Source organism: Canis aureus, chromosome 18 (assembly GCF_053574225.1).
Source record: "Canis aureus isolate CA01 chromosome 18, VMU_Caureus_v.1.0, whole genome shotgun sequence".
Lineage (NCBI taxonomy): Eukaryota > Metazoa > Chordata > Mammalia > Carnivora > Canidae > Canis > Canis aureus.
In genome coordinates, this window is record NC_135628.1 from 23,891,404 (window position 1) to 24,139,030 (window position 247,627).

Sequence of the window (247,627 nt, forward strand, 5' to 3'; positions counted from 1 at the left end):
ACTTTAAAAAAAAAAGGGGGGGATCCCTGGGTGGCTCAGCGGTTTTGCCTGCCTTGGTCGAGGGCGTGACCCTGGAGACCCAGGATCAAGTCCCACATCGGGGTCCCTGCATGGAGCCTGCTTCTCCCTCTGCCTGTCTCTCTCTCTCTCTATGTCTCTCATGAATAAATAAATAAAATCTTAAAAAAGAAAAGAAAAGAAAGTGTTTTGTGAAGGCACTTTTATTTTTAATGATATTTTCATATCATCTAGATATGTTCAAGAAGGGTTTATACAGGGGATCCCTGGGTGGCGCAGCGGTTTGGCGCCTGCCTTTGGCCCAGAGCGTGATCCTGGAGACCCGGGATCGAATCCCACGTGGGGCTCCCGGTGCATGGAGCCTGCTTCTCCCTCTGCCTGTGTCTCTGCCTCTCTCTCTCTCTCTCTCTCTGTGTGTGACTATCATTAATAAATAAAAATTAAAAAAAAAAAGAAGGGTTTATACAAATTCTTAAAAGCTTTAAAATGGATCAGTAAGGAAAATTAAGGACATTTTGGGTACATCACCGATATTTTTAAGGATTACATGAATGGTATTTATATGCTGCCTCTTACGGGGTGGTGGGCAAAAACCACGTGTATACATCAAGCTCTACCCTCCGCAGTGCCCTACACCTTTTGGGACCCAAATATTTGTTCAGAAAATAAGTAAACATTACTTCACCAAATGTTTTTTGATGACACTTATTAAACAGAGAATTGCAGGTGAACAAATCCAGTTCTAAGTATGCTCAGGACATAAAAGTCTTTACAGAAAATGTATCAGCTCTCTACATCATTTTCAGGATCTAGTGATTACATATGTACGTTATTTTTTAGCTAACCAAACCTTGAGACCTTCTGACATTATACTATTACATTTTGGATGATGGCCCATCATAAATAAGAAATAACATAGGGCAGCCCGGGTGGCTCAGCAGTTTAGCGCTGCCTTCAGCCTCAGGCGTGATCCTGGAGTCCCTGGATCGAGTCCCACATCAGGCTCCCTGCATGAAGCCTGCTTCTCCCTCTGCCTGTGTCTCTGCCTCTCTCTTTCTCTCTCTCTCTCTCTCTCTCTCTCATGAATAAATAAATAAAATCTTTTAAAAAAATAAAATATTGCCCATCATAAAATACGAAATGTAAAATTGGGGCTCCTGGCTCAGTCTGTAGAGCATGCAACTCTTGATCTTAGAGTCATGAATTCAAGCCACATATTCAGTGTAGAGATAACTTAAAAAAAAAAAAAAAAAAAGAGGGGCACCTGGGTGGCTCTGTCAGTTAAGCATCTGCCTTTGACTCAGGTCATGATCCCAGGGTCCTGGGATTGAGCCCCAGGTCGGGCTCCCTGCTTAGTGGGGAGCCTGCTTCTGTCCCTCCGCCTGCTCTTTCTCTCTTTCTCACTTTCTCTCTCCAACAAAAAAATAAAATCTTTAAAAAAATAAATGTAAAAATTAAGGATTCCATTAACTTCGGAGCATATATTTCACTGTTTGAAAATTACAGCTATTTAAAAGTGGAAGGTAAAATGAGTTTACTGTAACTTCTTAGAACCCCATTTGATAATTTATATGAAGTTCTCAGCCTTTACTTTTTTTTTTTTAAGATTTTATTTATTTGACAGAGCTCTAGAGAGAGAAAGCACAAGCAGGGGGAGTGGCAGGCAGAGGGAGAGGGAGAAGCAGGCTCACTGTTGAGCAAGGAGCCGGATGTGGGGCTCCATCCCAGGACCCTGAGACCACAACCTGAGCCCAAGGCAGATGCTTAACCAACTGAGTCACCCAGGCACCCCCAGCTTTACGTTTTTAACCCAAGAATGATTGTTTAAGGAGTTTACATCAGACTGGCTCTTTTTCTGGACATTTTGCCATTTTTTCTTTTCAAATACGACTATTTCATAGGACTATATCATAAAAATTTTGTTTACTCAATAAATTTTGCCAAATGTGACAAAAATTTCTTAGTAAGCCTATAAAAAGTTTCCTTTGAATTCATTTCTCTCCATTCTTATTTTTTAGAAGTTTATATATGAAAGAAGTTCATGATACCCTATCTGACATGACTATACTGATAATGAATTATGAGCAGAGATTTTTCATTACCCTTATAAAACTGAAAACTGGGACACCTCTTCCTTGGGATCCCGGTATGATCCTGGGGTCCTGGGATCAAGTGCTGCATCAGGCTCCCCGCAGGGAACCTGCTTCTCCCTCTGCCTATGTCTCTGCCTCTTTCTTTGTGTCTCTCATGAATAAATGAAATATTTAAAAGAAAATTTAAAAAACTGAAAACTATAGAGCTCCAATATATTTTGGTTCACATTTATAGTCTCAATCATAAGGTAGTTATTCTTTGAAACTAGGTCACTACTTATTTTATTATTTTAAAGATTTTTAATTAAAAATTTTTAAAAGATTTGTTTTATTTTATATAGAGAGAGTGCACACAAGAGAGGGGAGGGTTAGAAGGAGAGGGAAGACTCTCAGGTAGACTCCCCACTGAGCACGGAGCCGGACTCACAAGATATGATCCCACCACCCTGAGATTGTGACCTGAGCCAAAATTAAGTCAGACACATAATTGCACCACCCTGGTGCCCTTAAGATTTTTTTATTTTTAAGTAATCTGTACACCTAATGTGGGGCTCAAACTCAAAACCCTGAGATGAAGACTTGCATGTTCCACCAACTGGGTCAGCCAGGAGCTGAGGTGCCTTTAGAGAGTGAGGTGCCTTTTAGAGAGTGAGGTGCCTTTTAGAGAGTGAGGTGGAGCATGTATTTGTACAAACATCCTAGCATTTGTATGTCCAACAACTTTAACTGAGGACTTGCTTCATAGAAAACTAAATGTTAAATAGTATCATGCATTCATTCAACAAATATTTATTGAGTATATATTACATGCCAGACACAATTTTAAGTACTGGGAAATTAGCAGTAAGCAACCGAGACCTAAAAACAACAAAAACAAAAACCCCTGCCCTCATGGAATTTACTTACATACAAAGATAAATCAGACCTCATCAATCAGTTGACACTCTAATACAGAAGTGTAAATTTTTTTAAATTTTCACTTTTTTCGAAGATTTTTATTTCTTAATTTATTTTAAAGATTTATTTATTTATTTTAGAGAAACAGTGTGAGTAGGGGAAGGGCAGAGGAGAGGAAGAGGGAGAACCTTCAAGCAGATTCCTCACTGATGGCAGAGCCTGATGCAGGGCTCCAGCCCAGGACCCTGAGCTCATGACCTGAGCTGAAACTAAGAGTTGGCCACTCTACCAACTGAGTCACCTGGGTGCCTCCCTTCCCCTTTTAAAAAGTAATCTCAAAAATAAATAAATAAATAAATAAATAAATAAATAAATAATTAATTAATAAAAAGTAATCTCTTCATCCAACATGGGGCTCGAACTTCAACCCCAAGATCAAGAGTTTTATGTTCCACTGACCAGCCAGGCACCCCTAAAATTTTTGTTTAAATGATAAATGCCTTGCAATATATAAAAGTACTATGTCAAATTCACATTTCATTTTTATTTTTATTTTTGTTTATTCATTTTTACACTCAATGTGGGGCTCCATCTCATGACCCCAAAACCAAAGAGTTACCCACTCCACCAACTGAGCCAGCCATCTCCAAATTCATACTTTAAAATTCAGATACCAGAGGAGAGAGATTGTTTCTAGTTTCAAGGATCAGGGACTGTCTTCACGGAAAATAGTTTCAGTTGAGACCAACCTACAAGTGTCTAAACTATAAATAACTGAAACATAATTATTTTAAGTTCATTATATTACAAAATAAAAAGAACAAAGGAAAATGAGGTAAGTTTAAAATATAAAGTGTACAATGTGTCTACCTTTGAATGTGTCATGAACATGAAACATTTTCAAACTGAAAAAATAACAGTTTAGGAATTAAAGTAAAAATAAACCTAAATTTGATTGCCTTCCTTGTTTTCAAAGAATTATTAGTTCTGATTTTATACCATAATGATTTTTCTTTAAATATATTAAAAATATATTTAAAATATTTCTTTAAATATATTAAAAATATATTTAAACTTTTGCAGTGGAATAGCAGTTTTATCAAATAAAAATCTCTATCTCATATTGCATTATTAATAATTCCAAAGTAGCAGAACCAGATTAAAAGGCTTTTATTTATTTTTTTAAAGGCTTTTATTTTTATAAGCATTGGTGGTTATAAACTAAATAATCTTTTCTGCTAAGTTACCATTGAAAATCTTCATGTACTTTTGTATTATAAAATTTGTGTTAACGAAATATCCTTTCAATCTGCCTAAACTCTGAAAATTTTAGTCTCTGCAAAAATTTGAAATATCATAGGTGAAAGCACCACCCAAATCTCTTTCAATAAATTCCAGTGAACTGCCCTTTTTTTGGCATTAAATTTTATTATTTTAAGTAAGTGAGAAATAAGAAATGTCTTCTGAATCAGTTTGCTTCATCAAGCTTCTCTTTCCTTCATTTTACAAGAATGAATTAAGCAGATAAAATGCACAGGGATACTCATATCACAGAGTATTAAAGTCTGAGTCCTGTAACTGTGCTTATTTTAAATATTTAAAATAAAGTTTCGTTGGCAGGATTTTTTTTTTTTTTAGAGCCCTGCTATTCCCATTATTTTTGCTAGTTTTTCAAGTGTGCCACTGCTAAAGCTATTTTGCAAGGAGCAACTATGCTGAAGTTCTTTAATTCTATGGAAAAGTTCCTTTTGAATGTTGCTCAAATGAATGTTTCAACTCTAGATGGGAAAACCCCAAGCCAGAGATAGTCACTGTAGCACAAATGAGAATATTATGCCTGTCTTTTTCAAAGTAATTCTTATAGAATTTTTCAAAAAACCATCAAGAATAGAAGTTAACATAAATGAATTGAGCACTTTAAATTCTTTAAATTAGTATATATAATTTAAATCTAATGATATTTTGTTTCCTTATAGTTTGATCTAGAATATCTTCCAATTGGTCTCAAGAGGCTCCAGTTGTTTTTTTTAAGTTTTAATATTTAAAAAAATAATAATTTTTTAAAAAGTTTTAATTTTTTTAAGTAATCTCTATACATAGTGTGGAACTTAAACTCATAGCCCTGAGATCAAGAGTCACATGAAGAGGCTCCAGTTTTTGTTCTAATTATCTATAATTTACTTCTATAAAACTAAAATATCTAAATTGATATATTCTTCGGAAATCTAATGGAAGCCATTAGAAAACTAAAGACCAACTGTAATTATTAATAAACATTCACAGTGATTGATCATCTACTAATTTGACATTGACTTATCAGTTTCTAAATTCTTGACATTTTGTTTTCCTTTTTTATTTTCTTTGGTCCATAAATTCTGTATAATCATAATAATTTCTTATCCTAAGTTCATATGAAGCATGAGGATTTGATTCTAACAGAATTTTTTTTTTAAAAGACTTTATTTATTTTAAAGAGAGAGAGAGAGCACAAGCAGGAACAGTAGCAGCCAGAGGGAGAAGCAGACTCTGCTGAGCAGGGAGCCCAATGTAGGGTTCGATCCCAGGACCCCGAGATCATGACCTGAACCAAAGGCAGATGCTTAAGCAATTGAACCACCCAGGAGCTCCCAGAAGGAAATCTTTGATAAAAATAAATTGTGGGCACCTGGCTAGCTCAGTCATCCAACATAGGGCTTGAACTCACAACCCTGAGATCAAGAGTCACAGGCTCCACTGAGACAGCTGGGTACCCCAAAAATAAAATCTTAAAAAAATAATTTTACTTGGAAAGTAGAGAGAAATTTCTTACAAGTTTTTTATTTTTTTATTTTTTTTATTTTTTAAATTCTTATAACTCTTGGTCAGGGCATTGGCTTGTGTTAGTTGTTGGCATCAATAAGGGATTCCTTTACAGGGGAGATTTGTGTTTTTATTCTTTTCCCACCAACTGTTACTGATCTGTGGTATTTAAATAAGCTTTCTTGGGGCACCTGGGATATATGGACACAAAATATCTTTCCCTGCATTATTTTCTAGTTTCAAGCAGTAATCTCTTTCCCCTCTTGCATTTTATAGAACTTTCTGAAGTGATCCAATAATTTCATTGATATTCCTAGTCTTATTCCTTTTTCTGAAACTAAATTCCACAAATACTTGTAGAGTCTCCTCAGTGCTCTGCTGTTGTGAAAAAGGTAAAGGATGGTGTAAATAGTTTAAACTCTCTTTACAGCTGTGGAAACAAAGGCCGAGAAGGTTAAAACAAAACAAAACAAAACAAAACAAGACTGACCCAGGGTCACAGAAGGGTCAGCTACATGCAGAGAAAACAGGTGCCATTGTGGCATCCACAGTTTATGAAGACCAACAGATCTACAGGTAAACAAAGTGATGTAAGGGCAGCTTTTAATTTAAAGGCACAGCCAAGGACTTTGAGCTCTTAGGTTCATGTATCTAGTTAGGGGTGGGAAGCCAGAAGGATTTATGGTGGGTCAGTGACCACCACTCTGTACTGGTGTGAGCAAACAAGACCTGGTGGCAGGTGAGCGTTAGCCAACTGTTCTTCAACAATTCAATAGATAGAAGAGTTTGAATTACTCCAAGGGGAGATGTGTGTGTGTGTGTGTGTGTGTGTGTGTGTGAGTGTGTGTATGTAGTAATACACAGCTCTTCCCACCCCTGAAATGTCACTAAACTAAAAAGAAAAGAAAATCCAAGCCCACTGTTAAACTGTTGTTATACAGAGTAAATTTGAAATCCCATTTTTGAAGTTTGATATGAGGAAGAATTTCTTAGCTTACCGCTAAGAGTGTGTCCGGTGGTTATTAATGCAGCCTCCTTGGCCCCTAGGGGTTCTGATGTAGCTGGGCCCTGAATCAAGTGTTTGAGAGTACACAAGAAATCCCGGGTGAAAGAAATCATGGGATCTTGTTCCATACCAGCCTTTCACATTGAACTGATTTTATCAGTTTAGGATAGTTTGAGATTCTGAGCAGAGTTCCTGAAATGAACCATCACTTTGCCCAACAAAGTCTCTTCTCTCAAGGCTTTTGCCTTTAGCTTTCAATGATTTGCAGAACCATTCATGAGGATAATTATACGTGTTTTTTTTTTTTTTTTTTGTTAGTTTTGTTTTAAAGATTTTACCTATTCATTCCTGAGAGTCACACAAAGAGAGGCAGAGACATAGGCAGGGGAGAAGGGGAGAAGCAGGCTCCGGAGGGAGCCTGATGTAGGACTCGATCCCCGAACTCCGGGATCACGCCCGAGGCGGGGAGCAGATGCTCAACCACTGAGCCACCCAGGCGTCCCTGTAGGTGTTCTTTAAAACAAAAAAAAGTAATGGTATTGGGTCTGGGCAAACCTCACCTTGGGTCTGTTTTCTTATCACCAAAAATAAGGAAAAAAAAAGTATTTGCTCTATCTCCCCCTCAGGACTTGGTACATGGTTTCATTCAAAGATAGCCACACCACAGCCCTGCCTCTGAACCTGCATTGGACCTTCCCTGACCTCAATTTCCTCAACTATAAAATGGGAAACTAATAGATCCTAAATAGTTCTTCCAGCCTTAAAATTATAGAATTGTCTTATTATGAAACAGGTTCTACTGAAAGTCATATGAAAGAGAAGATACTCTGTACAATTCCCTAATTAAATATACAATAAAAATCCAAACTTATTTATACAAGGGATCCAAGAATTTGGAATATATATAAAAAGGGGGAGATATTTTCCACATTGAGTCTTCTAGTGCTAGACTCAGTATACTTTGCCTAAATCTCTTTGTCTTTCCATTTTATAAAGAGTGGTAACAGTATATGCCTCCAAAGACAAAATATTAACTACTGAAGTCATATTTTAGAGAAATGTTAACTATTTACTATAGTGAATCTAGATATCTTCTGGTACATACAGGCTTTTCCTGTTACAAGTGCTTTAAATACTTTGACTTCCCTTTACACCACAGACTCTGCTTTCTTAACTTTATATCCACCCTAGTTTGATTTTTGAAAACAGTAATTTATTTGCATATTTATATTTGTATATCCATGGCTCAATTCAAAATCCAAAGCTTGCAACTTCATATTACATTGCATAGTCACTCTGATAAGGCCACTCTGTGGCAAGTTACTTGAATTGTATTGTTTTCAAAATGAATTTGTTTGAATATTCCACCTCTAATCAGTTATATATACATAAAATCAAACTCTCTGATATCCTTAATTTATCTGTAAGATTATTTAAAAAAAATCAGCAAAACCTGTTTTACGTACTTGTAAATGCCATTAAGTCTGTTGGCTTTTAATAGGTTGTATTTCAAACTTTCATGGGAAAATTGGAAGGAAAAGAACAATATTTTAACCCATAGATATTAGATTTTAACAAGAAAATTAATAATCTGTGGCTTAACTTTTGTATATTGTAATTTTCTGCAAGAAAACATGAGAAAAACCTTTAAAAAATAAAGTAATTGTTTTTATATCACATATAAAGTTACATTATACATGAAACTACAAACTATTAAAGAGATTCCTCCCAAGTTACTTAGTAATATCTGCATACTAACCATACACCCAAGTTTTAACTATTAACAATAGAAATTAGAAACCTGATCATTAGATTTGGTTGTAGGAATATACTTTCATTTTTGGCTTAATCAAGTATTCCATAAAAAACAAAAACAAAACGAAAAAGTTCGGCAAACATGATTTTAATCTTTTCTCTTGCTCATACAACTCCTCTCCGGTTGGCTGTAATATATTTTTCCATTAGCTGCCACATCTGAGACTAATTCAGTTTATTACTATATTAGCAAAGCACTAGTATAGATAAGAAAATAAATCCAATGCTTATTGTAAAGTAAAAGATAACAAACTTTTATTTAAAAAGCAGTGGTCATTCTTCATCTGTTTAGAAGCTCAACATGTGGCTATCCTAACATAACATGACCCCACCCCACTTCCTTGGTAATGAAATAATTTAGAGATATTTAATAATCAAGGAAAGAGACTATTTTACACAAATAGTAATAGGAAAGGGCTATCATTGGTTGAAACAACATTCTTCATTTACAGCCACTAAAAACTTTATTGTTGGTCAGCCCTGAAGCAACATTACAGTTTAACCCATTTCCCTATCCCTCAATAAATATCAAAAAGGCAGTAAATAATGGGACCCAGCTTTCACTTAAAATCTGAGTTTCCTCTCCACGTTTCAAAATAGTAACACCATATCTTTGACTTTTTTTTTTTTTTTTTTTTGGTAGGCATTTTCTCAAACAATGCTACTTACTTGGATTAAAACAAATGAGCAACATATGGATCATTTACACAAACAGAAGTAGTAGAACAATCCAGCAGAAAGGATTTGTGATAATTTCATATTTTGTAAATAAATTCAACATCATTTTCAAAATAGGTGATCATGTTATTCTGTAACTTTAAAAATTGATCACATGTATGTTTTAATAATGTTTTGGATATTTTATGGGTATAATAAAATAGTCTTTTAAAAATCAAAAACAAAGCACAGAAAGAGAAAAATTAAGACATTTTGAATTAAATTCTACTGTTGATGTACTAATAGCATCCTAATTCCAATTCAATCTGTATTGTTACTCTTTTCTTCCCAGCTCTAAAAACATCGTATTGAAGAATTCTGATGAAGAAAAAAACTTAATTATGCTTACTTTGCCTGTTTTAACCTGCAACCTCAGAATTTGAACACAAGTTCTATCTTGCTTTATTTCTTTACAAATCTCCACAAAAGGCTTCCCTGCAGCAATATGTGTATATATTTTCATGTCCAATTGTACACACTGACTGCATTCCATACCCAACAAAACTGCCCTCAAACTGGATTTGTTGCTGTTGAGGCAAAAGAATAATGTTTCCTATAACTCTATTATTTCCTATAACTCTATTATCTATTTCACTAGATGAAAACATTTACTCAATTTCTTGTTCATTAATATTTACAACAAAATTCAATTTAATCTGTTTTAAGAAGTTCACTATATTGCTTCCAAATTAAAATAAAATTTGAATATAACTATTGTTGCCAGGGGGAAGTACGGATAATGCATTACACCAAAATTTTAGATTTTTTAGTTTTTCTATTTGGCTTTTTATAGGTGGCCATTCATTTAAATCAAAACCAAAAACGTTATTCTTGGTAGTAAAGAAATACAAGGGTAAAGAAATTACCGTAAGAGATATAGTAATTGAATTAAGGAGCAAAATCCCAAGCAATTTTCAACAAACGAAAACAAAACATGGCGACATCATTCTGTATTTAATTGTCCCAGAACAAAATGTTATCACCATAACAGAGACCATATGTATTTCTGAAGTAAGAGAATTGGTATTTTTTTCTTGGTTTTTATGACCTCTGTAGTGTCCTATTATGAATTAGATTTTTAATAGCTGGATTAGAATTAGGATGCATTAGAATTAGAAAGAAGGACCATATAGTTATGTTAGCTTAATGGAAAATACTCAACATGTTTCCTACTTGTTTGTATCAAATTGTACACATTTTTAAAAGTCTTTAATATTTTGGGGGGTAAGATTAGTTACTTTTAAATTCTTCTCTAAGTCTTAGAAAGTGCTAGGAAAAACACTTTTAGATTACAAATAAGATATGAATAGTTTACAAAGAAAAAATCACCTAAATATAGAAAAATTACTTCAATGACTGGCACAGGAACCCCCCCCAAAAAAAAGTTAAATAAGAGGAAACTATCAAACAGGTTTAATTATTGATATTAAACCTCAGTTCAAATACAATTTTGCCTTAGAGAAGGCACTGGCACTGTTATTTTAAACATAATCAATCAGTAAATTTGTCACTTGAGAAAAGCAACAAAAAATATCACCAACTCTTAGGTTTTTAAGCAATCTACCACAAAAAAAAAAAAAAAAAAAAAGAGGTAAATGTTTCAAAAGAAGTGTTAGGCACACATTTTAGGACAGATCATTAGAGTGTCAATTTTGATAAAGATTTCAGATTAGTTTTGCTTTTTTTTCTGCTATGTCTTATGTTCTCAGATTCTTATGAAGTTCAGCTGAGATGCTTTGAAATAATAAATCTTCACCTAGTCTGCTGCTTCCATCTTTAAAACTGGGATCATCATACTGAGAAGCTCAGGACCAAAATGTACACTGTACTCAAGAAGGAATGAATTTTAATAAGCCAAAGTGGAAACGGTAATGGTCTACCATTATTCCTACAAGTAAGGAATTTACAAATATACTCTGCCTTATTAAAATCTAAAAATTGACTTTCTATTTATAGACAGCATGTGGAATTCCTAAGTTTATCTCTAAAATCATCTAAGAGCTGATTTGTATATACATGTCACAAAATCTGCTGTTTCATGAAGGGAACTTTAGTTCCTGAGTTTTTTGGGAATGGGATTCTGGAAAAGAAATGGTCAGGAAAGCAAAGGTTCCTAAAAAGAAAATAGTAACTTAAGATGTGTCTTTTAAATGCACGTGTTAGAAAATGCTGAAAAACTGGCTATGACCTCAGCATGTGCTTTGCTTTCCGATTATTTGAGCGAGGAGAGTAGGTTCTTATTGCTCTTTCCAGTGGGATTTCATGCCTGTATTACTGTCCCATTTTATTCCATTAGTTAATACATTCTCTCTACCACCTTCCCTCCACCTTTAGCAAGGAAACCTGCAGGATAAATGAGTTACAACCAAGAAACAAGTTTAAATGCCCAACTCTTCTCAGCCTTTCCACACCCCTCCCCCCACAGACAAATGCCTATCTTCTTTGTTTTCTGTGGCCGGTCAGCAAATAGTTATGTACACACACCAATTACCAAAGACTCTTTCCACTAAATGTCTCATTTCTCCCTCTCCCCAGAATAGTAATAATAAATGAATATTTTAAGTTCCACTCAAGTGAAGCAGTGAAATAAAGGATATAACTGCAATACAAAGAATCATGTTTGTCTACTACTTTAACAATCATGTGTAAAGTTTACCAGATAGATTAAAATTCTTATTCCTGACTTAGTTGAAAATTTAATGAATCAGTTTCTCCCAATTTTTTTAAGGAAAAGTATTGGTTATATAAATCTTTGAGTTTGAGAAAACATTTGAAAATACTTCAGATTTTAGAGTTTTGCCTTGTCCAGATTAATTCTGGAACTTTTTTTTTCAATTGAAATTTACTCTAAAAATTCTTTATTTTTTCTACTATATCATTTTCAAAATGTGAAAATTACAGATCATGCAAGTCCCAACCTAGAATCACTTTACAAATAATCAACTTCACATTTAAAATTTTTTTTAGGTGTTTAGTTATCTAAATTATTAACTATATAATCTTCAGCATTACACTATACATTTAGTTTCTAAGGTGTAATTTGTTCTAACTCAAAACAAACCATTTGTAAGTTACTCTGATGTTTCTGAGAAATAATTTTACAGGAAAACTTAAAAAATAGTTATCTATTAACCACATTAGTAAAATGTAATTGAAATACACATACAAAATGTAAACAAAGTATGTCTGTATTTTAAAAGTCTTCCATACTAATTCAGTCAGTTTTTAAAATTTGTTTTAAAGAGCTGTTCAGATAGCTTTTAGTCTTATGGTAGGTGGCAATTTATGTTACTTCAATTAGTTGGCTTTCAGAGACTAAAACGAAAAAACTAAATAGTTTTTCCAAAAGAACTTAGGAGGATGATGTAACATCATTACTAGCTAAGAGTTAACAATACAGAAAAAATTTTGAACTCACAGATTTAAGCCGATTCTCTCAAGGTTTTCAATATTCACTAGGCAATTATTGCTTTACTGGTTTTTAAACAAATTAAGTATTTTGTCAAGACTTAAAAAATGAACAGTTAAACTATCTGTGAACAATTTAAGTTATACTTCTAACTGGTACATTTCATTTTCTTCAGATAATGAAAGAATTTGAGTCTGCTGTGAAGTTAGATATACCAAACACATTTACACTTCCCTCTTTTCTGTCACGGCCAGAGTTCTGACCTTTATTTTTGAGAAGAACAATAGCAATTTACGTATATAAATACAAACGCACCCAAAACACCACTACCTAGAAGACAGGACTACAGCTGTTAGCTTTTTCAGTTAACCAAGTTAGATATGATTATTCGTTTGTTTTGTCCTTTTCCAAGCCAAACTCTCATGTATTCTTTCTCACCGTCTCCACCAAACGTCAGTAAAATTAGAACATTTCAGTTACAGAAATCGCTAATCCTTCAAGGTCGGTCTCGGCTTCTTTGGTCTTAGGGCAGCTTCAACGAAAACGTGGTCTCGGCATAGTTGCTTTTACCCGGAATTTTTCGTTTGCATTTTTTTTTTTTTTTTTGGAGGGGTTGTTTGGTTTTGCTTAAAACAACCCTGTGGACCACAAAAGGGGGTTAGAAAGGGAGGGGGGGGAGCAGAATGAGTCGGTTCCTCTAGAAGCCCAGGGCGATCCAGGCATCTGAAAACCTATCTCGTTGTTTTAACTAAAAAAGAGGTGTAGATTCTGAGATGTTGGGCACCGGGAGGGCGGCGATGGGACCCGAGCGGCTGGGCGAGGCGCAGACCGAGGACCCGCGGGCGCGGGGCGTTGGGGGAAGGGAGGGCGCTGTGCGGGCCCCACGCGGTCAGCCCGAGGGGCGGGCTCCACGCGCACCCCCAGCTGCTTTCTGCTCTTCCTTAGGTCCCTCCCTCTTTCCTCCTTGGGGGCTGGGGCTGGGGGCTCGCAGTTAAAGGGCAGGAAAAGAAAAAAAAAAAACGAGCCCCGCAAGAGCAGAACTCCATCCCACCCCTCAACAACAAAACCAATGAGAGGGAGCAAAGGGTTATTTTCGCGCCACAAAAGATGGAAATCCAGGGGCGGCTCGGGGTCCAATGAATGGAAACCAGCAAACGGCTCCGGCGGCGGCGGCCGACGGTGATAGGCTCCCTCCGTCCGCCAATCGGGAGAGAGAGGGAGCCCCCCGCCCCCGCCCCCGCCCCCGCCCCCTCCCCAGCCAGGGGCGGCGTCTCCCTGCACGCCGGTTGCTCAACTGGGGCTCGGCGAGGCGGCCCCGCGGAGCGCGAAACCCCGCCCCGGGCCGCGTTTGCGCGCCGCGTGCGCCCGTCCCGCCGCCCCGCCCCGCCCCGGGCAGAGGCGCAGGCTGCAGCCCGGGCTCCTCGCCGTCTCCTTCCGTGGGTACCAGGCGGCCCCCGGCGCCGTGCAGCCCCCTCGCGCAGTCCGAATAGGCCTGGAGCGCGGGAGGCTCTGCAAACACACGCTGCCTGCTCGGTCCCCGCGGCTCGCGGGCCGGTGCGCGCCGGAGCAGGAGAACCTCAGGTGGTGCCGGGCGGCGAGGGGAACCGTGGAGGGCCCCCCGCTGCCCCCCGCGCCGTGCCTCGGCCGCAGCTCCGCGGGGAGGGACCAGCCCCCTGTCCCGCGCGGCAGGGCCGGGGGGTCCGGTAGCCGAGAGCCTTCGAGGCGAGCGCCGAGGGATCTTCCCCAGTGGGAGCTGCAAGGATCCCGCCCTCTTTTTCCGGGCTGAAGGAGAAAAAGGAAAACTCGGCCCCCCCCCCCCCAATCCTCTCATCTCCTGGGCACGATTTTTGATTTTAAACAAAAATTACTGAAGGCAGATTCCGGAGAGGGCAGAGCCAAGTTCCCACTTATCATGCATCTGGTTTAAACCCAGGAGCCCAGGAGAGCTGTTGGAAGGAGCGAGAGTATGTTAACAATCCCTCCTATGGGGCCCAACGACGCGGCAGGCATCGCGCGCCCACCCGCGGTAAGGACTTGGGCTGTCGGGTGCTCCGAGAAGTGGCCGCGCGGTAGGGGAGGTGGCGACAATGTCCTCTCCTTCGCCTCCCCCTGCTCAGCCTTCGCCCCTAACCTGTGGATACAGCAACGGCAACCGACCTTCTAAACATAGTTTTTCTTCTTTAATATTACACTGACCCATAAGAAACATTGTTAGTACCCCCAGGAGTTAAGGAGTAGGTGCAGCTGTCCAAAGAGTAAACAGGCTGCAGTTGGTGACACACAGCCGCATCCCAGAACACACAATGGGTGGGATTCTCTCGTGGGGTTAACATTAATGAGGCGCCCTAACTGCTTCGGGAAGAACTCGGAAGTAGCCCATAGGCACGGTTAATTTCCTGTGTGTGAGATTTATTGGAACACTGGAACTTAGATTGACCTTTTATTCATTTTTGAAAATCCACCAAAGATATTTTTTGCTCTTGAAATGCCAGTTAAAAGACAATTACCCGTGCTCTTTTCTTTTTACTCAGCTAGTGAGTATATACTTATTCCTCAAATGGCTGGAAGATTGGAAGTGGAGTGGACTGTATCTATCACTCTTTGATGTCTGGGCTTATGTAACTCCAGTATGTTTTGAAGGTCCTAGATGGAGTATCCAGTTTGTTAAAATAATACACAGATTAAGTTCACGAGTCCCAGGAACATATTTCATCAAAACAGCACATACTTGTCTTAAATTCCAGCTGTTATGTGTCTTTGATAGTGACAGACAAGCATGATCCAGTATTTATGGAAAATAAACTATCCCATGCTTTAGAAGTAGATACTTCTTTAGGTCTCAGTTTTAATAAGAGCAAATACAGCGAACAATCCAGAAGGCACGGTTCAAGTGACTTTGGAAGCAAGCTGAATATATAAAATTTGTCCTTAATCAAAAATTACTAAAAGTTAACTGGATCAAAAGGCTAGTTCATACAATTTAAAGACCTACTTAGAAAAGCAAATACTATTAAATGAATGAAAAACATTTCTCCAAGTAGCTTTTGATCACATGCAACAGGTACATGAAAAATAATTCATAATTTTTGTTATTTACATTTTGAATATCACAGAAGTTAAAGGAAGAATGCGTATTTTTCTTTTTTAGAACCAAGATTTTCTTTTTAAAAACATGAAAAGGAAAAATAAGTAAACTCTTAAAAAGTTCAACCTAACCATAAACTTCAAATCTCACCATCCAAATGTTCTTTGAAGATAGAGCTCATAATATAGTTCTGAACACAAGAGCACAGTTGTCTCCTCGATCTCATAAAGTAAAAACATTTCACTAAGTTAAATGTCAATGAAAATATTGTGAGAGTGAGTTTACATTTAAAAAGTTGGATTTGCTTGGCAGAAAAAGAAAAACCTATTAGAAAGAACAGTTGCATTTAAAATGGATGATCTGACACCTTCCGGTTCCTTAACACAAAATTATAAAATAAGTTCCCTTTTTTTTTTTTTTTTTTTTAAAGATTTATTCATTCATGAGACACACAGAGAGAGGGAGAGACATAGGCAAGAGAGAGAAGCAGGCTCCAAGCAGAGAGCCTGTTGTGGGACTCGATCCTGGGACTCCAGGATTCCTCCCGGGGCCAAAGGCAGGCGTTCAACCGAGGAGCCACCCAGGCGTCCCAAATAAGTTCCTTTTAAAGGAAAAAAATGTAAATACTCTATATCATGCAACAATTCCTAGATGTAGAAAAAAAATAACCTGTTATTCATTTCTTAATTGGAAAATATGCACTTTTAAGTGCCATAAACGGATTCGACAAAGAGAAACGAAGCCTATCAATTTTAATTACTGAAAATGTTTCAATGTTAAATCATAATATTTTGTCTATCATACAATACCTTTTCTACTACTACCAGTACCAGGTCACTAAACATTCCCGTTCCTATTTCCATGCTACACAGAATTTCATTCAGTTTAAAAATAAGCATCTATAAAATTTCATCTTTTCCATGGATTACTTGTTAAAAATCGGCCACAAGTAACCGGTGCAAATGAAGCTTTTGAGTGGAGCACACAATCATTAAGCGACACTTGCAGATTTGCACAAGAACCCCAGCACCACGTTCATTTCCGTATTCCTCTTCTCCAGTCTACATTCGCTTGGCCCAGTAAAGGCTTCACCGGGCCCAGACCCTCCCCCACACACCCACCATTGTACTCGTTCCCTACAGGGTAAATCCTGAAGGGCTCTCCTGGCCCTCCGCGGGCAGAACAGAGGCCGAAAGGGGCTCGAACAATGTTTCAAGTGCGAATATCACCTAGGGGTCGCGCAGAGCGGTCTTCCTGTTTTAAGAGCCCCAAGTTCTCCAACTAAAATTCTTTAAATAAAAGTACCAGCCTACCCCACTCCTCCTCCTCTGGAAACTACAGGAAGAAATGGTTTCCGTTTAGATACGGACTTTTCCCACTGACTTCTCGGCTCCGGCCTCCGAGGCCCGGGACGCCCCCATCCCCAAGCCGAACACCTCCGCCCCTGCGCTCCCCTCCCCCACCGGTGGCCGAGCCCGCCCCCGGCCTCATTTATCTCCGAGCCTTTTCCGAACCGCGCAACCAATCGCAGACGCGAAGCCGAGAGCCAACGCGAGCGCAGGCGGAGGAGGTGTCGCCCAGACACCCGCCCAGGACGCGGCGGGCGCCCATCCCCCACCGCCCTGGCTCGCGGCCGCCCCGCTCGCCCGGTGCCAGGGCCCGCGGAGGGTGCCTGGGGTGGGGCGCGTCTGCCCGCCTCTCCCGCCCCCTCCCGCCCCCCCTCGCCGCTTTCCGCCCCCGGCGGCCTGGAAACGTGCTTGCGGCTTCGCCGGGGTTACACTCCAAATGTCAGCAAAGCCACACGGCGAGTTCGCATTGGGGACTCCTCGCTGTTGCGGATTACCTATTCCAAAAAAAAAAAAAAAATCGAATGTTTAAAACTCCGGTAACTAGAGCGGAGGTATCGCCTAGTTAGCACCTCCACCCGTATCTCGTTTAAAAAAAAACCACACACAAAAACCCCCTCCCTGTCCCCCTCCCCTCCCCTCCCCCAGGATCCGCCCCGGCCAGATAACCCTTCCTAAACTCCGCTGTGACAATCAGCGCCGCCAGCCGCGCTCCCCTCCGCGCCCCGGCTGAGGCTCCTTTAGCCTTTCTCCCCTTCCTCCTCCTCCCCCTCTCAGGGTCCCTCGCTCGAGCTCGTTTCCCCTCCCCCTCTTCCTCCTCGCTCGCTCGCTCTTTTTTCTTTTCCCCCGAAACCCACTCTAATTGAGGCGCTGGGATTCCTCACGTGAGACGTTGATTTGTAGTTTGAACACGTGGCTCATTCAAAAAGCCGGACACTCGGAGCGGATTTTTTCCGCCTCCCGCGCCCTCCTCCCTCCACCCCTTCCCCCTTCCCCCCTCCCTCCTGCCAGTCACCCTTCTGGTTTTTTTTTTTTTTTTTTTTTTTTTACGGGGAGGCGGCGCCTGCCCTCACGTAGTGTGATATTTTCACAGTCCGCTGGCCGATGCCAAAGGGGTTGGGAAGGAAGAGACAAAAAGTAGTTCTCCCCCCCCCTCCTCTCCTTTTTCTCGCTAATCCCGCCTCCTCCTCGGAGTTAGGAAGACTCGTGGATACGTTTGGGTTGCAGCAAGGCTTTTTCCCTTTTTTTCTTTTTTAATACCCAGCCAGACAAGGCAAAACAAGAACCTTCGGATTTGATTTTTTTCCCTTCTTTTTTCCGCTCCTCGTTCTAGCCTCTGGTTCTTACTGTGTTTGTGTGGTGTTTTCACGGCGAGAAGACGAGGGGGAACAAAACCCGCCGGAGCCCTCCATCACTGTGGGTGGTTTTTAATTTTTCGTTTTTCCTCTGTGTTTTTTTTTTTTTTTAAATAAACAACCACTCTTGACAATGAACAAACTGTATCTCGGAAACCTCAGCGAGAATGCCGTCCCTTCGGACCTGGAAAGTATCTTCAAGGACGCCAAGATCCCGGTGTCGGGACCCTTCCTGGTGAAGACTGGCTACGCGTTCGTGGACTGTCCGGACGAGAGCTGGGCCCTCAAGGCCATCGAGGCGCTTTCAGGTGGGCCCGGCTCGGCCCCGCCGGCGCGCCCGCCCCGGCCCTGCGCCGCCCGCCCCGGCCCTGCGCCGCCCGCCCCGGCCCTGCGCCGCCCGCCCGGGGCCTGCCGGGGGCGGGGGCCCGGAGCCAGGCCTGCGGCCGCGGCCGGGGCGTCCAGCAGGGCCCCAGGCCCGGGCGGGGCGGTGGGGCGAGGTCCGGGGAGCCCTCCTCGGCTGGGGCTTGCACCCGGCGCCCCCCTCCCGCGGGGGCTCTGCGGGGGGACGCGGACGCGCTGTCCGAGCGCTGCGGCGCGGGCTCCGAGGGCTGCGGGGCTGCGGGGGGCGCGAGCGCGGGCGCCCGCCCGTCAGCGCCCGCCCCGCCCGGGCCCAGGCGCGGGCTCCAGTCCCCGGCACGCCGGGCCTTGGGGGCCGAGCGCGTTCGCCCGCTTCTCTTTTCCTCCGTCCGTGCCTCCCTCCTTGCTTGCTTCCTTCCTTCCTCTCTCTGCTCGGCATTTATGGTGTTGGCTTCGCCGCCCCCCCCCCCCCCGCTCGCCCCGGACCCCGGGCGTGGGAGAATGCAAAGTGGCCCCGACCCTGGTGCGGAGTGAGGCCGCGCGCTGGTGCCTCGCACGGGCGGCCCGGTGCTTTCTCTGCATCCTGCGGGGCGCAGCCCAGCGCGACCTGGGCTCCACGCTCCGCGGCCCCCGCGCCGGGCGAGCCCGAGGGGCAGGTGGGCGGGGGGGGGGGCGTCCCGGCCGCGGCCTCCCGGGGGCGGCGGGGGACCACGCGTGGTGCACGGGGCGAGCTCGAGTCCCCTCGGGAGCCCGCGCCGTCCTTCGCGCCTGGTTGGTTCCGTGCGGTGCGCTGCGTCCTCGAGCCTCTCCTGCCGCCCCCCGCTCCTGGAGGGCCTGGGCTTGAAGCCGGGAGAAGCGCGGGGGGCCCCTCCGTCCCCCGAAAAAAATGCAGCGTGGCCCCCTCCTCAGAGTGCGTCTTAGGGGAGGCCCCGGGGAGGTGGGCGGAGGGGCCGCGTGCGTCCTGCGGCTGCCGCGGAGCTGGGCGACCCCTGAGGTGGGCGGAGGAGGCCGGGGTGCGGCAGGTCGGCTGCTACCCCCGCGGTGCGCCCGCCGCTCGACCCCCGTCCCCACCCCGCGGTGAATCCCACAGCCCGGAGGGGTCGGCCTTCCGCCCGCGGGTGCCCCGGCTTCCCTCCCGGCCTTGACACGCAGCCGGGGGTGTGTGTGTGCGCGCGTGTGCGCGCGGGGGTGTCACGGGAGGTCGCCTGTGTCACCGCTTAGGCTGTGAGGGTCCTTCGTGCGGGAAGAGCCCCTAAACCTGGCCAACTGTCTTCCGCCTCTTGTGTGTCCGCAGGTAAAGTGGAACTGCACGGGAAATTTATGGAAGTTGAGCACTCTGTCCCAAAAAGACAAAGGTAGGTTTATTCCATTTTCATTAATTCTGTTCTCCCTTGGTGGTCGGAAAGACTCTCTACACAGCTGAAAACAACTTCTGGTCCTCCTCTTAACGCTTTTTGGATTACTGTGTGGCTTGGCTTTTCCGTCTTTTATTCCTAGCCTTAAAGTTTACGGCAGGTGTGTGTGCGCGGGCTGGTAAGGCATCAGGGTCTCCCCTGTGGCTCCTGCCACGGGATTAATGGCAGGGAAGTCTCACGGAAGCTCTCAGGTTCTCTGAGTTGCTACAGGAGGCGATCAAACTCTTGAAGGGCCGTTTTGGGAATCTGTGGGAATTAGGAAGCAGTGAGTGACCCTGCCGCACTCCCCACCTTATAAGATAGAGGAAAGCAGCTGCAGACACGCGTGGGTGTGGAGTGTCTTTCCTTTTCTGTCCCGAGTTGGCGGCAATGAGTCTGAGAGGCCTGGGAGGCTGGCTGTGTATCTGAGAAGGGAGGAATTCGCTCATTGGAACACGTGAGTGAACGCCTGGGCTTCTCCGGCCCAGAAGCCTTCAGACACCCTAGAGTTACACAGGTTGCTGCAAACCAGCCTTTGTCTTCCCTGTACCCTCGTCCTGTTCCCCCTCCCCCGGCCAACACTTTTGCGTTGAAAAGCTTTTTGAAATAACCACCAAGAGATTGCGAAGACTAAAGATTTGTACTACTTAAGCAAGGGAATTGCACTTTTTGGAGAGCATGTGTAGTGTGTCACTTTACGGAAGATTTGCAGACTGTTTTAACCTCTGTGGAGTAATTTGAAGAAATGGCTCCTTCCTCCAGAACAGGCCAGATCCCCGCTCTGTAACTAACTGGGAAGGCGCTACTCCCTTACTGTAGTGCTAGGTTTAGCTTGTGCTTTTCTGGGTTTTGCAAGGTGGGATTAGGGTTTCTGCCTTTCTCTCCTCCCTTCCCCCCCCCCCACTCCGAACCTGGGCTAAGCAATAAGCTGAAAGTTCATCTAAACTAGGGCTGGGTGTGTTTGGTTAAGTATTGGTCAGTGTGTGTGCATGCTAGAGGGCAGGAGGGCTTTGCTATGCACTTCTCTTGTGCTCTGCAGAGAGGGGTGGCTGCACAAAATGTCATCATGTGCCTATTTCTGTATTGAGCTCTCTTCCAGGTAAAGCGTTTTTCACAAACCTTGTTTTTGTTAGAGATCTGGATTTTTGTGGACTTCTCTTGTTCATGGACTTAATTTTTATTAGAATAATTGAAAAGGTATTTGTGTGATGAGATTTAGTTCTAGTTGGGAATTTTGGTGAGGTCAAGTTATTTCACGTAGTAGAAGGAAATTCTTTGTTAAAGGCTTCTAAAATAATAAAGCACGTACTGAAAAGTATCTAAACTGATCTCCGTTTAATAGGAATTGAAAAATTGAGGGAAAAGTCACATTTCTTTAAAAACTTAAAGGCATAGTCTGAACTGTATGGGGGGGGATGTAAGTACATTCTGCAAATTCTAATTGGTTTCATGTTTAGCCTGTGTGTCCTAATTTTCTTCAAATGTTGAATAAAAAGGAGGCAAATGGTTGTGTGGAAGGACTGGCATTTTAATATTTGAGAGTTTCTAAATTTAAACATTAAATGTCTGGCATTTTTCAGATACAATTTATGGACCTGCATGTAAATGTAGATTATTTTGCTTTGCTCTCCTGATTTTCTTTTCCAGCCTGGTGTGAATTTCTCCCCATGTGTAGGGAATTAGATTAAAAACATCTGGTAACAGCCTTTTTTATTCTTAAAGGCTTTTGCCCAACCGAAAAACATACTTGTTACTTTATATCGAACAGGAATTTTAGGAAGTATATAAGGTAAAATGCCACCAGTGGCAGCAAGTATTTATCAATGAAAGCTTTTTCATGTTAACAATGTGGATTAAAATTTCAGGCTGATTTCGCTTACATTAAAATGCTCAGGATTTTAAATAATATGTTACTAGCAAATAGGAATGAGGACATTGGAGACAACTTTTTACTGATAGGGAGAACAATCAAATAAGTCCTTTTCTAGTACCAAATGCCAGAAAAGAAAAGTAGAGGTGTCTTTCTCTACGCAGGAAAATTTGTTGGAAATCTATAGTTTGTTTTAATTGAACCTTGGAGGTACGATGATGAGGTTTCCCTTATCTGGACCGTTCCATTATCTGAATAGGCTTTGGGAGAGGGCTGAGAAGACACGTTGGTGATCCATACCTAGCTCCTATGGGAAGGTCAAGAAGTGGTACTGGTTGACAGTGAGTTGAATGCTGCAGACCAATCCTTGCCAAGTGAGCCTGCTGGACTTCTGGGTGGAGTTCTTTTGTGCTTAGCAGTCATTGCATTCCATCCCATCATCATGTGGGCATCTGAGGCAGGCACACCCACATGTGCAGCGGTGACCTTTATACCTGCTGTGCAAGGCATGTTGGGAGCCCAGTGCTGAAGAATGCTTATGGCAGCACTCTGAGATGGATGAATGGGCTTGTAGCAACTAAACAGGGGAGCAGGCCCAGGAGGCGATTTGACGCTTGGCATGCTGGCCCAACAGTGACTAGGAGCTGAGCTGGGCACAGAACCTTTCAGGAAGGGGTGTTGTTGAGTTTGGTTCTGACCATGCCTAGCTCCTGATTACTGAAGTCTCAAGGGAATGTGGAAGGAATGTTGCTTTTCTGCATTCAGATACCCCTCAGTTGGGGAAGATGATAGCACTATTTTACAGAGCTTGAGATCCCCTGTGTCTTGAATGAAGAGAAGATTGCCTTGAGTATCTATGTTGCACTTTTTATACTTATTGTAAAAGATAAAGTACATTGACTACCTGGCCTCAGTCTGAAGGATAAGCTTAAACACTCAACCCCACTTTCCACCCTGCCTAGGAGGTAAGGGTAGGTGTGAAAATTGTTGTGACTTTTGAAGACTGTGGCTTGGTTTGATTGGAAGAGCTCTTGATACCTTGTGGGACCGCATACGTGCCCCTGTGATTATGTAAATAGCACTGATTTCCTTTTTTGTTATGTTGGGAATGGGAGAGGGAATGGGAAAGTCTCTGACACTGGGGAACTCACAGGATGGTGGTTTTTGTTTGTTTTCCATGACCTTTTTTTTTTTTTTTTTTAAGATTTTATTTATTCATTCATGAGAGAGACAGAGAGGCAGAGACACAGGCAGAGGGAGAAAGCAGGCCTCATGCCAGGGAGCCCAACATGGGACTCCATCCCAGGTCTCCAGGATCATGCCCTAGGCCGAAGGCTGCACTAAACTGGTGAGCCTCTGGGGCTGCCCTGTTTTCCATGGCTTTTTTAAGTTATGAAAATTTTTCACATTTTTGGTTTTTTTATGGATTAAACTCATGATTTAGCTGTCAGCATTGATTAAAATTATATGAAGCCAAAATATATTTTGATAAGGGATAAACAAAATAGGATATTATAGTTAACATTTTCCGAGGAAGGATCCATTAAAACAGATTGATGTCTCAGTTCACATGCTTTTTTTGTTTCCTTAAAAAAAGAAAATTAAGTGAACAACTTATTTCTATATTAGAATCTTGTATTTAACGTGTGAATTGGAAAGACATAGCATATATAAAAGTTACTGGGGTTTTAAATGTATCTTACTTAAATGGCTATTTAAAAGTGCTATATTTTAACAGCTGTCATGTATAGAATAGGATGGTGCCACAACCAGCAATGTGTCCATTAGGGCATATGATCCTGTTGTCTCAGGCCAGTATAAAAGCTGTTTTTAATGCTGAACCTTTATTTATTTAGGATTTTATTTATTTATGAGAGACACATAGAAAGAGGCAGAGACATAGGCAGAGGGAGAAGCAGGCTCCCTTAGAGGGAGCCTGATATGGGACTCGATCCCTGGACCCCTGGATCACGCCCTGAGCCGAAGGCAGATGCTCAACTGCTGAGCCACCCAGGCATTCCCTATTTATTTATTTTTTTAAAAAAGATTTATTTATTTATGAGAGAGGGAAAAACAGGCTCCCCACATGGAGCCCGATGCGGGACTCGATCCTGAGACTCTAATATCATGCACTGAGCCGAAGGCAGATGTTCAACTGCTGAGCCACCCGGGCATCTCTAATGCTGAACCTTTATTTTATTTATTCATGAGAGACAGAGAGAGAGAGAGGGGCAGAGACATGAAGTAGGCTCCATGCAGGGAGCCTGATGTGGGACTCAATCCTGGGTCTCCAGGATCATGCCCTGGGCTGAAGGCGGCACTAAACCACTGAGCCACCTGGGTTGCCCTAATGCTGAGCCTTTAAACATAGGCATGAATAGCTATGCTGCTCCTTGCTTATCAGTTTGTACAGGTGAATCTTATTTTATTTTATTTTTTTTAAAGAATTTTATTTATTTATTTATGATAGTCACACAGAGAGAGAGAGAGGCAGAGGCACAGGCAGAAGGAGAAGCAGGCTCCATGCACCGGGAGCCCGACGTGGGATTCGATCCCAGGTCTCCAGGATCGCGCCCTGGGCCAAAGGCAGGCGCCAAACCGCTGCGCCACCCAGGGATCCCTGAATCTTATGAATTAGATTTCTCACACAGAGACTTGAGGTTCTGAATGTTAGGAAACTTTCATGGCTGGTAAAGAATCATAAGCAGTGTCTTTGGAGTGCTCAGTTTAAGGTCAGTAATGCATAACTGCTTAAGTGATTGTAGCCAAAAAGATTTTTCTTGATTTCATGTTGTTTTCTCAGTACAGCTTGAGAAAAAGTAAAAGATTTCTTACTTTGGCATTATTAGAATTAAAAACTATATGTATAAATGAATGTTGATACGTAGCTTCTGTGGGACTGTCCACAGTAACACGGAAGACATTATGGAAACATGACATGTGCCTGGAGCCAGTGGGAATTGAGAATCTTGGCTTCCGTTTCTGGCTTTCCTTTTGATTTGTGTGATCACTTACATTCTCTGTTCATGCCAAATGCCACTATAATAAACTAACAGGGGGCATATTTTGTTCTGAGTTTTGCCATTCTGCTCGAAATGAGTTACCAGCTGAGGCTTAAAAATACCTTTTGGGATTAGAGAAAGGTAGGGTTTTCCCTGTACACAATTTGTAATTTCTGTAGTATGATAGCTCAATTGCTTTTACACATGTACCTCTTTTGGGCAGTCAGTAAGAGGGAAGTGATCTTTGTTATACTTTGAAATCCTTTTATGAGCCATACCACTGCAGTTAATGTGTCGTTAAAGGTCTTGGATTTTCTGTTAAAGTGAAGCTGTTGAGCATAGAAACTATATATTTGAAGCAGCTCCATTGTAATTGTCTTTAGCAGTGTTCAGATAACTTTCCTAGCAGTAACTAATTTTTGAATTGTATGATTTACCCATTTTTTGTTAGCATTTATTTATTTATCCACCAACTTTGGTAGTTGGTTGGTTCTGAGAGGATGGAGAAAGAGAAAGGCTGTGCTATTTTTAGCCAAATTTCCTTTATTGACTGTTGCCTATGTCTGATTTAAGCTTCTAGAGTAATAAGACAGGAGGTGGCAGTGTGGTAGCAGTGACCAAGGGATGGGATTGGCATTTTTAGTTAGGAACTCTTTCCCCATAAATCTGATGTTTAAAAAACTGGCTTGGTCTTCCAGGGTTTTACTTGAAAGCTGGTGGCAGATACAGTTTTTGTGCTCTATTAAAACTGAGAGTGTAATTTATCATGGTCTGAAATTGCTGTTTGACAAGTATTGGTAAATAAACAGAATTATAAATATTAATATAGTATGTGAATTTTGTTGCCCTGAAGGGGAATACATAGTACATAAATTATGCATTTTAGACAATTATCCTGAGACCATTTAACTTGATTAGGAAGTAGTTTGAAATAATTATAGAGGTGTTCTTTGAGGAATCTAGTGGAACTATAAGGTGTGTGTCGGTGTTTTGTTTTAGATTTTATTTTTAATCCCACTGTGGGGCTCAAACTCAAAACCCTCAAATCAAGAGTTGTATGCTCTACTAGCTGAGCCAACCAGGTGCCCCAAGTGGAGCTATAACTTGAGAGAGGACTAAGTGTCTAGAATAGCTGCCCTTATCACTTAGTTGTTTAGAAGTTGATTCCATTGCTATCATGGTGTTTCAGTTATCTCTTGCTTCATAACAAACTACCCCAAAACTTAGTGGCTCAAAATAACTAATTTTCCCTCATGATTTTGTGGATCTGCTTGATGATTGATTCCGTTCCACATGGTGTCTGTCATTCTGGGTCATTTACTGAGCTGGTCTAAAAGGTCCAAGAAGGCTCTTGGTGTCTGGCCTCTTCATGCTGGTCCATGTGACTTTTCTCCACATGGTATCTCAGGGCTTGGTAGTAGCCCTTGGCTACTAAGTAAGAGTAAATCGAAGCTGCTTGACCTCTTAAAGGCTAGGCCCAGAATTGGCACATTATCCTATCACATACTGTCAATCGAGGCAAGTCACAAGGCCAGCACAGATTCAAGTAGGAAATGGAAAGAGTCTCCATCTCTTGAGGGTAGAGTGGCATGCATGTACAGAGAGGAAGAAATTAATGGTGACGATTTTTGTAGATTGTCTTATAAATGGAAGGAGGAGGGGAAGAGTTGTGGCTTCAAAGTGATTGGAACCTAAAATGTCTAAAAATTACATTAAGCACTAGAAATGGGGAGGTGAGAGATTATACTAGCTTTGGAAGTGATAAATAGTGGTCAGTGTCTGTATATTTCTAAGAAAGGACTAAGAGGATTTGTTGATGGATTAGAGTTATGAGAAGAGTAAAGCATGGCAAGATTATTTTTTTTTGTCAGAAAAACTAAATGGAATGGAGGGTGGTGCCATTTACCAAAAATGAAGAATATTGGGGAAGGAACAAATTCTTGGGTAGAAATCAAGAGCTTCGCTTTTGGCGTATTGTCTCTAATGCTTATTAGAAATTAAGTGAAGTCAAGTACATAGTTGGATATATCAACCTGGAGGGTAGGAATTGGTGAGGTGAGAATTGGAATGTCACTAGGTTGGGATATTTAAAATCATGGAATCAGATAAGGTTACCAAGAGACTGAGTAAAGGAGAGTAAGGGAGGCCAGTTACGTAGAGGAAAGCAAGCAGAGTGAAGTATTTCTGGGAGATGCATAAAAAAAGCCCGTGGGTGAGGAAGGTATTATCAACTGTATGGAATACCACTGACAGTTTGTGATTTAGATGGATGAATGTGAGTGGGGGTGGTGGTAAGTTATAGCCTCTGGTTTGGCAGTAGGTAGATGGAGAGTGATTTATGAATTTTAGAGCAACCTGCGATATAAGCCTTTCTTTCAGAATTCATTTATTAGTATCTTAATTTTTTTACTTTCCAGAAATATGTCTGAGCATGTTCTATTTATAACTTGCTAGAGATGGAAGAGTCCTAAGTTTAGTTGATTCTCTTGCCAGTGGACAAGATTTGTTTGTTTCAGTTGACCTACTCTCTGGCATTTGTTTCAACACTTCTGGTGACTGAGCTCACTTTTTAGATAACTTATTCTACTTTTTATTAATAAACATTTGGAAAATTCTTTGAAGCTGTCTTAGGTTCCAAGGCAGTGTAGACCAAGTCCAGTGCTTCTCTGTGGTTATCTCAAGACTTAATTTGGGTATATTAACTAACTGGAATTAAAAACTTAAAAAAGACAATTTGACGAGCAAGGTTGAAACTATTGGCCAAAACATTTATGGATCTCATAGGCTAAGTTTAAAATACTTTAATCACTTTGTTATTTTAGAATGTTGAAATAAGTAAAACATTCCTTCCTTTTTTTTTTTTTTCATAAAAATTTAGCTATAAGAAATACAAGAAACCTTTTGTGAGTACCCTAAATTCCCTCATTTTTGCATATTTAAAAATTTGGTCCTTGGTAAAGCAGCTTTCTCCTTATATTATGAATCTTGGTTTTGGCCTCAGTTGTCACCAAAACTAGGTGGTGTGTTAGATCAGTTGATTTGATACAGATGACTGAATCTGAGTAACTGTCTTTAAGACTTGGTTTATGCAAGTCCTTTGATTATTATTATTATTTTTAAAGATTTTATTTATTTATTAAAGACAGAGAGAGAGAGAGAGAGAGGGGAAGAGGGAGAAGCAGGCTCCATGCTGGGAGCCTGATGTGGGACTCGATCCCGGGTCTCCAGGATCATGCCCTGGGCCGAAGGAGCACTAAACCACTAAGCCACCAGGGCTGCCCTTTTTTTTTTTTTTTTTTTTAAAGATTTTATTTATTAAAGAGAGAGAGAGCAAGTCCTTTGATTAATCAAGTACTACTTTCATTTTTTTTTTTAAGATTTTATTTATTTATTAATGAGACAGAGAGAGAGAGAGAGGCAGAGACACAGGCAGAGACCTGTGAGCCGCTGAGCCAACTGGGCTGCCCCTCAAGTACTACTTTCAGAATGCATTAAATATCTGCTATTTTAAGAAAGGAAAACCAATAAAAATGAGATAAAGTCATATATATATGTATGAATCCATATATATATATGTATGAATCCATATATATATATATATGAATCCATATATATATATATGATTCATTTTTATTGGTTTTCTCATATGTGTGTATATACACACACACATATATATGTATATGTATTAGTGGTATTTTACCAAAAAATTCTCCATAAAGGCCTGAGAAAAGTAACTTGCTCAAGACACTGCAGGTAATTAGTGGAACCCATTTTTCCTGTCCTTTGACTCTGCCCTGCCTTCATTCCTCTCACTTAAGATGTCAAATCCTGAAAGTAGCTTACACAGCAGCCTGATCATGTTTGCAGCGGCAAGTTGGAGCAGAGATGTCCTGTTTCTTGCTTTCTCTGAAGAAAAAAGAAATCTGGTTTGGCTTCTTTGAAGGTTGATTTATTGTCTTCCTGTAGGAAAAAGATGAGCACAGGTAGTCTGGAATCTGGGGCTTACTATCAAATAAAAATATCTGGTCATCCTGTTTTAAGATGGAAAGTGGAACTGCTTCTTCCTTTAAGGTATTTTTTTTAGCAGCTTCATCTTAAATATAAATGAATTGCAGAGAAGTTGGAGGGAGGCCTAAGGAGGTATGAGAGTAGAACAGAGGGCACGAGGAAGTAGATGCCATGGCTTTATCTCAGGCATGTGATTGTGACTCATGGGCTATGTTTTAGATTGCAAAAGAGGTAGAAGTGTCCCAAGTGGAGTCCATGGTGCTTGGTTGTCCCAGCTCCTAACCAAGTTTAGTAGGGTCCTGGCTTGCAGAAGGAAATCTTTTAAACTTGAAATACTGTTAAGGATAGGGAGAGAATAAGTAGGAGAAATTGTGCTGCAACCTTTTGATTAGGAGCTCTGATGCTTATGCCAAGGGCCCTTGTTGAACTGAAGGGTATTGCCAGAAGAATGTAGGATATGAGGTCTGAGATCTGTGTTTAATCCCAACTTTATTTTCTAAATGCATGATGTTGATTAAGGACAAGGAAATTGAGATCTGGGCAGATTAGAATGGTAAATAATGCCTGATAGGATCCGGGGGACAACATATGTAAAGCATCAATACAGTATTATTTGGTAGTAACTTCAGTGGCAGCTATTGTATTTTTCCTCTCGAGATTTAAGTACAAAGGCTGGATGTAGGTTATATTTGGTGATAACAGAAATACAGAAAACTTTTTTTCTGGTTTTGGATGTGGACTCATGTAAGTAGAAATCTGTGGGTGGTGTGTTTTTTTATTTTAATTGAGCATATAATACCTTTTAAAAAAATACTGTATAACCTAGATATAGTAGAGTATATAAATCTTAAGTAAACTTGAATTTTTATCTGTGTGTGCATTCAAATTAATTCAAAACACATGATATACAATGTAAAAAGACTTGCTTTTCAGCCCAGGTCTTATAGCTGGTGATTTGGTATATTATTTTCCAGAAATCCTTCTATGAATGTATCAATAAACTTTTTTTTTAGTTTAATCAAATTGTTTATAATTTGTGCTTTTATTAAATGATGTATCCTGAAGAATCTTCAGTGTAGGTTCTTTTTAAACTCACCATATTGCTCAACATAGATGTGCAGCAGTTTTTTTCATAATAGTCTGTTGAGTGTATCCTTTATGTCATAAGACTCTTGGTTGGATATTTTTATAAGGTAATTCTTAGATTGGGAATTGCTATGTCAGAAGACATGCACATTTAAATTTGAAAGTGCTCTGCCAAAAGCACTTAACTTATATTGACATGGTTAGTCATAAGACAACCAAGAGAGCAGTTTTCTTCTTCGTCTTTTTTTTTTTTTTGGAACTCTTTTACAAATTCTCATATCTTTGTGCAGGGGCCATGCTGATTTTCTCTGTATTGTTCCAATTTTAGTGTGTGTGTTGCTAAAGTGAGCACAAGAGAGCAGTTTTCAATGAAGTATGCAGTGAGACAGTTTGGTTAAAAACTATTTTCAGGGGGCACCTGGGTGGCTCAGCCAGTTAAGCATCTGCCTTCTGCTCAGGTCATGATCCCGAGTTCATGGGATTGAGCTCTGTGTGGGGCTCGCTCCCTCAATGGGGAGCTTGCTTCTCCCTCTCCCTCTGCCTGCTGCTCCCCCTGTTTGTGCTCACTCTCATTCTGTCAAATGAATAAAATATTAAAAAAAAAAACAACAACCCCAAAAACTATTTTCAGGGCGCCTGGGTGGCTCATTTGGTTAAGTGACCTTTGGCTTAGATCATGATCCAGGGTCCTGGGATTGAGCACTGAGTGGGGCTCCTGCTCAGCGGGGAGTCTACTTCTCTCTCCCAGTACTCTTGTGCTCTTTCTCTCTCTCTTCCTCTCTCTCAAATAAATAAAAATTTAAAAACACCCTATATTTTCAAGCATGGAGGACTGTATGAATCCAGGAATAGCTTTATTCTTTATGCCATGGATGTTGTGCTAACTCTGACAAACCTAGGTCCTTATTCATTTCTGCCTCTTGTATGTAAAAAAAATTTTTTTTTGAAGATTTTATTTATTTATTCACGAGAGACACAGAGAGGCAGAGACATAGAAGAGGGAGGAGAAGCAGGCTCCATGCAGGGAGTCCGATGCGGGACTCGATCCCAGGACTCCAGGGATCACACCCTGAGCCAAAGGCAGATGTGCTCGACCGCTGAGCCACCCAGGCATCCCCTCTAGGTCAGCTTAATGCTAGGTTTCAGAGGCTACAAAGAAGAATAAGGTATTTGTCCCAAAGAAAAAGTACACGGAGTATACTGACTTTCACTTTGTTCTCTTTCAACGCCTGGGTGATATTTTTATCTTGAACACCAGCAGTGCCTCACTGGGCATTGATCCAGAGGGTGGATGAATATCTCTGCAGGTAAAGAGAAGGTGTAAATATGTCATGGGGTATGTATGGTATGCCCCAGAAACACAGGGTTGGTGGGGGGGGAGGGGCATTAGGCTTAGGTGGGTATTGGTACAGCCAGCCAGGCATAGGTTCAGAGAGGGATGTGACGGTAGATGGAGGCTTTGTGCAGTGGGGATGGAAAAGGCAGGAGGGACAGCAGGAGCCAAGGCATGTAAGTGTGAAATATCCCAGTGTGTGGGGGGGAACTACAAGCTGTTTGGGATTAGAGAGGCTCAAGTGTGAGGCTGGATGGTGGTTGAAGCTGAGCCTAGAGGGGGGTGGTGAGAGCAGCCTGTGTGCTTGAGGAGTGACTATTTGATTCTTGATGTGTTTAACTATCAGAGCTCAGTTAGTTAATACCATTCAGCAGATGGTTATTTGGGATCATCATGTAAGACTTAATGCCTACATTAATTTTAGATTCTGGGGATCCCTGGGTGGCACAGCGGTTTAGCGCCTGCCTTTGGCCCAGAGCGTGATCCTGGAGACCCGGGATCGAATCCCACGTGGGGCTCCCGGTGCATGGAGCCTGCTTCTCCCTCTGCCTGTGTCTCTGCCTCTCTCTCTCTCTCTGTGTGTGACTATCATAAATAAATAAAAATTAAAAAAAAAAACCTTTAACTTTAGATTCTGGTCACAAGTCGTCATCTTGAAATGCTTTTACCTTTGAAGTACTTTGTGAGAACGGCTGTGCCCCAGTAAACTCCATGGCATTTAGAGCTGTTCTTAGGATACCCTTTGACAGGCTACTTAGGGTAGATTGTGATATGATGAGGAATCCTGTGGTAAGACTGAACCTGTGTTGTTATACATGACCTAAAAAAGGTAACAGAATAAGACAGTCCTCAGTAGTGATGATTAAAACACTTGGTGCTATGTGATTTTTATTAAGGCATTTCAAATGATATAATGAACCATTGGAGAAAAATGGGACACTTTGGTGTGCACATAGGATTAGCTGAGCAAAATTAGGGGTGGCAGTAAAGCACAACAGTGGGGAGGGCCAGTGACCTCTTGCTTGAAATCACCTGGACCTCGGTTGTGATCCTCAGCACACTGATTAAACTCTCCGAGCCTCTTAATTTATCAATAAATAGAGGCAATAAAAGTTACTGCACTAGGCTGTTGGGAATTGAATGATGTTCCTAAGGGATTCTATATGACACCTAAATGGTATTGTCTTATACTAATAAGCTGGTATATTTACATGTGGTAATTGAAAATAAATTATTCCTGGATAATCCCATGGTTTGCATCTCGTGCACATAGTTTTCACCTTTCTTTGTAGAAGATGAGTGTGTTGTGAATAAGACTTTGTACTTTGTGTCTGGATGTGTAGGTTTTAGGATCTCTAAAATGTATCTAGTTGTGAAATTGTCTTGAGATACCATTAAAAAGATTAGGAGATAAATGCTATTAATTTCCAAGAGGAAGACAACATACTACAAAAATATACAAAAAATAAAAGTGGAATGCACAGAAGTGGGAGTTCAGAAGGAAATATCTGAAAAGCCAGTGTACTTAGGAAAAGATACTTAATCATAGTAGTAATGGGGGAAATGACAATTGTAACGGCAATTTTTGCCTATCAGGTTGGGAAAAATGAACAAGAGTGTTGTTCACTTTTGGTGTTGGCAGGAGCGTAGAGGAATGGGCGCTCATATAGCTAGAGAGTAAATTGGCAAAGACTTCTTGGTATGTCATTTGGTGATATCTGTTGGAACTTAAAATGTAGGGGTGCCTGGGAAGCTCAGGTTAAGCATCTGCCTTCAGCTCAGGTCATGATCTCAGGGTCCTGGGATCCAGCCCCACATGAGGCTCCGTGCTCAGCAGGGAGCCCATTTCTCCCACTCCTGCCATTCCCCCTGCTGTGCTCTCTGTCAAATAAAATCTTAAAAAAAAAAAAAAAAAAGAAAAGAAAGAAAGAAAAAGAGGGGCACTTAGGTGACTCAGTAGTTGAGTGTCTGCCTTTGGCTCAGGTGGTGATCCTGGGATCAAGTCCCACATTGGGGTCCTCACAGGGAGCCTGCTTCTCCCTCTGCCTGTGTCTCTGCTTCTCTCACTCTCCCTCTCTGTCTCTGTCTCTTATGAATAAATGAAATCTTAAAAAAAGAAAACTTAAAAAATGTAATGTAAATGTAAATACCCCTGAAACAAGTATCATGGAAAACAACCGGTTCTCATGGTTTTCTGCGATCCATAAGCATATTTTTCATCAACAATATAGTAAAAAATCTCCAAAACACCAGACAGGTCTTGATAAAAAGATGTTTTGAGAAGGAGTCCATACTATATGCAGATAAACATTTAGGTTTGATTATATCACCCATTACATTTTATCTTATTTATTAAAGATTTGTTTATTCATAAATAAATGAATAAATCTCTAGCCTTTAATTTGTCTGGAACATTTAATGGTTAAACATTTCTGGGCTTTAGAAGGTAGATTTCTCAAAAGGAGGAAGACACCCTAGAACCCCTTCTCTTCTGTCCTTTTTCTTTAAAAACATCACTTGGCGGGAGCGCCTGGGTGGCTCAGTCGGTTAAATGTCTGCTTTCAGCTCAGGTCTTGACCTCAGGAACCTGGGATGGAGCCCTACATCGGGCTCCCTGCTTAGTGGGGAGCATGCTTCTCCCCCTCTCTCTCTCTGCCCCTCCCCCTGCTCATGTGCTCTCCCTTGTGCTTGCTCTTTCTCTCAAAAAAGTAAATGAAATCTTTAAAAAAAAAAAAAAAAAATCAGGGATCCCTGGGTGGCGCAGCGGTTTAGCGCCTGCCTTTGGCCCAGGGCGCGATCCTGGAGACCCGGGATCGAATCCCACGTCGGGCTCCCGGTGCATGGAGCCTGCTTCTCCCTCTGCCTGTGTCTCTGCCTCTCTCTCTCTCTCTCTCTCTCTGTCTGTGTGACTATCATAAAAAAAAAAAAAAAATCATTTTTTGACAGAGTGTTAGAGAGCCCAAGCAGGGGGAATGGAGAGGGAGGAGCAGGTGTCTTGCTGGCGGGGAAGCCCATGTAGGACTCGATCCAGGATCCCAGGACCGTGCCCTGACCCAAAGGCAGACACTTAACCACTGACCCAAAGGCAGACCCAGGCATGTCCCCCCTAAAGTTTTTTTTTTTCTTCTCCTAAATCTTAAAAAAATCACTTGGGGTTAATGTTGAACAATTTTCCAAATTTTAGGCATATTTAATATCTTTTTTCAAGCTAGCTATTTTATTTGTAGTGTTTTATTAAAAAGAAAGAGCTGCCAAAAAGACACTTTAAAATTTTTTTCAGTATTTTCTTTTTTTAAAGATTTATTTATTTATTTATTCATGATAGACACAGAGCGAGAGAGAGGCAGAGACACAGGCAGAGGGAGAAGCAGGCTCCATGCCGGGAGCCTGACATGGGACTGGATCCCGGGACTCCAGGATCACACCCTGGGCCAAAGGCAGGCACTAAACCGCTGAGCCACCCAGGGACACCCCTCCCTCCTTTTTTTTTTTTTTTAAGTAAGCTTTACACCCAACATGAGGCTTGCACTTATGGTCCCGAGATCGAGTCACCTACTCCACCCACTAAGCTAGCCAGGTGCTCCAATTCTGTGGTATTGTTTAATGGGAAGTTCCAAAGAAAATGTACCATGTTCAAACAAACTATACTATAGTACATTTATTAGTAGTTAGAATGATAAAGGTTTATATGAGATGACATGAGAAGAACAAATTGAAAAGTCAGTAATGGGATAGCTTTTAAAATACAAGTATTTGGAAAAAGAAACCTTTCATATGTATATATTGGTGTATGGAAGGTTGCCCACCATGAAGAGTGGTCATCTCTGTAAAAGATTAGTTAATCAGGGAGAGGAGAGGTTCATGAATACCCTACTCAAATGGTTTTCATGTTTTTGGTTTTGACCCTTTGACACTTAAAAACTTAGGACCCCAAAGAGCTTTTGTCTGTTTTTTACTTTTTGATCTATACTGCATTAGCAGTTAATAATGTTTAAGATTATTTTATTTTAAAGATTTTATTTATTCATGAGAGGGGGAGAGAGAGAGAGAGAGAGAGAGAGAGAGAGAGAGAGGCAGAGACACAGGCCGAGGGAGAAACAGGCTCTGTGCAGCAAGCCTGATATGGGACTCGATCCCAGGACACCAGGATCAGGCCCTGGGCTGAAGGCAGCGCTAAACCGCTGAGCCACCCAGGTGTCCCAAGATTATTATTTTAAATGAAAAACTGTAATAAATGCCACTACGCATTAGTAAACATAAGGGTTTTATCTAAAAAAACAAAACACAAAAAACAAAAAACCCAAAAACTTGTAAAACCAAAATAAAAATTAGAAAAATGGAATTGTTTTACAATTTGTGCAAATTTCTTTTTTTTTTTTTGTGCAAATTTCTTTAGTGTTTGGCTTAATAGCTTGATACTCAGAACTACTTCATGCAACATGTTGTGATGTATTTTGATTGAAGTATATGAAGAAAATCCAGTCTCACACAGATGTATAGTTAGAAAAGGAAAGGGATGTTTTTTATTTTTTAAAAAAGATTTTATTTATTTATCCATGAGAAACACACAGAGAGAGAGGCAGAGACACAGGCAGAAGGAGAAGCAGGCTCCATGCAGGGAGCCAGACGTGGGACTCGATCCTAGGACTCCAGGATCACGTCCTGGGCCAATAAACTGCTGAGCTACCCAGGGATCTCCGAAAGGGATATTTTAATCATCTTTTTAGATGATTGTGGATATTCTTTGTTCCTACATCAAAACTCAACAAGTGGTAGTTTTTTAAAGGCTAGTTGAAACATGGGATATCGTATCAGTGTGAAATCATATCAGAGAATTTTATACTGTTAGGTTAAAATCCATTTGTCTCTCTTGCACTTTGAATGCCTCCTTTATCCTTAAGTATTGGGAAACTGTCAAAGCTCATGGTTTGCCAGAAGTTTGATTTTTTTTTTTTTTTATACTTTCAAGCTCAAATTTAGTCATTGGTAATGAATACCATTAGTTTTTTTTTCTTGAAGTGACTGGCTGACTTTATTCTCTTTTGAGAAAATGTCCGCCAGATACTCAAGCTTAAGTAAACATAGTTTGCCTATAGCTCTTTCAAGTAAAAATGGTGCTCTGTGAAAAAAGTGGCTGATTCAGTCTTGCAACTCAGACAACTGCACAGTGCTTTTTTCCAGGAAAAGCCATAATAGATAGCAGAAGTACTTTATGCATACTGGCTTTTTCTTTGCATAGTTATTGATCAGACATGTACCCAAGAGTTATTTAAGAAAATTAAGAGTTTTTACTGCTTCATCAAGAACATTTAAAAATGAAACTTGGATTGTATTTTACTGTGAGTGCCTGTGAAGAATGCAGTGACTGCTATAGTTTCATGCCACTGCTTTGAGTCGTGCTAAGGTGCCAGCAGTTTACCCACTGCTGTTTTTGCCCTGTTTGCTTCAGTGCAAATGTCAACACAATAAAAAAGGCAAATAACAACTTTGTATTATAAAAATAGTTTTGCCCTCTTGCCCTCTTGATAGTGCCTCAGAGACACCCCCCACCCCCAGGAGTCCACATACTTGTATGTTGAGAATTGCTGCTCTGCCCTACATGATATTTGAAATTATTTGGATTCAGTTCTCCTGTGAATGTGTATTTACATCATAACACAACAGATGGCAAGAACAAGGGAGGATTTTCTGCAACTTTGTGGCATGTTAGCCTCAATAGGGAGTTTTACAGAAGTCGGTTTGTGAAAAACAGGTGTGGGAAGCAGAAAAAAACAAAACAACAAAAGAAAGTAAGCACAAAGGAAAAATCTAGGTGTATGAAGGACAAAATAGAATAAATAGTTAGGGAGCACTTAAATGCACATTAGTGAAATGAAGTGAGTTTGGACATTTTAGGGACACAACAGTGGCTTTTTAAGTTCCTTAAACCAAAGCAAACCCCAAGTGTTGCTGGCTATAGGTCTTGCCTCAGGAAATGAAGTCTTCAGTACCTTTTGTTATTCCTAGGACATTGAAATCTAATCAAAGTATCTGGGCATGAACTTAGTTTGTTCTGACAGTTCAGGTGTTTTGAGGCTGGAAGCTTGTGGTGATTCATTGTATTTGTAATGACGACCAAGTGAAGAGTCCTGCCTCTGACCTATTTCAGCCTGCTTTCCTTGCCCTCAGTAAATTGGTTAAATTTAGAAAATAACTACTTTTGTTCCTATCACAGGAGAGGTACTTTTCTTGTCTTAGACAATTTTTTTTCCTTTAATAATTATAATATGAATGACCTTTCGTGTTATTTCACCAAGTCTTTACATTCTGTATATTTTCTCTGGTTTGAGAAAGCTTGGTAGCTTGCCATTATGTTATCTTTTTTGCAAATGGTTCTGTTTTGCTGATCTTGGATCTTAGCAGTTTTTATTTTATTTTTTTAATTTTTTTTTTTTGTTAAGATTTATTTTGAGAGGGAGAGAGCCTGTCTGTGTTTATGCATGCACGTGAGTTGGAGGAGGGGCAGAGGGAGAGAGAATCTCAGGCAGTCTCCTGCTGAGCTGGGGCAGTAGTGGTGCTCCACCCACAGCTCATGACATAGGTCATGACTTAAGCTGAAAATTAGGAGTCTGACACTTAACTGAATGAGCCACCCAAGCACCCCTGATCTTAGCAGTTTTTAAATGACTGATTTAACAAATTTTGGAATACTTAATAGTGGGGAGTGCTTTAGGTTCTTGGGAGAGAGATTTTTGTTTTTTTAAGATACTATTTGACAGGGCGAGCACAGTCGGGGAGTTGCAGAGGGAGAGGGAGAAGCAAACTCTTCACTAAGCAGGGAGCCCAACGTGAGGCTCAATCTCAGGACACTAAGATCATTACCTGAGCCAAAGGCAGTTGATTAACCAAATGAGCCAACCAGGTGCCCCAGGAGAAAGAATTGAAGATATGAACTTAGTCTTTTTTTTTTTTTTTTTTTTTAAGATTTTATCCACTTATTCATGAGAGGCACAGAGTGAAAGCGAGGCAGAGACACAGACAGAGGGAGAAGCGAGCTCCATGCAGGGAGCCTGACGTGGGACTCGATCCCGGATCTCCAGGATCATGCCTTGGGCTGAAAGCAGCGCTAAACCGCTGAGCCACCTGGGCTGCCCTGAACTTAATCTTGAAGCGTAGGGTGTATGGTGACACTTGTCACTTAGAACAGGCACTGGCTGCAGTGGCTCTCTAAGCAATTGAAACGTGGCTAGTCCAAATTCAGTTGTTGTGTACATGTTAAATACATACTAGATTTTGAAGACTTTGTTGAAAAATATAAAATATCTCATGGATATTTTTATGTTAATTTCACCTATTTCTTTTTAGTTGAATGTGGCTACAGGAAAATTTAGATGTGGCTTGCATTTGCAGCTTGTGTTATTTCTGTTGGACAGCACAGATTTAGAGAGGAGATACGGACAAAATATGTGATGTGAGGCATGTTAAAAGCTACAGAGAAAAATAGGGTAAGGAAGAATGAGACAACTGGCAAGGGTTGGTTTTGATTTTTTCATATCGAATGATAAAGGAAATCCTCACCAATATGTTCCTGCATGCTCAGAGGCTTGCAGGAGGTAAGGAAGTGAGATGAGCAGGTAGGTAGGTGCCAAGTGGGGAAGAGTGACCAAAGCAGAGGGGACAACCAAAGTCCATGCATGTTCACTGCTTTCTAGTCAATAAGCAGGCCATCATGACTGGATTAGAGCAGGAGGAAAGCCATAGGAGATGAGCATGCATGTTGGTAGATAGGAATGGAATGAGAGGAAGCTATGGATGGGTTATTATTTTTGTTTTAAAGATTTTATTTATTTGAGAGAGCATGCACATGCGTGAGTGTGTGCATGTGTGCGCATGAGCCAGGGGGGAATAGAGGGAGAGGGACAAGCTGACTCTGTTCTGAGCATGGAGCCCGATGGGAGACTTAACCCTGAGATCAACCTGAACTGAAATCAAGAGTCAGACACTCAAAAAAACAAAAACAAAAACAAAACAAACAAAAAAACCAGACACTCAACCGACTGAGCCACACAGGTGCCCCTGGAAGGATTTTTATTTATTATTTATTTTTTTTAAGATTTTATTTATTCATTCATGAGAGACACAGGTAGAGGGAGAAGCAGGCTCCATGCAGAAGCCCGACGTAGGACTCGATCCCGGGACTTCAGGATCATGCCCTGGGCCAAAGGCAGGTGCTAAACCACTGAGCCACCAAGGGATCCCCTGAAAGGATTTTTAGAAGGGACAGTTGTGATGAGATTTATCTTTGAAAAGGAACTCTCTCAGAATAGACCATGGTGGGTGGGATGGGATCAGAGAGACTAGTTAGGAGAATATAATTGTACAGGTCAGAGATGATGCTATTGGGACCAGAGCTATTGAGGTGTGGTAGTAGTGATGAATGGTTAGAATCTTCTATTTCAAGCAGAGGTAGAGGGACTAGGTGTAGGGAGTAATGAAGGAGTTGAAGATACCTTGACAGTTTATATAGCTGAAGCAACTGGGAAAATAAAGTTTGCACTAATTGTGATAAGCAAGATTGTGGGAGCAATGTGATGGGGGATAGGGGAGACAGTTCAACCTTTGGCCAAAGGTTGAGTTTGAGATACTTTAAATTAGACATGTGGAAATAGGAGTGAATGGATAGTAAGTGAAGGAGGGGGAACAAGTGATGGAACCCAAGGACATGAGGTATGAGGCCCATGAGGTATGAGGAGAATCTTGGAAAAGTATCTGGAGATCAGATACTTGATGACAATGTTTTTTTTTTTTTTTTTTGGATGACAATGTTTAAAGTAGGTGGGGTCATCAGCTACTGTGTAGAATAGGATGAGAATGGAGTTGGCAACATTATCATCATTGGTGTCTTGTTGGGTGGAGTTTTGATGGAGCCTTAGGACTGAAACAGGGAATGGTGTGGATTTGTGAATGAATAGATGGAGAAGAGGTAGAGATCAAGTTCATGGATAGGCTTTCAAGGAGATGGTCGTAAAGACATCAGAGAAGTGCGATGGTAGTTAGAGAGTTTGGGTACTTAAGGGGAGGGCTTTAAAAGCTTTGTACCTCACTTTACAGGAAAGTTGCAAAAACAACACGTATTATCCATACACCCTCTATCTAGTTGTCCAATGTTTCGACTACTTAAATTTTTTTTGGAAAATCTGAGAGCAAGTTGCAGAACTATTGCCATTCACCTCTAAATACTTTAGTATGTGTTTTCTAAAAACAAGAACATTCTATTGCATGGCCATTGTAAAATCACCAAAATAAAAAGGATAACATTGATACAGTACTATTTAATCTACAGATGTTTAGATTTGCCTATTGTTCCACTAACGTCTTTTTTTTTCCTGATCCTGGATTAAATCTAAGATTATATACTGCATTTAGTTGTGACCTTTCCTTTTAACTTTCCTTTCTTCTTTCCTTTTTCCTTTTCTTTCTTTTATTTATTTGACAGCACAAGCATGAGCAGGGGGAGTGGCAGAGGGAGAAGCAGGTTCCTTGCTGAGCAGAGAGCCTAATGTGGGGCTCCATCCCAGGACCCTGGGATCATGACCTAAGTCCCAGGCAGATGCTTAACAGACTAAGCCACCCAAGGGGCCTGCCTCTCTTTGGTTTTTTATTTTTTATTTATTTTTATTTTTTATTATTTTTAAGATTATTTATTTATTTTATTCATGAAAGACACAGGTAGAAAGAGAGGCAGAGGGAGGCAGAGGGAGAAGCAGGCTCCATGCAAGGAGCTGGATGTGGGACTCGATCCTGGGTCTCCAGGATCACACCCTAGGCTGAAGGCGGTGCTAAACCGCTGAGCCACCTGGCTGCCCTCTTTGGTTTGTTTTAGTCTGGAACAATTTCTTAGCCTTTTGTCTTTCCTGTCTTTTATGTTGTTTGTTTTTCCTTGGACTTTTATGTTTTTGAGGAGCATAAGCTAGTTATTTTGTAGAATGTCCCTCAGCATTGGTTGATCTGATGTCTCCCCATTGTTAGAATTGGGTTATGTGTTTTTGGTGAGTTATATAAAAGTGATGATGTACTTAGTGCACCACATCAGGAAGTAGGAGATATGGAGATACCTTAACGTAGACCGACTGGTTAAAGTTGTATCTGCCAGTATTCTCTAGTGTAAATGTAAATTTTTTTTTTGGGCTATACGGCATTTATTGCAAACAGAATGTCTGAGGTATGAGAAGCTGACCCAGAACCTACGCCTGCCCAGGCCACGATGGGGCAGTCTGGCCTCACCCCACACCAGGCCCCTGGCACTATGAACCCAAAGCCGCCTGCCCAGGGCAGGGCCCCACACACTGAGGTAGCTGCATCTTAAGCCCCCACGAGTACAACTCCCCAGGCTTGCCCAACTCCCACACACATCCAGGCCTGGAGGGGAGGAGGCGGCAGAAGGCAGGTCCCCAACACACACCGCAGCCTCTGAGGAAAGGCACCTTCCTGCCCGCCAATCCCAGGGGCAGCCCAGCCGGCGGCGTGGGTAGAGGGTGGCTGGCTGCCAGAGGCAGGCATGGTAGGGTGGGGAGGGGGCTGGCCAGGCTGGGGAGTCACGGCTGCTCCAGGCAGTCCTCAGTCACTCCCTGGGCAGCCAGCTCGGCCAGCATATTCTGCAGGTAGTTGGGGTCAGGGTAGCCGTGGCCTGTCACGTTGCGGTCTATCTCTGTCTTGTGGTGGATCTCATTCCACACCACAGTGTAAAATTGCTATTTTCCCCTTTGTATTAAGAATCTTGTTGGGGGATGTTTTAAGACCATATAAAGATCCTGTTTCTCCCGTACTATCACTAGTTTTAGTATTCATTGATGATTCTTACCTGAAATCATTATTATTATAGTGGCTGCCATAGAATAACACTCTTATTTTGTTATTTTTCCTGCATTTGTTAGTTGGAATTTTACTCTAAAGAAGAATTTTCATCAGGGTGCCTGGGTGGCTCATTCAGTCAAGTTTCCAACTCTTGATTTTGCCTCAGGTGATGATCTCATGGTCCTGAGATTGAGCCCCATTTCAGACTCTATGCTCAGAACAGTTTGCTTGTCCCTCTGTCTCTGCCCCCCACCTGCCATCTCTAAAATAAAGTATTAAAAACAGTTTTCACTTCTTCATTTCGTTTGTTTATAGTAATATGAACTCATTCTTATTTCACAGATTATAGCATGCTAACTATTAATTTGTTGCTCTGTTGAAGTGAAGGTTTTTAAGGTAAGAGGTATTAGCATGGTGGCGGTATGCTAAAGGCATGATTCAGCACAGATGGAAAAATGATTATGATAATCTGATGTCCGAAGTACTCGATGAAGTCTTGCAAGCTAGTGTTTCTTTTTTTTTAATATTTTTTTAAAGTTTTTTTTTTTTTTTTTTTTTTTTAAAGAGATCTTATTTATTTATGATAGAGAGGCAGAGACACAGGCAGAGGGAGAAGCAGGCTCCATACTGGGAGCCCGACGTGGGACTTGATCCCGGGACTCCAGGATCATGCCCTGGGCCGAAGGCAGGTGCCAAACCACTGAGCCACCCAGGGATCCCCTACATGCTAGTGTTTCATTTTAGATGAGCAGCTTTGTACTTAATTTGAAAACTGCTTAAATGCAATAAATCTAATGAATATCTTTGATTCTCTTCTGGGGATGTCTTATAACTAGTGAAAATCAGGTCATTCTTCATGTAGAGGACACATTAAGTCTAAGTTCAGATACTGTGTCCTGCACCTGAAAATGTGTATAATAGACAATAGTTAATATACACACTTATAAAAACTGTTATTCAAATGTAGGTTATTGGGGATCCCTGGGTTGCGCAGCGGTTTGGCGCCTGCCTTTGGCCCAGGGCGCGATCCTGGAGACCCGGGATCGAATCCCACGTCGGGCTCCCGGTGCATGGAGCCTGCTTCTCCCTCTGCCTATGTCTCTGCCTCTCTCTCTCTCTCTCTCTCTCTCTCTCTCTCTCTCTCTGTGACTGTCATAGATAAATAAAAATTAAAAAAAAAAAACAAAAACAAATGTAGGTTATTTTTTTACATACTGCCTTACTTAACTTTAGCTACTGATCTTGCATTTTTCCCAGGCTGTTGCATTTTGATGCACTAACTCAATAGTGTGAAATTGGTAGAGCATTGTCAATACATTTTTTTCAGGGTTTGTTTAATCCGATGTCTCTTGTGAGTAGTATACACACTGAACAAAGTCAAAGTAATTTTTTTTTTTAAAGATTTCATTTTTGAGTCGGATAAGCATCAAACTTTTGGTTTCATCTCAGATTGTGATCTCAGGGTCATGAGATCGAGCCCCACATCAGGCTCCATGCTGAGCACTGATATGCTTCAGATTCTCTCTTCCTCTTCCATTGCCCCTCCTGTTCATGTGCAAGTGCTCTCTCTCAAATAAATTTTTTAAAAAGATTTTATTTTTAAGTAATCTCTACACTCAGTGTGGGGCTTGAACTCATAACCCTGAAAACGAGTCACATGTTCCATCGACTGAGCCAGCCAGGTGCCCCTCAAATGTAATCTTTTTTTTTAAGATTTTTAATTTATTTATTCATGAGAGACATACAGAGAGAAACAGAGACACAGGCAGAGGGTGAAGCAGGCTCCATACAGGGAGCCCGATGCTGGACTCGATCACTCCCTGGGCCAAAGACAGGCACTAAACCTCTGAGTCACCCAGGGATCCCCATTCAAATGTAATCTTAAACTATTATTTTGAGATAATATACTATATACAGAACACCCACAAGAATTGGGCAAAACTCGTTTTTTCTATGGTAATTAAAAAGGTTGGAAGATTTAAGGGATGCTTGACTGGCTCAGTTGGTAGAACATGTAACTCTTGATCTCAGGGTTGTAAGTTTGAGCCTCTAGTTGGGCATAGAAATTAAAAGTTTTTAGGAGCATCTGAGTGTCTCGGTCAGTTAAGCATCTGCTTTCGCCTCGGGTCATGATTCCAGGGTCCTGGAATCAAGCCCTGCATCAGGCTTATTGCTCAATGCAGAGCCGCCTTCTCCCTCTCCCACTTGCTCTCCTTGTTTTTGCTCTCTTTCTGTCAAATAAATAAATAATACATATCTTTTAAAAAGAAATTTCAAAAACCATAAAAACACACACACACACACACACAATAAAACCTTGGGGCACCTGGGTGGCTCATTTGGTTAGGTGGCTACCTTTGACTTGGGTCATGGTCTTAGGGTCCAGGGATCAAGCCTGCATCAGGCTCCCTGCTCAGCAAGGAGTCTGCTTCTCCCTCTGCCTTCTGCTCGTGCGATCTCTCTCTTTCTCTCTCTCTCAAATAAAATCTTAAAAAAGGCGGGGGGGGGGCAGTTTTAAGAGTGCGTTGGGGGGGCATCTGAGTGGTTCAGTTGGTGGAACATCTGCCCTGGCTCAGGTCATGATCTCAGGCCTGGGGATTGAGGCCCCTCTCAGACTCCCTGCTCAGTGGGAGACTGCTTCTCTCCTGCCCCTCTCTCTGCTCATGTTATCCTTCTTGTGCTCTTTCAAATAAATAAAATCTTAAAAAAATGCCTTGGAAGTTGGGAGGGGGGAAAATTGGGGTAATAAAGTATGTTCAGTACTATTAAAAATAATGAAGTCTTTAAGTAAACTCTGTGTCCAATGTGGGGCTTGAACTCACAACCCTGAGATCCAAGAGTCACATGATTTATGGACTGAGCCAGCCAGGTGCCTCCGAAATAGTGGAGCCTTGATTGAGAAGTAAAGTATGTTTTCCTGTATTTGGGCTGATAATCATTAAAGTTTATGTCTTGTTATTAGTAGGATATTAACAATGTTACATTTCCTTATTAGTACTTGTTACAGATTATTCTAATTTTCTGAAAATTCCAGCAGGTGGTTTATTCCCATCATCAATTATGGAAAGAAGAAATGTGTTGTGCAATATTAACCCAAAATAAAAAAAAGAACAAAATCCCCAAACCTATGAAAATTTCAGAGCAGTTCTTTTAAAGGGCATGTATATAGCACATTACATTAACTGGAACTAGTTAAGTGCTCTAAATTTAATTTTTTTTTTTAAGATTTTATTTATTTATTTATTCATGAGAGAGAGAGAGAGAGCACGCTCATGCGCGTGAGAGAGAGGCAGAGACATTAGCCGAGGAAGAAGCAGGCTCTGTGCCAGGAGCGGGATGTGGGACTTGATCCCGGGATTCCAGGATTATACCCTGAGCCGAAGGCGGACACTCAACCACTGAGCCACCCAGGCATCCCTCTAAATTTAATTCTTACCTGTTATTTTTTTTTCCCAGCTTCTTGTTTTTAAGATTTTATTTTTTTATTTTATTTTTAAAGATTTTATTTATTTATTCATGAGACACAGAGAGAGAGGCAGAGATATAGGCAGAGGGAGAAGCAGACTCCTTGCAGGAAGCCCGATGTGGGACTCAATCCCAGACCCCGGGATCACACCCTGAGCCAAAGGTGGATGCCTAACCTCTGAGCCACCCAGGTGTCCCTAAGATTTTATTTTTAAGCAAATCTCTGTACCCAGTGTGGGGCTTAAACTCACAACCCTGAGATCAAGAGATGGATAGATGGATGCTCTACTGACAGAGCTAGCTAGATGCCTCTCAACTTCTTTAAAAAAATTAAAAAAAATTTTTTTTTAAATTAAGTGGCCTCCTCGCCCAGCATGGAGCCCAACACAGGGCTTGAACTCATGACCCCTGAGATCAAGACCTGAGCTCAAAAAAAAAAAAAAAAAAAAAGACCTGAGCTCAGATCATGAGTTGGGTCTCATCCCCAACTGACTGAGCCACCCAGAAGCCCCTGGTTTTAAAAAATTTCTTTTAAAAAATAATGTTGTGCCTGGGTGGCTCAGTTTGTGAAGTATTTACCTTGGACTCAGGTCATGATCCCAGGGTCCTGGGATCGAGCCCTGCATCATGCTCCTTCCTCAGCAGGGAGCCTGCTTCTCCCTCTCTCTGCCACTCCCCCTGCTTGTGCTCTCTCTTTGTCAAATAAATAAAATCTTAAAAAAATAGAGGGGGTAAGCAGAGGGAGAGGAAGAATCCCAGGTAGGCTCTGGGGCCAGCACTTGAGCTTGGTGCAGGGCTGGATCTCACCACCCTGAGATCATGACCTGAGCCAAAATCAAGAGTTGGAGGCTAACCAACTGACCCGCCCCAGCACCTCTGAAAGGATTTAAAATATTTTATTTTTAATTTTAATGTTTTTTATTTTTTCTAAACGGTGTTCTTATACTGCTTTTTTGGGTTTCCAACCTGCTGTTTTATTTTTAAAATTAGAATTTTTGCAGAAAAATCTTATTAAAACATTCTGGAAAAGACTGAAATTTGATTTGTAAACTTGAAAAAGTGTAAGATTTTTTTTTGTTTTTTTTGTTTTTTTGTTTTTTTTGTTTTTAAAAAGTGTAAGATTTTAAAGGAGATTAGTTCTTCTTATTTTTTATTATTTTTTAAGATTTTAAGTGATCTCTGTACCCAACATGGGGCTTGAACTCACAGCCCTGAGATAAGAGTCAACACTCCCCCGACTGAACCAGTTAAGTGCCCCTGTTTTTAGCTTTTAAGCTGTTAACAGTGATTTATTTTTTTATTTTTTATTTTTAAAGATTTTTAATTACTTTATTTATGAGACACACAGAAAGGCAGAGACATAGGCAGAGGGAGAAGCCGACTCCTTGCAGGAAGCCCGATGTGGGACTTGATCTCAGGACTCCAACCAAGATCATGCCCTGTGCTGTGAAGGCAGGTGCTAAACTGCTGAGCCACCCAGGGATCCCCTGTTAACACTGATTTTGAGTGAAATTTACATTAGTGAATTTTTTTAATAGGAGATACTTTTTTTTTCATTTAAATTTAAATAATTAACATGTAATGTATTCTTAGTTTCAGAGGTAGAGTTCAGTGATTTATATAGATTTCAGTTTTATATAACATCAGGTGCTCATTACATTACTACATTAATGAATTTTTAACAAATGAAATTGTTTTAGGTCTAGGTAGAAATTTAAAACATTTAGTTGTACATCAGTCTGGCTGATTCTAAATTTATAGACTTGTTTAAACTAATAGCTCCTATATAAACTACATAATTATTAAATATGAAATTATAGCTAGTAATTTGGTAGTATGTAATGTATCTGGTTAGTTATGTGTCTTCAATTTAAACAAGTTTATTTTAAAAATTATACTGTTTATACTGTCTAAATGTGTAGATCTGACATTTGAGTTTTGGTCATGTTAGATTTGTGTATCAGTGTGAAGGTTTAACTTTTTCAGAGGAAGTTCTAAATTTTATAATAGTGCAGGCACCTGGCTGGCTCAGTGAGTATTAGAGTGTGCAACTCTTGATCTGGGTATTGTGAGTTGGAGCCCCACACTGGGGGCAGAGATTCAATTTAAAAAATCGTCTTTAGAGGCTCAGTCAGGCATCTGGCTCTTGATTTCAGCTTATGATCTCAGGGTTGAGGGATTCACCCCTGTGTCATGCTCTGCACTCAGTGAGGAGTCTACTTGGGATTCTTTTTCTCCCTCTCTGTTCTGCTCCTCCCCCCTCTCTAAAAATAATAAATAAATCTTTAAAAAAATTAAAAAAAATTTTTTTCTAATGCAATTAATTTAAAAATGTTAAAAATTTCACTCAAATGCTTTCTAATGGCTTGGTCAATCATAAAATTCTGGTAACTAGTTTTATTGTAATTTTTAATTACATTTAAATACTGCTATCCTAAACTCTAACTTTGTCAGTGGGCTAACTGGATATTTTAATAACCTCAAAATACCTGAAACAAATGCTTAAATTTTTTTTTTTTTAAGATTTTATTCTTAAGTAATCTCTACACCCAAATGGAGTTCAAATTTGGAACCTCGAGACTGAGAGTTACATGCTCTTTTAACTAAGCCAGCCAGGCACTTCAATACTGAAACTTCTTGATTAAATTTGAAACATTATAACTTGAAATCTGGGGACTGGTCTCAGCACAGTTTTAGTTTGTGTTAATTTTTGTTATTTCAATAATGAAGCAAAGAAAAATGCTGAATTAAAATTTTTGAAAATACAGTTCTTCATTATTTAAAGAAAACTTTAAAATTCCCAAGATGATGTGAATCCATAGCCAAATGATAATAAGTCTGTTTCAAGAGATTGCTTTAAGGCTATTGGTATTTGCAGTTTGACCTCTTGGCTTATTTGCAGCTGGATTTTCTTTCAGTTTGCCTATTGAATCCTGCCAGTGATAACCCATGTGTCCAGGTGGTAGGGAAACAGAAAGGCATTATTTTCTCTTTTGAAGGAGAAAAATTAACATTTTATGATAATTTTATTCAGTTAAAACAAATTTCTATGAAATGTGAATTAAGGTGTTTTTAGCCATTGTCATAGTAGGCAGTAACTATAAATGCCATAGCCAGACTTAATCTTTCAGACTGGTAATTTGCAGTTTCTGGAGGAGGTGGGAGCTGTTAAGATTCTGGAAATCTCTTCTGTCTACAAATTTTTTTATTTTTATTTTTTTAGATTTTATTTATTTATTTGACAGAGCACAAACAGGGAGCTGGGATTGGGAGGCTCCCCGCTGAGCAGGACCCTGTGATCTGCCAACAGCAGACACTTAAACAACTGAGCCACCTACATGCCCCATGTTTACAGAATTTTAAGATGTGTGTGTTAAAAGTAAATCAGATTTAGTTATTTGGTTGTTTTGAGGCTGTTTGGTCTCCTAACTGTCATGACTGAATTTATAGGCTCTTAAAGAGATAAACCACATACAGCACATACAGCATTTTTCCTGTTTCTTTTTCTGTTTGTATCAGAGTGAAGAGAGAATTGTAATAGCTTTTTAGTAACCCACTTTTTATATTTAAAGCCTTTCCAGGGATCCCTGGGTGGTGCAGCGGTTTGGCGCCTGCCTTTGGCCCAGGGCGCGATCCTGGAGACCCGGGATCGAATCCCACATCAGGCTCCCGGTGCATGGAGCCTGCTTCTCCCTCTGCCTATGTCTCTGCCTCTCTCTCTCTCTCTCTGTGACTATCATAAATAAATAAAAATTAAAAAAAAAAAATAAAGCCTTTCCAGGTCCCTAATAATTAAAGTTGTTGTTCTTTTTTTTTTTTTTTTTTTACTATTTTATTTATTCATGAGGGACACACAGAGGCAGAGACATAGGCAGAGGGAGAAGCAGGCTCCCTGCGAGGAGCCTGATGTTGGACTTGATCCCAGGACCCAGGGATCACTAACTGAGCCAAAGGCAGGCGCTCAACCACAGAGCCACCAGGCGCCCCTAAAGTTCTAAACATAACGGTAAATGATTATTTAAAGACTGTCCCAACAGATAACTCTGTAGGGAAAGGAATTAGAATGCCAAATATTTGTAAATGACATTGTAGTCTTAAATTTAAAATGTGTTACGGTTTTAATCATCAGTATAGTATGTTAAATATAAGTGCATGTAGACCTCTTAGGAAAAAAAAGTTAAAACTTTGACCTAGGTCCTTTCCCAGCTCTTTTGAAGACGGTAAAAATTAAAATGACTTGCTAAGTAGACAAATGGGTGGTGGTTAGAGGTATGTTTGTGTGCTGCCCCCTGGTGGATGGTCTGTCCTGCGTTTGTTTCTACAAGTCAGTCTTCAGGTAATTAATTAAAGTGCTCCGCCACTTAACACGTTCTTAAGTGTTTTGAAAATGCATAAGCTTTTATTTCAACATTTTTACAAGGTGTTAAAGTCTAAAGCCCAGCCCACTAAAATTTTAATTCCCTGTACAGATTGTTAACGACAGATTTAGTTTGTGATAGTTTTTCTAATAGTAAAGCTTTCAAAAGGATTAGAGTGTTTAGGAAAGGGCTGGCCAGTTGAGATGGAAAGGGCCATTTTAAATTCTCGGTGTTTGTATTACAGAAAAAGCCTGAGGGCAGATAGATGTGCTATGGGTACACTTGCGGGTATGTACTGTGCAAAGGTGAGAGCCTTATGTACTTGTATGCCTTTGCTACTTGGTGCTCTGTTTTCCCTTTGGCTTATGCTAAACTTTTTGGCCAATTACAATAACATGGTAAAGAAGACCGAGAGTTTCTTCCTTTGAGAGACTGCCCTTCATGGGTTTGGAGATGTGAGTCTTAGGTAGTGTGGTTTTGGGTATAATCACACTGATTATTATTTTTAAAGTTGTTATTATTTTAAGTAATTTTTATGCCCAGCTTGAGGCTCGAACTCATGACCTTGGGATGAGAATTGCATGTTCTGCCCACTGAGCCAGCCAGGTGCCTCTAAATCATACTGGTGATAAGCGGGGTACTATATTTTAGTTTGTCTTGACTTGAGCCAATCACACATTCATGATAGGCAATTTTAACATGTCACTTTCTAAATATGGTAGAAAGTGGAGCTGCTGAATTTTCTATCATCAGGGTTTTTTTTTTTTTTTAAGTTTATTTAGATTTTACTACTGCTCCTGGAAATTTGTCATCTTTTTTTTCCCCCCAGAATATAATTGGAAGTAAGGCTATAATTTGGAAATGGCAATATAGTTACTAAACTTCAAAAGAAAAAATGCAACTAGATTATCATAAAGCTTTTTTATTTTTTTAAAGTTTTATTTGAGTAATCTCTACACCCAGTGTGGGGCTTGAACTCACAATCTGGAGATCAAGAGTCACATGGTCTGTCAACTGAGCCAGCCAGTGCCCCTATTATAAAGCTTTTTATTTTTATTTTTATTTATTTTTAATTTTTTAAATTTTTAAAAAGATTTTATTTATTTATTTATTCATGAGACACACACACACAAGAGAGAGGCAGAGACACAGGCAGAGGAAGAAGCAGGCTCCATGCAGGGAGTCCAACGTGGGGCTCCATCCCAGGCCTCCAGGATCACGCCCCAGGCCGAAGGCGGCGCTAAACTGCTGAGCCACTCGGGCTGCCCCCATAAAGCTTTTTAAATTAAAAGACTAATGCCTAATGCTTTTAAGTTTTTATCAAATAACAGTTACATCTAAGCATATCTGGCCCTTGAACGGACTTCCCAGTAAAAGGGAACTTGCTGAAATATCATATGCATTAGATATTTTATTGTCAGTAGAGTTACTTATCTAATTCATGTCTCATATTAGCTGCTGGGTGAAGCTGGATGTTTTGGTTACTTTGAAATGATCTGTTTTGATGTGATCTCCTTGGTCATTCTCTATGAAATGTGGATATGAACTAGATTATTTCTAGTATTTCTCCAGGAGATTGAGATTGATATGATTATATTGGACAGTTTTCTTGAAGATCTATGTAAATGATTTTATTCTTTAAAAAAGTCAAATAGTAGACACCTAAAATTAAGGTAGAAATGGTATGGAAATTGGAGTTAAAAGTTTGAATTTGGCTTTTCATTTACCTGTTTCTGACCTTGGTTAACAGAATCCCTTGAGACTGTTTCCTTAATCTATAAAGAGGAATATTAATGCCTAGTTAGCTTGGTTGTTGGTGTGAAAACACAATGAAAATGTATTTTAAGTGTGTGGCGTGATCTTTTACCCTTTAGAAGTCACTGAATAAATGGTACCTGTTATTTTCATTCTCAATATCCTTGAAATTTAAAACTGATTCTTAAATTGTAATTGTGGCAGAAATAATCTGGAAATGATTAATCTTTCTGGGTGTTGCTGACGTTAGTCTTGCTAGCAGTAGAAAATGCAACTTTTCATCTGCAGCATCTTCTGTTTGTATCAGAATTGCCATAAATACAGGTTGTGTAGAATTGTTGGATGGTGTAACAAAGAATTCTTCTTAAGTGAATGGTATAGATGATTTCATTAATATAGTTATAAGATTGGTTTTTGTGAATATCCTATATTTGAAGTTACATTGTAATTATTACAGCAAAAAGAATCTTGTACTATCCACCCTACACAAGAGAAGATTGTTTTTTGAAGCAGTCCTTGAATCTTTTAGTGTTTCGGCAGTTTGGAAAATGCTAATTGTGGTTGAAGGTTATGTGAATGAAAAGTCCGTATGCTTCTTCACTGTCAGATACTTATATAAACCCATTTTTTGTTCTAAAACTTCTTTTCTCATTTTACAAGTACTAAAAAAGCCCAGGGTTTGATTTTGTTGGAATTTATCATTTGTGAAGATGGTGACTTATAGATACCAGAAAGCAGAAAAAAATGTGGAAATTTCAAAAGTACTACAGTTGAGACAGTAATGTAATAAATCTTTCTTAGCCATCACCTAGCTTCAAGAATCACCAGCTGGTAACCAACCTGGTCAGGTATCTATGCCCCAATGCCATACCTCCCTGATTACTTCTGAAGCAAATTCAAGATAGCAGATATATTCCAGTTTCTTTAGATTGCTTCTCTAAAAGACAAGGACTTAAAAAAAGATTAGCTAGTTATAACTTTAAAAAATGTCACTAATTCATTGATAACAAATAGTCCAATTTTTCCTGTTTTTTTTTTTTTTTTTTTTTTTTTTTTACAGGTTATTCGAATTAGGATTTGTGCAAGTTCCAAACATTTATGATTGGTTGATATGCCTTAGTGCTTTATTATTTTTAAAAATATTTATTTAGGGATCCCTGGGTGGCGCAGCGGTTTGGTGCCTGCCTTTGGCCCAGGGCGCGATCCTGGAGACCCGGGATCGAATCCCACATCGGGCTCCCGGTGCATGGAGCCTGCTTCTCCCTCTGCCTGTGTCTCTGCCTCTCTCTCTCTCTCTCTCTCTCTGTGACTATCATAAAATATATATATATATAAAAAAATAAAAAAATAAAAATATTTATTTATTTGAGAGAGACAGAGAGCATGAGCCAAGAGAGGGAGAAGCAGACTCTGCTGACTAGGGAGCCTCATGTGGGGCTTGATCCCAGGATCCTGAGATGATGATCTGAGCTGAAGTCAGGTGCTTAACTGACTGTGCCACCCAGCACCCCTTTCTTTTTCTTTCTTTTTAATGTCTAGGTTCCTCATTTTTTTTTTTTTTTTTTAATGCTTGTTAGAAAACTTAGTATTTGTCCTGGAGAGTTTCCCAGGGTCTGGATTGTGCTGATGTGGTGTTCTTTTAACATGTACCTCTGTCCCCAGAGGACACTATAGGTCTAGAGAATGGATCATATTTAGGTATGCTTTATTATTATTTTTAATTGGCAAACATGTCATAAGCAAGATATGAGAATGTTTTAATGTGTGGCCAAATTGTATTTGTTTAAGGGAATAACAGATTCAAGTAGTTTTTTCATACGAGTTCAAGTATATGGTGAGGAGCATGTTGCATTGAAGTGAAACATAGATTCTTCAACCTCTTCTTCCTTAAGTAGTGTAAACATACCTGGTTTTGTTTTTTTACCTCACCAGAAAGTAAAGTAGCTTATTAAGCAGGAAAAAATGGGCTGCTTTCAGCATGGTAAGGTAGCATTTATATTAATTATTTATGCACCTTGCTGGAAGAAGGATTATCTGCAAAGTGGTATATGCTTATATTTTGGGAGAAAAGCAAGAGTTGGGTTACCTAACTACAAGGTATGTCAGACCAAGATGTTTGGATCAAGCTTATCTACCTTCTTTGTTTTCTTGCTACATAAGAATTCTTAAAGACTTATTTATTATTTTTAAAAATTTATTTGACAGTGAGAGCATGCAAGCAGGGGGGAGGGCAAAGGAAGAGAAGCAGACTCCTGGCTGAGTGTGGAACCTGACACAGGGTTCAATCACATGACCCATCATGACCTGAGCTGAAATTGAGAGTTAGACGCTTTATCAGCTGAGCCTTTCAGGCACCCAAGAGTTCTTGACTTACATGAAACTGAGAATTTTCATACTGATTGTCTTGTGAGCAATTAACAGTTGTTTGCTTATTTAACAGGCACCCAAGAGTTCTTGACTTACATGAAACTGAGAATTTTCATACTGATTGTCTTGTGAGCAATTAACAGTTGTTTGTTTATTTAACTTGCTTGATTATACAAAACATTGAAATTGGGAGTATAAACCATGTGGATTGGTTGTATAACTCCTTAGAAATAAGGCATCTATACTCTTTCTTCAGACTCTCAGTGTGATAATTGTAGTTTCTACAGTTCATGAGTAGGTCATAGAACTTAATAATGATAAACATCAACCTTTCCTCTTAAAAACAACAACAAAACCAAAATCCAAGGATTTAGGATTTGCTTTAGATAAGGAGCACATCCAGTTAGCAGTAACATAAAATAAAAAGCATTAATGTAGAAATACCCTTATATTAAAAATGTAGCAGTTTTCCCTCACCTAAAATACAGCACTTTGAAAAGTTGAGTCACCTTGGCTCAGTGGAGCATGTGACTGTTAATCTAAAGTCTTGAATTTGGGATCCCTGGGTGGCGCAGCGGTTTGGCGCCTGCCTTTGGCCCAGGGCGCGATCCTGGAGACCCGGGATCGAATCCCACGTCGGGCTCTCGGTGCATGGAGCCTGCTTCTCCCTCTGCCTGTGTCTCTGCGCCTCTCTCTCTCTCTCTCTCTCTGTGACTATCATAAATAAATAAAAATTAAAAAAAAAATAAAGTCTTGAATTTGAGCCTCACGTTGAGGGTAGAGTTTATTTAAAAAAAAAAAAAAAGTCATTTTAAAACACCTTTTTTTTTTTTTTTTTTTTTTTAAGATTTTATTTGACAGAGCACAAGCAGAGGGAACAGCAGAAGGAGAGGGTGAAGCAGGGAGCCTGTTTTGGGGCTTGATCCCAGGACGAAGATGCTTAACTGGCTTGAGCCACCTAGGCACCCCAAAACACCTCTTCTTGGAGATGCAATTACAGTTCACCTAGTGATGGTGAATTTTAAGTGAGAAATAAGTACTCCCTATGAAACTTGGTTTCTTGATCCTGAAATTCCATTGGCAAAATCTGATGAATTAGTTTTGCATTTGAGTGTCAAGTATACCAGATTTTAAAGAGCTCTGTCCAACTGGAAGATGTGAACTGTATATATATGCAATTTTAACATTTCTAGTAGCTACAATAAGAAGTAAAAATAGATAAAACTAATACTAGTATTTTATACAATTCAATATATCTAAAATGTTTTAACATGTGATTAATATTAAAAATTGTTGGGCAGCCCTGGTGGCGCAGCGGTTTAGCGCCGCCTGCAGCCTGGGGTGTGATCCTGGGGACCCTGGATCGAGTCCCACATTGGGCTTCCTGCATGGAGCCTGCTTCTCCCTCTGCCTGTTCCTCTGCCCCCCTCTCTTTCTGTAAATTAAAAAAAATAAAATTAAAAAAATATTAAAAATTGTTGGGAAATGTTTTTAAGATTTTATTTATTTATTTTAGAGAACGAGATCAAGCATGAGCAGGGGTAGGAGCAGAGGGAGAGCAACAAGCAGGCACCCCCACCCCCACCCCTGCTTGGAGCACAGTTGACACACGGCTTGATCCCACAACCCCAGAATCATGACCTGAGTCAAAATCGAGTTGGACACTTAAATAACAGAGCCACCTAGGTGCTCCCCTTTGAGAAATTTTATATATATTTTTTGTACTAAGCCTTCAAAATCTGTTAAACTTTATACTCACAGAAGAAATCAGTTGAGACAAGACTAGCCACATTTCAAGCCTCATGCGGATCGTGGCTATTCCATTGGACAGAGTTGTTTAAATACAGACAGCTTTTAAAATCACTTTTTAAAATGAGGCTTGCTGGAAAAAATGTATTGGTATTTATAAAATTAATTTAACTGGAAAAATATGGGAATGAGTAATTTTCTTTGCTTTCTTTGGGGGGGGGGCATGATTAATTTTCTGTGTGACTCAGAGGTTTTGTATCTGAGTATTCCCTGGTGATCACCCTAATTTTCAAGGAAGATAAGTGTAATTTGCTATATTGTATTAATGTACTTTTGAGATATTCAGGCAGCGAGCTTTTTATTTAAATAGTAACTACCTAATGTTCAACTGTGTGTGTTTCTGTGGTTGGCTGAAATATTGGTGGTGACTTTTTTGTTTAAAGGCTCACTTTCAGATCAGTATAAAGACTACAAAAATCTTATTCAGAAATCAAGGATCAGGGAATCCCTGGTGGCTCAGCGGTTTGATGCCTGCCTTCAGCCCAGGGCGTGATCCTGGAGTCCTGGGATTGAGTCCCGCGTTGGGCTCTCTGCATGGAGCCTGCGTCTCCCTCTGCCTGTGTCTCTGCCTCTCTCTTTGTGTCTTTTGTGAATAAATAAATAAAATCTTAAAAAAAAAATCAAGGATCAGTTTGTGCCCTTTATTTATTTATTTATGAGAGAGAGAGAGAGAGAGAGAGAGGCAGAAACACAGGCAGAGGGAGACGCAGGCTCCACGCAGGGAGCCCAGTGTGGGACTCGATCCCAATCCCGGAATCACGGCCTGAGCTGAAGGCAGAGGCTCAAGTGCTGAGCCACCCAAGCGTCCCTGAATTAGATCTGTGAGCATACTACAGCTTTATGAGGAAATAACATAGAGAAAATCCTTGAGTTTAGAGGCTTTGATGTGAGAGACTATCAAGTCAGTGATGAGGCAAGGTTATTCCAGTTGCTACTTTTCACCAGCAGTGTGTATTAAACTTTGTAAAAATTGAGGTGGACCTTTTAAGAGCTACTTCTTAGGCAGCCCCGAGTGGCTCTGCGGTTTAGCGCTGCCTTCAGCCCAGCGCATGATCCTGGAGACCCAGGATCGAGTCCCACATCAGGCTCCCTGCATGGAACCTGCTTCTCCTCTGCCTGTGTCTCTCTGCCTCTCTCTTTGTGTGTGTCTCTCATGTTAAATAAATAAAATCTTTAAAAAAAAAAAAAAAAGCTACTTCTTAAAAGAAAAACATAGTTCATAACTGTATAAAATCAGAAAGGCTATATATAAAATATTGAATACTATTATTAATACAGGTTAATTAATTAGCAATATTGAATTTAGTCATGTTGAACACATTCCTTTTTGGATATGGACTGAATTGGTTGGCGCAGCTGGAATGAAACTCTACAGCTGGTACAGAGTGCCTCCAAGTGGCGGATCAAAGAGGCCACACTATACTGCTGTAAGTCCACAGGCTTGGCTTTTTATTTGAAAATGACTGGTTCATAAGTGGACCATGTGTCCCACTTCTTTGCATAAGAAAATAAGGCAGAGAGAAACCTTGTTACAAGTTAGATTTGGTTTTCTTTTCCTGCCTTCTGCTGGTGTTAGCCTTGTTAGATTGTTAGAGCCTTAGTCTCTTTACCACGTGGGAAATCAGGGATTTCCTTGATTTGTGTAAGTGTTGGTAGAAAGAAGGGGGTCAAAGCCTTTTGGGAGAAATAAGATGAAGAAAATGTACAAATGTACATTCAGGACCTGTAGGTAGTTAGGACAGAAAGTTGCAAGTCTAATATATTTTTGTTTCTTGTATTAGGACTTGACTTTGAAATGTCTGGCTTCAGAAGTACCTGGGTGCCTGTGTATGCAGTTGTCCTGATCTTGAGGCAATTGAGTTAGCCAAGTTTTCAGCATCGTTGCCTTCCTTTATTGGTATTAATATGTAGCCGTGTCCATTTAATGTCAATATTGAGTCGTGACATGTAAATAATCATCGTATGGTTTATTTTTTTTATTTTTATTTTTTTAAATTTTTATTTATTTATGATAGTCACGGAGAGAGAGAGAGAGAGAGAGAGAGAGAGAGGCAGAGACACAGGCAGAGGGAGAAGCAGGCTCCATGCACCGGGAGCCCGACGTGGGATTCGATCCCGGGTCTCCAGGATCGCGCCCTGGGCCAAAGGCAGGCGCTAAACCGCTGCGCCACCCAGGGATCCCTCATCGTATGGTTTAAAGCTGTGGGGGTAAAGTGAAAATTTTTGCACAGGATTAACCTATACTTGACCTTTAGGGTGTAATAAAAATTGCAGCCTGTAATCTTTGTGAAGTCATTGGATGTGGTTACGTTGTTGGTTGTATTTTAAGTGAAATCAGAGATTGAATATAGTGTAGTTAAGAGGGTAGACTCTGGAGCCGGAATTCCCAGAGATAGATACTAATGCTGCTACACACGAGCAGTGTATATTTGGATGGGTCAAACTTACGTTTTTTTGTTTTTTTTTGAGAGTGAGAGAGCACATACACAGGGGGAGGGGCAGAGGAAGAAGGAGAAGCAGGCTCCCCACTGAGCAGGGAGCTGGATGCAGGGCTTGATTCCAGGACCCCCAGGATCATGACCCAAGCCAAAGGCACTGCTTAACCAACTGAGCTATCCAGGTGCCCGAGTTTTGTTTCCTAATTGATAAAATGCTGACTGTGAAGGATGAAGGAGGTAATAGACACGGTCCTAGGCAGTGTGGCTGCTATGGCAAAATACCACAGACAAGGGGGCTTAAACAATAGACATTTATTTATCATAGTTCTGAGGCTGGGAAGTCGAAGATAAAGGTGCAGTCAGTGCAGTCAGATTCTTTTGGTTCTTGGTAAGAGCCCTGTCTTCCTGACCTGTGGAAAGACACCATCTTGCTCTGGCTCACACGGCCTCTCATCAGCACTGGTCTCTCTCCTCACAAAGATAGTGATCCCGGGGCCCTCAGCTAGCTTAGAAGAAGAAGAGCATGCAACTCTTGATCTTCAGATTCTGAGTTTGAACCCTACGTTCAGTATAGAGATTACTTAAAAAAATTTTTTTTTATAAAAAAGCTAGTAATTTTATGGGGGCTCCATCCTCATGACCTCATCTAAGCCTGAGTGCTTTTTCCAAAGGCCCCACTTCCTAATGCCATCCATCACATTGGAGGTTAGGGCGGCAACATAGGAATTTTGGGAGGTGAGGGATGTAAGCATTCCATCGGTAACAGTGTTTTCTTGTTTATATTCTTATCTGCTTTCAAACTTTATAGTGAAGAAAAGAACCTAAGGTGAAAGACACTTGGTAACACCTAGTAATCTAAAGTTTGAATTGGAAGTAATCTGCATGAAGACACAGTTTATTTCTCTTTCAGATAAGGTGTCTATTTTCCAACTGTGGCTTAGGAGCAATGACCATCCTAATAATAGCACTCGAGTGTGACTAGAATGTGTCTTAATATATTATTTTGGACTAAAAGGGACTAGCACTTTATGTAGAAAAAGCTGATTGTAGAGGGGGTTAGGAAGTGTACCAGTTGAACCTGGATTATCATGTCAAAACAGAAAGCAAAGGAGCTCTCATAAATTATTGGGAGTCATGTTACAAGATGGAGAAGTCAGTATGAAGATGCTTGCACTGATTGGCCAAAGATGGGGCAATTTGAGCATCAAAAGGGATTAATGCAATGGATTGATACGCCCCAAATACCTATGACTCTGAATTTATGATGATACTGAAAAGAAATAATCATTTGGTTATCTTTGGATGGTGCCAGAGCACCAACTCATTATTTTGGGAAGTTTGAAATAACAATATCTTTGAACTCCTGAAAGAAGAGATGGAGATGAGGATTTGTATGAAGCTAATTTATTTTGGATATGATTTTAGGAAGCAAGAGTGGGGAATGGGGAATTAGGAAAAGACAATGTGAAAGGTACTTTACGGAGATTGATATAAGGAAAATGGACCTTAGAGAAAGGTACAGAATGCCTCCCAGCTGAACATGGGCATTTATCTCCTGGCTAGTTCTCTTCCCTTGTAAACTGTGGATTGTCTTGAGGGTTTCGTGTCTCCTTTGGTTGCAGGCTCCTCCTAATACTCTTCTGAGGATTTGGAGAAAGCCCTGAGGTAAAACAGATGCCTAAGGTGTGTGCTTAGTGATGGAAGGAGGCAGGGCCAACCTCACAGCTGTGGATGCCATCAGAGGTGAAAGAGGGGTTGTAATAAGGAGCACAAAACCATCTACAGAGGGAAAGAATCCTTTATTCTGTCTTCACTGTATTTACTGAGCTTCACACTTCACTGTATTTACTGAATCTATCCAGATATTTGGCAAGGGAAAGTTGTTCCTTTTTTTTTTTAAATAAAGATTTTAGGGATCCCTGGGTGGCGCAGCAGTTTAGTGCCTGCCTTTGGCCCAGGGCGCGATCCTGGAGACCCGGGATCGAATCCCATGTCGGGCTCCCGGTGCATGGAGCCTGCTTCTCCCTCTGCCTGTATCTCTGCCTCTCTCTCTCTCTCTCTCTCTCTGTGACTATCATAAATAAATAAAAATTAAAAAAATAAATAAAGATTTTATTTATTTATTTGACAGAACGGGGGAGCAGCAAGCAGAGGGAGAAGCAGGCCCCCTACAGAGCAGAGCTATATTCCAGGACCCTGGGATCATAGATGCTTAGCTGACTGAGCCACCCAAGTGCCCCGGGAAAGTTGTTCTTAATGAAAGAACTCAAGCTAAATTAAAAAGATACAGAAGCCATGTTAAAATGATAAAACTACTTTCAATCTTGAATAAAATAATGAATTTAGGCAGTGATCATCGGTGTTTGTGGCATCATGGGAAGATAGCTAGAGATACACATCTCCTTGTGGAAGTACAAGACACTTTCTTTTCTTTTATGTTTTTCTTTCTTTCTTTTTTTTTAAGTTTCATTTATTCATTATACCCAATGTAGGATTTGAACTCAGGACCCCGAGTTCAAGAGTTGAATGCTCCTCTGACTGAGCCAGCCAGGCACCCCAGTACAAGACACTTCTTGTAGTACATTATTGTCTCTCCCCAAACAAGTGGCAACAACAAAAAGCAAATTGAAACTTCAGATCTAATTACAGAGGGGACAGAGGAGAATATTAAGCACCATCATGGGGGCTGTAATTAGCAAAATCCAGCCAGTGAGAAATTATAGGACAAATGACAGGTTTGCAGTCCCTCTCCCCCCATAAGCTGCAAGGAAAGAAACAGTGGGAAACATTGTGGATTGTGGGACTCGAATCCTAATCAACCAAATGCAATATATGGCTCTTTTGAGATACTGATTGAACAAACGGAATTTTTTTTTTTTTTGATTGAAGAAGAACTGTGACTAGGTATTTAATATGAAGTTTTTCTTCATTTTTAAGGACTGATGATAGTATTTTGCCTACTTAAAATCCAGTTTTTAAAAAGATTTTATTCGGTCATGAAATACACGAAGAGAGGCAGAGATATAGGCAGAGGGAGAAGCAGGCTCCTTGCTGAGCAGAGAGCCTGATACAGGACTTGATCCCAAGACCCCAGGATCATGACCGGAGCCGAAGGCAGATGTTCAGCCACTGAGCCACCCAGGTGCCCCTAAAATCGATTTTAAAAGAGATATGAATATTCATAAATAAAAGGTATAAGTGACAAATTTGGAGTAATGAGTACATTCTAGGAGGCAGGCATTTGGAGTGGGAGAGAAGCATGGTTAGCTTCAGTTGTCTTGTTCTGATTATTTGGGCAGGTGGATTCATAGATGTGTAATATTTTTTATAAAGCATAAAAGACCTAGCATATCAAATTCAACATAGTAAACAATTTATTGAAAATGACACAAAAGGGATACAATGGAGAAAATCCAGAATGAGTTATCATGCAGGGCATGTGACCTATCCACAAATAAATGGCAAGAAGAATGTAGATCTAAGAGATAACTCCACACGTGTGCATCTTGAGATTTTTTCTTTCTTTCTTTCTTTTTTTTTTTAATTTAGGCTCTGTGCCCAGTGTAGGGCTTGAACTCACAGACTCAGGATCACAAGTAACATGCTCTAGGGACTGAGCCAGCTAGGTGCTCCTCCTCAGGATCTTGATAGGAATAAATAAACTGTATGAATATATTAAGTAATTGGAAATAGAGTGGATATCTGATATCAAGGAATTTCTGTAAATCACTTTGAGGAGCAGTGATGGTTTATTTTATTATTTTTTTAAGATTTTATTCATTTATTCATGCTACAGAGAAGGCAGAGTCATAGGTAGAGGGAGAAAGCAGGCTTCCCACAGGAAGCCCAATGCAGGACTCGATCCAGCACCCTAGGGATCATAGCATGAGCCAAAGGCAGACGTTCAACCACTGAGCCACCAAGGTGCCCACAATGATGTTTTTTTAGTTTCTGTTTCTGTTTTGAGAGAGAGCACTCAGGGTGGTGGTGGGGGGGGGGGTGGAGGAGGGGGAGAGGGAGGGAATCTTAAGCAGGCTCAATGGCAGGCTTGAGCCCAATATGAGGCTCCATCCCAGGACCATGAGATGATGTCCTGAGCTGAAATGAAAAGTTAGTTACCCAACTGACTGAGCCATCCAGGTGTCCCATAAGCAAAAGTCCTTTTTAAAGCTGTTTACTAATGTACTTGAGCATGACAAGCCATGTAAGTGGAACTTCTTGGTACTAGTGTGAGTATAGATAAACAAGGTAAGGTGATCATACTTAGTAATTGAACCTGGTATGGGCATATGGAAGTTGATTTTTTTAGTTTGGTGTCAATTTGAATAAAATTAGTTGAAATTTGGGACACCTGGGTAGCTCAGCAGTTGCGTGTCTGCCTTTGGCCCAGGGCGTGATCCTGGAATCCTGGGATCAAGTCCCACATCAGGCTCCCTGCATGGAGCCTGCTTCTCCCTCTGTCTATGTCTCTGCCTCTCTCTGTGTGTGTCTCTCATGAATAAATAAATAAAATCTTAAAAAAAAATTAGTTGAAATTCGTTCCAGGGATTACTAAAGATCTTAAAGATAACCTTTGGAGTCTACATGAGTTTTTTTTTTTTTTTTTTTTTTTTTAGATTTTATTTATTTATTCATAGAGACGCAGAGAGAGTGAGAGAGAGAGAGAGAGAGAGAGAGAGACAGGCAGAGGGAGAAGCAGGCACTATGCAGAGAGCCTGACGTGGGACTCTATCCAGGGTCTCCAGGATCATGCCCTGGGCTGCAGGCGGCGCTAAACCGCTCTGCCACCGGGGCTGCCCCCTACATGAGTTTCTATTACATCTTTATTCCATAATTAAACTTGCTTCCAGCAAATTGTATTGAAGTCTCATTATAACTAATATTTCAAGCACAATAAGCATTTTTGAAGATTTTTATCTATTATTACCCTAAATACTTAGTAAACTTTACCCCATTTTTCCTTGTGGAGGGAAACTTTTAAATTCTTTATGATTAAATAAACTATGTTGAAGTTTTTTTTTTTTAATGTAATGAATTAATAAAATCATCATTTTTCTGGTTTTTGTCATACTTAAATGTAGTGGTGGTGGTTCTCACTTTTCCTGTGAGCTGTAAGAGAATCTTTGGGATGGGCAGCCCTGGTGGCTTAGCAGTTTAGCGCCGCCTTCGGCTCAGGGCGTGATCCTGGAGACCCAGGATCGAGTCCCATGTCGGGCTCCCTGCATGGGAGCCTGCTTCTCCCTCTGCCTGTGTTTCTGCCTCTCTCTCTGTCTCTCTCATGAATGAATAAATAAAATCTTAAAAAAAAAAAAGAAAATATTTGGGAATATTTGTAGTTTCTGATAGTTTAGATCTTGTGTTTTTCTTCCCCAGGAATAGATGATAACAAATTTTATTTTTTTATTTTTTAGATGATAACAAATTTTAATTTAACTATCATTTGAATGCTTCTCAAGTGCTAAGCACTGTTCCACGTTCTGAACACAACAGAGAATGAGATGGCCCAATTAATTAGTTGCTATTCTAAGGCATGTATATCCTATGACTTAAGTGTGCTTCAGGAGGAGGTAGGACACCAACACACTTTGCAGCTGGTTAAACTGAACTTGAGTGATTAGGTAATCATATGGTAGAAACATATCCATATCTATTTTCTTGACTCTTAACAATTTAGAATTAAACATAAATAGAACCTGATTTTAAAAGCTGAGATTGAAGATCAGTAAAGCAGGTGATAATCCTTTTTTCTTTTTTTAAATAAAAATGAACTTGATTTACTTGTATTTTTTTTTAAATTTTTATTTATTTATGATAGTCACAGAGAGAGAGAGAGAGAGAGAGGGGGGGGCAGAGACACAGGCAGAGGGAGAAGCAGGCTCCATGTACCGGGAGCCTGATGTGGGATTCGATCCCGGGTCTCCAGGATCGCGCCCTGGGCCAAAGGCAGGCGCCAAACCGCTGCGCCACCCAGGGATCCCAACTTGTATTATTTTTTAAATAGAATTTAAACTTGTTTTATTTGTTTAAAATAATCTCTAGACACAATGTGCGGCTCAAACTCATGACCTTGAGATCAAGAGTCACTCGCTGCCACCTGAGCCAGCCAGGCACCCCTGGATTTACTTGTATTGTTAGGGAAAAATCTAAAAACATAATACTGAGCAAAAAAATAACTTGCAAAATTTGTATACAGTAAATTTTTCTATAAAATATATGGAATGCAGGGGCTCCTGGGTGGCTCAGCAGTTGAGCGCCTGCCTCCCTGGGGTCCTGGGATTGAGTCCCACATCAGGCTCCCTAGAGAGAGCCTGCTTTTCCCTCTGCCTGTGTCTCTGCCTCTCTGTGTTTCTCTCATGAATAAATAAAATCTTTAAAAATAAATATGGAATGTAGAGTGCCTCGGTGGTTCAGTTGATTGAGCATTTAACTCCTTTTTTTTTCTTTTTTAAAGATTTTATTTATTTATTTGACAGTATAAGCAGAGGGAGCAGCAGAGGGGGAAAGGAAGAGGGAGAAGAGGCTCCTGCTGAGCAGGGAGACTGATGTGGGCTGGATCCTGGGATCATGGGATCCTGGGATCATGACCTGAGCTGAAAGTAGACGCTTAACCAGCTAAGCCACCCAGGTGCTCCTGAGCATCCAACTCTTGATTTCAACTCAGGTCATGATCTCTGGGTGGTGGGGTTGAGCCCCACATTGGACTCTGCACTCAGCAGGGAGTCTTTTAGAGATTCTTTTTTTCTCCCCCTCTGCCCCTCCTTCCACTTGCATGAGCGTGCTTCTCTTTTTCAAATAAATACTTAAAAAAAAAAAAAAGGAACACTTCACAAATTTGTGTGTGTCATCCTTGCCCTGGAGCCATGCTAATCCCTGTATCACTTTAATTCTAGTATATGTGCTGCTGAAGGGAGCACACAGGTAATAGTGTTTTTTAATTGTGCATAGCCAACTCCATAAGTACAGCAGAATGGGATGAATTGTTCTCAAGTACTTCCCAGAAGTGAGAAGTTTGTGTTTATGTGCTAGATGGTTAGAATTCATGCCTTTGCTTGGTCTCTTTTAATGTTGAGCCTTTTGGCTCTTATACTGTTAAGAGAGGAGCATGGGGTTAGGAGCAGGGGAGAAACTGCAGAGGTTAATGAGCTATGTTACCGGTAAATGGGAAAGAGCAACTCTAGATGTGAAAACACTAACTATATGAAAAACATCTTGATGTTTGTCTAAAATGAAACTTGAGAGAATCAGATGATGGAAATTGGACAGCCATTTAAGGGGAATAATTATTTGTGTTGGCAAAATATGGCTAATAGATTACTTCTAATGTACAAAAAATGGTATTCTATTTAAAGAATTTCTTGGGAACCCTGTGAAATGGTATTTATTTTTGCGATAAGAATAAACATCTGCAAAAAAAAAAAAAAAAAAAAAAAGAATAAACATCTGCCAGTTGACGTAAACTCTGTATGCACACTCATATATATACTTCTGGGGAACAGTTTTGATCATGTATATACCTAGGAAAAAAGTCCAGTGGGAATGAATATTTAGTTTCTTAACACTGCTCTGCTAATTCTTACTGATAGGTGCTTGAATAAAACTTAGTACTTTCAGGGGCAACTGAGTGGCTCTGTCAGTTAAGTCTCTGCCTTCAGCTGAGGTCATGATCCCAGGGTCCTGGGATTGAGCCCCATGGTGGGCACCCTGCTCAGCGGGGAACCTGCTTCTCCCTCTCCCTTTGCTCTACACCCTTTCCTGCCTCTGCTCTGCTCTCTCTCTCTCTCTCAAATCTTAAAAAAACCCATCAACTTAGTACTTGCATGTGTGTAGTAAATCTTATTTCCTTGGTTACTGAGGGTAAATATTACACAATATTGAGTAACTTTTCTGTTAGCTGAAGCAATATATAGTACTTGTGTAATCTGCGTATTAGACATCCTAGCAGACTGTATATATGTGTGTACGTGCACACACGCACATACACACACACACACACACACACACACACACATATGTTTTCAATTTGGGCGTGGCGCTTATTGTGGGACCCAAACTCATGACCTGGAGACGCTGAGATCAAGAGTCCGATGCCTAACTGAGCCACCCAGATGCCCCAGTAGAGTATAGTTATAAAGGTTTTTATGGGAAATATAGTTTATCCTAAAGCAAAAATACAGGGATGCCTGGGTGGCTCGGTTGAGCGTCTGCCGTTGACTCAGGTTGTGATCCTGGAGTCCTGGGATCAAGTCCCACATCGGCTTCCCTGCATGGAGCCTGCTTTTCTCTCTGCCTATGTCTGTGCCTCCCTCTCTCTCTCTGTCTCTCATGAATAAATAAATAAAAATCTTAATACTGTATTTTTGCTTTTTTTTAATGTGTCCTGCAGCTTTAACAATTGTTAGAACATAAGTTATTTTCAAACAAATCTCAGACTTAGCATTTCATGTGTAAATTCTGAGGCTGAGGTGGTGGTTGAAATTTTTTTCCCCTTAAATTGACATTCTTACCATCTCTTGGGTGTATTTCCCTGATGATTGTGCTTTGTTTTACTGTCCCATAAAAGTAATGTAAAGCTGCTTTTTCCTTCCTCCTCAAGTTTGTGATTACAAACAGGATGTACCTGAGTTTAGTTAATCTACATGTTCTTTATAGTTCCCTGAAGGATAGGCAGTATCTAGCATTTATTTGTTCTCATGTATTCAGGGGAATACAAGAGACAAAGGACTAGGTTATGAATGTGGTTTAAGTTGTGTTTTGCTGTGGTACTTCAAAATACATGGATTATTTGACCAGGAAAGGGAAACTTCTAATTTTAGAAGTTAAGCAATTTAATTATTTCACTTGATATGCTAAGCCCAGTTTCTAATCTTTTTTTTTTTTTTAAATAGCTAGTTGACTATAAATTCCTTTCCCTTCTAAGGGGGTGATTTTGTGTGTGGCACCTGTATTACAATTTCACATAATTAATGTCTTTAGCTCCCTTTCTCCCTCTGATAGTGTTGAAGAAGGAGTAGAAGAAAAGTAGATAGATACATTAAATACTGTATATAATTGTTACTTTGTAGCCTCTGTGTGTGTGTGTGTGTGTGTATGTGTGTATGCATTTGAACTAAGGTTGGAATTTTTTTTGAGGGTATTGAGATATGAAAGCTTAATGAATCAGAGTGGTTTATAATTACACATCACTGAGTTAGGCAATATCCAAACAATTTATACACATAGATCTAATACCAAAGAGTTTAATGTATGACACAAAGATGCATACATAAGATGCTGAGACATTTACAATTTATCAGGTGTCAATAAAATATCAAAGTGATGAAGTGTTTTGTATATATAACGCGTGAATACAAAGAATGCTAAATAACTTTAACAGCAAGTTTGAGCAGGTAAAGAGACAAATTGACAGCATTTTTGATCAGTAAAGAGAGGATGCACATTTCCAAATGCCAGCCAGAATTATTTAATTGGAAAGGTTTTAGGCCTAACAAAAATTCCATACACTTAATGAAAGCAGAAATCTTACATATCATATTTTTGAGGATCTTTTCTATAACTCGCGTTAGAAAATTCAAACTTTATTTTTTAAGTTTTTATTTTAATTTAAATTAGTTTATATACAGTGTTAGTAAGTTCGGTCAGGGATTTTTAATGATATCTGGACCATAGAGTCCCTTGGTAGCCTGAAACTTAAGGACCTCTTAGAATGTTTTTCAATGCATAACATAAAATACATAGGATTATAAAGGAAATCAATTATTTTGAAATACAGTTAGCAAAATATTAAAACTCATAGTGAGTATATACTTCTTAACATAATAAGTTCTGGCAACACATCTATATTTAACAGCAATGGGTGTAGATTGTAAAAATCTGCATCAAGTTAATATGATATGAATGTCTAATGTATATATATATTTTTTTTGTCTAATGTATATTAATGTCAAAATTATAAGTGTGATTCTACTGTGGCTTAATGCCAACATTCACAATTAAAGGAGGTACTAAATTTCAATTAGGGGATAGTGAAAATAAATAGGATTTTTATCCCTCCCCATCTAGGTTCCTTGAAATCTATCTGTGGACCCCTTGACTATGATCTCAAATTAAGAACATCTGTAGTTTGGCTTTGTTTGTGTCTATGTATGCTTAATTTAAGGCTTGAGGGTTTGAATTAGTGTATAGTCGCCATACAAAATGTTTCTCAAATATTATAATTTTTAAAAGCCAAATTTAGGGGGTCTTGGCTGGCTCAGTGGTAGAGCATGTAACTCTTGATCTTGCGTTGTAAGTTTGAGTCTCATATTGGGTGTAAAGATTACTTTTAAAATCTTTTTTGTTTTTTAAGGATTTTACTTATTTGTTTATGGGAGAGACAGAGAGAGAGGCAGAGAGAGAAGCAGGCTCTCTGTGGGGAACCCAATGTGGGACTTGATCCTAGGATGCCCACAAGGATAAGCCAAAGGCAGATGCTCCACCACTGAGCCACCTGGGCATCCTTACTTTAAAAATCTTTAAGAAAAACAAAACAAAAAACAAAAGAAAAAAATTATAATTTTATTGGCTTTAAAATAAGCTATTATCATCCAATGATGCTGGATCTCCAAATGGTCTTAAAATGGTCCTGTGATCAATGTGGTCTCCTTTTTCTTTTTTGGGCTGCATTATCTTATTATACATTGGCTTGTAGTTAATAAAAATAGGTTAAGTAACTTCAAAGCATCCATGTTGATGATTTCATGTCTTTTGGTTTGATATATTTTTTTTCTTTTATAAAACATTTTAATTCTTCTGCAGGATCCGGAAACTTCAGATACGGAATATCCCGCCTCACTTACAGTGGGAGGTAAGAATTTCTATATTTAAAGTTAAGATCTCTGTATCTAAACTTACTTTTGTTAATTTTTTCAAGCGTTTTTCTCCTTCCCTCCACTCTGGGCTGTGCTAGAACACAAAATTCCTGTCCAGTGCCTGTCTTGCTGTGGGCTTTTCTTTGCAGGGGCATAGTATCTTTTAAAAATCTGCTCTTTGATATCCTTTAACTGAGTAATTTCCCTCATTCAGTCTCATCCTAACAGAATCTTGTTTGAGATCTTCCTCATGAATTCACCGGTTACATTTAAATATGAAGTTCCTCCTTGGCACATTTTTTAAAGACACATACTTGGTACTTAAGCTGTATTTTAAAATGTTAACTCTGCTTTCTTTTGCTCGGATGGTGGCACTGTAGTAACTGTGTATAAACAAACTACTTAGCACAATTGAATAGTCGTTGCCAATAAATTCCAAAGCATAATAACGATGTCATGGTGAGATTTTGAGACACCAGTAACCGAAGAGATTTTTTTTTTTTTAAATGTTGATTCTTCCTAATGATGGAACCTAAAAATTCTGAAAACCTACCTTGGAGAGGTGATACAGAGAAAACTGCTTAGCTTTTATGTATTTTTAATGTAAAAATCAGGAGTACTAGTTTGGTGTGTTTCACATTAGTCTTTTGAAATGACATTTGATGAGTCAGACATTAAACCCAAAACCTTCACCAAAATGCAAAGTATGGTTGAAAGGTTTCTTTGGTGGTTCATAAAGGCAGGTTGGTCCAAGGTGTGATTCTCCCAAGGTCCCAGTTGATAATAAATCTATAGAGTGTTTATTTTCAGAACAATATTACTGAGTTTAATCTTTGCTGGAGGAGTTGTTTCTTTGATATATGCTAAATATTTTCCAAGTTATATAATGTATAAAAAGTATATTTTTGTAGGTGGAAACCGTGGCTTTTAAGATTAAACCTAATGCATTTTCCTGTTTTAGATTAATACTCGTTTAGGAGATTCAGTAGTTTGGAGGATGGGCATCTAAATCAAGTGTTGTGGTAATTATAGTTACTGATTTGATTCCTCTATTTTATTGATTGATTGGTCAGTCCCCTATTTTAACATGGGCCATGTTAAACATGATTTTCTATTTGAGAACTAAATCTAGTATAATGTGGCTTTCAGTGAAATAGTCAAATTATAGGAGCCAATTTTAAGATTTTAAGTGAATTATAGGAATGCTAGCATATCAGCTACAGTGGCAGTTCTCTTTTAATTCATTCATAGTATCTCTTCAAATTCAGATTGCTTTGGCTTCTGAAGCATTTACTTTATTGTATTTTTGGTGGCTTCTCAAGTTTTTAGTTCACTTATTCTTTTTCATTCTGGATAAAATTTAATTTATGATAATAAACATTTATTTGCCATCTCCAGCTTTTTCTTAACTTTTATATTTCATTTTACCCTCCCCTCAATCCTTTCATGTATAGTGAAGTTGGAGACATTATCTCTATTTTCAAATGGGCAAATATGGGCACACAAGATTGAAAGAATTAAGCAAGAAATACTTAATTGTAAGATGCTTGGAGCTAGACTTTGGAACTCTTGACCTTTGACCTTAATTTAAAAAAATATTTGAAATACTGATTAAAAAATTACTGAGGGCTTATCAGGAGTAAAATGAGCTATTGGGATATTTCCTTTACATGAAGACTTGAATGAACACCATCTGTCACTTCCTTTTTGAGATGAGTCATTATGTATAATGTTTTATTTGTACACACTGAGTATGCTGGCTGTCTTGTGCCAAAGCCTTATAGACAGTGATAATTTTGGATTTAAAGGTCCAGATTGCCTTTATAATGGAGGGATTAAACTTTGACTCCACTCATTAGTCTTAGATTTACTGACAATGGAATGGAAACATTTGTACCTCCTTATTTGATGCTGTGAGGAAATAAACAGAAACATGGGTGAAATATTCTTATCTAAAAGAGATTTGACTGGATTCAATTTGTCTAATTTTGAATCACCAAAAATACAGAGGATAGAGGCACAACTTGAAGTGATGCTGTGAAGAAACAGCTAGTTGAGTCCAAAATATGAGACATCCCACAGGGCAAATGAAACTGTTGTAAGAGTCAAAAAATGGCCTTTTAAGGGAAAAGAACTGTTATGGAATAAGATTTAAAAGGATAACAAGTATATCCTACAGTAAGTTATTTGTGAGTCATGTAAATAGTCCTTTGAAGCAGCATGAAGTATCTAGAAAAGCCTGAGTTTTTTTTGTAGGTGGCTTTTGGGGTCAGACTTGGCATTGTATGCCAGCTCTACTACTTTCTAGTTGTGTGATCTCTGAGCAGGCTTTAAAATTTTTCTGGAAAAACTTTTTTTTTTTCTTCTGAGCCTCATTTTCTCCATTTCTAACATGGTGATGATGATCACAGCCATCCCACTGGGTTACTGTGAACATTAATAGGATGATGTATGCTAAAGCCCTTAAACAGTGCTTGGTACATAGAAGCACACACTACATTTTAGCTAGGACATGAACCACAAATTCATCTCCTCTTGGCAACCTTAAGTTCTGGTACTTGTCTCCGTCAGATCCAACCTAGAGTCCAGAAAAGTTAGGTATTTCTCCAGGGGAAGTTGAGTGTAAAGGATTACATAGATGTTGGAGTACTGAAAGGACAGAAAGGGAATCCAGAGGTGGTGACTCCAGAGAATAGCTGCCACTCTGGAGTCCAGTGAAGAGGTTGAGATGATGAGCTCTTTAACACTTGAAGGGAGAGCCGTGAGTCGTTGAGACTCTGAGGGTTGTGGCTGGTGCTTGGGATGTGAGAGATACGGAAGGTGATGAGGCTGGTTCTAGGAGTGCCCGTGGCACAGCTAGAGACTGAAACATACTGCTGATTGGAACAGCTGATAGGGAACAGGGAAATAGCCTGTCCTGTCTCCTCATTCCTGCCTTCCAGTCTCTGAAACTAACGGAATTGTGGGCAAAAAGAGTAATAGAGAGTGCAGAGTCCTAGACTCAGCATTAAAAAGTTGAAAGGTAGATCTAGAACCTAGAGCTTAATATATTCACTCAGGTTTTTTTGATCATGACCTGAGTCTAAGGCAGATGCTTAACCGACCGAGCCACCCAGGTATCCCTTCAGTCAGAGTTCTAACCCAGAAGTGAGAATTCCTCCCCTGTTCTGCCAATACTTTTGTAAGCCATTTTCTGTGAGGCCGCTGGAGAGGTGACCTGGGACCATGGCAGGAACACTGGATGTGATGCTCTTTGGCAAATTATCGGATCTGTAGCTGGATTGTTGGTTACTTCCTTCCACTATGATATTTTTTGTTTTATATTTGTATTCATGTATTGTTTATGTTTTCTTTATATTGCCATATACAGAATGATCAGAAGGGGATTCCTTTCAGGTTCTCTCTGTGGTATGTCATGTATGCTGGGTGTGCCAAGCAGGGGTTAAATGGTTTCTAGTCGTGTAGTTTTGGACAATGATAATGCACTTAGGGACACTGGAATGGCCACCTGTTTCACTACTTAAGTGTTTGTTTTTGGCAGATAAAAATATGAGGAAACCAACTTTTTGAAGGACCTGCTGCTAGGGAATTAGGTAATTTTGTTTTCCTCTCAGTATGTGGAATGTAGAAGGAGAATAGAAGAAATTATTGCTTTTCTACCTTCCATTCCCTTGCCTGAAATACTTGAAGAGCAGATCTTTGGTGTGACCAGAATGATAGAAGGACCACATCTATAAATAGTCCTGATGGCTAGCAGACCTGGGTCCTCAGACACCCTGAAGGAGGTGAACTATGTGTGCTAAGGATTTGAGGGGACGCCTTCTTGGATAAACAACAGAGATGGGGGAGTGATAGAGTCCCAGAAGTACACTTCACTTTAAACACCTTTGATAACATGGTTTCTTCTTACTCAATGTCTTAGATGAGCTCCATTTCCTAAATTTAAGGAATGTCTTTCTTTATTTAACAAATAAATTGCCAAGGCCTTAGGAAAGGACTTGCCAAAGAGAGTTTTTCCTAATCTCATTGTCTTACTACTGCTCTCTAATCTAAATAAGCAGAATTCCTAATATACTCATAGAATGCCAAAAGGAGTACCTTCTCTGAAAGAAATGTAAGACTCATTAATTATGTAAATGAAATGTTGTAAAGGGTGAGTTAGGTTCTTATTTTGGGGTTGGACAATAACAGTAGGATGATGTTTCCCAGAATTCACTGTCTGGGAGGAATAGTCTAAGCTAGTCAGTCATCTTCAGCTGAGGTGTTCTATATGACAAGGCTCTGACATTGCCCATGACTGAAGCCACCATATTATTTTTTTTTAAGATTTTATTTATGAGAGAGTTGAGAGAGAGAAAGCGTGAGCACACAAGCTGGTGGGTGGGGTGTGGGTCAGAGGGAGAGGGACAAGCAGACTCTTGCTGAGCAGGGAGCCCAATGTGGGGCTCTATCCCAGGACCCTGAGATCATGACCTGAGCTGAAGATAGATGTTTAACTGACTGAGCCACCCAGGTGCCCTGCCACTATGTTTTATAAGACAAAGATCTGAATATGCGGTCTGACAAATATTTAAGAGGATTGCATACTTTAATATCACAGTCTTGGTAGAAAATCCAGAATGTATATTGGCTTTACCTCAAGGATTGGGTATACAGTTTTTCTTGGACTTAACTGAGCTGGGAAAACAAGTCTCTTGGGAAGAAACTCTGGAGAGATTTCCACAGTGTTAAGATCTGTTTTTGCCATGTGTGTAGTCTGGTGTGATTGAGTAGAGGAAGCAGAAGCTGTATTATGGGCTAAATGTAGGAGGGTAAAGGGAGTTTCTTTCTCCCCCCCCAAGATTTTATTTATTTACTTAGCGAGAGAGAGCAAGCATGAGCAGGGGAGAGGGGCAGAGGGAGAAGTAGACTCCTCGTTGAGCAAGGAGCCTGACATAGAGCCTGATCCCAGAATGCCTGGACCATGACTTGAGGTGAAGGCAGACACTCAACCTACTGAGCTACCTAGGAGCCTCAGGGAGTTTCTTTATAACTAAAGCATTCTGCATTTGCATCCAGCCTTCTGACAAATAGAAGTTGGTTTCTGGTTCTTGACATGGAAAGCGAGTCACTAGTATACTAAAAATGAAAAAAGCTCTAAGTTATAAAGTACAACATAAAGTACTGCTTGGTTTTCTTCTCAGAGCAGAGTTGCCTTAATGATTTTTTTTTCTTTTAAAGATTTATCCATTTTACAGAGAGAGCGAGAGAGTGCACATGTGCTCATGCACACAAGCAGACAAGTTAGGGGAAGGGCAGAGGGCAAGACTCTTCAAGTGGACTCCCCACTGAGCTTGGAGCCTGACCTGTGGCTCAGTCTCATGCCCCATGAGATCACAGTCTGAGCCAAAACCAAGATTCGGACTCAGCTGCTCCTTAATGATTTTTTTTAAAGGTCTTTAGGTGCTTCCAAATGTACTTGAAGGAAGTTTTGGAGGTATATCTTGTAGGAAATCTTAGGAGGCTCTTCTTTTGTGGGACCATAGTGCTGCCTTAACAGAACGCTGTATTTAGTGTTTGGCTAATTTGTTTTGAACCTAGCTCCTAGTAGTCTGCTTGAAGAAAGTTGACTTGTAGGATATAGGGAATGTTAGAATTTTTTTGGCTTCCTTCATGATTAAAAGAAATTTATTCCTTTGTAGTTTGGTGCTGGGGAGTGTTGTTAATGGTAAGACATAGTAGGGGGTGGTAACAGAACTTCTCTATAAATTACATTCGTGTTCGTTATGTCCACTGTCTGATAGAAGGGCTAAAGCTTTTGAGATGCCCCCATTTCAGACCACAATGAAAAACCTGTAATAAATAAGGTAGAAGCCTCAGAAAATGGGTATTTTGTGAGATGAGGTAAGTACTTACAATGGGGAAATTATCCAGATTGCACTTAGAAGAATGCTTAATGCAAGTTGTAGAGGCCAAAAATATCTTTTTTTTTTAAAGATTTTATTTATTTATTCATGAGAGACAGAGAAAGAGGCAGAGACACAGGCAGAGGGAGCAGCAGGCTCCATGCAGGGAGCCCGATGTGGGACTATATCCTGGGACTCCAGGATCACGCCCTGGGCTGAAGGCGGCGCTAAACTGCTGAGCCACCCGGGCTGCCCGAGGTCAAAAATATCATTAATATTAGTCTCATAAAGTTGGTAACACCTCATGTCTGTTACTTTCTTTCCATATGGACTTTGAATATAATAAGAAGGATTGATTATAGGCTGTACTACTAGTAAGTAGAAATAGCAATATTATTATACTAGATTCTGGCAGAAGGGAAACCAAAGGAGTCTTTATTTAGAAAGAAATAAGGAGCTAAGCACGAAAGTAGTGATGCCATGTTATCTAGTCTGGGAGGGGGAGAATGAAACTGTAGTGTACTTATCACAGTAGGTGAAGGAGAGCTCTCATAGTCTTGGATGATATGTGCTGAGAATTAGAAGACTGCCTTGGAGAGTTGGGGGGAGGTTGGATGACTTCCTAGTAAAGAGATTTAGGCCAGGGCCATGGAGTCAGTTAGGTGAAGTCCCTGGTGGATGTGTTCAGTGGCAGGAACTGTCACTTGTCTTCATCTGTCCAAGTGCTGATTACTCTTCAGTGCTCTGGTCAGATGCTGTTTGGCCCATGGTGAATACATGAATTAATGATGAACAGAAATTGGTTGAGACCAAACCATTTGAGTATAATTGACAGCGAAAAGCTAACAATATGAGGTACTCAATCAAACAGAAAAAGACATCTCTAGGCACCGTGGGGTTGACGTGAACCATGAACTGAATGAGAAGTCACAGGAGGCATTGATGTTGAATATTTCAAATAATCCATTTAAAGGTTGGCTTTTATAGTAGATACCGTACAGTTGTAAATAAAGTTGTAGCAGATAAACAGTGTTTTTGGTAGGTGATTTTCTGACTTTTCAAAGGACACGGTGTGGCAGGAGCCTAGTGTATGAATATAAATGTAGGGCTGTTCAAAGCTAGCCTAGGACCTTGTCTGCAGGTTCCCTCTTTGGCCCCTGGAAGGGTTTTGTGGGACTCTTTGAAAATCACAATGATATCAGTGAATTTTAGTGTGAACAGTGGTTAGAGCTGGTGTTCTCTGCCAGATAATCTGAAGGACTGTAACAGGCAAATTGAGAAGACCATTGATATAGATAGGTGATCTTTCTTTACCAATGCCTTACTCTGAGCACTGGCCCATGAATAGCTGACACTTAGTGACTTATGTGTTAGGTGCTGAATTAACCCATTTTATCTTAACAACAGTCCCATGTCCCCACTTTACAGATGAGGCAACTGAGGTACAGAGAGGTGAAGTAACTTGCCCAGGGTCACACAACTGGAAAGTGGTAGAGTTTCTGTTCTTAATCAGGTTACTCAAATAGAAAACCTTCCCCAAAAGGTAAGTTTCTCTTTCTTATAATTATCATCATTTAATTACTTTCAACATGCCCCTAAAAGTTTGACAGAGAATCCAATAGAAAAAGGATTCTCCACAGATCTGGAGGAAATACATGATTATGAGTGATGAATGAGGTTGAACAGATATTTGGGTAAGTTTTGGTAAACCCTTCCTTGTAGAGTACTGTGGACAGTGTTGATCTTTATGCATCATTGCTCTGGGATGAGTCAACTTGGCCTCATTAGAAATGATTTGATGGAAGACGTACTGGGAAATGAATATCAGAGTTACCCTATTACCTGCATAGGAATGGTATATGAGGCAAGTATTTCTGGTCCCAAGCTACTACCTCCAGTGTCCTTGCACCATGATGCCTGGACCTATGTCCTGTGCTTCTGTAGTTTTTCTGAGATGGTTATCTCAAAGTTCTTCAGGTTCTTTATTTAAACCTTTTATTACAAAAAATAACATAAAAATAGGCTAATATAATGATACCCAGTTTCAACCATTATTAATATATGGTGAGCCAATCTTGTTTTGTTTATAGGTCTACTCTCTTACCTTTTTCCAGATTATTTTGAATCCTAGACATCCTGTCATTTTATTTAGTAAATAGCTGCAATATGTGTATCTCTAAAAGATACTGTCTCTGTATTCGTTTGCTAGGGCTGCTGTAACAAAATACCTCAGAGTGGCTTAAGCAACATACTTTTAAATCTCATAGTTCTGGAGGGTAGAAGTCTGCTAACAAGTTATTAACGCATTTGTATTCTTCTGAGGGCTGTGAGGGAAGCATCTGTTCAAGACTTTTTTTTTTTTTTTTTTTAAAGAAAAGAAAAGACTTTTCTGATAGTTTCCTGGCTTGTGGCAATGAAATGCCATTCTTAATGTGCTATTCTTGCTGTGTGTATGTCTGTGTCCAAATTTCTTCTTTTTATAAGGATACCAGTTCAGTCTTATTAGGATCCACCCTAATGACCCCCTCCCCCCCTTTTTTTTGAGTAAGCTATATACCCAATGTGGGGTTTGAACTCAGGACCCTGAGATCAAAAGTCACACACTCTAAACACTCTACTGACTGAGGCATCTAGGTGCCCCTTAATGACCTCATTTTAACTTGATCTCTGTAAAGACCTGATCTCCAAATGTGGTTATAATCCGAGGTACTGGGAGTTAAGACTTCATCATATGAATTTTGAGGATTCCTATTTCAACCCATAACAGTCTCTTAAAAATTCACCACTGGGTGGCTTAGTTGGTTAAGTGTCTGACTCTTGATCTCAGCTTAGGTCTTTACTTCAGGATTGTGAGTTCAAGTCTTGCATTGGGCACCATCCTGGGTGTGGAGCCTACTTAAAAAAAATTCACGTAGTAAATTTATAGTAACTCTAATCATTTATATTTCCTTGATTACCTCAATGTATAAAAGGTTTTGTTAAAATTAGGAACTAAGCAAGATCTTTTTTAAGACATTTAGCCCTTTTTAACCCCCAGCCCTTTTTTTTTTTGGTGCTGTGTATTTGTTGAAGTTGGTTTGTTCTGTAGAATGTTCAGCATTTTTATTTTGCTGAACTACATCCATCTGTGATTCCCTAACATGTTCCTGTGACCCTGTGGACTTGGATTAGATGTAAGTTCAGTGTTTTGTTTGCTTAGACAAAACAAAGTAATAAGTGGTTATGCATTCTTCCATTAGGAGGTACATAATGTCTATCTCTATGATGTGACGTGCCATTGATCATTGCAGGTTTGTAATTGTGTGGTCGTAGGATGGTAATATTTTAATTCTACAATTTCTTCATTTAGTAATTGGAATGCATTTGTAAACTTGTTCTTTTAAGTTATTTGATCACCCTGAGGTAAAATCTGCATAAGAGAGACAGGAAAAGTGCTTAATCTTTCATTTTCTACTTATAAATATGGGTACCTTGGCATCCTACAAGGATGACCACTGAGGGTCTTGTTTTTACCAATGAGTTTTTATTTGTGTAATTAGAAGTCATGGATTTAAACATATTTGGGTTTCAAAATTATTAGAATCATTCATATTAATAATCAAATTATTCTAATCCTGAGAGACTTGTGAAAACTTCAAGACCGTGCCAGTGTCCTTTTGATGCTGTCTCAGCAGTTGAGATTTTGGGGTTCCAGAAGTCCCAGGTTCATCTTGTATGTTTTCTACTCCAAGGACTGGAATCAGCCCTTTCTCTCAGGAGCTTGGTTCCTTGGGAAATGGGGTTGAGAGATCACAGAATGATCATGCCCCTCTTGGGACCAATTCCATTGGCTTTTCTTTTCTTGGTTGTTCATTTTGTTTGCTACATTTATGTCCTCAGTTCCTCTCCCTAAAGATTTTAGTTACGGCCACTCTTCTGTGCCCTGGCCTGACATATGCTTTTCCATTCCTAAATGTGAACATTTCTCTCTATTTACTCTTTTGGTTTTTCTCTTAGAAATTCCACTTGTTGCTGCCTATTTTTTGCTTCTTGCTTAGAAACAAACGTTGCCTGGAATATTCTTTGAATTTACAGTGTCCAAAACAGAGTTTCTTTCTCTCTCAAATGGTTGCTTTCCCACAGAATTTTAATAATGCTTAGGTCAGGTGGGCTCGGCCTTGAGGTCACCCTTGATTCTCTCTCCTGTTTGCTTTTTGGCCACAGGACACTTGTGCTGTCTCTCCCCCCTGAATCTCCCCCACGCTATGCTTCCTTTGGTGTGTTTTCCTATACCTTTGGCTACCACCCTGTAGAAGCTTCAGTCATACGTCAGCTGTTGTAAGCATCTTACCATGTGTAAAGGGAGAAAACAGAATGTAGGCACAACCACCTTCTGTGGGCTGATCGTGAGGGCTCCTGCTTTGTGTTCTCAAGCTTTAAAACTATCTTTAGAAGTGCCTGAGTACTAATTTTAGGATTCTGTGTTAGTGCCAAGTTGTGAAATTGCTCTTTCAGTTTCATCATCTGCAAATGAGTCTTGTAACTCTTCAGATGAAAACAATTGGTCTTTTCTGTTCAAGTTATATTAAACTACCAACAACCACAAACAGATCATTCATGGTGGTAAACAGGAAGGTCATGAAGAGAGTCTTTGGTTTCAGTATTATTCACTTGCAGTCCTTGGCAGATCCAAGAAGAAATAATTAGTAAATAAATCTCTTTCATTTGTGTTTCAGGCAGAACTTTTTCTAGAGGATTCCAGTTGCTTCACAGTTCAGATAGGTGATTAGGAATAAGTGTGATCCTATAAATAAAGACTGAGAGGAAAAGAAGTTAACTACTTGGGGTGGGAAATGCAGCAATAGTTAGGTAGGCTTTAAAACTTTATGACCAAACCATCAAATAAGCAAAGTAACTTTTACAAAGCCTATTTAAAAACTAATCTTTTTTTTTTTTTTTTGCATGGGATTGATGGATCTTTATGTTCTAAACTCTCAGAAGCTCTCAAAACACCATTGTTGTTTTCGGTGCCAGATGGTACTCTTAAGTGTGAGGTAAGAGGTTTGTTGCCTTGATTAAGAACATTGAGAGAGGGGATCTGTGTCATTATTACCTAGAACATTTCTTACACCAACTGCATGGTGTCTCTTCCAGTATCATTCTCCCAACTTTTTTTTTTTTTAATTTTATTTATGTATTCATGAGAGACACACAGAGAGAGAAGCAGAGACACAGGCAGAGGGAGAAGCAGGCTCCATGCAGGGAGTCCGATGTGGGACCTGATCCCGGGTCTCCAGGATCACACCCTGAGCTGAAGGCGGCGCTAAACTGCTGAGCCACCCGGGCTGCCCTCTCCCAACTTTTCAACACCAACAAAATGTCCTACAACTCAATTCAGTTCTGACACTGACTTTGGATTTAGTATCAGGGTCCAAATAAGGGCTCCATCTCTTAAGACTGTTCAGACCTCAGATGCCATGTGCAGTGGGATGCTTAGGCTACTCATACTTATGCCTGGGTGTGTATAAATTTGGAGAGTCCCACAGTGGCCTATACCTCCCCTCCCTTCTCCAGCCGATAATTCACTGGAATGGCTCACGGAACTTAAGAAAGCACTTTACTATTACCAATTTATTATTAAAGATACAGCTCAAGAACAGCTAAATAGAAGAAATGCACAGGGCAAGGTAAGGGGAAAGAGTTGCAGAGTTTCCATGCCCTCTCCAGCTACACCATTCTCTCTACATCTCCATGTGTTCACCAATCCAGAAGCTCTCCGAACTCATTCTTTTTGGGGTTTTATGAAGGCTTCATTACATAGGCACAATTGATTGAATCACTGGCCCTGGTGATTAATTCAATCTCCAGGGTTCCTCCTCTTCCCAGAGTTTGGGGGGGGTGGGGCTGTAAGTTCTAAACCTTTAATCATGCCTTGGTCTCTGGTGACCAGCCCCCATCCTGAAGCTATCAAGGAGCCCACCAAGAGTTGTCTCTTCAGAACAAAAGACATTCCTATCACCCTTAGCATTCAGGAAACTTGAAGGGTTTTGGGAGCTCTGTGTCAGGAACCAGGGACAAAGACCAAATACATATTTCTTATTATGCTGCAGGAGACTGTTGTATTTTTAGTGCCTGGCATCACTTGACACAAAATTTTTTGAAAGATGAATGGTAGACTAGTAAGTCTAATTATAACCATATACTTTATTCGAGAAGGGCATTCAGGTAATGTGAAAGGAAGCATTCAAAAAAAAAAAAAAAAAAAGGAAGCATTCATAAACCAAATAGATTACCAGGTAGTGTGATTTGAAAAAAAGAGGTCATTTAACTTAAATACTTTGTCTAGAAGCTCAGATTGAGTGTATTTTAGGGATGAATATGGGAATATGGGACTTTTTTTTTTTTTTTTTTTAAAGTAGGCTCCATGCCCAACATAGAGCTTGAACTCATGACCTTGTGATAAAGAGTTGCATGCTCTACTGACTGAGCCAGCCAAGTGCCCCTCATTTGGTAGGGAACCAAAATATGGATAAGTTACTGAGTCTGAGAAGACAAAGGAGGGAAATAGACCTAATTTTGAAAAAGAAAATTGATAAAGATTGGTGATCAGGAAAACTTAGAGTATATTCTGTTGGGTACAAACACATTATTAGACAAAAAAAATCACTCTTAACATCCTTGAAATAAATGAGTATTGAAATCCATTGAAGGTGGCATGTCATTCAGATAAACTTTCTTCCTAGAAAAGGAAATCTTTTAAGACTCAAGCAGGAGAGCATTTGACAAAGGCAGGGTGTAGGAGGTGGAAGAAGAGGTTAGTCTCACTGGCTTTTTTGATAATTCTGTCTTGTTCTTGACATCATCCTGCCAGCTCACTTGTTAATAATACAGGACTAAATTTGTTTGAAATTAATGTACACTAAAACCGACCTTTTTCTGGCATTACGGTTCTTTGAATTTTGACATGTATATATTTGTGTGATGCATTTGCAGTCAGGTTATAGTATCATTATGTCATGCCAGAAAGACACTCTAATGATACTCTTGTGTAGTCCTGTTCCCCTCACTTACCCCTAACAACTGATTGATTGGTTGATTTATAATAGTAGGAAGCTGTATTATTTTATTTTATTTTATTTTATTTTATTTTATTTTATTTGTTCATGAAACAGAGAGAGAGAGGCAGAGACATAGGCAGAGGGAGAAGCAGGCTCCATGATGGGAGCCTGATGTGGGACTTGATCCCGGGTCTCCCAGGATCACGTCCTGGGCTAAAGGCAGGTACCAAACCGCTGAGCCACCCAGGGATCGCCACAACTCGCGATTTATGTGTCATATGATAAATATGTTTATAAGAAAGTGACAAACTCCAAAAGTGTTTGTGCCATTTTTGCTTTCCCACCAGTAATTTATGAGTGATCTAATTGGTCACCATTGTCACCAGCATTTGGTATTATCAATATTTTTTATTTTAGTTACTCTACTGTATGTGTAGTGGTATCTCATTTGGGCTTTATTTACGTTTCTCTGTTGGGTAATGATGTTGATCGTCTTTTTGTGTACCTAATTACCTTCTGCACATTCTCTTTGAAGTGTCTGGTTAGTCTTGTGCTATTTAATTGGGTTTTCTTACCATTGAGTTTTCAGAGCTCTTCATATATTATGGATACAAATCCTTAGTCAAGTATGTGATGTGCAGATATTTTCTCCTAGTAATTGTCTTTCCATTCTCTCGTGATTGTTTAATCAACAAAAGTTAAACATTTTAATTAAGTCAAATTTACTGATATCAGCATTCCCCTTTTATGGATAGTACTTTTGACATCTTTTCTAAAAACTCTTGGCCCAAATCTAGGTTTTGAAGGTTTTCTTCTGGGGTAAATTTTCAGTCTTAAGTTTTACGTTTACATTTATGATGCATTTTTTTTTTTTTTATGATAGTCACAGAGAGAGAGAGAGAGAGAGAGGCAGAGACACAGGCAGAGGGAGAAGCAGGCTCCATGCACCGGGAGCCCCACGTGGGACTTGATCCCGGGTCTCCAGGATCGCACCCTGGGCCAAAGGCAGGCGCCAAATCGCTGCGCCACCCAGGGATCCCCTCTATGATGCATTTTTTGAGTTAACTTTGTTATAATGTATAAGGCTTAGGTTATAATATATGAGGTTATAATGTATAATATGACTTTTTAATAATATATGAGGTTATTTTTTTAACTTAAGTTTAATTTTTTTTTTTTTTATTTGAGAGAGAGCGTGCATGCACAAGCAGAGGCAGAGGGAGAAGCAGATTCCCTACTGAGCAGGGAGCCCCACGTGGGGCTACATCCCAGGACTCAGAACATGACCTGAGCTGAAGGCAGACGCTTAACCCACTGAGCTACCCAGGCTCCCTGAGGCTTATTACTTCTTTTGTGTATTAGTTGTCAATTGATCCAACATGATGTGTTGAAAAGACTCTTCTTTCTCCATTGAATTGTCTTTTCATGTTTGTCACAAATTGGCATTTGTATGGGTCTATTTCTGGATCATATTTTGTTAAATTCATTTATATGTCTATCCCTTTGCTAATACTATGTATTCATGGCTACTGTGGCTTTATATAGTATTAAAATTGGGTAGTGTTACTACTTTAACTTTATTTTTTCAAAATTGTTGTGACTATGCTACTTTGCCTTTACATATGTGTTTTATTTATTTTTATTCTTTTAATTTAGATTTTTAAAATTTATTTATTTGAGTGTAAGAGCGAGAAAGTCTGCACAGGAGGAGTAGCAGGGGCTGTGAGGGGCAAGCGGATTCTGCACGGATGATGGAGACCAATGCAGGGCTTGATTTCAGGATCCAGAGATCACAACTAGAGCCCAAACCATGAGTCAGATGCTTAACTGACTGAGCCACCCAAGCACCCCTACATACGTATTTTAGAACAAGGACATCTGTATATCTACACAAAAATCCTGCTGGGAGCAAATAAGTCCTGTGTGTTTTGTGAGTCTTACATATTTAAATTTGGGGGGGAGGTTGTACTGTTGTAAATGGTTTTTAACTTTAATTGTAATATACACAAAAAATTTTATATTGACCATTTTTAAGTATATAGTTCAGTAGGGTTAAGTATATTTACATTGTTGTGCAACTGATCTCCAGAGTTTTTTCATCTTGCAAAACTGAAAACTCTACCCATTAAACAACTCCCAATTTTCCCCTTCAATTACCCCTGGTAGCCACCTTTCTTTCTGTTTCTGTGACTTTTGACTATGTTAGATACATGAGTGGAACCATACAGTATTTATCTTTTTTGTGACTGGCTTACTAAGCATGCCCTTCAGGGTTCATCCAGGTTGTAGAATGCATCAGAATTTCCTTTTTCAAGTCTTAGAGAAAGACAAATACCATATGATTTCACTCATATGTGAAATTTAAGAAACAAAACAGGATGAACATAGGGGAAAGGAAAGAAAAATAAAAGATAAAAACAAAGAGGGAGGTAAACCATAAAAGACTCTTAACTATAGGAAACAAACTGAGGACTGCTGGAGGGGAGATGGGTGGGGGATGAGGCAACTGCATTATGGACATTAAGGAGGGCACATGATAGAATGAGCACTGGGTGTTACATGCAACTGATGAATCACCCCTGAAACAATACTACACTACCCCTGAAGTAATACTACACTATGTTAACTAACTAAAATTTAAATAAAATTTTGACAGAAAAAAATTTCCTTTTGAAGTCTAAATAACATTCTATTGTATGTATATACCACGTTTTATTTATTCATCTGTTGATGGCTATTTGGGTTGCTTCCACTTTTTGGCTATTTTGAATAATGCTATGATGAAATGGGTATGCAAATACCTCTTTTGAGACCCTACTTTCGTTTTTTGGGGTGTGTGTGTGTACTCTTAAGTAGAATTGCTGAATGATAAGGCAGTTCTATTTTTTAATTTTTTGAGGAACTGCCATACTGTATTCCATAGCAGCTGCACCATTTTAGATTTCTACCAACATTGCTTAAGTGTCACACATCCTTGCCAATACTTGTTATTGATTTATTTAAAAAAAAAATGTTTCCCCCTTCAGTGGGATTTCCATTTTATTTACTTAGTTAGTCTCGACAGCCAGTGTAGGGCTAGAACTCACAACCCTAAGGTCAAAGGTTGCATGCTCTACCAACTGAGCCAGCCAGGCACACCTAAATTTTACTGTTGTTGTTGTTGTTGTTTTTGTTTTTTAAGTTTTGGTTTCTATTTAGTTGTTTTTAATATGTAGAAATATGTTTAATTTGAAGGAATTGACCTTATATTTTGTAACACTGCTAAATTACTAGTTCTAAAAGTAGTTATTTTTTTTAGTAGATTGCTTTGGATTTTCTACTTAAACAGTCATGTCATTGCAAAACATATGTTTACACTGCTTTTCCAATTTTATGCCTTTTATTTCCTTTTCATGCCTGTTACTTTGCCTAGGATGTTCAATGAAAGTAGGCATCTTTTGCTTTTTTTCTCGCTTTTTGGGAGAAAATAGTTTTTTACCATTAAGTTAAATGTTAGCTGCAGATGTTTTGTAGATGGTCTGTATCAGGTTGAAGATGTTTTCTTCTTTTTTTTTCTTCAAAGTATGTGTGTATGTACGTATGTATGTAATCTCTACACACAACATGGGGCTTGAGCTCGTGACCCTGAGGTTACAAGTTGCATGTTCTTCCAAATGACCTATCCAGGTGCCCCAAGGATATTTTCTTCTATTCCTAATTCTTTAAAAAAAAAGATTTTATATTATTCATGAGGGAGAGAGAGAGAGAGAGAGAGAGAGAGAGAGAGGGGCAGAGACATAGGCAGGGGGAGAGGCAGGCTCCCTGTGGGCAGCCCGATGTGGAACTCAATCCTAGGACCACAGGATCATGCCCTGAGCCAAAGGCAGACACTCAACCCCTGAGCCACCCAGTTGCCCCTATTCCTAATTTGTTGACAATCTTCATAATAAATGAATGTTGGATTGTGTCAAATGCTTTTCTGTATAAATAGATTATATGGTTTTTTTAGGCTGTTCTTATGATGGATTCCACGGATTTTTAAATATTGAACCAATTTTGCATTGCTACTATAAACACTTTGTGGCAATTTATTTTATTTTATTTTTTATTTTATTTTTTTTTGTTTTTTTGTTTTTTTGTTTTGCAATTTATTTTAATATTAGCTTGATTCAATTTGCTAACATTTTTTGATGATTTATTGTGTCTCTGTTCATGAGGGGTATTGGTCTGGTTTTGTGTGCCAGTGAAATTACCTGGGCAAAGATACTTCTTTCTCAGAAAGTTTTTTCCTTTCTTTTTTTAAGGCTCAAATTCCCTTTTTTTTTTTTTTTTTTTTTTACTTTTTATTTTTTTAAGATTTATTAGAGCACACTAACCAGGGAGAATGGGAGGGAGAGGGAGAAACAGACTCTTCACTGAGCTGGGAGCCCTACATGGGGCTCCATCCTGGGATCATGACCTGAGCCAAAGACAGATGCTTAGCAGACTGAGCCACTCAGGTGCCCCTCAAATTCCATTTTTAATTCTTTTTAAAGATTTATTTATTCATGAGAGACGGGGGTGGGGGGTGGGGCAGACACAGGCAGAAGGAGAGGCAGGCTCCATGCAGGGAGCCCTATGTGGGACTGGATCCTGGGACTCCAGGATTATGCCCTGAGCCAAAGGCAGACACTCAACTGCTGAGCCACCCAGGCATCCCCCAAATTCCATTTTTAAAATAGTTTGTAGGACTTCTGTATTTCATCTTGGATAGTTTTGGTGATTTATAGTTTCTGAAGCATTAATTTATTTCATGCAAGGTGTTGCATAGAGAGGCATAAAGTTTTGTAGTATTCCTTGTTATCTTTTAAAGATTTATTTATTTATTTGAGAGAGAGCAGGGGGTGTGAGCAAGGGATGGAGGTAAGGGGTGATGGGTGGGAGGGGCAGAGGCAGAAGGAGAGGCAGAGAAACCTAGGTAGACTCTGCTTGGAGCCTGGCTGGAGGCTTGATCCCACAACCCTGAGATCATGACTTGAGTGGAAACCAAGAGTCAGACACTCAACAGACAGAGCCACCCAGATGCCCCTGCCTTGTTATCTTTTAAATGTATGCAGGGTGTATAGTGCTCTCTCTCCTTTTATTCTGGGTATTGATAATTTTGTTTTATTATCCTGTTAGCCTTGTTTATCCATTTTGTTACCTTTCCCTTAAAGAACCAGCATTTGGTTTAATTGGTTGTTTTCTTTTCAATTTTATTTTTACTTTTCATTATTTTTAAAATTCTGCTTGTTCTGGGTTTTTGTGCTTCCTTTTCTAGTTTTTGAAAGGTGGAAGTTGTGGGTTATTAATCTGAGACCTTTCTGCTTTTCTTTTTTATTTTGTTTCTTAAGATTTATTTTAGAGAGAGTGAGTACACGGGGAGGGGCCAAGGGAGGAGGACAGAGAGAATCTCAAGCAGATGCTCTGCTGAGTGGAGAGCCAGATGCAAGACTTGAGATCCTGAGATCATGACCTGAGTTGAAATCAAGAGTCGGGAGATCCCTGGGTGGCGCAGCGGTTTGGCACCTGCCTTTGGCCCAGGGCGCGATCCTGGAGTCCTGCGATTGAATCCCACGTCGGGCTCCCGGTGCATGGAGCCTGCTTCTCCCTCTGCCTGTGTCTCTGCCTCTCTCTCTCTCTGTGTGACTATCATAAATAAATAAAATTAAAAAAAAAAAAAAAAAGAAATCAAGAGTCGGACACTTAACTGATTGAGCAATCCAAGCCTCCACTTTCTCCTTTTCTAATACAAGCATGTGATGCTGTGAACTTCCCTATATACACTGAATCCCATAAATCTTAATCCCATAAAAATTAAAATTTTTTCTTTAGTTCAAAATATTTTCTAATTTTCCTTGAGACTTCCTCTTTGACTTGTGGTTTTTGTTGTTGCTTTTGCTATTTTTTTTGTGGTATGTGGTTAAAATTTACAAATGATTGGAGATTTACCTGTTATCTTTTTGTTATGGACTTTTAGTTTAATTCCATTATGGCTAGTAAACATGTATGCTTGTACTTAAAATATGTTCATTTTTGTTTTATGTCTGTGTTTTAGGACAGATATAGTCTGCTTGGTGAGTATTTCATATTGTTGGGTAGGAAGTTCTGTAAATGTGAAATAGTTCGTTGGTTGATGCTAATCTGTTTTGTATACTTAGTTATTTTTGGTGTCTCTTCCATCCATTCCTTTAAAAAAATTTTTTTTAGGATTTATTTATTTATGATAGACATAGAGAGGCAGAGACACAGGAGGAGGGAGAAGCAGGTTCCATTCCAGGAGCCCGACGCCTGACTTGAACCCTGGACTCCAGAATCCCGCCCTGGGCCAAAGGCAGGTGCCAAACCGCTGAGCCACTCAGGGATCCCAATTCCATCCATTCCTAAAAGTGGAGTATTGAAATCTCTTAGCATAATCATGGATTTCTCTGTTTTTCTTATGTTCTGTCACCTTTTGATTCACATATATTGAAGCTCTGTCATTAGGTCTATATATATTTAGGTTTGCTATGTCTTCAAAGTGAATTGACCCTTTTATTGTGATGTGATGCTCTTTATCCCTGGTAACTTTCTTTGCTCTGAAGTCTACTTTGATATTAAATACCACCCCAGCTTTCTTTCAAGCACTGTTTGATATATCTTATTTGTTCTTTTTTTAAAAAATATTTTATTTATTTATTCATAGAGATGGAGAGAGAGAGAGAGGGGCAGAGACACAGGCAGAGGGAGAAGTAAGGCACCATGCAGAGAGCCTAACGTGAGACTTGATTCAGGGTCTCCAGGATCACACCCTTGGCTGCAGGTGGCGCTAAACCACTGAGCCACCCGGGCTGCCCTCTTTACTGTATTCTTTAGAGGCTACCTGTAACATTACGGTTTTATTGAATTTCATACAGGTTTTGTAGGCTCATTAGTAGCATCCTCAGTTTCTGTCTATTAGATGCCAGCAGCTCCCCTGCCTTTCTACGTTGTGATCATCAAAAATATCAGCAGAGGATTAAATAGGTGATGGGGATTAAGGAGTGTATTTGTTGTGATGAGCATGGGTGTTGTATGAAAGTGTTGAAAAACTATATTATACACCTGAAAATAATATTACACTGTATGTTAACTAACTGGAATTTAAATAAAAATTTAAAGGGGTGCCTGGGTGGCTTAGTTTGTTAAGCATCTGTCTTCAGCTCAGGTCATGATCCCAGGGTTTTGGAATTGAAACCCATATCAGGCTCCCTGATCAGTGAGGAGTCTGCTTCTTTCTCTGCTCCTCCCCCCTGTTCAAGTGCTCAATCTCTCTCTCTCTCCCTCCAATAAATAAAAAAAAAAAAACAAAAAAAACTGAAAGATCTAAAAAGTGTCAACAGACATTGTCAAATACTCTCTTGGGGACAACATAATCCCCAGCTGAGAACCACTACCCTATAAGTAATGTGTTATTTTACTCTGGGTGCTTTCAAGATTTTTTCATTGTCATTCATTTTAAACATTTAGTTTATAATGTGTCTGGAGATAAATTTCTTTGGGTTCATACTGTTTGGGATTGTGGAAGGAAAACAATCCAGTTTTCTCCCTGTGTAGTGAAAAACCCAATTCTTCCCTACTGTGTATTTTTTTTTTTTGTATGTTTACTTTATTACATAGAAGACCTCACTTCTGACACTTCTCATTACCAGATATGTAATCATCCTTACAGCAAGCAATTCTCTGTGACACAGCTGGGTGTCCTACAATTTTAACTCCGTTCTAACATTGTCTACCTGGAGGTAGTATCAGATTCCACAGGTTAAGAGCCTGGTCCCACAAAACTGCTCGCTCTCCTGACCCCATCCCATCAGATAGCATTTGAAAGCCCAGGTTATCACCTGTGCTGCTGCTTTTTTTTTTTTCCGAAGGTTTATTTATTATTGGGGGGGTGGGGCAGAAGGAGAGAGAATCTCAAGTAGACTCCCTGCTGAGTGTGGAGCCTGACATGACTTGATCCCATGATCCTAACATCATGACCTGAGCTGAAATCAAGAGTCGGATACTTAACTGAGCGAGCCACTCAGGCACCCCATCACCTGTGTTTCTGACCAACTGGCTATAGGTAGGAGGTTCCAAAGACTCTCTCTTTGGGTTCAATTAGTTTGCCAGAGCAACTCACAGAACTCAGAGAAAGAAGCACTGAAGTGTTTGCTAGTTTATTAAAGAATATGGTAAAGGTTACAGATGAACAGCCAGATGAAGAGATGCATAGGGTGAGGTCTGGGAGCATCCCAAGTGCAGGAACTTCTGGCCTCATGGATTTGAGCGTATCACCTTCTTTAACATGGATGTATTTACCCGTTTGGAAGATCTCTGAATCCCCCCAAAACTTGAGAGGCTTCCTCATGTAGGTATGGCCAATTATTAACCCCATTTTTTACTTTTCTGCTTTCTCTGGGGGATGGGAATGGGGCTAACAATTCTAAGCTTCTTAGCGTGGTCTGCTGAGATGACCAGCTCCCATCCAGGAGCTCATCCAGAGTTGCCTCAGTAGAACAAAACATACTCCTAGTGGTCTAATCACTTAGAAATTTACAAGGGTTTTTGGAGCCTTGTGTGAACGATGGTGTCAAAGACAAAGTACTAAAACAAGAACTGCTCCTAGTATTCTTATTTTTTAGGAAATGACAAGGGTTTTAGGGCTCTGTACCAGGAAGGGAATGGAGGGCAGAGACCAATATATATTTTCCATTGGCTCACAGGGGTTCACTGAACTTTTCAGATCTGTAGGTTTATATCTTTGCCAAATTTGGAAAATCTTCAGCCATCATTTATTCAAATATATTTTCAGCAAATACTTTTCTTTCTGAGTCTTTCTGGTATACCAATAATTTGAAAGTGAGGCCTTCTGGTATTTTCCCACAGGTCTCCGGGCCTCTGTTCATTGTGTTGAAGCTTTTATCTCTCATTTGTTCAGACTGACTAATTTCTATTCATTTGTCTTCATGAGCAGTGACAATTTTCTGTTTCTACGTGTCTGTTGAATCCGTTCAATGAGTTTATTTTGGTTATTGTATTTAGGTTCTAAATTTTTATTTGGATTTCCATATTTTTGGACATTTTCTTTTCTTTTCTTTTTTTTTTTGAAGATTTTATTTCTTTAAAAAAGAGAGAGGGAGGGAGGGAAGCATAAGCAGGGAAAGCTGCAAAGGGAGAGGGAGAAGCAGGTTCCGTGCTGAGCAAGGAGCCTGATGCGGGGCTGGATCCCAGGACCCTGAGATCATGACCTGAGCCAAAGGCAGATACTTAACTGACTGAGCTACCAGGCTCTCCTTTTGGACATTTTCTATCTTTCCTTTTCAAGAGTGCTCACAGTTTGTGGAACATTTTTATAATAGTTTATTTTTAATCATAAAATTTTTAAAAAAATTTATTTGAGAGAGCATGAGCAGAGAGAGGGGCAGAGGGAGAAGCAAACTCCCCGCTGAGCAGGGAGCCTGATGTGGGTTTTGATCCCAGGACCCTGGGATCATGAACTGAGCCAAAGGCAGACACTTAGCTGACTGAGCCACCCAGGTGCTGCTATAATAGTTTCTTTAAATTCAGATAATTTTTTTAAAAGATTTTATTTATTTGACAGAGAGAGAGAGAGAGAGGAAAATAGGTGCAGAGGGAGAGAGACAGAGAAGCAGAACAGACTCCCTGCTGAACAGGAAACCCAACATGGGGCTTGATCCTAGGACTCTGGGGTTATGACTGGAGTTGAAGGCAGACACTTAACCAACTGAGCCACCCACATGCCCCTAAAATCAGATAATTTCAACCTCTGTGGGATTTTTGGCATTTACATTTCATTGCCCTTTCCCATGTGAATTGAGATTTTTCTGCTTTATATGCTGAGTAGTTTTGAGTTGTATCTTAGACATCTTGAATACAGTATTTACTGAGTTTTGTTTAGATCCTATGGAGAATGTTAATAATTTAATTTTAGGATGCAGTTGACCCAGTTGCCTTCAGGCTGAAAGTTGCAAATAGCCTTCTGTGGATTATGGTTCCAGTTTCATTTCTATTTTTGAAATCTTTGAAGTCCTCTTTTGGATCAGTCTCGTGTGCAGCACCCAGTAGTGGCTAGTTTGGGACCCACGTGGTGATCTTTCCTGGGTCTCAGCTCTAAAAATCTGTTCAGGCTCAGATCCAAGCATGCATATGTTGAGATTAAAGCCAGGAGTTCCTAAACAACTTCATGTATTTGTTTTTCTGAGCTCCTCCCTTTCCATGATCTGATTAGTAGTTTCTTATTTCTAAGGACTTCTTTTTACAGTTCTTTAGCCAGAAAAGCTAGGACCTTAGTTTTGCACTTGTTGTAACTATGTCTGGGGCTTCATGGCAGGAAGACAGAAGGAAAAAGCAGTGGGATTCAACCCATCCCTTTGGAACTGTAGCTCTTTCCCTCCAGGCTTCTGGTTACTGACTTGCTGTTCCTCCAGCTAGAGCTACAGGATTTCTCTTAGGGTTCTGTCTTTGCATTCAAAAACAGTGTCCAAGTTTTGAACTGTCCTGAGTCCAGGCTGCAGCATAGCAGAGGGAAAAAGGAGGAGTGATAAATCACCTCGGGTACAGTGTTGCTTCACATTGTCTTATCCATCTGCTGTCATTTACTTTTCAGTCTTCAGATAGTTACTACTTAAAATTCTGTCCAGCTTTTAGTACTGCATTTCATGAGAGAAACAGAGTAGAATATACCCATTCAATTTTACCTGGATCTACTGAAGTTTATTTTGTTATTTTAAAATTATTTCTAAAGATTTTATTTATTTGAAAGCAAGTGAGAGAGAGAGCAAGATCACGAGCAGGGGGGGATGGTCAAAAGGAGAGGCCAACTCCCCACTGAGCTGGTATCCCTACATGGGGCTCCATCCCAGGACCCTGGGATCATGACCTGAGCCAAAGGCAGATGCTTAACCGACTGAGACCCCCAGTCGCCCCATGGATCCACTAAGGTTTAAATCATGACTTTGAACATAGTGTTTTTTTCCTTTTGAATTCTAAAAGTGGTGAGTTGAATCACTTTTTTTTTTTTTTTTAAGATTTTATTTACTCACGAGAGACACAGAGAGAGGGGCAGAGACAGAAGCAGAGGGAGAAGCAGGCTCCATGCAGGGAGCCTAATGCGGGACTTGATCCTGGACCCCGAGATCATGCCCTGAGCTGAAGGTAGACACTCAGCTGCTAAGCCACCCAGGTGTCCTGAATCACTTATTTCTTAAAAAGTAGAATAACTACTGATATACTTAAGACCAGGGTAGCCCTTGATTGAATTGAATTAAAACTGAGCAAAACCTTAGCTATCATTTAAAAAAAGAAACGTATTTAAACTGTCCATACAATCTGATACTAGAGATGCGTGTGTAATGCTAAAAGATACCATTTCAAAATTAAGTGCATAAAAACCTTCCCTTGTTCTTTTCCTGTTGCTTCCTACCTCTGATGTGAATGAACAAAACATTGATAGTTAACGTGGAGGCGGGGGAGAGGGGCCCAGGCAGGGGTTTAGAACAGTAAACCAATTGGAAATGGCAGGGCACTCTTAATCCTGATTCTAAGTTTAGCATCAGCAACCAGAAAGGCAAGGTTGCTTCAGTACTCAGGGTATTTCCCTCCTCCGTGTTTTGGCTTGACTAACTTTGTTGTAACCAAAACACAATCATATTTAGAATTTCTACCCATGTGGGGATGAGAAAGACTAATATTCTGTGGTCTTTCATGGATGGTTCGTATATATGCAATGGCTTCTTTTCAGGATTCCTCAGGTATTGGTTCTTATCTGGTGAACAGAAGGTGGTGTTTAGTAAGCCCTGGTTGAGCTGAGAATGTGGTGATTTCTGGAACATAATCATAAGCCAAATATAGATCTCTGTGTTTACTTTGGTAGGTTCTTTCTCACTCTGATATTGTTTTATAACTGTCCTCTCTATACAAGTATCTATAAATTAGTTGGATTGATGGTGATGAATTGCTATTTCAGACTTCTTTTTCTTATTCTTTTTAAAAGATTATTTGGAAGAGGGGCAAAGGGAGAAGGAGAGAATCTCAAGCAGCCTCCCCATTGAACATGGAGCCTGATGCAGGGCTTGATCCAACAACCCTGAGATCATGACCTGAGACAAAATCAAGAGTTGCTCACTCAACCGACTGAGCCACTCAGGGGCTGCCGCCGCCGCCACCTCCTTTGTTTTTACACTTTCTATCACATTCCTAGCTATAACTCTTTTTTTTTTTTTTTAAGATTTTATTTATTTGAGAGAGAGAGTGAATAAAAGAAAGAAAGCACGAGAGAAGCGAGGGTCAGAGGAAGAAGCAGATTTCCCCACTGAGTCGAGAGCCTGATGCAGGACTCAATCCTGGGACTTCAGGATCATGACCTGAGCCAAAGGCAGACACTTAACTGACTGAGCCACCCAGGGGCCCCTCCCTCTTTCTTTACCACTAAGTTTAAGGTCAACTTAGCATTCATGTAGAGAGCCCAGATCATGGCCAGGGCAGTATGCTAGTCATTTTAGATGGAATGAGAAATGGAGAAACTTGACAAGGTCTTGAACTAAGTTTGGCTAAATGGAATTCAAACCAGGCAGTTGGACTGAAAAGCCATCTTTCTTAGCCAGTGCTCTATATAAACGATGTAGTTCTGTAATCTCCTATGTAAACATAAGAGTGTCCTTTAATATCCCTTGCAAGTCTCCTTAGGACTTTGAACACCAACTTCATTAGTATGTTTTTATTTATTTTTTTTATTTAATTTTTTTTAGAAAGAATCTTTTTTTTAATTATATTTTTAAAGATTTTATTTATTTATTCATGAGAGACACACACACACACACACACACACACACACACACACACACACAGAGGCAGAGACATAGGCAGAGGGAGAAGCAGGCTCCATGCAGGGAGCCCGACGTGGGACCTGATCCTGGGTCTCCAGGATCACATCCTAGGCCCAAGGCAGCGCTAAACCACTGAACCACCGGGGCTGCCCAGTATGCTTTTATTTAGATAAACTATAATTTCTTCCGATGTTTGACTAGTAATGAGCACTTAAATATTTTTTAAAGATTATTTATTTATTTATTCATGAGAGACACAGAGACCCAGAGACACAGGCAGAGGGAGAAGTAGGCTCCATGCAGGGAGCCTGAAGTGGGACTCAATCCCAGGACCCCCCAGGATCACACCCTGAGCCGAAGGCAGATGCTCAACCGCTGAGCTACGCAGGCATCCCGAGCACTTAAATATTTGAATAAATAGACTTGTTGCATTTTCAACCCTCAGAACTATACCCCCTTTGTAACAAATACTTCTAGTGTTCTAGTTACAATCTTGAAATGAAATTCACAGAAGATAGAACCCGTTCATATATACAGTCTAAAAGTCAGTATAATGTTTTGGTAATGAATGCCAGAAAAGAGAAATAAAAGGGAAATAGTTTATACAAAATAATATTTCAGTGCATAAATACTTGGGCATGACTGGAGCTTAAGGCATAATGAAGTAAACAGGTGCTTGTAGTATGGACACTAACATACAGGTGGGACATATGGGCAACTCAGAGTCGTGTTGCTCTCAGCTAAGTGATTTTCTATAGTGGTGATAAGCAGACCAAAATACAAGTGCATCTTGATTTACATGGTGGTTGCAGTTTGGAAAATAGAACATACATTAAAACTGAGCAATAAATACTTTGGTAGGTTATAGGCTCAGATAAATGTTTTTTTTTTGCATATGTGAATGTCAAGGATCTTCAGGAGCAGGACACGGGGTAGCTCTTTATTGTATGAGATTGCCCTTCACACATCAGAATGACGTATCTGGTCTCTGACATTCAGGTGTCTGTGAAGCCACTCTCCCTCATAATTTCTAAAACCACTCTCTAGGCAGTGAAGTTTTCTCCAGTGAGAATTACTGTTGTAGAGCACTGCTTCCACAGCTGTGGAAGGACTGTTTTTGTTTTTTGTTTTTTTTAATTTCCAATCCATCACTGATTTTGTAAAATACAACAATTACTGGAGAAATGAAATTTTAAAGTCCATCAAAAAGACAAGCCCTGATATTTTATTATTAGATTCAGCAGTCTGGCAATCTATAAAAATTTCTAAATGCTTTATCTTCATTTCTGAACTTACCTTGTCACTGTGTGGTCTCTTCATTTTCTTCTGTCTCTCCAGAAAAATTCTTTCTTTTGGAAGAGTTTGGTTTTATTCTCCCTAGCCAAATGCTTTATTCCCAGCACCTCTTTTGTTGTCCATAAATGTTACTTTTTAAAAGAATGAATGAAAGTTTATTTATTTCAGAGAGAGAGTGCATGAATATGAGTGGAGGGAGGGGCAGAGGGAGAGAATCCTTCAAGCAGACTTCCCACTGAGCATGGAGCCAGACTTGGGGCTAGATTCCCACTACCCATGAGATCACAACCTGAGCCACCCAAGTGTCCCCATAAATACTACTTTTTACTAAATTATTGTAGTGTGAAATGTTGGAAATGAGTTTAACTGCCTTCACTACCAGGGATACTTCTTTTTTATTCCAAGATACAAATTTGCAGTATAGTTTAACAGGTTTTTTATTTCACTTTAGCTTTATATACTGGAAATCCATTTTGTTTTCTCCATGCAAACCCAGAGGGAAGCAGTGACTTTTTTAACCTTAATTTCAGAGGACTTCCTGCTCTGTTTGTTCATACTGTGAGTGTCATAGTGATTGAAGATAATTCATATAACCAGTCAGGAAGGGTCCTGGATCATAAAGTGCTTCAGCAGTTCATGTTGGTGATGCTGATGGCGGAACCCCTCAGCTGGGGCCTGCACCTGCTCCTCCTGAGGAGAGAAAGGTGAGCGCTGCTAGAGAGATGAGCTGGTATTGCCAAAGTGACTCAGTCTTCTCCGTGACCAGCTTTGTTAACCTTTTGGGTTCCTCTGGAACAGCAGAACAATGATCTATCTATCATAGGGACCTTACCTTTCTTTCCAATATGGCTTAAAAATCTGAGTTTTGTTAGCATTTTGAATACCTACCCTCTTCCAGCTGACTTTGTTCACATGCTGTCCTTTCTGTGATGCATAGGGTTGGCTTTGGCATGTTTGTGTAAGTATTTATGGGATGGATCTAGGCACAGAGTCCCAAGGTGGCTTTTGAAGTTCTTAAGTGAAATGGAAATGCTGGGGCATTTTGGTGGTGCATATAACAAATGTGATTTGGTTGAAGAATGTGATTTTATTAGCTTCTTTTGCTTAGTGAGGCTAGGTCAACCTTGTTGGAGTGGGTCCTTCGGTTGTGATAGCTATGTGACAAAAGTGGTGGTATTGTTTGAAGAAGCCCTGTTGCTCTCAAAATGTGTACCCTGGAGGAGCAAGACCAAGCCAGCTATGGTTTTGGGGCCAAAACCCTGTTCAGATATAGTGCAGAGACTATTAATGTTTTTTGACTTTTACAGAGTTGAGTTGTTTAGAAATGTGTTCATCTTGGATGGATTTATGTATATGTGATCAGAAAAAAAAATATTGGGTGGAGAATTGTTGTACATTGTTTTATTCCGTAATCCTCCATTCTAGAAAAACAGGACACAGGAAATAGGAACGTTTCTTCAGTTGCTCAGCTTCTGTATGCCTCTTGAATACACTGAGAGCATGTTTAAAGGTGTACTTTCTATGTCACATGTCCCTTAACCACTAGTTAGTAACCTCATGTGTTAAACCACAGAAATCACATCGTGTTTCAGTGTTGGAGAAACTGTTGGCTCATCTGGCCTTAGTGGGTACTATGGACTGAATGTTTGTGTCTCCCCAGAATTCATGTTGAATTCCTAATCCTCAGCATGAGGATATTTGGAGGTAGGCCTTTTGGGAGATGATTAGGTCATGAGAATAGAGCCCTGTGAAGGGCATTAATGAGTGCCCTGACAAGAAGAGACACCAGGGATAGTTGCTCTCCGCCATGTGAGGACAGAGCAAGAAGGGGACTGTCTGTAAACCAGGAACAGGGTCCTCACTAAGAACCCAGTCATGCTGGCACCCTAATCTTGGACTTCCAGCCTCTAAAACTGTGAAAAATAAATTTCTGTTAAGTCACCCAGTCTGTAGTATTTACTAGAGCATCTCAACATCTTGGGGGAAGTTGTAGAAATGTGGTACCTTCCTTAGGAATTTAGAAATGACTTCTAAAAATTCTGTGTTTGGGGAGTTTTCAAACATACACCTAGAGAAAATAGTATAATGAACACTTATGTATCCAGGTTTAAAGATTATCAATATTCTGTTCTTGTTTTATCTGTATTCGTTAACTTTGTTGTTATTTTCTGGATTGTTTTAAGGGAATTCAGGGGTGACTGACACAGAAAATTTGACATGCTACACATAAACATAGGTGGATTAGTTTCCTATTGCTGCTGTAATCAATTACCACAAACTTGGTGGCTTAAAATAACAGACATTTATTCTCTTACAATTTTAGAAGCCAAGAGTCTAAAATTCCTCTCAGTGGGCTAAAGTCAAGGTGTTGGCAGGGCTTGATTGTTTCTGGAGACTCCAGAGGAGAATGTATCTCCTTGACTTTTGCAGCTTCTAGAGGCCACCTGTGGCCTTCCTTGGCCTCTTCCTCCATCTTCAGACTGCTTCACTCCAATCTCTGCTGCTTTTGTCCTGTGACCTTCTCTTTGACTTTGACTCCTCTTGTGTTCCTTTTATAAGGAACCTTGTGATTACATCAGGCCCACTTGGGATATTCTCCCTATCTCAAATTTTTAATGATGTCTACAAAGTCTCTTTTGCCATATGAAATAACATGCACAGGTTTCAGGGATTAAGAGGTAGACATATCTGGGACCATTATTCACATTGCCACAGTAGGACCTGGTGTGGTCAGCACTTAGATGTCAAATAAATGGTAGTGCTGCAGTCCCAAGAGTGGGGACTCTAATCACAGGAAACATGTGAAGATTAAGTTCTTCACAACCTAGAGGGATCTCTGTTCAGAACACAGCTTGTCCTTTTGTGTAGCGGGTATGGCATTCCCATCAGATAACATGAAGGAGGCACATGTGTATATCAGGCCAGTTAGTAACTTGGTGCCTTTCGAGACCCCCAGAGAAAAGACTTCAGCCTGACATCGGGTTCAAGGTGATGAAGTGTGTGCCATCTCAGATTTTTCCTTGGCCAGTTGACAAAAGGGTGCTCTGCGGGGCCTAGTGCCATTTTGATTTCCCTTCCCAGAGCTTCTCCCCTCCCCTTCCTTGCTCCTGCCTGTTTTTATAAGCCCTCACTGAACCTGTTTGAGTCTCTACTATTGTGAGAGAGCTGGATCTGCTACCTAGAGCAGCTTTATATTGTATGAAGTCAGCTTCTCTGGGTTCAAAAAAAAAAAATGGATTCTTCCTAGCTCTGATTTTTACTAAATCTTTGTAATGTCTTGCTTACTCTCCATATAAATATGGGAAACTGTTGTCATAGAGTATAAGGTGAGGTGATGGGGTTTCTATAACTGAATATCAAGCAAGCCCCAGAAAAACGGAGTAGAAAGACTGGGAACTTTGAGGGCAAGTTCTTGTAGCCTGAGACTTGCAGCAAAGAGGATACCCGTTCAGAGCCTCTTGACCACCTGTGACAAGGGGGACTAACAATATGGTCCTTTGAGGATCCTTGTGAGAACCAGCAAATAACACAAGTGCTTTATTACAAATACGCTTCTTCAAGAAATTTGTCCTTCGGTTGGAATTATTATCCTCTGTGCCTTGCTATACTGAAGGACTTTGCTTCCTCAACCCCACCATGTGCTTAGTTTCAGAGCATTTGCCATACATGTTTTCTCTTCCAGTCTCTCCTCTCCTTCTTAATTCGTGTTAATTAGCCATTGATTTAGATGTCATTTCTTGTACAAAGCCTTCCTTATTACATTTTTCTGCCATTTTGCATTATTAGGTGTGTCTCCTCTATTTCTCCCATACTTAGCACTATAGTACCACTTAGCATTTCATATTTTAATTGTCTTCTAATTTGTTTCTATTCCCCTATTAGACCTTACACTTTGGGGGCAGAAGATAGTACCCCCTCCACCCCCCAAGTTGTTATCAAAGACCCAGAACATTCCCTGGTGTGGACTAGCTGGTTGTATCCACACAGTGAACATCTCTTGGTTGGAGATGTTTTCAGGTCTATGATAGCGTTTTTGTTTTTAAAGATTTTATTTATTTATTTATTTATTTATTTATTCATTCATTCATTCATTCATTCACTTATTTACTTATTTGAGAGAGAGCATCAGTGGTGGTGGAGAGGCAGACTCCCCACTGAACAGGAAACCTACGCAGGGCTCGATCCCAAGACCCCAAGATCATGGCCTGAGCTGAAGGCAGACACTTAGCTGACTGAGCCACTCAGGTGCCCCAACTCTTTAACAGGTTAAAAATAATCCCACTGGATTTTGGGAAGAGGTGGAGAAGGTAGGCATAAAAAATAGAATGTAGGGATGCCTGGCTGGCTTATAGTGTGTGGTTCTTGATCACGGGGTCATGAGTTCAAGCCACATGTTGAGTGTAGAGATTACTTAATAAATAAACTAAAAAAAAATTAAGAAAAATTTGTGTCCCAGGTCAGTGAATTTAATTGAAGTACAGATCAGTTCACTGAAGTTTTTGTTTGTTTGTTTGTTTTTTTAAAGGATGTGTCTGTGGGGTTTTTTTTTGTGGGAATAAATTGAAATCTTGTTAGAAAGCTATGTTGGGCTCTTCATTAGCGGGTTGTGCTTTAGAGAGATTCTTTGCAGGTATTTTATCTTGCTTTGGTTACTTGTTTTAAGTAGTTCAGGTGTTTTTGGTTAGACCTTCTCATAGTGTTTCTTCAAATTTAACTTCATGTTTTGGGAGAAATATTTTTTTCTCTTTTAAAGAAAAACTTCAGGCCTTAGTGTTGAATAAATGAGTCACAAAGAACTCAGAAACATCATTGAGTGATTCTCTTTATGGCTGTTATTGAGCAGGCTGTGCCCCCAGATGCCAGCCTCATTAGGATGGATTAATGCTAAGCCCTCCTGAGTTTACACCCATCATTACCTCCACATTCTCCTTTCTCAGCAAATCTGATGCCCGTCAACTCTGAGCATGTTCTGTTTAGTTCCAGTATTCCAGTATTGTTGAATAGGACCTGAAGTTGCCCAGCTGAACAAGTACTTCTCATTTCAAATAATCTTCCTGATTTCTTTTCCATAAAAAATATGACTTAATCATGTTAGTTCCTTGCTTAACTAAACATGGGCAAGTATTTCATCAGACACAGTTTTGTTTCTGTATGCTAGGAAATTTACCCTGACTTGCTGTTAAATTAATGTTTGTTTAATAAGAGGACCTTTGCTCATATGCTTCCCTCTGCTAGGAGAGACGGAGAGCTTTGTAGTACACGATAGAGCCTTTCTGCTTGCAAGAGCTTATTTTCTGCTGACTGGGTTCAGCTTGGTGTGTTGTTTCTTACTGAGTTTAAAGGATCACCTCAACCTTACAGTATAGAGTTTTAACTTTTTTTTTTTTTTTTTTAAGATTTATTTATTTGAGAGAGAGAGAGAGAGAGAGAGGGAGGGAGAGGCAGAAACACAGGAGGAGGGAGAAGCAGGCTTCATGCCGGGAGCCCGACGCGGGACTCGATCGTAGGACTCCAGGATCGCGCCCTGGGCCAAAGGCAGGCGCTAAACCACTGAGCCCCCCAGGGATCCCCTGGAGTTTTAACTTTACCACTAACTTCATACTAACTTTTTGATTAAAACAAAACAAAATTTTTAAAGATTTTATTTATTTATTCATGAGAGACAGAGAGGCAGAGACACAGGCAGAGGGAGAAACAGGCCCCATGCAGGGAGCCCGATCCAGGACTTGATCCTGTGACTCCAGGATCACACCCTGGGCTGAAGGCAGGCACTAAACCACTAAGCCACCCAGGGATCCCCCATACTAACTTTTTTAAACCTGAATTTCCCCTGGCTTTATTTTTCCTCATAGAAATTAAAAAAAAAAAAAAAATCCTGTGTTGATTGTCTTTTCTTTTCTTTTTTTTTTTTTTTTTGATTGTCTTTTCTAAGTTGCTTCCTTCTTTGGGGAAGTAGTTAATAGTTAATAGTCATGCAGGTTTTTTGGTACCTAAAAGACCTTGGTGTGTGGACTAGATAGATGGTTCCCTCCTTTTAGAAAATGAGACTCTCAGTAAGCCTAAATAGTTCTTAAAATCAAATACATCCAAAAAATTGTGGTACGCACACATCTGTAAGATTCATTGTTAGTCATTTTACCAAAAATTCATGAAAGCATGTATGAATTTGTGTACCAGTTGCAGTAACCCTGTGGCCTATCAAGGATCAGTGGTGGGAAATCCAAGGTTGCCATTCCTGCTTCCTTGCACAGCAGGGGGACTCTAGTAGAGAAACTCTTTTTCCACTGAGCTTAGATTAAGCCTTAGAATCCTTCTTATACAAAGCTCCAAATAATCACAACCAATTGCGTGCAGCTGGGATGCAAGAAGAACATTATTTGTCTCTTAGGGTAAATGATATTTTAAAAACCTATCCATTTTAACTCATATAATAAGTCTCTGTTTAGGTCTGCTCCCTTGATAATATCTGCTACTGTGTAACAGGTGCAGATTCTCCTGTTGTGTGAAGACAGCACTTTTAAGGAATATTTGTTTATCTGATATGTACTTGTCCAGATCATTCATCTGTCCCTCCTCAGTTCTACATTTCTGACCCCTCCCAGCTTGTTTCCCTCCCAGGGATGTGGTTTCTGAATCTCTGAGAGAGTAGTGCTTATTGCAGTGTAGGACCTTTCCTCTCCTTAGCACGTGTTCAGTGGTGGAGAGATTACATGCTCACATTCCCTGGACATGAGACTTTGATTACAGTTGAACTGGCTTTTAGGCATTAAGAATATTAAAGTATTACTGATTTACTTGTTAAAAGATATATATGTGGAGGCTCCGAAGAATGAGGTGTCAGCCTTCTTAACTGTGCTGTTTGGTAGGTAACATGAAGAATGAGTCAGAGTGATTAGTGGTAAAGTGATAGGCATAGAGTTTCTGCAGGGGAAGGGCTCTTCTGGAAGACCACATGGGCATAGGACGTGCTGAGATTGGATGACAGCAAGTTCTTCATTCTGGAAGCTGAAGTAGGTTAACTAAGCAAGGTGATGAGACCTCTTGAATGTCCTAAGGTACTGAGGTATCAAGTTATCCTCAGTATGAACTCCTAAGAAATTGACCACTGGCCATCTTAAAACAAGAAGAAGCTATAAGGAGTTATAATTTTTAAAAATTTTTAATTGTAATTTTTACTTTTTGAAAAAATGAGTATGATTGACACATAATGTTAGTTTCAGGTATATACATTTTAATTTTTTTTTAAAGATTTTATTTATTCATGAGAGACACAGAGGGAGAGAGGCAGAGATACAGGCAAAGGGAGAAGCAGTCTCCCTGTGGGGAGGCTGATGTAGAGCTTGATCCTAGGACCTGGGATCCAGGATCATGCCCTGAGTCGAAGGCAGATGCTCAGCCACTGAGCCACCCAGGTGCCCCTACACGTTTTAATTTTTACATGTTGATTTCTTTTTCCTACAATGAACCCCTCCCCACCGAATAATACCTGTCATGCTATCATCCAGAGGTAACATCATTTATAGTTGTGTATTTTGTCAATCTGTATATATAGTGTGAGCTAGTTAAGTGTCTTTGGATTTTTCCTCCAAAATGGTTTTCCATTTGTGGTAGCACCACTTACTGAATTAGCTATTTCTTGAACTGAGCCTTTGTGTAATCTGGAACTCTTTTTAAAAAGTTTGCTAAAAGTATGTTGCCTTTTCTCATGTGAGGCTTAGCCAGCCTTTGTGATTTTTTTTTTTTTTTTTTTTTTTTTAAACCTAGTCACTGAGGTAGTAGAGACTACTTGGTCCTGCCTTCTTGGCCACATCTGCCATACTGTGGGCAGTATTGGCCATCCATTTGCCACCAAGCAGGAATTTTGAATGTAGAGAAGAGCAATCTCTTTTTGATATATCCCCTCCCTCAAATAAATTCTGAACCCAAATACCTTGTCCTTGTATTTTTGTGAGGCTAGCTAAGCTGGTTAGGGTAGCAAATGGCATCAGTGTATGTTTTAATCTGAGAGCACTATATATTTTTCTTTACTAATTAATTAAAAATATCTTTATTTATTCATGAGAGTCACAGAGAGAGAGGCAGAGATCTAGGCAGAGAGACAAAATAGGCTCCATGCAGGAATCCTGATGTGGGACTTGATCCCGGGATCATGATCTGAGCCAAAGGCATACACTCAACCATTGAGCCACACAGATGCCCTTGTTTTTTCTTTTTTTAAAAGCTTTATTTAGGGGATCCCTGGGTGGCTCAGCGGTTTGGCACCTTTGGCCCAGGGCGCAATCCTGGAGTCCCAGGATCGAGTCCCATGTCGGGCTCCCGGCATGAAGCCTGCTCCTCCCTCTGCCTGTGTCTCTGCCTCTCTCTCTCTATCTCATGAATAAATAAATAAAATCTTTAAAATAAAATAAAAGCTTTATTTATTTGAGAGAGTGAGTGTGTGGGGGGCTGGGGGCGCAAGGGGCAGGAGCAGAAGCAGAGACAGGAAGAGGGAGAGAGAATCCCAAGCAAAATTCCTACTTGAGGGAGGAGCCTGACGCAGGGATACAGGGCTTGATCCCAAGACGTGGACATCATGACCAGAGCTGAAATCAAGAGTCAGAGATGCTGAATTGACTGAGCCACCCAGGTGCCTCTGAGGGTACTATATTTTATGCTATGGTATTGTGGAATGGCATTAATGAGATTTACTGGGTTCAATTTTTAGCTTTGTTTTCAAATGCTTAGCAATGAATGTACTTGTTTCTTGAACTAAATGCATTTGCCAGTAAGGGCTAGAAGTAGTGGTTAATGAAAATCCACATAGAAACAGTAACATTCCTTCACCTTGTGCAAGTTCTTACTCATCTTGGTTTTATTCTTCCTTCTATATGTTACAGTTTATTCAACAAGAGTATGTATCGGGCTTGTCTACAGACAACTAATAGTGTTTGTTATTTTATTTCTACCCACTGTGTGTGTGTGTGTGTGTGTGTGTGTGTGTGTGTAAAATCATTTGGATGAAGCATTTCTCAGGTTTTTTGCCTGGTTTAATGATACTTGATTCTTCTTGGTGGGGATGGGAGGATGGGGAGCAAAGAGAGAGAGAGAATCATAAGGGGCTTGATCTCTCAACCGTGAGATCATGACCTGAGCTGAAGTTAAGAGTTGGACAACTGTTCCACTGGCTGAGCCACCCAGGAGCCCCTCCTGATACTTGATTCTAAGGAAGTAATCTGTAGTTCCTTAGTCATTGTTAACACGTTCTCAGTTCTGTGTTTTGTTTGGGGCTCAGTTCTGCAGAAGAACATGGGCTCCTAGTAATTGGTCAGAATGTCTAAGTCTCTTTAAAAGCCCGTCACAGCTATCATAGCTGTCCTTGCAGCCCCTGACAAAGTGAGTGTTATGGAGTGGGTGAAGCTGTTTCAATAGCCACAAAAATGAGATGAAAGAAAAGCAAAGACAAACCCAAGGTGTGATTAGTCTTCTTTCCAAAACTGAGTTTTGCATACTGCATAATTATTGTCTTGGCATTTGTTTGCTGTATACATTGCCCACGAAAAAGGAGGGAAAGAGATAAGGGTGGTGGTGTACTTACACATTCAGTATTTAGTTCTAGCATTTGAGGGATTTCATTCCTTTGCAAGAATGGGGATGTCCTAGAGGGGTTGCCTGCTACCCAGATCTTCCAAGTAACTCTACCTGGTAGAGGTGTAGTGGTTTACCCAAATCTAGTGATATTCTTTGCTTGCCTTTGACTCAATTTCTTCATTTGTATCCTTTTGTTGGTCAAAGGATAGGTAGGTCAGCTCTTATTCAGTTGGTATTTTGGTTTTGAACTGCTGCTTTTTTTTCAGAACTAAATGCGCCTTCTTCCCCATTAATAAGTAATATAGATTCATTGGATAAAAGAAAGTAAATGACAAAAAAAGGCTTGGTATAGCCTCATTTCTATGCAGGTATATATATATAAATTAGCATATTGGAATGTGAACTTTTAGAATGTTTGCAGTTAGAAGACTTTTGTATAAATTTTATACTTCTTTATACTTAGTCTTAGCCAGTTTTATCTGCGAAAATTGGTAATATTATTTCAATTGACATGTTTACCTGACTTTGACCAGTAGTAAAACACTGCGTGCATACTGACCATGTGTCTTTGGCTGTAAGTTCTGTTTCTGGCCTCTTTAACAGTGTATGTCTGATAATACTTTTCACACTTACTAGGTAAACAGTATAATGCAGAAAATAAAGATTTATCATCTAATTTCTTTTTCCTCCTACGTGGACCTAAAATTCTATGAAATAGTACTGATTCTCTTGCATGTAATCTCCTGCATTTGTTTTTCCCTCTTAAACCTTAGAACCTTTTCTTGTGTCAAACATTGGTAGTAATTCTCATTTCGTACTGATTTATAACAACTTAACCTGTATTAGCTCTTTTCTTTCTTAATAGTTTTATTTTATGATAAACTAAATTACACATTTTTATTTTTTTATTTATTCATGAGAGAGACAGAGAGAGGTAGAGACATAGGCAGAGGGAGAAGCAGGGTCCCTGCAGGGAGACTGATGTAGGACTCAATCCCAGAACCCTGGAATCACCACCTGAGCCAAAGGCAGATGCTCAACCACTTAACCACCCATTTTTAAAGCATACAATTTTTTAAAAAAAGATTTTATTTATTTATTAGAGAAAGAGCAGGAGGAGGGGAAGAGAGAAGAAGACTCCCCGCTGAGCAGGGAGCCAGACTGGGGGGCTCAATCTTGGGACTGTGGGATCATGACCTGAGCCAAAGGCAGACACTTAACCCACCCACGCATCCCGTAAAGCATACAATTTAAGTTTTTTTTTTTTTTTAAGATTTTATTTATTTATTCATCACACACACACACACACACACACACACACACACAGGCAGAGACACAGGCAGGCTCCATGGAGGGAGCCCGATGTCGGACTTGATCCTGGGACTCCAGGATCACGTCCTGGGCCGAAGGTAGGCGCTAAACCACTGAGCCACTCAGGGATCCTCACAATTTAAGTTTTGATGTAAGTATGTACCTGTGAAACAATCATCACAATAAAAAAATGAGCTTAACTGTTGCCTAAAAGTTTCCTTATGTCCAGTGGTAGTGCCTCCCATTCTTCCTCTCAAGCACCTACAGTTCTGCTTTCTGTCACTATAAATTAGTTTGCATTTTCTAGAGTTTAAATAAGAGTCCTGTGTATACTTTAGGTCTGGCTTTTTGAGTCAGCATAATTACTTGGAGATCTACCCATACTGTGTGAATCAGTAGCTCATGCCTTTTTATAACTAAGTTAGGATTCCGTTGTGTGGATATACTATATCTGTCCGTTGATGGACATTTTGATTATTATAAATGTGCTATGAGCATTTATGTGTAGGTGTCAGTGTGGATGTGTATTTTTTGGGACACACTTGGACTTCGGGAATCGGTATGAAGATTATTTTAAGCTGAAGACATTTGAGATTCAACAGATTTAGAAAGAAGCCTAAAGAAAGCTTCCCTTATCTGATTGAGGGCAGAAACTTCTGGAGATTGATATAAATTCTTTTCCGGAAGAGTCTTACTGGCCTGAAAAATGACAGAGACAACAATTCTCTCCTTTATAAATGAACATTATCACAAACCTTGGCTCCCACTGGTTCGAACTATGAAGTTTTTTCTCATCCTCCTTTTATTCTCTAGTTAGGCATGCTGATCCCTATCTTTAGTTAGAGAACTATTTCTTTTGTGTTTCCACATGGGTCTATGAATAAACTTTGTAATTTTTTTCCTGTTAATCTGTTCTTCTTTAAATTCACAGGCTCCCCAATCACGGAACCTAAGTTGGTAGAGGAAAAAAGTTTTTTTCTCTCAACACTTGTATTTCTCTTGGATGAATTCTAGGGGTGACATAACTGGGTCATAAGATTAGGTATATGTTTAACATTGAAGAAACTACCAAACCATTTTTCAAAGTCCTACCATTTTATGTTCAACCAGCAAGTTTTGAGAATTTTAGTCCTAAAGTGTACAGGTCAGAGCTTTTTAGTATATTCATTGAGTTGTGGAACATCACTGTATAATTTTAGGGCATTTTCATCACCCCCAAATCAACCCTGTACCCTTTAAGACTTACTTCCTTTTCACACCTCTCATGAGTCCCTGACCACCACTACTCTGTTTTGTGTCTCTGGATTTGCCTTTTCTGGATATTTCAGATACACGGAGGTATACAATATGCAGCTTTTGGTGACTGGCTTCTTCCACTTAACATAATTAAGTGTTCATGTTGTGACATGTATTGATGCTTTGTCGTTGTTTTTGGTTTTTTGCTTTTTTGTTTTGTTTTTTTGAGTAGGCTCCACACCCAACATAGGCTTAAACTCAGGATCCTGAAATCAAGAGTTGTATGCTCTCCCAACAGAGCCACTTCATTTTTTTTTTTTAAGTAAACTTTTAATTTTAGAATAGTTGGTAGTGTTACAGAAAAATTAAAAAGGTGGTACAGAAAGTTCCCATATACCCCACAGCCAATCTCCCCTGTTAACAACATCTTACATTAGTATATTTGTCACAGTTAATGAACCAACATTGTTGGATCCTAGTTTATAATAAACTAAAGTTCATACTCCATTCATGTTTTCTTAGTTTTTACCTAATGTTATTCATCTGTTTCTGGATCCCATCCAGGATACCAACATTATATTTAGTGGTCATGCCTCCTTAGCCTCCTCTTGGCTGTGATAGTTTATTTAGGCTTTCCTTATATTTGATGACCTTGGCAGTTTTGAGGAGTACTGATGGGTATTTTGCAAAAAGTCTCCAAGGGGTTTATCTGAAGCTTTTCTCATGATTAGACTGGATTTATGGGTTCTGGGTAGGGAGGCCACAGAGGAAAATGCCATTCCTATTACTTCATATCAAGAGTATATACTATTAACATGACTTAGCACTGTTGATATTAAGCTTGATCACTTGGATAAAATAGTGTATGTTAGATTGTTTCACTGTAAAGCTTCTCATCTACCTGCCTCCTTCCCCAATCCCCTTTCCAGACCATACTTATTGAAAAGAAGTCACTGTGTATATAGTCCACACATAAGGAATGGGGAGTTAGGTTCTACTTCCTTGAGGGCAAGAATATCTAATAAAAATTATTTGGAATTCTTCTCCATGAACATTTATTCTCCCACGTTCATTTATTCACTCATTTAGATATGTCATTTTATATCTTGGGTTATAATCCAATATTAATTCATTGTGTTAATACTGTTTTAGCTTTTGCTGCTGGGAACTTTTACCTGGTTGCTGTCTCCCTGTGGTACTCTAACCACAGTGTATGTGTGTGTTTCTGTTTGAGAACTTTTTTACTGTCTGGCAGCACAAGTTGTTCCACAATCACCTTTGTATTCCTGCTTTAGTCCTAGAATCAGCTGTCTCTCTAGCTGTGGTTCTTTATATTGGAGAATAGTACTAGAAACCAAGATCTGAGCAGTAGTTATGACCATTGCCACTGGGATGTCATTGCTTCTGGGTTCTGAGAGCTGATAGCAAGGAAATAAATATATATGCATACTGACCTGTGTATATACACATCTATAAATATATCTCTGTGTAATTATATCAAACTAGATAACACTGATACTTCATTCTTTTTTTATTGTTAAATAACATTCCATTGGGTAGCTCTAACATTTTGTTGGTTCATCAGCTGATGGACTTTTGGATGGTTTCCACTTTTCAAATACTGTGAATAATGCTGCTATGAACATTTGTATACAAGTTTTTGTGTGGGCCTGTGCTGTCCGTTTCCTTGATAGAGACCTATGGTAACCTTATGTTTAATGTTTTTAGGAACTGCCAACCTATTTTCCAAAGTGACTGCATCATTAAACATTCCCACTAGCTACTAATAAGGGTTCCAATTTCTCTACATTTTCACCCTCCTTATTTTAGCCATCCTAAAGAATAAGAATTATCTCATTGTGGATCTTTAAATTTTTTTATTACTTAAAGAATTTTTTTAAAGATTTTATTTACTTGAGAGAGAGAGAGCTCACACACACACACACACACACACACACACACACACACACACAATGGGGGAGGGGCAGAGGGAGAAGGAGAAGCAGGACCTGAAGGCAGACGCTTAACGAACTGAGCTATCCACCCCTCTCCTTGTGGTTTTAACTTCCATTTCCCTAATTATTAAAAGTGTTGAACATTTTTTTCATGTAGTTGCTGTTCATAGATTTTTTTTGGTAGTGTTCTATTTAAGTCTTTTGAACATTTAGGGTATGTGGATAGCTCAGTCGGTTGAGCTTCTGACTCTTGATCCCCGTCAGGGTCATGGGTTTGAGCACCATGTCAGGCCCTGCACCCATCAAGAAGCCTGCTTGAGATTCTCTCCCTCTCCTTTGGCCTCTCTCCCCACATGCATGCACACATTCTCTCTCTCTTAAATAAACATTTAAAAATTTATTTTCTTACTGAGTTTTGAGATTTGAGGTACACAGATGCAAGCTTTTTATCAGATACATGCTTTGCAAATAATTGCTTCCAGTCTTCTCATTTGCAAGTTTCTCATTTTCTTATAAGTGTCTTTTAAAGAATATTGGAGGTAATTTTCATTTTCTTACTGATTTGTATGAACTATGGCTTATTCTTCAGTCATATTAGATCTTTAACTTCAAAAAAAATGTTTCAAATTTTTTTTAAAAAAAGATTTTATTTATTACTCATGAGAGACACACAGAAGCAGAGACATAGGCAGAGGGAGAAGCAGGCTCCCCACAAGGAGCCCAATGCGAGACTCAATTCCAAGGCCCTGGGGATCATGACCTGAGCCGAAGTCAGACGCTCAACCACTGAGCCATGCAGGTGCCCCAAATGTTTCAAATTTTTAAAGCTTTCTAAAATGGGTAGTTTTGAGCATCAATAAATATACAGAGACTAGTATAATGAATCACCCCATGACCCTTATCACTTAACTTGAACAATTATCAGTTTATGGCCTATCTCATTTCCTCTATACACTACCCCTTCAACATTAGATCCAAATAAGTTCTATACTTTGCAGTTGGTTGATTTCTCTTAAGCTTTTTTTTTTTTTTTAAAGCTTGTTTTTATTTTTAAAGTAATCTCTACACCCAACATGGGTCTCAGACTCACAATTCCAAGGTTAAGAGTCGCATGCTCTATAGACTGAGACAGCCAGGCACCCCACTCTTAAGTCTCTTAATCTTTGATTCTTATGCCATTTTGTTACCTTGCTGTATGTTGAAGAAACTGGATCGTTTTTGCCCTGTCACAATAGATTAGTTGATTTTTACCTTTGTAGTTTTTAGCTTTGTTTCTCAGTCCTCTATATTCCTGTGAATTGATGGTTAAGCCTAGAGCAGGGATCTTCACTGTAGCTGCATGTTAGAACCACCTGGGGAGTTTCAGAAAAAATTTTAATGTCCAGGCTATATTTCAGACTAATTAAATCCTAACTCCAGTGTTAGGGCCCAGGCTTTAGTATTTTAAACTCTCCAAGTGATTCTGCTGTGTTGCCAAGGTGGAGACCACAAAAGGCTTGGCCATATGCAGATTTTCTATACTCCTCCCTTCTCTTTAAGCAAGAATAATTCATAGGTGGTAGTATGGATATCTGTCAGGAAGCACGTATTTGGTTTCCTTTTTGTAATTTAGCATCCATGGTTTTTGAGAAATCCATTTTATGAAAGGAGGCAAAAAGGGTGATTTTTCAATTTTATTCTTTCATTTATTTATTGAAACACTTTTATAAAGAGAAACTTCTGCAGAGATACTATGTGGTTACTGTGAGATTAATTCCTACAAGAAAGGCAGTGTTTGATTCTATTTACCAGTCTCAGTTCTCCAGCGGTAACGGATACTTTTAAATATTTGAGTTTATATACTCAATACTTAAATTTATAATATTAATTTGTGTTTCAGTTTATTTTTGTTAGCTTTACTGATGATAGTTTGTCTCATTTTTAGCTGGTAGGAGCTCGTTCAGGTTGACTTCTGAATTCTTTTGCCAGTATACTTGCATTAAGAAAGCAAAGAGGCTAGCTAGCATGTAAATGACACCAACATGAACTAAAAGTTCTCCTTTTTGTAAATAAAATACATGCCACTTGTATAAAAAGCCAAACAGAAAGTCAAAGTGAAAATTACTACTGACTAGGGGGTTTAGTGAAGAATTTTCTGAACATTCTTTATTTTTTGTATACACGCTATGCATGTGTAGTTATTGACATACATGGAATGATAACGTGTGCTGTTTTGCAGGACTTAGTACATACCAGGTGTGTTGTAGAGAGCTGTTCATGGCCATTCTTTTTGAAGGCTGTATAATTTGAAAATACAAATTTTTTTTGGTTGGTATATAGATTGTTTTCCAGTTTCTCATTCTTAAAAAAAGTGCCCCCCCCCATTTATTGTGACTTCATTGAGATAATCACATACCTTACAATTGGTCTGTTTAAAATGTACAAGTCATTGGTTTTTAGTATATTCACAGATCTGTGCAACTGTCACCACAGTTAATTTTAGAATATTTTTATCACATCAGAAAGAAATCGTGTACCCTTTAGCTACCTCCTCTTCTCCCCCACCTACCCCTTAGCCCTAAACAACCGCTAATCTTTTTGTCTATATAGATTTGTCTATTCCAGGCATTTCATTAAAATACAATCATTATAGTCTTTGTGTCTAGCTTTTTTCACTTAGCAAAATGTTTTCAAGGCATCTCTGTGTTGTAGAATGTATCAGTATGTTTTCCTTTCTGTTGTCAAATTATAGTCCATTGTGTGGATACATCACCTTTTATTTCCCGTTCATCTGTTGAAGGACATGTTGGTTGTTTCCACTGTTTTTGCCTATTGTGAATAATGCTGCTGTGAACATTCCTGTATGGTTTTATGGTGTGAACATGTTTTCATTTCTCTTAGGAGTATTTGTAGTAGTATAGTTGTTGAGTTGCAAAGAAACTATTTATAGTTTTAAGGACCTGCCACACTGTTTCCTAGAGTGGGCTGTACCACTCTAGAATTGACACTGCTAACAGTATTATGTAAGAGCTCTAGTTTCTCCACATCCTTTCTCAGTTATCTTTGTGAGTATAGCCATCCTAGGGATTTAAAGTAATAGATTGTTGTGGTTTCAGTTTGCATTTACCCAATGACTAATGATGATGCCAAGCATCCTTTCATGTGCTTTTGGTAATTTACATATCTTCTTTAGGAAAAGTCTATTCAGGTTCTCTGCACATTTTTATTTTTTAATTTGTATTCTGGTTAACATACAATGTAATGTTAGTTTCAGGTGTACATATAGTGATTCCATAATTCCATGCATGCATCAGCCAGTGCTCATTACAACAAGCACACTCCTTAATCCTCATCACCTATTTTACCCATCCCCCCCAACCACCCTCTACCCAGTTTCTTTTTTTTAAGATTTATTTATTTGAGAGAGAGAAAGAGAGAGAGAGAGAGAGAGCTTGTGCATGTGTGTGCACACAGAGGGGAGGGATTCAGGGAGGAGAAGACAGGGACTTAAGGCGACTCCACGCTGAGCACGGAGGCTGATGTGGGGCTCAAACTCACAACCCTGAGATCACAACCTGCGCCAAAACCAAGAGTTGGATGCTTAACTGACCGTACCATGCAGGTGCCTTTCTCTACCCATTTTTAAATTAAGTTGTTTTGTATTATTGAGTTCTAAGAGTTCTTTATATATTCTTGACATAAGTCACAGAAATAAGATCTGCATGTTAGCCTGCATGTAAGCATGTAAATCTGTCTGCTTACCTGCCCTAAATTTTACTCTATACCTCCATCAGCGTTCATTGTATGTATGTGAATAATTAGTGTTAAAGACATGTTGATCACAATGATCCTGTACTTAATATTTCCACACATGGCTTTGCGTGAAGAAAATGAGTTTATTATGGGCTTCTGAATTTTGATTTTTATATTTGTCTGAGGCGTCACTAATGAGCCATTTGTTTGACTTGTAGCAATTTTAACATAACAATGGTATAAACAGTAGTGGGAGGATAATTACTGGGGTGGCAGATGATGCACTCGTGAAATAAGTGAGTTTGTGTTTAGCTTAACTTTTGGTCATAAATGAAATTCTGACAGATACATTGCTTGAGTTTTTTAATTTCAGAAAAGCTGCTAAAAAATAAGTATTTGGTTTTTGTTTGTAAAATATAAGAATATTATTTTTAAAGATTATTTATGTGAGAGAGATTGAGTGTGCAAGAGCAACAGTGGGTTGGGGGGGGGGGAGACAGAAGGAGAAGCGGACTTCCCCCTGAAGTAGAGCCCAAAGCAGGGCTCGATCCCAGGACCCCAGGATCATGACCTGAGCTGCAGACAGACACAACTGAATGGCACATGGCAGGATTATGTTAAAATCTGAGGGATAGGATGTGGGTGAAAGCTTGTGCAATAGAATTTTGAAGCAAAAGCAGGACTTAAGAGTTAATGGGTGGTTTTTAAGTTATAGCAAATACATGGCTGGGCTCCAGGTTAGGCCTTGATTTTGAACATATACTACCAGTGATTGAGAACAATGGGTAGTTGTGGGAGAAATCCTGGTTTGCCCTGTAGACCGTCCCACCCCACTGGACCAATGAATGAGGAAATTCCAAGAACATACGTATGGGCACCTTTTATCAATAGCTTGGCAGTATTGTGATGATTTGTCCACTTCACTGTTCAAAGCAATTAAGGAAATGCATGACTGTCATAGGAAACAAACAGCAACGGAGAGAAGGAATCTACTTGACTTTTGTTCCCCTTCTCTTTTGTCTCTTCCAACACTGTGTCTTAGCAGGGTATAGCTCAGTTATAATGGGTTGGTGTGGTAAGCATCTTTTCTTTTTTTTGCCCAAAAAATTCATGCATTTGGCTCTTTCCTTTTTTCATTTGTTTCTCTAGAACTCTCCCCAAGTGAGAACCTTAAGAATAGAAGGGGAGAACCCTATTTTCTTGGCATTCCTTTTTTTGAAAACAATCTAAAGGCCAATATAATCCAGTTTGATGCTTTAATTTTTTTTTCTTGATTGTAAAATTACATGTTCATTGTACAAAATTTGAAAAGAGAAAAGGAAAGAGGAAAAAAAAGTCTTTTCCTCCCCAATGACAATATTGTTAAATGGCTCATAGTTCACTCTGATATGATAGGCATTTTTCAACATGGTGGATTATGTTTATTTAAGTTTATATCCTGTTATGTCTTAAACGTGCTTTTTAAGAAAACTGAGCTATAATTTGTGTACCATAAAATTTATATTTTAAAGCATGTAATTCACCATCACCTCTATGTAATTTTTTTTCTTTTTTTTTCCTATGTAATTTCTTGAACATGTTTCATTATCCCCAAAAGTAACCCCATCGCCACTAATAGTCACTGCTCTTCCATCCCGTAGCAACCACTGTTCTGCTTCGTCTCTATAAATTTGTCTGTTCGGGACACTTCATATAAATGGTATTATATGATATATGGCCTCTTTCACATAAATTTTGAAGGTGCATCCATATTGTAGTATGTGCTTCATTCCTTTTTATGGCCAGACACTATTTCCAGTGTATGATTATACCACGTATTGTTATCCATTCATCACTTCCAGGTATTTTATTAAAAGGTCTCATAGAGCCCAATAGAATAACTAATCCACATCTGAAGGACTAATTCTTTTTTTTTTTTAATTTATTTATTTATTTATGATAGTCACAGAGAGAGAGAGAGAGAGAGAGAGAGAGAGAGAGAGGCAGAGACACAGGAGGAGGGAGAAGCACGCTCCATGCACCGGGAACCCGACGTGGGATTCGATTCCGGGTCTCCAGGATCGCGCCCTGGGCCAAAGGCAGGCGCTAAACCGCTGCACCACCCAGGGATCCCTGAAGGACTAATTCTTAAGGGAAATATTCTCATCAGTACTGATTTTGGAACCAACCTCTTTCTTCTGTTTCAGCTGTTTTTATTTTTCATTTTTAAATAAACTTCAAATAGGGGTAATGGATAAAATGCCAGCATCTGGGATTGTCTGCTACCACTTTTGGAGGCCACTGTAATCCTGGATATTTTTCACCTCTTTAGATGAGTCACTTTTTAATTAGTGCCTTCATCCATAATAATGTTAGAATTGTAATTAAGCTTTTGAACTGCTCTCTCTTTTCCGTTAGTAATTTGTAGCTGTTTGGAATGATAATCCCTACCTTTCTGCTAAAGGAGTAAGTAAGTGAATTATTGAGACTTATGTTTACTTCCAGGATTCCCTAGTCTTCCCATGTTTGGTTGGGGAGCTGGGAGCTGAGGCCTGGAAGGAAGACCAGACAGTCACTTCTCTCTAAGTCTTCTGCTGGGCTCTCCAGACTCAGTGGTATGTTACGATAGGCCACAGACAGCTTAGTCTGAGGTTTAGAGGATGCTGTGATTGAGGACGCTGAAGAAAAAACACAAGGTTAATTGCCTGTACTGTGGAAATCCATGTGGCAGTTAAAAAGAATAAGCTAAATTTGTGCTTACCAACATAAATTGGCCACCAAGATGACAGATTGGGAAAAAAAAGCAAGATAAGTAATGTTATACTTTAAGGTACTTAAAATCTGCCTCAGTTTATTCATCTTCAAAATGGGGAAAGTAGTCACATTGTGAGGAGTAATTGAGAAAGTATATGTAAGATGTTTAGAACAGTAATCAATAAATTTTATGAAAATTAGCTCCACAGGGATCCCTGGGTGGCGCAGCGGTTTAGCGCCTGCCTTTGGCCCAGGGCGCGATCCTGGAGACCCGGGATCGAATCCCACGTCGGGCTCCCGGTGCATGGAGCCTGCTTCTCCCTCTGCCTATGTCTCTGCCTCTCTCTCTCTCTCTCTCTCTCTCTCTGTGACTATCATAAATAAATAAAAATTAAAAAAAAAAAAAAAAGAAAACTCCACAAAATAATCCTCTTCTGTGGGTGGATGTGTGAATATATAAACATCTACACATACTTTACAAGAAACTTGAACTAAAATTGACATAATTATGAAAGTAACCCTGTTCAAGTGTGCGGTTTACTGGGTTTCAGCATATTGACAAGATTGTACAACCATCACTACAAATTCCAGAACATTTTCCTCACTCCATAAAGAATACCCCTACCTATAAGCAGTCACTCCATTTCTTCCTCCTCCAGCCCCCTGCAACCACTAGTCTGATTTCTGTCTCTCTGGATTTACCTATTCTGATAAATGGAGTTGTATAATATGTAACCTTTTATGCCTGGCTTATTTTATACTTAGTGTAATGTTTCCAAGATTTATCCACATTATAACGTGCTTCAGTCCTTCTTATGGCTGAATAATGAAGATTCTGTTTGTATATATACATACCATATTATCCTTTCAGCAATGGTGAATAATGCTGTTAGGAATATCTGCTGTACAAATATCTCTTTGGTTACCTGTTGTCACTTCTTCTGGGTGTATATCCAGAAGGAATTGTTGGCTCATGTGGTAATTCTCTTATTAATTTTTTTGAGGAACTGCCATATCGTTTTCCATGGAGGATGCACTATTTTGCATTTCTCCCAGCACAATATGAGAATTCTAATTTTTCACATCCTTGCTAAGACCTCTATTATTTTCCTTAAGAAAAAAATTATAGTCATTTAGAGGATATGAAGCAATCTCAGTGTGACTTTCATTTACATTTCCTTAATTACTGATGATGTTGAGCATCTTTTCATGGGACACATACTTCTAAGAACATTTGGAGAGACCCATCAAACTGACAGTGGTTTCTTTGAGGGTTTGGGGGAAGTAACTGGTTTGGAAATAGGTAAAGGGGACCCTAACTTTATATTATTTGGAGTGTTATACAAATATTGCAGCTAGTAAAATGTAGAACAAGTTAATACTTTCATCTGTTTGAGATATATAGAAACAGAGTATATAGTGCTTGGGACAAGGGCTAGGGAAACCTGTTGACCCTTGGAGATGTTAAAGTTCTTCACCTACTAAAGGCTGATTTTGATCTTCCTGCAAAGAAATGATTGTCTTCAGTCTGTGTCATTATATTTAATTTTAATTGTGTGGGAAAATGAGGCAGCTTAGTTGACCAAGTGGTTAAAAGTATGGACTTTGGAATCTGACAGCTGTGGGGTTTTTTGTTTGTTTGTTTGTTTTTTATTTATGATAGTCACAGAGAGAGAGAGAGAGAGAGGCAGAGACATAGGCAGAGGGAGAAGCAGGCTCCATGCACCGGGAGCCCGACGTGGGATTCGATCCTGGGTCTCCAGGATCGCGCCCTGGGCCAAAGGCAGGCGCCAAACCCCGCTGCGCCACCCAGGGATCCCTGACAGCTGTGGTTTTAAATCATTTCTCTATCACTTAACTATCCAAGTTGAAACGCTTAACTTCCCCATGCCATAATTTACACATCTATAAAATGGGATGTTCCTTTATGGGATTGTGTGGAATTAAATGAATTGGAATAGATAAAATATTTAAGACGGTGCTTCTACTGGAAAGTACCCATAATTCATTACTGAAAGAAGGCCAGCGTAGTTGGAGAGGAGAGCATGGTAATAGATGATGAGCAGGTCACATGGGGCCTTCAGGGCACTTGTTAGGGATTTTGGATCCTTTCCCAAAAACAGAGGGAAGCTATTAGAGTTTATCTTAGGTTGTAAGTTGATTAACTCAGCTTTTAAAAATCAGTCTAGGTTAGCATGGCCTAGTAGAAAGAATATGTGGGCCACTTATGCAATTAAGAATTTTCTGGTAGCCATGTTAAGAAATAAAAAAAGAAAACAGGTGAAAATGAATTTGATTTTATTTTTTTTAAAGATAAGCTTTTTATTTTTATTTATTTTTAAAGATTTTATTTATTTATTCATGAGAGACAGAGAGAGAGAGAGAGAGGCAGAGACACAAGGCAGAGGGAGAAGCAGGCTCCATGGAGGGAGCCTGATGTGTGGGACTGTGTATGTGCATGGTAACTTGGACTATTCTCTCTTAGTCACTCTGGTCATGTGATTTTATAAAATCCTATATTATTTCCTCTTCCCCATGTTAGAGGATCTAACTTGTGGAAGTTGAGGGGTAGCTAGGAAGTTGTGAGGTTTTGTCTATGCACCTCTAATGCTGGACCATTCATGTGGGTTGATGGAGGCTGAGATGCCTTCTGGGTGTCAGCAGTGATAAAGATGATGTGCCTTGTGGGTTTTCAAAGATCTGGTCTGTTTATCTTGGTCGTATCAAGTTGAAATTGTTTAACAGACTTCTGTGAGAAAATGGTTTGATTGTTACTCAAGTAATTATGGTGGTAACATTTTAGGGAAATGTTCATTAAGGTGGATACTTCTTTAAATGTTTTTCTATCTGAATTTTGTGCTAGTATTGATTATAAATGCTTTTTGGGGCCTGCAATATAGAGTTGTTCTTTATTAATATAGCTAGTCTTTTCATAGATGATATAAAAGAATAAAATTGCTGGGATGATTTTTATTCATAAATAGCAAAAAGTGGGTTCCTATTTCTATACAATGTGTTGAGCTGTATTTGAAGGAAGTTCCCTTTATCTCCACATACTTGGCGCTCCAAAGTTGATTCTGTGGAGGATTTTCTCCTTGTTCTTTTTAAAATGAGGAATAGTCAAAAGTAATTTTTTTTTTTTTCAAAAGTAACTTCTTTCTGGTAATCCCTCCCTAGAGTCTGAGTGTGGTTTTGGTATTTGGAATCTTTATTATTGTGTGGGTGTGTGCATGTATGTGTATTTTGGTAAAGTGTGTGTTAGGGCAAGAGATCATTAAATATCCTACCTTGAATTTTAATTTAACTGGTTTTTGTAATGCTGTGACTTTATGGTTCTATATCTTTTTCATATGAATTTGATGATAAGTAACTGCTTATATCACTTTGGACTTATAAAGGTACCTGAAATCAGTTTCCTTTGCTCTTAGGACAAAAACTATTTTGTGGCTTCGCGCTCTCTCTCTCTTTTAGATTTTACTTATTTGAGACCGAGAGATAGATTAAGTGTACGTACAGAGTGAGAGGGACAAGCAGGCTCCTGCTGAGCAGGGAGCCCAACACAGAACTTGATCCCAGGAACATGGGATCATGACCTCAGCCAAAAGTAGATGCTAACCGACTGAGCCTCCCAGGTGTCCCTCTTGTGGCTTCTTTTTAACTCTTTGGTATTTGTTGTTGTTCCTCACTGAGCTGAGCACATGGTTCTCTGGTAATAAGACTGTGGTCTCTTTCCTTATAAAGTAGAGAGGCTAGTAGAGCTCTGTGTGGTGGAGGGACATAAAGGTGGGTTGGGGGCATTTCCAGAGGCACTTTAAGAAGAGAGTAGCGTGAAAGATTGTAATATCCAGCGATGTCCCATCATCATCTGAAACACATGGGGCACATAAGGAAGACTTGGAATCTATTATTATATATGTAAGTTACCTTAAGTATAGAAGCCAGTATAACCATTAGAAATAGATTATTTCTGACACACCTGACAATCTCATCACTATGGTTAATAATGACTACTCTAGTGGGAGAATAAAGATCAGTGTGAAGAGATTATAAAATGACAATGCTTTCACTTCTAGGATTAGGTGAGCTCAGGTACTATGGAAACAAGTGTGCTTTACCCAGTCTTCAGGGTGTGACTGGAGCATTAGGTGTGTGGGAAGTATATTGAAGAGGATGGAAGAGGTAGGCAGTACCAGATCATTGATGATCTCCTACACCATGTTGAACTTGTGACAACTTCTATTGGTATTTTGAAGCCACTGAGGAGTAGTAACTTCTAGCAGAATAGTGACAGGGTGGTAGAGTGGAGGCAAGATGTCAATCAGACCCTCAGTTCAGATAGTTCAGAGGTGATGGGACCTCATGGGCAGTGGGTATAAAGAATAAACAGTCGGCAGAAGGTTTATCTGTAGAGCATGAATTACCCATGAATACCCATAGGGGAACTGCTGAACTTTAGCTAGTTTTGTCGGGGGCAGAGGTGGTGGTGGAGGTGGTGCTGCTGTGGCAGAGGAAGTCTGATCATGTGGTGGTGGAGGTGGTGCTGCTGTGGCAGAGGAAGTCTGATCAGTGTTTTTCAGTTATCTTTATTTCGATGTTCTGTGTATGAATAAACCACCCTACTAGATGGACAAGGGGCATGAAGAAACTTACCTTGATTATGGTGATGGTCTCAGGAGAACATACATAATGGCAGAACTGAACAAATTTTGTGCAGTTCATTATATTTCAGTAGCTCTTTAAGGCTAAAAAATCCCTAGGCCATTATCAAGTAATACTGATCTTAGTTACTCTTAGGAGCTTCATTGAGATACAGTTCACTCATTTGCAGCGTATGATTCATTGTTTTTTAGTAGAACAGATGTATGCACCATCACCACAGCCAACGTTAGAGCTTTATCATCTCAAAAAGAGGCCTCTTCAGCTATACCACCCTCTACAGTCCCACTCACCAGCCCTATGCAACCACTAATTTACTTTGTCTTTATAGATTTCGCTTTTCTAGGCATTTCCTACTAATGGAATCACTTAATGTGTGTGTATTCATTTGTTTGTTGGTGATTGGCTTCTTTGACTCAATAGAACATTTTCAACATTCATCCATGTGGTAGCATATGTAGGTAGTTCATTCGTTTTTATGGCCAAATAATACTCAGTTGTATGACTGTACCACATTTGTCTATCCATTCCTTATCCTAGATTGTTTCCACCCTCTACAATTATGAATGATCTTAATTCTCCATAGCTATATGAAGGACAACAATAATCTTTGCATTTATCATGCGATTCTGTTTCTACGTTTAGGTGAAAATTTTTTTTAAAGGCTGAATATTTGAGATTTTAAGTCCTAAATGTATAAAAAAGGGACATTCTACCAAGACATTTCCTCTGAGGCTTTAATTTGCTTTGATGCCTTCTTTCCCCTCTGGTTGGAATTTAAAACTTAGTGACGTATAGAGAAATGTTTCCTTTGTGGCTTGAGTAAAATAAATTCATCTAGGATTGAGAATTGAAGAGATTTGTGGAAATGATGGAAATGTGCAGTGAAAGTTTTTATTTTACTTTTTATCTTCAAACAAGACTGTTTAAAGCATTTGTGGCTGAACTAGATGGGAGAGGTAGAAACTACAAGATGTTCTAGCAGCTGAAAAGACCTGGGAACCTAGGGGTGGGTGGTTAAGTGACAGATAACAGGAATGTTTGTCTTCCTAGTTAATGCAGGATAAATCAAAATGTCAGAACTTATCTAGGGTAAGTTGTATTTACTCTTTGAGAGTTGAGTAGTTGGACTGTCATGATACAATTTGGTAGTCCTGTTTGACATAGCACATTGAGGCAAATGCCTACCTAATAGACTGGAGGAAAACTGGTTACTCATTTTGGGGGTTGGAAACCCCTTTTGGGATTTAGGAATGTGATTGGGCTATACACAGTCCTTCCTTACTCTCATTTGTAATTATCCCCCAAATTTTTGCATAAAACTTTGAATTAAGACATCAAAGACCCGTTGAAATTCATCTTTGCTATCTAAATAAACCCTTTAGGTTATGGTGGTGTTTCTTAACTAAGTACCAAGACTGTTGCTGGACCTGGTGTTTTGTTTTTGTTTTTTTAGGATTATAGTGTTTTGTTTTTAGAATCAGGTTTATGTAAGTACAGTTTACACACAATGAAATTCCCCTTTTATTGTGTATAGAATTGTAGTTTCTAATTACTAGAGGTTTTACACACAGGATTGTTGATGACCAATAGCATTTATTATTAGCGATAACACCATGACAAGTAGTTGTTTGTTTTGCTTTGTTTCTTTAGTAAACTCTGCAACCAATGTGGGGCTAGACTTACAACCCTGAAATCAAGAGTCACATGCTCAGGTGGCTCAGCAGTTTAGCGCCGCCTTCAGTCCAGGACGTGATCCTGGAGTCCCGGGATCAGTCCTGCATCGGGCTCCCTGCATAGAGCCTGCTTCTCCTTCTGCCTGTGTCTCTGCCTCTGTCTCTCTCTCTCTCTCTGTACGTCATGAATAAATAAAAGTAAAATCTTAAAAAAAAAAAAAAAAGAGTCACATGCTCTACCAACTGAGCCAGCTAGGCACCCCCCAAGCAGTTTTGTTTTGAAAATACTAAACTTTGTACAGTATATGCAGTGGAAATTCTGATGTACATTTTCTTAATTTTTTTAAGTTAAAAAATTGCCTCATTTATTTTTTGCCGGTGTATATGTATATGTTATATATTTACGTATAAATGTATGTGTATATGTGTGTGTCGTAGTACAAATTAAGGTAGTATAAGCTAAGCCATGTGTGGACACTAATGTATTACTGAACTACTTGCTTTTAGGAAGAATTAAGAATTGTGTTTATTTACATTGAATTGGCATTTATTCCTACTGCCTTCACCCCTTCTCTCCCATTACCATATCAAAACTGCAGTATAAAAATAGGTAACTATTCCATTCCACAAATAGGTATTAACCTTATTTGAAATGAGGGGAAAAATTTAAAGCGCATTCTCAGAGAAACCTTACTATAAATTTCAAGCTTAAATCAGTAAACAAAATAAATGCCTGAAAGAAACCACGTGGGATAAATGTTTATTTAGAAGAAATTGCTTAAAGGTTAGTCAGGAATTAGAAAAAAAAATTTAGTGTTTCTTAATGGTTTACTGTGTTCTTGGGGCCAGAAAACATTCTCAAGGAATTGTCTTTTAATTTTGCAACTAAATTGTTGAGTAAGTGGTTTGCTCTAAGTTGATAAAAACTTGTTTTACTTTTAAAGAAAAACTTCACAGTTCTTGGAGGCTAAGGACAGTTGAATTTGGTTTATACTGATGAGACCATAAGAGGTACATTTGCAGTTGATACTATAAAAGAACTTAGTTACTGTTTTAACAGTTTCTCTTTAGAACAACGTGCACAGTATAATAATAATAATGCAGCTGCTGGAAAGATGGTAGAAACAGTTTCAAATTGCACATTTTCTAACAGTGTTAATTTCAGGTCAGTTAGGTTACTCTTTAACTTAAGACTCCGGATAGAAAATCAATTCTCTTATTTATTTTGCCAGTCTGCCTTGAGAATAGTCTGTTCTGATTTGCTCATAATAGCTGCAAAATGGAATTCTTTGAAAAGGAACATCTTAGAGATAAAAGTTGACTTGGGGCCTTATCTCATGATGATGTGTTGATATATGTGTGAAAAAATATATGCTGCTTTCTCCTCCAGCTTCAGGAATCAGGCGGCTGTGGCTTTGAATACTTTGCTGAGCTACTTCTTTGTTAGCCCATAGGAAGTAAGTTTAAAGTCAGAGATCTGGGAATAGGCAGGAAAGAGAAGCCCACTATGTGCTCTTTATGGTACCCTTCCCTTGCTTTTGTAGTCTTAAAACTCCAGTTAATTTTTTTGGATCGTTTCCATCACAATTACTTTGTGATTTTAAAACTATTTCTGCCCTTGTGAATAACTTGGGAAATTGAAAATCTGTAATTTTTTTTCTCCCCCTCCTGATAGGTGCTGGATAGTTTACTAGTCCAGTATGGAGTGGTGGAAAGCTGTGAGCAAGGTACATGTCTTCTCAATTGCTTTCAAATTTGTGAAAGGAAGGAAATAGAAAGAAAACTAACTTTTTTTTTCTCTTCACTTTTCTCTTCCTCTAGTGAACACTGACTCGGAAACTGCAGTCGTAAATGTAACCTATTCCAGTAAGGACCAAGCTAGACAGTAAGCAGTTTGGAACTTTTAATCTATCTATAATAACTAGGTTAAGTATAGTGCTTATATTTTGGGCTGTTGGGTAGCAGAAATAAGTTTTATTTTGCAAAGTTGGACCCTGCCATTCTTTTTAAGTTGGAATGTCTAATAAGAATCAGCATTGGTAAAGATTTACTACATTTTCAATATGTCTTTAATGCCAATAATAGAGTGATGCAGTGTGAAGCTGAATTAACATCCTATTTGCAAAAAGCTCTGGGCCTGGGTATCCTTGCCAAATTACATAAAGACCCTCCCCCCCCTTTATTGGTATGATGCATACAGTATTGTTATTTTATGTAAAGCTGGTAAGTTGATCAAGTGTTGAACTAACAGTAGTGTTGAATACTAAGTTGTCTTGGTCCCTGATTTTTCTAATGATTACCATTATACTTTAGGAGTGTGCAGACATTGGATTAATGTAATTTACTTTGAGATTTGAAAAATATATTCCAATGCAGTTGACAGGCAAAACTTCATAGATCAAATAATCTTGCCTAGGAAAAGAGAATTCTGTAGGCTTGGGACTGATATAATGAACTCACTGAGCACTAGACAAGATGAGGATGCCACAAATACTGCTTTGACAGAGCAACTTGGAACACAAACATGTCGGAATGGCCCACAAGGTGCTTATAGCAAAATGCTGAGTGTCACTAGACTGTGGGAGTCTTAACCACCTCTAGATACTGTATGGGCAGGAACAGACTGCCTGTCCTCTCTGGGTGAAAAGGTGAAAGGAAAGACCATGCTGACTGACCCTGAGCCCTAAAGGGGAAAGATGAAACCAGCTGCAAGGGTGGGAACACACCTAGGTTACTGAAGGCAGCACCTACTCAAGGAGGGGACTGACTATGAGATGAAAGATAGGGCTGGGAAGGAGATGGAAATTTGCATAACACAAATGGAACTTACTTTTAAAATCGGTAATACTAGTAACATGTACAAATTTTTAAAGGTACAAAGATGTATACAGTGCAAACCTTCCTCTCAGTATTGTCCCCAATTTTGTTCCCTTCCTTGGAGATAACTACATAGAAGACAATGTGTGTATATTTCCTCCTCTGTGTGTGCACGATCCCCTAACATTTGAGTGTTTCGTACATGTAAATATATTTCTTGTAATTACATATAATTTGACTGTATGGATATAGAATGACTGACTTAGTCCCAAATTGGATATTAAGGCTCTAGCAGTTATGAAAAATGCTGTGGTGAATCCCTTTTTGCATGTCATTTTGCATGTTTGTAAACATAGCTATTTGTTAAATTCCTGGAATTAGATTTGCTAAGTCTAGATGGATATACTTTCTTTTTTGTTGTTGGATACTGGCAAGTTATTCTTCATAGAGCTTGAAATTCTTCAAGTTCCCATTAGCACTGTGAGAGTCTGTTTCTCTTTATTCTGCCTAACATGGAGATAGGATAAAGATGTTACCCTTAACATGAGGTTTCATCAGACTTTGCTGATTTTAGTGGGTAAAAAGTCATAACTAATTATATGTTAATTTCATTTTTCTCAAGTGAGATTTCATGAGATTCACTTTTAATGTTAGTAGGAGACTTTGAATATACTTAAAAGCACACTATTTTTCCTTCCTGTCTGTATCCTTCTTTCATTTGAAAATATTTAAGTTTATATGAGGTGTCTGGATATTATAGAAATTGTGGTATAAATTGTAAAACTGGCTTTAAAAAAAAACCCAACTTTTTCTTCAACTGTGTAAGGGGAAAACAGGAAAGTTTTGGGGCATCAAAGCGAGGGCAGTAAGAACACAGAGGGCTCCATTTTGTCTTCTATATTTCAGTCTTTACAAAGCTCTGTCATTAATAATTGGTGGTCAGTTAGTTATCTCTTAGATGGAAAATAAGAGATAACATGTTAAACCCAAGGGTATTCGAAGATAGAGGCCTGTTTTGGGTGTCTATTTGGAAACTTACATGAGGCTAGGGAAAGGGGGAAATACTTAATAGTTAGTTTATAAGGAGACATAACTTACATAGCACTGAAGAGACATAGAAGGGACTTCAGTGGGGACAGGCTGGCATTTAACACTCCTTTCCCTCTTAAAAAAATAATCCAACTGGTTAAGAAGAGTACAAGCACAGGAAGTACAGACTGGCTAGTCAAGATAGAATTACTGTGTACATTAATCCTAACAGGACAGTAATGCGAATGTAGAGACGTTTTAGTCTAAAGGTACTTCGTAGTGGTTTTTAGAAATTGGCAGGGTCCTGTTGATCCTAAGGAGAAAGGGAAAAAGACTGTTAGGAATTTGTAATTTAATAAATTAGGTAATGTAAACAAGTGCATTGGGCATTTCAGTAAGGGAAATAGTTATCATATCTCTTATTCTAATAGTTAATCAGTATTTATTTGTTTTTTTAATTTATGATTTTATTTATGATTTTATCTATTCATTCATGTGAGACACACAGAGAGAGGCAGAGACATAGGCAGAGAAGCAGGCTCCTCGCAGGAAGCCCACTGCGGCACTTGAACCCAGGACTCCAAGATCATGCCCTGAGCCAAAGGCAGATGCTCAACCACTGAGCCACCCAGGTGCCCCTTGTCAGTTAACATTTATTGATTACCAGCACTTAACCAAAAGATGCCAGTGAATAAAGGCAAGGTCCCTGTCCTCAAGGATGTGCCTTTCTGTGGTGAAAGAACGTAGTGGAGGGAGGATCACCTGATTTTAATTCTTGCCCAAGTTGAATTTCCTTATAAGCCAATTGGGTTTCTCCCTCTCAAGAATTCCTGAGATCAAAGAGAATTAGAAAATAATGGTGTATTCAGAGAAAGTTACTAGATTTTAAAAATGGAAAAAGACAATTTTATGAAAGTGTTATGAAAATTGTCCATTAAAGTTCTCTACTAAGTTTTAAAGAATGTGGAGTGCATTCTTCTGTGAGAATTTATTTTATTTGAGAGGCATTGGATGTGATGGAGAAAGCATGGACTCGAGTCAGACTGCTCAGACTGTAACCTTGACTTCTCTGATGTTCAGGTTTCTGAACTGCAAAATGACGGTTGGCAAAAAAACCAAATATATTCATGCATATATACACATACTTAAGAGAAAATGGTCTTATCACATGGCTTGGCATATAGGCACCCAGTAAAGAGGACCTCACATTCACCCCTCTGATTCTAGGTTGCTTCTAGAGCAGCTTGAAGTGGTTTGAGCTGGAGTTGGTCCCTCTAGGACTTGCTCCACTGAACCCTGGGTGCCTGTTCTCTGGGCTCCTATATGACTATCTACTGCCTACACTAGGCTGATGTGATTTCTTCGTACTCTTTCCTTGGCAGCCATCCAAAGCTCACACCTTCAGGTAATGAGAGTTGAGTTGATAATCTTATTTGGCTTCTTTGTTACTGTAGAGTACATGTAACTGGGAGGTGCTTGCGTAGGTGTGAGTAGAGTGTGGAAGCTATACTCCAGAATCCTATTGCAAGGAATGGACTCTGCGCCACCAGTTTTCTCACTGTGACTCTGGCTGGGTTAATCTTAGTTTGCCTCTGTCTTGTAAATGGGAATAATTACAGTTCTTAGCTCATGAGACCATTAGGAGAAACTAACATAGTGCCTCCAAAACACTTGTGATAATATAATACCTAAAAGGTAGTAAAAGCTCTAAAGTTAGCAGCTATTATACATTTTCCCAACATTTTTTATTGCTGTTGATAATACCCTATAAATGTATAGTATACTTCATTTCAGATAATGGCTTAGCCACCCATACTCAGGAATTGGAGTCCTAGTTTAAAAACCTGTGTGACTGCCTCTTTGTTATTCAAAGCTCTATGAATGCCACTTTTAAGAGGATTCTTCAGTAAGGCTGTGTCTCTAAGAATTTAACATGGAAATTCCTGCCACCTTCTGGCTAAGAAAAATCAAAGGTTAATAATACATACATTGCTATGAAATACATGTATTTGTTGCAATCTCAAGTCTTGAATTACTAATTTGTTGAAGTAATAAAGTGGGTAACAATGATGAAAACTTTAAGAAAATCATTAAAAACAGAAGTATGTATTTTAGTATTTCTTGTGTCTCAGAGCAAGAGAGGGTTGGGTCTCTGGATCCCCTGTTTCCTCTGTCCTCTGGGGACTTTTAGATAATGCAGTCAAGGATAAGACATTACTCACCGGAAGGTTTGTAATGTGTGACAGAAATAACCCTTCAGAATTTGTAGGCATTTGGTTCTTATACTTCCTTTTCTTTAGGGTTCTTATTTCTGATGTTTTTGTTAGGGAATAGGAATACAGTCTATTTATAGTTTGAAGTTAGCATTCAGATGCTTTTACATCCATCTGGAGAAGTTGAAACAATGTGGCTGATGGCTAAGGGGGAGGAAATTTACCCTTAACCTTTGAAAATTATGTAAATAGAAGATTTATTGTGGAAAAAGAATGACTGATAAAGCAGTAAGACACTATAATCTCTTGCCATTTTGCCATTCAGAGATAAATAACACTGTGAAATTTGCCATCAAGTTTAGTAGACATTGCCCCATGTCCTAACTTAGAAAGTGACAAAGATAATTTTGTAGATTCTGCAGATTGTCTTGCCAATAACTGTATTTATACTGTTTGTAATCTCTGTATAGTATTTTTATCCCTACCACAGTCTCTGTATCCAGCTGTCTACTTAACATCTAGGTTGTTGGAGATTTCTTTTTTTTCCTTAGAACCAGTTTAGTAATAAATTCCTTTGTAGGTAAATATTTGGGCTTTGTCCATAATTATTGCTTTACGTTGTATCCCTGCAGTGGTATTACCAGATGTTTACTAATTACTGAATTTGTGTGTCTCAGCCTCTTGCTACAAGGAGAAAACAGGATGGTTTGATTTTTCAATAATGGCTAAACCTCATTTTGTTCAGAACTATGTGGTATACAGTAGTGAGGTCTGGAGTTTTAAAATGTAAAGGAACCATTAACTTTTTAGTCTTGTCAGGAAGGAGACTAATGCCAGACAAGAAAACAATCTTTCCAAGGTTACTTGGGTACTTACTTTCAAGTTGGATTAGAATTCTGGTCCCTGGTCCACCTGCTTTTTTTTATTCCTCAGAACTGTATTTATTCTTGGTTAAGTTTAACTTCTCTGGGGCTCAATTCTTCTTTATCTCCCTCTTTCTCATCCTTGAGTTAAACTACTAATTCTCTATCTCAAGGCCCTTTCAGCTCTACACTGTGACCCACTCTGATAAACTTTTTATCAACACAATTAAGTGCTACCAGCTAGCAAAACTACTTAAAACCTTCTGATTAACTCTTAAAATCGCATTAGAGCAGATTCTTGAAATGATGGGAAACAGGATCCTGTGTGATGCGCTTGCTTGATAAACATCCTTGAGTTCTGTTGAACGGAAACACATGTGTTTGGAGTAATTATAATAATTGTTTATCATATATCTTGCATATACAGCAGGTTTGGTGAAAATACTATAATGTTGGCCTCATGAACTCAGGAGACCATCGGATGACATTGCTGAATTTTAAACTTTGGGCATGAAAAGGCTAAAAGCAATTGACCTAAAATTTAAAAACTTAAAATCTTTAATCACGAGGAAGCTGTTGCATGCAGTTAGGTTGCTCCTGTACTTTTACAGCCATATCCAAGTGGTTTGAGGAGTCCAGAACTCTTAGTTGGCAATTAGTGGGATACACAGAATATGTGCTGAATGCTCTCTGACAGGAGCAGTCTGTTTGGCGTGGTTGGGGCCCAGGCTATGCACTGGGTACCAGAGCACCATGCTGTCTAACCTTCTGAATGAGAGAATCTTTTCTTTTCCCTTTAAAAAAAATTTTTTTTTTTTTTAAAGCAAAACAAAGTTTGGAAGTGAGTTTATGCTAAGTTGAGAGAGCGGCTTCTTGGGGACATGTGTGATTTTATTTAGATAGCCACAGAATACTTAGAGGCGGCTGGTGATTTACTTGTGTATCTCTGTTTATCCCCATGGAGAAGGAGGTCTTTGTCTGTATGATCCTCTCTCTAAAGAAAGAAGTTTTTACTTTTCTTTTTTTTATAATGTTACTTATTTCTAACAAATTTTACTTTGTTTCTTCTGAAGCTGGCAGTACTTAGTTGTATAGTGGGAAAGGGTATTAAAGCAAACTGTATTGCCTTTATGCTCATAGATATAGTTAATACCTTCATTATTGCATTCAGCTTTCCTTGTGTGTTTTTTTTTTTTTTTAAGATTTATTTGAGAGAGTGTGCACACATGTGTGCATGAGTTAGGGGGGAGGGAGGGATGGAGGGGGAGAGAGAGGGAAAGAAGCAGACTATCCACTGAGCACGGAGCCGGACACAGGATGTGTGAGACTCATGACCTGAGCCAAAATCAAGAGTTGGATATTTAACTGACTGAGCCACCCAGCTATCCTTTCCTTAACGCTTTTGAAAGAATCTTCAGTGATCTGTGTCACCATGGCCTTTTGAAAAAGTTGAAAGTTGCTTTGAATATCTAATTCATTGAAACTTGTGCAGTTCCAGCTTTCTAGAAGTATACCTCATCAATGTTAATAAAATTTCTCAGCTATTGTCATTCGTTAGAAATAAGCAAAATATTTTATGGCCCTTAATCCACATTTTCCTTAAGAAAAAAGAGGAGAGGGAGAAAGAAAGGAATAATATGTTCATTTAGGGTTCTGTTATCAGAGTATTGGTAAAAGAAATTATGCTGTGTGTGCTGCTATCACCCTGTGAAACTTACAAAATAATGCCCTCAGATATAGAAATCACCAAGAAATATCCCATGATATATTGTATTGGGGAGGGGGGGGAAGCAAGACACAAAACAATATTAAGATCTCAATGATGCTTTTATTTTTTTAGGAATCTTAAAGCAATTTTTAATTAAAAAATGATCAAAATATTGATGATTTAGAAGCCATACACTGTTCTTTCCTGTATTTGTGTTCAAGTATGTATGTGTGTATTTGTAGGTATAATTTATAATTTTTCTTATTTACCAGTTTTATTGAGAGAGAATTGACAAAGCACTGTGTAAGTTTAAGGTGTACACCATGATTGACTTACATATTTGATGACATTACTAGGGTAAACCAATTAATATCTGTCATCGCATAGATACAAAAAGGAGAAACAATTTTTCTCCTGATGAGAATTTTCAGAACCTACTCTCTTAACTTTCAAATAAACCAAACAGCAGAGTTAACTGTTATTATGTTGTTCATTATATCCATAGTATTTACCTTATAACTGAAAATTTGTACCTCTTAGAACTTTCTTTTAAATTTGAGTATGAAACAAAAAAATAAATAAATAAATTTGAGTATGGTTAACACACAATGTTAAATTAGGTTCAATTATGCTTTTAAAGAGGGTACTGAACACATGCATGTGTAAATGTATGGAAAGTACTGGTTCATTTGCAGACATTATCATAGTTAACAATGATTCTGGGAAGGGTCTTGGAGGGTTAATGATGCGGACAAAGAAATTTCTCATTACTTTTATATTTGTTTGATTGGGATGTCTTCCTGTGCTCTACACACTGTAGGACAGTGATGCAGCAGGAGATTCAGTAAAAAGAGCAGAATTAGGGGTCTTGAGAACATGGCGCCCTGTCTGCTTACCTGGGCTTGTCTTCCAATTCTGCGCTTGTGGTGCTCTATGTTGTGTTAGACCTACCTCTTTTTTCCCCTTTGCATTCAAGTCAGAAACTGAACCTGCAAATTAGGAAAACAATACGTGAACCACAGATGACCACTTGGAGGAACTAGAGAGAAACTACATCATGCCTTTCTTTCTTTCTTTTTTTTTTTTTTTTAAAAAAAAAAAAACTCTCCCTGCTTGGGCTGAACTCAGTGCCCATTAGAACAGAATCTGAGCAAAGACTTTGTGTAACCCTAGGGGAAAAAATGTGGGACTTTTATTGGTTTTTAATTTTCTTGTGTACTGGGGAGTGTATATTTTTAGGAGTGTTTGTATGCTTTTGAAATCTTGGATGTATCTTCTCTATCAATCTTTTGTTGAGTTATCGACTTATAAAATGCATAAGTAAGGTAGAACACAATGTAGATGAATCTTATAAACAAAAGTAAAAGATGCTAGGCATGATACATAATGTGTACTCATATATACTTATTTATATAGAATTTTGAAACAGGCAAAATAAATTTATGGTGTTAGAAGCCTAGGAGAAGGGTCATTACTGAATAGAGGTCCTGGTGGACCTCTGGGGCATTGGTATATCCTAGATCTGGATATGCATGTTCGCCTTAAGAAAATTTATTGAGATGTATGCTAAAGATTGGGTACTTTTCCATAATAAGGTTTAAAAATCAAGAAAAAGGTGGAGCTCCTCTCAAAATATAGAGAGATAGGTGGGTAAATGGATGCATGGAAGGATGGATAGATAAAATAGAAAATAGCTTCGTTTGCTTTTTTTTGGTTCACCAGCACCTCTGCCTCTCTGCCCCAGATCAGATCATAAACTCCACAAGGCCAGGGACTGTTATTTTCTCGGGGCCTTGCTCATAATAGGTGCTGAGAATTTATTGACTGATTATCCTGAGTATTAATTTCTTTGAATCTCCCGAGTGGTTGAGGGATATTTGGCCTTAAATTCTTAAGATGTTTTCATATTTGGGGCAGCCCTGGTGGCTTAGCGGTTTAGCGCTGCCTTCAGCCCAGGGTGTGATCCTGGAGACCCGGGATTGAGTCCCATGTCGGGCTCCCTGCATGGAGCCTGCTTCTCTCTCTCTCTCTCTCTCTCTCTCTCTCTCTAATAAGTAAATAATCTTAAAAATGTTTTAATATTTGTATTTTTTAGGAGGGTGAAGTGAGGGAGGTACATATTTGTATTATCTTTTCCATTCTGATTAGGAAAACCAGACAAGACAGACTGCCGACTCCTTGCTGTTTGAGTACTCATAAGCTGTTATTAATCTCATGGGTAGTAACATTTTGTCGAACGCTTTTGATTAAGCTTTTTTTCTTCTTTTCATCGGTAGGTGGTAAATATATTCTCTTTGGAATCTTTTGGTCTTTTCTTCCCCATGGGTGTGGGTGTTAGGTGTTGGATTACATGTGTTATGGTTTTGCTGCTTGTTCAGTGGTTTTATTCAGAAGTTTTATAGCTAGTAATCTTGAGTGGAAGAGATGGGTATTCCTTTGCCAAAAGGTTTATAGAGCTGGATTTCTCTTCCCATACTCTGCTCCAGAGCATTAGACAAACTGAATGGATTCCAGTTGGAGAGCTTCACGTTGAAAGTGGCCTACATCCCTGATGAAATGGCTGCTCAGCAGAACCCCTCACAGCAGCCCCGAGGTCGCCGTGGGTTTGGGCAGAGGGGCTCATCGAGGCAAGGGTCTCCAGGATCAGTCTCCAAGCAGAAACCATGTGACTTGCCTCTACGCCTACTGGTCCCCACCCAGTTTGTTGGAGCCATTATAGGAAAAGAAGGTGCCACCATTCGGAACATTACCAAACAGACACAGTCTAAGTGAGTATCACTGAGGCCGCAGTGGCTATTAATGTTTTCCTCTTTGAATCTTAATAACAAAGTAAGTTGTACAAGTACGTACTTCTGAGTGTCCTTCTGAGTGTGACTATGATCCCTCCTTGCACATTACTTGGGAATCCGGAAAAACCTTGTGATTTGATACCTTAGCGTTCATTTTATATAAATCTCAGGCTAAACCGTAATCTCAAAGAGAACTTCAAATTTGCACACATGAATGGAAAACAAATGATCCCTAATCTGCTTGTGATGGGGGCGGCACTGATGAACAAAAGGGCCACTTCTTGGTTCTTTCCTGCTCCCCTATCCACACCCCCATCTCCAGTGATACCCGCCTTCAGTGTTGTTGGGAGTAATTTTCTGGGTCCAGTACAGAGATGGTCTTTCATTCTTGCTTTACTTGAGTAAAAAAAATCATTCAACACAGGTCCAAATTTATCCCATGATTAAGCCACGTAGTTAGATTGACTTTTTCTTTAGGCTGTTGTTCAGTAGTTTTACTATGCAAATTTTAAGGGATTAGAAAATTCTCCATTAAATATTGGAGCTAGCTTTGAGGACTAGAAAGCAGGAGTTACTTGTTTTTATTTATGACAGTAGCCCCAGTGCCAAGCGGATTGTCTGGCATGTAGAAGGCTCTCATATTTGTCAGATGAATGAAATGACTGGGTGTAAATTAGGTTTAATGCCCTTAAAATATATCTAAGATACTGTTATCAATTTAAAAGCTTCAGTGAGTTATATATTAGTTATTTTGCTTTGTTAACCATCCTGTTAGACTGTGTGGAGAGTTTGACCCAAAGATGCTTAGCACTGAACTGTGCTCACCCTTAGTTCTGTAAAGTACACTAGGCACATATCTGGGACAGCAACTGCCACGTTTCCCCAAGAAGAGTGAGTGCACTGGGGAGAAGTGGCCGTGTCACTTTCTACAGAATGGTATGGAAATGGCCTTAGGCCAGCTACAGAGATGATAGTAGTTTATTTTGCTTTTTAAATTTAGTAAGGAAAATGATTTCATCTTACGTGGTCCAAGGAATTACGCAGTCTTCTTCTGAAAGTACAGCTATGGTGCTGTATCTTGCTTTTGTATGTTTGTTCCAGTAGGCTTAAGAGGATATCCATATTTATCGTAGGCACCATGCCTGTGTTGAACTAGCTGACTCATTTCTCATGCAGAACCAAAATGAACTGTGTGTAGTGGTGTTGCATGCCTGCTCTTTGTGCAGAGCAATGTCTGATCCTGCCTTCGCCTACCTTCCTCTGCTTTGAAGCAGGAGATATTGAATACTGATAACCTTTATGATAAATCAGTGGTCTTTGGCTTCAGAATGTAGGGAGTGGGGAAGCCAGTTGAACCATAGTTTAGATCAGTTTTAATCTTAAATTTGCCTGGTTTTAGTATTAAAATTCAAGGGCTCCTTGCTTTTCTTAAAGATCCACTGTTACCTGCAGAAACTAATTATTCAATGGTTTCCCTTCCTTGTCGCATGGCAGATTAGAGTTTTCCTTTTAAAGCTACTCATTTCCTTGTCAGAGGAAAGGGCTTCTATGATTTAAATTGAACTGTTTGTTTTATTTAAGGCAGGAAGATGGAGGATGGAGAGGGAAGGGAAGCAATTTTTGTTATATCCGATGATTCATTTACAGAGTTCTGCCAGTGGATTTAATTAACTCTTGCTGTTGAAACTAGTCATTATTAGATCCTCTGTTTCTGGAATGGTCTCAGAGGGCTACTCTGAGCTGTAAAGCAGTATTCCTTCTCTCAGAGGATCAGAGTTTTGTAATCCCTTAACACGGAGAATGGGTGGAAATAAACCAGGAGGAGGGAGATTAACATGTTACCTACTAGAAGATAAGGAATACTTACAGTGATGGAGGATTGAAACAGTGGTTGGAAAGATGGTTCCTGAGGTTGGGACTATTGCCTAAGGCGCTTTTTAATTATTTCTAAGTGGACTTTATTGTTTCATTTTTAAATTGCCTTTTTCTTTTTTTCTAAGGGTTTGGAGATATTTTTAAATTGAAGTATAATTCAGTGTATAGTTACCTTACAGTGTTAAATTATTTTCAGGTATACAATATAATGATTCAACAATTGCCTACATACTCAGTACTTACCATGATAAGTATACTCTTAATCCCTTTTATTTTACCCATCTCCCAACTACTCATTGCCCTCATTTTTAGTTATACATTTTAGTTATACATTTTAATTCTGAGATAAATCTTCAGTTTTCAAACATTTAAGACCATGAAGTCCATGTATTGATTTTATTGGTGTGATGAAGTGGTCTTTTTTTTTTTTAAACCAAGTATATTTTATTTTTACTTATTTGGTGGGGAGGGGCTGAGGGAGAGGGCAAAAGAGAATCCCAAGCAAACTCCCCTGCTGAGTGTGGAGCAAAATGCAGAGTTTGATCTCAACACCCTGAGATTGTGACCTGAGCTGAAATCAGGAGTCAGATGCAGAACTGACTAAGCCATCCAGGCACCCCTGAAATGGTCATTCTTAATGGCCCAGAGTTCTGTAGCTTTTCTAGTGTTCCAGTGGCTAGAGGAACTTGCAAATACTTGATTTTCCCCAGACACACTTTTTCAGATAGTTGATTTTCTTTCTTGTACTTTTTATTTTATTTTATTTTATTTTTTAAATTTTTATTTATTCATGATAGTCACACACAGAGAGAGAGAGAGAGAGAGAGAGAGAGAGAGAGAGGCAGAGACACAGGCAGAGGGAGAAGCAGGCTCCATGCACCGGGAGCCCAACGTGGGATTCAATCCTGGGTCTCCAGGATCGCGCCCTGGGCCAAAGGCAGGAGCCAAACCCCTGCGCCACCCAGGGATCCCTCTTTCTTGTAGTTTTTAAAGAACAGAAGACTTATTTTGTATTTAATTCAAAATATACAGGCACCCAAATTTTTTAAAAGCAGGGTAGGGTTATCTTTTATCTTAGACCTAGGGGTAGCTATTGTTAAGTTTGGAATGTAACTTTATAGGACTTGTTCCTTGTATCTACTAACATGTGTAGCTTTAAAAGAAATCCTATCATGATATGTATTGTGTGGCTTTTCACATAAGATGAAGGACTTCTTACTATGTTGGTACCTGTAACTTTACAACATGTTTTTACACTGCTATATGACATATTACTTAACCATCTCTTCCTGATGGGCATTTTATTTATTTATTTTTATTTTTTATTTTTTTTCTGATGGGCATTTTAAAGAGAATTCCAAATTTCTTTCTGTATAAGTAGTGCTACAGTGAACATTGTTAGGCTGGTGATTTTCAACCAGTGGTGAAATTGTCTCCTAGCAGACAATTGGTAATGTCTGGAGACAGTTTTGGTTGTCATAACCGGATGAGGGGAATGCTATTAGCATATATTGGGTAGAGGCCAGGGATACTGCTGAGCATCTTACAATGCACAGGACAGCTCTCCCAATGAAGAATTAATCTGCCCCAAAATGTCAGTAATGCCGAGGGTGAGGAATACCACTCTAGGCCCACATATGAGACTACATCCATAGGAGATATTATAAAAAGTAGACTTCTTGGGTCAAAAGATAAGCATTTTTGCTTTGACAGATCATGCCAACAAAATGTGAGTGTACCCACTTACCCATTCTCTTAGCAGTACTTAATTTTATCTAAACTATTTGAACGTCTGGAACACAATGGCATCTTGTTTCGATTGACACGTATATAATTACTAGTGAAGCAAACATCATTTTGTGTTTATTAGTAATTTGTTTTTCTTTGAAGTAGAATTGCCATCTCCTGGGCTTCCATTGCTATCTGTCTTTTTTTGCGGACTGCCCTCTCTCAAGGAGGCAAAATGTGGAAAGAGCCTTGTAAGAGAGAACAGATGAGTGAAGTCTCATATGATGGATAGTGGATATTCTGTGTGGCATAATGAGTTCAGCCTGGTTTGTGGGATTCCAGCGGTGGCCCTGTTGGTGTGTGTTTCCAGCTCCTGTTTGCTTTAGAGCTGAAGAATGCCTTTTGTCTGAATCAAGGCTCTCTGACATGAGATGTTAGTTCTTTGACACCAAAATGGAAAATTAGGCACATACAGTTTGGCAGAATGAAAAGATGTGCCTACTTGAGGAAAGGTGAATGGGGGCTGGGGAATATTCCTGGAATTCAGATTGTCTTTAAGGCATCAAAGTTGACAGCTTATCAAGAGTTTATACCCCTGAGGGAAGTGAGTCATACTCTTTGCCCAGAAGTCCTATGACTTTCAAGTTGGTACTTACAGACTCTGTTAATTGTGAATACACGCTTATGCCTCTCCTTTTCTTCTTTCCTTGCACTCACCATAAGAATTGATGTCCATCGTAAAGAGAATGCAGGTGCTGCTGAGAAGTCAATTACTATACTCTCTACCCCTGAAGGTACCTCTGCGGCTTGTAAGTCTATTCTGGAGATTATGCATAAGGAAGCTCAAGATATAAAATTGTGAGTAAAGAGGATTAACCTGTGAAGAGGTTGATGTTTGTGCTGTTTTATTTTGGCATTCTAGGACACGGTTCTTAGGAATTGACAACAAACACAGGGAAATGCTATCCTGAAGAGCTACTGTAGTTGGCACTATTGATTTGATTGTAAAGCATAAGTCTTTTAAGTATTTCATTTTCAATCATGTTTGGATATGAGGTGACTGGTATGAATGGGGAAAGTCTAGCTGTAGAAGAAGGCACTTTTAGGGGATAAGAAGCCCACCTCAGGACCGGGAAGTATCCTTGGGATTTACCCAGAATGTGCCTTAAATCCTGACTTCTTTACTCTGAACCTATTGGAGCTCTGTTTTGTCATCTGCCCAGCCCTGCTTTGTAGCAGCAGGGAGTATAGAGGTGGAGAAATCCCTAATCCTGTGCTAAGGCAAACTGGAGATTTATTTGGGTGTTCCAGGTTGAAACTCTAAATGCCTATTCCACAGGAACTTTGAGCTGAATTTGGGTTCTATGCCACTTGAGCTTAGAGCACAGGGCTACCCTAAAAGAGGAGTCCAGAAGAAGGTACTGGAGTTAGGCTGGGGACCTAATCACCAGCACTTAGTTTGTAGGGATCTTTAACATGTATTAAATATATCCTAGTTATATGGTGATATATGTTGCTATGTTTTAAGATAATAGCTATTTTTTCAAAATAGAGAAAAAATTTTAAAAAGCTCACCATCCAGATAATACAAGTGATATTTTAAAACAGTGATAGGTATCACTTGGAAAATCAAAAAGGTACACAATGAAAAGTGAAAGCCCCCCTTCCAGCTCTTACACTGTTCTAAAGAGTAATCACTGTTGAGTTTGTGTTTCCTTCTATAGGTTGTGCATATATCTCTAGGTGTGCATTTTAAAGTTTATAGCAAAATCACACTGTTTTTGTATTTATACATTGTGTTCTGGTATTGGGGATTTAGGGATACGGATTTGAGTAAGAAGTTTTCTTAATGATCCTAATCCTTGGAAGATAGTCCAGAGATGCATAAAAGAAAATGGTTTTAAAAATTGACTTCAAATACTTGTTAGTGTTTTTTTTGTGTTTGTTTGTTTTGCCCCTTCTATTCATGCATGCTAGAATGTAGGTCAGCAGACTTTAAACTCTACCTAGCATTATGCTTTCTATAAGGTAGGTAGGAAATAAATGTTTAATGAATGGATATTGTCTTTTTACCTAGGAGAAGGTTTACTTACCCGAATTTTATGACCTTTTTTCTTTATTTACAGCACAGAAGAGATTCCCTTGAAGATATTAGCCCATAATAACTTTGTAGGCCGTCTTATTGGTAAGGAAGGAAGAAACCTTAAAAAAATTGAGCAAGACACTGACACTAAAATCACAATTTCTCCGTAAGTGCTGCCTTGCTTTCTTTGAGTTAGAAAATTTTGAAGTACTGTTTTTAAGTTGTAGGTTATATATTAGGCAGAGCTTCTCCCATCTTAAAGGTATTTGAGCTAGCCTATACCATCATACTTAAATTTTGTCTCTCAAACTTAATCAACTACTGTTACTATTTAACTCATATTGAAAGCATTATCTGTTCCTACTAAGGAGGCGGAAAGCACTAAGTAAGTACTTTACATTCATATTTTTAGCTGAGGTCTGAGGTTTTCAGATATATACTCCCAAAGTTTAAATATATAACCTAGTTTATCATCCATTGTCATATAACAAGTTATCCCAACATTTAACAGCTTGTAGACAATCAATAGTAAACATGGATTGCTCTTCTAATTTCTTTGGGTTAGGAATTGAGGAGCAACTTAACTGGGTGGTTCTGGCTTGGGGCCTCTTGGTGTTGCTGACAAAACAGTGCTGGCTGTTGGTGTGAGGCCTTAGCACATTGGCCTCCAAACAGGGCTGCTTGGGTGTTTTTAAGAATTGATAGTTGAAAAAAAAGAAAAAAAAAAAAAAAAAAAGAATTGATAGTTGTCTTCCGCCAGAGTGGATTATCCGAGAAAGCACAAGAAGGAAGTGGCAGTGTCTTTATAACACAGCCTCCGAAATCACACACTGTCATTTTTCTAATATAATTTACACAAGTCAGCTCTGCTCAGTGTGGGAGGGGCTATGCTTACTGGAGAGTTGGTCATCTTGGAAGCTGGCTGCCACACCGTGGGTCCCTGAATGCTCTGAAATTACATGGAAAAGTTTCTCTTTAAAAAAAAAAAAAAAGGGATCCCTGGGTGGCGCAGCGGTTTGGCGCCTGCCTTTGGCCCAGGGCGCGATCCTGGAGACCCGGGATCGAATCCCACGTCGGGCTCCCAGTACATGGAGCCTGCTTCTCCCTCTGCCTGTGTCTCTGCTTCTCTCTCTCTCTCTCTCTCTCTCTGTGTGTGACTATAATAAATAAATTAAAAAAAAATAAAAAATAAAAAAAATAAAGACGGACAGCCCTGGTGGCTCAGCAGTTTAGCACCGCCTGCAGCCCAGGGTGTGATCCTGGAGACCCGGGATGGAGTCCCACATCAGGCTTCCTGCGTGGAGCCTGCTTCTCCCTCTGCCTGTGTCTCTGCCTCTCTCTCTCTCTCTCTCTCTCTGTCTCTCTGTCTCTCTGTGTATCTCATGAATAAATAAATAAAATCTTTAGGAAAAAAATTAGAGAAAAATTTCTCTTTTTGAGAGTAACTATTATTAGTTGACATGAGAGTACCCAAAAAAGCTGAGTGAAAAGAGATTGATAAACTCAGGAAGAATGGAAAGAAAAGAGAGGCAGCATGTTTATGGATCAAGGAGTTTTCAAAGAAGAGGGAGTGTTAGGAAGTCAGAAAGTCCTGCTTGCTGTAAAGAAAAAAAACTCAGAGAGTGGTAAATATAATAAATGATCCTACCCTGTCTTGAATTTTACACCCAGAAAAGGGAGGGTTTTAAGAGAAAAAAAGTCTTAAAAGCTATTTTAAACAGCTATTTTAAAAACCTGTCCTATAAAATGCTTAGTAGAGGAGAGATAGGTTGAGACCAGAGATGAAAAATACACTTTTTAAGGCTATGACATAATCTTCATTGTGTAGATATTTACCTTTTTAACAAATTAGAGAAAAGTTAAAGGATACTAACCCATTCATCTGGCTCATGTTTAGCTTAAGACATTCTGCTAAGTATTAAAAATGAGAGTTTTAACTTTACAATTATGAAGGAGTGCGATACCAATTTTCAGAGTCCTTTCAATCTACATATTTAGTTTTGTTTTCCATGACTAAGTCTCCCATTGCTTCCTCTCAAGGTTTTTGACTGGCTCAGGCTCAGGCAGCCTCAGATGTCATCTGAGTGGATTTTGAAGCTTCAGTAGGACCTAGGTCAAGCAGGGAGTTTCTGAATATTGCTAATGCCTTCTAACTTTATAGAGGTCTAAATGGTCAAGGGATCACTTTTTAATTTAGTCAAGATGGATTGATTTATGTTATTTTCTCTATTTTTGATATAAACTCTAAAATTATTGGCAAAAAGTAAGTTTGGACACATTAATTCTGGTTTGCCTTTTGGGAATATTTCCATGCTCATTTCTTGCTTGGTGACCCAGAAAATGCAATTGCACGAGAATGCCACTTATGTTTAGAATTGGTCAGTGCAGACTAGGAGCATCTATATTAATGGTTATGTGTGTCTGGTTCTTGGTTTCCACTAAAACTGTACATCCCTCTAATCATGTTATGTTTCACTGTTAAATTGTGAAAAAGGTTCACCATAACACCATATACAAGAAGTATACTGTATTCCAAACATGGACTTCATTCAACTATGCACACCTAGTAATTTTTATTGAGAAAGGGTGGGGGGACGATTTTCTTCTGCAGCTTTACAGTTCTTGGATTCATGTCTTTTGGGGCTTACTCATTTTTCATCATGTCTGACCACCCACTTTTACCTATTGCCAGCCACCACACTTGGGTTTTAATTGCCATCTGTGGCTGAAATGTTATTAACTGTCTTCCTCCTATAATTTCCATTCTTTTTTCTTTCTCCTCTTTTTCATTCTGCAGATTGCAGGAATTGACGCTGTATAATCCAGAGCGCACCATTACAGTTAAAGGCAACGTTGAAACATGTGCCAAAGCTGAGGAAGAGATAATGAAGAAAATCAGGGAGTCTTATGAAAATGATATTGCTTCTATGAACGTTAGTTTTAACATGGAAGACATGCCTTTATTTTTTGATGAACAGTTAAAAGATGTTTTCAGTTGCATTAATATTGATGTCTTTAAATGGTGCCAGCATTAGATAGAGTTTCGAGTTGATTTTTAGCACCATAGTGAGTGCGCCCTAGCTTAGTTGGGAAGAGGGCTTGGCTCTCTGTGATTGTAGCATATTAGCCTTTTAGCCTTAGTTCCCTTATCTGTTATTGAAGGCTAATACCTACCTAAAAAGGTTGATACCTTCCTGTATTAACTTGAAGATTAGTATAGTAAGAATGTGGGCTTAAGAAGTGGGTATGTAAACTAGGTTTGAATCCCAGCTCAATCACTTACTAGTTGCACTTCTATTCACTTGGACCACTTATTTAGTCTCCAAGCATGGGTTTCCTCATCTGTAAAATGGGGCTACTGTGCCTACAATACGACTGAGATTATAATAGATACTATGCATATAAAAGCAACTGTTAAGAATTCAAATTTAAAACTTGGTTAGTCATAAACTTTGGAGACAAAAGAATTAAAAATGACAGTCTAGCACAATGAAGGCAATTAAAGTGAATGGCTGGCATTTCTTGATGGACGGACTGGTACAGAAAATGTAATATTTCAAAAGTCCATTTTGAATTTTCAAGTAAATGAGGAAAAAAAAACACTCCTCATTTGGGCCCTACACCTAAAAGAAGGTAAATATGGACATAATAGAATACCTTTTGTGAGAAGAACCTAGAAGAAAGCGGATTGTTCTAGCCCACATCATTGGCTTCTGGACCTACCTTCCCATCATCACTGCTCATTCAAAGTTTCAGAGTCCCTGCAAGTACATCCAGCCCCATACACCTTTTAAAGAGATTCTCATGTATGCTCACATCTCAACCCTGTCATCTCCGATACCTCACTTCCTTAACCTCTATAAAATTCAACCAAAACAGAATCCCCTTTCTGGCTCCTGGATCTACTCCAAAGATAGCTTCAGTTGCCATAGTTACATGGGATGAGACCTGATTTTCAAAGATCTTGACTTTGTTTCAGGCCTTTAGACTCACGGCCGCCAAATTCTATCCAAAAAGTAAAGATCTCTTAATAGCTCGTTCTACATATCTGGTTTGCTTTTCAATGCACAAATCTTGTTTGCTTACTTCTTCAACTAAGATTGAAGCAAGATTTTCAGTCTGTATTTACTGTGTGACCGTAGCATACAGAGTACATATTTGTTTAAGCACTGTGTGAGCTGATCATTAAGGAAAGGAAGGGTGTGTTTCCTGCTTTGAGAAAGCTAGTGTAGCTTTGCATCAAGGAGGGGGGCAAGTGAGCACGCAGATTTTAAAATATCAAGAAATATAAACGGATATATACTCAGGTGTAATTACTTGGAACATCCGCTTTGTTCTAAAATTTGAGTCATAAGATGATTTTTTCTTTACTATAGAAGAGGTCACAATCTGAATATTGTCACATAAATACACTTGATTTTTTAAATTGTAAAATGAGGGACCCTTTTTACTATTGCAGCTTCAAGCACATTTAATTCCTGGATTAAATCTGAATGCCTTGGGTCTGTTCCCACCCACTTCAGGGATGCCACCTCCCACCTCAGGGCCCCCTTCAGCTATGACTCCTCCTTACCCACAGTTTGAGGTAAGATAATGAACCTTGGCTTTCTGTGTGGTTGAGTGGGATGCAGTCAGAGGGACACAGTCAGACTTTGTTGCCCTCAAGCAGTGTAATGTTAAATGCTAATTGGGACATATCTAATGTAAAACCTGGTCCCCACATGATTTCTTAGTTGAGAGCCAGCATCTGCTTACCAGTTCCTGTCAGTAGAACCTTGTTACCTACCCCTCTGTAGAGTGGACATATGAATTATCCTTTTGAACTTTGGGGGTAATAGAGTTGTCAGCATTGGTTTTTAAATATCAAAAAAATTTGAGACTCTGGGGTGGGGAAAGAAGTTATTTCCAAAAGTTGAAGGAAAGGACTTTTATTTTTTTTTATTTTATTTTTTAATTTTTATTTATTTATGATAGTCACAGAGAGAGAGAGAGAGAGAGAGAGAGAGAGGCAGAGACATAGGCAGAGGGAGAAGCAGGCTCCATGCACTGGGAGCCCGACGTGGGATTCGATCCCAGGTCTCCAGGATCGTGCCCTGGGCCAAAGGCAGGCGCCAAACCGCTGCGCCACCCAGGGATCCCAGGAAAGGACTTTTAAAAGGCTTCCTTCGTCTTTAATTTCACTTGGAAATTAACTGTTATGAAAGGTCAATAAAGACATGTTTTCCATTTTGAGTGTGTTTTTAAACAGTGAACTCAAGATGGTTTTGTTCACAGGCCTGTGTGTGCGTGCGTGTCTGCACATGCACAATTAAACTGCTTTTATTCATTTTGTAAAGAGGTAGACTGTCGAGAAAGAACCTTATTTTTATACTTGCTTTTTAAGAATAACATTTTTCCTAAGGTCAAAAATGGGAGACCAGTGATAGTATAAAAATACTTGCAGCCTAGCAGATACTTTACATAGTAATTAAAAAAAAATAGTTCACAGTTCTGTTAATAATCAGAGAAAACTGGAGGTAAACAGGTGAAATAAAATTGGCAAAATTCTAGGATCTTCCTTCATGGATTTGTTTTTACATCTCCCGCTTCCTGTTTGACTCTTCTATAATATATGCTTTGAGTAGTACCTTCTATACCAATTTAGGAAACTGTCCATCTGGAATAGGCTGGGCATTCCATTGTAACATTGCCCAGACTACATGTAGAGTAAAATGCTTCTGGAATTGTACAGAGAACACAGATTGCTGAGATTGTTCATATTTTATCCTTTTATGAAGGAGAATTTCCTTGGCCTGTCCTTAACCTTGGCCTCCTCCTGCAGTATTTCTGCCTTTATGGTTGGCAACATTTGTATTTTCCCCTGCCACTCTGAACATGTTTGGCCCTGGAAGCCATATAACTAAGCCCATTAATCTGTGTATAGGCATCAAAATTTCAACTGTGTATCAGTGTGAATAGATTCATCATGCATTATTTGAAGCTTTCCAACACAGCTAAAGGTGCTGTGAAGTAGCTGACATGTTTATACCTTGATGCTTAGAGGGGCTGAGGAAAGGATCCCTGGGATGAGAGCCCAGGTCCAGCCTAGCTCTGCCAGCACTTTGTATCGCCCCAGGTCACTCTCCTCTTCCCTCTGGGTTTGTTTTCTTACTTAATGAAGAAACTGAACTAGATGAATTATCTCTAAGGATTCTTGAGTCAGACATTTCTAGTTTTTACAGAATTCAATAATATGAAAAGTTTCAGAGGAGGGTAAAAGAAAACCTAAAATAGTAATTTGAGAGAATATGGCCTTAACTTCTAATATAGCTGCTAGTTTCTTTATTAGAAGTACATGCATTTGTCATATTACTAAGTTTAGGGCACATGTATCCCTAGGATTATTTTAAGAGAAGTGAAAGTATGTCGAAAACATTATTTCCAAAGGACTTTTATGATTTTAAATGTCTGAGTACTTTAAGCAAGTAGAGATTTTGTTTTAAGAATGGGAGAAGGGAGTCAGTGAGCTTTAATAAAAGCGAATCAAAAGTAAATGTAAGGAAGATGCCATTGGAAGGGTGGTCTTTGCTTTTCCCAAGATTTTAAAATTAAATCAGCTAGATGTAATTAGAAGCAGCCAGTGAGATCAGGAGAAAATGGAGAAGCTGTAGTAAAGGTAGAAACACTGCAAGAAGGAAAGAGCTTAGAACCCCTGAGGGTCTGGTGGTTTCACGGGCAGGAAAAGGAAATTCTCTTCATTAAGAGATAAAATGTGGACAATATTATCAATCCAAGTTCTTTGCAGAATTCCAGTGGGCACTTTATTCTATATGTATGCTAGGCAGTGATATAATAGAATTCCCAACTTCACATATGGATTCTCTGAATTGGTGCAGGAGGCACCACTCAAAACAGTAAGTGCTAAGAAAGAAGACAAATCTATCATCTCTGTAGTTGGAATGGTTGATAAATTATGTTGATATTGCATGTGTTTGCTGCAGATGAGTGTGTTCTTCCTCTTTTCCTATAAACTACTAACTTTATCTCTGCATATTAGTCTTAGACCTCAAAGAATGTGTCAGGAATTATTGAGAAAACTTAAAGGGAAAAGAGAACTATTCCCATAATCTTAACTTTTTCTTCAGAAGGGAAGAAACCTTTGCTTTTGTGGATTTCAAAAATATGTGCTTGTAAAAGGAGAACTATTCCCATAATCTTAACTTTTTCTTCAGAATGGAAGAAACCTTTGCTTTTGTGGATTTCAAAAATATGTGCTTGCAACTGCCTTAACTTTTACAAATACATAGGTATTCCTGTCTTGAAAATTTGGTATATATTTTTACAAACTTTGTAATTAAAGGTAATTGTGCTATTTTAAACTTATTCTCCCAAAGGAATTCACCTTGATGTTAACCACAATATCATCTCACTTTTAAGAATTTGGCACAATGCTATTATTTGATAGGCAGTCTGTATTTAAATTTCATAGTTTCCCCAATAATGTTCTATATAGCTGTGTTTTCAATAAAGCAGCCAGTTAAGGATTAAGCATTGCAGTTAGTTGTCATGTCTCTCTAATCCCCTTTATATTTTTAGCAGGAGTCCATCCCATGTGGTATCACCTACTCCCTACCCCTCCTTGTTTATTTATGGCATTGAAAAATCCAGGTTAGCAGTTAGAGTGTCACCAAATTTGGATTTGACTGACTGCTTCTACATGATTAGGCTTAGAGTTGTACCTTTTTTGGGAGCAGGAATACTTTCTCTGTGTCTCATTGGGAAGCAGATGATGTCATGGTTCATTGTTGGTCATGTTGTTTGATCATACAGTTAAGATAGTGTCTGTCTGATTTCTGCATTGTGAAGGTATCTTTCCCTCTATGATTAAGATATTATCAATTGTATTTTGAGAATAGTATCTTGCTCCCCAACAGTCTTTTCCCCCAGTGGGTTTAATATCTATTGCTGAATTTGCCCATCATATTACTATTTTTATGTCTACCATCTTTTATATTTATTAATTGGCAATATTCTGTAAAGAATAGCTTTCTCCACTTTCTGCTTTACAAGGGAAAAATAGTTTTTTGTTCTTTACACTAGAATTACCCTAGATCTTTTGTGTTAGAGTCCGTCCTCCCGCAGGGCAGGAGTTGGAGGTGAGACTCTGGTATCACTGCTTTGGAAACCTCTCCAACTGACTTCAGTGTGGCAATAGCCAAGGTTAACAACAGTTGCTCTGTTTCTTAACTGGTTAAGAACCTGTGCCTCACCTTGGACTTACATAAATCAAAATCTCAGTGGGAGCAGATGGAAGCTCAGAAATTCATGATTTTGTAAAGGTCATCAGGAGTTTGTTACCCATTCATTGTCAAACTACTGTTCTGCAAAGAATATTTACTATTCTATGGAAGGATGACTTAAATGTTAGAAAAAAATAACAAGGCTAATGCACATAGACAATACTTGGGATAAGCATAAATACATACCACTTGGGTATGTTGCTCTTTCTAGCTTGTTTGATGCTTTATTTTATTTTATTTTATTTTATATTTATATATCTTTTTTTGATGCTTTATTTTAAAGTGTGGTCAAAGGGTGCCTGGTGGCTCAGTTGATGAAGCATCCAACTCTTGATTTTGGCTCAGATCATTGTCTCGGGATCCCTGAGTGGCTCAGCGGGTTTAGCGCCTGCCTTTGGCCCAGGGCATTATCCTGGAGTCTCAGGATCGGGTCCCATGTCGGGCTCCCTGCATGGAGCCTACTTCTCCCTCTGCCTGTGTGTCTCTGCCTCTCTTTCTCTCTGTGTCTCTCATGAATGAATAAATAAATAAAAATCTTAAAAAAAAAAAAAAAGATCATTGTCTCAGTAGCATGAGATCAAGCCCCACATGGGTCTCTGTGCTGGGTATGGACCTTGCTTAAGATTGTCCCTCTCGGGCAGCCCCGGTGGCACAGTGGTTTAGCGCCGCCTGCAGCCCAGGGCGTGATCCTGGAGACCCGGGATTGAGTCCCACGTCGGGCTCCCTGCATGGTGCCTGCTTCTCCCTCTGCCTGTGTCTCTGCCTCTCTCTAGCTGTGTCTCTATGAATAAATAAATAAAATCTTTTTAAAAAAAAATTGTCTCTCTCCCTTGGGCCTCTACCCCCCCAACCCTGCCCTGCTTGCACACACTCCCTTAAAAAAAAATGTGGTCAAAAACTTGTCCCCTTTTCTCTGGATCACCTTTTATTACAACCCAGAGGCAAGTACCAGGCTAAACACGTCTGTGGGATGGTGCCATATGTCTCTTTTCATGCCTCTAAATATATTTTGGCATACTATGTGTATCAGGATTAGATTTGAGTGTGTGTTACAGGAAGAAAAATTGGTTTAAATGAGTTTTCCTTCTTCAGAAGAGATGAAGGGTAGACAGTCCAAGGCTGGTAGTAGTTATGCTTTATTATATAGGATAGGTGCTCCTAGTGGTTTAAGTATCATGCTGTCTCCCAGACCAGGGTGACTGACTACTCAAGCTCCAGCTATTGAGTCTGATTCCAGCCAGCAAGGATGAAGGATAAAGATCCAACAGCTGCTTCATATAAGGACACTGCCTGATGATAGCTTTTTATAGTTCTACTGGTTAGTCATGTTTGCCAGCACATAACATCAGTTATATCTACCTGCAAAAGAAGCTGGGAAACAGTGTCTATAACTGAAGAGAAGACTAAACATGCCCTACTGGATTTAGTAAATTTACCTGTAGAAGGAATCTCTCAGAGCTGGGGGTGGAGTGGGAGGTGAGCTTTTAAGTTCTCTCAAAAACAAAAACAAAAACCATGCAAAAAACTGGAGTAATCTAAATTGATTCTGGAGGAGAAAATTCGATCTTTCAGATTCCACTCCTACAGATTATTTTCCCATCAAAGCAAAGGGAAAACATCATTTTCAGAGAATTGTATTGTGTTTCTGGATACCAGTTAGAGTGAACTGTACTTCCAAATAGCTGTGAGGTAATTTCCTGATATAATATTTTAAGAGAACAACTCTGTAACAAGTTTTATTCTAGTATATAACTTCTTTGTGGGGCACTTAGTTGGAATAGCTTTGCCTTTACTGTATATATTATTAGAGTTGGTTCTTTTTCTAAACTCAGATCACTAATACCATTAAGCATACCTAGTAGATCTGACTTTTTGAAACAAACAAACTTGTTTTTAAAGGCAATAATTAACTTTACCAAAGCTTTATTATTTTTTTCCCTTACTATTTATTTTTACATTCCTTTTATTCCCTTTGGCTTCACCTTTCTTCTTTCTGAGGAACCTAGTATTGTAGGTCTGTGAGGGTCTGTGATGACATTTATGTAAAAACTGGGTTAGAGGAGTATAGGTTGGCAGGTATTTGCTCTTGGCACGTGAGGATGTCCGGGAGCAGCCTGTATTCTACAGCTGCCGTTTGAAGCTTGCTGGTCCTTAGAAGCTCTCACAGGGAAGTCAGCTACTTATTAAGATTGACTCTTTATCCTTGATGGCCTGTAGGTTAGCAGTCGATCTCTTTTACTTTCAGTGTATATTGCCTGGTAAGAAGGAGGTTTTGATGACTCAATGTTTCAAAGACTCTCTCTTTATGTATTGCTTCCTCTTTCTTTTAGAGTTGTTTCATTTTTCTACTCATGTTTTCTCACTGCTGCTTTGTAACATGAAGGGAGAATTGATGCACCTTGACTTTGGATAAATCTCTTGCTTCTGTTCCATTCCAGAACTTTGCTTACCACCCCCCCCCCTTTGCCCCCCACAATATATTCTAACTGGAACCTGCCAGGTGGATTTTTTTCTAATAGAGCCAGAGTTGGTTCTTCCAACAGACAAAAAGTCTCTAGTTCCTGCCTAGCAGCTGGCTCATGCAGTACTTAATTGGCAAACTTTGAGTTTAGAAATGACAAGAAATGCTCCTTTCAAAAATGCTTGAACAGTAGGGAAGAGGCAATTGGCAGCTCCTGAACAAAGCAAGAGCTGAACTTGGCATAGCACAGAAGAGCATCCGTAGCTGAATGTTATTTCCTGGCGTTTGGGTTGGCAGAAGTTAGCTCAAGTGCTGTTGTCTTCGTAATTGTGATAGTGTCTTTGGAATCTTCCCAGAAGTCTCCAGAACAATAGCATGATCTTAAAATTGCTGACTTTCTGTTACTCGAAGAAGCAAGAAAGGTGAACATCTTCTTAGGTTTTAGCTAGTTCAAGGTGCTCTTTAAGAAACAAAATTATGAGTTGAAAGGGATTTTTAGATCAGTTCTCTTAGCCTTACTTCTTAGGATTTCTTACTATAGGTACAGCTCTTTTGTCAGTAAAAAAATTGAGTAAATAACTTACTGTATACACTTATTACCTCTAGGAGGCCTTGGTTACTTAGCTATGGGGAGAAACTTTCTGTGTTTTTTTTTTTTTAGACTTAAATACTCTGTTGAGGTCATGGAGTTGAGTAAACCTAATTTCGGTTCCAGACCCAAATCCATTAAAACAAAACAAACAAAACAAAACAAAAACCCCCAGGAGTATCTTTGTACAAACCAAAGGGAAACACTGGCATCCTTCCAGGTTCCTGAAGGCTGGTCTTGTTGGCTGGCAGGCGAGTCTCCGTGCCTTTGTGATGTCTTAGATTCTGTTCCCCACAAAGTAAATACACTTAACCTTACTGTTTGCTCATTCTTGTATCTCCTCATGATAGATGATTAGGAATTACTCATTGGCAGACTTCACCACTTATGCAAACTTTCAGTTGAGCAGCTTTGTTCTTATGTTATTTCAAGCTATAACATAGAGTCTGCCAAGAAGTCCAAAGGAAGTTTTGCCAATAGGCATCTGGCAGAAATCCACTGGGAAGCAGCTTGGGTCATGTGACTGTCCTTCACCTCTGAAGGTTTAGGAAGAAAGGTAAAGGGTAATGCAGTGAACATTAGCTTAAATGCAAAGAATTGTAACAAGGGTAATGCTGATGAGTTTTTTAAAGCTTGATCATAACCCATTGTTCTGGCTTCTTAATTTTGTTAAGTAAAAATAAAATTATCTGCATATACAAATCCTGGAAGCATGGCATAGTATGCAGAACTCTATACAACAGTAATTTGTGCCACAGAGCCATTAGTCAAATAGGATAATTATGTGAGGTGCCTTATATTCCCAGAGGAAAAATTCCTTTAAAAGTGCATGCTCGGTGGATATGAAATTGGCGTGGAGGGAATTGGGTGATGGTCAGAAATGTCTTCGTCACGCCTCGACATCTGATGAGTTAACTTTTATTTTAAGACCCTGTTGCCAGGAGTACACATCCCTACCCATCCGTGTGGAGCACCACCTCTTGGTATGTTTAGTTTGCTTCTAACACTGCTTTTTATATTTGATAGGCCATTGTGCCTGTTTTCATCCCAGCAGAGAACATTTTTCTGTCTGTAAACGGATCCTTTCATATCTTTACACCTTCTTTCTGTTAAGATTTGATCCTTTGGCCCTTCTCTACTGACCACCACTCCTTTTCCAAAGCCTCACACAACCTATAAATTTGTTCTTAATCTTCATAGTGGATGTGTTAACTTTTATTCCATTCCTACCCCTAAAAATCAATGAAAAAAAAGTGTTGATGGCCTTTCATCACTGTGTCAGAAAGATTATTTTGCTTTTGTTCAGCTTTTGAGGTGACAAAATAGGTTTGTGCTTTTCTCCTGGCGGAGTTGTCTCAGTATCTTCTAGGCTAAGACACATGCCCACGCTGTGCTTGCAAAGCTTCTTGGCTTTTGTTCCAAGGATGATGCCTGTTAACATTAGTCCTCTGAAGACAGGGAGAAGTTGCTCTCTGGGATCAGTCCCGGGAAAAGTGTTTTTTTTTTTTTTTTTTTTTTTTTTTTTTTTTTTACTAAGCAAATGGATAGTTTTTCTCTTCCAGGCACACTCAATTATGCAGCTGATTTTCTTTTTTTAAATTAGCTGCTAGGAAGCTTACAGCCAAATGTATATAAGAACAACATTCCTGGCTTCATCTTTTATATTCAGGTCCCTATGCTCTTATTTCTTTGCTTCCTTTGTTTTACTTCTAGATTATGTGTATTTTCTAAGCAGCCTAAAACCTTTCTGGAACAAGGCCCAGAAAACAAATAATCACACAGTCATGGCAAAATGCAATGGGACAGATCTGGGCGAGTTACACATTAGGTTTATTCTGATCATTAAAAAGGTCTTTATCATTGTCAGGCCAAAAACAAAAGTGTATTATCCAGAAGAAAACATGGTTATAGGGATGCCTGGGTGGCTCAGCGGTTTAGTGCCTGCCTTCGGCCCAGGGCGTGATCCTGGAGACCCGGGATGGAGTCCCTCATCGGGCTCTCTGCATGGAGCCTGCTTCTCCCTCTGCCTGTGTGCCTGCCTCTCTCTCTCTCTGTGTCTCATGAGTAAATAAATAAAATCTTAAAAAAAAAAAAAAAAAAAAGAAAGAAAGCATGGTATAGATGTTCTCAGTGAGATAAAATACTTAGACTCTATCTTTACCTTAAAAAAAATTAAGATTAATTTATCAGTTTTACCACACAGACCAGAATGACAAAATAGATTAACATTAACATTGAGAACAATTTATGGTGAATGTTAGCATCAATTCAGTTGTTAAAAAAGAAAGACCTTAAAGTGTCCCCTGGAATAGATGGAACATGGTCGTGACAGAGCACGGTGGCAGCCTGTGAGTCATGGTACGTGAACTAATGTTACTCGTTTGGTGTTCTTCACTGGTGATAGGAACAGAAGAGACTTGGCCAAGCTGTGCAGGACAGGCCCTTATCACACACCTCAGTCCAGAGTTGACTGGCAGGGCAAACCAAACCCTCTGCTGGTGTTATTTGTTCTAAGAGCACTTATAGAGACATGAAGGAGGCTTCGTGTAGCCAACAGTTGTATTAAGACCTGCGGTGTGTTACAACATCCTGGGAAACACCAAGGACACTGCGTTGTAGGAAAGTACTACAGCTGTTCATACATGTGCTGAAGAAACAGCATTCAGTGATTTTCTCAGTAATATTTCCTGGAGTTGAATTTGAGGTTGACTCTTACAGGAAATAGGAGGGAACATGTGGGTTACAGATCAAGGATGAGACTTAGAAGAGCACAGTTCAGATGATTTTCATGTATAGAAAACTTGACATGGAGCCTCGAATCCTATGTTGCTTTCTTTTTCATAAGTGTGAAAGGCATGGTTCAATATAAAATGATTTCCCCCTTTTAAAAAAATTTTTTTAATTTCCCCCTTTCTATAATATATCCGTAGACCATAAGATAAATTTATTTGTATGAAAATTTAGGAATATCTGTCAATTTGAAATGTTAATACTCTGATCTAGCATTTCTGTTATATAAAATCTTAGAAGTATTTGTATAGGGGCACGAGGTTTATGTTTAGAGATTTGGTTGCAGTGTTACAGAAATTAGTGAAAAAAAGGGGGAAACCAGACTTTGGTGTAGATCTTGAAAGTAGCACCTTGAGATAAACCAAAGTAACTGTCAGGCAAAGATAAGGAATAGTGGATTTTTTATTTATTTATTCATGAAAGACCCAGAGAGAGGCAAAGGGAGAAGCAGGCCCCCCGTGGGGAACCCGATGCAAGACTTGGCCTCAGGACCTTGGGATCAGCTCTGAGCTGAAGGCAGATGCTCAACCGCTGAGCCACCCAGGCATCCCTTTTTTCTTCACAACTTCTCTGTGAGGTGGTTATTTTATTCTCACAGTGGAAACAAACATTGAAACAAACATTGAGACTCTTAAGTCATAAAGTACTTTAAACAGGCATAATAAAATAGGTGTGTTCAGATGAGACAACAAACCTGTTGATTTTGGACCCTTGTTCTGTTGGAGCATCATTTTTGGGGGGGGGGGTGGTATTCAATTAAACTATTTTTTATAGGTTTTGTAAGGTTTTTTTTTTTGAGGTATAGTTGACATATAACATTGGTTTTAGGGGTACAACATGATGATGTGATACATATATATATTGCAAAATGATCACAATAAATCAACATCGTTACCATAGGTTTTTTTTTTTTGTGATAAAAACTTTTAAGACCTCTTTTAGCAACCTTCAGATATGCAGTATAGTATTAACTATAGTTATCAAGCTATACATTTCCATGACTTATTTTGTGCCTTTTGACCTCCTTTACATCATTTTTAACCTTTAGTTAGCCCTTTTCTTCAAAATCAAGATTTTTTTTTTTTAAAGTAGGCTCTAGGCCTAGCATGGGACTTGAACTCACAACTCTGAGATCAAGACCTGAGATTGAATTGGACACTCTACCAACTGAGCCACCCAGGTGCCCCCAAAATAAAGAATTTTTAATGTACTGTCTCTGATGCCATTTTTTGCACATCGATGATCAAAGGCTTAAATTTTTGCCAACTACACAAAATAAATTTCTTTTGACTCAGGAAGTCATACCAAGGTAGATAGGAGTGATACCACTGAGAAGGCAGTACCTCCTCAACAGGGAGTTCTAGTGGGGTTTTTTTTGTTTTTTTTTTAAGAGTGCAAGCTCCAGTGGAGGGTGGGGTGGGTGAAGTGGAGAGAGAGAGGAGCAACCAGACTCCCTGCTGAGCATAGATAGCCCCACATTGGGCTCTATCCCAAGAACCTGGGATCAAAACATAAGCTGAAGGCAGACATCTAACCATATAACCGACTGAGCCACCCAGGTGCCCCCGGCAGGCTTTCTTAAGAATCACTTATGCAGGGACACCTGGGTGGCTTAGCGGTTGAGCGGCTGCCTTTGGCCTAGGGCACGATCCCAGGGTCCTGAGTTCAAGTCCCACATTGGGCTCCCTGCGAGGATCCCGCTTCTCTCTCTGCCTGTGTCTCTGCCTCTCTCTGTATGTCTCTCATGAATAAATAAATCTTTTTTAAAAAATCACTTATGCAGCTGTGTATTATAAAGCATAAAGCATATCCATACCTGTTGGAAGCAGGGTATGTCCTTTTTTTTTTTTTTTTTCCTTTTCAAATAAACATGGCTTAAGAGGTAGAGAAATCCAGGTTTGGATGCTGGCCGCAACACTAGTCAGTATATGACCAATCACTTAATCTCTTTGGCTCAATTTTCTCGTTTTTAAAAGGGAAATGTTAGTTTCTGTTAGTTGTATGGGCTGTCAGGTGTAGATGAGGTGATGTACCTCACAGAGAAAAACTCACAAATTCTCACCACACAGGGCTCCTGTATACCCCTCCTCCCTGACCATAGTTACCTTCTTAAACCTGAATTTTTTACCTCAGCATGCTTCTCACCCATCTCCCATCATGTTAAACACAACAGTAGCACTCACGTGTTCCAGGAATAACTTGACTGGAATCCTACCATTCTGTGTGGACAGAAGTTTTTGCATAACTTGATAATTTTGAAGTTTGGAATCTTTGGCTCAAGCAGTTTTACTTCTGAGAATTTATGTAATAGAAGTGTTGTACAAGGGTGTAATTTTTTGTGCAAAGGTTAGATTGCAGCATTACCTGAATTAGTTGAAAATTGGTAATTACACATGCACATGCATGGAGAGAAGTCCTTGGTGGTGAGTCTAGCTGGAGGAGTACCGTTTAATGGGCTGAGGGGAGGGCACATGAGTGACGCTGGGGAGAGATCAAGCTGCGTCCTTAAAGAACCAAAGTAGAATGTGTTATTTGTAGCATGTTCCCATTTATTTTTTTGGTTTATTAACTCCATCTCCCACAACCCCCACCCACTGCCCCATGAAATGGGTCTGCCTGTCCTAACCTAGTTTTCCACATCTTCTCCACTAGGTTTGGTCATTCTTCTTAGCATTTTGCCTCGAAGAATCCAACTTCTGTGGGCTTGGTACTTTATTTACGTAATTAGCAGATTATAGAGGTTACAGTTGTTTGGGTCAATGTAAATTTTTCTGATTTTTGATAACTCCTAGACAAGTTTTTGACATTTTCAGATTTACAGATGTTGTATCTATTTATCTTATCTAATAGTTCCCTTTTTTTCATTTCAATTTCTTAACTGGTACATAGGCAACAAAAGGTTTTCCTTTAAAGAACCAGCCCAGGGCAGCCCGGGTGGCTCAGCGGTTTAGCGCCGCCTTCAGCCCAGGGCGTGATCCTGGAGACCTGGGATCGAGTCCCTCGTCAGGCTCCCTGCATGGAGCCTGCTTCTCCCTCTGCCTGTGGCTCTGCCTCTCTCTCTGTGTTCTCATGAGTAAATAAAATCTTTAAAAAAACAAAACCAGCCAGCCTTTTTGTTAGTTCCAGTGTGTTTCTATTTACTAATTTAGTTTTTTAAAAAATCTTTGCTTCAGAGGAAGGACACTATAAAGACTACTAAAAAAAATTTCCTACCAACCAGTGTGAGTACTGTGTCCTGTGGTGGGACAGCACCTGGTAAGTGCATGTTGAGGGACAAGTGGAACAGCTAATTCATCCAGACATGGGTTTCTGCTGTTGATTGGCATCTCTCCAGTAGACCCCTTGGTACCAAGTACTACTCCATGCTCTCTGCTTGCACTCTGGGCTTAACAGCAAGACAATGGAGCTAATATGCCCCTGGTAATTTTTGTGTTATGTGTAAAGAAGGGTGGTCATTTGGTAGACAAACACTAGGTACCACAAAATTTGTTTCCACATCCTGTTAAAAATAAAATTAAATAAATAAATAAATAAATAATGAGCCCAGTGCTGCTGTTTCGTTTGAGATTTTTAGAAACTGCTTTAAATGATATTTCTAAAGATTTTCCTAGTTCCTGGGATACTTGAAAGCAAAACTGTTGACGTATTTGTTCAAGATTTTACAATTTAGGGAGTTTGGTGAATTAAAAATTAGACTGAAACTATTTCATGGCTCTTTGTGAACACATTACGATACTTGAGGGACCAACCTGAGTACTTGAAAATGGAATTTATAGTATCCTACCTAATAGGAATGTAAGAAGTCTTGAGAGAATTCTGTGAAGTGTTTCTGACCAAGAAGTTAATGTGTACATTTCTTACTACAATGTATCTTTTAATATCTCTATAAATCTTAGTTGTTAGGTGTACTTAAAAAAAAAAAATGCATTATAAGTTAGTGTATTTACTCATGTAACTTAATGTATTCATCTAGTGGCTCATCTTAAAATATTTCTTGGCATATATGGGAAATCTGTACCTGCCTCTCAATTTTGCTGTGAACCTAAAATTGCTCTTAAAAAGTTTTAGAAATAAAAAATATTTTAAAAAATATTTCTTGGAATAAATTTCTTAGAATTGATTTATTCTTGGAAGCATGTTTTTCTTAATGTTATTAGAAAGCAAGTATTGAAAAAAAAAAGCAAGTATTGGGGTGCCTGGGTGGTCAGTCGGTTAAGCGTCCAACTCTTGATTTCCGCTCAGGTCTTGATCCTCAGGGTTTTAGGTTTGGGTTCCTCAGTAGGCATAGAGCCTACTTTAAAAAAAAAAAAGTAATCAAGTATTAATGTATGAACATATACTGCTTAGAACTTGTAGCTCGCCAGTAACATCACTGAATCTTGGATTAGCCTTTTTTACCTTTTTTTTGGAACACAGTCACTGTATTCTCTTGAGTATGTGTCCATTAACCTTATAAGAATGACCATTTGAAGGGAGATGGCTGAGGAAGGACATAGTTGGCTTCAAGTGGGAAGTTGAGAAGTGAAGTACACAGATAAAATCCATTTTTGAAAAATCTTTTAGGAGTTAGCCTTCAAAGTGTTTTCCAATTTGCATGTTAAGAGGAAAAGGGAGGGCAGAGATGGGAGGATTAGCGAATTGTAGGGGAAAGAATCTTAGGGCATTTTTTACTACTAAAGTGATAGAGTTCTCTTCTAATCCTGTCCTATGCTTGGGTGTGGTTGTGTACTGCATGGTGGTGGTAAGGTTTTTATGATTCAGTTGTAAGTAACGAGCTTCAAGAGTTCTTCCCTTTGAGAAGAGTTCATCAGGTATGTGTTTACAAAGTAAAAGCTACATGGATAAGGTGCAGAGTTGGTGTCCTTGGATGCAGCCGTGTTTGTTGATGTGTGGCCCAGAAGTTCACTTGTCAAGGATCTAAACTGTATGATTTTGACTTACCTTCTAAATCTGTAAATCATGGACATCCTAAAGTTGAAGAAAACTGTGTAGAGAAAAGTGACCTTTTAAATTCAAATACTTTTGGGATGAATAGATGTTCTCAACCTCAGGTAAATTCTTAGCAACAAACTCTTGTTGACCTAATCTTCCTACTGTATGACAATGGCCCCCTCCCTAGGCCAATGATAATAGCCCGATTTGTACCAAATACACATATATGTCCTGTCTTTCCAACAGCAATCAGAAACCGAGACCGTTCATCTGTTTATCCCAGCCCTGTCTGTTGGCGCCATTATCGGCAAGCAGGGGCAGCACATCAAGCAGCTTTCTCGCTTTGCAGGAGCTTCTATTAAGGTACTGTTCTGTCAGCTGTGGCTCTTGGTGCTTTAATGACAGTGAGTTACAGGAACAAGAGTTGTTTTGCCACTTCATAACTTGAATTGAATGTGGCAGTGTGTATGGGGTCACACAGGCCATGATAGGAAACCCCAAACAACAGCCTCAACAGAGTACGCTGAATTCTTATAAGTAGTTGGGGTAAGCAGTCTGGCGCCAGTGTGGTGGGTTTGCCCACCACAAGTCCCTGGACTTACGTTTGTTCCAGCTCATCCTCCCCAGGCCTGGCCTTGGTCCCTCGTGATCCCAAATGACACTGTTCTGTGCTTTCACAAATCTGTGAGCCAGCCAGTTGGAGGACATTGAGAACCTTTCTCTTACAGAGGTTTCTTATTAGCTGCTGTAGGATATTTTTATTTCCATTTCATTGCTCAGAAACTGATCACGGAACGCCTGGGTAGCTCAGCAGTTGAGCATTCATCTGCCTTGGGCTCAAGATGTGATCCTGGAGTTCCAGGATCGAGTCCCGCATCAGGCTCCCTGCAGGGAGGCTGCTTCTCCCTCTCCTGTGTCATTGCCTCTGTGTCTCTCTCATGAACAAATAAATAAAATCTTTAATGGGAAAAAAAAAAAAAAACCTGATCATGAGGCCAGACACAGCAGAAAGAGTAACAGGGAAATGTTCATTGAAATATTCTATTACTATGGAAAGTGGAATAACAAATACCAGAGGACAGCTAATGGTATCCATCAACTAGATAACTGTGTGCTCTGAAGACTCTGTATTTTGATATGCTGAGAAATAATATAATAACATACATAGGTCATTGGGTTTTAAGAAATGCACAAATTGATAATGGCTCCATACAATGGCAGTTTTCTTCAGGAAAACATCAGTCTATTGGGCTGGGTTTTTTTGTCGTTGTTAATGTTTTATAAAATTTTTCTTTAAAAGAATAGTACTGGGGTGCCTAGGTGGCTCAGTGAGCCTCTGACTCTTGATTTCAGCTCAGGTCATGATCTCAGGATCCTGGATTGAGCCCTGTGTCTGGCTCAGTGTTTAGCCAAGAATCTGCTGCTTTCCTTCTCCCCTTCACTCTGTCCCTCTCAAATAAATGAATCTCTAAGTACATAAAATCTTTAAAAAATATATAGTACACAAAAAAGTTGAACTCAAAAGTTTATAGCATCTTTATTTCCAGCTGTCCCTAAATGGGAAGCAGCACATATTCAGCAACTGGCAAACAGATAAACTGTGGTCCATCTAAACAGAAAATATTAAGAACAAACTATTGATACAAATTGGTTGAATCTCATGTTACATGCTAAGGGAAAGAAATCAGACCAAGAGGCCGCTACTCTATGATCCATTTGTAGAAAAACTCTGGAATTTTTCTCTATAGAGAAAAAATTCAGTGGTTGCTGGAAACTGGAGGTAGAAGGAGAGGCTTGAATACAAAGAGAGATAGGGAAGAATTGTGGAGCGGAATGAACTATTTTTATGTTGACTGTGGTAGTGGTTACTACTTGCCTATGCATTTGTTACCAAAAGAATGAATTTTACTGTATGTAAATTAAACAGTTAATAAAAAAAGCAAAACACAGAACTAGTCCTTATATGCTCTATTGTAGCAAAAGATAACAAAATACATGAACAGGAAATGCAGCCAAGACAAACAGGTAATGGAAAAGAGATGTTAAAGAGATGTTAAAAGATTGAGGGGCGAACCAGCTTTCCTATCCTGCTGGTTTCCTGATCAAAGACTTAAATCTTTAACACATGTAAAAAGAACCTAGTAGATTGGCTCTGGAAAAACTGCAATGAACCTTTCATGAACGAGAACTAAGTATTTAGTATTCAATTCTCTCCTTTTCAGGCTTCTTGAAGGATTTATAATGAGAGTATAAAATGTTTGTTTCCAAGAAAGCATGTAACATGCCTAATCTGAAAGATACACCACCACTCTTAACATTTTTGCTAGATTTACATAGACATAAATTTCATGTACTAAATAGGCATATATTTGGTTATTTGCTGATTATCTGTGTTCACTTATTGGACATTTAGACTGTTCCTAACTTATCCTGCACAAACAGTGCAGTGACGAACAGAGTTCTCTTAGCCACATTGTCACCTACAATCTTATTCTTTAAGGTAACTGTATAAAAGTAGATTTGATTGATCAAAGGGCATGTATTTTCAGGCTTTTCAGAGGTATAGCGATTTATGCTCTTCAGCTCAGTGTATAAGTGCCCTTAGCCTCAGCCCTCCTTCACCAGTATTGACAAAAGAAGTCTAGTCAGAAAGATAAAGAATGGTATCTTTGTTCTAGGGGTTTCCAGTGAATAATTCTAAGAGCTTAGACTAAAGGGAAGTAATTATTTGCTTGTTTTCTAGACTCGGAATTAGCGTGTGCCCAGCATAAAGTAGGAATAGTATTAGCATGGCTCTAGGTGACAGAGGGAGAAAAAGATGACTCCATTAAAAATGAAAACATTCTTTGATTATAAACATGTGGGAAGGGGTCTAGTAGACCATATTGGTAACTGACAGTGATCATATTCAATGGCAGAATTTGGGATAGTGTTTATCATATTTTCTGCTCATTCTTACATAGTAATATATTTTGTAAATAGAATTTGCTTCTTGCACAGCATATGTCTAGTTAATTTTTTTCCTTTTTAAAACAACTCATACCAGCTGGGGCCCCAAATCTTACGACTATGGAAGAATGGTTTCCTTTCCCTTCAGCAGTCTGCAGCATTTCCCCCAGCTTTTTGTGTGATTTCATGCATTCTGCAAAAATAGAAAAGCCAGTAACTTTTCTTCTGCTAAATTAATGTTTATTTCCTATGTTACTCTAATGAGCATACTCCAATAGTCTTAGATTTGTGAACATAGCAGTTTCTTGCACATTCAGAAAGCTTGGGGGTTCTGATGCAGACAGGCCAGAGATCCACTTTGAGCACTACTGGTGGGGTGATAAAGAGCATGGGCAGTGGAGACAGATTCGGGTCTCCCTCCAGCTGGATTAGCTGTGATCATGGATGGGCCAGGTAACTCAGCTTCTGCAGCCTTCTGTTCTCCCATCGTAAAGTCCAGGCAGCACCTCATTAGAGCCTAGCGAGGAGAAGCTGAGACGGCATGCGGATGTTTACATCTGGGCCAGCCACAGTGTGAATGCACAGTTCATGGCAGGAGCCCAAACTAATGAACCCATGTTAATCACTGCCAATCTGTAGCTTTCTCCCAGAAGGCTTTCTCTTCTCTAATACATTTTAGTAAGTCATGCATAAATGTGAGGCTGGTGTGTGTAACATTTTTATCAGTGGCACCTGCAAGTGGCATCCTCCCTTGATATGTCTGTTACAGATTGCTCCAGCTGAAGCACCAGATGCTAAAGTGAGGATGGTGATTATCACCGGGCCACCAGAGGCTCAGTTCAAGGTATGTGCTCTAGAGTGCATGCACAGGTAACAAATGAATGGATTCATAGACTGTTAATGCCTTCTTTCAGAAACTCTAAACCTGCTTTCTCCCTTAAATATATCTAAAACCCGTAAAAACAATCTCCCAATGGAAATTCACAAGACTAACATAGAAACATACCCAAAGTTATATTTTAAAAATAAACAAGACTTCGTTTCAATTTTGAGTGTTTTGTGATGGTTGCTGTGTTTACTTATCTCCCAAAGGAGAATTTGTTCAGTGCCTTGTTACTATGTGAAGATGAGACTTTTAAGACTGAAATTTACAAACTTGTCTGATTATTATGCTGTGTTAAACTTGTTCCCAAATATTCCCTCTTGTCCTTAATTCTTCTGGCATTTGTCCTGGTGTGAACTATTGTTCTTATATTTTGGGGTTTGAGACCTTTGCAAGCTGGAGTGCCCCTCATTGTATACTGAGAGTCGACGAAGAGCAGGGACCGGGCATCCAGGCTGCCAGTTCAGATACCAACTGTATCATTTATCTGCTGTGTGACTTTGGGCAAATTACTTAAACTTTTCTCTGGCTAGTTACTCAGCTGTAAAATGAGGATTTGAAAACCCATGAGGTTGAAACAAGGTTATTAGGTATAAAGAATATATAAAGTGCTTAGAATATTGCTTCCCACGTAGGAGGCCCAATATAAATAAGCTGGTGGTGGTGGTGGTGGTGGTCAGCAGACTCAGGGTGAATCGGACTAAGATTCTGCCAAATAGTCAAACACGGCCTTTCAGGTACGTAATTTCTCCCTAAAACTTAGTACAAGTGGCTATAAAACTATTGAATTAGAATAACCACACTATCCCCAAGTGTCTTATTCTTAACACCTGGTCCCTGTGTAACAGGACAACTAACTCTTGAACCTTAAGCCTCTAAATGTGGCTAGTAACAATGCCTACTTCTCCCCAATTCCCCCCTTTTAAACTATCGCTTTCTTACATCTCTCTTTTCTGTGGGACATTTTTCAGTAAAAATCCAAAACTTTTTCATTTACAGGAAGAATAGGAAACAAAAGGAGGTGCTTTGAGATGTGGGTGCAGTTGGCTAGGCTCAAACTCAGGAAAAGAAATTAGCCCCTCACACCAGCCTTCTGGTCCAGGCAGCTGAAGTCCTAACTCGGAAGTGTTGCAAACTGCTTCCTATCCCAAACCTACGGGATCATTCACTTTCAGTTTGAAATCTTAAAAGATAAACATAGGCGTCCATTATTGCATGTTTCTTCTTGGTGCTGAGCTCTTACATTTTTAATAAACAGAACTACCAACTTGTCATTCCTATAATTGTTTGCTGGGAAATTCAGTTTGTTGCCCTGTATCCTTCTATACCCTTAGTCATCTTAAATGGAATATTTAAGAAAACCTATAATGCTTAAATATCATTTATGTGATCACTGATAATTACAAGTGAATTATTTTAGAGATCTAAGGGGTGATAAATCTCCTAACCCATATTTTTCTGATTTTGAGAGCTTTTTTTGTAAGAGGGATGTGTATCTTTGTCCTGTTTTTTTTTTTTTTTTCCTCTGTCCTTTGTGTTGATCCCTAGATCTGTGGCTGAGACTTTGAGAATGAATGGAATATAGGGTACACCAAGATGGATTTTGTTTTTCTGTAATCCCCTATAATGAAGTTCTCATTTCTGCACCACTGAAAATGTGAAAGTATCCTTTCAAGTGCTCGCTTTGGCAGTACATACACTAAAATGGGAATGATACAGTGAATATTAGCATGGCCCCTGTGCAAGGACGTCACCCAAATTCATAGAAAGTATCCTTTCAGCTGGTATGAGCCTACCACAGCTGGCTCTGTAGTTCTTCACCATTTCTTCTACTCAAGAAAAACACAGTTACTTTCTTACTGAAAGCACGACAGGTTTTACCTTTTCAGATCAGAGGGCAAATGATCATTTGTCCACAAAAATGATTTGTTTTTAGTTTGGGTGGCTAATTATTACCTTTAATTCTTTTTGTTCAAATAATAAGCCATATTCTTCAGTCAGTCATTTAGTTAGCACCTCTGTGGTGCCCGCTTGTTCTTGTGAACCTAATTTGCCTCATATGCCATCTGTAACAATCAAATGCAGACGTGTCCCCATTCCAGTATATTCTGGCCATCTTTGAAGTTAATGGACCTTTTTTCCCTTTGTTAATGACACTGATAGGATATGTTCTCATCTTTAGGCTCAGGGAAGAATTTATGGAAAAATTAAAGAAGAAAACTTTGTTAGTCCTAAAGAAGAGGTGAAACTTGAAGCTCATATCAGAGTGCCATCCTTTGCTGCTGGCAGAGTTATTGGAAAAGGAGGCAAAACGGCAAGTACTTCAGCAAAACCTGTGCAGTGGTATGAAAGGGAAAGCATTGAAAGGTACTTAGGAGTTCCAAGTCCCTGAATTTTGGCTAATTTATAAAAAGCAGGATCACCTTGGCCCAGGTTTGGAGAAGATTGCCTTTCGTTCTTCCTGAGTGTCGGTGTCAGCTCCTAGTGAAAGTAACGCCTCTCTGACCGCTTTGTGGGAGAGGACTACTGGCTCGTGTATAAGGGGCACTTAGCATTGTCGGTTGACATAAATCCAGCTTTTTATTTTTGCACATTTGATCAAAAGAAAACTTCTAAAAATTTCACCTACCTTTATAATCTACCTCTGTAACAAAAAAGTAAATGGTTTCCAGCTTCTCTTTAGCACATGTAACTTCTAAGTTGTTTTCAAAGCTGTTTACAATTTTGAAGTAATTGAGAGCAGACGCTTTGGGATCTGACTTTCAGGGATGCAGCCTGGTTCTGCCATTCACCTGTATAACTGGTCAGGTCAATTTCTTTGGTTAAGTCTTAATCATCTTGCAATGGGCACAATACCGATAACCTGATAGAATTATTGGTGGATGAGATGAAATTTGTAAAAGCCACAGTTTAGTGTTTGGCATATAGTTAAGTGCTCAGCAAATGGTAATTTTTTTTTAAAACCTCAATTTGACATGATCTGTATTTATCTTTTTCAGGTGAATGAGCTCCAGAATTTGTCAAGTGCAGAGGTAGTTGTCCCTCGTGACCAGACACCTGATGAGAATGACCAAGTGGTTGTGAAAATAACTGGTCACTTCTATGCTTGCCAGGCAAGTGGGCTCTAATGTGATAAGCTCTTTTGCTTCTTTCATGCATGGGAGCAGTTCTCCTGGGGGCGTGCCCCCACCCCAAATAAATACTCAAGGTTGGTTGGTGCTTAACACACTTAATCCCTTTTAGCAGGTAATTTCAACTTGCAACTAAACTAGTATGTATCTTTTGATTAGGTAGAAATTTCAGATCTTTTCTCTCTCCTTTTGCAGGTTGCCCAGAGAAAAATTCAGGAAATTTTGACTCAGGTAAAGCAGCACCAACAGCAGAAAGCTCTGCAAAGTGGACCACCTCAGTCAAGACGGAAGTAAAGGCTCAGGAAACAGCCCACCACAGAGGCAGACGCCAAACCAAAGACAGATTGCTTAACCAACAGATGGGCGCTGAACCCCTAATATCCAGAATTACATGCACAAGTTTTTACCTAGCCAGTTGTTTCTGAGGACCAGGCAACTTTTGAACTCCTGTCTCTGTGAGAATGTATACTTTATGCTCTCTGAAATGTATGACACCCAGCTTTAAAAAAATAAAAAAATAAAAAATAAGGGGGGGAGGGAGGGAAAGAGAGGAGCTCTGCACTTCCCTTTTGTTGTATTCTCAGTGTAACAAATATTCTAATTTTTCTTAATATACCCCCCTATTGCCAGAAATTGGCTTAATGATGCATTCACTAAATTCATAAAATATAGTAGATTGCTCCCAAATCCAGTTGTTAAAATTGGATCAGAATAGAATGATTACAAGAACTTAAATGGTAAGCTATTAGCATAGAGCAACTGTTCTCAGTTTTATTTTTATCTAACACTAACATGAATAACCTAAGGGAAGTGCTGAATGGTGTTGGCAGGGGTATTAAATGTGCATTTTTACTCAACTACCTCAGGTATTCAGTAATGCAATGAAAGCAAAATTGTTTCTGTTTTGGGTTTTGTTTTGTTTTGTTTTGTTTTTTGGAAAATTTTATATACTTTATAAAGATAAAAGTCCAACAGTTTTTTAAAAAACTTAATTAGCTGACAGGAAAATAACAGAAAATTTTTACTTCTGGCTGGTGACCGTAAAGCTGGAAAATTAATTTCAGGTTTTTTGAGGCTTTTGACACCATTAGTTGGAAAATCCAATAAATGTTCAGTGATACGGAGCAGTGCCTATATTTGGAGAGCAGCAATACCATTTCATTTTTCGTTTATGGTAGGGAACCTTTTCGATGGTACTAACAGAGCAAAGTGGTTGCAGGAGGTTTTGGAACGGCTAGTTTAAAAGGCTTCGGGAGACTTCAGTTTTTTTGTTTGGCTATGTGATTAAATGCATAAAAATGCTTTGTGCTTTAGACTATCACTACCTAAAGTGCATCAACGATAGATGCAGCCCCTGTGGACTTTAAACTGATTGGTAAAAAGCAAGCTTCAGCTGGTCTTAATGGGATGCTTAGTTTGCCGACACACTTCAGACCAGTTGGTCTACACTTTGAGCGGACCCCAACAGAATTGCTTTGTGAAGACTAAGGGGGTACTCAGACGGTGTGACAGTGTTTAAAGGCAATATCAAGGCTACATCTCCATGTGCCAGGTACTGTCATGAGCCTCACTAAGCTATTTTGAAGATTTTTAAACAATGATAAATCAAGAAAACTGTAAGGCCACCTAAAATATTATATAAAATACAGCAGGATTTCTATATTCTCTGCAACTAGTTATTTGAAAATAAGTCAAAAAGTAGAGAATACCAGGAACCAATTTTTGGAATATAATTTGAATGACTGTGATATAACACATTTGACCTTTGATCTACAATACTGAATTCATGTGCCCATTCCTTAACTTGATGGCAAAGCCCAGTATGTACAATTATGTGGGCGTGGGTGGTCTCCAGGGCCACACTGCTCTCAGAATTATGTGTTGCTTTTGTTCATTTAATGATCAGTCATCGCATTATGCTGATCTGAAGGGCATACATATATAATAACCCTTTAAAAAATATGGCCTCCTTTGTATTTCAAGGTGAATTTCTACAGACTAGGTAAGTTTTTCTGAAGATAACTGTTATCAATTAGACATTTTGAAAATGACTTGAAATGTTTTCCTAAATGTTTTCAGAAAACCAGTTTATTTTGTAGTGTTAGCCAAAAAGTGCCCTTTGTCACACAATTCATTTAGCATTCATAATTTTTTCATATAATGAATTGCAAAAATAAAATCAGACTGGCTTTCTGGTTGGATTTCAGGTGAGATGTGCTTATTAGGCCAGAGCTCTTCCTCAGTGTTTGATTTTTCCCATGTTTTTTGTTGTTTATATATATATATATATATATAGAACATATATATATATATATATATATATAGAACATATATATATGTATGTACACACATACAGATAGGTGCTGCATTTATATTTGCTGGTTTAAAATTCTGTCATATTTCACTTCTAGCCTTTTAGTGTGGCAAATCATGTTTTAATTAAGCAATGGTAATGGAGTATCTAATTCTGTAATTGAGTTTTGTACTCACCGCACATGGATCATTCCTCATCTGTAATGTGCCCCAAATGCAGCTTCTTTTTCCAGATACCTTGATGCAGAATAAAGTTTTTCATCATTAGGTGCAGCCTGGTATATGGTATGTTTTATTTATGGTTTTTCAAATGTGAATGTTTGAATTTAGTTAAACTGTAAAAAATATTTTTAGTAATATTGTGTCAGTCTCAGTTTACCACTAGATACTGGTGCTTACATTATTTTCTCCATTCCACAGTACTTATTGTGGATTTTGCTAATACTGTGCCTCTGAAGTAAAAACTGTAGGTTTTAAGGAATAAGACCAATGAAGCGGTAGGTGTCTTTTATTTATTTATTTTTTAAGGCTATCCCATTCTACAGAATAAGATTTACACTTAGGCAAAATTAAACTGAGCAGAGCACAGGGGCCAGTGTTAACTCTGGGGAATCCTGCTAGGATCTTCGGAATAAAAAAAACATATTAAAATTTTAGTTTTAGTTTTAGTACCGATTCTTGCTGTGAGAGCTCATTTACCTACAGTTTCCACATTTCATTTAGCCCAAGTGCCAATAGATAAGGCTTGTTTTTTTGTTTTTTTTTTTTTTAATTTTTATTTATGATAGTCACACAAAGAGAGAGAGAGATGCAGAGACACAGGCAGAGGGAGAAGCAGGCTCCATGCAGGGAGCCTGACGTGGGATTCGATCCCAGGTCTCCAGGATCATGCCCTGGGCTGAAGGCAGGCGCTAAACCACTGCGCCACCCAAGGATCCTGATAAGGCTTGTTTTGACAACAACCTGACCAATCAGGTGATTGATATAGCTCAATCAGAGCTATATTTTTAAAAAGTGACTCAATCCAAATCTGATAATGACTAAAGTAGTTCATATCATTTTATTCTCATTTGAACTCCACTGGAGTCAGGGATGAAGAAGTGTCCTCTTCTATTCCAAGAATGAAGTCTTCAGGTAATGTCTCGGGTGCTATCTGTGCTAACTGGTCATCATATGAACGTAGGGTCCATAATTTCTCTAATTCATAGGTTTCTCTGGTTTCTGGAAGCATCAAATGAATCACCATGCTACCTATCAATCAAGGACAGATAAGAGTTAAAATGAAGAAACAGTTCATTAGCTTTTATTCTTGTGTTCTCATAAACCTCTGCGATGGAACAATGGTTGTTAAAGTATGGACCCCAGATTAGGATTATGCAGGAATTTACTAGAAATGGAAAATATGGATATCTTTCCTACAACAATACCATAGAAATGATGCTGTGCTTTTCTCGGTGCATCATACAGGAAGTACATGATAGCAATCTTTAACATTCCTGGTGATGTTAACTATCCAAGTGACTAAAGTAGGCTCTGCCAAATTACTTGTCAAAGACAATTCTCCATGGGTATCACATTTCTTTTTTTTCTTTTAGGAGTCTCACATTTCTGCATATCCTATGAGCAAAGCATGGATTGCCTTTTGATTCTAGACTATCTTTTCAAGGATGATTATGTAGTGAATGGTCTCAGAGGTTTTCTCCCCTCACAGCAAAGGACAGGTTTACTTATAGCATTGGTTCTCAGGACATTTCTGATTTTCACAAATGGGGCTAGAGAGGAGAAGGGAGACTGTTAAATATCCTACAATGCACAGGATATATATCCCCCCTCCTACCCAAATCACCTGCTCCAAAATATTGAGAGTGACAAAGGGAAGAAACCCTGGCTTAGATAGAGCCTTAGCAGAAAAAGTGTCCTCCACCACAGTCCATGGGTCTGCTTCCGGCATATAAAAGATGTACTACCCTAATCTCATGAAGGTCCCTCTCTTAGAACTTCGTCTGCAGATGTCATCTGGCCCTGTGTTTCTCTTTAGAAACAGCTCAGGGAACCTGGTGGAAAACAAAAATACTCCTGCTGGCTAGCTATTCTTACTGCAATCAGTAATAAAACTGTTTCATCTCTAACCCAGGACTAGCCTTTCATCTCTCACCAATACCCATGAAACTGGGTGGTTAACTTGTTAGTTATGAGCAGATAAAATCTCAGATCCATCACAGTTCTTGACAATTACTGTTTTTTTTTTTGTAATAAGTATCTTATGGGGAAATACTGTAAAACTATGTATATATTAATACCCAAATTTGTTAGGTCTTTTCAAAATTCCAGTCCTCTACTCTTCCTTCTCAGGACCTGTAATGCCCTTTACCTCATCTGTCATTCTAGGCCAGATTTATGTGCACCCCAAGCCTTCTACCACCACTGAGGGACGCTTCTCATCTCTACCATGTTATCCACCCTGTTCTCCACCATCTTTCTGACCTGTCTGGCTTGTTCTATACATACCACATTAGGTAAGGATTTCACAGGTGAATAAGACCTCCTGGGTTATAATTAAAATTTACTGTAAACAAATACCAAAAAATTTACATGAAAAACAATTTGATCTCAATCCTTCTGCAACTGAAAATATTCAAGGTTAGGACAAAACAAATATTTATCTGTAAAATATGTCAAAATAACTTACCGAAGTCCATGCAGAGCCAGTCATCGGTGTCTTTCCCTTCAATCTTAACATGAGGCTCGCTTTTACTTTTCAGGTATTTGTACTGAAAAAAAAAAAACAGGTTATATATTAAGGTGGGGAATGAGGAAGTCTCTGTTCTCACTGAGATGGTCTGGGGCGGGGGGGATATCTTTCTTGATCTTAATTTGGGAACTAGCCTACTCATTCCTCTTAACTATACCCCATGATAAATTAGTTTCCTCAACTTTTCCCCCACCCCTAAATCCTACCTACTCCTATACATTCCTACTGAATCCTCTCCAAACCCTTTTGAAAGGCCATCCTACTCATATCCACCAAAGTGTCCCTGAGGCAGAGAAGCCAAGCTCACTCAATATCTGGTCCTCACCTACATCAACCACCTTCATGACCATGTTCATGGGATTTTATCATCCCATATCTTCATTCCCAACAGGTCTCATGAATGATCCAAAACAAAAGATATACTAGTTCAGACAAAATAGACTTTAGATCAAAAAATATTATGAGACAAGAAAACCAATACAATGATAAAAGGATCAAATAACCCAGATGATATAACAATTATAAACATGCGGGGGGGATCCCTGGGTGGCGCAGTGGTTTGGCGCCTCCCTTTGGCCCAGGGCGCGATCCTGGAGACCCAGGATCGAGTCCCAGGTCGGGCTCCCAGTGCATGGAGCCTGCTTCTCCCTTTGCCTGTGTCTCTGCCTCTCTCTCTTTGTGTGACTATCATAAATAAATAAAAATGTAAAAAACAAAAAAACAAACAAACAAAAAAAACAAAAACCATGTAACACCAAAAATCAGAACTCCTAAACATACGGAAACAAACATTGACAGAACTGAAGGGAGACACAGATGATGATAATAATACAGAAGACTTAATACTCCATTTTCAATAATGGATAAAAAGCAGGCAAGGCTAATATAGAAATAGATGACTTAAACAATACTACAGACTGACTAACAGACATTAATAAAATATTCCACCCAACAGCAGAATACACATTTTTCTAAAGTGCACATGTAACATTCTCCAGGATAGATATGTTAGGCTACAGAACAACTCTAAATAAAGATTGACATAAAGTATATTTTCTAATCACAATGAAATGAAACTAGAAATCAACAGAAGGAAAACCAGAAAAGCCAAACAAACAATGAGTCAAAGATGATCTCACAAAATTAGAAAATATCTTGAGACAAAGGAGATTAAAATACAACATAACAAAACTTACTGGGATGTAACCAAAGTATTGTTAGGAGGGAAAATTTTTTTAAATTTCTGTTGTTTTAAATGATTTACTCATTTGACAGAGACAGCATGAGTGCACAAGCAGGGGGAGCTCCAGAGGGAGAGGCAGAAGCAGGCTACCCACCAAGAAGGGAGCCCAATACGGGGTTCAACTCCAGGACCCTGGATCATGACCTGAGCCAAAGTCAGCTGCTTAACTGACAATCCACCCAGGTACCCCTTAAGAGGGAAATTTATAGCTATATATGTTTCCATGAAAAAAAGCTCCCAAATCAACAACCTAAATTTATACCTTAAAGAACTACAAAATTAAACTGAAAGCTAGTAGAAAGAAGGAAACAATGATCAGAGGAAACCAAAATTGACAAAAATCCATGGAACCAAGATTCGGGCCTTGGAAAAGATAAAATTGACAAAGCTTTAGGAAGACTAAGAAAAAACAGAAAACCCAAATAACTAAAATCCAAAACAAGCAAGGGAACTCGACTTCTTAAAAAAGGAATTGAGTACTATGAACAACTAACTATGCACCAGCAAACTGGATAATTTAGACAAAATGGACAAATTCCTACAAACACACAACTTACCAAGATTAAATTGGGACTGAAAGAGTAATTAAGAACTCCAAACACTATATCTCAATTAAAAGGACGAAACAAAGAGGAACAAAATCTTGCAGCAAAAAAAACCCTGACCAGATGGTTTTACTGGTGAATTCTACCAAACATTTAAACAAAAGCTAACACAAATTCTTCTCAAAGTCTTCCAAAAAAACGAAGAGGGAACATTTCGGAACTCATTCTATGAAACTACCATTACCCTGATACCAAGGCCAAAGAACATACCAAAAAAAAAAAAAAAAAAGAAAGAAAGAATGAAAGACAGACTACAAACCAATATCCTTGACGAACACAGATGCAAAAATCCTCAATAAACTACTACCAAGCCCAATTCAACAGCATATTAAAAGGATTATACATCATGACTGAGTGGGATTTATTCGTGCAATGTAAGGATAGTTCCACATGAAAATCAATCAATACAATAAACCACATTAACAAAATGAAAAAAGCCATAGGATAAAAAAAATTTATGCAGAAAAGCATCTGATAAAATTCAACACTCTTTCATGATAAAAATACTTAACATAGGGATGTCTGGGTGGCTCAGCGGTTAAGCATCTGCCTTTGGCTCGGGGTGTGGTCCTGGAATCCCGGGATCGAATCCCATATTGGGCTCCCTGTATGGAGCCTGCTTCTCCCTCTGCCTGTGTCTCTGCCTCTCTCTGTGGGTGTCTCTCATGAATAAATAAATAAAATCTTTAAAAAAATTTACTCAACAAAGAATAAAAAACTGCCTCAAGATAATAAAGGTCATGCATGAAAAGCCCACAGCTATTATCCTACTACTCAATAGTGAAAGACAAAATTTTTCCTCTGAGATCAGGAACAAGACATGAATGCCCACTTTTGCCATTTCTTTCAATACAGTACTGGAAGTTCTGGCCAGAGAAGTTAGAGCAAGGGAGGGGAAAAAAAAAAAGGTAACCAAATTGGAAAGGAAAAAATAAAATTATCAAAGTTTACAGACAACGTGACTTACATGTATAAAACCCTAAAGATTCCACAAAACCACGTTTAAAATAAATGAATTCAGCAAAGTTATAGGATACCAAATTAACATGCCAAATCAGCTTTGTTTCTATATACTACCTAATCAACAACCTGAAGAGGAAATTAACAATTCCATTTATAATGGAATCAAAAAGAATAAAATACTTAGCAATAAACTTAAGCATGGAGACAAAAGACTTTACACTGAAAATTACAAGATGTTGCTAAAGAAATTAAAGACACCAACAAATAGCACTGTGTATTCATGGACTAGAAAACTTAATAGCCTTGAGATACCAGTACAGTACTACCCACCCAAAGGCATCTATTGATTCAAAGCAATTCCTATCAAAATACCAGTGACTTTTTTTTTTTTGCAGAAGTAGAAAATTCCATCCTAAAATTTATATGTAATCTAAAAGGACCCCAAATAGCCAAAAACAATCTTGAAATGGAAAAACACAGATGGAGCTCTCAACTTACTGATTTCAAAACTAACTACAAAGCTATAGTAATCAAAACAGTGAGCAAGCGGGGCACCTGAGTTTCTCAGCTGGTTAAGCATCCGACTCTTGGTTTCAGCCCAGATCATGATCTCAGGGTCATGAGACTGAGCCCCTTGATGGGCTACATGCTCATGCTCAGCACAGTCTACTCGAGATGCTGTCCCTTCGCCTATCCCCCAACCCATGCATGTTTGCATGCATGCATGCTCTCTCTCTCAAATAAATAAAAATACTTTTTAAAAGGGAGGGGAGGCTCAGCGGTTGAGTGTTTGCCTTTGGCTCAGGGCGTGATCTCGGAGCCCCAGGCTGGAGTCCCACATCAGGTTCCTGGCATGGAGCCTGCTTCTCCCTCTGCCTACGTCTCTGCCTTTGTGTGTCTCTCATGAATAAATAAAATCTTAAAAAAGGGGGGGGAGGGGGTCTCCTGGGTGGCTCATTGGTTACGTACCTGCCTTTGGCTTAGATCATGATCCCAAGGTCCTGGGATGGAGCCCTGCCTCGGGCTCCCTGCTCCACAAGGAGCCTGCTTCTCCCTCTGCCCCACTGCCCGACCCCCTCACTGTTTGTGCGTGCGTACTCTCTCTCTCAAATAAAATCTTAAAAACAAAAACCAAACAAACAAAAATAGTGAGCAAGGGGAGACCAATGGAATAAAAGAAAGAACCCATACAGTCAAACAATTTTCAACAGGGTGCCAAGTCCATTAAATAGGAAAAGGGCAGTCTTTTTAACATATGGTGCTGGGAAAACTAGATACCTACAAAGCTGGACACTTACTTTACACCATCTACAAAAATGAACTTAAGACAGATCAAAGACCTAAACATATGACCTAAAACTTTTAGAAGAAACAAAGGAGAAAGGCTTCATGACACATGACCCTGAATTTGGCAATGATTTCTTGGATATGACACCAAAGGCAGAAGTACAACAATAAATAAACTGAACTTTATCAAAATTAACAACTTTTGTGCATCAAAGGACATTATCAACAGTAAGATAACCTAAAGAATGAGAGAAAATATTTGCAAATCACGTATTTGTTTGGAGTTAATATCCAGAACACATACAGAACTCCTACAACTTCACAACAAAAACAACCCAGCCTGATTAAAACATAGACAAAAGACTTCTTTAGGCATTCTTCCAAAGATATACAAATGGCCAGTAATATGTGAGAGGATGCTTGACATCACTAATCATTAGGGAAGTGCAAATCAAAACCATAATTCGATGCCACTTGACACCCATTAGGATTACTATAATCAAAAACCCAGGGGGATCCCTGGGTGGCTCAGCGGTTTGGCGCCTGCCTTTGGCCCAGGGCGTGATCCTGGAGTCCCGGGATCGAGCCCCACGTCGGGCTCCCTGCATGGAGCCTGCTTCTCCCTCTGCCTGTGTCTCTGCCTCTCTCTCTGTGTCTCTCATCAATAAATAGATAAAATCTTAAAAAAAAAAAAAAATCCTGACTCATCTGTCCCTGTAACTTTCACTATGAACGAACATAAAACATGCAAACACTGAGAATTTGGGCTTCTTACATCATCTCATATGATGGATTTACTTTTTAAGTGTTGCTCCTCAACATGATGCACCTACACTCTTCCGTTAATGATTCCAAGAGAAAAGAAAGCGTCCTACCATTTTCACAATGTAGTAGGCCATGGCATGCAAGTGTCGGGTGGAAGTTCCGCTACCAATCACAAAGTAATCTGTATATTTCAATTCTGGAGGAATCTTGATCACACAAATGTCTCTTGCATTTTCTTGCCTCAGCAGTGAAACCAGCATATCGATGTCAAACTTGGGGCCAGGATGATCTGAAACGCACAAAGATTCACTTGCGTTAGGTAGCCACCTAGAAGACGCTGCATGCACTGAGATGCAGCAGCTAACCATGAAACTGTCCTCTGTGAGGGTGTTTAATCTAAAGTGTTGAAAGACAGCAGGGTCCAGGCCTCCGAGAAGCTAAACCTGGGCAGGGGTTTCACATGGCATCACTCAACTTTTAGGTCACACACAGCCACCATACATCCTTTGCTATTTACCACATGCAAGTAAGACCATACGTCCACAACAAATGACTGTTTGCGAATACCTGAGGAAATGAGCAACACACCTCACACATACACAGAACTACAATTGTGAGCTGGAAAGATTCTTAGGTAATATCTTGTCCACAACCTTCACTTGACAGCCGAAGAAAATTAGGCCTCCCAGAATAAAATGCGTGGGCTCCAAGCCAACCAATGAGAGCTGAAACTTTAATACGATTTTTTTTTTAAGATTTTATTTACTTATTCATAAGAGACACACAGAGAGAGAGAGAGAGAGAGAGAGAGAGGGAGGCAGAGACAGAAGTCGGCTCCATGCAGGGAGCCCAACAGGGGACTCGATCCCAGGACTCCAGGATCACCCCTGGGCTGAAGGCAGGCGCTAAACCGCTGAGCCACCCTGGCTGCCCCTTAATACGATTTTCATTTTGAATGAAACGTTTTCTTGTAAAGCCACTCGGGTTATGTAGCAACTGTGACCTGTGAAAACTTTCTTCTTCTGTAGAGATCTGCACAGTCTGTTCTTTACCTGGCAGTATTAGGGCCTGTGAATGTACAGCTGTCTGAGGTTCTAAAGCGGATCCCCAAGAACCCAGCGGCTAAGTCCACTAAGACCTCTCCCTCTCACACCCCAACCTTCCACAGATGTGATGGGATCTGCTCGCAACCTCTCAAATTTCTAAAGACTTGGAATGATCAGAGGACCTTCACCAGGCCCCAGCTCCCACGGGCGCTTCTTCGGCCCCTCCTCGACCCCGGCCCCAGCTCGTCCCCAGAATCCCCCCGCCCTAACATTCTCTGGAGCCCGCTCCTCGGGGCCCCGGGGTCCGGTGAGGCCGGTCACGCCCGGGGTCTGGGCGACGTCAGCTCTTCCCTTGGCCTGTCTTACACGCAAAGTCGGCGCCAACCTCCTGGAGGTCCCCTCCGGCTCTGGAGCGGTGGTTTTGGGAACTCAGGAGAAAGGCGCAAACAGGGGGCCTCAGGGCCCCCTCGGCAGAGACCCGGCCCCGGGCTGCCCCGAGGTACCGCCGCGGCCGCCGCCGCCCGCCGCCAGGCCCGTACCTGCTGCGCCGGACTCCGGGCGCCCCTGACCCGCGGCGCCCTCCGCCCGCTCCTGCAGGCCCGGCCCGCCGTGCAGGCCGCGCGCGCGACCCAGGCCCAGGCCCAGGCAGGCCCGACCGAGCGCCGGGGCCGCCGGAAGCCGCCCCAAGGCCAGCAGCCGAAGCCGGGGCCCCGAGCCCGCCGCCGGCCCCGCGCCCGGGGACAGGGCCCCGCACCGCAGCAGCGAGCCGAGCCGCCGCGCCACGCAGCCCCCACAGCCCATCGCGGTCGCCGAGCGACGGCTCACGGGGCGGGACTCAACGGAGGCCGAGCAGGTCCCCCGGCTTTCCATTGGCCGCCATTGCGCGGAGACCTAGGGAGTTGACGTAAGGGCGTGGGCGGGGCCAGGGCGGCGGTGGGCGGGGCCAGGGCGGCGGTGGGCGGGGCCAGGGCGGCGGTGGGCGGGGTCTGGAGGCCTGTGGGCCGGGCGGTGACCCGGCCGCGCGGATCTCGGTTTGGGTTCTGTAGGAGCCCGGGGGCTAGTGTTGGCCTTGTCTACGCCCTAATTCAATGCATTCCATTGTCCCCTCTCTCTTTTTTTAAATTTTTTTTTTTAAGATTTTACTTATTTTGGGTAGCCCGGGTGGCTCAGCGGTTTAGCGCCGCCTTCGGCCCAGGGCGTGATCCTGGAGACTCCGGATCGAGTCCCACGTCGGGCTCCCTGCATGGAGCCTGCTTCTCCCTCTGCCTGTGTCTCTGCCTCTCTCTCTCTCTGTGTCTCTCTTGAATAAATAAATAAAGTCTTCTTTAAAAAAGATTTTGTTTATTCATGAATAAATAAATTAAATCTTTTTGAAAAATATTTTAAATATTTTAAATCTTTTTAAAAATATTGTATTTATTCAATATTTTTTCATGAATAAATAAAATCTTTTAAAAATATTTTAAATCTTTTAAAAATATTTATTCATGAATAAATAAAATCTTTTTAAAAATATTTTGACTATTCATGAAAAAATCTTTTTTACAAGATTTTATTTATTCATTAAATAAATCTTTTTAAAAAATATTTGTTTATTTGGGGATCCCTGGGTGGCGCAGAGGTTTGGCGCCTGCCTTTGGCCCAGGGCGTGATCCTGGAGACCCGGGATCGAGTCCCACATCGGGCTCCCGGTGCATTGAGCCTGCTTCTCCCTCTGCCTGTGTCTCTGCGCCTCTCTCTCTCTCTCTGTGACTATCATAAATAAATAAAAATTAAAAAAAAAAATATTTGTTTATTTATTCATGAGAGACAGAGAGAGAGAGAGAGAGAGGCAGAGACACAGGCAGAGGGAGAAGCAGGCTCCATGCAGGGAGCCCGATGTGGGTCTCAATCCTGCGACTCCAGGATCCCGCCCTGGGCGGAAGGCGGCACTAAACCATTGAGCTGCGCATCCCTCTTTGTTTTAATCTGTCTCCCTCCACTGGAATGTAAACTGCATGAAGGCAGAAATTTTTGTTTTGTTTTGAACTTGTCTCCATAGAACCGAAAACAGCTGGTATTGAATGTATGGAAGTTGCTGCTGTTGATTATGATGAGGGATAGAAGCAAAAAAATGTTCACCTTGGGCCCAGAAGGTTGCCCTATAGCTTGCATAGTTCTGATAAGAATCAAATACATGCTGGTCGCTACATTCACAAAGGGTCTCATGATTGCCGGTACTTCTCACCAATAGTTAATATCTAGCTGAATGATAACCACCAAAGAAATCTTGTGAAAGTCGTTTTATTAGTAGAAGTTCAAAGAAGACATGATCTAATACTCCCTGCTCATCCCTTCTTCCCTCCCCCTTGAGCACTGAGCATATAAGGAACAGCTTCACACAGCAGAAGTGCAACTCTTTCTGTCCACAAGTTTTGTTCCCATGCTACTTAAATAAACTTCATAAGTTGCATCCTAAAATGTCTCAAGAATTCTTTCTTGACCATGGAGCTTAACAATCCTGCAACAATTAAACCGGAATCAGGACATAAAATTTTATACTCATTGCCTATTACCAAGACAGTTACCAAGATTCCCTTACAAATCTGAAATCCCATGAAGAAAATCTATTATTCTGGGCTGCGGTGGGGTGGGAGGCAGAGGTGTAAAGGACGATTTGGAAAACATCCCTAGCAGATCAGTCATTTGTGTACACTCACTGAGTGATGTTGTTTAAGCCTGCATGGTGGGGCCCACCTCTGTGAGAACAAGGAATGCTGAGGTCCAGTTACAGTATTAAACTGTAGGATTACAGTAGCTTGAAAAAGACTCAGGGAGGAAAAGCGACTTGCCTGTGGCCAAGCCAAAACTAGAAGCAATTTCTGAAATTCAGGCCTGGTAATTTCTAAAAGCAAGAGGCCAGTAGGAGGGGGCAAATATCCCGAATGCCTGGAACAGTACCTAGCACACAGTAGGTACTCCAAATTCTTGATACATTATTTAATTTCCTTTGGAAAAAAAAAACTTCAAACACTAATTTTGAGGAAATTACAACTACAGAAACTAAGTACCTGTGTACTTACCCTACAGAAACTAAGAAACTACAGAACTAAGTACTAACTACAGAAACTAAGTACCTGTGTACCCACCCCAAATATTTACAATTGCTTCAAGTTAGTTTTGAAAATAGGATGAGGGGATCCCTGGGTGGCGCAGCGGTTTGGCGCCTGCCTTTGGCCCAGGGCGCGATCCTGGACACCCGGGATCGAATCCCACGTCAGGCTCCCGGTGCATGGAGCCTGCTTCTCCCTCCTCCTGTGTCTCTGCCTCTTTCTCTCTCTCTATGTCTATCATGAATAAATAAATAAATCTTTAAAAAAAAAAAAAAAGAAAATAGGATGAATACTGTACTACAGATGAAAGGGTTCATCCCCTTCACTTCCATTTCCCAGAACAAAGGCTTGGATATAGTGTTTCTCCTAGCGTTTGCCATCAGTTCCATGTTACTGAACATCCCAAATCTGATTTACCAACCGTATTTGCCATCTCATTTAATGGATCATTCCCCGACCGCCCCCCCCCCATACTCTAAACTCTATGTTGCACTCACTCTAAGATCTCCTGGTAATAACTAATCCATTGTCAAATCCTGTTTATGCTACCTCCAAAGGTTTGTTTTTGGTTTTTATTTTTTAAAGATTTTGTTTTAATTTATTCATTAGAGACACAGAGAGACAGGGGCAGAGACGGAGGCAGAGGGAGAAGTAGGCTCTCTGTGGGAGCCTGATGCGGGACTCAATCCCAGCACCCCAGGATCACCATCCAAAGCAAAGGTAGGCACTCAACCCAGATGCTCCTGTTTGGTTTTTTAATTCAATTTCTTGTCTTCATTCCCACTTCCTCAGTCTGAGCCCCGTCAGCTCTGTTACCAATCCATCTCTACTTTTTTCTTCCTTCATGCTGCCACGCTGTCTACTAGAATTATTTTAGCTTCATCTGCATTACCATAATCTTTCAATGCTGTTGCACATGCTATTCCATTTTCTAGAGTGCCCTTCCTCCATCTTTTCACAAGAAGACCTCAGACTCACACTGTAAGACCTCCCTTAAACATTAAGGTGTCTCCCTACTACTTAGATGGTCCTTCATGGGAGAGGCCACTGGTGGTACTCTGGAATGCCCTGAAGCCATAGATTCGGTGCTTCATCTTATCGTGGTCCTCAATGCCCAATTCAGGTTGGATTCCCTGCACTTAAGGCATGAAGAGCCTACCAGACAAACCAGCACAAGACATCTGAGAAAGCATGCAACATTGACCCTGTGCTCCATAGAGAGCTTGGAGTGAAGAAAGATAGGGCCTTACCACTACATTTATAATATAATGAATCATTGTTGCTCCTCTTCTCTCTTTTTTAAAAAAGATTTTATTTATTTATGTGTGGGAGAGCACCAGTAAAGGGAGGGGCAGAGGGAGAGGGAGCCCCAAAGCATGGGACTCGAACCCAGAACCCCAGAATCATGACTTGAGCCGAAGGGCTGACGCTTAACCAACTGAGCCTCTTCTCTTTAAAAGGATTTGCCCCTCTTCTGATTAGGAGGTTTGCAAACAAGAAAACAAAACAATTTTAAAATAGGAATATACTTAGAGTATCTTTAACTAATGGGATTTGTAAGAGGTCATGTTAATCTTAGCCCTTCTTCCTGCGTGATCTCCTGAGGGCAGATGCTTAACCAACTGAGCCACCCAGGCGCCCCTGATTCTGCCTTTTAAAAACAACAATGGACTGAAAACAGAATCAGATGCCTAACAGCAGATGGCCCTGTTCTCAAGTGGGGGCATTTTGTTTTTCTGCGAACCCCGCTAATGGGTAGCACTCCCCCACGCCTAAGTCTTTACCTCCTGTAGGAAGGAAAATTTAAAAAACAAAAACAAAACCAAAAAACCAAAAACTTTTGTTAATTAAGGACACTGTGCTGACAACTCTTGTCTCTGAAATCATAGATTATGAGAAACTGCTGTAGGGAATTATTTCGATGAGAATGGAACATCACACTCTTGCCTGAAGCGTCAGAGGCACATGGGTCATTTCATACTGAGGAGCAATTTTGATAAGCTTCCCCCCCCTCCCCCGGGTACCCTTCAGAGAGAGGGGTTTCAGACACAACTCTCCACATTTACCTCAACTTTGTATTTCTTTTTTTTTTTTTTTAAGATTTTATTTATTTATTCATAGAGACAGAGAGAAAGAGAGGCAGAGGGAGAAGCAGGCTCCACGCAGGGAGCCCGATGCGGGACTCGATCTCGGGTCTCCAGGATCACACCCCAGGCTGCAGGCGGCGCCAAAACGCTGCGCCACCGGACTGCCCTCAACTTTGTATTTCTAAGGAGCGAGGTCACTGAGTCGGCTGGTAGACTCTGTGGTGGTTCTACTGGTAGACCGACTGCTAATGGAACCTGAGACAATGCTACTAACAGGACATGGCTCTCCCCAGACCCCCCAACCCCTCTGAGTAATTGAACTCCGGCTCCGTGCACCTTCTCCTGACTGAGAAGCTCTGTGACCCTCTTGACCCAAAAGGCCTATAAGGCAAATCAGAGCTTCCCTCTCCACCAACAATACCGCGGGCTGTTTTCTTCCCAAACCTGATTTCTGACTGGCTTCTGATTTCTTCTGATCAGATCTATGGACAATTCAGTAAAGATTCTGTTTGCTTTTCCTTTTTATAATCCCAGTTTTATGAATTTCCTCTGTTTCTAAATTATGATGAGATGAGTAAATTCTGAAGCGCAAATGAGGGTAAGCTCTGGTGGCTGAACTCCAGAGGCCTGGTTCAGAGCGAACCGACTGCCCCCTCAGCAGCAGCTCGTATCCCCTGATTAGGTCCCTGCTTCTGGTTGTTTTCAGCCTGGGGTCAAGTCACCACCACAGGAGGTGCCCAGAGGAGGTGAGGGGACACTTTGCCAAGTGGCCAGGTTTGAACCCGACATCACATCTTTACAATTGCACAGTTTGAGGACACCCCTAAGGAAAGCCACTGACAGCAGACATTCATGCCCACAGTTGTGGCACATCCATTCTCCTATCTCCCTGGAGGCTTCACAAATCCACGCTGGATAGAAATTCTGAGAAATATTGTATATAAAACTATTAGGAGCCCTGCAGGCTGCTCCATTCAAGCTTCTTAAAATACAGAGAGGCTTTCTTAGCTCCCTGGGGAGAGGTCTGAGGCTAAGTCTGGCCATCATATAAGTGGCTGCTGGGGACACCACATTTTCTCCAGGCTCTTTTGGCCATTTCTTGCTGCTGATGCGAGAAACTGCTGTCTGGAGCAAGGTGATAACCTCAAAGGCACAGTTACTTTAGGGACCAGTAACATTTATGGCATTTGATGGTTTTATTATAAAGGCATACCTCATTTTATTGTGTTTCCCTTTACTGCACTTCACAGATACTGCATTTTTTTTGTTTTTTTTTGCAAATTTAAGGTTTGTGGCAACCCTGAGGTGAGCAAGTCTATCAGCACCATTTTCCCAATAGCATTTGCTCACTTTGTGTCTCTGTGTCACATTTCAGTATTCTCAATATATTTTAGGCTTTTTCATCCTTATTATATTTGTTATGATTATCTGTAATCAGTAATTCAATGTTACTATTGTACTGTTTTTAGGGGCCACAAAATGCATCCACACAAGATGGCAAACTTAATAAATGTTGGTGTGTTCTGACCGTCCCATTGACTGGTCATGTCCCACCCCATCCCCACATCTCTCTCCCTCTCCTCCAGCCTCCCAATTCCCTGAGATACAACAACATTGATAGTAGGCCGATCAGTAACCCTACAATGTCCTCTACGTGTTCGAACGAAAGAAGAGTTGCCCATCTCTCGCTGTAAATCAAAAGCTAGAAATGATCATGCTGAGTGAGGAAGGCAGGTCAAGAGCTAAGATAGGGCAAAAGCTAGATCTCTCGTGCCAGTTAGCTAAGTTGTGAATGCAAAGGTTAAGTTCCTAGAAGAAATTAAAAGTACTATTCCTGTAAACACAGGACTGATAAGAAAGCAACATAGTCTTATTGCTGATATCGAGAAAGTTTTAGTCATCTAGATAGAAGATCAAACCAGCCACAACCTAATCCAGGGCAAGGTCCTAACTCTCCTCAATTCTGTGAAGGCCGAGAGAGAGGTGTGGAAGCTGCAGAAGAAAAGTCTGAAGCTAGCAGAGGTTGGTTCATGAGGTTGAAGGAAAGAGGCCAGCACCATAACATAAGAGCACAAGGTGGAGCAGCAAGTGCTGATGTGGAAGCTCCAGCAACTTCTCCAGAAGATGTAGCTCAGATAACTCATCCTAAACAACAGATCTTTATTCCAGATGAAATAGCCTTATCTTGGGAGAACATGCCATCCAGGACTTTCATAGCCAGAGAGAAGTCAGTGCTCAGCTTCAAAGCCTCAAAGGATAGGCTGACTCTCTGGTTAGGGGCTAATGCAGCAGGTGACTTTTTTTTTTTTAAGATTTTATTTATTCATTCATGAGAGAGTGAGGCAGATGGAGGAGAAGCAGGATCCATGCAGGGAGCCCGATGGGGGACTCGATCCCAGGACCCTGGGATCACGCCCTGGGCTGAAGCCAGACGCTCAACCGCTGAGCTACCCTGGCGTCCCAGCAGGTGACTTTAAGTTGAAGCCAATGCTCAATTACCATTCCGAAAATCCCAGGATTTTGTTCAATCTACTCTCTGCCTGTGCTCTATAAATGGAACAACAAAGCCTGGCTGACAGCACAACTGTTCACAACATGGTTTACTGAATATTTTAAGCCCACTGTTGTGACCAACTGCTCAGGAAAAAAAAATTCCTTTTTTTTTTTTTTTTTTTTTTTTGAGAAAGAGAGAGGCAGAGGGAGAAGCAGACTCCATGCAGGGAACCTGACGTGAGACTCGATCCCAGGTCTCCAGGATCACACCCTGGGTTGAAGGCGGTGCTAAACCGCTGAGTCACTAGGCTGCCCGAAAGATTCCTTTTTTAAGAAAGTTTGTATTGAAATTTCAGTTAACATACAGTATACAGTGCTATATTAGTTTCAGGTGTATAATATAGTGATTCAACTTCCATATAACACCGGGTGCTCATCACCTTAATCCCCATCACCTATTTCCCCCAGTCCCCCACCCGACTCCCCCTGGGTAACCATCAGTTTGTTCTCTAGTTAAGAGTATGTTTCTGGGATCCCTGGGTGGTGCAGCGGTTTGGTGCCTGCCTTTGGCCCAGGGCGCGATCCTGGAGACCGGGGATCGAATCCCACATCGGACTCCCGGTGCATGGAGCCTGCTTCTCCCTCTGCCTGTGTCTCTGCCTCTCTCTCTCTGTGACTATCATAAATAAATTAAAAAAAAAAAAAAAGAGTATGTTTCTTGGCTTGCCTCCCCCTCTTATTTGTTTTGTTTCTTAAATTCCACCTATGAGTGAAATCATACAGTATTTTCTTTCTTTGACTGACTTATTTTGCTTAGCATAATACTCTTTAGCTCCATCCATTTCATTGCAAATGCCAAGATTTCATTATTTTTTATGGCTGAGCAACATTCCATTATACATGTATATATATACACACATACTACATTTTCTTTATCAATTCATCAATCGATGGACACTTGGGCTATTTCCAATTTCCATAATCTGGCTATTGTAGATAATGCTGCTATAAACATTGTGGTGTATGTATCTCTTTGGATTAGTATTTTTGTATTAAAAGATTCCTTTCGGGATCCCTGGGTGGCGCGGCAGTTTGGCGCCTGCCTTTGGCCCAGGGCGTGATCCTGGAGACCCGGGAATCGAATCCCACATCAGGCTCCCGGTGCATGGAGCCTGCTTCTCCCTCTGCCTGTGTCTCTGCCTCCCTCTCTCTCTCTCTCTGTGTGACTATCATAAATAAATAAAAGTTAAAAAAAATAAATAAAAGATTCCTTTCAAGATATTACTGCTCATTGACAATGCACCTGGTCACCCAAGAGCTCTGATGGAGATGTACAATGAGGCTGATGTTATTTTCATGCCTGCTAACACAATGTCCATTTTTAAGCTTATGGATCAAGGAGTAATTTTGACTTTCAAATATTACTATTGAAAAAAAATTTTTTTGTAACACTACAGCTGTCATAGATAGTGATTCCTTGGATGGAGCTGAGCAAAGCAAATGGAAAACTTTCTGGAGAAGTTTCACCATTCTAGATGTTCTTATATAAGAACATTCGTGGTTCTGGATGCCTGGGTGGCTTGGTGATTGAGCATCTGCCTTTGGCTCAGGGTGTTCATTGCATGGACATAACGCATTTGCTTATCTATTCACCAGTCGATGGAAATTTAGGCTGTTACAGATAACATTATTATGAACATTTCAGTCCATGTTGTATGAATGGTCTTAATTTCTCTTGGGTAAATACCTAGGTGTACGAGGGCCAAGTCATATGGTATGTGTATATTTAACTTCATTAAAAATTGACAAACTGTTTTTCCAGACAGCTGAATTGTTTTCCATCTTGCACTTTGACCAGCAGTATAGGAGAATTCTGTGTTCTTTTTTTAAAATAACAAGTTTGTGGTGTCTTTTTCATATAGAACTTTAAAATCGGAACATTATCCAGTATAGCAATCTTTTTTTTTTGTGGTTGGTGCTTTTGGGTATTTATGAAATCCTTCATCACTTGGTTCTTCATGTTGTGATTCTTTTATTTGAAATTTCTCCTGAGAGGATTATTAGATCTTTTTTTTTCCAGAAAGATCACTTTTGACATTTCCCCACAGTGGTGCATAGACAACATACACTTAGAATGGCTGATAATACAGCATTTGGTGTCATTGCAGAATAATGTGATAGGAAATTGAGGGTAAAAGCTCAAAGTCCTCAGTTAAGAAAATTACATTTTGTGTCATTGAAATTCTCTGAAGAATTCTTGTTTTTCAGCTGAGTTCAGCATGGAGTTGAACAATGCTTTAGCACAAAGATCAGCAAACTTTTGTTCTGTAAAGTACCAAGTAGTAGTATTTCAGACTGTGCAGACCATAGATCTCTGTCCCAGCTACTTAGCTCTGTTGTTTTTATGCAAAAGCAGGTGCTGACAGTTTGTAAGTGAATGAGGGTGGCTATGTTTCAATAAAACTTTATAGACACAGAAATGTGAACTGCATATAATTCTTATGTGGTACAAAATAATACTCTCTTTTGATCTTTCCCAAACAATAACAAATATAAACACCAAGTTTCACTTATGGGCCACAGAAGAACAGGCAGAGAGCCAGACTTGACCCATAAACCATAGTGATTTAGAATACAATCCTGATTTAATTTTTTTAAAATATTTTTATTTATGATAGTCACACAGAGAGAGAGAGAGGCAGAAGCAGGCTCCATGCACCAGGAACCCAACATGGGATTCAACCCCAGGTCTCCAGGATCGCACCCTGGGCCAAAGGCAGGTGCCAAACCACTGTGCCACCCAGGGATCCCTACAATCCTGATTTAGAATGCAATCCTGCTGACACTGCCGTAAGGAAACTGGGTGATGTCATCATCCCCATTTTGCATAGTAGAGCATTAGAACCTCAAAGACTTAAGTTCATCCAATTTCGTTTCACTCTCTTTTACAGACAACATGGTTTTGGTGCAGAGGGAAAATCACTGGCCTCAGGGCATGTAGCAAGCGGAGTGACAATACCAGGCTGAAGCTGGGGTGTCTCCATTTAAGTCCCACCTACCTACCTCACCGCAATCCTGAAAGCTAAAACTTAAAACTAGATTCACAGCCACAAAATCCTTCTGCCACTTCTCAATAGCAGTTAAGCCTTTTTTTTTTAAATCTCAAAGGAATTTATTCTAATAAACACCTTAAAATTAAGGACTTACCAAGCTCAAGCCCTCATATTTAATTTGTATTATTAAAACCTATACAGGGCAGCCCTGGTGGCGCAGCGGTTTGGCGCCGCCTGCAGCCTGGGTTGTGATCCTGGAGACCCGGGATCGAGTCCCACATCAGGCTCCCTGCATGGAGCCCGCTTCTCCCTCTCCCTGTGTCTCTGCCTCTCTCCCTCTGTGTCTATGAATAAATAAATAAAATCTTAAAAAAAAAAAAACCTATACAATGGGAATAACAGTGACAACCGAATTAGCAATTTTGGTAAGTGAGATGACATGAGGATACCTGCGGGAAAATTATACAGAGAATTAAAATTGGTAAAATTCTAAAATACCATTAAGACACCCAAATTCTGAAAAGCCTATGGAAGTTGTCCAAAGCAAATTTTATTCCAGAATTTCAAAAAGGAATGACAGTTCACCTATAAGTAGCAGAGAAATAGCCTCTGCAGATTAGACTCATTTCAGTAAACATCTGGAACCCAAGCTCCAGGACAGCAGAGTCATTGTCTCTTATTCAGAGCAGTGTCTCCTCCAGACCAGAGCCTGGGACATACTGGAGATCAGTAAATGATGGTTGAAGGATCAAAATCAGTTTGCAAAGAGAGTGACTCCGGGGAACTGACCTCTGAACTTTTAGGGTATGTATTTCAGCAGCTTTGGGATGCTTCTGTGTAAAAAACCTTGAAGAATTCCTCCTGGCCAAGAGCCCCATCAGAAGGTGGTCTTCTTCATCCCCCGGATGACTGTCTTCTCATCTGCTCTTAGCTTGTCACTTATGTCTGGAGTTATTATCAGTTCAGGATGTAATGAATGCATTGAAAGTACTGCCCTCTAAACTCAAACAATTGGAAATTCAGTGGTGGCAACCAATGTTTATGAATGAGTTGGAAGTGCTCAAAGTGCAGGCATTTATAAAAAGTCCTAGCAATAAGAAATTCCCAGAATAATTTATTACCTATGCATTTCAATTTTCGTTGGGAGTTCTAATTCTCAGCAAACATTAATCAAGTCATCCCACTATCTTTCAGGTTGTTTTCCCCATTTTACAGATAGCAATTCAGCAAAAAGTTAAACGATTTGTTGCCAAGGTCACATGGAGAATGTAAATCTAAATAATTCATGATTTCAGCCCTCTCTCCTGCCATTTGTTAGACTAGAGGGAGGTTTGATGAGGATTGCCACTGGCTTCTCAGGTGACCGACTGTATTTTTGCTGCTCTCTGCTTCCCCCTGTTGATATGATAAGAGAAGAGCGGATCTCAAAGCCAGTATTTCTCAAAATTAGGTCCCACATCACCTGGGAACTGGTGAAAAATCCAGATTATGGGGCCCCACCCTGGAACACCGGATTAGAAACTCTGGAGGTGGGGTCCCCGCAGACTAATAACAAATCCACAAGTCATTCTGCTGTAACTTGATATTACATTTCTGCTTTAGGAACTAATGTCCTGGACTCCTAAATCATCATAAAAATGGTAAAGCCTCCTCACACTCCTCATGTCCTTGGGCCTTACAGGGAGAATATACCACCACCACTATGGCATATATAAAGTGCTTTCACATCCATTCAGTCTTCCAGGTGGATTTCTAGCAGCTCTTCAAAGTAAACTAGGAAAGGATTGCATGTCCACTTTACAGATGAAGAGGGCAGCCCGGATGGCTCAGCAGTTTAGCGCCGCCTTCAGCCCAGGGCGTGATCCTGGGGACCCGGGATCGAGTCCAACATCAGGCTCCCTGCATGGAGCCTGCTTCTCCCTCTGCCTGTGTCTCTGTCTCTGCCTCTCTGTCTGTCTCAAATAAATAAATCTTAAAAAAAAAAAAAAAAAAAAGAGAGAGAGAGAGAGAGAGAGAGAGAGACCATGGTGTGAAAAAGGCCAAAAAACTTGCCCAGGGCTACTCAGCTTCAAATGGTGGGCCAGGATTCAGATCCATATTGTCTATCTTTACATTCATTTCCAGGACCTCTTCACTTAGTCCACAGCAGAGTTTCTGACATTTGGGACCAGATAAACATGGGGTGCTTTGTTGTGAGGTGACGTTCTGTAGATTATAGGATGTTTAGCAACATCCCTAGCCTCTACCCATTAGATGCCAGCAGCATCCTCACCCTAATTATGACAATCAAGAATTTCTCCTAATATTGCCAATGCCCCCAAGGGGCACAGTAATCTGTGGTCGAGAACCATTGACCTACAGCAATTTGTGTTCTGCAAATTTTGTACTCTTTGGAGATGATTTCAGGAAAAAAAAAAAAAAAAAAAAGCTTATTTTTGGCCTCCAGGACATCTATGAAATGGAAGAACTAAACTAAATGTTGGTGTCCACCAACTGCGTAAGACAATCTTGACTCCTCCTTAAGAAAATTAAGGATAATTAAAATAATTAAGAAAATTATTAAAAATTATTAAATTCCATCATATCTAGTATCCAATGTGTATTCAAATTTCTCTCCGTTGTCACAAGAATATCTTTCATAGCTGTTTTTTTTTAATGCTAATATGCAATCTAGATTCCTAAATTGCTTTTGATTGCTGTGTCTCTTTGGTCTTTTTTAGTTTAGAACCTTAGTCAACAACTATGGCCCATAAACCAAATCTGGCCTACTACCTGCCTTTGTAAATATACTTTCGCTGGAACACGGCATGCTCTTTCATTACATATATGATTGCTTTCATGCTATACTAGCAGAGGTGAGTAGTTACAACAGAAACTGTATGGCCCATGTAATCTAAAATATTTACTCCCTAGCCCATTACAGAAAAAGTTTGCTAATCTGTGACCTAGATCTATCTTCTTGCCTTTATTTTTAATATGACACTGACTGTTCAGAGAGTGCAGAATGCTTGCTCACAGAAAGTCTTTAGATTGATCTGATTAATATACATTTATGTATTAAATTTATTGAAATTTAACATACTATATATACTTTAAAATATAAAATACTAATGAAATGATCAGTGCTCCATAGGACAGCATTAAACAACCTTTTATGTGTCCAAACCTATAAATGCAATAGAAAGGCGAATAATAAATTGGAAAAATAATTATAATTCCAAGATCTTATCTCTTTTCACACTTTATTTTTCAGGAAGGAGAAAAAAAGCATGTCCTATCTGACATCTGGTAGAGAGCTTTAATTACAAATGAAGGTAAAATCCTTACTGATCAAGTCTCTATATCATTTAAGTTGAGAAACCACTAGGAAAGCAGGGGCCTCCTTCTTTGGAAAATCATAATATATAATTTCAAATACTTGCACCAGAGTGTACAGAAATTCAGATATATACACAAGAGTGTCACCATCCTGAGTACAGGGCCATGTACCTAGCAACATGCCTGATACACAGAAAGTACTAAAGAAATGTCCATGGAATAAATGAATGAATACCACTCCTTTACACATCTCAGCAGGGCAGGTTGTCACGAAAATATTCACACCCATATATTAGGTTAGTATATACAAATTTTTTAGTGTAGGAACCATGCACATCACATTAAATGTTTGGCCTGTTGCTGTTTTGTTGGGATCTCGTGCATGTTCATTGAAGTAGAATTCAGTTAGCTTGGAACATGATCTTAAGGACAGGAATATATTGGTTTTATGTATTTGGTTACACGGATAAGCTAGAAAGTATCCAGCCTCTCCTTCCAGTTAACCTAAGCCAGACTCTAGTGAATAGTACCTTCTCCTCCTACTCTTTGGACGTAGCGTATCTATCCCACTGATGACCTAAGACATAAATGAAACATAAATCACAATGAAAGAAAGCACTGCTAACTGGTTTTATCAGTTCTATAAAATGGCTGAGGTTGTGCACAGCATAATTCCTTTCCACTTCTCTAAAATGTCATCTAGCCTATTAAAAAAAACTTTGAACCTCCCTAAGCCGCGATATAGATTTTAACAATAATCTTTAGGAAAAGAAATTGATAGTCATCAACTCTGGCACAGCTCACACAAATGGCATTGAAGAGTGAGCTGTTGTCAGAAATAAAGCTGAAGATTTAAGGAGTTCCTGGTTGGTGCTTGAGCAGTGGATCTTTTTCTTGGATTCCAGAGTAGAACATGGCCTTTGCACGGTTGAGGAAGACATTCAGGCCTTTGCCTTTGACCACGATCCCAGTACTATTTTCTATCAGGTTGTATTCCTTGTGTTTTCTGAAAACAATGTGGTAGATTAAAAAAAGATCTCCAGCTGGAATATGTTACTTTCTACAATCTTTTACATGCCAAGTGTAAAAGGGTTAATTCCATTTAATCCAACCCACAGCTTCTAAAACACTGCTGTCTTATGAAAGTATAGTTATTGTCCCTTGTTCATGCAAGAAGTGTGCCTGCCTACTATAATGTGTGATTATGTGTTAAACATTAAGCTGACACAATTTTGTTAAGTTACTGATGTCTGGTAGCATTTTTAGGATTAAAGGAAAACCACAGCAAAATTAATAGTCTAGTTTGGTATTCATCATTCAATGAAGATTTTCCTCCCCTATGCAGAATGTTTACAAACAAAAAGGGGAAATGGCCCATTTATGCAGAAATATGCAATTTAGTTTTGACAATATACTATAGTGATTTCAAGTATTAAAAGCAGAAACTTACTTGTATACCCAAAGGGTGATCACAGTGACAAATATGGCTAAGCAACCAACGGCAACCAGGACACCATTTGCCATTCTTGAAGGGGAAGCTGGGCCTTAGGACAGAAGCAAGACCGTATTAGTGACATCTTCCACATAGGGGACATGCTGCTTGTAATGCAATTAAATAAATGAGGAAAGGAGCTATCAGAAGATATATGGCTCCCTCTGGGTTTTCAGTAATCTTTTCCATTAAATAATACATAGTCTTTGGGTCAGCTTATCTTCCATTTAGAGAATGAGTTAGCATGTCCGGAACACTGTGTTAAGGGCACAGAAGAGACATATCATGTCCTGGAGACACCTGCTCAGGTATCAGCTGACCCAGGAGCACCCACATGGTGAAGGGCTCCATGACCCTCTTGGCCACCCCTCTGGCCTCATCTCCCACTGTCTGCCTTTCAGTTGTACTAAAAATCCTGGGAGTTGCCTATTCTCCCCTGCTCTTTCAAATCTCCAGGCCCTCTGCTGGGAATATCCTTCCCTGACTCATTTTAAGTGTTCAGCTCCGTGGGAACCACAAAGCAGGGATTACGTCTTCTCTGTATTCCCGGAAACCAGCAAATTAACTAGTTTCGTCACGGCTGCCCAAGTGTAACTGGAGTTTATCTATTTTTTCTCCATCCTCTCTGCTACTACTTCAGTCTCAGCCACTAGCCTTCTCCCCTGAGAGGACCTCTTGTCTACCTGCTTCCACTCCTACCTTCCGATGATCCTTGCTTCACTCGGTAGTCAGAATGATCCTTAAAAGCATCAATCAGGTCATGCTTCTAACCTGCTGGTGACTACCCTTATGCACAGAATAAAACTCAAATCCTACCAGTGGTCTATAATGATTGAAATGAACTGCTCATTCCTGAAATTCAGGCTTCAGTTCAGAGGAGGACCTTCACAAGCAGATGCTGCAGGCTGGGTAGGACTTTCATTGGCCTCCCAATCTAGAGAGCCAACCTCTTCCCCTCTCTCCCATGCTCATCACACTCTGTGCTCCAACCTGGTTCTACCTTCTCCACAGTGTTGTTATTTTATTTGTTGTCTCTTCCCACTCATAAAAACAGGGACCTTCTTCACCTTGCTCCCCACGCTGTCTAGAACTCTGTTTCTCATGCCTGGAGCTCTGTTGGGCATGGAGTAGATGCTCAACGAATATTTGTTGAAAGAATTGCAGGTGCTTCATGGAATCAATGAGTAAAAGTCATTTCTGCTAAAAGTTCATGGGTTTGCTTTTGACCAAAGATCTATTTCTGAAATTCTGACTTTGAAACCCAAGCCATCAAGTTACAATTCTTCCTGGATTAAACGCTCTCTTTCTGAGCTTCCTTTATTTGGATTTTGAGACGGCTCAGATGATCTAAAGTTATCACTCACTGCAAGAAGAATTAAAGGAAAGCAAATATCTAAACATCTAATCTAGATAAGAGAGCAGTGATTTGCCAGCACTGAGGAAGCTTCGTAGAATAGGTTATGACCCTAAAAGACTTAAAAACATCCCACACCAGCACAAGATGAGTAACCACAGCAACTTCGGGAGGTGACAGCTCTGAAACCCTGAGCTCAGCTCCCTCCGTTCCAGGGTCCCCGGCCCACCTCCTCCCTCCCTCCATCCCTCCCATCGGGGGGCCACAGAGCAGGCCCCACTAGAGGAAGCAGGGCACCTTTACAGCCTTGTTTTGTTTTAAAATCTGTACCTTCAATCTCACCAACTATAAGCCCTAATACAAATAATTATATGTATGGTTACTTAAGCTTTTCTTTCAAGAGGTTAAAGCTGCCTTTTATAAAGTTAATGAGTAAATCTATGTTTTAGTACATTTTACCTTATGAGATAGGCTCCAAATCCAAAGGAGTTCTTTGTGAGTTAGTTATTAGACTATACCTGACAATACTCAGATTAAGCAGCAAAATAAGTGCTGTAATGTGTGCACAAATTTCATCTTTCATTCCAGCAAATGAAAATTTCTCAATGAAATTCTTTAATCCACTTTGCTAGCATTTCACCTCTCGAAGCACTAGGGAGGCAAAGGGTAGATTTGCTGGTGAACATCTGAGGACTAGATAAGTTGGTTACTGTTTCAGTGTTATGCTTGGTAGACTTTGGGAAGGAAAAAAAGAGGATACATGATAAGCTAGAAATGAGCCAGGAGTCCACCTGGTTTCTCGTTTCTCTTCTTGGCTTCATTTGTTTGCCTAGGGGGATCCTAATGACAACAGGATACCAGTATCCCCATTTTTATAATTTAATTGGAGAACATTGTTGTTTTTTGATGTTAGGCTTTATACTTTTCCCTTGAAATATAAATCTCTTCGAGTATGCAGTGATCATATCCCATTATTACTGGTCCATGATCACAGCTGATTTTATTCATCAAAAGACTTATCTTTGGTCATTATTTCATTGGGTCTCTCTCTCTCATCGCTTCCCTAAGTAGGATTTGCTGTTGGACTTTAATGCCAGCTTTCAAATCCATATTAATGCTAGTTCAGTGATTTTTGCACTGAAATAAAGTTGACATTGATAGTGAACCCTGAATGGCTTCAGTATAGGACACACAACTGTACCTACAATATGAAACCTTTGTTAAACTGTAAAACAAAACTTACCTCTTGCAGGGATAGAGACAAGGGTGCTTGTGAGGGCCAGACTTGTATTATCTCCCAGAGTGAGGTTCATACAGTACGTCCCAGACCCACTGAAGGCTCTTCTCACGGTCAGCAAACACTCATGACCCATGTCCTCACCTACAGGGTCGCAGACTGTGTCATACGTGATCTGGCAGGTAGGGTCAGAAACCACGGTACAGACCTCTGTTGGCATCCTGAGAGCACAAGTAGCACCAAGGGAGGGAGATGTAGTATCAGTTTCGAAGAGACAATCATAATCATTATCTGTCTATAAAATTGACTAGAAATTCCACTTGAATTCCACTAGAATTAACTTGAATTTCACTTTACTCTTTTATTCTTGCATATGATGTAGAATATCAAACTGTTTGATATCAAATTGTCACATATAATTTACTCTTAAACAAACCTGGGTATGAGCTACTGTTTCCCCTGTTTCCTTAGAAAGATGTGGCCCTGGGAGTTGGGAAGGAAGAAATTATGACCCCTCCAAGGCAGGGGACTGGAGGAAACTGTGTAAAGCCCAAGTCATTCCTCCATGCCTGGGCTCCCTAGAATACCTGCAGGTGCAGGTGGCTTAGGTGTGCAGCAAAGATACTATTAAATGCCAGAGCCGGCCCCCTGGGTCCCTGAAGATGGGACAGCAGCAATGGCTGCTTATGCAGTATTTACTACATGCAAGACACGAAGTTGTAGATGTATGACATGGTCTTGTCTATCTCTCTCAATGACCTGATGAGGAAAGTAAGATTAGCTTAGTGTAGCAGGTGACAAACCAGCTGGGGGAGGGGAGATGACCCTGAGGTCACACAAGCAGTTAGGGGTGGAGTTGGGATTAAAATAAACAAGGTGTGACAACCACAAGGCAATGTGGCTATGAAGTATTACTGTTTGACTTTCTAGTGGACCTCCTGGATGGAGAGACCACACTCTGAGGCTGGCTCTGCTGAGGTGTGGGTGGCATGGAGGACATGCTCTCTCATCAGCTGGCCTCATTCCTTCATCAGGTTTTTCTCAATTTTCTGTCATCATCATCCTTCTCCTCTCCCCAAGCTGGAAAGCTTCTATAGCTATCCTTTTTTTTCTCTCTCTCTCTCTCTTTTTTTTTTTTAATTTTTATTTATTTTAGTCACAGAGAGAGAGAGAGAGGCAGAGACATAGGCAGAGGGAGAAGCAGGCTCCATGCACCGGGAGCCCGACGTGGGATTCGATCCCGGGTCTCCAGGATCGCGCCCTGGGCCAAAGGCAGGCGCCAAACCGCTGCACCACCCAGGGATCCCCTATAGCTATCCTTTTAATCAATAAGGCCACATTTTTATAACATCTCATTCTATTGATTAATTTATACATTTACACATACACATTTTAACTACTTAATTTATAATTTACTTGTAAATTTGTGAATGCTTTAGCCTTTTTAGTTAATGTTGTATTTATATGTTAATTAACTTATATTTAGTCTATTATATAGTTCAAACCATAGGAAGTAAAATAGAATACATTAGAAAAAACTTTGTAAAGTTTAGAGATACAGGATTATTGGGCATGGCTATTAATTAATACTAGGACATGGCTGTTCCACACTGGCTTCCCATCACTTGGAGGGACCTCAGGGAGCCTAAGTGTTAGGCTCTGAGCCAGACCATAGCCTGTGAACCATGCTCTGCAGGTACCTGCCATCAATGGGGGCAAATTCTGGAATCACTGTATGCCTCAGTGGACCTATTTCTAAAATGAGAAGACTCAGGATTGGGTAAGGTTTCAATATGAGAACATATGTAAAATGTTAAGAACATAGTAAGGGTTCAATCAATAATTATTATTCAATCTCATCAGAAGTTTAAAGGTAATAAGCATTGTTCAATCTAGCAAAACAAGTGTGCCTTCAGAGCACCTCACAGGGCCCTTTCCTTGTTGTGGCTGACTGATGAACCAGGAATCTAAATCAACTTCGAAGGGGGAGATGGTGTTAAGGCCTTTGCTCAGACCTTAACCCATTCCTCTGACTGACATGTACTCACATCCCTTGGCAGGTCACAACAAAATCCATCAGGGAGTTGTCAGGCTGTGGCACTGGCATCAGAACATCTGTCATCTGGATGATGTTAACCTCCAGAATTCCCTCTAACAAAACAACCCCCACAGGAAAACACATCAAAATACAATAGAATCTAAACCAAACCATTCCTTAATAAATCAGAAAGCCACACAAAACAGAGACATGGCCTTCCCGCTCTTCCATGGGAAGACTCAGCCCTTGGTCTCAGGCCTCTGCAGACTTCTCTCAGCCCCAGGGTGCACAGCTGGGGATTTAGCTCCCATCTCCAGAACCAGGATGCCCAGGTTGGGCTTTGGCCCCTACCTGTCTTCTCTGTGGGTGCCCATGAGCAGTGCCCATAATACAGAGCCATCTATGGAAGCCCTGTTCAATTCTCTTTCTTACACATAAGAAATGTGACTCTGTGAAATCAGCTAGATAAAGAAAATGAAGGTTGTGGGAACTTGCTGCTTGCCTTCCTTCAGAGTTCTGGAATGCACAGTGTGGGGGACCTAGGCTTCAGGCAGGCTCCTTAGTACATGGGCCTCACATTGGACTCATTTCTACCAGTCTAAGGAAGACTGGTGTGGGCCAGTGGGAATCTAGAAACTGATGGAATCAGCTTGTACCCTTGTGGCATCACCCTGAACAGAGTGGGTGCCCCTGCCCCTGCCCCTCCAGAGTCAATAGAGTGAAAGGGTGGCCCCAGGGAGATTCTAACACCCTTCCCCTGCTGCTCTTACCTACAATTGTGATGGTGGCTTTAAAGTAGCCGTATCTGTTAATAAGGCAGGTTATACCAGAGGTCTTCCTCAGCTCCAGGGGGTTGTCACCAGCAGATGCTGGAGTTGGAATAACAAGATGTTAGATTAGTTGCTGAGAACGTAAAAGATGCACATAATGCCTAATAACCCCAAATCTAAACAGATACATGATAACCAAAAATCTAATCATCCCCCTGCCCTTTAGAAAAACATCAAGAGTTCCATACAATTAAATTACTGCAGGGACTCCTGGGTGGCTCAATGGTAGAGCGTCTGCCTTTGGCTCAGGTACTGATCCCTGGGTCTGGGGACTGAGTCCTGCATCAGGCTCCCTGTGGGGAGCCTGCTTCTCCCTCTGCCTATGTCTCTGTGTCTTTCTGTCTCTCATGACTAAATAAATAAAATCTTAAAAATACTGCAGAAATCTGAACTAAATATGTTCTGATTCATAGAGATGTGAGAGCTAGGAGGCATAATTGTTAAATTATGTAAGTAAACACAATCCTGTATCTTCCTTAAACAGAGGAATCAAATGAAAGGTAGAAGCCCTGTTAAAATGTGTGTTATAATCATGATGAAATCAAGCAGGCCAGGATAGATTAGATCCTATTTCAATTTTTGAGCCAAGTATTCGAGCCTCAAATTCCAGGTCTCTTGGTTTTGGCTGTTTGAGACCACAGGTATATCATTTAACCTCTCCTTGCCTCAATTTGCTCATCTGTAAGACATAACTAATACCAATTGCCCTACTAAGGTTGAACTATGAAATTTAAATGAAATAAGATCTGTAAAACCTGCTTCTCATGCCTGCCACATAGGAAATCCTTAATAAATAGCAGTTCCCTTGTCCAAAGACAGAATATCTATATCTTAATAGCTGAACAGAAATCTATCACATTCATAGATACATAATTTCAGATGTGAAGATTGGTGCATAAGAGATTAAGAAGCAAGCAACATGAAAAAAGGCAGTTCTTGGGATCCCTGGGTGGTGCAGCGGTTTAGCGCCTGCCTTTGGCCCGGGGTGCGATCCTGGAGACCCGGGATCGAATCCCACATCGGGCTCCTGGTGCATGGAGCCTGCTTCTCCCTCTGCCTGTGTCTCTGCCTCTCTCTCTCTCTGTGTGACTATCATAAATAAATTAAAAAAAAAAAAAAAGGCAGTTCTTTTGTTTGGGTGTCTCATGGCTCCAAAGCTTATATTCTAAACGTCTTGCAGTTATTGAGGGGCTGAGGTGCAGGGAAGGAAAGGAGTGAATATCAGATACTTTTGAAAATAACTCATTGAATATGATTAGGGCAAATAATTTAATTATTAGTTATTCTATTATTAGTTACAATTGTAAAAGCTCTAATTAAGGTGCTGATGTTTCTTTAATAAAAGAAAAAACTGGAAAGAAAATACAATGTTGAAAATTTCAAAAAGCATGAAAATGGATGCAGTTTAGGGGAAGGACATCGAAACTTCATTAAGAGCCGTGACTCTAACATCATGACATGTGGGAGGGAAGCCAATTGGGAGATTTCTCCAGGGCTTCTCTGAGTCTTTAGTGGGGGGATGGATGTGCCCAGGACTCTCCTTTGTTTGGAGGGGCTTCTCTGCGTGATTCTCTGAGCTTCTCTAGAAACAAGTGCTGCATCACACTCTTTGGAAAACAGTGCTTGGGGTAAAGCCCAGAGAGGTTCTGATGCCATTAGAGATTCAAATATCCCTGGAGTTTCAGGGTGGTCCTTTGGAAATTATCGGACAATCATTCATTCCATCCTGAGGCCTGATGTGCTCTAGAGCCATTAATAGGTACTTTCTGTGCTGGGTAGTAAAGATGACTGGATCCCTTAATGGGGAGAATTCATCAAGTTAGAACATGGAATCATGACCCTAGCATCTTTTAAAATAAAATTTCTTTTGAAAAATGAACAAATGATATAAGTTAAGGATTTTACCTTTAGAAGAATGCTTATAAAAATGATTATGGAGTTTTGTAGATGTATCTATTAAGTCCAAATCCCTGTATCTTAAGTGAAGGTACAATTAAAGGACTAATGGAAGAAAAACTAACACCTGGGAAGACAGATGGGAAAGAAGGTGAACCTCAGACTTCATTCATGGTTTATGTCCCTGTTACCCAGAGAACGGTGTCATGACGTGTATTTTAGCATAAACTCTCTCTGTGAATTATACTGATCAGCCTCAGTCTTAACAAAGGTTGTTCTCTGCAGATTTACTCTGAAAGCTAAGACTTTACTCACAAAAGTCTGAAAGCTAAGACTTTCACTGTTAGCTAAGGAAAGTGAATTCAGGCACACCTGTCTGCCCTATGATGTAATCAGTTTCCTGAGTCATCTCTTCAACCCTGGTTCTGTCTCACCCATGTGGTTGCATTTGGTTTCTATTTAGTGGCTGTGCTTTCTTATGAAGACACTTAGCAAAAACAAAGAGAACCTAATTCAAATTATAATCTATGCCTTTGATAGGATCCACATCGCTGAAAATACTCCCGCTTAGGAGTTCAAATGACTTTCATCTCCTCCAGTCCCATTAATTATTCCCATCCCTCCTGTCCTCAACTCTCACAGTTACTATAAAGCATTTTGGGGTTGATTATGGTCGATCTAACAACACTTTTAGATAAAGTGAGGCAGCTTTCCTTCACTAGAAAACATAACTCATAAAGTTACTATCTAATATCTTATGATATAATCTATGGAAATAATTAAAAAAATTGAAATACCTTTCACTGACGTTTTAAGATTTTATTTACTTATTCATGATAGACATAGAGAGAGGGGGAGGGGCAGAGACACAGGTAGAGAAGCAGGCTCCATGCCCAGAGCCTGACGTGGGACTCAATCCCGGGACTCCAGGATCATGCCCTGGGCCAAAGGCAGGCGTTAAACCGCTGAGCCACCCAGGGATCCCCCCTCCCTTTCACTGACTTAAAAAATGTTTTTATACATGCTATGATATAAATACATTCTAAGAAAAATAAGCTAGCTTAATAAAAATGCAATTTAAAATAGGCTACTGATAGAATAAATGAACATTAAACTCCTTACCACTTAGGAATTTCTAGACAGTTCTAGATATTACAGACATCTGCAATTTATTTTGAATTTTACACCTCGTCTCCTTATGTCTAAAGAAGACCATCAATACTTATAGAAAAAATTCTCTTACAGAAATACCAGAATGAAGCTACACAATTAGAATTGTTCGGTGCAGTTATATTTGTAACTGGAATTAGGAATAACTTAACCATCAAAAAAAGAATGGTTAAATTATACATCTGTACATACCACGTTACTTACTAAATTTATACATACTATGAAATGCTATGGAGCCACTGAAAAAAGTGAGTTAGATTTATATGTACTGACAAGAGAAAGATGTCCATGATGTGTTAAGTGAAGAAAAGCAAATCATAGAACCATATACATAGCATGAGCTCACGCACTTAAATATTAAAACAAAATGCCTATGTATATTTATAGAATATATTTGTAAATGCATAGAAAAAGATGGAAAGAAAAGCTTCCAACTATTAACAAGGTTAAACTCTTGCAAGGAGAATGTGAATAGGGACTTTCATTTTTATTCTAGACTTCTCTATTTGAATTTTTATTTAGGAATATACATTAATTTTGTAATTTAAAACATTTCAGAAAAGAATGAATCAAAATTACCAATAATTAATGGTGTCTTGATTTAGACATGTCCTATTTGATGAGATCTAATTTTATTAATAACATACTGTTATAACTATTACCTATAACAGGTTTTGGTAAAAACAAGAATTGCAACAAGTCTGGACATCACGGTGGAGTATTTCCTCTGGGCTTGGTGATGGCGCCCTCTTGTGACCAGTGGAGAATGTATCTGTTACCATCCCCTCTGCACTGAAGTGCTAAGATGTACTCCTGGCGCAGTGGGGTAGAGTAGGGCATTAGAGGGAATCTAACACTTTCCAAGGTAGACTCTTAAGAACTTCTTGAATGGCTTCATATACTGTTAGAGTGTGGGATTTAATTCATTATTCCTTATATATCCAGAACAATTTTAATGTCTGAAGCTGAGAAATACTCTCAAGGTACATTCTTTTTTTTTTTTTTTAAAGATTTTATTTATTTATGATAGACATATATATATATAGAGAGAGAGAGAGGGAGAGAGAGGCAGAGACACAGGCAGAGGGAGAAGCGGGCTCCACCCAGGGAGCCTGATGCGGGACTCGATCCTGGGACTCCAGGATCATGCCCCTGGCCAAAGGCAGGCGCCAAACCGCTGAGCCACCCAGGGATCCCTCAAGGTACATTCTTTCTTGGGCCGTTTGGAAATTGCTTTCCAAATTGGTTGTGTTTTCATGGGACACGAGGTAGATGTGGGCAGGGAGGAGAATGAAGATGGGGAAAAATGTGGGAGGGGGAAGAAAGAAAGTGGGGATGGCCTGAATGTTTATAAGGGGCCAAGGTGTGTTTTCATAGCTAGAAGAAATGAGAAAGAAACAGAAATGTGACAGGCCAGACAGGGACAGCATCTGTACACATAACAAGGACCAATGCAAATGAGGAAGATCAAAGAACTGCACCTAAGTCACAAAACTACTTGCAAAATAACTTTAAACAGACTCTCCTTTCTGCCATATTCAGGTATAGAATGGAATCACTACAGTCTCTCTCACAATCCTTTACACTAGGGATCTAATTATGTAACATATATTAGAACCTTTTTTTTTTTTTTTTTTTTTTTAGCTCTTAAGGAACCTCCATCAAAGATCACCTGGAAAGCACTTACATAAAGAAGTGGGTTTTGGAGGTGTGGGTGAAGGTGAAGGACAAGGTCCAGGCACTGAAGCTTGCACAGTGAGGTTAAGGCTGAAGGTTCCATTGAGCACATATGTGTGATTCAAAGTTGGAGCGTTGGAAACAAACAGACCGGTATTATCGCCGAAGTTCCACTTGTAGTAAATGGCTGACTCATTGAGGAAGTGACTAGGGTCGTGAATCAGGACGTTGAACATAATGGGGAGATCCCTGAGGAAGGTTTCATCGGATAAATTCCGATCATTCTTCTGGTACATAGTCACAAATACAGGAATGTGATCTAAAAGATATACAAAACCAAAAGAACACGTGATTGCTTGATTTTTAAGTGGATGACTTCAATAATGCTTTTAGGTTAAAAAAATTAAAATGAGGGATAACTCAGCATCATTTTCCCTTCTCCTATGTAAGTTTTCTAGTGTTTTTCCAAGTTATTCTGGAAACACAGATGGAGCACCATATAATTAAACATATAAGCTAGGGAATATGAATTGTAACTGAGCCCAGATCACTTGGTTCTGACTCTTTCTTAATCCACTAACAGCACCAGAACTAACAGCCTCACCATCAGTTACCTTAGAATTCACACCACTCACCTGTTACCACGTACACATCTTTCACTTTTGCGATGGGGACATATGCATGTCGGTGTCTTCTGTAAACAATTACTTCCATGAGATGAGGGCCAAGTGTCACATTGGCTGTGTTTACAGAAACTCTTGCTGAACCCCGTCCTAATTTCTGCAAATACTGACCTTTGAGAGGATGGAAATTTTTAGTTATTGGCCACATTATGTGATCATTAGAGGAAGTTGTTGTTTCTTTTTGACTAGTGATTGCCACTTAGAAAGTGCTCTGGAAAAGGAAAAACAGGATGGGGATGCGGTCCTGGCTGCTTCAGAAAGGAAGATGGTACTCATTTGATGTAAAACCTTATATACAAACCCACAGTTACATAAATATAATTGTATATAGTTGGTTAAAATGAAAAGAGCTGTTTAGTGGGATAATACTGCTAGTCCCTAGTTTACAAATAAAAAATGTTTATAAATAAGAGGTCAGGCACTTGAAATACATGTGTTTCAGAGAAAACTCATGCAATGTAATGGTGAGGTATCCAAAGGAGTTAAAATCTATCCAAAGATGTACTTTATTGTTGTAACAATACTACTATTTCAGCTATATAATTAAACAATTTCTTTCTTTCTTTTGGACTAGGATCCTCCGTTTACTAATAGAAATATATAAAAAAACACAGTAAGTGATAAAAAAAAAGGTCAGGGTATGGTAGGTGTAAAAAGTAATGCAGTAGTTCTATAAAGACATTTCTAGGACATTCTTGACTCACTCTTTTTCCTTCTCCAGCCCTAACCTAAATCTGACTACCACTGGCTAGATGAAGAAAGTAATTCCTCTCTCTTAAGGCCTAAGGATTTTTCTAATCCTATTGAGGGGCCCCGCATAGATGTGTGATTGGAATGACAGGGATGGTAAGACGAAGGCTTGCGGGGATGTTTAAAGACCATGTTTATTAAATGGTCAAAGGTATCAGAAAAACACACTAATCTTCTCAGGGATATGTGACTTGGAATCCCCTTTACCTTGAGATGCAGAGGTGGTTCGGTTGGAGGTTGGAGGGGAAAGATGTGTCACTAGTCAGGGGACTAGTCAGGGGACTAGTGACACATGGGGAAAATGTTAGTGCTGGCATCGAGGACCACAGAAGCAACTATTTGTTGAAGGAGAATATCTGTTTACTCTGAGACTTCAGAATGTGGAAATTCAAAACAGTCGAGTTAGAAAAGCAGCAATTTCTGGGCTGAAAGCTGATTTTAATAGACATCTTGACTAAAAAGAGCCAAAGAGAGACTGGAATGTTGGTGAGCATACATGACTCCATGCAAATGGTCAGCTCAAGGAAATGATGGCATCTGGGGAGTTGACTGACAGAGCCATAAAGGCAAAGAAACAAAGTCAGCCTTCACTCACGACTTAACTAGATGGTCATAATATTTGATCTATATTTTGTGCTTTGTTAAACTGATGTGTATTGTTAATATGTTGTTTTGACTTATAAATGAGTTAATGGAACAGAGAAACTTCCTCTGATTTATAAAAAAAGACAAAAACATGTAGAAGTTTGGAGCCTGCATGATTATAGTAGCAATTTTCACACATTCATAGCCAGGTGGCACCTGGTGACATTTTTAAGAACTTAGCATCTTTGGTAAGTTATAACCTAAACTTGCTCCTCCTAAAAATAATCATTTCACCAATAATAAAACAAAAGTGGAGACCATTTGTGGTTTAAAAAAAAAAAAAGAAGATAGGCTTTGTCAAAGAATAGTGGTTAGAGGGATCCTTGGGTGGTGCAGCGGTTTGGCGCCTGCCTTTGGCCCAGGGCGCGATCCTGGAAACCCAGGATCGAATCCCACATCAGACTCCCAGTGCATGGAGCCTGCTTATCCCTCTGCCTATGTCTCTGCCTCTCTCTCTCTCTCTCTCTGTGACTATCATAAATAAATAAAAATTGAAAAAAAATTAAAAAAAAAAGAATAGTGGTTAGATTGTTATGTCTACACAGGGAATATTATACAGTCATTAAAATAATGTACATAAAGAATTTTAATGATATACTCAAATGCTCATGATATTCAACAAAAACGTGTATACATTCTAATCTTTTTTTTTTTTTAAAGTTTTTTTTAAAGATTGTATTTATTTACTCATGAAAGACACAGAGAAAGGGAGAGAGAGAGGCAGAGACACAGGCAGAGGGAGAAGCAGGCTCCATGCAGGGAGCCCGATGTGGGACTCGATCCTGGGTCTCCAGGATCACACCCTGGGCTGAAGGCGGTGCAAACTGCTGAGCCACCCGGGCTGCCCTATACACTCTAATATTAACCCAGAAGTACTAGCGAAAAAAAAAATCCATCATGTTAATAATGATAATCTCTGGGTGTTAATTATGGGTGACTTATTTTTCATTGGTACTTTCTGCATTTTCTAAATTTCCTACAAAGAATATAACTTTCTTTCTTAAAAAATCTTTTGACAACAAAAAATTAAAGAAAAAAATTAAATGCCCATCTGTGTGCCAAACAACTATTCCTATTTTCTCATGTTACTGTTTTAGACAGAAAGAAATTGAAAAGTTTTCTTTTTCTTTTTCTTTTTTTTTTTTTTTTAGTTTTAGTTTTCTTTTTAAAAAGAAAACTGAATCCATTTTTTACCTTCTTTTAATTCTTTGGTGTCCTAAAGATTTGCCAAAGCTACAACAAGATTTTCTTTTCATTCCTTCCCCTGTACCCTAGGTAAGGAAAGTTAATTGAGTAACTGTTGTTAAACTCTTGATGTTAGCATTCTTGATTATAGAATAAGAAAAGAGAACAAAATTAACAATTTAAGGGCAAGTAAAGAAGAAGCTAAAGGAGTTTTGTAAAAAGTCCAACCAAGTGTGCGAAAGACGTAGACAAAATTGCATCTCTTCCATCCAGGGTGGTGAGGGAAAGGTTTTCCATCAGGGAACACATCATGATGGTGTTCGTTGGTACCATTTCCCCAGCTGCCTTCCTCTGTCCAATTGTAAACATACAGGTCAGGCGATGGACCAGTATCTAGACAGAGAAAGAAACAACCCAGGCTTGTCATCTGGGCTCAGAATGCTCAACGCTCATCATTGAATTAAACATCTTTTTATATTTTTCAATAAATATAAATATAGTTGAACAACTAAAACCTTAATTTTCAGAATTCATCCAGTGGTATATATTTTTGGCATGTCCGTTTTCTGCCTATAGGTTATATTTCTGTAAAAATTTCATATAAAGCAATTATTCAGAAAGATTCATTCTAGAGATACCACAATATATTTATTTTTAATATTGGATCTCCACATCACAACTGTATTCAAACTGAGGGATACTTAATCTTTTTACATTGATACTGCTATCTGTAGGTTTTTTTTTTTTTTCACCTGAGTCATTTGGTATCAATCAACTCAGTGGTTCTTTATGTGGTGATAAATATTATATAAAAATTTTCCTAAGTTCACAGGGACTTCTTCATATAAAAATGCTCAGAGGGCTAAAGTGTTATTTAAAACATTCATAAGAATTAGCATTTTTAGAAAAAAGAAAAATTACTACTAATAATAAACAATACTTTAAAAATATCAAACCCTTTTTATACAGAATCTAATGTTTTCTCCTAGTAGGAAGATGATGAATTAATAAGAAATGAATGCATCAACAGTTTAACAGAAGTTCTAAGTAATAAAATCCCATCATAAGTGCATCTACCAGTCTTGTCACTGATTGAAGAATCTCAGTAATTAGCTCAGAGTTTTTGAGAATGTGCAGTTCTCAAAATAATTTCTCTTGATGCATTTGTGTTCATTTGTGCTCTTTAACATGTACAAAGAGCTTACCTACTTTAAAAGCAAAGCAAAACCAAAACATACACGTCTTTGCATTTGCACTAGCCACACACATTTGCTTAAACGATACCTGTATATAGAAATTAATCTGACCAGATTTCTGTCAAATTGGCTATTGTTTGAGTAGCCAAAAGAATTCCAAGTAATCAGACCAAAATCTGAGAATCAACAAGGTATTCTCTGGCTAATCAACTAGATACTAAGAAAAAGCTGAGCATGGCAATGTAACTCTTGAAGAAAGTTCCAAGTGGAAAGCCACCAGTTTGCTCAAGCGGATTTGGCTAATGTTGATGTAGGAACTGGGTAGAGCAACATCTCCCTGTCACCCAATTTGAGGCGGGGGCGACATAGGATGACAGCACCTTGCATTTACGGAATTACCTGAGAGCCTTCAGGTTCATGAGATGGGGCTCCAGTAGTTAGGAGGACTAGACTGTTCCATGAATAACATTCCTTACCATTTCCGCAGTTCTTCTCATAGACTATGTTGCCACTGACATCTTCCCTTTGGCATCTGGGGAATACCAGGTCTACCACAAATGTGATCGTTGAGCCCACAAGAGCTGGTGAATCACTGGTGAGAATCGCCCGCACATGGCCTCCTAACACATAGAAAAGTATAATTTAGGGACACCTGGGTGGCTCAGCGATTGAGTGTCTGCCTTTGGCTCAGGTCTTGATCCCAGAGACCCAGGATCGAGTCCTGAATTGGGCTCCCTGCAAGGAGCCTGCTTCTCCCTCTGCCTGTGTCTCTGCCTCTCTCTCTCTCCGTGTCTCTCATGAATAAATAAATAAAATCTTAAAAAAAAAAGTACAAGTTAATGATCAAGTATCTTTTTCCTTTCACTGGTAAATAAACAAAGTAGAGTTAAACCCACTAATAAGGACCAGAGCTTCCCTATGCCTTTTTTTTTTTTTTTTTTAAAGTAAGCCCTATGCCCAGTGTGGGGCTTGAACTCATGATCTGGATATCAAGAATTGCCTGCTCTACTAACTGAGCCAGTCAAGTGTCCTCCCATTCTTATGCCTCTTAACAATAAATTATCTTCTGGATTATTTTCCTAACTTTTGCTTTCAGAGTACAACATTCTAGAAGGCACACACACACAAAGTCAGATCAATTAAAGAATTCTCTGACCATAGAAAGGACATTTACTTAGAATTTTTAAAATGTGCTCAATTGGATTGAGAAAACAAGTATTAAGGGTCTGTATTTGTTTAGACTCAAAATCAATGACTCAAGGACTCATTCTTTAATTTGAATGGAAAGATACTCACTTTCTGATAAACCACACTTTTGAGATGGTCAAAACTGCTCTAGCATCTCAGATCTTCTGAAGAGGACCATTCCCACATGATGGAAAGAGGTTTGAGCGTAAAATCTGTGTGCTCTCTAAAATCTTCTAAGAACTACAAACTTGTCCATTTCTAAAGGGATTAAACCTTTGTGTATGTGACTTAGTGACAATACTGAGATAAGAAAAGATTGCCCAATCCATGTGCCTCCCACTTGGTAACTAGAGTCCTGTCATTCACAGAAGCAACGTAAGCCAGGGGATCTCCAAGTCTACAACCACGAAACTAAATTAAATAGAAAATAACAGTTGTTTGGCTCGAATAATTGATTTACCTTTCCAAGAGTTTTTCCACCTTGAGTCTCCCTTCTTCCACACTGGATACAGTTCTTCATTCCAGTCATTTTCATCTGAAGACCAACCAGTTAGTTGGTTGTGCTCCCTCAGATAACCAGAAATTCTTTCATTGCTCAGCACATCGTGAAATTCTATATCAATATTTGAAAAACAAATTATTATTTTTTTTTGAAAAACAAATTATTTTGTCTACCCCATTCTTCATTTACCACTTACCTAACAATATTTACAGCAACTTCTCATTTCATAAGGTTGGAAAGTCATACTTAATATTTCCAATATGTCAAACAGAGGTTTTTATTTTAAAGTCTACTGGAAAGAGCTTAAATCCAACTCTTTAGACCCTCTTTATGTACTTTAAATGAGTCAAGGGTTGGGGGGGGGCGGGGTGGTACAGGGAGTTAAGCATCCGACTCTTGGTTTTGGCTCAGGTCCTCATCTCAGGATTGTGAGATCGAGCCCCACATTGTGCTCTGCACTCAGTGCAGAATCTGCCTGAGACTGTCTTTTCCTTTCTCTTTGTCCCCTCCCCCGTCTCATGCTTGCTTTCTCTCCCTAAAATAAATGAGTCAAGGAAAAATTTTAAAAGTTGGTATTTCTTAGCCATTATTTGCTTTCTCAATACATATTCTCTGAATATTTGGACTTGATATGCTATCATTAGGAAAACGCTGATGCCATTGATATTCAGATCAGGTTTGGCATCTTTTCCCCTCTTACCTGTTCTCTTGGCTAAAAGAATGCCAGGCTCAGGAATGCCTCCGGGTTTCCTAGAGACGCATACCAGTACTAGAGAACCCACTGTTAAACAATCTAACTTTTTTACGGCCCAGTATATGGCTTGACTTGGTGAATGCTCCCTATGTACCGTGTAATCTACAGGTTTTAATTTTTTTTTTAACATCATTTATATTAAGAGCTGGTTGATAATGTTTTGAGACTTCCACCTTCCTGATTTTTTCTTTTTTTTTTTTTCCTTCCTGATTTTCTATTTGTTACTTCAATTATTGAGAGAGGAATGTTGGCATCTTCAATTATAATTATGAATTTGCCAATTTCTTCTTTTAGTTCTGTCAGTTTTTGCTTCATGTATATTGAAGCTCTGTTTAGAATTGCTGAGTCTTCACAAATTAATCCTCTTACCATTAGGAATTGACCTTTATCTCTGTAATATTCTTTATTCTGAAGAATACTTTGATAATAATGCTTAGTGGTTAATTAGTACAATCTCTTTTCATCCTATTTTTAAAAAAATTGTATTTATTTATTCATGAGAGACAGAGAGAGAGAGAGCGAGAGCGAGAGGGAGTCAGAGACACAGGCAGAGGGAGAAGCAGGTTCCATGCAGGGAGCCCGACATGGGACTCGATCCCAGGTCTCCAGGATCACACCCTGGGCTGCAGGCAGGCGCTAAACCGCTGAGCCACCCAGGGATCCCAATCCTATTATTTTTAATGGAAATATATTTTTATATTTAAATAGGTTTCGGGTACACAGCATACCTTTCATTTGGAGTATTTAGGTAACTTACATTTATTTTTTAAATTTTATTTAAATTCAATTAATTAACATATATTGTATTACTAGTTTCAGAGGTAGAGGTCAGTGATTCATCAGTCTTATATAATACTCAGTGCTGGGATCCCTGAGTGACTCAGCGGTTTAGCACCGCCTTCGGCCCAGGGCGTGGTCCTGGAGTCCTGGGATCGAGGCCCACATCGAGCTTCCTGCATGGAGCGTGCTTCTCCCTCTGCCTGTGTCTCTGCCTCTCTTTCTCCCTCTGTGAATTATTTATTCTCATGAATAATTAAATAAAATCTTAAAAAAAAAAAAAAAGTAACACCCAGTACTCATTATATATCATGGTCACTATCATGTGCCCTCCTTAATGCCCATCACCCAGTTACCCTATCTCTCCACTTACCTCCCCTTCAGCGATCCTTGGTTTGTTTCCTATGATTAAGAGTCTCTTATGGGGGCAGCCCCGGTGGTGCAGTGGTTTAGTGCTGCCTGCAGCCCAGGGCATGATCCTGGGGACCCTGGATCGAGTCCCACTTCAGGCTCTCAGCATGGAGCCTGCTTCTCCCTCTGCCTGTGTCTCTGCCTCTCTCTCTCTCTCTCTGCATCTCTATGAATAAATAAAATCTTAAAAAAAAAATTAAAAAAAAACCTTAAAAAAAAAAGAGTCTCTTATGGGGTCATTTACTTTTAATGTATTTATTGATATTGTGGGATTTAAGCCTACCATCTTATTTTTCTATTTGTCCCATCTGTTCTTTATGTCTTTTTCTTCTTTTCCTGTACTTTGTGGGTTTTTTTTGGAATCCATTTTATCTCCACTTCTGGCTCATCAGCTGTATCTTTTTGTTTTGTGGGTTTGCTCCAGGGTTAATAAAATTCTAGTTCTTTTGAAATTCTTTTTAATCTCAAGTGTTTGGGACACCTGGGTGGCTCAGCGGTTCAGCGCCTGCCTTCAACTCAGGGCGTGATCCTGGGATCTGGGATCGAGTCCTGCATCGGGCTCCCTGCATGGAGCCTACTTCTCCCTCTGCCTATGTCTCTGCCTCTCTCTCTGTTTCTCATGAATAAATCTTAAAAAAATAAAAATAATCTCAAGTTGTTGTCTTTCTACCTTGCCCGACAACTCCAATGGTCACTTGGTCTCTCCTTTGAGGATTGCAGCAGACTGGTTGGCTGCCTGCCTAATAGCCATTTCCAGGCTGCACCCCTACTTTTTTCTTTCCCTTATTTTAGAGCTTCTACTATACCAGTTCAAAATTCCAAAGACTCAGTTTCCTAGCTTTCCTTAGAGTATGGGCAGGAGCAAAGGATTAGAATCTGGCTAATCAGAACTGAGAGGAAGTCCTCTGAGGGCATCTGGGAAAGTTTTCCTCCTCTCATAAAAAAATTTAAAAAGAACAAACTCCATTTTTGTTCACATCATAATTGATTTTGGAGATAGTAAGGTAGTAATGTGATGCTCAGAACTGTGACAGCCATACATAACCATGAAGACACAAATCTAAAAAAGCAAGCCAACACACCAAGGATGTCAGAGAGGAAGGACACACACACAAAAAAAGTTCTTGGTGTTATCGAGTTCTTGCTCTAGTCTGGCCTGCCTCTGGACTGGTTAAATTACAAGCGTCTTGCTCAACCTTTCTGAGTATTCTGTTACAGCGAAAAGCTCAATTGTCTGTAACCCATAGCCATCCCCTAATCATACAGTATCATAAACTGTTCTCTCATCAATTCATATGCTCTTGTGTCATCTGGATCCATAAAGCCAGAAATATTGTCTTCTCAAATACTGGAAGAGGACTTCCACAGGTGTGGTATTTAGTAGGTGCTCAGAGAACCCATTTTGAATGGATGCTACTAACCTCTATCTTTTATTTCTCCTTTTTGTTAGGAAGAGGGAAAAGCCTGTTATTTCCTTCTTATAAGGGAGACAGAATGGAAAAGAATATTGAAATGAATATTGAACAATCCAGATGTCCTACAATGGGTGAATGTTACAAAACTTGGTTTCTGGTCTTGATTTTGTTACTAAGCAGGCTGTGTTGATCAACCTCAGGCCATGTCTTCTCTGGCCCTCCAAATCAGACAAAAACCAGATAAAACAAAAACAAAATGTCTTATGACTCTGGGAGATTGTTTTTATTTGGAAAACTAAGTGAGGGCAATAAATTTAAGTTTATCAATACATTTTTTTCCAATAAGTTTATAACCCGATATTTATTCAAGTTAAGTCATGGAGTGGTAAAATATTCAATCTGGAATGAACTAACATTATTTCAAATCACTTCATTTTAGAGATGAGGAAATTTAAGCCGAGAGAGGTGACAGGATTCACTCAGGTCACCTTTAATAGAGTGGAAATGAAGATTCACATTTTTTGATTCCCAGGACTGACTTTCCCCCCCACTGTTCCAAAGAGTCTTCCTCTTCCTCAGATCCTGAGAGAAAGTCAGTGTTTCCAGAACCAATCAAAACACAGGTTTCTCCTCTGATTTTAAATGTCAGAAATCCAGGAAAAATACAAACTTGAATAGTGACAAGGAATAGATACATGGGTCCATGGAACAGAATAGAGAATGTAGAAACAGACCCATCAATATACCCTACTGATTTTTGACAGAGATACAAAAACAACCCAGTGGAGTTTCAAAAGATAGCTTTTCAACAAATGGTGCTGTGAGAAAGTAAAATTATAGGAGAAATTTTCAGGCTTGAGGCTAGGCAAGAATTCTTTGACTTGACCCTGCAGACATGATAAATTAGATCTCATTAAAATGAAAAACTTTTGCTCTGTGAAATAGCATGTGAAGATGAAAAGGCAGATTACAAAATGGGAGAGAATATTTGCAAACCACTTTGCCTGTAACCGACTGCTATCCAGAATATATAAAGAATTTTCAAAACTCAACATTAAAAAACAATCCAATTAGAAAATGGACAAAAGACCTGAACAAACATTACACTGAAGAGGATATACAAATGGCAAAGAGACACATGAAATGATGTCTAGTATCATTAGGCAGTAGGGAAATGCACATTAAAACCACAATGGGATATCACTCTACACCTATCAGAATGGCTAAATAAAAAAATAGTGATGCATCAAATGTAGGCAAGAATGTGAAGACCGTGGATCACTCATACATTGCTGGTGGAAACATAAAATGGCACAGCTACTCTGAGAAATAGTTTGGCAGTTTCTTATAAAACTAAATATGTAAGTAACACACAACCAAAAAACTGTACTGTTGGGTATTTGTCCCAAAGAAATGGAAATATGGTCACCAAAAAACCTGTACATGAATGTTCATAGCAACTTTATTCATAGTGGCGAACTGGAACAATCCAGCTGTCTTACAATGGGTGAATGTTTAGACAAACTGTGGTATATCCATACTGTGGAACGCTACCTCGTGATAAAAAAGAACTATTGATAGATGCAACAACTTCAATAATTTATGTTGAGTAAAAAAAAGCCAATGCCCCTAAGTTACATACTATAATGTTTCTATCATAATATCTTAAAGCGAGAATAAAATGCAGAATGGATTACTGGTTGCCAGGGCAGGAGGTGAGGTGGAGAAGGGAAGTTGGTTTGGCTACAAAAGGGTATGAGGGACCCTTGTAGTGATGGAACTGTTTGGTATTTTGACTGTATCAGTGTCAATGTCCTGGCTGTGATACTGAGCAATAGTTTTACAAGATGTTACCGTTGGGAGAAACTGGATAAGGTATCCAGAGGAATCTCTTTGCAGATTTCTATTTCTTAAAAACTTTGCATTATTTCTTAGAACTGCAAGTGAATCTATAATGACCTCAAAAAGTTGAGTTAGGGATCCCTGGGTGGCGCAGCGGTTTGGCGCCTGCCTTTGGCCCAGGGCGCGATCCTGGAGACCCGGGATCGAATCCCACATCAGGCTCCCGGTGCATGGAGCCTGCTTCTCCCTCTGCCTGTGTCTCTGCCTCCCTCTCTCTCTCTGTGTGACTATCATAAATAAATAAAAAAATTAAAAAAAATGTAAAAAAAAAAAAAAAAAGTTGAGTTAAAAAATAGAACAAGGGATGCCTAGGTGGCTTAGCAGTTGAGCATTTGCCTTTGGCTCAGGGCCTGAGCCCAGAGTCCCAGGATCGAGTCCCACATCGGGCTGCCTGCATGGAGCCTACTTCTCCCTCTGCCTCTCTCTGTGTCTCTCTCATGAATAAATAAACAAGATCTTAAAAAAAAAAAAAAAAAGAACAAAACACACTGAAGAGTAAGTGCGTTTTAAAAGAAAAAAAAAAGTGTGTAGGGGAGGGGAGGTTGAAAGTGAAGGAAAGTGGAATCACACCCAGCACCACTGCAGCTTTTCTCTCTCCACTCTAGAATCTCTGCTCTGTCCACCAGCAAAGAGGTGGTGGCCAGGTTGTTAACTACTTCGTCAACACCTGCTCTTGCCTCCTTTTTACCAGGCCTATGATTGGAAAGTGGCAAGGAATCCCTTGGTGTTTGATGCAATGGTAAATTCTAGAGTTAGGAGTCTCTCATGGTTTGTCTTCCTCTCTAATTTTTCCCCACTCAGTTTCTGCTTCCCCCCTTCCTTTATGATCTGTTTCACTATTTCTTATATTCCAGATATGAGTGAACCATGTGATATTTGTCTTTCTCCGATTGACCTATTTCACTCAGCATGATACCCTCCAGTTCCATCCATGAGGATGTAAATGGTAGGTAACTCTAGGAAACAAAGGGTTGCAGGAGGTGCGTGGTGGGATGGGGTGACTGGGTGACAGGCATTAAGGAGGGCATATGATGTGATGAGCACTGGGTGTTATATGTTGGCAAATTGAATTTAAATTTTAAAAAAATGGTAAATTCTACCCATCCTTATTTTTTCTGAACAGAATATTTAGTCTGGGGCAGGAGAAGACAGGAATGCTAGGTTTCATTACCTTTTGCCTAATAGGTTGGGACTCCTTTCAAACTGAGAGCCAGCATTTAACCTCAGGCTAATCTGTTTCACTGAGCAAAGCAAATTAGTACGGGTGGGAAGAAGGCTAGCATTAGGCACAGGGTCCCACTGACTGTCACTTCTCTGTCCCTCCAGCTCCCAGGACTGAAGACTCCAGGGGAATCTGTCCTGGGAGCTACCTGGAGGTGAGACGATTGCTACCCGGTAGGACTCCCACCCCAAGCCATCTTGTTTGCTGATCTCACAAGAACCCCCTTCACCCAGTTCTGCAAATGAGGAAGTGAAAGCTCAATGGTGTGAAGTTACTTGTGGTCCAGCCCGCAGGGAACCCAAGTTTGTCCAACTGCAGGAAGGACAGTAGTTGGCTTGCACTTTCTTCCTCTTCATAGCCGTGGAGCCTGGGGCAAGTCACTCGCCTTGTCTGTGGCTGGGATCCCCATCTGGGAAACATGAGCATCCCAGCGCTAGCATCCCAGGACTGTTCTGAGGCCACCAGATCCCAGGCCTAGCATCCTGCTGAAATCCTTGCATCTGGGCTCCCTCATCAAGCAGGTGGTGGCTTTTCCCCCATCCAGTCACAGGAGATGGCAGGAAAGGGGTCTCCAAGGACCCGCATGGTCCAAGGCTCAGGGCTCAGCCTCTGACCACTCTGCTCCTTACCCTTGCCCTTACCCTGGGGGCCTTGCAGCCCCCGTACTCCCCTCTCATGCCTCACCCCTGCCTGGCCCTCTCCAGTCTGGGGAAAACTCACCTGCTCTCTGGGGGTACCAGTGGTTCCCCTTCTTCCTCTCTCAACCCAGTACTCCTGCTGGGATGGCCCCCTACAAGGACAACCTATTTAAAGGAATTTTCCTTCCCACAAGGAGGAAGAGGAGAGAAAAGAGGGTTTGCACAGTGTAGATCATGTATCCAAGATTCTGCTCTTGAAGAAGTGGGCCCAGCAGGTGAAAAGCAACACCTGGGCTCTTGGTTTCCACACCCGTTAAATGAGGAGAGGACCACGTGCTCTACAAAGGTGGTGTGGGAACTACCTGAGAGATGTAAGCGCAGCAGCCAGTATAGTGATTGTACACGGTGACCCCTTCTCTACACCTATCGTCCCACCCCTGCACCATGGAGTTGTCTGACAAAAATTAAGACCCCTGAAGTTTTCATCCAGTGAATGTCCCTATTCTGTTGGAATGAAGTGGAATGGACCTTCTGGGTGATGTATAATTTACTTCTTTTTCCCACCATTGCCACCCATCCCCGGGACAGGACAAATGGGCCACAAAGTGCAGTGGGCCAAAACCCTACTTTGCATTCCAATCACAAGAGGGGTTTTTTTTCTTCCTTTCTTCATCTTCTTTTTTTTAAATTTAAGTAGGCTCCACATCCAGTGTGGAGCTCATCGTAAGGCTTGAACTCAGGACCCTGAGATCAAGACCTGAGCTGAGATGAAGAGTCAGACACTTAACCTACTAAGCTACTCAAGTGTCCTGCAAGAGCAGTTTTTTAAACAAGGAGGCTCCAACCCCACCTCCGAAGAGTCTGCTCTCAGTGATCTGGGCAACAGGCTTGTTAGAAAGTTCCCAGTCTTTAACGTGAGACTAGAATAGAGAGCCTGGGCTTTGGCTCTTCTCTCAGTAACCTCACTCAAGAGGCAGCAAGCTCCTGCAGGTCTGTGAAAGTCTCAACAGGACCAGCAACAGCTTCTGGGCCGGGATGTTTAGTGAACTTATCTCTAGATTTCGGGCCCCCTTTCACTCCAGCTCCCTCCACTACTGGATAGAAACTAGACGAAGCTTAGTGGGTGGCATTTGCTTTGTTCTCAGGCCAGAGACTGTTCCCCTCACATCTCCACCCTTCCAGTGTCTGGCAGGAGAGAAAGTAGCAATTGCAATGGGGAAAAAAGCTCCCTAAGAGAGGGGCTGCTGCATGGTTATTACTTTCCCAGAGCCTGAAGCCAAGAATGGAGCAGGGTTTGGGGTGCATTTTGCTATAGTTTCAGCATTCCCAAAGGTTTCCGAAGAAATGAGCAAGAAAGCTTCCCGAGGATCTTCATGAAGTTAAGTTTCTGGCTTAGACAAGGATACTTCAGACAACCCATCACTTCAGTGGACAAAGAATGGGTTAAAAGAGAAACTCCTTTACTCACTTATGGCGGCATCCAGGGGCAACCTCGCAGCCAGAAGCAGACATCCCAGGAAACAGTAGAGACATTCCATGCTGAATTCTCACAGACCCAGGCAATCAAGGCTTAACTTTTAACTCCTCTGGCTCCATCCACTAAGAACAACAGTGCTCCTCTGGCCTCTGCTGTGCCCCACTCCTTATTTTAATTAAATACAGGGGCGCCTCGGGGCAGATCATGTGATGGTATTAAGCAGTCTTGCCTGATCTGGTCTCTGGAGTTCAAGCTCTTACAACTCATGTGCTTCTGACTCACTCACTCTTAGCATCTATTTTTCTCTTTTTACAGGCGCACCGTTTCAATGTTGTGATTCCATATTTCTGGTTAAAGGGACTTCCTTTCCTATGGCCCCATTTTAATATCCTTCACCAAACAAGATTTCAATCTCCAACCTCATTGATTATCAACTTGCTGGGGCTCCTTTACGGATTCATTCACCTGGCTCATGATATGACATCACAGTGGGGCTTCCTCTGCTATAATTCAAATGACCAGCTCTTCCCGGTGCTAAAATGCTTGTAGGTTCCCTTCCCCCAGGAGGGGACACAGCTGGGGGAGGTAAGCTCTTCAATCACTTGAAATTGGACGGATGCATGGGTGGCTCAGCGGTTGAGCATCTGTCTTTGGGTCAGGATGTGATCCTGGAATCCCGGGATCAAGTCGCGTATTGGGCTCCCCGTAGGGAGCCTGCTTCTCCCTCTGCCTATTTCTCTGTGTGTGTCTCTCATGAATAAATAAAAAGCTTTTTAAAAAAAAATTGGAGATTCCATATAAGGATAATAGCCTACGTTGTGCCAGAAGGTGCTTGAAACACTTTTGTACTTTAAAAAGCCCACTTAGGACATCTGTGCAGATCCATAGAACTTTTGGAACAACCTGCAGAATTTCTGGTAGCTGCTCTCCGAGTACTCATTGTACCTCCCAAGGCCAATGGCATAAAACATACTGCATATTTATTTTATGTTACAGAAAGCGGGCATTAAATGTAAAAACAAGCTTGCCTGGAACAAATCATGTTTGGTAATAGAATGTGCAGAAAATGTGGCAACATGAACACTTGACAACATGTGATCTTTCTCTAAGTCACATCCACATGACCATCTTCAATACATAGAAAAGTCCTAGTTGGGGTGAGGGTAAAATTTGGGGTATTAATTTGTTTCGGTTGTTAACAAGGCATAGGAAAACATAGTCTGAGAAACTGAAGTCCACGAAGCAGGTGTAGCCAGCTCCCTACCCTAAGGCCACATGCAGCTCTTTAAAGCTCCTTTTACAGACCATGAAGCACATATGTAGAGAAAAAACAACACAAGGACCATATTCATGGCTGAAACAAAACTATTTTCAAATACAGTTGAATAAATGAACAGTGGTAGTATTTATGTAATGTGAATAATCTATGTAGTTCTGTTTGCTTTTTATAACCAACATGTATAACTTATCATAAAAAAGGCTTTTCAAAAAAAAGAAAAAAGGCTTTTCAGTTTAGAGGAAACTTTCTATTGATATTTGAATGTTATTGCCCTTTGTTGCTAACAATTCTAGCTTTTTATTTCTTTATTTTAAAAAGATTTTATTTATTTATTCATGAGAGACACAGAGAGAGGCAGAGACACAGGCAGAGAGAGAAGCAGGCTCCATGGTGTGGGACTCAACCCCACTACTCCAAGGATCATGCCCTGAGCTGAAGGCAGGCACTTAACTGCTGAGCCACCCAGGTGTCCCAATTCCAGCTTTTTAAAATAAGATTTTATTTATTTATGAGAGAGAGAGAGAAAGAGAGAGAGAAATAGAGCATGCATGTGCATGAGCATGGGAGGGAGAGAGGAAGGGGTAGAGGGAAAGGGACAAGCAGACTCTCCACTGAGCCGGGAGCCCAACTCAAGGCTCAATCCCAGAACCCTAGGATCATGACCTAGCCAAAGGAAGATGCCCAACCAATTGAGCCACTAAGGCATCTCTCAATTCTAGCTTTTATTTTTTTTATTTTTTTTAAATTTTTATTTATGATAGTCAGAGAGAGAGAGAGAGAGAGAGAGAGAGAGAGGCAGAGACACAGGCAGAGGGAGGAGCAGGCTCCATGCACCGGGAGCCCGACGTGGGATTCGATCCCGGGTCTCCAGGATCGCGCCCTGGGCCAAAGGCAGGCGCTAAACCGCTGCACCACCCAGGGATCCCTCTAGCTTTTATATTTGGCTACATTAGCTGCCTCTGTCCCTAAGTAAGCTGCAAGTGTCAGACTCTTCTGTAACAAAATCTTAATGAAAGGGAGAGAGACACAGTATGATCAAGTTTTCTTTTATATCTTCTCTCCTTTCTGCTCCTTCAAGGGCAGATGGCTAGGACTTAAGACAATAGGCAAAAGGGAGGGGCCTGGATGGAAGTGAAGAAGAAATCGAAGTTGTTCATTCCAAAGCCTTACAAATTGGATGGATAACTGCACCTTGATAATCATCCGTTGACAGCATGTAGTTTACTTTGTAGGATTCAGATACAAGGTTATTTTGGATATGAAATTTTCTCAAGGTTTTTTGTTTTGTTTTGTTTTAAATAAAATCAGGGACGCCTGGGTGCCTCAGTGGTTGAGCATCTACCCTTGGCTCAAGGAGGAATCCCAGGGTCCAGGATCAAGTCCCAACCACATCGGGCTCCCTGCAGGGAGCCTGCTTCTCTGCATATGTCTCTGCCTCTCTTTCTCTTTCTCTCACTCTCTGTGTCTCTCATGAATCAATAATTAAAATCTTAATAAAAAAAAAGAAAATCATACTGTGAATTTAGTTTATTGAATGAAGGGAGCCATCTCAATTACTTGGTATGATCAACATGATTATTCTGTTTAAAAACAATGCTGAGAAAATAGTCAACTTTTGAGAATATGCTAAATTGTCTCTACATGTCCTGGTTCCTGACAGCCCTTGTGGTGGCTACAGTCCCACCCTGAGAAGCAGCCCTTTAGGGAGTAATGATTATAGCAGCCCCCCCAAAGGGGGATGTGGGCAGTGGCAGGCAGTAGGGAGTTAACACTTTGAATTTTAGAAATTTCTCAGCTCAAAGTGGTGTTTTTAAGCAAGATAATAAAAATGAAGGTTCTTTTCTCTCCAACTCTTATACACAACGGTTATATTGCCACTATAACAAATTGCAGAAACTTGGAAGCTTGAAACAACATAAATCTATTTTCCAGAAGTCAAAATTCTGAAATACCTCTCACTGGGCCCAAATAAAAGTGTCAGTAGTGAAGAATCTGCATTTTTCCTGCATTTTCTGGCTTCTAGAGGCCTCCTCGTATTTCCTGGTTTGTAACACACTTCCATCTTTAAAGCCAGCCAACAGCCAGTACATTCTTTCTCCCATGGAATCATTCTGACACTGATTCTCCTTCCTTCCTCTCTCACTTATAAGGAATCTTATGATTACAATGAACTCACCTGGATGATCCAGATGAATTGCCTTGTCTTGAAGTCAGTTGATTAGCAACCTTAATTCCCCCTGCAATCTTAATTTCCCCTTGCCATATAGCCTATTCACAAATTCCAGGGATGAGGATGTAGACATCTTTAAGGGCCATTATTCTGCTTATCACAGTACAGAAGATGACTTAACAAAAATTCTGTTTATGAAGAAGAGTTTGTGATGAGAGCAGTCATGGGAAATACCTCTCAAAGATTACAAGACTTGTTGAAACAAAGGCTTTGATACTTGGCAGAGCAGAAAAGCAAGAATAAACTAAAGATAAAGGAATCAGTTCAGAGAGAGAGAGAAAGCTCATGTGACTGCCTTGTCCTAATGTGGGCTTTATAACATGTTATAATCAGAGTCATGGTTTTCAGATTCAAGCATTAATAAGTGACTCAGAGACTTCTGTTTTGTGTCTACTTTAGTCTCTCCCCTCTGGGTGCTCTCCACATGAATAAGTAATTAAAAAAACTCCTTTGTTTCCAGGTTTACTAAGTTTTGAAACTATTCACCCACCAAAATATTTTTCCTGGTCTTGCAGGGAAAAAAGAGAAAATGAATCACCAAGGTCAATGCATTCTTTTTCTGGTCACTTCTGAAATCAGCTAGCATCAATGGCTGTTGTATTTTTAGCCTGATTTTCTACCTGAAGGAATCAGATACTAGATTTGGCCAAAGGGATTTTCTTCTTGAGTGCTGGCTGCATTTTTTGTCTTTTCAGAAAGAGAGAGGGGGGCTCTGGAGGGGCAGAGGGAGAGAAAGAGAGAGAAACTCAAGCAGGCTCCACGCCCAGCACAGAGCCTGACACAGGGCTCAATCTCACCACCCTGAGATCATGACCTGAGCCGAAATCAAGAATTGGACTGAGCCACCCCGGTGCCCCATGCAAACAATTTGTGACATGACTCTTCTTCTGGAGTTACTGGCTACATTTGAAATTCAAAAGAGTAGTAGGTATAGAAACATACGCTTATCACACTGTTGAAGTCCTAGTTTCTCTGTATTTTTAGTGTGACAGGAACATGAGACATGGAAGTTTGTTGTGTGAATGCAGAAGCAAAGAGAAGTGTGCTCCTTTCCTTTCCACCTTTGGAGCCCACAGAATACTGGGACAGAGAAGGGAAAAACAGAATGGGTCCATGGAAAAAGAAAAGAAGGAGGGACCAAAATAGAAATCTGAATGGACTGTGGCTTCTAGTTTTATGATTAGGGATTATCTAGAAATATTTCAGAATACTGGAACAAGTGCATTGTGCTCATTCATTAGAGATCAATTGGAAGCCCAAGAAAGAAGCTAGAACAGAAATCAAAAGGGGTTTTAACTGTAGAAGAAAGGCCAGGAAACTGAAGCTAGAACAGCATCTCAGCTCTTTATTCTTACACCTAAATTCAGTTTCTTCTCAATGAAAATTTTAAACTTCAGATAGAATTTAATTCAACAAACACTGGTAGTGGTCTAGTTTTCTTTGTAGCCATTCTCCACATTCATTGGCATGAATGACAATCTGTGACCTCAAAGGAGCATCTGATCTCATTGAGAATATATTAACCTAGAACAGGTAATAGTGTGAGACGCTGTGTGAAACTTTTTATTCTGGAAACTTCCAAACATACACAAAAGTAGAGTGGCATAATCAACCTCCATGTACCCATTACTTGCTTCAGTGATCATCAATATATGACCAAGCTTGTTTCATTCAAGCTGCTAGAATCAAATATCTGCTGGATTATTTTAGAACCGATCTGAAATATCCCTGACGTGTTGCATTTAAACTAAGTCGCGTAGATAGAGCTAAAGGAATTCAGAGAAGACTGAGATGTAGAGAAGTCTTTATGGAGAAAGTATGAGCTGACTTAGTCTTAAATGCTGAGTGAAGCTGGATAAGCAGAGCATGGGGATGGTACATTCCAAGTAGGAAGGAATAATATGAATAGAAGAGAGAATATTGAAATGGAATGGCGTACTGATGCCTGCTACAGCATGGACGCACCTTGAAACCCTTCTGCTAAGTGAAAGAAAGTGGACACAGAAAGTTCCATATTGTATGAAATGTCCAGAAGAGGCACATCCAGAGAAAGAGAGCAGGTTGGTGACTGCCAGGGGCTGCAGGCAGGAGAGAATGGGTGGGTGGGGGGTCACTGCTCAGTGGATACCGGGCTTTATGTTGGCATGATGAAAATGGTTGGGATCCAGATAGCGGTGGTGGTTCCCCAACATTGTGAATGTACTAACTGCCTCTAAATTGTTCACTTTAAAATGGTTGATATTATGTTATGTGAATTTCACCTTGATTTTTAAAAATTATGATTCTTTAAAAAATGTGAATGATTAGTTCCTCGAGGCCCTTTACCAGGTATGCCAGGAATGGTGCTAGGAACTGAGGATAAAAAGAAGAAGGAATGTGGCTTTCTGGGGCTTGCAGTCCTGTCTGAGGCAACAACCCAGGAAGGAAGTGTGTGCAGGTGCTGAGAAGAGGACCATTTTAGGGTGCATAGAGCAAGGGCACAAAAAAAGGGGCTATTCTTTTCCATCCGGGTAGTGCTGTTCCATACAAATATAATGTGAGCCACAAATGTTAATTTAAAATTTATTGGTAGCCATAGTAAAAAAAAATTAATGAATAACAGTTGAAATTACTCTAATACTATGCACTGTTTAAGTCAATATATCTAAAACATCATTTCAGCATGTAACCAATGTATAAAATTATTAACAAGATCTTTTACACTCTTTTTGTCCTGTAGTCTTTGAAATCCAATGTTTACTTATAGCACATGTCCCGTAGACCAGCTCCTTGCAGGCACTCGCTGGCTGGTGTAGTGGACAGCAGTGCCATAGAGGGACCAGAGAAGCTTCTCTAGTGGGTGAGGCTTGGCCTGGAGCTTGTGCTGCTCCAGGCAGAGCAAGTTGTGGAGGCCACAGCCCAGAAGGGAGCAGGGGCCAGAGGGGTGCCGCGGTCTGCCAGCCGTGAGGGTGACATGCAGTCAATGGGGAGGGTCCAGCCTGATTTTGATGGAAAGAGAGTGTAATAGGGAGTATGTTTTAATGCACATCTGGTATTTTTTTCTGTGACCGATTTCCCAGGAGAGGAGATAAAGGAGAGGTTGAGTTGTCAGTACACATAATTGATTTAATGACTGTTCCCTGCCCCCAACACCCCGACTGTCAGGCTCCAGCTTCTTTTCAAAGTGGAAATAAATCTTGCAAAACTTAGTTGTAAAACTTGTTCATCTCAACTTAATAATCAGTGTCTTGCTCAAGGTAATGTTTCAGTGTTAGCCAAGAAGGGAATCTCTCAAGGCAAGTGATTTCAGAAGTGTAATTTTAATTTCATTTCAAAATAATTGCAAACACACTGAAGAGTTACAAGAAGAGTACAACTCCCATATGCCCTTTACCCAGATTTACCAATTTCAACATTTTGCCATATGTGTGTGCGAGCTTACAGATACTTGTGTGTAGACATTTATGCAAGAAATTGTTATTATTAGTATTTTTTGTATGAAACAAATTGTAGACATTAAGCTCCTTTACCCTTCTTTTCTTCAGTTGGTATTTCCTAAAAACAATGGCAATCTGTTAACAGTAAGTACAGTCCAATTATCAAAATCAGGAAATCTAACGTATACCATCTAATGCCTAGTTTATTTTCAAATCTTCCTTGTTATTCCAATAACATTCTTTACAGCAATTCCCCTCCCCCATCCCCCATTCAGGATCCAAACCAAGATCTTGCCTTGTATTTAGTTGTCACACTCTTTAGTCTCATTTAAACTAGAACATCCCCTCAGGCCACTTTATCTTTCACATCGTTAATATTTGTGAAGATTATTGGCCAATTTTTTATGGAGCGCCCCTCACTTTGGAGTTGCCTGATGCTTCCTCATGCTTAGGTTAAGGTAGTACATTTTGAGCAAAAATACCACCTAAGTAATCGTCCTCCCTTTTCAGTGCATGTCATCTTCCAGTATGATTTAAGCAGAAATACATGCAATCTCTTAGCACAGGGCAAGGCATGGGGTAGGCTCTGGAACATTGTTGAGGTTTGGAGGCCTTATGTCAGTGAGAGAGGCTAGTCCAATTGTTACATGAAATTTATAAAACAAAGTTTCATTTGCATAAAAAGCAGCACACTTGTTCTGATTTTAGTATATATGAGGAAATGCCCAACGTGTTTAGAATGTGACATCATTGAAAATAATATTTATATAGATGTAAGGGGACATAGCTTACATACACAAGAGCCGTCTCTTCCTTGTTTTAGCAGATCAGTTTTTCTAAAAGGCTACATTCCAGAAGTTTCCCAGCTCACCCTGTTTACCTTCAGCATTCTCTTAGTTCATTAGGTTTGGACAATAACACCCTCACATATCTACTCACCATTCATTCATTCATTCATTCATTCATTCATTTAGTACAAGGTAGTGAGTGGGGTGACTAGAAGGAGAGGGAAAGAGAATCTTAGCCAGGCTCCATGCCTAGCACAGAGCCTCATGTGGGGCTTAACCTCAGGACCCTGAGATCATGACCTGAACCAAAATCAAGAGTCAGATGCCTAACTGAATGAGCCACCTAGGTCCCCCTCTTTCTTTTATTAATTGTGTGAATTGTAAAGCTCTTTTAGCTTTGTTGCTAAATGGTATATATTCATTCATCCTTTATAAAATGAAAGAGGGTTTTTGCTCAATACCTCTAACTAAATATGGAAATACAAAAGTAACATGGCTCAGCGCAGACTGCCCAGCTGTATAAAATAAAACAGGATGGTGTTCCTGAGACCTCTGAGCAGAGTCAGATTTAAGGCCCAGCACCACCGCAGCCTCATCCTCGCTTCTCCCAGAATCCATGGATCCCAGCTGGGAGATGGGGTAAGCCTGGAAAACCAATGCCAGCTCTCTCGGCTCCCTTTCTTCTCACCCATTCACCACGGAATGCAAATTCTTTTTTTTTTTCCGGAATGCAATTTGATTACGATTTTGAGTGTGTGCATGCGTGTAGGTCAAGGGGGCTGATAATAATGGGTCATGAAAAGCGCAATGTTTGAAGCAGAAAGGACCTCCACAGCTGAATTGAATTTCTGGGAGAAGTTTGGATAGACCAGCTTCCTTGCAGTCACCAATGCTTTACAGTTTAAAAAGTTTAAACATGTCTTATTGTTCTTTTGACCAACTCCTCACTACTTTCTGACATTAGGAACCATCTACAAAGTCAGGGCTATGCACCCGGCTGGTCAAGGCAGCTGCTTTTGTGAAACAAAGTGTTTTATTTGCCATGTATGAGTTTGTAATGTCTCATCACACCCCTATTTCCTCCTAGTTTCTGTGAGGACTGTGTGGATTGACTTATTTATGCCTTATGGCTCTAAGGCAGGTGGGGCTGCCAGAGCAGGACAGGGAGAGAGAGTGGGGACAGATCCCACTGAAGTCACAGGCTGAACAGGATTTGGGAAACAGTGATACAGAGCAAGCAGTGACCAAAAGTTTCCCAAATATAAAACCCGCCGTATCATAACTCTCTCTATATGGAGTTGGCGTCTCAGGATTTCTTTTCTTTTTTTTTTTTCAAAGATTTTATGAGAGGCATAGAGAGAGAGAGGCAGAGACATAGGTAGAGGGAGAAGAAGCAGGCTCCATGCAGGAGCCCGATGTGGGACTCGATCAGGGACCCCGGGATCAGGTCCTGAGCCCAAGGCAGACACCCAACCACTGAGCCACCCAGGCGTCCCGGCATCTCAGGATTTCTATCTCTAAAAGTTGTATTTCCTTCCCTGTTAGTCCTTGACAGTGCCCTCATTTGCACCTCTGCTGAATGGAGTGCGCAGAAGCGCATAAACAGCACGTGTGGCCCCGGAGTCTGGAGAATCAAAGGAGCCACCTGTCGCGGCACGCTCGCCTGCCCACGGCTCTGACTCACCAGGCCCCGGGTCACAGGCTGGGCCCCGCTCCTGTCTCCTCCACGCCTGTGTGTTCACGTTCAGGTCTTTCTTTTCTACATGCAGCAGTGAACTTTCCTTGTAAGTCATTACTTACATTTGCACATTATGGTTCTGTTTGATTGCTGTTTAACCAAGAGATGACTCCAGTAATTCTGATGAGCCAGTCATTGGGAATATGAGCACAAGGGGGTCTGTGGGACACTTTTCAACCCACGAGGGTGCAGTGGCAGAAGGGTCCTGACTGCGAAACATTACATTTTATTAGAAAACGCCAGGCAGAGGGGTTCCTGGATGGTGCAGTCAGTTGGGCATCTGACTCTTGTTTTTTGTTTTTTAAGATTAAAAAAAAAATTTATTCAGAGAGAGAGGCAGAGTCACAGGCAGAGGGAGAAACAGGTTCCATTCAGGGAGCCCGAAGTGGGACTTGATCCCGGGTCTCCAGGATCACACCCTGGGCTGAAGGCAGGCGCCCAACTGCTGTGCCACCCGGGCTGCCCCTGATTCTTGGTTTTGGCTCAGGTCCTATTGCAGGGTTGTGAGATCCAACTTTGTGCAGGCAGGGGCACAGCGCAGAGTCTGCTTGGGGTTCTCTCCCTCTCCCTCTGCCCCTTCCCACCCTGTCTCTCAAATAAATACATCTCAAAAAAAAAAAAGAAAGAAAGAAAAGAAAAAAAAAAATAAGGCCAGCTTGAGCTTGTAAAAGCTACTCAGTTGATTCTGGTGCTTCTATGGTTTGAAAACCATCTAAAACTATTTGGGAAAGCTACACTCTTTTTAAAATGAGTTACAGTCTTAGGAAAGATTGGAATTAAGCTACTGCTTGGTTCTCCACACAACAAATCCTTCAAATTTCTGGGTTGCCTTTCTAAGGTGAAAACTCAACCTCACCAATGGCCTGGGGGTAGACACTATTTATTGCCTATCCTAAAGGCATTCTCCTATTCCTGGCTCCCTGATGCTGTTTGAGTTCTGCGGGGGCAGGAGGGGGGTGGAGGGGAGGGGATCGCTACTTCTCCAGGACCAGGAAGTCTGGCCTCTGGTCCAGCATGTGATCCACTTCTGGCTCAAGCCATGAGAGGAGGGCTGCTGGGGAGCCTCAAGGAATATTTTCCTTTCCTATTAAGTGGAGGGCATACTAGGTCAAGTTCGTTGTTTAAAGACACTGAAATTTGTATTTTGTGTATTGTTCAAGTGTCACAGAATATTCTTTTTTCCCTCAACCATTTAAAGATGTAAAAACCTGGGGATCCCTGGGTGGCTCAGTGGTTTAGCGCCTGCCTTTGGCCCGGGGTGCGATCCTGGAGTCCCGGGATCGAGTCCTGCGTCGGGCTCCCGGCATGGAGCCTGCTTCTCCCTCCTCCTGTGTCTCTGCCTCTCTCTCTCTCTCTTTCTGTGTCTATCATAAATAAATAAATAAATCTTTAAAAAATAAATAAAAATAAAAAGTAAAGATGTAAAAACCTTTCTGTACTTAACAAGAAGACAGGCTGGATTTAGCCCATGATTACTGACCCCTGTGCTGCGCAAAAGGGGCACCTACAAGAAAGAAATCTTTTTGATTTACAGGAAGGAAAAACTGAAAGTAGGGAAACGACAGGCTTTAAAGTTGTGTTGTTCTACTTTTTTCCTTATGCAGAAGAAAACCTCTGGGCAGTTGTGAAGGGCTAAGAGATAGGAGAGGACTGGAAACCAATGTGAACAGAAGAAATGTTCAAGGACTATTATGTTTTGTTTTTGTTTTTTTTTAATTCAGGAGAGACAGAGAGAGAGGCAGAGACATAGGTAGAGGGAGAAGCAGGACTATGGAGGACTCGATCCCAAGACTCTGAGATCATGACCTGAGCCAAAGCCACACACTCAACTGCTGAGCCACCAGGTGCCCCAGGACTTTTATGTTTTTGAGGTATGGCTGAAGCAGCTCTCCCTCCCTGCCAACCCAGGCCACTGAGATATCTACCCACATTTTCTTTTATGAATCCCATTGTTTCAGCTTTTGGATTTAGGTCTTGAATCGAGCTCCAGTTCACTTTGTATGCAGTGTTAGGTGGTGATTCCATTTTATTTTTATCTATGTAGTAGCAATATTTCCCAAGATCATCTTCTTTTTACCCCAATTTGTTGTGGAGGATGGTTGGGGGCAACCTGGCTGTCTGTCACCCAGGGTGGAGGGTTGTCAGATGTCAGGATATGCACCCAGCAGCACGGAGAAGAGAAGCCTTGAAGTCCTCATAGGATCTTAAGACCAGAGGGACAAGGTACAGGCAACACTTATGTAACCGAAGGACACGTGCATTCACCAGCACACCCCCTTTACCAAACATCGGGAAACTGGGAGTCACTTTAAACATAGAACAGTGTGTCGGGGGGGATATGGTAGTGAGGAAAGTAAGACAAGACATAAATAAATCAAGCAAGGGAATGAACATGTAGAGATTAGCCATATACCTCAAACAGAGGAATAAAATTAACTCTCTTTATATGGGTCAATATATTTTTAAAAAGTACTCAGCATCTTGGGGCACCTGGGTGGTTCAGTTGGTCAAGCTCCTGCCTTCAGCTCAGGTCATGATCTTTGGGTCCTGGGATTGAGCTCCACCTTGGGCTCCCTGCTCAGTGGGAAGCCTGCTTCTCCCTCTATCCCTCCCTCCTGCTCATGCTCTCTCTCTCTCTCTCAAATTCCTAAAAAAACTCTTAAAAAAAAAAAAAAGTAATGAGCATCTTGAAAAACCAGCTCTAGTTCATGTTGTGACCTGGGATTTCCTGATCATGCCTGCCTTCCAGTGGAAGTTTGCTAGTTTACCATGCCACCTCAAGGCAGCTTCCTCCTAGGGGGAGCAGCAGACCACTTGAATGAAACAACACCAGAGGTTTTCATGAGACACAGATAGGTGTTAGGAAGCAAGAGTGTGAGGTAGGACTGGAGCAGCGTTGCGGGAGGACCACTCTGGTAGGGGTGTGAAGCCGGATCAGAGAGAGGGAACATTCATTTACCCAAGATGTTAGTGACAGCAATGACAATGCTGGTTGCTTTTCACATGCTAGACCTGTAATCTGTTTTACATCCTCATAGCAACCTGCCTGAGGTAGGCTTTTGTTTTTTTGTTTTTTAAATTTTTTTAGAGAGGGGAGGGGAGAGGGGTGGAGGGAGAGAAGGAGAGAGAAAGAGGGGGCATCTCAAGCGACTCCCTCCTGAGTGGAGCCTGACACAGGGCTCCATCTCATGCCCTGAGATCATGACCTGAGTTGAAACCAAGAGTTGGAGGTTTAACCAACTGATCCACCCAGGCGCCCCTGGCATAGATTCTTTCTTTCTTTTCTTTCTTTCTTTCTTTCTTTCTTTCTTTCTTTCTTTCTTTCTTTCTTTCTTTCTTTCTTCCTTCCTTCCTTCCTTCCTTCCTTCCTTCCTTCCTTCCTTCCTTCCTTCCTTCCTTTCTTTCTTTCTTTCTTTCTTTCTTTCTTTCTTTCTTTCTTTCTTTCTTTCTTTCTTCATTTTATTTATTTATTCATGAGAGACACAGAGAGAGAGAGAGGCAGAGACACAGGCAGAGGGAGAAGCAGGTTCCATGCAGGGAGCCTGATGCGGGACTCGATCCCAGGACTGGATCACGCCCTGGGTTAAAGGAAGACGTTCAACCACTGAGCCACCCAGGCATCCCCGGGGTAGGGTAGGTAATTTAATTGTTCTGATTTTTCAGAAGAGAAGGCCAGGGCACAGAGAGGTGAAGTAATGTGTCCAAAATCACACAGCTAGTAAGTACTGGAACTGGAATTTGAACTTCTGCAGTCTGGTTCTAAAATCTGCCCCTGAATCCTCTCCCTGCACTGAGGGTTTCACTCTATCACCTGCATTACTTATACCATTAGTGGTTTAATTATAAAAGGCTTAACTTCTTGAAAATATGGAGGCATTCAGTATTACACGGACAATACACAATTTTTTCTGCTTTAAATTTTTTTCAAAAAGACTTGCTCCGTGGTTTTATTTTTCAATAAATTAATATACCACTAATTTTAAGTAAAAAAATATAGAGGGCTGTGTTCTTCACTGGTGCCACATATATACTATAGCGTGAATATTGAGAATGACAATGGGGAGAGGAGTCCAGTTTGATGGAGTTATAAATATGACAAGTTAACAAGTTAGCTGGAGCTTTTAATCTCGAATTGTATCATTTGTAACTCAGTCCGTGGAAAAGACCTGGCATGTCTTCATTAGTCTTGAAAATAAATGATTGCATTTTACACAACCAAACAGATAAAAATACTGTCAGTGAACAGAATAAAATGAGGAGAAAAGAAAACGATTAGAATAATGCCAGAGAGCTGTATACAAGGGAAAGTTAAAGATTCTTGTATTCAGGGCTCTCCAGCGTTAAATTGATCTTTCAGGCCAATGCTTTGGAGTGTGTTCAAACCAAGAAAAAAGAGCGACATTCTTCATTAGCTGGAGATAACAAGAGGCATTTTCAGTGAGATTTAATGCTGGGTAGAGACTGCAGCAAGCATGGAAATAATTGAGAGTCTGAACTCATTGAACTGATTTGTGCTGTTTACTGATGTTCAAAAATAAAAAGACCCCATTGATTCAAGTTCTCTGCCCCTGAATCCTTTCATCAAGTGTGCAAGGAATTGGCATGACACTCAAGGCCAGAAAGAGTGACACCATGAGAAAGAGACGCGTAAAGGAAGTGGACTTTTCTGGCAGGAACACCTCCGAGCCTGTGAAAGGGAACAGTGAGCGTCTGTGGGGCCAGGCCAGGGGCCACAGCTGTCAGATGGGGCCCGAGTGGAACACGTGGCTTCTGCAGAAGGAATTGGGTTTCTGAGAAAGAATGAAGGCCCTGGCTGAGGTGGCGGAGGAGAGCTCAGAATGGTGAAAAAGACAGCTGGGCTTGGCACCAGGAGAGCACACCAGCCTCCTGAAAGGCGTCCCTGCTGCGAATGAGGGCCATTGTTTCGGGACACTTCAGCCCCAGGGCCTCAAGCAGACCTGCTGCAGGGAGGTGCCTGTCCCTCTGGGTCAGCTCACACCAGACTCAGTGACACACAGGGCTGCAGTTTAAAGGCTTGGTCCAACTTCTAAGAGGAGAGAATTATGAAAATGTTCTTTAATAGGTACATCCTTCAGAAAGACAGCAGGCCAAAGGGGGACCCCCTCATAAGGGAGACAAATTAAAGGGACAAGAAGGAAGCGATATGAAGGAGGAGGAGGAGGGGGAGAGGAAGGGAAAGAGGATTTAAGACTGAACTCTTCCTCTCTAAGCACACATATCTATATGCACATATATTTATATTTTATTATGAAAAATTTCAGAAATACATAAAAACAGAATAGCACAATGATTCCCTGTATATCCATCACCTGGGTCTTATACCAACAAGATTATGCCCTATTTTCTTCATCTATTTTTCATTTATTCATTTCTTCACTATTATTTTTTAAAGATTTTACTTTTTTATTTGGGAGAGAAAGAGAGAGTGTGCAAGTAACAGGGGAGGGAGAGAGAGAGAGAGAGAGAGCACCTCAAGCAGACTTCCTGTTGAGCATGGAGCCTGAGGTGGGGCTCCATCTCAGGACCCTGAGATCATGACCTGAGCCGAAATCAAGAGTTGGACACTTAACCAATTGAGTCACCCAGGTGCCCCTCTTTACTATTATTTTAAAACAGATCACAGACAATTCCTGAATACCTCAATATGCATCACTAAAAGAAAAAAAAAAGAACAGTTTTTTGTAATTCCCAATTGCAATAGTTATAGTAATTCCTTACTATCGCTTTATACTGAGTCCATTGTATTAGTTATCTGTTGTTGCGTAACAAATTGCCACAGACTAGTGGCTTAAAACAGGACAAACTCATCGTCATCCAATTTTGATGGGTCAGGAGTCTAAGGCTTACCTGAGCCCTTTGCTCTGGGTCACACAGACCTCGATTAAGGTGTCAGCTGGACTGCATTCCTTTCTGGACCCCAGGGTCTTCTTCCAAGCTTGTGTGGTCGTTAGCAGAACTCAGTCCTTTGTGGTACTAGGACTGAGGTTCCAGGCTTGCTGGCCAGCTGCTATTCCAGTTCTCTGCTGCTCTTTGTAGCACAGCTCCTGGAAAGCATGTCCCTATTCACAGCATCCACCACTTTCCTCTCATTCCCTTCTGAAACCATTTCAATCAGGGTTTTTACCTCACCATATGTTGGAACAGCTCTTATCAAGGTCACCATGACCTCCATGTTGTCAAATCCGATGGTCCATTCTGAGTTTTCATCTTATTTTACCCAACAGCATCATCAAACGCAACTGATCCCCTTCTTCCTCTGTGTACCATGTTTTCTTGGAGTCCAGGACCCCACCGTAGCTGTCACAGTGCTCCAATCCTCTACCTGCATGCACTCCTTAGGTGAGCCCATCTACTCCCATGGCTTTAAAGGCCTGCTGCATGCTGATGTCTCCAAATGATCTCCAGCCTGGTCCTTTTTGCTAAACTTCAGATACATAAATAACAATAGTAATAATAATGAGAACAGCAACAACAAAAATGAATAAAATACAGTGTATTGTACATTTGCATTTGTTATATTACTAGTTAAAACAATGATTATTCTATAGAAAATGCAAAAACATATACAGTGCTTATTTTGTGATAGGTACTGTTTTAAACATTTTATAAACGTTAACTCCTGTATTGTGTTCTTGTCAGTTTCTCCCATTTTTCATGAGAATATTCATCGTGCCCAGGGCTGTCTTCATAGGTGTGTGACTTGTGCAGTCCCACAGGACTCCATCCTTACAAGGGCACTGTGGTTGCTTTATTGCTCTGCTGTTGCCATCTTGAAAGTCTTAATTTTTGAACAAGGGGTTTTGCGTTTTCACTTTGCACTTGGCCCACAGATTATATAGCTGGTCCTGATCCTGCCTCCAGCCAGGGCCTTAGAGCACATAGCAGGCTGTGTCAGAGAGGGCTTCCTTGAACTCATTGACACTGACGAGTTTGCCGAGCTGGCTTAGAGAGAATGGCTTTGGAGTTACAGTCAGACCACCCCGCTAGCCCTCCAAAGCCCGCCTGAGACGTGTTCTCACAGAGCATAGTCTTGGTTCCCTGTAACATCGATTACCAACACTTGCTTTGGCCTGAGGCCCTCTCCTCTGCTTCAGCATGCTGTACAAAACAGTCCTGTGAAGCCACTATAGGGCATCCCAGAGAAATTATTGAGGACCCTGTTGACCGCATCACACATACACCAGAAACTTCTTTTTGGTGTCAGCACATGGGATGGTTAGCTTTCTCCTGAGCAGTGCTTTGTGTTCTATTTTTAGAAGAAAATGGTAGGGTCACCACGGACCACACACATCATTGTTCCCTTCGTTGTCTTGCTGTGAGAAAGCTGAGCCAATTTGGCTACCACTGCTCTACATTATTTTGGTGACAGTCCTCATTCTTGGCTCCACTTTATCCTTACTGCCTGCTTTCCTTGGGCCCATTTTCCTCACCTGTTGAAGTTTTATCTTATTGTATGTATTTTTATAAGTCATTTCATATCCTTTCTAGAAAAAAGTTATAACTCAATAAATTAAATGACAAGTGTTACAATAAATCAAATCCTATAAGATCAAGTGCCCTCTTCTCATAAAATTCCTTTAAGATAAAAAGATTTTTCAGGACCTACTCATCTAAGCAGTATCATTCACAAGAACATTCTGGCACAACAGTGACCCAGGCAGTCCTATGGAGTCATGGGATTTGCTTTGCAAGGGCCTGAGCCTGGCATTGAAAGGCTGCCAGGCCAACAAGCCCGTGACACTGAGTCAGCTGTTCAGGGCTCCTGGGGAGAGGATCACTACCACCCTCTTCCTCTTTCTCAAAAATAAATCAAATCCAAGTCAATTCACTGGCCACAGAATCAGATAAGTGCCTGACAGCCCTCTCTGATCCACAAATGTAGCACATTTAGTGCAGCAGGTGGGTTCTGCTTTATGGCACCAGCTATGAAAGAGGGGGGGGTGCACAGAAAGCCAGCCCCTGGGCTACCCTGCTCTGCCTATAGCAGCTTATTTAGAATATCGCTGGAAGAAGTATGGACAAGGGTCAGGCTCACATTATTGGACTCTGACAAAGCACCATTCTCATACTACCTTTGTGGTTTTTCTCATATCTATGCACTTTTTATTATGGTTTTTACTTAATATTTATCTTTGAATCTACATCCATACTTTAATCCTCTCCTTACCCTGAATATAGGAGTCTGATATACTAATTATTTTTTTCAATCTCTAGAAAAGTAATGTACTGTAATCTATCGTAAAATAAATATTGAAAACTTGCTGAAATAAAACAAATGTGTTCATGAACCTTCTAAAGTCTTCTTATTACTTCTAGTGGTAGGTGTACCATACCCTGGGACACACTGAAAGAGAAACTAGATTCGGGGTTTCATATGGCTGCCCAGAACAGTGTTGGCTATGGTGGAATTTGGGAGGAGCAGAGAACCTGTGCTGTAAGTGCCATACGTACATACACACATTATTATAGATTGAAAAAAATTCAGGTTTTGAGAAACCAAAATAATCATAAGTTAGGATCTATAACTCGTACACCTTTCCTGCTTCTGTTTCAAGGCTTCTTTGGGTAAAACTGTCTTTAAAACAAATATATTGGAGCATCTGGTTGACTCAGTTGGTTAAGTGTCTGCTTTCGGCTCAGGTCATGATCCCAGGGTCCTGGGATCGAGCCCCACATGGGGCTCCCTGCTGAGGGGAAGTCTGCTTCTCCCTCTCTTCTGTTGCTCTTCCTGTTTATGCTCTCTCTCTCTGACAAATAAATAAATCAAATCTTTAAAAAAATAAAACAAAGGGATGCCTGGGTGGCTCAGCAATTGAGTGTCTGTTCTTGGCTCAGGGCATGATTCTGGAGTCCCGGGATCAAGTCCCACATCGGGCTCCCTGCTTGGAGCCTGCTTCTCCCTCTGCCTGTGTCTCTGCCTCTCTCTCTCTCTCTCTCTCTCTGTATCTCTCATGAATAAATAAATAAAATCTTAAAAAAATATATGTTTACTAATGCCAATAGAGCAGCATTTGTAGGGCCCTTTAGAAACAATGCTGGCAGTTATAAAAAGTTCTATGTTGTATGAGTTGCACTTGTTCATTCAGTTTACCAAGCACCAGTAAAAGAACGTTTAGTTATAAAATACAGGCAAATGTGGCCAGCAGGAAGACTGTATTCTAGAGTGGTCTGGGGCTTCCTCTGGGAGCCCCCATGGAGCTGAGCATGCTGGGAAAAGGATGAGGATCTCATCAGGGAGAGGTTGGAAGGAGACTATTTTAGGGCTGTTTTCACTCCATGCTGGGCATGGGTGGGGGGAAAGGAGGTGAAAGAGAACCTCTGTTTTAAGGGTTAGCAAATAGTTGGAAAAATTAATTTTCTGCAAGGTCAAGGAAGAGAAAGTTTATTTGTGAGCAACAAAACAAGGATGGGAAGTGTAACTGGGTCTTAACTGGAGACCTGGTCAATGGGAGAGCTGGGTACTAAAACTTCAAAACTGAGGCTAGCCCAGAGAGGTTTGTGAAGTGACTATCTTTTTTAAAATCAGGCATCAGAAGCAGAAAGGACACATGACATACTTCTGAGAGATGCTGCATTCATTTAGCCAGAAGTGCTGATTCATGGCTTCAAGGTGGTAGGTTGGCAGGATAAGGGCATTCTGGGGCAGGCAGGGCCATTCCCTACAAAGCCAGGGGACCAAGACAATCGCTGAGAAGTCAGGTATTTGTCTGGGGGTAAGGTCACCTCTTTGGGGATGGATGTTGGAGGGTCGTGGTAGTGGCTCTTTCTTTGGCTTGGGTCATAGTAGCCCTTAGACAATGACAAAAGAAGAGAAATGGGAAATTTCAAGGCTTTTACAAGTTCTTTTGAACTGTTATGGTAGGAGTAGAGGCAGAGAAGTTTAGGAGAAATTTTCCCCCACCACTTCTACCATCTTGACTCAGAGAGATTAGAAAGCGAATGGGACTTCCACAGAGATTTGAAGCATTTTTTTTCGTTCTAACTTTAGGGGAAGCTTCAAAGAGCCCCTCTATTAATAGCTGGACTACATTTGGTGAACTGAAGACAATGACAATGAAGAAAATGTCTAGAAATTGCAGCCTCCAGGGTCCCCTGGCCCTTCTTCTTCCTCAAAGTGGTCACAGGAACATACATTGTGACATGTTGGTGGTGTGATTGGAAGTTCCTTAAAATCACAAAAAGCACAAATCAGCAGTCATGTGCTTGATGAAGTTGATAAACAATTGTATTATGTGAGTGTGTAAGTAGGTGGTCAAGGTCCTAGAATGTGCATCCTGTACAACATTATTTGTGTTAGAAAATTGCTAGAAAAATCCAAAGGTCCTTCACCAAAGGAGAGGTTAAATAAATTACGATACATTCATGCAATGGAACATTATGCATTCTTAGACCTTTGTATCAGAGTTTGGTCAGGTCATCAGAAGAGTCTCTGTGTATTCTGCGACTGACTTAGTTAGGATGGGCACACAGTCTTGATCAGAGCCAGTGAGAGGCTGTGAGGATTTTGCTGGGAATCCTTTGAAGGAGACCCCTTTTCTTCACTAACTTGTTAAGAGCTGTAGGGTCTGGAGCTGTTGTAGGAATATTCTCAGGGGGCAAAGGGAGCCTGGAAAGAAGCCTAACTGGTATTGAGAACTTAGCAAGGCTAGTTTCAGTGGAATGAGCAGTGAGACAAATTGAAATGGATTGAAGAGTGAGGTGAAAATGGGTGGGGGAGGAGAGTGGCCAAATGAAACAATGTTCAGAGAAGTGTGGCTTTACAGGAAAGAGAGCTGGGGTATTTGTTTTGGAAGACAAGGTCAAGAGCATTTTTCATTTGTTTTCTCCCAGCAGAGATGTGCTACAGTATGTGTGATGTTTACTCAGTGAAGGGGAGCAGGAGAGTGGACAATTGGAGGTGTCCCATAGCATGCGTGGAGGGCTGGCTTCAGAGTACAGAAGACAATGACCAGTGTCCTGTCTGAGGCTTCTGATTTCTCACTAGAGGATGAAGAGGGTCATTTCTTGAGAGAAGGCAGTATAGACAGTTTAGAAAAGGTAAGGAAAAGCTTAGGTGGGGGCGCCTGGTTCAGGGGACCAGGAGACTCTTGATCACAGGGTGGAGAGCTGGAGTCCCATGTTGGGTGTAGAGATGAAAGAAAGAAGGAAGGGAGTAGGGGAAAGAAGGAAGGAAGGAGGAAGGAAGGAAGGAACGAAGGAAGGAAGGAAGGAACGAAGGAAGGAACGAAGGAAGGAACGAAGGAAGGAACGAAGGAAGGAACGAAGGAAGGAATGGAGAAAGGGAGAAAGGCTTAGGTGGGAGCAGGTGCCGAGCCCCCTGGAGGAACTCTGTGGCTTTCCCGGCAGTGTTACTGAGATGTTTAAGGTCATGACTTTACAGTGTTGCTTTCTATATCAGCTACACTGCTCGGTGAGTGTGCTGGTCACAGAAGCCAGCCTTCCGGTTGGCAGGCAAGCCCCTAGAGGAAGGCATACAGAGGAATTGCAGTTATGTATCTTCAAGAGTGATTGGACTGATGTGCTGTGGAGTCTAAGCTAGAAGAAGAAACAGGTGAGGCCCGAAGTGCCTCAGTGACTTGTGGATAGATCCCCCCCGCCCCCCCCATAGAGTTTCATTTTCCTTTCCCTTTTGCCCATTTTGGTCTCAGGTTTGGCTTGTGAGAAGCTGCTTGGCCAGTGAGAAAGCTGGAGCCGTTTCTTAGAACTACATCTCCCTACTTCTGTCCCCACAGCTGAGCTACCATAGGTGGTAATTTCCACTAATGTTTCTTTTTTTCTTTGTGTTTTGATGAGATTCATCTCTCTGGTCAATGAAAGGCTTGTACATTCAGCCATCAAACATTATGAAAACCTATCTACAGGATAGATGGCATCTTCAGAGCACTTGGAAATCCAATCTCTCTGGGTCTAATTTTGATGGAAAAAACCCACTAAACCTGAAGCACTGTCCATAAACTAGGGGATCCAGGGAGCTCACTGGAAGGGATTGAGGAAAGATTGCTGATCTAGCTCCGACTCCTCACGGCTCTTATTGGTGTATATAGTCAATGACAAGAAATTCACTACCTTTGAAATATAAGTAGGTTATATCTTCTGTTTTCAGGACCCACATGGTGGGAAGGATGGGGAAGGGGAGGGGATAAATCAATAAGACATTTCAAAGATCAATTTAACACAGTCTATTAAAATAAAAGTATTCGTACTTTCAACCCAGCATTTTCACTTCTTACAAAACACTTGCATAATGGAGCAAAGCTATATGTTCTAGAATGTCCTATTGAAGCATTGTTGGCAATGAGTAGAGGCATAGTTAATTAATTAAGCAATGGATACACAATGGAATACTATCTTTAAAAATAACAAGGTAAGCCTATGCATGCTGATTTGGAAGGTTCTTGGTCTAAATACTTGGTCAAATACTTGGTTAGGCGACAGGATGAAAAACAGTATGATAGCACTGAGAGTAACTATTAGAATGTGCATAAAGTATGAAAATGAGAGAAACATACACAATAGTGTTAAAAACAATGCTACAGGGTGGGTGGAGAATAATTTTCCTCTTATGAATGTCTATGTGGTTTGAATTCCCTATTGTGAACAAACATTATTTTTGCTCACTAATGGAATTATCAAGCATAATTTCTCTGCTAAGGATGTTACATTCATTACTGATCCATTAGGTGGTAGACACACCTGTTCTACAGATAAGAGGATTGAAAAAGTTAACCTGCCAAAGCTCATCCGGTTAGTAAAGATTCCTTATCTAAAGAGATAAAGCAGCTTTTCAAACTCTATATAATAAAGTAAATGTAATCTTCCTGGACTCAGCTTACCTCTAAAAGCTCACTTCTGACTGTTTTGGCTATTTCTCCTTCCCATTATGATTTCACTTCCATCTCAAAACTATTAAAATTCATTTCCTCTGGGAAATTACCACAGGCTGATGATGGCTCCTTATGATTCATTCTCTTTACTCTAGCATTCTGATGTCCTCATTGCATGCCTTTGTATACATGCTACCACCTGAATTTACATAGATGACTCGATTCTTGTCTTCATCTTGATGATGAACTCCTTGAGAGACTTGACACTTTGTTTGGAACTATCCATAATTCTCCAGGGTCATTTCCAAACCTGCTCAGTAGGCCTTAGGATTGAATCCTCTGTGTTGCATTTGCATTTGGTGGGTCCTTAATATCAGAGAACAACAATTCCAATAAATCAGGCAATCTTTTTCTTATACAAGACTGTGTTTTCTCTACTGAATTATGTAAATATCCCTGAGTTGAATAGCTTCTGGATTAATAAATAATTTCAGTAATGTCTTCACTTGACTCTTTTTTTTTTCCTGGTGGAAAGGAGATGTGAGTCATGCAGTCACTAGAAGCTTTCCAAATAGAAAAAGCTTGACAATCACTATGTCAAAAGAAACATTAATGGCAGAGAATCTCTCTATTCCTCTGCTTCACCATGGAAGAGATTGAATAGTGTTTACATTATAAAAGACAAGGAAACAAGACGAGACTTTCAGCTGGTTGATGACATGTTGAAAACAAGAGCTTCAGAGTAACTGGTTAACATGTAGAATCTAGATTATCTTCCTTGTCTGGTGTTAAGTAGAAAGACAAACTAGTGTATCAAATATAATTTTCATTTTGCTCCACAAATATTTGACTGTGTACCCTAAACCTTTTATCAGGATGGCAGCAAAAATTACATTGTCTACATCCACAGTTTTCCTTTCTGTGCTTCAATATTTGAAGACAAGTTTCACCAAGGTGGCATATTTAATCAAAAAGACTTGGATACAATTTGACAAACCAGTTCATTCATAGTGATTACTTCACAAATCTAAAAGCTACTTGATAACTTACAATTTAGGGTGGAAAAGAAGGCATTCCTTTTTTTTTCCTAAATAAAATCTTTTTTTTAAAAATTAAATCTTTATACATGTATAACTTATTTCAAGTATGTGGAGAAGTATAGAAAATAACAATGAATAACTATGTACTAATCATCCAATTTATTAAATATTACCATTGTTATATTAAGTTTAGGTTAAATGTCACAAAGATAAAGCACCCTTATGTGTCTCCAAAATCTCATTCTTTTTATTTCCACCCTAATCAAACTCTATTCTGAATTTGGTTCTTATTATTCTCATGCTGTTATTCCTTTACTATGCTTATATATTCACAAATAATATGTAATACTATTTTGCATTTTGTACTTTAAATGGTATACAATACATATTTTGTACCTGTGCTTTTTTGGTTGTTTATACATGTAATTCAAATTGTTGTACAGATATATCCTATTTTATCAAGTATCTGTTCTCCTGTGAAGGGACTGGTGGTTTTCAATGGTTTCCTACTACAAACAATACTGTGTATAGATTTGCACACGTTTTCCCACATACAGTTGCTTCTCATATATTCAGGACCATACAATCAATCATCTGGCAGATCTTGTTAACTGGCAGACTCTGGTTCAGTAGATTTGGGATGGGGCCTGAGATTCTGCATTTGTATTAAGTTCCCAGGTGCTGTAGGTCCCAGGACCACACTTTGAGGAGCAATGGTCTTATAGAGGAGTGGAAGTACTAGGTTGTAAGATGTGTGCATCAACAACATTACTAGATATTGCCAAGTTGCTCTCTCACCTGCTTGTACCAACACACACCTGTATCAACGGCTCATAGAGTCTATACGGTATTATATCTTCCTCAACACCTCTTATCATCAGACATTAATTTCTGCCAATTTGATGGGCATGAAGTGGTATCTTGTATTAATTTGTCTTTCATGAGTATTTTTGAAGTTGGACCACTTAAGTTTCTTTTTATGTAATAATTCTCAACATAAACTAATATGTGGAGCAAAGAAAGTATCTTCCTCCATCTGTTTCATACTTTATTGATATTTTTAAAAAGATTATTTATTCATGAGAGACACAGAGAGAGGCAGAAACATAGGCAGGGGGAGAAGCAGGCTCTTCGGAGGGAGCCCCCATGTGGGCCTTGATCCTATACCCCAGAATCATGCCCTGAGCCGAAGGCAGATGCTTAACTGTTGAGCTACCCAAGCATCCTTGATTCATACTTTAAAGCATCCTTCTTAAAAGATCCCCTCACATTTTTAAAACCTTCAATTTTTCTTTTTTTTTAAAGTACTAGAAGGAAAAGTGGAAAGGAAAAATTGAAAGAAGGGGGCTGGAAAGAAGTAAGGAGAAATGCCTACCATCACTCCAACTGGAAGATCTTTTTCTTACACTATTCCTTGGTTGAGGGTAAGAGAAACAGAATTGGAAGCTTATGGAGGGAGTAAGGGGTAAGAAGTTTGTACTTTCTGAGTACTTCATTTATCTTGAATTTTAGGGGAATGAATTTGACTGCAGCAACTAATCCTGCTAAAATTAAGCCTTTGCCATATAAAAATGCTAAGCTCCATCCTACAAATTGCAAGTCTATAAGAAAAATAAGAGATAACATGTATTGCCAAGGTAATACAGGTATATTGTAGAAAAAAGCAAAAGGAAAAAAAAAATCGCATAATCTAATCTAATATAGCAGGGTAGTTTAAAAGCATCCACTTGTAAGTCCTGTGTTTGAATTCCAATTTAATCATTTGCTAGTTGAGTGACCTTGAATAGGTCATTTTCTTACTTAGAAAATGAGGATCATGATAATAGTACCCAGATCATAGGGTTATGAAGGTTAAATTAGCTAACAGGTGTAAAGTACTTAAGATACTATCTGAAACATTATAAAGTGTCATAAAAACTAGAGCTATTGGAAGTGACATCAGCAAGATGATGAAATAGGAAGTCCTCCACCCTCCTTCACCTATGGAGATAGATTTAACAGCAACGAATGGACCAACTGTCTAAAAAATCTAGAACCCAGTGAAGAGATCCTGTACTCCAGGTGAGTGCAAAGCCAACCACATTAAAGCCTGGTAGGAAAGTTCATGGCACCAGAGTCTGCAGTACCAGAAGTAGATACTAGGTGGAGCTCCAGTACCATGGCGTACTAGAGCACCAGTGAGGCCACAGTAGCGCAGGCAAATATTGGTGGGGAGTACTGAGTAGAAATAAGCAAACCTCTTCAATTAGGTTAGCCCAAAAAGGACACACCCCCAGAAAAGGCTTGAGGAATCTCCAAAATCTCTAGCAGCGCTGAACTGAGACTGTCACTACTGTACAAAACCAGACTGTGATGTTGGGGGGAGGAATGGCTGATTTTTCAAATGCCAAAATCCCAACAATAGATAACAAAACATACAAAAAAACAAGGAAATGTGGCTCATTTAAAGGAAAAATTAAATTTCCTGAAACTTACCCTAAATAAATGGAGACTTATGAGTTGCCAAAGAATTTGAAATAGCCATCATAAATGCTCAATGAATTCAAAGGGAGCACAGACAACTAAATAAAATCAGGAAAATAATGCATAAACAAATTGAGAATATCAATGATACAACAGAATTATGAAGAAGAACCCAACAGAAATTCAGAAATTTCTGAACCCAACAGAAAACAATAATAACTGCACTGAAAAATTCACTATTCAACATCACACTTGACAAGGCAGAAGAAAGGATCAGTGAACTCAAAGATAGGACTTCCAAAATCACTTAGGCAGAGGGGCAAAGTGGAAAAAGACTGAAGAAGAAAGGAGAGAACCTAAGTGACTTATGGATCACCATAAAGCAGAACAACACATACATTATGGAAACCTCAGAAGAACAAAGAAAGGGGTACAAAGCCTAATTGAAGAATACTTAATGGCCATAAATCCCCTAAATTTGAGACTAGAAATGGACATACAAATTCATGAAGTTAAAAAAACTCCAAGACAAACCTAAAGAGAACTACACCAGGGCACATCATAATCAAACTGTCAAAAATCACAGAGAATCTTGAAAGCTACCATAAAATATCTTAGCCTGGGTGGCTTAAACAAACAGATATTTATTTCTTACAGTTCTGGTGGAGACTGAAAGTCCAAGATCAGGGTGCCACCATGGTCAGGTGCTGGTAAGAACCCTCTTCCTGGCTTGAGATAGTTGCCTTCTTGCTGAAAAGTCTCAGTGGCCTTTTCTTGGTGCATATTCATGAAGATAGAGACTTCTCTCTCTCTCTTTTTGTTATATGAACATCAATCTCAACATGAGGTTCTCACCCTCAAGACTTTTTTTTTTTTTAAATTTTTATTTATTTATGATAGTCACAGAGAGAGAGAGAGGCAGAGACACAGGCAGAGAGAGAAGCAGGCTCCATGCACCGGGAGCCCGACGTGGGATTCGATCCCGGGTCTCCAGGATCGCGCCCTGGGCCAAAGGCAGGCGCCAAACCGCTGCGCCACCCAGGGATCCCTCACCCTCAAGACTTAATCTAAACTTAATTATTCCTCAAAGGCCCCACCTCCAAATAACATTACATTACGAATTAGGGCTTCAATATATAAGTTTTGAACTTGAGGGGAGACATAAACATTCAGTCCATAACACCAACTCTTGATTTTGTTGGAATTTTTTCTATTGTTTTTCTATTGTCTACTCTAATCCTTATTATTTCTTTCCTTCTAAATTTGGATTTAGTTTGTCTTTTGAAAAGATTGACAAAATTGACAATGCCCTAGTTAGACTAAGAAAAAGAGGTAGAAGACTCACATAATTAAAACTAGAATTGAAACAGTGCATATTACAAAAATTAAGAGGATAATTCTATAATAACAAATTGGATAACCCAGAAGAATTGGATAAATTCTCAGAAATACGCAACCTATCAAGACTGAATCATAAAAAAATAAAAAAATCTGAAGAAATTTATAACTGGTAAGGAGATTGAAGCAGTAGTCAAACACCTCCCAACCAAGACCAGATGACTTACTTAAGGATTCTACTAAGCAATTAAAGAAATTAACACCAATCCTCCTTACAATCTTCCAAAGAATTGAAGAGGGAACACTTCCAAACTTATTCTATGAATCCAGCATTATTTGACACCAAAACTAGATAAAGATCAAGAAAATAAAACTATAGAAAAGTATTCCTGAAGAGTAACAACGTAAAAATCCTCAACAAGGGGATCCCTGGGTGGCGCAGCGGTTTAGCGCCTGACTTTGGCCCAGGGTGCGATCCTGGGGATCCAGGATTGAATCCCACATCGGGCTTCCGGTGCATGGAGCCTGCTTCTCCCTCTGCCTGTGTCTCTGCCTCTCTCTCTCTCTCTCTGTGTGAAAAAAAATCCTCAACAAGATACTAGTAAACTCAAGTAAACCGCACACTACAAGGATTATACACCATGATCAAATGGGATTTATGTTTGGAATGGAAGAATAGTTCAACAATAAACAAATCAATATAACACACCACATTAACAAATGTAGGACAAAAATCCATATGATTATCTCGGTTGATGCAGAAAAAGCATTTGATAACATATAACACTCTGGTATGCACACATATTGCTGGTTTCTATTTGTAACCTTTTTTTTTTTTTTTTTTTAGATTTTTAAAATTTATTTCATTCATGAGAGACACGGAGAGGCAGAGACATAGGCAGAAGGAGAAGCAAACTCCCTGTAGGGAGCCCAATGTGGGACTCTAACCTGGAACTTGGTATCATGCCCTGAGCCGAAGGCAGACACTCAACCACTGAGCCACCCATGTGTCCCATATTTTGTGAACTTGCTTTAGTTTCTCACACTTTTAAATAGCCCACACTTATTTGTGCTTTTTGACAACTATACTATTTGACCACCTTGATCTAAGTTCACCACATTGTGTGGGTGTTAGTGCACAAGCACATAAAAATAGACTTGGTAATTACAACAAAACTCCCAAATTGCGTATTACTAGCCTAAATGCAGCTAGATAGGCTCCTATTTCCCAAACTTGCTTTATAGAATCTCATGAAACACTTGGTAAAAAACACATCCCCAGGCCTAGCCTAGTGGATTCTAAATAGGGAATTCAACAAATACCTCATGCGATGCTTATAATCAGGCAAATTTAGAAACACTATGTCCTTAATCTACATCTTTGGAGCCTCCAGGACACTGGGAAGTTCAATTGGGACTCATAGGGGACTGGTAAGCCTGGTAGCATAGGGTTCACTCCATCGGGTAGGAAAATCCTGGGAATCAACTCTAAGTTGGAATAAACATTGGAAAGCCTTTAGAGCTTGAGACCAAAGCAGGAACTTAGCATCTTTTTACTCTTTTCTACACCAAGGATGGTTTCAAACACACATCCCTTGGCTACAGATTCTAACCCAAATTTTGAGTTTCCAGAAGTGTCCTACAGTTCTTTGAAACTGTATGACAGGGAGTCATACAGTTCTTTGAAAGAATATAGAATCTGGATCCTCTGAGGACTGAATTCTTTGTATAAATACTAAAATTATTTGGGGTACATATATTTTATTAGGTAAGGTTCTATTTTCACATAAAAAATTCAGCTCAATACCAGATCTGTATCATGTAACTATTCTGTAGTGTGAGCTATGTCATATGGAGGCTTGAGAGAGGAGAACAGAACTCTGACACATGCCTCAACTCATGACAAGTCTTTGGCTTCTTGGATCAATTGTATTTAAGATATACAAGATATTACTCTTTCAATCTGAGGGCATAGGGAGATCAAAACATATCTGAGATTCTAAAAGAAACTCACCAGAGCTGGTGAATCCTGACCCCACCACATACACTATTCACAAGAGACCACAATTTCCATTCCTCTTACAATCTACTAACTTGATGGGATAGAATTAAGTATAAATAGAATTATACAAAAATTAGGCCCAGATAAAAATCTATCTAAAATTGTTGAAGAGGGCCCCCTGGGTGGCTCAGTCAGTTTAAGTGTCTGCCTTCGGCTTAGGTCATGATCCCAGGGTCCTGGGATTGAGCCCTAAGTCGGGATCCTTGCTCAGTGGAGAGTCTGCTTTTCCCTTTCTTTCTATCTCTGACCCCTACTTGTGCTCTCTCAAATAAATAAATCTTAAAAAAAATTGTTGAACAAAACTCAAATGGTGGCCCATGAGAGTCAAAATTGAAGGGGAACAAAATTGTGAGGGGAAAATGCCTTCTAGGTCTGAAAAATAGAAGTTCTTACCCTTTAAAAACTGTTATCTCTCTAAGAGAGTTTTATTTAACGTGAAGGACAGTCATGCTACTGATTTGTTAA

At 40.0% G+C, this 247,627-nt stretch overlaps 3 protein-coding genes, 1 long non-coding RNA gene and 3 other non-coding genes across 11 annotated transcripts; 2 read left to right on the top strand and 5 right to left on the bottom strand.

Annotated features, from left to right (window-relative positions):
• Positions 1-8,409: 8,409 nt before the first annotated feature.
• Positions 8,410-13,871, bottom strand: LOC144288753 (uncharacterized). The gene is made up of 3 exons (XR_013356733.1): positions 13,070-13,871; positions 11,534-11,688; positions 8,410-8,435 (listed from the first exon to the last, which is right to left on the bottom strand). It is a non-coding gene; the product is annotated as an uncharacterized LOC144288753 (long non-coding RNA).
• A 4,401-nt stretch (positions 13,872-18,272) lies between these two features.
• Positions 18,273-169,093, top strand: IGF2BP3 (insulin like growth factor 2 mRNA binding protein 3). Of its 5 annotated transcripts, none has more exons than XM_077856531.1 (15): positions 18,276-18,848; positions 20,192-20,252; positions 69,410-69,458; positions 125,064-125,115; positions 125,210-125,273; positions 134,505-134,786; positions 139,134-139,268; positions 140,537-140,659; positions 143,291-143,426; positions 144,953-145,078; positions 159,791-159,907; positions 163,263-163,337; positions 165,559-165,690; positions 166,376-166,489; positions 166,703-169,093. In XM_077856531.1, exons 1-15 carry the CDS (start codon positions 18,674-18,676, stop codon positions 166,799-166,801), a joined length of 1,740 nt encoding a protein of 579 aa, XP_077712657.1. In that variant the 5' UTR covers positions 18,276-18,673; the 3' UTR covers positions 166,802-169,093. The 5 variants fall into 5 exon arrangements, with proteins under 5 accessions (XP_077712659.1, XP_077712658.1, XP_077712657.1 ...); XM_077856534.1 differs by lacking the exon at positions 18,276-18,848 and adding an exon at positions 19,731-19,807; XM_077856533.1 differs by lacking the exon at positions 166,703-169,093 and having other exon boundaries at positions 18,273-18,848; positions 165,559-165,743.
• LOC144289275 (U6 spliceosomal RNA) lies at positions 30,502-30,609 on the bottom strand. The gene has a single exon (XR_013357250.1). It is a non-coding gene; the product is annotated as a U6 spliceosomal RNA (small nuclear RNA).
• Positions 65,424-65,529, bottom strand: LOC144289274 (U6 spliceosomal RNA). The gene has a single exon (XR_013357249.1). It is a non-coding gene; the product is annotated as a U6 spliceosomal RNA (small nuclear RNA).
• On the top strand, positions 165,052-165,159 carry LOC144289269 (U6 spliceosomal RNA). Its single transcript, XR_013357245.1, has one exon. It is a non-coding gene; the product is annotated as a U6 spliceosomal RNA (small nuclear RNA).
• A 229-nt stretch (positions 169,094-169,322) lies between the features above and the next one.
• Positions 169,323-178,388, bottom strand: MALSU1 (mitochondrial assembly of ribosomal large subunit 1). Its single transcript, XM_077856536.1, has 4 exons — positions 178,021-178,388; positions 176,546-176,724; positions 171,510-171,591; positions 169,323-170,071 (listed from the first exon to the last, which is right to left on the bottom strand). The coding sequence occupies exons 1-4, from the start codon at positions 178,349-178,351 to the stop codon at positions 169,887-169,889; spliced, it is 777 nt and encodes a 258-aa protein (XP_077712662.1). The 5' UTR covers positions 178,352-178,388; the 3' UTR covers positions 169,323-169,886.
• Positions 178,389-191,957: 13,569 nt separating this feature from the next.
• On the bottom strand, positions 191,958-218,185 carry GPNMB (glycoprotein nmb). The gene is made up of 11 exons (XM_077856537.1): positions 217,955-218,185; positions 209,326-209,478; positions 208,154-208,297; positions 206,710-206,874; positions 203,854-204,012; positions 203,229-203,537; positions 198,416-198,514; positions 197,656-197,758; positions 195,614-195,828; positions 192,975-193,068; positions 191,958-192,530 (listed from the first exon to the last, which is right to left on the bottom strand). Exons 1-11 carry the CDS (start codon positions 218,022-218,024, stop codon positions 192,377-192,379), a joined length of 1,665 nt encoding a protein of 554 aa, XP_077712663.1. The 5' UTR covers positions 218,025-218,185; the 3' UTR covers positions 191,958-192,376.
• Positions 218,186-247,627: the final 29,442 nt, after the last annotated feature.

What these genes read in the sequence shown, in the direction of transcription:
- GPNMB (XM_077856537.1), bottom strand. Translation starts at nt 218,024, where the DNA reads ATGGAATGTCTCTACTGTTTCCTGGGATGTCTGCTTCTGGCTGCGAGG. An exon ending in CTACGTCTTTCGCACACTTG is followed by an intron (nt 204,013 to 206,709) that starts GTTGGACTTTTT and finishes ATCCTCTCAAAG; the next exon opens with GTCAGTATTTGCAGAAATTA. An exon ending in AGATGTGTACGTGGTAACAG is followed by an intron (nt 203,538 to 203,853) that starts GTGAGTGGTGTG and finishes TATATCTTTTAG; the next exon opens with ATCACATTCCTGTATTTGTG.
- MALSU1 (XM_077856536.1), bottom strand. Translation starts at nt 178,351, where the DNA reads ATGGAAAGCCGGGGGACCTGCTCGGCCTCCGTTGAGTCCCGCCCCGTG. An exon ending in CCCGGAGTCCGGCGCAGCAG is followed by an intron (nt 176,725 to 178,020) that starts GTACGGGCCTGG and finishes TGTGCGTTTCAG; the next exon opens with ATCATCCTGGCCCCAAGTTT. An exon ending in CTGGCTCTGCATGGACTTCG is followed by an intron (nt 170,072 to 171,509) that starts GTAAGTTATTTT and finishes CTTGATTGATAG; the next exon opens with GTAGCATGGTGATTCATTTG.
- IGF2BP3 (XM_077856531.1), top strand. Translation starts at nt 18,674, where the DNA reads ATGAACAAACTGTATCTCGGAAACCTCAGCGAGAATGCCGTCCCTTCG. An exon ending in GAAGCTCAAGATATAAAATT is followed by an intron (nt 139,269 to 140,536) that starts GTGAGTAAAGAG and finishes CTTTATTTACAG; the next exon opens with CACAGAAGAGATTCCCTTGA. An exon ending in ATGATATTGCTTCTATGAAC is followed by an intron (nt 143,427 to 144,952) that starts GTTAGTTTTAAC and finishes TTACTATTGCAG; the next exon opens with CTTCAAGCACATTTAATTCC.